Source organism: Phaenicophaeus curvirostris, chromosome 5, assembly GCF_032191515.1.
Source record: "Phaenicophaeus curvirostris isolate KB17595 chromosome 5, BPBGC_Pcur_1.0, whole genome shotgun sequence".
Classification (NCBI taxonomy): Eukaryota; Metazoa; Chordata; class Aves; order Cuculiformes; family Cuculidae; genus Phaenicophaeus; species Phaenicophaeus curvirostris.
The window spans coordinates 13,276,778-13,564,384 of record NC_091396.1 but is presented as its reverse complement, the minus strand read 5'-3'; the positions used below and the strand labels follow the sequence as shown (position 1 = coordinate 13,564,384).

The 287,607-nt window shown below is 39.3% G+C and overlaps 1 protein-coding gene and 1 long non-coding RNA gene across 3 annotated transcripts in view; both read right to left on the bottom strand.

Annotated features, from left to right (window-relative positions):
* Positions 1 to 13,164, bottom strand: part of LMO1 (LIM domain only 1) — an 89,665-nt gene extending 76,501 nt beyond the window's left edge. Inside the window, exons 1-2 of the mRNA XM_069857614.1 lie at positions 13,070 to 13,164; positions 8,083 to 8,177 (exon numbers count right to left, since the gene is read on the bottom strand). Coding sequence (XP_069713715.1) covers positions 8,083 to 8,177; positions 13,070 to 13,137 — 163 coding nt within the window. The 5' untranslated portion in view covers positions 13,138 to 13,164. The remainder of the gene's footprint in view (positions 1 to 8,082; positions 8,178 to 13,069) is intronic.
* An 80,974-nt stretch (positions 13,165 to 94,138) lies between these two features.
* Positions 94,139 to 250,373, bottom strand: LOC138721040 (uncharacterized). Of its 2 annotated transcripts, none has more exons than XR_011337500.1 (3): positions 250,290 to 250,373; positions 110,694 to 110,777; positions 94,139 to 94,220 (listed from the first exon to the last, which is right to left on the bottom strand). It is a non-coding gene; the product is annotated as an uncharacterized lncRNA (long non-coding RNA). The 2 variants fall into 2 exon arrangements; XR_011337499.1 differs by lacking the exon at positions 250,290 to 250,373 and adding an exon at positions 212,653 to 212,764.
* Between the last annotated feature and the right edge of the window lie 37,234 nt (positions 250,374 to 287,607).

Genomic DNA, 287,607 nt, shown 5'->3' with positions numbered 1-287,607 from the left:
AGGGTTTTCTCTTCTTCTGTCTGTTTTGCAAATTGAAGCCCGTGGAAGCAATGGGAGTCAATGGAGTCACTCCAGCAGAGCCTTTGGCCTTTTCTTTTTCTGTAAAATGAAAGGAGGAAAGCAGGGAGAGGTTTTTTTAGCACTCCATTTTCTTTCTTTTTCTGAATCACGCACAGAGAACAGGTCTCAGCGCCTGAGTCAAACACGTTGTAATGCCCCAGCATCAAGCCCTGCTGCTCTTGTGACTATGTAAATGGAGTTTTGTGGAATGGGGAATCACAACAGAATTGAGAGCCTGGAAGCTGCCATGGCCTTACAAACTTACTATGGTCATCCCCACGCTGTGGGGTTTGTTTCCAGCTTTAAGTTAAAAAGAGGACCTTCTGTGTGCCAGTCTCAGGAATACTAGTGACTTCTTGCTGCCCTTGGCTATCCTGTTTTTAATTTAAGAAGCATGCAAGTACACTTAAACAACCTTAGTTTACTGGTGTAATTGTTATCAAAGCAGGTAAAGACATCAGGATCTGCATTGTCCTTGGGTTTTATTCTCATTGTGGCAGGCTACAATGGGATTTTGAGCATTTAGTTCTTGTCTGGGCACCAATGAACAGGAAATCGGTTTCCATGGGTGACAGGTGTAGGGGCTCCGTGTTTTCCAGGTGAGGGACGCAGCCCAGCACCAACATGCTGTGGGTCTCTCTCCCTTTTCTTCTTGGGCTGGGGCTATCAAATCCTACCTGCCTTTTACTGATCACTGCAGTTCTTCCTCCTGAGCATTAAGACTCCGTTGCTCGAGTGTAGTCAGTATTTCCCATGAACTGTACCTGGCTCGAAATTGGGTGAACACTGAGGAAAGAGGCAAGCAGATGTGGGGTAGGGGACAGAGATTTTTTCAGAGAGTAACTGATGACACATCACCATGGACAGGAGCCTTAAGGGCAAAACACAGTGCTTGTCAGTTCACATTTGTCTGGTCTTGGAGAAGAGGCATTTTCAGGCTCTGCATCATGATAGTTATAACAAGCTGAGTTGAGAGACTTCAATACACGCCCAGCTATGGGTATGGACACTGATGAGAAAGCTTATGGGTGCCTACTTGCATTCATTTCATATAAGTAGACACTTAGCTCATTCAAAAACACAGCTAGCACGATAAGCCTTTGAGAGTATGAAATACATATGAGGGCGTTCAGTCTCCAGTCAGGGTTATGCCATTTTTAATGGCCATATACTTACCCTGTCTGGTGCATTTATTCATTTTTGAGCACAACTAGATTCAATGATTTTCGTCATTTTTTTCACCTCCATTGACATTGTCTGACAAGACTCTTCAGGCTCAGACTGCTAAGGAAAAATAAACTTTAGTGCCAGATTTTGAGACATCAGCAGTGTTGATTCTCATCTTTATTCTGTTATTCCATTGCAAAGGAAATTTCAGCTCAGGACCCACAATGGAAAGAAAACAACTTCAGCTTTTTCCCCCCACCCCCTAACTTTTTTCCATCTTGTGATCTTAACCCAGCTGGTGAGGGAGAAAATTCCCATGTGAGGCATGTGGGTGGAGCCCAATTGTGTAAGCTCCATGCTTGCAAAGTGTTTGGCATGGATCCGCTTGCTCGCTTTGTTTTCCACAGCCCGACACAGAGGGAAACCACATTCAGCACATTAACAGCTGCCACCTGTTGCTCTGTGCTACTTCAGAGGAACCCCGAGGCTGGGGAATCACACTGTGCTCTGGCCCTTGATCTCCAGGGAAGTTTGAGGTACTAGGGATGCACATTTGTCCCCATGTTTTTCTTGCTTTTGCAGGACATGATGCAGATGGGTTTGGAGTCCAAATGGAGAAGAGCTCATTGAAGCTAGTTGAGCACTGCTTCCGTGCAGGTTACTAGGGTGAATTTTCAAGCTCCATTTGACGTGGCTGTCCTGAAGACAAACTCTTCTTGGTAGATTCAGTGTGGTCAGAAATTTTGCTGCCATGTACTGCTTTAAGATCTTCATGTCCTCATGCATAAGCACAAGGAAGAACAAGAGAATGCAAAGAGAAAGATCTCACTAACCGTATCAATGACATTTGTAGGACGTACGCCAGATTTCTCCCCTCCTCTGTGTAGCAGAGTACAAATCCATCTCCTTTCCTATGCACTTTCCTGTACATATGTAAAGGAAAAAAATCAAGTCTATTACTAATGCAGCTAATTCTGAGTATCTTGAAGCAATTGACACAAGTACATGAATTAACTCATCACTTCGTATCACTTGAGGCAAATGTGCTATTTGGAGTACCTCTTGGTAAGAATAAGCAATTTAAGATACATTAGTATTTGGAATATTCTGCTTCATTAAAACCACAGTCACCCCGAAATGTAAATGAATGGAGAGAAGACACTATCAACCTCTTGGCTGTACTAGACAAACTTAAAAATTCTCTATTGACAGCACATTGTAAAAAGGTTTTAATATAAATACAAGAGAGGCCTTAGGTTTCCAAAAGAGGGTTCTCTTAACTTGGGTTGAAGTTTCTCATATATTTCTTAATTTTGAAAACTAGAATGTGGACTGAAGAGGAGGAAGCAATTCCAGTGTATAAATGTTAAGCTTTTAATATCATTCCAGGGTAGATTTGCAAAACACTGTGTTCCATTCTGCTACCTGCATACCAAAACTCATTCTCATTTATAATGCCCACAGTGCCTGTGAGTATAGAAAAGCTGGATTTAAAAAAGAAAAAAAAAATAATAAAGACCTATCTTCTGCTTTAATTCAAAATTTCTAAATGGTTTGGGGCCACCTTGCCAGCCCAGGAATTTTAAGATCAAATGACTTGTTTTCTTTTTTGATATGGTGTTCTTTTATGTTAAGTACTATAAATAATATAAAAGCAGTGCTTTCAGATTTTAATTAGACTTGTGACACATCTATAGAGCACTAAACAAAATATATATTACAATAATCTGTTCAACACTTACAGTAACAGAAAAAGGAAACAATCTTGAAAAACTTCTGGAAAAAAAAAGAATGCTCTTTTCCTCCCTGTTTCAGTCACATTCAAGTGTCAAGAAGTTCCTCAACTTTAAAAAAATTTATTTTTGTCTGAGCGCTAAAGGTAGGGATGTTACAGGAGTCACAGGGATTTCTGAAAAACCTGCATTATTTCAACGTGGTGCCTAATTTAGTCTTAAGTCTTTTCCAAATGTTGAAATACACTTTCAGGGCCACAGACCTTACAATTCATACAAAACTGGAGTGTCTGCAGGTAATGGCTGTCGACTGAATGAGAGATCACTCTGTCTCACAACTGAAGAATGAATAGTTGGATCCTGGCAAACTCAGAGTACGACCTGCCTTTCACTCTTCACCAAAGGGCCAGTCCAACTTTCCCTGAAACCACTGAATTAAGTGAAACCACTGTCCAGCAAAGTAACTGATCAATGCCACAAAGTACAAAAGTGTGTCTGTGTTGACATCATGAAGAACATACTGTGTGACTGTTGCCACACAATATTCTTCTCTTGGAAGAAAAATGACTTCCTGTTTTACACTATTTACATGTGTGATTGGATAAGACCTTCGTGCCTGTTGAAACAGCAGCACAGTGCTGAGCTGAACTCACTGTTACACTGGCTGATAGGCTTGTGGACAGGTACGCCAAAAATAAAGTGTCCTGATTACGCACATTAAGATCATAAAATGTATTCCAAGGCTACTGTATGTCCATTGCATGGCTTAGATCAGGTTTAGATTGACTCTAAATTATCCAGAATATAGTTTCCATAACCAAACAAAGGCATTGGACTCCAGTGTATCAGGATTAGTGTTCTGCAGCGGTAGGGAAGATACTTTATAATTAAGCTCACACCCTCCAGCAGATCTCAGTTGGAGGTACCAGCAGTCTTTGGCAAAAAAATGGTTTGAAATCAGCCTAGCTTCCGGCTGAATGGCTCTGCTGGTGAGGAAGAAAAGCCTGTGTGTTTCTATGGCACCCACACAGCAAAATCTCACTTAGACTATCTGAAAATGTGGACCTAATACATCTTTATTTTCTTGCTTTTAATTTCTTTGCTTGATTTATGATTCTTTTAAAAAGAGGGAAAAAAGAGGCCTATTTACAAGAATGGTTGCAAAATTAACCATTACTTTTCTGCTCAAATGGATGTGATGGACACAGTGCAAGATGATGCTTAAATAATAGAGCAGAAGTCAGGTTAAATCTGAAATTCCTGTGCTTTTTGCTTTTGTAGCTTACCAGTCTGCATATAGATGCAATGGTGGGATAAACCCCCATGTCAGGAACAAGACCTGTGCTGGCCACATTGCAAGAACACAGTTGCAAAGACTTTCGGCCTAAAGTTGGAGGCAAGCTAAGTAGGATCTGCAACCTGACTCATAAGTATTCTGCATCAATGAAAGTCTAAGGCGTTTGAACACAGAAACAGTATTAAGGGTACTTCCCTCGTAGCTGAGTCTATCTGTGACAATGAGTCCTGAAACGGGATGTTTTTAAAATACTTCATGTTGCCATCTTCCTTTTTTTTCAATGTCTAATTGTTCAGGGAAGAACAGTGAATTCCTTTCAAGTTAAATGGGTTTAAGGGCAGATGGTTGTTTATTTCCCTGAAGCAACTCTGTACCTTGTGTCTCTGCATTAGGGTGAGACTGAGGTTTGTGTCAGGCAAATTCCACAATGTTATTTTTAAAATCGCTTCTACCGCTAGCTTATCCTAGCTGCTAGAAACGCCCTCCTTTCCCATTTCTGCATTGACATGCAATCTGGCCAGCAATAGTTCAAATTTGATAGTGCACACCTAGGTATAAATTTAGTCAACTGTTGGCAAAAAAATGGCTCATTACTGTGTCCCTGAGGTGAACCATTTCCACAAGGCTTTGCTTTGGTAAACCTGGGCCAGAGCCACCTGCTCCCCAGGCCACAGAGGAAGAAGGATTTCCTGGCTTGCACCCACTCCTTTTGCTACCATCGTTGCATTCCCACAGGTCTCAGATTTCCCCACTTGCAAACTGGCCCATAGCTCCAATCCTGAAGTCTGTACTGCTGCTAGAATTGTGCTGTCAGGAAAAGCTACTGGGCAAGAGGCCAGCTTCTGGCCAGGAAGGATGGCAAGGGGGACTGGAGCACGGCTGTCAGGGCCATCTCTGTGAGTAACACGGGCAGAAGAGCCACGTGTCCATGCTGTGTGGGGGATGAGGTATCACAGCACCTGGCTTTGGACTCTTTCCTCACCTACCATCATACTGCTATTTTTGGTACCAGGCACACTGTTGTGGCAAATTCCAAATTAAAATGTTCCTTCTGTGGCATTTTTGCAGTTTCTTGGCCACAAACCTATGCAGTCCGTTGGCCTGAAATGAGACTAATAAAGCAGTTCCTAGAGCTCTTATTTTAGACTCTCTCCAAACTCAAGTGGACCTTCTTACTTCATTGCTTCACACTCAGTTCAGATCTGAAAGAGATCTTGGCAGGTCTGAGAGCTATGAAACGTTTTAAAGTGATTAATAAGCCTGCACACTTACAACAAAGGATGACTCCTGCAGAACTCTGCCTACATTTCCTGTTAATGTCAGATAGCAATCCATCCAAATAAAGTAGATAACAAGTGGATTTTTTCATATGCATCCATAACAAAGTCTAAGCAACAGGAGTAACAACAAAGTGCTTAATACACAATATTTTCAGAACAAAACAGATTAAAAAACACTCTGAAAGAAAACAACCTATTCATAAGTCCTCTGTCCAGGTCTCCAAATCACACTTTTATGTGTCTAAATACACAAAACATTAAACTCTCTTTTCATTTTCCCGTAAACTCTTCAGCTGCCTCGGTGACACATACTCTTCCTACTTACTCTCATACTGGAGAGCCCATCTTCTGTGCATCTCAGTGTAGCTGACACACCAGACCGTGCTTCTTCGGGCAATCTCCTGGGGCTCTGAGTATCAAAGCCAAATTTCACAGTCACCTCTAGTGTGCAACCCCTGCCTTCCTGGAGGTGACCACATGCCATCCTGTGGTCCAGCTGAGTACGTGGGGGATATCACTGCTGCTGCCCAGGCACAGGAGGAGGATTCTGTTTTCTCACAGATGGCCTGTGTTTGCTCTGTGCAGCCAAGGGACATGTACCACTAAATGGCAGGCTGTTTGGCTGCAGGCTTGCAGTCTGGTTCAACCTAATTGGGCTGGGTACTGCCGTGCACGTGTAGGCGGTTCCCAAGGATCACAACTGTGGTCCTCAGAAGCAGACCAGATATCCACTGCTCTGACCAACTACAGTTGTATTGACATGTTGCCTTCTCTACTTTTATGTTGTCAGCATCTTTAAATAGAAAGCCCACTGTTGCTTTCTATACAGCCTGTGTAGTTTATAATTTTTTTTCTTTTTCTAATGCAAAGGTGAGGCATCAATTTACTCCTTTTCTCATCTGTGTCATTTCCAGCAACACAGCATCAAGAAAGTCTCTAGCCACTTGGTAATGCTAGTTGCAAAGCCCTCTTGTTTCCTTAGAGCAGAAAGCTGTCTGTGCTCACACTGGAAAAGACCATATGCTAAGAAATCCACTGTTGCTTTTGTGCCCCATATAGTGTTTCTCTTTCTTCCCTTGGGAAGAGCAGTCACAACGAGTCCTCTTATTTTGTGTTAAGAAGTGGAAGTGCTTACTGTGGTAGTACCACTGCCTTACCCAAACAGGCCAAGAGACAAAGAACTCTGAGTGAGTCCAACTACTGTGGTTGAAACACAATTATAAAAATAGCTATCTCTATTTATTTGTACATACATTTTTCATCCTTGTATTCTCTTCCCCTCTGGTAACCTGATATTCCTGGAAGTCTCTGTCTTTGTTGCATTTTGGCTTCACTTCCTGTCAAATTATTTCTTTTTATTTAGTTTTGCCTGTCAAAAAACATGAGCTAATTCTCTTTGTGATGATTTGTCACTGCTTCCTAGCCTCCAGTGACAGGATGCAGCAACCGCATGCCTGCAAAGCCTGTGCCATGACAATTACCTGGGCACCTTTACATACACATGAGCAGAGAAGACAGACCCAGATCAAAATGCCTTGACCAGCTTAGCTTTGTTCTCAGACGCTGCCAAACAAGAAACCTCTGCACACAAACATGGCCCTTTTATATCTTTTGTCTCTGGGTTGCAAAATGTTCAATGTGTAGGGTCTAACACAATGGACAATATCATTTATCTGAATCTGTCCCTCACCAATTCTAAAATGCCCCCTAGGGGAACTTACGTAGGGATTTGGAAGGGATAACACAACATTCTGCTATAAGTGTTCTGAAATAATTTCTTATTCTGTGAATTGACTTCATACTACCTGACTACAGGCAGCGGCAAAGGAACTCTCTGTAATAGTATGGTATTTATTTTTTTGTCATTTTTACTGCTGTGATGCTGGGTGTTATTATTTATCTGACTTATCACTCAATGTGCAGAGCTACAATAGCTCCATGCCACCTTGTAGCACAAAGTCCTTGTCTGGCTAGTCTGATGGTTGTCCGAAAAGTCATTACTTGCACTGGTAGTGGTGAAATGCAGATCCTGGGTAAACAGATACCTCTTTCATCTCCCCTGAAGAAATGAGTGAGTGAGAATTGGTGTTACGCAAGACTTTGTGTTGATGCTGTTCAAAGTGCTGAGTTTACCCTTAATGTTATACCAAGGGAACACATGTGGTGACCAATGCTTGATTTCCTTCACAAAGCTCATTTTCACTCAGTGGTGGTGAGTTTCAGAAGGGTGATAATAATAGATATCATTGCTTAAGTTCTCCCTCACATGTTATCCACTGTCCCATGAAAATAAAGTGATTAATTCCTCTAACAGCTTTTCTGGTACTCTGGAAACATTGACCTTGAGTGGCAGATACTGCATATTTACCTATAGGAGCAGAAGTCCATAATAGTTCTCCTTTAACAGTAAAAATTTGGGATAATACATCAATTAAAGAACTGGAAGAATGTCTGTAAGGAAATAAGACTATTGACAGAAACAAAGCTCCTGGCAGGGATTTGGAAATTCCACAGGACCAGGGATGAACAGGAAGGTTATGTTTACCTGTGAGCTGGAGGTTGCATGCTTGGAGAAACAGAATTGGAGCTGGAGGCTTTGGAGGAAGACTTGACTGAGGCTGCAGGTGTAGGTTACACAACCTGAATAAGGAGAAAGCAGATGGTTCATGTTACCTGTCAAAATAAGGTAATACTCCTCTTTGGGAGATTTTAGCTGAGATGCTTCCAACTATGAAACCTTCTTTAAAACAAACATAGATACCAAGGATTCAAAAGGGGTGAAGGTAATACCTGCAAGTGGCAGTTTGTCAGGAGAGCACCATGCTCTATGGCAAAAAGCCCAATAGAGAAGATAGCAATGGCCAAGGCAGGTGCATCCTCCTGTCTAAGGGGGTCAAAGTAGCATCTTGTTCCTCCTCAGAAATGGTAGCAGCCACAGAGGCAATAGTGCTGGGTTAAGGCACTGTTATCACTCATACTCTACCACTTCCATGTAAGAAACAGCAGCTGCCCAACCCCCTGCCCCTGACGCATGCCTGTGCAGCACCTCACAGGGTGCACAGTGTCAGTAGGAAATTGAAGTAATGAGGCTTAATTAAACAGCTCCCCATACAGTCATGGATGAACTTGTCCCAGCAAGAGTACCTAGATCCAGTGGCTCAGCAGGTTGGTTATGTGAAGTGCAGCTGGTTCAAAGCCATTTGTAGAATACCGAATATTCCTCCTCCCTGTGGGACACACTTGCCCTTTTGAGTACCACAGACACAGGGTGTAGCCAGGGAGGCCACAAAGACAGACGATTTTAATACCACGCCTTCCATTTTTATACATGCCTGTTTACCAAGTAGTAAGAATAGACAAAGGAAGAAAAGGTCACCATCTTTATAAAAATCAAGAAGGCTTTGGCTGACATAAGACTGGCTTACTTCTGCAGTGAAATTTGGGCATTGTTTAGCTTTGCTTTCATTAGTGGATATGTAGGACAACACTCACCTTTATTTAGAGTGTCAGCACAAAATTTTATGTATTTTCTTCTTCCCAAGTGAGTCTTCAGTATGGGATTTACGTGGTGGCTAGAATTTTTGCAACCTTTTCCCAGAAGTATATTTCTGCAGAAATATACAGATCTGAAAAGATAAAGCATCTATTCCCATTAAGAGTACTCAGGGAGAAAAAAAAATCAGTCTTATTTAAATTTGTATCATTACCTTCTGTATTTTTTTTTCCACCAGGACTTTTTTCTTCAGCTGCTTTTCAGCTGCTCCTGAACTTCCAGACATGATGGAAATGGGAAGTCAGCCTCTGATGTCTCTGAAGTTTGGCCTCAGAAACTGTACTTCTGTGCTTCAGGGAAGCAATGCTGCTTACAATAGATTTCACACTTCTTGCAACATGTGAGTCACTTAGTCAACTTTTGCTATAACAGCAAATAAAGTTTGCAGAACTACATGTATATAAGCCTGTTTTCAGTAACTGGAGGATCAACACTTGTTCATTGCAGAACACCACTCAGCTGGCAGCAGCATGGCAAAGTGACCGGGATACACAGAGGTGGGGAACTTTTGGCATGGGTTTGGGCAGGAGGTGGCCCCCTTGCAAGGTGGCATTCAAAGGAGGAGATGAGAATTCCAATTAATTCAGGGATCTCAGGTATTCTGGGAAAGGTTTATACTGACTGACAGCAAGACAATACTTGCATAATTGCCCAAACATGTAGCCTTTGAATAATAACAATATTGCTATTCTTCAAGATACATTTTATTTTCAGACCTGACCTGATAACAGTAGAAGCAAAACACTCAATTTCACAGTTACATCAAAACAAAAATAATTACAGAATGCATGCAGAAATTAAAATCTATTACAGGCAATTTGTGCTAAGAAACTAAACATCCCCTAAAGCAAGACAACTTCAACAATTTCAGTTTGGTTTTGTTACAATTGGTTCTCCTCTCTCTGTATCACCATTCAGGCCTGAGAGCTCTTCTTCACGTCTGCTGTAATCCCATTCTTTTGCTGTCTTCCATCATGCTAGAGATATTCTAGGTCCTAGACAATGTGCATATTCAATTCACATGATTAAAACGTAACTACAATCATCTTTTTCATTTTCCTTATGACAGAAAATATATATTGAATCCTAACAAACTTTATGGGTGTATTTCTCAATTTGAGTCTTATGCAGTATCCACAGGATATGAATGGGATAGTTTCCCATGAATCCAAAAACATTGATACAAATCATATAGCAAAAATGAGCACTTTTAAAAAAACTCTTGTAAAAATTACAAGAATGCAAGAATCTCCTTGACTGTAGACATGCAATCCCAGAATCACTGAGGAACCTACTCGTCAGCTTTTGGCCTTCCTAATCACACCACTTAAAGAAAAAGAATCTTCTTTTCTCCTTCCTAATTAGGTTTGAACTGTCGAGAAAATCATAACTACAACTTATCTTTCCATGCACATCCCCTCCAAAAAGAGCAACAGAGCAAATGACCCAGTAAACCATTGTTAAGCCCGGTTAAGCCATTTGGGGGATCACCTTCAAAGGCTCCTGCGATTTCTTTTTTTTGTTGTTCATCCTTGAGGTCTGTAGAATTTTTGCCACTGGTGCCAGAAGGCAAGAGGACCTGGGTCAGCCTATCCCTTCTGGTACTCTGACGGACCCTATTTGGTCATGGTTCATAAGAAAATATTTCTGGAAGGATAACAGAGTATTTGTTCTAATGCTGTAACTGGGGAAATAAACCTGGGTATCAATGGACTGTGTCTGTCTTCTTTCCTGAGAGCAGTTAGAACACCATGATAGCATTACCACAACCTGACAGAATTGGAGAGAGTGGCGCCAAGATATCCACCTGCCAATGGAGAAGAGTCTGACAGTGAGTTGGAGCTGAAGGGAGTGGGATAGAGAACATTTGCCCCAAGTGCTGAGCAATCAGGGGAGACTACTCCTGTAATTTGTGTCTCTGCATAGTGACCTCCTTGGCTACATGCAGTTCTCACTGATACTAGGGTGGCCCCAGTTGACAGGCTTCCACTACGGTGATCAAAGATGGAATTTACACTCACTCTTTTCCTATAAGCAACTACAGATCACAGAATCATCAAAAAATTAAGGTTGGAAAAGACCTCTAACATCATCCTGCCCATCTGTCAGTCCAACACCACCATGCCCACTAAACCATGTCAATAAGTACCACATCTACACATTTTTTGAACACTTTCAGGGATGGTGACTCCACCACTTCCTTGGGCAACCTGTTCCAATGCTTCACCACTCTTTCAGTTAAGAAATTTTTCCTAATATCCAATCTAAGCAGCCCCTGGTGCAACCTCCTTTCAGGTAGGTGTAGAGATCAATAATGTCTCCCCTCGCCTTCCTCTTCTCCAGGCTAAATATTCTCGGCTGCTTCTCATAAGACTTGTGCTTTAAACCCTTCACCAGCTTCATTTCCCTTCTCTGGACATGTTCTAGAAGCTCAATGTCCTTCTTGTAGCCAGGGGCCCAAAACTGAACCCAGTGTTCCAGGTATGACCTCACCAATGCTGAATACAGGGACAAAATTACTGCCCTACTTCTACTGGCCACAACATTTCTAATACAAGCCAGGATGCTGTTGGCTTTCTTGTCCACTTGGGCACACTGCTGGCTCACATTCAACTAGCTGTTGATAAGCACCCCAGGTCCTTTTCCACCAGGTAGCTTTTCAGCCACACTTCCACAGGACTGCATGGCTGAGGGACAGTCTGCAGGTACTACTTGTGTCATCAACACCATCAAGGAAGAAAAAGTTGCTGATCTGACCTGGTGCTCAGTATGAAGTACACTGTCAGTGTGCCTGACTTGGTTGCACTCCCAATCATCTAGATGGAAATGAGGGGCAGAAAGAAAGCACTTGACAATGAATTTTAGCATTTCTTTCCTCTTCTCTGCATCCTCCACCCCCTGCTATCTTCATGTCATAGCTTTGCTGTCAAACGCTGAAGGGACAAAAACAATTCTGGTGCAAGTCTAAAAAGGCATTTTTGGTAATGAGTTTTGGTACCAAATTCCCAGTCCGTGCTTTTCCAAGTGGCTTGTTTTTATCACATACGCAATAACCTACAAGTATGCTACAGTTTCTCTCCTAACAGGCTGGATATTTAAATGTACAACCATTTACACTTTCAAGAATTCAAATCTGCAGTTTCAAAATGGAACTATGCCAATCACATAGGCCATCTGGTGGAATTCGTTGTTAGGAAGTCATAAATAAGGATGACATGGGGTCATTTAATGAAAAGGCACTGATATTTCATCCATGGTTTATCACTACCCTCTGGTCCAAACTGAAGCAAACTTATAGTCTCAGCTTAGTTTTCAGTGGACAAACTGTCTCTGTCACAATATCCCTCCCCCTCTTGTAAAGAATCCATAAACTGCAGAAAGGATTTTATGGACTCAGTTCTGTGACCCATACCCTAGCGGCATCCTTACTGAGTTCAACAGCACATTTCTCACATCTGGAAATGCACTACAGAAATTAGTTCTATACAAACGTAATGGTGAAGGAGGAAACATGCATAAGATTCAACGCTGAGTTAAAGAATTTTCATAGTAAAAGCAAGAGTAGGATGCAGGGCCTTTGCACACTAAGCCTCTGCAGGACTACTCTGCTCATACACATGTGCACACAGTCTCTGTTTTCAATTGCCTCTTGGCATAAAGAGTAGGTTTGATTTACAAAAACGATCAGAACTGATATGAGGATCTCACTCATTTCTTTCTCCCAGGAAATATGCTCTCTTCTGGTCTCCTCAGAGGGATATGCCTTTGCAAGCAGGGTCAGCACTGCCAGGGGAGCGGAGTAATATCATTTGAAGATTTATGATCATGGTTTCAAGAATATTCTTGGTTGGGCACTAGCGTTGATCTATTTGTGTATGTGTCTGAGGAAGACAGGGTCTCAGAACAAGTAAAAAGCAGATTCAAGGAAGATAATAATCTCTTCTCTCTCATTAGTGGATAGAACAAGAAATGGGCTTACCTGCAGCGAGAGATGTTAAGGAACACTAAGCATACAGAAGCATTGAGAAAGACTGCCTGAGGAGGCATGGGGTCCCAGTTGGTAGAGATGCTTGAAAGGAAACTGTTCTTGGGGAGATGCAGATATGGTTAGGGAGAGAATAAATAACCTCTGGATAGACATTCCAGCCCTGTGACTGACAAAACTATTTTACTCCCTTCCACCAATGTGCTGGTTTTTGCGATCTTCCAGCCTGCTCCATTGAGAGCAGTGACAAGATATCTCAGTTATTCCTATCTCATCTCATGTGAGAGTACGCCAAAAGCAGCAAGGAAAACAGACAGGAAAACGTAGCCTCAGAGCATGAAACATGGAAAATAAGGATATACTGATGACATCTGAGCCATCCCTCAGTCTCCAGGTGAAATACTGGAGCTTGGCAGGCATGTAAACAGAACCTGCTCCTGGGTGTGCAGGTGTGTCTGCCTGACACCAGAACAGCTGGTAGCACAACCAGGCTGTGGGTCATCCAGATAATTCAGTGGTCTCAACCTTTGTGAGCAATTATTCAGCAACATCCAATAATAAAACCCAAATATGCTGCAGGTAACATGGAGAACAGCTGACAGAGTCCATAAGCAAAGACACCACACAAAAAAACCTAACACAACAGGCTGCCATTAAAATGAAGCAGACTCCACGTGAACTGATGGCTGCTGGAGTCACATTTGTGCAGCTAGAACTTTTCTTGTTAAGTATCCTTTTAAAGAAGCTGAAAATACCCACTAACTCTGAGAAGAAACATATCATTTTAAAGCAGAATAGGCCTGAAAGACTTTTTAACACTTGTTCGTTGATTATATTAATGCCAGAATATATTAAAGAAGTGCAATATAAATTTGATTTTAATTGTTTTGTACACACGCCAGTGAAAAGGAACTGATTGGATACAGTTCACAGGCAATATGTTAATACGCTATTTTCATATGATGATAGCTTTGCATAATCATTCTTTTTCCAAGATTTAGAAGAACCTGTTGTTAACCAAAGCACAGGAGAGAGGAAGAATACAATTTACATAAAATCGGCTACCCTACACATTAATTAGTAATGTGGCTGAGCGGAAGGTGTGTTCACTTAGTAGAAAGTACACTTTATAATTTATACACCAGCTGTTTCAGGGCTTTCTAGTCCATTTTCCTCCCTGCCTGCCTCTAATGAAATCGTGTTACTGGAGAATTGACTGGGGTGAATTGAGATTTTAATCCCATTGACGCTTCTCTATGGAAAGGCACACTGGTGGGAACTTTTAATGGAAGGTCTGTAATCAGAAGACACTTGTATTCAGTCCCCTACTATAATGACTCTCATCAAATGTTAAAGCCCAGGCAGTGTGCAGAAGGCTAGAATTTCAAGGTTTTTGACCAACCCCATTTGAGGCATTCCTCTGGGAGTGTGTGATTACTCAAGTTTAGCAGTTTATTGCCTCATCTTTCAATATCCAGTGAAGCACAAAATTCTCATCTAGGTTGCTCTTTTTACTTAAAGCACAGGCCAAAATAGACTGCAGAGCTACTAGCACTGTCATTGAGGTTAATTCGTGCTTCTCAGTTAACAGGAGATCAATGGAAAAGCTTTAAAATATTAGAATACAAATGCTGCTTAGTCTCTAAAAATGCTCACCAGCTTTTGTAAAAATTCTCGTTCACATCACATTTTTCCAATGCATGCACACACACACTCACATTTATTTATTTATTACCAAGTTCTCCTTTAAGGCTAAGAGTAACATTAATTGAGAGGTGGTGCTGTTCTGCAAAGAAGGATGTAAACATGTATTAAAATCCAGCAGAGCGAACTGTTTTCCTATTCCCCAAACTTTGCAGTCAAGAAAAGTACAGTCATTAAAAGAGAGGTGGTCAAAAAGCAAGCTGAATTGGGAGTTAATAGGACTCATTATGTCGGCTGCATGTTAGTAATGTCTCCTTCTCTACCAGAAAAACAAGCAGAAATAGACACAGAAAAGCAAAATCCACTTAAACAAATGCCTGTTAAAATCCCTGTGAGAAGAATGCATTTGCTCTGAACAGACACAAACACATCTATTAATACAGTGGAAGGCACTTAAACAAATACATGTTAAAAAAATAAACTGAGAAAATGAAGGAACTTCTGACAAAAGATGTCAAATGCTGTTAAAAGGAATAAATCTATTTAAAAGACAACATACTTTTCAAATGCAGTAAGTCAAAATAGAAGGAATAATAGGAAGAATGCCTCTGAAGAATTAATGTTAAATAAAAATGTCTTCTCTTTCCTTTCCTTCTCCTTTTCCCTCCTCCCCAAAAAAGGAATCAAGATGAGAGTTTCTTTAATAAGCATTTCTCTGGCAATTTAATGAATACATTTGAATGACTTTCCTTATTCTCTGTTCCTTTCTTATTGAATTGGTCAGACAAAGGTCTAATTTGGGAGTGTTTTTACTTGAAGGAGCTCTTTCTTTCTGACACTTCTTTCGGGCCAGCATGGGTTCAGGATTTTCTACTCCTCATGCAATTCACTCCCTCTGCTCCCTTTCTTATTTTACTTATTTCAAAAAATGTTAGGATCCACTTGTCATTAGAGGTTTTCTTTTTTATGGTTTCCAATCTGAATAAGCACCTACATTCTCACATTCCCTGCAGAATTCATAGTAGTTATTGTGTATGTACTATAATTCATACAGGAAGGATTACAATGTAGCTTTTCATTGGGTTATGTTTGTGTGCATTTTTCAGGGCTTATTTCATGGGGATACATATATTTTTTTCTGTGTACCTGAGTGACTTTCAGGGTGTCTTCCTTTGGACTTCTCCTACTCAGCTTTGGTGGGCTTATTTGAGAGCTCTAAGTGTTCAAATTTGAAGAGAACATCCAGACTTCAGATTTCTTTATAGTTTCTGTAAGACCCTAGTTTTCCCAAGCACTCTCCTGCTTTCTTTTACCAGCCTCCTGTCCATTTCTTGCATGGTTTTCTCACTCTCCCACATGGTAAGTCAATCTCTGTTCCCAACAAGCTTTGTGCTGGTGTCTCTCAGAAGTACCAATCAGTACATCAATGATCTGCATGCTTTACATGCATCCATTAATTTATTTCCTCAGCACCTATATTCGGCATGCAATATTACATCAGTCTGGCAGTGAGAGAGCTGAAACAGAGACAAAGTAACTGAGTCATGCAAGGACACTCAGAAAATCTGCCCTAGAGCCAGAAATCTCATCCAGACTCCCACTTCTTAAACCCAGTTATTACTGAATATGTTCCATGCAGTCCTAATTCACCAAAAAGAGTAAGATGTGAATTCAGACATTTTGAAGTCATGCCTAACTGCATAATACTAACATCTTACTATTTGAGCTATGTTTTCCAGCTCTCTGGAAGTAAACAGCTTAGTAATTAATAAATAAGGCCATTAAAAGCTGGTTAAATTTCAGCAAATGTGACAGATTCTTTCTATAAAGGGCAAGGAGGCTCCTGAGCACAAACTAGCACCCCACTCACTCCATACTCACCTTTCTTATTGGTCCTGACCTAGCTATGAACTCTCTATTTTGAAGAGGATGCACCAAAGAAAATGTGGAAACTGTTGAGAGATTAGAGTTAGTCCAAGGGGAAAGAAAAAGGTGCATCAACACAATAAAACAACTGGCCAGGCTGTAGCATTGCTGGAAAGGACTGAAAGGTGCCCTAGACCATGAATGGGTGGATCAAGGATCCATCCATGATCAAGGCATGAGTAGTGCTCTTACCAAAACTAAAGACAGAGTACTTTATAATCTCTGATTTGTCACGTAGAAAAGGAAGCGCAGAGAAAGAAAATACCTAAGTCAAAAGCCCAAGTACAGAAAGTACACTTGATCTTTCAGACCTCCCAGTACCATCTTTCTAGAATGCTTATGAGTGCCTTTTCGCCCTTAAGTATTCGAATACCTACGTTGGTTAGGGGTATTTGGTATCACTAGACTCAAAACTACAGAAAGAGTAAGGAATTTGTTTTCTGATTAGAATACAAATAAAGGTATCCACTGATTCCAGTATTTCTGTAGTGCCTTCTAAGTTAGTCAGTCAGTCACAGACTAATCTGACCCTTATTCTAAAAGTTCAAAAGCTGTGGATATCAATAATTTGTTTGGAAAATAAGACAACCTCAAATTTTTGTTTTGACCTACTTAGGTTTTCTTCATTCTGATTTCTCCAGGTGGTTACTTTTTGAAAAAGGGGAGTGTGGTAAATCGACCTTGCAGTAAAGAGAGCAAAACTCTAAATACGGTGCAGACTGAAGATATAAAGAAGTACTCACATGACAAAAATGTGTCTGTCTTTGAAGCCAGTTCTTCTGACTGCTACTAAGGCATATCTGCCCATGTACTATTCGAGTTGTGAAATACAGCAATGAGGGTCATAGGAATAACAAGACCTTCTACTTCTAACAAAAAGATTGCTGTTTATAGCAGGGAAGCTCTCTTAAATACATTTGCACAGCACTTAGCACAATGAGACCCGGTCTTCAGTAATATGACAGTAATAACTGTCAATAACACTGTTTATGAACATTTTCTCTTTTCAACAACATAAGGGCGCTTTGCTAATACACAAAGGCTATAAACTTGAACTATTGCACTATTTCTAAGGGCAGAAGTGAGACCAGAGATCAGGCAGATGAAGCGTGTCTTTTTTGATTTATTTGCTTACTGCCACCACCTTCTTTCTGCATTGAAACCATAAGGAGGTAATGATCAGTGCTTAACTCAAATGTAAATAAGTATAACACCTTCTGGAGGCCAAAGCAATAATCTCATTCAGACAGATATAAAAATTGATGTGACTGGGAAGTATAAGCCATCTACACTTCCTATATAAGGTAATTTAACAGGAAACATACAACCTTTGTTCTGTGAAAAATCAACATAAGGATGACTAGACAAAAACACAAGACTTCTGTGGTAGGAAACAATCCCACATGAAGCCAAAGGAGTAGACTAGCCAGCCTAATATGGCATAGGTCTTTCCCCTCCACAGACTAAAGCTATGTAGTCCATGGCTTTCATGAATTTCTTGCCCTCTGTTAACCTCTAATAGCTTAACACATCATATGTTTTCTCCTCAGGACAGACTGCCTTTCACAACATGGTCCTAAGGAAAAAGAAAAAAAGAACAACCAAACCTAGTACTGCCACTGAGAGAGAAAAGGCAAATCAGCAGACAGAAAAAAAAGAAATATCGTCATTGAAATTTTGTTGTGTCGAATCACTTAAATGAGATCATCATTTACTATAATGTATTGATTTTTTTGCATTTCCTGGGCAGATGCCTTTTGAAGGAGACAAGGTGCCTTATATTTGCTTTTAGGCATTATTTAACACCATGTTTTACTCTTCTATGTAACGATTCGGTCGTGTGCCAGTAACTTGAACATAATTTTGTCATATCCACAGGGGTATAACATGGTCATACAGCTCAGAGCTCTATAATATGCAGCAAGTTCTTTTATAAATTCCTGTGACGTACAAAAAACACTTTTGCGTGTAAGTATCTTCAATAGATTGATCTAGCTTCCCTTAATATTTTATGACCATACATGTTTAACAGGGAAGATGCTTATAGTGACAGTATTTTATATCCTTTAATTATGTGGTAAATATTCAAAATGCAATTCCATGGTTTCTTACAGGAAATAGTAATAGCAATGGCAGTTATAAAAGTGGATAAAGCAAGGAACAGGTTATTCATGCCCTGCACAGAGTAGGAGTTGGGCCACAGAAAGAAACAGTTGTCTTTGAACCTCCAATTAATAAATATGTCCACTCAAGTCAAATACATAACATAGAAATTTGATACTATTGAGACTACACTGTACTCTTTCAAGGAGTTTCAACCAAACCCATCCCTTTCCTGCAATAGTTAGTCCACAACTTCACGGTTTGATTTGCTGTTAAAGGGTAGTCATTTGCCTGAGCAAGCCAGCCAAAAGAGGATGAAATGCACCTGTTTTCCACACTAATCACTGACTCAATGACTCCATTTTCAAAGAGGAAAGAAAAACAACACTATGGGATTGATGTAAATATAGCAAGATGGGCAAAGGAATATGAACTTGCAAAGATTTAACGAACTGCTCTTCTGCATATAGTGACTAAGTGTAAGAAATATCTGATAGATAATGCATTGGACCAAATGATCTACAATAATGAATACACAATATTATGTTCTCTGGAGATTTTTGAGGGATGCAGCTGGTAGACTTTAGGACAGATAACTTGCAGAAACATGTATTTCTCAGAATGGTTTGGATTGGAAGGGACCATGAAGGTCATCTAGTCCAACCCCCCTGAATGAGCATGGACATCTTCAACTAAATCAGGTTGCTTGTTTGTCCCACAAATGCTCAGTACTCAAAAATACATTAAATTTCTTGGTTTTAGGCAAAAATCCAACTGAAATAGATTGCTTACTTTGAAGACTTCAGCCAAACTGTAGGCATAACTCAGTCTCTCAAAGGTAAATGTAATCTAAGTAATAGTAAATGGAAAAAAAAATTCAAGTACACAGCACTCAGGGAGAGACAGAAGCAAATAATTGCACAGAATAAGCCTAATCACCACCTAGTACAAAGAAGCCCCACTGTTTTTTGAGGTACGTGTTCTCAACTGATATCTGTATCAGTTTGATGAGCGATGCAATTGCCAGAAGAGTCTTTTGGTTTCAGCACTACAGCGTTGTGTCTACTACAGCAGGACCCACTGTACCTGTGTCGCTATCAATGCTCTCTGTGCTTCTCACATCTGCCCAAGTGCTGCGCTTGGGGAATCTGAGTGGACAAATCAGAAGCATTAGTCCTACAGTTTCCAAAGGAAACTTTTTTTTTCTCTTCTCAGAGAATTTCTGCTGAGCTGAAGAGTCTTGCAGGCAATTGGATGATGAAGACAGCTCCTAGGGGAAGGACTAGGTGCAGACCACTGTCCTAGAAAGAGAACTGGTCCCAGGTGCCATGGCACAAAGGACTCCCAGCAAACATCCAAGTGCCACTGAATTTGCATGCTACATGCAGGCAGACTGAAACATGTGCTTAGAAACAGGACTGTAACCATGGTTCAGGAACCAAGCTACGGTTACATATATCCACTGAACAGAAAGTGGATCCATGAAGCAGCACATATGTTTGTCTGATAGTCGTTAAACAGGGATTTGACTGCAGGTCTTCTGGGAAAAATCTAGCAGGAAAGAGCTGAGTATCTGCCTCAGTCTTGGCATGCAATAGTGCAGCTCCATTACCGTTAGGGAATTGGCATATGTCTGGAATTAGGTACACTGGCAATCAAACCACTTCTTTATAAATAACTGAAAAAAGTGAACCACCTCTTTGTTATCAAATTGATTCAGGCATCTGGGACACAGTGGGTGAATGCTATTGATTATTTTCATTCAGGTTTTAAAACGAATTTACTTTGGCCAACTGTTCTCTTTTCATATTTACTTGCCATGAACATTAGAGCGATCAAGTTTTACTAACAACAGATGTGACCTTGACCAAGTCCTTTTACCCCCTTTTGTATTTCCATTTCCTCCTTTTCTCCTACCTGTCTCAGCTGTAAACTCAAAAGGGAAGTACTGAATCTATTAAGATCTAAACTCTAATTAAGTATACTGAGCCCTGTCTAGTCTGAGATCAGCCTGCACAACTCTAATACAACTCAGAATAACAATAAATTGTGCAAAATGCATTTTGAAGTCTCCTACACAGTGAATGTTAGTGGGAAAGGAGCCTGAAATTCAGGGGTGGCCTCCGAGTCAGATGCACTTGCTTTCTTGCTTATCCAAACATGTAACCCATCTGCCCAGTCATGGTGAGGCCATACAGCTCAAATCATGAATACCAAGTGTGGGCTACTTCCATCAAATTGCTTCATAGTGGAGTAGAAAACAGTGGTAAAAACCTTTTAGAATATTGTGGAATAAAAAGCTAACATAGAACCAAATGCTGATACGCTCAGAGAAATTTCAAGAGCAGAAAAAAAGTGACTCCTTTTGTCTGATATATTAATTGCAAATTACATGTTCTGTTGCATCCCAGTGCTTTTTCAAAGCCCAGTAACCTGCTTGAGTTGCCTAGCAAGCAGACAGTTTATAAATAGAAGCAAAAATTGTAATAAAAAGCTTTTTTTTCCATTTCTTTGGGACCAGACACATAACTGGCCTCCAGCTTCCTCAGCTACAAAGAGTTGTTGCTCAAACACAAGCTCACATAAACACTGCTTTTCTAAATACTTCTGTCAAAGGTCCCATACATGCTCTAACATATAGGGTATCACACCCAGAGAACATTTCATACATCAAAACCACCATCTGCAACACCCCTTTTTTACTTAAGACAGGGCACAGACATAAAGGCTGGCTCACCCTGTATTATTTAAACCCTTTACTAATGGGGGCAAGATTTTCAGCAGCTGTAAATTGAGACAATTTCACTGAACTCACTTAAGACAAGTAAACTTAAACCAGCTGAGTATCTGGTTTAACCAGTATAACTTCTGAGTGTAATTACTGCATGATGAAAAAAAGAGAGAAGAATATACTTTGTTCTTGGGTTGTATTTCTGGGGTTTGTGTTGATTTCTTCTTAGGGTATTTTTTTCTTTAGGAAGGAGGAGTGAGGTGAGAGGAACTGTTTTTGGCCTGCTCAGGAGCTGCAGTGCTGAAACTGGGAATCAATGCAAAAAAAGACTTTAATAAGTATAGAGTGCCAAATGAAACACTGGGTTTTATTCTGTGGATGGAGAAAGCTAAATACAATACTCACGTTACCTCAGTTTCTTCCATTGCTCCAGACAAAACCATTGCCAAGACAAAATAATCTCCTCTCCTATTGCATAAAGTCTTCATATGCAGTTATTTGTAACAGCCAAACAGAAAGAAATTAATCCTATTTTGAGCACTGAATGTGTGCCCATAGATTTTATTATATAGTTACCATTGGGGCAAATAAGCAGGAAGAAAGAAAACTCTGCTGGGATTTCAGACTGAAATAGACATTTAAAACTTAGGTCATGACTTCACAGTGCCATTGTGAGGTTTCTTTCCAATGTTTCACCCTTGAGGCATCATGTTTTGCATTCAGCAGGCAAAATGTTGCCATGACTTATACCTCATCAGATCAAAGGCATCGCATGGAATGCCAGGGATATGTTTCTTCGGACTGATTTTGTTATTGTAACTCCACAGACTTCAGGGCGTTACACCAATGATGAATCTGGCTCATCATACATCAAATGAAGCTTAACATCTTTTCTTCCAAGCCTTTCTTTCTAGTCACCTCCTCTGCTATCACCTGCTATTACTCTTTGGGTATGTTTACACCACATATTGCAAACAGCCATGAGCAAGCTTTGCCCACACTCTAAGCTGACAGAAGCCATGTGATGGCATTGGCGCCAAGCCTGAGTTAATAATCCATCCTGAGAAAGACTTTTTTCAGTTAATAGCATAGGCAGGATGAGCGTACATCTACCTATACAGTATCAACATGCCCAAAGAGTAATCTATGCTGGGAATTTCTGTACAGGTCTAAAATCTTCTCCTTCCCTCTTTTCACACACAGAATTTTTCCCATGCCCTATAAACAGATCCTGTACCTGCATCCATAATCCTAACAGTCAGCAAAATGCTCGTGAGTGGTACAGAGAATTACTGTTTTCATAACAGTCACTTGTTGGTACAGAGCACTTCAGAAGTGCTCAGTCCTAGATATTGGGCTTTCTTCTCTACCAGTTTAAACAAGTTTTTCACCCACAGAGTTGACGAATGCCATCATCCAAATCATACCAGTGTCCTGCTCTTTCTTTCTACTGTTCCTCTACTTTCCTTTGCCTTCTGCATCAACATCACTATGGCTTGTTGATGGTCCCATTCTTGCATCACCCTTCTTTGCAGTAACATCTATTGTATTTCCTGAGTTCTTACTCAGCAGCTTCATCTTTTGCTTTTGAAGAACTGACAGAGCATTCTCCTGGGATCTTGTTGCTCCACCATATCCTTGACCTGCACCAAACCTGTAAATATCACCATAACTGCAATGGTAGATAACCTGGGCCTCCACAGCAGCAAGGTAATGGTGACATCCAAGTCCTTGTGGTGTCTGTGAGAAAGTATTGCACACTTTGCATCTCTTGAAATTTATATACCCTGATATAGGGAGAAGCTGGGGTTTTATATAATATTTTCAAACAATTTAAAGCTATCTGAACTCGGTGTTTTTCACTTTACTTTTCTTATCAGCTCAAGTGAATGACCACACACCAAGATAAGCCAAGTAGTTATCCACTCCATGATGGTTTTCAACACAGTCTTCAGTCATGCACTCAGATATTTTGGATTGCTCAGCACGTAGACAGAAGCAGAATCAGGGTATGCTCATGATTTCAGTACACCCAGTTATAAACTCAGACTGAGGCTTAGCATTTACATCCCTAATTCTCTGCATGTTCATAATGGGGAAGGAAACCCATTGCTCGGTAATATGAAACTCTCTCCTCCACCTCAAATGCAGGGTACAATCTGGAACAGTCTCAGAGCAAGAGGTACTAATATTAACATCGATTATTTGCATACCCACAGAGTATTTTGCATTAATGGAAGCTGAAAGAGAAGCCATCACTGTTTTTCTAGGAGCCTTACACACAGCTTTGCGAAAATTTAGCCCATAAAGAAAAGACCCCCAATTAAACGGAAGAATCAAAGGAATGTGGCTCAAGAAAGGAAAGACAAGTAAAGAGTGTGGAAGCATATCAAGAAGACAGAAATACAATATACATCATGCCTTCCTCAAACCCAGCATTGACTGAAAATTAACATTTTGTGTGTGCATCCTCATGTCTCCTTTTACTATCCTTGTCAATGCCTTCCACAAAACTAAAAGGCTTTAAGTTCAGAATAGGCAGTATCACTTCATCCTTCTTCAAATCTGAGACTGCTAATCAAAGACCTTGTGAAAGTTATGTGGAGTTTGAATTGGCAAAGGATTATAGAGATACCTTTCCAGGGCAGTAGCTCATGAATTGTCCACTGACGCAGGGAAAGGGAGCTGGGAATCCAAATATCACTCTATACTCTACAACTTTTTTTTCCCCCTCATGGATTGTTATTTCAAATGAACAGCTCTACTTCACAGCGATAAAAGAAAATGATTTAAAACCCATTCGATCTGTGTTGTCTCCATTCAAAAAGAATCTAACATGATTTATCGTTCCTCAAATGGCTGAAAAACTACTTTACTTAATATCATTGAAAACCTGATATCGGCACCCAGCCCTAATGAAAATATCGGGAACATGGTAGTAACCTATCCATAGAGGGAAAATGAAGCTGTCATTTTGCAATATAATTAAACCTGGTTTCAAAAATCCAAAGGTCTGTAATATGAATTACACTAATTACTTCTTGTGGCTTAAACATTGATTTCAATGTTAAATTTAATGGACTTAATGGACGTTGCTTTTCCCATCAGACTGGTGGCTGATGTTTGTCTTGTTTCTTGACCACTTATAAATTTCTGTTGACCCTTTAAACATATTACAATTGGCAGCCTGCTCATTCTTCGTGCATAAATGTACCACTATTAGTTTCCATGGATAATCCCAGCTTCATCCCAGCAACATGTCTCTTGGAGTTATTTTTGGCAGTCATTAGCATACATAGTCCAGGAAACAGAAGAAGAGATCATTGGACTAAATTTGCAGAAACGTGTGGGCAATTAATTTTGCCTGGGCAGTATGTGAAATCCAAACAAACATTAGGAAATATCAAAATGTGCAAAAATTCACGGGCCAATGGTGCTGCTGTTTGCTGCACACTAGTCTCTTTCCTACATTTGTTCATTGCTGAGCAGAGTCAAAACACAGGAGCAAGGATGCTGAACCTGGTTCTGAACTCCAACTGCAGTAAATCAGAAGCTGTTGGAATTACATCCATGGAAAATGTTTTGGAGACCAGAATCAGGTTCCGTTTCTGAACTTTCTGCTTATCCAGAAAACACAAAAAGCAGTGCTTGGGTTGAACAAATAAGAAATATATTACAAATAATAAAATCTAGGCTTAATGTTGACTTAATGACCAGAACCCCCATGGATTTCAAAGAGAGTCGGATGAGATACACTTCATGTGTGATCTATGAGAGAAAAGGACCATGTCTGTATTTAGGGTCACACCCAAAAGGCATTCTCCAAGGGTAATGGCTGTTAATGCTTTTATTCTCTTCAGGAGTTGTAATTAGTTCCTGTTGCATCCAGGCAAGACAATGTGACTTGTTTCACTGTAAGAACACAAACAAAATCTTAGATCTTCAGATCACAGAATGTGCCTCCATAGGAGTAAAATGAAGCAATGCTTCGGAGAGGAGGTCTAATCCCAGAGGTCCAGATGCAAACAATGAAGAGTGCCAGTTTCTTTGTATTCTGTGAAACAAGGCCACTTACAAATAAGTACCTAAATAAAAAACTTAGCAAAGAATTTTTAAAGTACCTTGTGCTGAAAATCTTGTTCTCCTAATATATCACAGTTGCTGAAGGCATTTTAGACTAAGGTTAAAACAACAGCAGAATGCCTGTTTTCCCCCCAGACTGTTTTTATGTTTGTTGTTCACAGACAAGGGAACATGGATACCAAAAAGGGATCAATACCTTGAGATAGTTGTAACATTTCTTTTTCTGCAACAGAAGCTCTAGATGCTAGATAAGAGGTAGTTGGTAACAATGGAAGAGAAGCCTCCAAATATTTATTAATCTAGTCTATCAGGAAACCTACAACTGCAGTGGAGTCAAATAGAAGAGTTTGCTATGACCATAGAATTGCCATTTGTGGCTCAGAACAACAGAATTATTACACACTTATCTATGGCATGCTTGTTACAGTGGTGATGCCAGGGGGGAATTATCATTCAACAAAATGGTTTTCCTCTTTCTCTCTGTTTGTGGTATGTTTCTGAGCAAAGTTGCACTGCTGTATTTGTCACTGGCTGTGCTTTAAACTGTAATTGGTAGGACTTCTGAAAGACTAGCGTTAGCACAGAGGAATTCTGCCAGCACCCAAATGATGGTTTCTGTCCAGGGACTAAAACATCTGTGCACGCACATAAGTAAAATATATATATATTATCCATATGTGAATTGAAAGTTTTAACACAGTCAAAACGCACAGCTCTGGGAAAAATCTTGTTATGTTAAGGGCCAAGTAATCAGCATGTATAAACCAGTATGATTCATTGACACCAGTGAAGCTCTGCTGATTCACATCAGCTGAGGAGCCTCTTCTTGTAAGTATTTTTTTTATTTCTGTATGGGTGTTCAACTATCCCAGAATTAAAGAGTATATAATAATCCTCAAAGAAAAAGAAGAAGATTTTGGAAATGTGATTTAATTCTTTCAGTTTAGGAATTCAAGCCAAATTAGAACACACTGGGGATTTCTGAACTGGATCATACTCAATACAGAAAAGTTTTCTTGAAGTTTAGGAAACCTTAGAAAAACTTAAAAGCATTTGGACTGAACTGCCAGCACTGGCCTCCCAGTCTGTGTTTAATGAGAAGTGACAGAGCATGACCTGTTGTATTTCCAGTTTTGACTGAATTGAGAGTTTCAGTGGATGTGTACTGGCATGTGCAGCACCTATGTAAATTCTGCAGGTTTATGGTTTAGTAAAGCTTTTTATAGCTAGAAGATACTCGAGTTTATAACACGTGCATTTTCAGACTAGAAAATAATAGCATTCTTGATTATTTCCTATCTTAAGATCAAGCTGCAGAGATGACAGGTCAATAAACACTTCTCCCTCCAAAGGTAACTCTCTAAGAAAAATAATTAAGCAATGGAAGAAGTTGTAGAAAATTACTGTCTAGTCACCATTAATGTTCACAGTCCAAAGTTAAATATATCCAGCTATCAAAACTCAAATCTGTTCTGACATCGGATGATGAAGATATGTTGGCCTCATTACTCACTCAGCTTGCCTCTCCTCCTCTTCTTTCTAGCAGCTATTGACTCCAGACACCATCTTACTTTTTAGAACTACTCAAATCTTTTTCCAAGCAAGTGCACTTTACCGTGGACTTATCCTTCCTCCTCCCCGCCTCTGAGTTACGTATTTTAACTGGCCCATGAACCTGCCTTGGGCCTTGTTTCTGGGAAGACAGCAGCCCCTCATTCCTGCAAGGTCTCACACAAACCCATCTCACGGTAGTAGTGCAGATGCTCATCTCTTTATGGGCATATCTAATTTTCATATTGCTCTTCTTCATGTTGAATATTACATTAAACTAGAGTCAGGCACTCTAGAGATGCTTGACCATTTAGTTTAAACCATCACTGAAGTAAAATACATCCTGTGGAATGCCATTGGCTCTGAGAATGCTTTTGAAGGACAGAAAGCTTGTGTGCTTGTAACTAAGGAATAAGGCACAGGCAGCTGAGCTGGGGACAGGGAGCTCTCAAACAGTGCAGCAGGACTCCTAGCCCTGTCATTAACATAGGAAATAGAATCCTAGAATCATAGAATCATAGAATAACCAGGTTGGAAGAGACCCACCAGATCATCAAGTCCAACCATTCCTATCAAACACTAAACCATGCCCCTTAGTACCTCGTCCACCCGTGCCTTAAACACCTCCAGGGAAGGTGAATCAACCACCTCCCTGGGCAGCCTGTTCCAGTGCCCAATGACCCTTTCTGTGAAGAATTTTTTCCTAATGTTCAGCCTAAACCTCCCCTGGTGGAGCTTGAGGCCATTCCCTCTTGTCCTGTCCCCTGTCACTTGGGAGAAGAGGCCAGCACCCTCCTCTCTACAACCTCCTTTCAGGTAGTTATAGAGAGCAATGAGGTCTCCCCTCAGCCTCCCCTTCTCCAGGCTAAACAACCCCAGCTCTCTCAGCCGCTCCTCATAAGACCCGTTCTCCAGCCCCTTCACCAGCTTCGTTGCTCTTCTCTGGACTCTCTCCAGAGCCTCAACATCCTTCTTGTGGTGAGGGGCCCAGAATGAACACAGGATTCGAGGAGCGGTCTCACCAGTGCCAAGTACAGAGGGAGAATAACCTCCCTGGACCTGCTGGTCACGTCGTTTCTGATACAAGCCAAGATGCCATTGGCCTTCTTGGCCACCTGGGCACACTGCTGGCTCATGTTCAGTCACTGTCAACCAACACCCCCAGGTCCCTCCCCTCCAGGCAGCTTTCCAGTCAGACTTCTCCTAGTCTGTAGCTGCACAGGGTTGTTGTGCCCCAAGAGCAGGACCCGGCATTTGGCCTTGTTAAACCTCATGCCATTGGACTCTGCCCAGCGGTCCAGCCTGTTCAGATCCCTTTGCAGAGCCTCCCTGCCCTCCAGCAGATCAACACTTCCACCCAGCTTAGTGTCGTCCGCAAACTTGCTCAGGGTGCACTCGATGCCTTCATCCAGGTCATTGATGAAGACATTGAACAGGGCTGGACCCAGCACTGAGCCCTGGGGAACCCCACTTGTCACTGGCCTCCAGCTGGATTTCACACCATTTCCCACCACTCTCTGGGCCCGGCCATCCAACCAGTTTTCCACCCAGGAGAGTGTGCGCCTGTCCAGGCCAGAGGCTGACAGTTTCCGAAGCAGAATGCTGTGAGAAACTGTGTCAAAGGCTTTACTGAAGTCCAGGAAGACCATGTCCACAGCCTTTCCCTCATTGAGCAGCCTAAATTCTTTAGGTCAGAGCCGTGACACTTTTTTACCTTTGCCTTACTAAAATGAAGTAACTAATACCAAGACTTCTCATCTCCTTGGGCATGAGGGAGGACAGATTCTTTAAAATAATGATTCTAATTCACAGTACTTAAAAATAGGCTCTTAACTCTACATGCTGGCATCTAAATAAAAGCAGCATGACTTTGAGAGGTGCTAAGCATTTGCACCTCCCAGCAATGTGTACACGAGCTGTTTTAAAGATCTCCAAAGATACAGATTTTCTTCCTTGCCAATACCATTTATCTCCTTCAATATAATTTTATAGGCCATCCATTTTGACATTACATCAAATTAACACTAAAAACACACCTACCACTTTGGATAGAGATTTCAAGAACCCACTTCTCACAAAGCACAAGGCAGGATGCCTATTTCATGTTACAGACAAGTTCACATTTAACTTGGAACATGTGCATAAGTCATAGAGAATTCATTTTGACTTCTGTGTTGTCCTGAACAATGACATTTTCCTGAATCAGGGACAAAGAAAGTCAGTAGAAAAGCAGTGACAGCAGAATAGATCATATAATATGCAATTTAGCAGGGGCATCTGTTTCTCTAAATGAGAGACCCCCAATAGAAAAATAACAACCAAAAAGAAAAATTGTTCAGTAAGATTTAAAAAAAAACTACACAAAAATAAAAAAACCCAAGCCATAAAACCTTCCCCCAACTCCTCCAGATAAATTAGCCTATGGATTCAGGAATGCTAAAGAAAAGAAGGAGTGCATTGCTGTATACTTATCTGAGCTTTTATATCTCTTCCATTAGGTAATTTTCAAGTAATGTTGATTTAGCAGTTTCAATTTCATTCAGAGGAGGCTAAACAATGTTAGATGTTAAAGTATTTCTTTCAGGTTTGCTTTACAATTCACTATTGCTCTTTCTACTCTTAAGCCTGCTCTCCAGTATATAACCAGTTATATATTCCTTATTAAAAATGTACAATGTTTCAGAAAATTGAAATAGTTTTCAAAATTGTCCCCCACTGGTAATTCTGCATTTGATTGTCAAAAATGTTAATCTTTTCTCAGGCTTGAAATTATGAGCCAGCTTTATTGGTCAAAGGCCATAATAATTTGAGCTCTTATTTTATAAACTCATTTCTGCCGAGTGATATCATGATAGGAGCAAGAATAATAAATCACAAACATGTCCCCCAAGATTGCATTGTAAATGTCAAACTAGACAGGAAATTGTAATTAAAGAAAGGAAATTGCTACAAAGAAGCACTTGATTTTAAAATGAGCTAAGCACAGAATTTTCTAAGCATTTAATTATAGACCAATTTCAACTGACTGCTTTGCTTTTGCAGTCATATTTCTTATTATAACCCTTCTACATAATAACCAAATCTCCATGCTTACTCTGGTCGGGAGTATTACTACAAAACACTGCGCAAGCACAAGGATTACTAACTTTACAGGAATCATTATCACATTTTAGTATGATGGACAGCGATATCAAAATTTTAAATCAGTGACAATCTGATTTTAACTCAGCAACTGAGTGGATATCTTTTCATAACAGCAACTGCACCTCTTGGCACTTCACTCTTAAACAAGCAGCAGGACCAGTTTTGAAACACCTGGACTTGTGACAAATGCCTGGAAGAGTGAATAATGTGGTCAGGGACATACACTCTGTCACCACAAAAAAATCCCTGTTATCTATGAAGGCTTCTGCAGTTCCTAGCAACCTAGACAGAGCCTTTCAGGGCCATAAGAAAGGAAGCTATTCACTTCCTCTCCAAAGCATGTAAGTCAGAAAATAAAGGATTTAGGGAAGAAGACAATACATTCTAGTAACCCTAGAATAGCAAACCACTTAGACATATGGTTTGTTGAACACTGAACAATTCAGGACAGCCTTTTGGAGCCCTAAATTCTGCTGTTGACCCTTTGTTTTTTACTGATCATCTGGTTCAAGAGAGTTTACAGGCCTTAAAACCCCCTCTTTCCAGCCAGACCCAGGAGATGGTTCTCAGTTGCCCAGCCATCTTTTTCTATTACACTTCTTGTCAATACCATAGTGGTGTAATTGGTAGGACTGAAGTCCACATTTGTCCTCTTTTTCTGTAGCATAGCCTAAAACTTTATTGGAAGTAAAATACACTATATATCAGTACACTGTGTGTTTTTTGATTTGAAAAGACAGATATGCAGGAAAACTTTCCTACAATACTGAAGCTGGAGAAAATTATGTTACATTGAATCCTCATTAGGATCTAGCAAAATTCACTGAATACTTGACACTGCATATTTCCAACTAGTAAGGAATAAATCAAGATGCAGATGTGATCATTTGCACCCATAAGCTGACTGCAATGGAAATAGTATGCTTCTGCAGACACAAGATGGAAGTGGATAAAACCTAGTAAACTGGCAGATACTTAACAACCAAGGAATTCACTTCTTACCTTGTGAAGCAATATAATGACCTAAAATTTAACTCCTCAAACGTTTAGAAGGAGAAGGCTAATAGAAACATTCTGATCTTTTACTTTCCTAGAGAATAAAAAACATTTGAATGAAAAACATCAAAGTTGATGAAAACAGTGTCACAACAGAAATGCATTAACTTTGAAATCTGTTTGTATGAGAACAACAGAGATGGAGCATGTATAAATGGGTAAGTTAAAAAAATAAGAAGAACCAAGAAGTGAAGAAAAGAGTAAGTAAGTTGTGAATCCTACATGGACAAGGATATAGTTGGAGAAGAAAAAAGGGTCCCAAAAGGAAGCAGAACTTTTGAAGAAAGGATTCCACTGAGAGGTGGAAAACTAGGCACAGAACCCAAAAGGTAGAAGGAAACAGATGTAAGGAAAGAACTAAGAACGGGTAATATTGTTGGGTAAGGTCTGAAGCAAATGGCTGTATTTGCCATTATGCCAGCCAGCAAGGTACGTGGCTGGGTCACCATGAATGGCAGAAACAAAACGCTATTTGCTGAAGTTGTTTTACTGCTTGTTTGTAGAATCTGAAATTTGGTATAACACCTGGAACAACATCAAATAGATATAGATGACATAAAACTTACTTTGTGGGTCAGGGGTGAATAAATATGTATCTAATTCTATTGAGCATGATGTGAAGTAACAGTGACTGCAGAGAAGCTGAGGAAAAGCAGGATGGAGATGATGCTCAGATTGAGTAGAGAGCACAGAAAATAATCATGTCTAATAAAACATGCTCCTACCAGTGCACCTGGAGAATTCTCCCACCTTACACAGAATTTTCCTCATTATTTCCTATTTCTGTTTTCCTTCATGGTTATGGCTTTACCACAGAAGTGGCATTAATAACGCTCAACTTAAATCCTCTCAAGTTAGTTTCACAGCCTGAAGAGAGTGGCAATTTTTGCAAAATCATAAATTAACCTTCTCAGAATGACTGAATTACGTTGTAGAGCATTTTATTAACAGCAGAGAGAGGCTTCTCTGGCCAAGCTGTAGCCTGTGTCCAACAAGGTTCAGCCATGCTATGGGGATGGTGCCAGCATTAGGGTCTGGGTGTTGATGATATTAAAGCTAACACTTGGATGGTGCTTCAGATAAGGCCTCTTTCAGCTAAGCCCAGCATTGTTGTTATTTCATGTAGTTGATATTACTTTATGTCTTGCACATTTTTATTTCCACTCTACTTGCATTTATTTTTTTATTTCTTCCTTTGGTAAATCCAGCCTAAGTCTGCCCTTATAATTCTTTTCAGAAAGATCATTACCTGTCCTTAATTTAAGTATAACTGTGAATGCAACCATTTCTCTGTTTACTAGCAGCAACAGCATGGCTCGAAAGAGACACAAGCAGTGCTGGAGATGGAAGCCAGGTGGGTTTTGAGTGACACTCAAGAGCGATGGCACAGGGGACACGTGGTGTCCAAAATGGGGTTCTGTGAAGGACAGGAGCTGCTGCCTGCCCACCCTCTCCTCTTGTACTCCATCCCTGGCACCAGCCATCCTGTGCAGATGCACAGCACTGCCCCCTGATAAGCGTCTTGTCTCTTCGCAAAGTAATATTTCCTGATTACTGGTGCCTTCTAGTGGCACGGACAAATTTATTTTGGGAAAAAGAAATAAGAGTCTGGCATCCCACTCTTGAAAGCCTACTCACCTCACACAAGGTTTCCATAACAGTAAGGTCAGGGAAGTTACACATCTCTTTGACAGGAAGATAGCGCAATACATTTTCTGGCTCAATTACACCGTCTTCATGCAATCTGGACACAGCATTTCATGACTTGTTTGCCTCAGTTTCTCATTTGTAAAAATGAAGATAGAAATCTTTCTCATCTCTTTGGGCTCTACGCTCCTGGGTATAGGTAAGGTCTCAAATGAGGTTTTACAGTGCACAGTCTACCAGGACCTTTGTCTTACTGAGGGCCTTGTTCTCTTTTAATACAAACTTGAAACTTGTGTTACTGAAATGCTATTTACATTTGTCATAACATTCAATAAGTTGTTAGAAATATCAAATGAGACTACTAGCTACAAAATTTGCAACCAGCACCTTAATAATAATATATATTACAAGGGGGAGATGTTTAAAACGTTGTCTCTCAAGCACTTCAGAGGGAACTCCATTTCCATGGTCCCTTATAGTGCTCTTGCTCCCCCTCAACTTCCAGCATACTGGAATATGCTGGGATTATCACACAAACATATATTTATATTTCAGCTTAATAAAATGGCTTTTTTTTTTTTATTTTTCATAACCCGCAGTCTTATGTACTTGCCATCAGGTATGCGTGCTCACAGGGGAAGGATCCTGAATTACTTGGCAGGTATCGCTAACACAGCACAGGGAGTCATTAGGAGCAGCAGGTTGTTGTGGATGTGCAGAATCAAGTCAGAGGCACAGTAACGTATAAAATGTACACACACACAGAATGAGTGCATTTAAAAAACCAATGCAACTGCAAATCTTCCAATGTACAGAAAAGGGAATTGCTTTGTTTATTGCCATCGGTGCCCCTGTGAATCACAACCCATATCATTGGAGCAGATCAAAGACCACAGCTTTAATTCCTTAGGAAAGTCCCATGTCAGAACAAACAGTCAAAATTTCAAGTGAAGCAAAAATTCAAACAAATGAAAATATCTAACTATACCAAAGTAAGTTTTTAGGATATAGTCCCAGTGCTTCATTTTAACTAAACACTTCATATCCTATGGAAGCACTTCAACCTTATCAAAATGAAACACAATGATCATTTTTCAAACATCTTGATCAAAATCAGCGTGTTCCCATAAAATTTTTGAGGCTGCTAAATTTCTATTTTCCACCACAAAGGCTGTATTGCCCTGTCACTTGTCAAATGTTGTGTCACAGAAACATTTTAAAACAAAAAATGTTCCCTCTTTCCTGCACACCATTTTTTCCCTAATCAGTAACAGAAATAATCAAATTGATGAGCAAGATCTGGCCTTGTGTAACAGCTCCATTATGTCCAAAGCAGTGGAAAAAGAAATTAGGGTAAAATTTTGTGTTAAAGTATCTGTTCAAGCTATAGTGAGATAAGACCTGGCATAGACACTTGGGATAGATGGATCCATAGATTTAGTAGACTAAATGCTGAAATCACACTGAAGGAAAGGCTGTCCTATGAGAGGCTTGTAGTGTTTATCCAGGATAACCTGAGAAGCTAATGAAGCTGGTGGAAAAGTAACAAATTCATTACTGCCCACCTATGTTATTCAATAGCCATTACTGGTGCACTTTTCTACTATTTTTTTTTCCACAATCTGTCTTTATTCTGTGACTTATTGTCTCCACATCCACAGGCTGGAAAGTCATATCACAGTGGTCAGAGGGACATGGGCGTAATTATCATCTGGGCTGTAAATGGTGGGAGAAGTGTCTTGAGTGTCTGCTTGCTTAGTGGGGGATAGTTTTAGTTCTTCTGCTGTCCTAGTAGAACAGGAAATGGCAAGAATTCCAGAGGTTGCCAAACCTGTATGGGAATTAACAGTCAGAATTAGGGTAATTCTAACAGAGAAGCTAGCTAAAGTTTTGTGAGTTCCGTTTCACAAATTACTGATCTCAACTAGATATGAAAAAAAAAAATCTTGGAGATGATGGTGCCTACATATGCCATAAACAGATGCAGAGTTGGATTTCGTCCACCTAGCATGAACATTTAAAACTCAGTAAAGGCAGGATATGCAAACAAAGAGGGAAACTTTGTGTATTCATTCATATATTGACTTATAAAATTCAAACTGATGGGTCATAAAAATATTTGAAGATGTTTACATGAAAATTTCACTTTGCTTGCAGCAGTAGCTGTTTCAGCACAATATTCTCCCAATAGACAGTATGTATTTAACCTTTTTTAACTACAAGTGGCAGAACAATATTGCCCAGTTCTAGAAGATCTAGGCCACTTGTACAGTGTGCTGTGTGAGAAGGCTTCACAATTATTTCTCACTGGTGTTTTCTGCAGAGAGTAAAGATGAACTTCATACTCTCTCTTGCCATGGCAGTAAACAGGATGGCTGAGTCACAGCTTCCGACCTACATATCTATGCCCCTGTGACAACCAAGCAGAAGATGAAGTGTCCTAGTGACTGCCACAGCCCTGTTTTCCTCCTGGTTCCCATCTTAATGGCAACTCAGGGCTACTCAACACAGCTGCCCTCCACTTCATCTAAAAATGTGATTAGTAGGGGGTCAGCCTCTTTGGCCAGACCTGACAAGGCACAATGCTGTGTCCTGCAGAAATGCTCAAGCCAGCCTGCAAGGACTGTCCTGCAGTAGATGACAGCACATGGTCAGGACACCAGACACCTCTGCATGGCCCTGCACAGAATGATGCTGTGACACTTACAGACAAGTGACACCAGCTCTCCCCAAACACGTATAAGGATGACCACACCTGACTTGCACAGTGGGAGGTGGTGCCCTATGATGAACTTCCCATGGATTCTACTCTGGCAGTGCACATACCTTTGTGGCAAGAGTAAGTTCTGTACCACACCACTTTGCGTACAATCACGGAACCATAGAATCATGTAATAGTTTGGGTTGGAAGGGACCTTAAAGATCATCTAGCTCCAACCCACCTGCCATGGGCAAGGACATCCCACTAGATCAGGCTGCCCAAGGCCCCATCCAACCTGGCCTTGAACACCTCCAGGGATGGGGCAGCCACAGCTTTCCTGGACAACCTGTTCCAGCGCCTCACTGTGCTCATGGTGAAGAAATTCTTCCTCATGTCTAGCCTAAATCTGCCCCTCTCTAGTTTATACCTATTGCCCCTAGTCCTATCAGCACAAGCCTTTGTGAAGAGTCCCTCCCCAGCTTTCTTGTAGCCCCTTTCAGGTACTGGAAGGTCGCTATAAGGTCTCCTCAGAGCCTTCTCTCCTCCAGGCTGAACAAGCCCAACTCTTTCAGCCTGTCCTCCTATTGGAGGTGTTCCAGCCCTCTGATCATCTTCGTAGTCCTGCTCTGGACCCATTCCAACAGCTCCATATCCTTATGTTGAGGTTTCCAGAACTGGACACAATACTCCAGATGAGGTCTCACAAGAGAGGAATAGCGGGGCAGAATCACCTCCCTCGACCTGCTGGCCACTCTTCTTTTGATGCAGCCCAAGATACGTTTGGCCTTCTGGGCTGTGAGCGCACATTGCTGGCTTATGTCGAGCTTCTCACCGACCAGCACTCCCAAGTCTTTCTCTAGCTCTCAATCACATCATCCTCCATCATGTACTGAAATCTGGTATTTCTGCAACCATCAGGATCCACATGAAGAAATCATAGCAAGAGTGAGGCCTGGCGTGCTGGTGAGGTGCACAGCCTGGCTCTGAGGTGGCAGAAAGAAGCAAAGGGGCCCCCACAATTCAAACAGAACCAGTGGCAGCCTTAGGAGTTGCCATAAATGTACTTCAGTTTCTCAGAGAGGAGAAAATTTGTGCAGCTAAGCATGAATCAAAATGATCATTTTGAGAAAAATCTCAGATTCTCATGGGAAGCTTGGTGAGCCCAAGGATACCTGCAGCTGCACAACCCCAGCACTGGGAAGGCAAAGTGCCAGCCGCTTAGGTAACCTTGGGAGGTGAGCAAGCCTTGTCAATGATCCCAGGAGCTTTCCAGATGCTACCTGTGAGGTCAGACCTGAGAAGAGTGGGACTGGCATGTTTCTGAACCAGGGCTTTTGTTCCCCAGAACCAGCCTTCCCTCAACAAACCCACTCTCCATTGGCAACTTGCAAGGGCAGAGACCTTCACTGAGACCCCAGGCTCACAAACACCCTGCTGTAATCATCACTTTCTGACCATTCTGCATCACCTTCCAACTTTTTGTGCTTGAAAAGGGAGCTTTCAGAGGGGTTTGATGTGCCCCACTCGCCATGGCATAGAGGCAATATTTGTCCAGCACGCAGCTGCTTCTCTCTCACATGTGCCCCGTCCTGGGCAACCTCAGCGTGGGTCTCTTGTACCACACTGAATGGTCTTGGTTTCACAGACTGGCCGTCATCACACAGCAGTACTTTCTGTCAGTTTAGCAAACCCCACGACAAGCAAACATTTCCCCAAATGCACCTCCGATTTACATATAAAAATCTCAAATGAAACCTCCATGGCATCAGTGCCAGCAGCATCCATATCACTACATACAATCCAGACAATTCCTACAATTAATGAACTGGGAAAATTACAGGTAAAAGAAAAATGACTGTGTGAAAAAGACCTTGAAAGGCATGAAACAGACAATGAGTTTTTTCTACATTTTATTTCTCTTTTCCTCCCTTCCCTAACTACATTTTTATGCATAATTGTTGGGTCAGTTTGTTCTTCCCTGAAACTTTTACTGAAATGGATTAGGTAAACCATACTCTGAAACAGATTGAAAATGGAAAATATGTAAATATATAGCATATAACTTATAAAATTGTATATATATGTGTGGGGGTGGGTGCTGGAATAAAAAAGCTACTGTTACTTGCTGGTAGAACAACATATCAACAACTGTTAGAGCTGACTTGAAGGTTAAATATTAGGAAGGAATCCAATTTCTCTTGTCTATTCAGCTCAGCGGTGTGTTAGATTGCGGTTGGAGTGTGCTTATGGAGTGTGGGATATGAAGTAGGCTAATCAATCCCTGCTGCTTCATTCTCAGGTTCTTCTTATATCAGGTCCCTGCCCTCAGGCAGCCTTCAGCTTTCCAAAAGCCAATTCCATACAAATAAAAATTGCGACCTGCAGCTAGAGGGTGAAGCTGAGTTTCCCCCTTGTGATTAATCTCTTCTTGGGTGGCTTTCAGAAAAAGAAAAAAAAAAAAAAAAAAAAAGGGAAAGAGGGGAAAAAAAAGAAAGAGAAAAAGCCATGCATGCTGCAGCCCTGTGAAAGAGTTTTCCTATTGAATGAGCCCAGTGCTCTGGAGCCAGCTTATCAAATGAAAGAATTCATTTTTTTTAACAGTGCCTCATGTTGACATTGAGAAAATGAGCTATCAAACACTATGATTAAACTTCAGCTGCCATAATTGTCGTCCGAACAACTGCATGGTGGAACTGAAAAGCATTTTTTTAACCAGCTCTATATGGTTCACCAGTAATACTCAGTTTAAAAGGTTGTTGCTGGTAGCAAGAGAAACAAGGCTTGAAATTAACTTTTTCCAATCCGTAGACAAAATTAAATGTAGGTATTTGAGTCACACAAACAACAGGTAAATCAGATGTGCTTTAAATTTCATTTTAGTAATTTTACCTGCCAAAAGGTAGTTCTAAGGTATTAAAATATCTGAGCATTTTCTTGTTTCACTGCATTTCACTGGATGGGTCCTGCCTTTTATTTTGAGGGAGAGAGCCAGACAAAAACAAGTGCAAGGAAGGGTGGCTTAAATACTCGATTTGCTGCAAGTAGGGGTAGAGACAGATGAATCTAGGGTTTTGTGGAGTATTTTCCCTGCAGCTGAAGTTAAAAATTTTATATGAGCAGGGCACAATCTAAATCACAATTGCCACACAGCATGCAATTATTGCTTGGTCTCCTTTCTGGCCTGGACTAGGTGCATTCATTCAGTTGAATCTTACAGGGACACAAAGTATTTTATGTTAATTCTTGCCAACAATTTTACATACATCCACAAGAGACTGTAGCTCATCAAGGAGGCAGGAGAGCCCTTCAGGGAGGGTGGTTAGAGACATGATATCACAGGAAGGTGACACTCCCAGTGACAGCAGCCCACTGGCCAAGTGTAATGCTTTGAAAATGAGCCACTGCACAATGAAATTAATTCTCTGCTCAAGATAGTTAAAAAAAAAAAATCAAACACTATAGGATAGACAACAGTACAGTTAACATGAAAGAAATAATGACAGGGAATAACTGAGGTCTAGGTTAGGAGAATATAAACAGCTTAAATTGGAATATTTCCCTGCCACTTTCCTGAGCTTGCTTAGAGTGAGCCTCTGCTCTCATTCCCAAAGGAAGGCTGCACAAGACAGGGCTTGTGTACTGCAGCCGGGTCACAGGGCTGTAAATCAGGATATGAATGAGACTGCACACATTTGACTCTGCTGAGGATCCGGCCTTTGCCTGGGAGGAAGAGCTTTGCCAGCTAGTCCTCACATCCCAGTAACCAATTATGCCTACCACTTGGTGTCTTCCTCTAGCTTCAATGCTCCACAGCGCTGCACCCATTAAAGTATCTCCCTTCAGAAGTGTGCTTTTCTTCTATCAGAACTTCTAGCAGATTAATGTTGCATTATTTTTTGAACCTAAACACTTATTTTTCCCCTCTCTTCCCACCCTACTCTACCTACTCAAGCAGGTATTTCTGTGGAGTCAATTACATAACCTAACAATTACTCTGTTTTCTGAGCATATGGGAATGACATTCTGAAATAACAATGACATTTCCATCATTTTTAGAGTCTCTCACACTCTGAGCTTTACTTTACTGCTTTCCAAGAGCAAACCTGGTAATGTCTAAAGCTTGTTCAGGATATTCAGGGGTTGAGGCTTGTGAACAGGTTTCATGATTTGAGTCATAGAATCATAGAATCATAGAATAACCAGGTTGGAAGAGACCCACCGGATCATCGAGTCCAACCATTCCTATCAAACACTAAACCATGCCCCTCAGCACCTCGTCCACCCATGCCTTAAACACCTCCAGGGAAGGTGACTCAACCACCTCCCTGGGCAGCCTCTGCCAGTGCCCAATGACCCTTTCTGTGAAGAATTTTTTCCTAATGTCCAACCTAAACCTCCCCTGGCGGAACTTGAGACCATTCCTTCTTGTCCTGTCCCCTGTCACTTGGGAGAAGAGGCCAGCACCCTCCTCTCTACAACCTCCTTTCAGTCGAGTAGCTGGAGAAGCTGTGGGTTGCAAGATTACTTAGGCACGGGTAAGAGTTAGGAGCAGAGCTGGAGAGAAAGGGACAGCTTCCAAAAAAGCAAGTTTAGCAACAGATTGAATATCTTAATGAAAAATAACACAGGTCTGCAAATCTAAGGAACAGTATCCACTCAATAAAAACCCACAAACAAACAGAATACCCATATGTAAAAGTAAAAAAAAATCTTAAGTCACTCAGATCTGTCACTTCTATCACATGCTCATCAGGTCATTAGCAATCTAGTTCTAGGACTGTCCCCACCTGTAGGACTGTACACATTAAGGTATTATTGTAGGGCTGTTTATGCATGCTGAGCTGCATTCCCACATTTGCTGTTTGTGCGGTCTCTCGGACATACTGGCTTGATCATGATTATTTTCAAGCACTCTGAGCTGCTGGAAATTATTCATTTATCAGAAGAAACAACAACAATATTTGTGTGAGAAACAAAGATATGAAAAAGGTACTCTAAGCCAAACTTTGGGCCAGGCTGCAGAGGCGCTGGGCAACATATTATTCATTCATCATAAGGTTTACAATATGAGAATGGCAAAGTTATAATCGATTAAGAAAACAGAGTCTGACATTGCAATACTCTTAGCTTAAGGAAACCAAATAATATATCACAGCTTGTTCAAGAAGCTTATTTTGAAATCTCAGTATGAATAAGAGATATAAACACACATTCTTTCAGCTAGCTTTTGGGTTAACTGTCTGATACATTTGCTAGTGTTCAGAAAGCTAAATTAGCTTTTAAGATGAGTCTCCCATAAAAGACTTCGGACTTGTCTCTTATTCCTTGTCTCCTACATTTGAAATGTTTTGATTTGAAGAACTCAGTCTATGGTTCCTGCAATAAATTTAACACTTATGAAAGATAAGCCTAATATGGTCACCTTTAGAAAAGGACACAATTTTGATCTTATTCTCAGGAAATTCAGCACCATTGCAAATTAATTTCAGGCAGTATTAAAGAGGTGGAGAAACATGGAGGCTTGTTGTGTTTTCTTTAGGTTGATCTTTGGCTAGAAAGAAAATGTGAAGTTTGGAGTAGCTGGTGAGGAGAAGGGGAACCCCTGGCTTCTCTGCATTTGGAAACTGTTCCTGAGGACATCAGCCTGTCAGGCTTTTCTCTGGGTGACAAAAGTGCTGGGCTTTAACTTACACACATTGCGCTAAAGCAGCAGTAAAACTGTGACAAACTGACAAAAGCAGGTCAATTCACAGCTCAGGCTAACACCACTTTTTCAGCTCATATTGGTCGATTACCAGTCAAATTTCAGGTACAGGAGAGACAGTGGAAGAAAGGCCGCACTAAGACACATCAAGAGGCTGATATGGCAATCTTGGCTCACCTAGGGACCCAAGCAGTCCCTCCTCTTCTGCTCTATTTTTCAGCTGCCCTCACTACTGCAGGTATGCACATGATGGCATGTGGGAGAAGCCCCTAGAGACACTCACAAACCAGGCATCTTACTGACCCCCAAGATAGATGTAAGCATGAACCTGCAGAGGAGATCCCGGGCAGATCATGTGCAACTGCAAATCCCAACACTAGGTTTCTGAGATGACCAAGCTGCAAAGGGCCCTGGTTCCACAGGCACCAGTTAGACTAAGGGCTACTAACATATTCCCGTATATGTCAGAGCCTGAGCCTCTATCACGTGGTTTTTTTTCTTTTCTTTTCCATCTTTTCCCACAACCTCAAAGGAAGGCAACCATTCATACAAGGAATCTCTGCTTTCAAGTGGGCATGTTCATCCACTGATGCTTCTTTTTTCACTGTGTTCAAATTTTGGTTAAATGAATACTTTACAGCAAAAAACCAAAGCTAATCATATCATTGCTGCATGAGAATAGCTATGACTGACAACCTTTCTAAAAACACAAGCCCATGATTCAGTGCACACAGCACAATTGTGAAGGGCAAAATGAAAACTGCCTGGCAAATAACTTCAGATTAGGACAGGAAAAATAATATGCATGATGAAAGTATAAGAGACAGGCAAAAAAAATTGCTAAATCCCAAAATATCATCTACATTTGTGTTACAGGTCATTCAGAGGAAAGAAGAACTCTGGATCATCACATTCAGATTTAACTAGATGCCTGTGTGTATTTTTACCTTTTTATGCAAATTTCTTTGCCCCATTTTCGCCATGCTGCCTACAGAGAAATTACTTGTATTGATAAAGTATGTTTTCTCCTTTTACATTATCAAAGTCAATTGCCTGCCATAGTCCTATGAGCTCCTTTTTCTCAAAACTGTAGAGTAAGGCTTGGGCTTTGGCATTCAAGACCAGCTTTAGATCTCTGAGCCCAGCCTGGGTATTGCAGGCTTAACATCACGTAATCCCTTCCACAAGATTGCTTTCTGATTGGGAAAACATCTCACATACTATGAGTGTTGTATTAACAATTAAATCCAAGGAGTCTTTTTCCTCTTTAAGGGAAAAATATAACAAAACTTAAACAACTCATCTCACTTAAACAATGACTAGAACACACAGTAGCTTCCTTCAGACAAGCCCAAGGCAAAGTTCTGAAAACTTACTCCTTCCCTGGCTCATGCCATCAACCCAGTCATCAAACCTCTTTCCTTCACAATGAACAGGTGTCCTGTAATGGTCATGGAAAATGAACTTTTATAGTGTTTAACCTTACGTCTATACCAGATATTTGCACTGAGATCAACAATGGGAAAAGAAAGGGTTAACCTGTTTCCCACCAAGCTTTCAGTAGTGCTCATGCTGATGTTTCTACCATGATACCGCGTAAAATTAATATCATCTTTACAAAGAAAAGAGGTAATTGTTATTTACATTGTCTTCTATCAGTTTCAGGAAAGCTGAAGCAGGAAGAATCCAAGGTAACTAGGAAGTAACTGAAATAAAATAGATGGAAAGTTCTCAGGAAGGCAGTTCAGGCTGCTTGCTGCCATCAGGGAGCTCAGAGGCTGAGCAGAGACTGAGTAACCAACAGGTGCATCCTTCAAGAGAAAATATAACAATGGAGACATTGAGCTCCAGACATAAAATTGAGTCAGTAATATTTACTTTCTGGACATAAATTGTGATTATAAATAGTTCTTTTTGTATTACTGGGTAATTACAAATTTAAGGTGAGTCAGTTTTTATCTCATAACAGAACAAATAGCTGAAACAGAGAAAAGTACTAAAGACATAAGTCCAAGCACTCTGCCAGTGCATGTAAAAGCCACCTATCTACACGAGCTGTTGTGTGTAGCCGTACATGTTCAAGTGCTTTCCAGGGTCAAGAACCTAATAGGCATTCACAATAACTGCAGTTGGTGGGATTGCCAACTCTTTACCCTGCCTGACACTTCCCAGGAATTCCAGTTGGTCTAGCTTTGCCAGATATTACTGATACAAGCTGGAATTGATATCTTGGCTATGCAGCACTTTGCTGAAATTGTTACTAGGTGCCCCTTCAAGGGGTGAAATCAGAAAAGCATATGCTGCTTTGCATTTGTTTAATATACGTATCTATACTTTTTTATTCACTATATGTTTCAGTTTAATTTCTACCACCTAATTGCAATGTTACGCTGTTTCCACTACAGAAACTTTGCAATTTCGCAGATAGTGAAAAGGAGGGGATACCTCACTGTTAAGACTGTGGGCCTTGCTGCCCATTGAAGAGGATCACTTATTGATCTGCACCTTATCACAGACAGGAATCTTCTTTACTCTCAGGCTGCATTACCTCTAATTTGATCATGAAGGGAAACCTAAACATGGCCATGGAGTGGGACAGGAATATCTCCTGGTCCAGAGGTTTGTTAAGAACTGTACAGTAAGGTATATCTCAGCATGAACAGAGTGTCAGGTTATGGGCCTTGGTAAATTATTCATCACCAATCATTCAATGATCTGAGTTAATAAATAGAAATGACAATATACCTGTAAAAAACCCCCTTTGTGATTGATTATGTTATTATGTAGCAGCATTCCCTCAGCTTTGTAAAAATGTTCTACAGTTCCTACATGTTTGACTTCATCTTCAAGAGGTGAGGGTAAAGATAGACAGTTGCTAAAACCAGTTTTTATCATAAATTATTATTTTATAAAGTAATTGGAGAGATTATTAGAGACAATTAATACTTTGTGATTCTATCTAGAGAAATTATACTCAAGGCCTCTCAGTCTGTTTGCATTTATTCCCTGTTTTGGGAACCACCCAATATAGTGGCTGTTTCAAGTCTGAAGGAAGATAGGCCACAAAACCAATCTGACCACCTTTTTATTTTGGACCAGAATGTCAATGATGTAAATTGACAGAGCTCCACTAATGCAAATTTTCAGGCAGGTTTGAGAAAGTGCCAGTTCTTCTTCCTTCACTCCAGTGAGGCTGTGCTTATATCCACTGAAGATGTGGTAATTTGCTTTTAAAAGTGCATGAAGTGCATTTCTTGAAAATAGTTCCCTTAGACATTGGGCCTTTCAAAAAAAAGTATCCAAAACCCTCAAAAGGTAAAAGAAAACAGAAGAATTGAAGAAAAAATACTTAATTCAGTGATATTAGAGATCAACATAGTGATAAAAGAAAACTTCAAAAAGGCTTGAGTTGAATCTAATATAAATACATTAATTAAGATATAGTTAACACAGTAATCTAAAATGTCCTCGAGAATTAATGAGTTTGGAGCCACTAAAGCTGCACTAAGCACAGGAGACACAATCAGAATCAGAACTGACACACAGCTCAAAATCTTTTCTATTATCTCTTTCACTTACATTAGCCAGAAGAAACAGTAAACAGTCAATGGGATATAAGAAGCATAGTCAGGCAACATCAATGGGCAATAGACAAAGGATAGGTCATACAGTATACTGAGAAGAGAGCTTGACCTTTGGAATTGAAATATAAGCATTTTAAGCTCCAGTGGAATGTATCAGAATGACCTTTTTCAGCTGAAATGCATAAAAGGTCAAGGGGAGGTCGCATTTGGCTTTGGGTTCATCAGCACAGAGCATGTCCCAGCCCTTTCTTTATTCATCCTCATTAAAAAAAAAAAGGGGGGGTTTCAAACCTCTCTGGCATAGCATAAATATTCATTCTCCAGGGCCAGATTTTCAGTTGGTGTAAAACAGGGTAACTGCACTGAAATAAGGAACCTTTGCCAATTTATACTGTCTCAGAATCTGGCCATCCTGTTCACATTCTTCTAAGATACAGAAATGGCAATTTTGAAACTTTTCCTGGAGCAAATGCTTCCAACAATAATGATGCATGTTGAAATTTGAGACTTTGACATTTAAATTGTCTGGGGTTTTCTTTCAAAGGCATGGCAGGAGGCATCCTCCAGAAGAGCCAAGGAGAGAGTAAATACTGCAACAATCTAGTTTACTGCTTCTCTATGTGTTCACTCTTCAATAGCAGTTTTATGTCTTTTTCAATATTCCCCAAATTCTTTTTAGAAGGGTAAGAACTTTTCTGTTCCCTTATAAATTGCTTTGAAAATAAAGAAAGACGAAAAAATAAAAGGGTCACTCACAGATGGCATTGCCACATTAACACAGTGAGGAAAGGCCCAGTATCCTGCAATACAATTAAGCATCTGTAATTGGGTACCATTTTGCCTCTCATACCTAACCAATTACTTACATAGAGACTAGATGAATATAGGGTGATCATCCAAAATCAAATGAGTAGCTATCGTAATGAAATGAGTATCCAGTTACTTAATTTGATTATCAGTTAAGTCTCCTTTGTGAGGGAAAGGATGAAATCAAGTCTGACACAGTTCAGTGACTATTTCAAAAGGATCACAAATTGTGCGTCTTACTGCCTGAACTCAGGTATTTCACATCCTGCTTCCTTAGTGCCCTAAGATAATTTCTATGATATTGGTAAAAAACTACTTCCTCTCATTTTTAGGATACAGAATCCATTTGCAGAAATAAAACAATGTCAAACTTCTGCTACCCTGGATAACTATTTTCAAATGAAAAATAAATAGGAGTTTTTCTTTCTTTTTATTTTCTTTCTGAAGAGTTCCAGATGACACTATTCAACAATTTTCAGAGACTCTTGAGGAAAACACAGCTCACCCCAGGTGGCATTGGTTTTCATGTGGCATTTCTTAGTCTTTATCCAATTTCACTTCTGTCCCTCAGCATGCAGGACAATCGATGTAAAACCGTCAATGTTTCTCCATATTGAGAGTCAATTCCAAGGACGAGAATCTCGGTTTTTTTTTTATTTTATTTGTCTGTAATATGCTTATCCTAAAATGAACATTTTAGACACAGATTCCAAATTATGCATTCATTGGAAAGATTAACTCCGATTAACAAATTCATGCTAAACAACTGTGTTTAATTGGATTTTTCTAAGTAGCTAAATGTGAATGCTTCTCAGTTATTCTATGTGGAAAACAAAACAAAAAGTAATTTTAAAATATTTAATGAGGAACAAACTCTGTGCTGCTGACCTATCTCCATTGGCAATGTACCCTTCTCCCTGCATTCCCTTGCATGCAAAGTTCCCCTAATCTAGTCCTAATACTGGTTAAAGTTATCTGTCTAATCAAACTAATTAGCACTGGTGAACGGAGACATAATCATAATAGAAAGCAAATGCCAGTTTTACAAAATGAAAACGCCATATGTGCAGTAATTAGTGAACCACAGGCACTTTTTATAAATCATATTTATTAGTTCGTAAACAAATCAAATTCTAAATGAAATGAAAGTTACCATTAACAAGCACCAATGAATAAGTAGATGCAATGACTAGCCCTGCTGGGTGCATTGTGTAAGGAGTTGTATAAGGGTACCCCCTTTTCTGAAAGTTTCCTTAGAGGTGGTTCAAGGCTTTCTACTGAGTGCTTCTGTGTCGTCTTCTTTAAGTCACAGCACGGATGTATTAGCTGATCTAGCTGCAGTTTGATCGTATGGGCTGTTCTTGTCTGGAGACCAGATGGTCATAAATTAGGATATTCAGATTACATCCATGATGAAAAGTGTAGTACTAATAAGTACTCTAATAGTGTTCTACAGTAGACCAGGTTTTACCAGAAATTTAACGTGGATTTTGTCACCTCACATAAATGAAGATACAGTATGAAACATATTTAATGGCAATCCACCTCGCCCCATACCAAAAATTGCCGAAATGCATGAACCTCTGCTTGGCTTTAAAACCCAAATCTTTCTTTTACTGATGGTGGTCAGGTCATTCCTTACAGGTGATTATTTTTAAAAAAAAAAAAGATAGAAAAGGATTTGTAATGAGAACATTTTTGCAGGTTATAAATTCTCCTAAAACTAGCCTAAAGGAGCTTCAATTACACATTGATCACTTCTTTCTCACTAAGAAGCTTGGTATCTGGCTGATAAAACCCAGCCAGCAGAGGCACACTTTCAGCTGGCTTCAGAGTGAACATACAAAGGGCTACTTTATACCTCAGACACACAGCTTAAATATATTGGAGGCTCAGACTGAAAAAATCTGACTCAATACTCACAGGAAGATTTAGTTAAAATTAAGAAGGTTTGTAATAAATAGCACATATCATTACACATCTGATCACAATTTTCATAGCTTTTCTCTCCCACAGGAAATACTGGCAGCAGAAAAAAAGACGAATAGAGACATTTTTGAAGGTTCAAAAATAACTTCATTCCCCTAGCTGTTAAAATAGTCTATAGGCTGAGACCTCTTCTTTACATTAAATGCTCATGGATTTAAAGTATCCTATCCATTTGCAAGCTTTGAGCAGAGACCAGAATTCCTTTCTACAGTTTTGCTTAAAACATTGCAGAACTTGGCCTTTTGGGTTTTTGAGCCCCTCTGCTCTTGACAAAATGAAGCCTTCGACTTCCGCAGCTTCTGCAGACCAGATTGGATCATGAATTTTCTTAAGTCTGCAGATATTCAGATTTGAATCCTAGCTTAGTCACATTCTTCTTTCCAAGCTTATGGCATAATCTGGTAAGGCAGTGTTTAGGAACTAGCTGTGCACATTTGTACTGTGAGGTCAGGGCATGATGTGTGCTCAAATCCCCACCTTTCTAGGTGAGAACATAGTGTGAATTTGGGAAGCAGAAGTACAAACCAACTTTTTTGTAAGTGGTAACTGGTGCTATTCCCTTTGGTGCTCATTTTGAAAACTTTAATTAGAGTGGGTATTTAATGTGACTCTCCTAGAGTATGTACATGAATAGCTCAAACTAACCTCACCCCAGCAATTCCAATGTATGCTGTAACAATGTCTGAAACATTAACAGTGAATTAATTATAATTGTGCAGTGGCGCCTGGCCACTTTGCTCTCTGTCTAGTTTATCTTTAGACTAAAGAAAACAACAATGAAAGAACAAACATGCAACAAAATCTGTGCAAGGGATAGAAAGCAGAGTATTCCCATTTTGGTTCCTCTCTCAGCTATACCCCAATCTGGGTGGGAAGCATATTATTTTACATTTGAAAGTGCAACACAGAGAAAACAGACCCAAAGCTGCAAGCATGCTGTGCATTTAAATTTGATCCCCTCTTTGTTTGTTTATTTTACTGTACTTCTTTGGATTGTGCAGGAAGCTTAAGCATTGCAATACAGGAAAAAAAAAAAAAAAGGCTGTTTTCATTGTATATTTGGCCTGGCCAAGACGGAGAGGTAATACCAATATTGTGAGAAAGACTGAGCAGGCATGGTTTTTTTCCCTCAAATAGCTGAAATTAATCCACACAGTCATCTGAATACTTGTGGATTTTCCAAAATGGAACATTATCAACCACACGTGCTCCAAAATAGCCACTCAGGATTCCACAAAACCCATAAAATTGCCTTTAAAATTATTGTGTTTTAAAATAACAAAAGCACAACTGTTTTGTGCCTTTATTTTCTGTCTTCTGAGCTCCTTGGGCACTTCTATTTATTTACACGTTCAAGCAAAGTCTTTCATGAAACCTTGTGTTTCTAAGACCTGGAGCTGTAGGACCTTTCTCCAATCTCCATCAAAGGCCCTGGGATAAAAATCACAAAAGGTTGACCACTGCAAAGTGCATCAATGCCTCCCAGGTTGGACCCCTGCAGATGGCAGAAATGCCTTGTAAGGCAGCCCAAAAGGCTTCACACATCTTAAGAATCTGGGGTCAGATTTTACACCCACTGATATCAGCAGGAGCTAAGGTTAGTCCTAGCTGTATTGGAAGAACATACTTTAAGAAAACTTGTTCTCTCTTAAACAGAAGGGTTGAATCTGTTCGTCATGGAGCAGAGAGGTAACAGGAGAGAGGAAAGACCTATGATATGCCAGTGAAAAGGAGGTGTGGGGAACCTTTATGGAAAAAGTCGAAGCAAAGACAAAGCCACTCATACAAAAATCCATGGCTTCCAGCCAGTCAAGCCCCTTCACAGCACACAAATGCTATCTGCTCTCTATTTTACTGTTTCTGGAGAGTAGTTTTAGCCTCATCTCCATGCAGAAGGTATAAAGCAACCTGAACTCCCACTGAAAATACAATTTCAGAAAAAATGACGGGACACCCACACAGCACTGCGGTGCTTCAGGAGGACTAGGCCTATTCCTGCTGAAGATCAAGGGGGATTTGTTAGTGGCTAACGTGAGCTTGAACAGGGGAGATACCTGACTCTGCTATTGCATAAGTGACTATAAAAAGCAGTGAAAAGACCTCTGTTGATTTAAATAACCATTAACTGTTTAACTAACTAAATGGGGTTTATGGCTGCTTTGCATTAAAGCTGGTAGATATCAGTGATCTGTCCCCAGCATTGTAAACAGCAAGATAGAGCTTTAATTTGCTCATTCTTTGAAGACTGGCCTTTTAGTGTTCTAATAAAGCACGATTCTAATCTACGCAGGATAAACTACAGTATGTTTTAAATAATTATACTTCATGCTTAAACAGTCATTACTGTAGGAGGACAAAGACCAAAAAGATTAGTTCATACTAAATATTTCTCTTAAGTGATGTTGTTTTCCCTTCCTAATTTGGTTTCCTTGCAACAAACTTTGCCTTCGCAATTATTCCCTTGATTACTGTAAGAGCGCCAACATAATTTAGTATTTGGGGCTAGTACACACAGCCTGGCAAAAACCTGACTCAAGCAAGTTTTGCTGCATACTGCAGATTCAGCTTACTGCACAGAAAACAGTTTTCTATATGAAAACTATTAAAGTATATGAAGAGTAATTAAAAGCATCAATTAAGAAAGTGAAATAAATATTATTTTATATTAGCCAGAAAACTTATTCTGACATACTAAAATGGGTGCATAAAAGAAACTGCAATGTGGGCTGCCACTTATTCAGAGCTCTAAAATACTGCCAAGTGGTGTCTAAATGTATCATTTGATGAGGTATTTATAGGAAAATAATTTATTCTTACAATTTAAATTAGCGTAATACACTGTCACTATGTTCATCTGTATGAAGATACCCAGAAGTGCTACTGCTATGCTGACAGTTAAACTTAATTTTGCAAACAAAATTGTCTTTTTATGTGTGTGGAAAAGACAACCTGACATACTCTACACTTCGGCTTCCCTGTGCCAGAAAAAAGGGCAACAGTGCTATCAGTTGCCCTCATGCTTTGTCACATTTTCCTGAAATAATTAGTTTTTCTGTGAAATAGTAACTATTTAACTGATATTTCCATTGCATTGGGCCAGACCAATAATTTTAGGTGAGTTACAGCAAACGCAATTCAAATATACTGTAATATGCTTCTTTATAGCTCACTTTACCTCATTTTTGACTACATGATCATGCTCACCTAGAAAAGCTGTATTCTCACTTGCTGAGAATACAGCTTCCTTTACAGCTCCTGCTTTAGCTGTGTCAAGATGTTGTTGGAAGAAAATGGAGTTATAAAAAGGCGTGTTTTATCCCTTTCTCAACTCAAGGGAACAATCTAAGTTGTGAACCCTAGTTCTAATCTACCCTTACTCAAAGCATGGTAATGGATCACAAATCCTCATCTACTTCCTTGCAAATCACAGTAAATTGTACTAAAATATGTTTTAGAAACATGTTGCATCACCCAAAGAACAGCAATCTCAGCTCACTTGTATTTTAAGCAAGATATGATGGTAAATCTTCCAACCAGAAGAGCAATGGGTTAACCCACTGTGCCACCTAATCCCTAAGAGTCTCATTTTGATTGTACAAAAATAATTTAGGGACCTAACAGTTTTAAACTGGATTTTCTGCTGCCTAAGTGCTTCATTTTAATAGATATTAGCTCTTAAAGGTACTCATTTTAACAATGACATTTACAGCTTTAACCAGTCTATCACAGAGCACAAGTGCATCACTTAGCAGGATAGTACTGTTTAAAAAATAATCTACCTGCTTTAATGCATATTGGAGTGTATTAGTTGAATTAGGTCATTTTAACCCTTCAGCTTTTTTTCAGGAGCATGAATACCTTTCAGACCCTTTTAGTTCAATGTTGAACTAAAAGATTCTTCCACACAATCATAATATTCACTTACATTTCCCCTTCCATTTAAATTAATTTCCATTAATTCCTTTCAATTAATTAAGCCTCACAACACCACTGGAAAGAGTTTCAGAGATACCATTCCCCACTTTGGGGTTGCAGGCCTAATCCATTTGGGATGGATGGTATAACTCCCACTGTTTTGAAGGAGGTCAAAGAACAAGGCTTTTTCATGTCATGGAAAAGGCCTTCATCAATTTACAAGGAAACTCGGTCAAGGCACAGGTGAGTGAACCAAAGCTACATACCACCACATGGCATTTTAAGACTTCTCTGAGATACCAGATGTACAGATTCCTGTGCATCTGTAACCACAGCCCTATCCTGCTCTTGAAAGAGAATCATAAGGCAGCGGATGATGAAGAAAATGTCAATGGGCTGTATAAACATGCAATGGAAATCTAAGAAGCTGATTCCTCCTTTGATGTTAAAGGCAGAACTACCATACTAGATCAAACAATAAATCTAATTAACACAGTACCTACTCCATCAGTGGCCGGCTCTTAGGAAGGAATATAAGAGTTTTGTTACACTATCTCAGCTTCTCAAAACCAAAAATTTAAACATCTTCCTGAGCCAGACCGTGTATCCAAACAAAATACCTTTAGACAAGCCTGTAGTCTTTTCTGGTCTATCTCTGTTACCGCTCAAAATGGAGGGTTAGAAAATGAAATGAGGGTATGGCTCCCTGAATGAGATGGAGCCCTGTCCCTATACAAAAGTAAGTACTGTCCATCAGTTGACTGATGGAGTTCATCTGCTGGCTCTATAGCATTCATTGGGATTGACGCTGCCTCTCTCAGAGGGACTGGTGGAAGTTATCGCACTTCTGCAAAAGGATGTGCCTCTCCATATCCCACTGAGTTCTTGCTGCTGGGAAAGCTGCTGCTATCCCCGGCAGCAGAAGTGCAACCCAGTAAGAGATTCTGAGGAAGCCTGTAGAAGCTGGAATGTTGTTCTTGCACAAAAGCCTAATGCCACTTACATACTGAAGTAGGTTGTTGTTAAGGTGCTGAATGGAGACATCTGACATGACTTCCAAGCAATGGAGCTAACTGCTATTTGCAGATAGTATCAGACAGCCATTTGCCAATAACACGTCCATATGGGCCTGACTGAACTCTGGAAGAGGCAGCAAAGCCACATACACTCCACTGACTTCTACTTGCATCCCCTTGAGATGGGTGATCAAAACTACAGAGAGCTCCTAAAATGTGGCTATACCAGCAATTTACACAGTGGAATAAATAATTTCTCTTCTGTTTTCTACTCTTTACTTAATAATTTGTAAAATTCTTCTTGGTTTCCCAGCTTCTACTGAGCAATAAGTAGCTATTTTTAGAGAGCTAATCACTATGACTCCATGCTATTTCTTCTGAGTTGTAAAAACTCATTTGCCCTTGCTTAATCTTACACAGTTCGCTGTGTAGGTATTGTCATAGCGCTTGTTTTCCAGCGGGCATTACTTTGACCATATTGCCATTGAATTTCTCTGCCATTTCAGTTATCGAGTAATAGGAATGCCACAATCATTAGGCAATGGGTCATTCTTCCACAGTGTCTTGTAGGCTACTTTATAGTTTACTCTTCTGCTATATGATCATGTTCTATAGAACTGAAAGGCTGCAGCGGTCAGACTTCACTGCACTACTTAGGACTAGGGTGAAAGACAGCTCTCTGGATGGGGGGCTTCTTTTAGATGTAAATTTTGACAAAAGTGTCTGCATATTTTTAATATCATGCCATGTCTGAACTACCTTATGAGGAATGCAGCATAAACTGATTTAGATATAAGTTTCTGAAAAGTATTAGATTAATAGTTAAAACCACTCCTCTATCGGTCTGCCTAGCATATCGAGTTTCTTCAGAGGTTATCACGCTTTTGCAGGAGAGCAACAGAAAGTAAGCAGGACCACAGAGCACATCAGATATATTATTGCTTAGTAACAAGAGGTTAATAAAGCCATTTTCCAGATACAGAATTAAAAAGAGATTAAAAAGTCATCTTATCCTGAAAATGATGTAACACGGCGTGCAAAATTCAAGGTTTGACACAAGGGTACAACAACACATGAAAAGATAATTTGTTCAGGCCCAGTTCAGGAAAGAGTTTCTTGTTATAGAAGTACATGCTTCATTTTATCATTTGCTAAGACATCTCTACTTCCCTGAATAGCAATAGATTTAAGTGTCTGATGTAGTCTCCTGAATGAGAAGTTCTAATGCAAATTAAGTTAAACTCACTGGGTCTAAGGCTACTTATCTGAAATAAGATACCAACACAATTGCATAGGAGAAATGACAGGTTGAGCATCTTCAGAGTAAAACATTTGCCTGTTGATAGGATGCAATTAAGACAAAAAGAGGGTACTTTTCCCTTCAGCAGCCCATGCAAATCTAAACACCAAATGGACTCAGGTTTCCACCAGAAAGCTGAGTATAGCACCAGCTAACATATCCATTAGTATTCATAGGGTTTTAACAAACTTAGCACTCTCTGTAAGAGATTCTGGGCAGCCATGGGTGGAGCTGGATAAAAGAGGTAGTATCCTCATATCATACTCTGACGAGTTGCTCACAGGAGCCACTGTTCCCTTTATGAACTAGAATTAATCACCCAAATGGGTCATGTAGGATTACAACAAACATGCAAACAAATGGAAAATTGAAATACTCTATGCAAAGTACCACCATAGAGTTCTGTACACGCGTGTGCATTTGTTATTATGTTATGTATGAAGGTCTGAGGAACAGATATAAAATTTGTTAGAGAAATAAAACTACATTATAATTAAGAGAATTTTGTACCATCAAAAATAGCATGTGCTACAAAAATGCCTGGGAGATCACTCCAGAACTGAATTCTCAAACTTAATAATAGTGATTTGGTGTCAATCACTCTGCTGTTTTTCTTCTTGTCCCTTGTCAATGTAAGTAACAAGACATGAACACAATGAGACCCCAAACTGCTGATTTTTTTGGTGAGCAGTATGAAAACAAGTAATTCATGTAATTCACACCCAAAAATCAACTAATGATTTAGTAACTTCATTTCAGGTACCTCTTGCACAGGAAGCAACAGTGACTTATTAACAACAGCTATATGAATGTATCTCTTGCTAAGAGCACTTTTTACAGTTCTCTGGGAGTGAGACCATAGTTTTTCAGCAGGTAACCTTTTTAGCTCCAAGATCTCCTAACAGACTTTCTGTGAGAAGTCAGCATCAGGCACGAATCTGCATCTCAGATTTTCAAATTCCTCAGCATTAGTATCTATGGGGCTGGTTGATTTGTGTCCCTCCAGTTATGACACTGAGGTTGCTAATGTGGTCATTCCTGTAGAAGTCATATCCAATTAGTTGAAAGAACAGATGTGCTGCTTCTAAAATTTGCATTACCCATTTCCACCTATGAGAATAATACCATCAGCTCACCAATTACTCATGGAGATTTGAGTTTGAACTCCAGACCCAAATCTTTTTACAAGCAGTATGTTTAACGAATCAGTAGTGCACTCTGCAAAAATGCAACTAAACTGGAGTTGGAGAAAACATCTGTCTCTGATGTGCACCATTGTGATGCTTTATGTCAGTTTGCATCAGTCAAGCTTGCAGTTTAACTCTGTTTCAGGGGTTTTTTACATGCATCAAAAGGTTTGTCATTTTTCTGTGATTTAGGTAAAGGTAAGTTAGGTAATAAAATTCTGTGGGCTGGCAAGCACTGAAGCAAACCTCAGCTTTCAGCCTTATGCTCTCAGATGCCTACATTTCCAGTGGGTAGTGTGTAATATGTCTAAAGAAAATGAATGTTAATGAAACAGAAAGTGGTGAAAAGCTGCTATAATGGCAGAAAGTTGCTCAGCTAATAGAACAGGTTCTGATGGAGGCAATTGATAGAGATTTCTCAGAGCTCTAAACAAAAATTCTTTAAATACTTATACTAGCAAGAAGTGGAGAACTGAGAGTGGAAAAAGGGATCCATTTGCAAGTCTGCAGTATAAGGGATCTTCTGGAGGCTACCTAATGAGCACTCTGACTGCCTTGTGGGTTTCCAGAGGAAAACTCTTACTCTGTTCCCTAGCTCAGAAACCAGCTTGCAGCTGAGACGTTCTTCTGAATTACGTTAGGGACAGACTAATGGATTTTGAACAATGTCTCTTCAATGGGAATTCTTCTTTCCCCCCAGCTGGAAGGCAAAAGTATTATGTCTGCTTCAGTCCAGAACTGTCATCACATGGGAAATGACCCCAGACTTCTCAGAAAATTCATAAATTCCATCACCTTTTTTATTAAAATGTCACATTCTTCTACTCTTAAACATTTCACTAAATGCAAAAGCCACAGGGGGTAACATGTTGGCCTTGGCAAAGCCAAGACAGGATTAGAGCCTGTTCAAATCAACAGAACTGTTTCAATTTCACTAAGGGGATGGCAATAGAGAGTGGAAATTGCAGCTATTTTGCCAATGCTTTTCCTAAGGATCTTTTTTAATAGAAAACTTGAAAATCTGACTCATTTTCGTAAGTGACATACACATGAGCATATGGCTAAGAGACAGTCAACTTTCCAAACAACCCTGTAGGTCTCCAGAGGCCTGCCACCTTCAGCCAGTAGTTTTTAGAAGAGGATGTTTCATTAGTGGATCAAATCCAGATTTGAACTTGAATCCAGCTGGCACACATGAGGCCCTCAAGCTGACAAGCTGTTCCTTGGAGCTTTAGCAATTTTTTTCCTCTCTTGTCCTAGCTTTAAAGCCAAACACTGGCAGTATGATGGACTATTTTATTGTGGTATTTCATAATGATGTTATAACACTCATATTTTCTAACAGGGCCATATGGATCTCCAGGAAAATCTGCATCAAAGCTCAGCCTGAGCAGTCGTTCCTTCCCTCCTGTTCCTTGACAGCAGGAAGTTCAGCTAAACTGCCCTGTCCTTTCCTACAGAATCATAGAATAACCAGGTTGGAAGAGACCCACCGGATCATCGAGTCCAACCATTCCTATCAAACACTAAACCATGCCCCTTAGCACCTCATCCACCCGTGCCTTAAACACCTCCAGGGAAGGTGACTCAACCACCTCCCTGGGCAGCCTGTTCCAGTGCCCAATGACCCTTTCTGTGAAGAATTTTTTCCTAATGTCCAGCCTAAATCTCCCCTGGTGGAACTTGAGGCCATTCCCTCTTGTCCTGTCCCCCGTCACTTGGGAGAAGAGGCCAGCACCCTCCTCTCTACAACCTCCTTTCAGGTAGTTACAGAGAGCAATGAGGTCTCCCCTCAGCCTCCTCTTCTCCAGGCTAAACACCCCCAGCTCTCTCAGCCGCTCCTCATAAGGCCTGTTCTCCAGCCCCCTCACCAGCTTTGTTGCTCTTCTCTGGACTCGCTCCAGAGCCTCAACATCCTTCTTATGGTGAGGGGCCCAGAATGAACATGGGATTCGAGGAGCGGTCTCACCAGTGCTGAGTACAGAGGGAGAATAACCTCCCTGGACCTGCTGGTCACACTGTTTCTGATCCAAGCCAAGATGCCATTGGCCTTCTTGGCCACCTGGGCACACTGCTGGCTCCTGTTCAGTCGCTGTCAACCAACACCCCCAGGTCCCTCTCCTCCAGGCAGCTTTCTAGACAGACTTCTCCTAGTCTGTAGCACTGCACAGGGTTGTTGTGCCCCAAGTGCAGGACCCGGCATTTGGCCTTGTTAAACCTCATGCCATTGGACTCTGCCCAGGAAGACCCTATCTTGCTATAGGGTCTGGCTAAGTCCCCCTCTCTTCCCCTGTAAACGCAATCTCAGATTTATTTTTTGGCTCTTTGTCCAGTTATATTCTTAACAGCCATTGCCATCTGCTGCCAAAGTTCACATGCAGATACTACTCCATGCTGCTAATAGCTGTAAGGTCCCTCTCTTTTCACATCCTTCTCAAGTGCTAGTTTATGACTAAGTGAATCTTATGTTTAGGAGAGAGATACGTCTTAGTTCATTGTTTGTGTAGCTCCCCACCACTACCTGCAATGAGGAACACAACAGACTAAAGAAAAAAGAAAAACAAAAATCTTTTTATCCACGCTTGCTTTATAAATCACAAAAATCCTTGCTTTTAAGTACAACACTCTTTACAAAGAAGCAGGCAGTGATAGCCTGTCCTCAAGCTGCAGTACTCTGTATGCATCAATTACAAAGAAGGGCTTATTCTAACAGAAAGTGATGCCTAGACTGCTTGTATCTTTTTTTGCCTTAAAATGGTGGCATGCCGGTTCTTGCACACCAATAACTAAAATGATGAACTAGAGCTGAGATTCAGGTTTCGGTGATAATTGCCTAGTGCCAACTGCTTTCTAGGATAGGATCTGCCTTCACACTCAAAAAAATAATTCACACAAATAATGAATTGCTCAATGGTAGTGAAGAAGCATTTCATGAACTTTGAAAGTAAAGACAGTGCTTCAGGGTTTCAGTCCAGTTCCAAAATTTATGACGTTTTCTGTGCATCACAGTGCAAGGGTGTGTAAGCCAGTCTTAATGGAAAAGCACTGGTGGCATTCTAGTTAGCTTTGATTTAAAGCTTAATTTAGGTCCTGAAAAGGGTTAGTGCATCTTTACAGCCATCTTGTAATTCTCTAAGAGTCCTGCCATGAAGTTAGCCAAGTCCACATTTCAACACGTCAGGGTCACTTTCAGATCAAAGAGACACTCAGATAACTACCAAAATCCACTGAGAAAAGGCTTACACCTTGTCCAAAAATCTACCAAAATGGAAGCAGGCAATTCACATTACTATTCAAGTGCATTCAAAAGAGATGTAATGAAAGAAACGTGTGTCATATATACACACATATATATGTAGCCGCTCATGATGTTAAATGAAAACTAAAATTCTGGGTTGAAAGTGGATCTAACTAAGTATTTAAAACTGAATATTAGAGCTGAGAGAATAATTGGCAGCAAATAATTCACCTGATGAATTTAGCTTCTTTTTCTGCATACAGATAGCCATTTCCTCAGATTTGATCATTACTTTAACTGAGTCTCAATTTTATAGTGTAATTCCTTCCCTGTATAGGTTGATTGTGAGGAATTTCCAGTGCTTTCTTGACACTTTGTATCGGAAGTTGGGTCTGTGGATGTTAGCTCGGAGCAGCTGCACACATAACACGACACTGCTCCGCCCCACAGTTTGATGTACACGTCCTGTTTGAAAATTTGAGTGTGCCAGCTCAACACTTAGTTTTTACAAGCACTTGTGTGGGTGAAAGCTGACTGTTAAACTATAAGGAAAAAAGCAAATAATAAGCAGAAAGTATTACATAAATCTGCTAACTTTTAAATATTAGCAAATCCTCAGTGATAGCATGAAGGGTAGAAGAAGGCTTTTCACCTCTCCTTAGTATAAACACCTACAACAATAGCTCTTCCAGTGGTACTGGAACCAATACCAAAACCCCAAGTATTTCTGCAGCTGGGATAGAGTAAGTCCACATAACAGTACAGGCTGAGAGCCAACAGGATAGAAAAAGCAGCTGAGGGCCTGGTGGACAACATGCTGAACATGAGTGAGCAGTGTCCCCTGCAGCCAAGGTGGCCAGATGCATACGGGGCTGTATTTGCAGCCAGCTGCATGCTGGGCTACATTTCCAGGGATGTAGCCAGTAGGACGAGGAAGGTAATGATTCCCCTCTCATTCAGCACTGATAAAGCTGTCTTTGGAGTGTGGTGTCCAGTTCTGAGTTCTCCTGCACAGAAAATAAAGGAGCAAGTAAAGCAGAGGCCACCAGTATAACTAGAGAGCTGGAAAAACATAACAAAAGGCGCAGCTGAAGAAATCAGGTTTGTTCAGTCTGAAGAAGAGAAAGTAAAAGGGAAATGTTACAGCTGTCTACTGCAACCCAATAAAAAGCTACAAAGAGATGGAGGAAGATTCTTCTTCAAGATGCACAGTGATGAGACAAGAGGCTAAGGACGCAAATTACAGCTTGAGAAAATCCGTTTGGCTATTAGGAAAAGCTTTTTCACTGTAAAGGTGGAAAATAAAGGAGCAGGTTGTGCAGAGGCTGTGGCGTGTCCATCTTGGAAGACAGCAAAAACCCAGTTGGCCATGGCTCTGAGCAACCTGCTTTTGCCAGACATGCTCAGAGTAGGAGGTAATACTGTATGACCTTTGGAGGCCTCTTCCAACCTGCACAATTCTATGATGCCCTAACACTTTTAATAAATATTTTTTCCAGTGCTTGGAGGAAATCAAAAATTTTTTTACATCCCTTATCTGTATTTCTGTAAGAATGTAAAAATATTTAAGGTCATTTCTTCCTATGAAGAGATTCTAAATGTTAAAACCCACCCCACCAGAGCTAGGTTAGTGGCAAAATGAAGGTAATAAAACCACAGGTGCAAAATTCCTTAGGAGTCAGATTCTCTGTGAGCATGCATCAGCTCAGCATGACCGACTTATGGCTACCCTGATTTACACCAGCAGAGTTCTGCAATGGATCTTAAGAATGCATAAATTAATGTGTTTCACAGTTAACGTAATCTCATAGATAGTACAGCTACTTTTAAGACATCCAAAAAGTGGTGTCTTTTTCAGTGTTGTATCATAGTAGGAACCTACATGCGCCTTCTGTGATCTCTGGCTTGTTATATTATTGTGTCTGATGCAGAATTATTAGGTACTGAAATAAACTTTAGCTTTTAATGACTAAATGTCATGCAAGAGGATGCTAGACTTGAAAGCCAGCAGAAAAGCCCTAGGCTGCTTGAGAATTCAGATTAAAATTATTCAGTTATCTGTACTCCTTTCAGATATCTATAAATATCTACACTCCACAGGGTGCTCATGCAGTTTCTGATGGTTTACCAGACTGAAGCCACCTCCTCAACTGTAGGTTAGAGTTGTAACTCCTTGATATCGATGAAAAGGCAAGGGACTTAGTTATGAAGGTCATTTTTCAACTGAACAGTTAACTGGAGGGCACCGCAGAATGAGTTTAGCTCTCTTTTGTCTTGGAAATTTTGCAATCAAAGAATATAAACACGAACAAAGCCTTTAAGGAGGCCTCTTCTTGCCGAATGCTCTGGAAAAAAAATTAACTAGCTTAATAAGGTAAAAAATTAGAACATTTTCATTAACACAAAATGTTCTTTTTAATTAGGATTTTGCAAGCTAAGTCTCCTAATGAATGAAGGAATGGAACTTCAAAATGATTTGAATTGCTTATTTTTTTTTCTCTTACTGAGAAGAACAAATGTAACTTTTTGCAAAATAAATTCGGTTGGTAATTGGAGACTTTCTAATTAACTATTTCATGGATTGAGTTTTCATAGGCCTATAAAAATGAATTGCTATGAGATGGCTGCTTTCCTAACTAATCCTCAAGAATTCTGAGTGCTCTAAGAATGCAGCCAGTACAAACGATGCCTAGACACGTGTGGTAGGCAGAGGTATAGGTAATTTACTCCTGCATGAATTGGATGCAAAACAGGTACAGGGGATAACTGTCCCATTTTTAAGGATGCAGTTACAGGACACAGATGCTAATGATTATAAGGACACGTTTATTGGAAGGATTGACATAACTTGTAGCTTTCCACTAGCAGAACTACATATGTTGTGGCAAGAGGTACTTGATGATTCTGTGCTGTGGCTACTTTGCCAGCATCAGTGCTGGGCCCACACTGTGTAAGGTGCCAAGGTGAGGGAAGATAGCTTTTATAGTCATGTGAAGGAAAACTCCTATGTGACAAGCCATAGCAGCCACAGTGCCAACACACACTAGCTGTGCCACATAAAACAGCACTGTCTGATGTCACACAGCCAGCCCTAGCATGTCATGCCATCAGCATGCAAATGAACACAGTTCAACAGTTTGCATCTGGACACAGCTGGCAGGACCTAGCAACAACAGAGGAAGTGTGAAGGATGTCATCAGAGCTGGTGCCCATCTCTACACTCGAACAGCAACCACAAAAATCTCTGCACTGGAGCCAAGCTGAACTGATCAGTCCACAGGTGTTGCACAGCACTGCCTGAGCCCATTCTGCAGACACCAGAGACATGTTTCATGCCACCAACTTGCAAGGTTGAGCTCAGGTGAGCGAAACGCTGTCCCCGATGCTTCCAGCTCTAATGACCCAAAAGAAGGTTCTCTGCTCATTGTATACCCATACCCAGGAGGCTGTCTCCAAAGGAAATCTACAAGGGAACAGACACTGCTAGAAAAGACCATCCTGAAATACCAACAGAAAAAGCATAAGCTTTTCAGTTAAAAGACAAAAGTAGTCTAAACCTGTCTGACTTTTTAGATCCCCATGCAATTAGGATGAGATCCTGCTTCTGACCCAAAACTCTGGCTCCCTTGTTGCAGCAACTTCAGAAACCTTTTATAGGAGCTAATATGACCACACTACTACACGCTGTGCCAGGATAGGCTATAAAACCATTTGCCAGGTGACACTGTTGACCAGAGAAATGCACTTGATCCTCAGATTCTGGAAGCTGGAGCAGATGGGCTAACCAGACAGAACACTTTGTGATATACAAGACAGGTCAAAGCAATGTTGTGGTTATGATCCTGAATATTTGCAGAAGTAGTAAAATCTGTTTTTCCTAGAAGAAAACATTAGCAAGCAGTAAGAGAATGAGGCACAGCTAATTATAAATGTAACACGTGGATAGCTGCCTGCTACCGCTCCCTGCCCAACTCTACGCTCTCAGGCTTCTAACTCTTACTGTGTTTTTAATATTCATTAAAATCTCAATGGTAGCCTTCTGGCTCAAGATATGGAGAAATCTGGACTTTTGGTTTGGAAGACTAGGGTAATATCTCCATTAATGCCCATCAAAAGTCAAATGAGGTTTGTTTAGCCTTTTTGTTCTTCCATGAGAAATTATCAGGTTTGTTTGCATCAAGCGTGGAAGCACTCGTGCTCCCATGTTCAGCAAAGGGATACAAACAATAAGAAGACTGTGACCCTTTCTAGGCACTATGTATGACAGGGAAATAAAAATAGTATCCAGATAAACAGAATACTGGAAAAGAAAGGTATAGTGAAGACAAGATTATGACACAACAGAGATTTTGGTCAGATGTCTTAATCTATTTACTCAGTGGTAGGTTTTCAAATTGCATTGCAAGGTTAGAAATAAATTAGCAAGTTCTGAAAACGGACATTGAAGCTTAGGAACACAGGTCAAACACACACATCACTTGTACCAAATACTCAGCACTAAAAGCAAAACTAAAGTGTTATTTGATGACATGGCAGCCACACATTAACACAGAATAGATTCCTTCCAGTTGGAACCTACAATGATCATCTAGTCCAACTGTCCCTATACAACAACAAATGAAGACATGAAGTTATGGGATAGGAAGGCCCACATAAGGTCTGTCTGAAACAGAAAATACAGATGTCCTAAAATGGTGTAAAATTTATCAAATAAACACAATGTAGTAGATACTAAAAGACTTCATAAGATGTTTAACATAGTGAAATTATATAAGGACACATCACACATACTAGTACTCAGCTAAAAATACAAGCACGTGCGTAACACTTCATTAGACAATTGGAAAAGATGTTAAATCTGAACTTTACTGGAAGATGTATTCAGATCAATTCAATGTTTGCAGATATCATCTATTTAAGTTAAGAGTGCAATAACCTAAGTAAGTATTAGAAGTAGTACAAGATTCAGGTCTGGAAGATGGTAATGCTAAGTGTAGTGTGTGTGGTACCCCCCCAAAAAAAAAAAAAAAAATCACTCTACTGCAGACCAGAAGTCTGGACATATCTTAATGCTAGACTTACATTTAGAAAAAAGGATCTGCAAGCATTTTTTCAGACAGTAGTTTTTTTCTTGGACATCCTCTGCTTTACTCAGTCAGCTTCAGACTAGAAGCAAATGAGACATTATCACACATGAGGCACTGTGGTTGGGATCATGTTACCCTAGACAGACATTTTTTCTATTTGTCTTACGCCATTCTTGGGCCAGGGATGATAGAAAAGTCTGAGATGCAGCATAGGTTGGTCTTATTCGTTTTTGCACCACAAAGATACGAGCAGCTGAAACTGGCTTCAGTAGACCTTTGCATCAGCTAAAAATCTGCTCTAGCTACCCTGCAGGGGAGGAGAATCTGCCATACATGTGCAGGATTCACACAGCTCTGTGGTCCTGGAAAGCCAGCTGCAGGAAACGATGCTCTGCCATAACTGTGTAGGTGCTCCTGGGTGGGAGGGTTTATTTCTGATTGTTTTCTTTTATTCTGTCCTTTGTTTACTTTTGTGCACAGGCTGATGGCTGGGTGCTTTTCAAAAATACAAACACTTCTCCTCAGAGTGCACACATCCCATAGCGCAGTACAGCAAAGTGCTGGCTGCAGAACCCTTTTTGTATTCCTTGTGCACTGGGTAGGGATTTTTTCATTTCATGCATCATCCATAACTTGCTGCAGTGATTCCAAAAATCTCTACCATGCTCACATGAATACGAATAATTTAAATTCACATTTTTGCTTTTGGAAATTTATCATCATAGAAGTCGGGCTCATAAAGCAACTGTATTTCTGAAATTTCTCACAGAATAATAAAATGATGGCACTGCCCAACAAAACAGTCTAATTGCATCAGTATCGCACAGGCACTTTGAGCTATGACTCCATCCCACAAGAAGGTCACCTACTGATATAAACCTGTCACCAGTATTACTGTCCAGTCTACTGTTTTATCTTTGATGCTTCTTTATATAGATTATTTAATAGCCAATTAAAAAGCAAAGAGGCTGTTTCTCATGGTATAGGTAGACTTTTCTCTGCCAATGGCCAATAGCAAATGTTTTGGAGGAACTTAAATGAAATGTTGCTCTTTATAGTAATGGAAGAATTGGCTTTGAGCAGATATTACTCCTTAGTCTTCAGTAGTGTCCACTGGCTTTTTGCCAAAGAACAAGGTATTGCATTTCTTAAATATAATTGTGAATATAGATGTTTAATCCTCCCTGACCTCAGAGAAGCTGCTAGCTTTCAGAAAAAGCAAAGCAAATTATAACTTTGCCATAAACAATGATTTCCATAGTTTCTCAGCTTCAAATGCATCAAGCCTTTAAGAACCAAATGTCACTCTTGTCTCCTATGGGGGCAGGGCCACCAACAGGAATGACCAGGTCACAAGCCACTTCTCACAAAAACCACCTGGAGGATGCTGCTTCACAAGCTGGTGCTTCCCTAAATACTCTGTGCACACCGTAACTCTAGCAGTGTGCACATGTCAAGGCTCTGCAGCGACCACTGACTCTACAACTGCTCCATAGCACAAGGGCTGTGCAAGGAGAATTATGTCTATGTTTTGCACTATAAACATTTTTTGTAACTGAGAGTACTCCCTTTCCAAGCATATACACATGTATTTCATTCAGCTGATGGATACAATGCTGTACTTCCACACCTAGCAACGCTTCAGGGAAAAAAGGGTGAGAAGCTAGGAAAGAGTTGAAGGGAAGGAATGAATTGCCATGGCTTCACTGTTGAGCTGATGCCTGGCAGAGGGCTTTTCTGGTATTCCAGAAACTGGGCATGCCAGCTCCTTGAAAGATGCTAAAGAACTTTTCGGAACAGTTAAGCCAATCTTATAATTACACACAGAGCATTTAAGATGACAGTCCTAAACTGGTCATTCAAGGAACAAAGTCTCCATTGGAAAAAAATATACACACTTAAAAGCTTTTCAGGAGGACAAGAAACATTATATAGCACCTACCCAGGTGAAATCTTAAAACAAGTTCGAACCCTGTTACTGTTTTCTTCATTAAGAGAAAAAAAACCCCAAAACATAAGGTTTTCCTGTTACCAGTCTGCTGAAGGAAGTGACAAGGTATCCTCACTTACTGTTCCAGCTGCCCATGTACCCAAAAAGGTTTTCTCCCAAAGCACACTAACTCCTACCAGCCAGGCACCAATGCTGCCTCAAGGAGTTTTATCTAAAAATAGAAGCTGCTTAAGAAAAATGACCACTTCTAAAGAAGAACAGTCAGTTTCTCTCTGAATCAATTTAAGCCCAAGCACATCAATGAGATAGAGCTTGACCTAAAGAGCTCCACAGAAATCAAGACCTAAGGTAAAGGTGTGCCAGTAATATGGAAGAAGATAAGGAGGCTATGGGCCTGATCCAAAGGCCATTAGGTCAGTGACAAGCTTTAATGTTGATGTAAATGGGCTTTGGAACAGGCCATGCTAGAGAAAAGAGCACTCCTTACTACAAAAATAAGCAGTCATTAGAAATGGACTAGAAGTTAATGGATTTTGGGGTTGGGGAGGGCAAAACTTCTTTCCATATTTTCCAGCATCTCAGAAAAGGATTGGGCCACTTGGTCCCATAAATGAGCAGGTACCAGGTTGCCGCCTCATCCTGAGTGAATACCCACAGGTCAGAAAACTCTAGTTTGTGCACCAGGAACTGGAGTTCACAGTAGCACATTGATGCAGTATGCACAAGCTGTTACCACAGCTAAAACGTGGTCAGACTCTCTGGTCCACATGTTCTTGCTGTATCTTTAGGTGCTTCCTTAGCATAGCTGGGCACCCAGTAAGGAACACTGCCCAGCTGCATTACTGCATTTTGCATAAGCAACTGTGGGAATCCATTTCCAGCTCACCAGGGAATTGTGATGGTTCAAATAATGAGAGAGGAGCTCCACCTGAAGCTGCTGTTTGCCAGTGGGTGCAAAGCCATTTTTAACTCAGGTATAATAATCACTAAGTTGGGGAGAGAATGCAAATATTTACTTCTTGGTGATAAGACAAAAAATACAGCAGTAATTCTCATCCTCTCTGGTCCACGCTGAATATTCCTTGTTGAAGCCGCTAAACAGACAAGGTCGTTTCATTGACAAGATATGAAAGTGCAAATGTTCTGTAATTGAATACCATGTGCCTTACCACAAAGAAAAATAATACAATTCTCTCAGAGATAAAATAAAGCATATATTAAGAGACTACTGTTAAACTAGCTTACTACACCAAAACAACGAGGAGAGAGTGAATGTTTAAGTCACCCTGTTGGCTACAATACAATTGGTTTGTTAAGGAAATAAGCTCACACAGACATGCATGAAGAAAGGAGAAGATCACAAAACACAAGAACCTAGAGAGGAGTACAGACTTCACGCCCAGCTTACAGACACTGCTGCCTAAATGCAGAAGTTACTGATGGAACAGAAAGTGTGTTTGAGAGCCTTGATAACTAGTGCATGAGGCTTAACTCAACTGACTCTGTACTTTTCAGTTCAGGTTCTCTTGCATGTGGTTTTCTCCATGTCAACTGAGGGGCACTCCTCGTCTCTGACCTCAGCAGGAATTGTGTCTAGACGTGAGATAGCTGTGCTGTGCTCTCTGGCTCAGACGCTGACAGTTTGCCTTAAAGTATTAGAGCAGCATTATATTGATTACTGCTTGATATTTGCAGGTCTACAAAATGTCCAAGGAGACACAGGAAAGTTTAGAGACTTTTAATTTGTTGTACCAAAGCTTTTCTGATGGTCCCAGAAGATTACACATTTATGAAGAAGGGCAGCAACAATAAAAGCTTATTGTTTGCACTCAGCCAAACTTCATGGATTTTTTAAGTATGACAAAAGAGAAAATGAGTTACACAGATTTTCAATAACTTGAACACCAATCTCTGCTGTCCAAAGGGAATTACTCCAGTGTTCTTTCTTTGTCTACCTTGGCCTGACTTTAAGGGTTTATCCTTGTAAACGACATCAGTAGTTACAGCTAACAGGTCTAAATGAAGCTGTGGGGCTGAGATCCCTCTTGTCTTGATGTGCTGGATGCTCCAGGGGAGAAGACTAAAGATAGGAAGAGAAACTTTGTCAAGGTAGATTCACCACAGAAGATAGGAACAAGTAGTGCATGTAGCCCTTCCTTTTGCTTCAATGACAAATCAGAGGTACCAAGAGGATTCTCTTATCAGAGGGCAATGGCACAAAGTGAGATTAAGGTAGCTAGCCACTTTGCTTTCACGCGTTCAGCTAAAGAGTAAGGTCAAAGACATAAGACCTTAAAACTTTTAATTAAGTTAACAGTGGAATTATTTGCTTGCTCCTGGATTACACTGATGCAATCCAGCATGAAAACTGCTGTGTGGTATTTCCCTTGATTTCTCCTGCTCTTTGGTGGGGATACACAGTAAACTGTTTTCAAGTAGAAACTTGCCGTAGCTACTGATGGGTATGCAAGATGCTTCTAAAATCTTCCCCATTTCCTATCTTACTGAAATGGCAGAAAGGCACTAAAGCAAGAAAAAGAAGCATTACTACAATAGAAGCTAACGTGGCTACAGAAAAGTACGTTGCAATCTAAAGGTGGGGGTAAACATAAGGGAAGTACAGATATTTTCTTTGAGATCCATGCATAAGAAATCTCATGTCATTGGAAAACAATGGGTCATAAAAAGTCCCTTGTGCAGTCCCTATTCGATGGACATTGAGTAGCATCTTATTTGGCAATACTGATGCATGCGTGAGCACCTCAAGTGGATCCGAAGGGACAGACTTGTCCCTAAGCATGCAGCCCTGGGAGCATCCAGCCTCCAAAGTGTGTGTTGCAGCAGAAGCAGACCCCACAGCCAGGAAACAGGGCATATAATGCATGGCTGTGGTAAGAATCAAACTAAAATGTGATTTTAAAAGAGTAGTGTTTTGGATTCTGAGCCCTCTACTTTATTTTTATTTGGTTTTATGCCCCTGTAAGTAAAATCAACAACTACTTTTTCCCCAATAAACTGAAATTTTGCAGACCATTAATCCATAAAATGGACAAAAGCCTTCGGGTGCATGGGAAACAAAATGAAAAATGGTCAGTCTGGTTCTTCCAGGAAAGCTGATACTTCACATGAGCAACAAAGATTTTCCAACAAGCAGCACCACACGTGTTTCAGTGCAGACCTACAGTGACTGCGCTAGCATGGTAGAGGGTAATGGCTCTGAATATCATTTATGCACACTTAACTACCATTTAGTTAATGTTTATGCAGCATTTTGAAAATGTAAAGTGCTATAAAGATGCCAAATGTTATTACTATTAATAATCCAAGTGATAAATATGACACAAAATTCTCTACACTATCCTTGTCCTTCAAGTCAAAGGGATGTTTGTACATATGACGACGACTGCAATTCACGACACTTAGAGTGTATACGTTACCTAGAGTTCGTGAGTTTTACATATACAGGAATAAAGGACTAACTGGTTTCTCCCAAAGTCTACAGAGCATTACAGAAATACAAATGAAGATGGAAGATTATGTGAAAATCCTGCTTTTAAAAATGCTGGGTCAGAGCTCTATTATAACATTTAAAAGCCTATTTAGCAAGCCACACAGGTCAACATGTATTAATAAAATGTGTTTTCTTTTAAATTAATGTAAAAGAGGGCACAGAAAAGACTTAAAGCTGGCAATGTATGGGTATCTGCTGTCTGCTATGATTCCGCTGCACCTACCACCACAGAAGCTGCCTGTCCACATTCAGACCATCCAAGCCCCTAAACCTGCCCCTCCTCACATCTTCACTTTGTCCCTCAGAGGAGGCCTATCAACCACAGAGCCCACCGTCACAGAAAGATTTATTTCCTGTGTGATTTTCCTGTTTCTCTAAACAACTTCTCTTTTATTTGCAAGTGCAGCACAAAGTCACAAAGGCAGAGAGGAACCACCCCACAAGTCACTAAGGCTCAAAAATATGCATCCACTGTAAGCGCTTGCCATCACAGTGGATTACACTTTCTGCATTAGATCTCAGAGATAACAGCCTTTGAGCCTTTGGTTTCTACTTCTATATTCACGTATATGCCATTTTTTCCCTTTCTGAAAAACCAAAAGGAAAAATCAGTTTTCTAAAAGATCTTATAAATATCTTCACTCACTTCACCAAACTAGATTTTACAAACAGTTCATTTCCCACCCTGATGCTTTCTTGCAATGGCTTGATGTTGAGCTCTTGGACAGTTGGATCCAGCCCTTGAGACTGGGGACACAGGTAGGGACTATGCAGCTAAATCCCTCCTTTGAAGGCTTTCTCCAAGACTTAAAAAAATACCTTAGTTTGAAAAAGGAAATGAGGAAAAAAATCCCACAGAGACAGCCTGATCTTCTACTTGCTTACACTGGTATAAATCAAGAATAACCCCGTGGACTTTGTAGGACTTACAGAAGTATAAAACTGCTAGAAATGAAAGATTCACATTTCCTAACTTCAACAGTTGTCTCGGTTTTCTTTAAATAGCTTCATTAATAAATACTTTTTTAAAAGAAAAAAAAAAGCACTCTTCCTCCCCCAATACTAATTGCTAGTGCTCAGATTTAATCTTCAGCATTTATTGTGCTTCACCAAATCCCTAATAATCACCCCAGAAGACTCCTTAACATTGTTGTATAATGGGAAACAAGGGCAGGGTATTACTTTTTCATGTACAAAGATGTTTCATCAGGAGGCCAGATTTCTTCTATGCAGCTAAAGTACATAGAGCCTGACACTTTTAATTTCTTCTGTAATTGTGTCACGAGAGGGGGTTCTGTCACTGTGCCTCTTTGCTGAATTCCAAGAGGCTCAATGCTATTCCCATGGTCATCACCTCCTGCCTCTACTTTAAAATAATGAAGATTTGGGCTGAAATAAATTTGAAGATATCAAATAAGGACCCCTTGAGTTCCAGGGAAAGAAAATAAAGCAGCTTTTATTAAACTTGTTATGAGACCTTTCATGACCACTATTCTCACTGTTCTCTTTGCTCAAAGCCTTTAGAGAATGGTCTCACTTTAGCCTAAACTCAGCTCTTTCTCAGCTCTCTAAGCTTCTGTAAAATTGAAGGACATTCACTCCAACACACGTCTTTAATAACTCAGTATGATTTAAACTTTCAATCTGCATTCCTGATTTCTGTAATAATTGAAAGGAATGCATTAGCAGCAGAAAAAAACCCCACTTTTGGTTCATAAACTTTACCTTCATTGCCTCAGATTTTCAGTAGTTCTCAATATGTAAGTTTAATGGCGTGACCCTAACAAGAAACGATCAGCAAATGAAACGAACCAGTGTGTAGCTGCTCCACACGGCTACAAGTGTCAGCTGTGGCCTGCCTGCCATTAATTTTATTGTAACTCATTTCTTCAGGTTGAGTACAGCACGATTTAATGTTCCCATTCTCCCATTCCTGTTCTGCATGACAAATTGTTTTAATAAACATAAACCGGGTAATAATAAAGTAATAATAAGCCTAGCACTCACCTTATATCACTGCAGTTAAATTCTCCCACAAGCCAGTGCCGGTTACAGTGACAATTACAGTCAGGCCAATCCGCAGCCAGGCAAGCACAATGGACAGATTTAATATCGTTTGTAAATATGATTAGTGTGCTGTCATGTTATTGCAGCCTGGTATTTACATTTCTCTCTGGGGTTATTCACTACACCAAATCAACATTAAATAGTGCTCCCTTCTCTTCCTCTTAAATCAAACATACCTTTCTTTGTGCTCCACTCAGAAGTTAATGAAGAAAATGGCATCGATTGTTAATATTCAGGGATCAATCAGTGCTTTACATACCTATTTTTTTAAACAGATGTATGTCTGTCTGTATAACCCTGGAAGATTTCTTTCGAAATTCATAATCTTCACCCTTCCTCCTCCCCCTCCACACACACCCTTTAACATCAACACTCGTCTGCTTACTCTCTTATGAAAAATGTTCAAATAATGAATGGCTGTTGTTTACAGAAGTAATTTCATGCTACATTTCCATTATTGCCTGGATTTGTTTAGCTTCTCAAGCTTCCCCATTTCCCTGCAATGAACTTTTAAGGAAATATAACCGGCTTTCACTGTTTATGCCATTATGTTTATAATAGAAACCGCTCTCATTTGTGACATATTGCAACACTTCATAACTGTGTGCAAATAAGCATCCTTAAACTTGTTAAGGTCAATTAATCATTGTACAAAAGCTTTTTTAGCTAGGACTTCCACCAGCATAAATCCAGCCACGTAGCAGGGTAATGAAAGGGCTATGGCGTGGACTCAGGTCCTACATGGCGCAATTGTGTGCTTCAGATGTTAATAAAACTGCCTGCAGATAACACAGGTCTTTTTCTCCGAAGTTATTTGGTTCCTGTGGTCAGGCAGCACAGACTGAATACCTGCAGCCCAAGCCAAGGAAGGACTCTGGTGGCAAAAAATTGTAATTACTTTAGTGATGAATTCCCACCAACCTATTTTTAAAGCCACTTTTTTGAGAATACAAGCAAGGAATCAAGTTGGAGGACAGCCTGCTGAGTTTGGATGCACGACATTTCACTGGACAGGAATCAACTCATGAAACAATGAAACAAGTACCTATTTCAAGACGTTACGGAGGACACCATCAAAGGTGTTGGCAGAGCAGAGTCATGACAGTTGAGACAGGTCTGTTATTTGACAGCATGGAGCCCTGGCCTCCTCCTGCTGCTATGTTAACTGCTCTGGGAGAAAGGAGTCTCTGGGGGTGATGATACCAACCACCTGAGAGCTGCCAGGTTCAAAGACTAATGATAGAGAGGGCTCTTAATTAGTATCAACCTTCCCCATACACAGCCATGGCACACAAAGTCTCACTGCTGCTCTAACAAAGATGAAACATGCACATGATTTATATTTATGCTCTCATTTTCAACAAACGAGTTCTGCACTTTGTACTGAATCAAGACCTACATCTGAAATTTAAGATTAATCAGACTCAACAGGTTTTCTGGATGCCTCAGGCTTACCAATATCATGGGGCCTGGATGCATGTAAAACAAGCCTCGTCTGCGTCACTGGACTTTGCCTGATGTGTATAAACGATGAAAATAAACCCCACCACAACCTCAAATAAATTGTAGTGGCAAAATTCAGTGGAACAATGCAAATGGAAAACCAAAATACACAGGATATTCCAATTTCTAAGGGTGCCTATGTGCATGCTCATACTTTATGTGTTCACTAGCACTTTACTTGCACTTATTTTTTCATGCAAATTGGAGTATAAAGAGATGCCCCATGTTAGAAATCTAGCTTCTGATCAAGGCCATGACAAAGATGGTAATCAGGCGCTTGTAACAATTACAAAGGTGACTTGTGCTTTGTCATTTACTGCAGGTTAACTTTCCTATACTACAAGTTTAAGTTAGGAAAAGAGGAAAGAAACATGATTTAAAGAAAGCATTAACAGTTAGTCAGAGAGCATCACAATTTTGTGGGAGTTGTAGATAATCTGGAGACAAAAGCAGGACATTTTAAAGATCTATCTCTAGTTGTGGCTTTATTGAAAATGATAGATTTAAGAATGTGATTCATATGGTCACCCAGGGGGCATGGATCTGACTTACTGCGATTTGCTGCTATTATTTATTTAAGAGAGTCAAATGTCACAGCAAAATATTTCTGCTAAAATGTGTATTTACTGAATTTTCCTTTCAAAGCTCAGCAAGGTGACAGCTGGAGAGGGGTGTCTGTGCATGTGTGGAAAAAAAAAAAAAGAGGGAGAAGAAGTGGGGTGTTACTAAACACAAGATCACAGTACTCGAAACATCCTACTGAGCTCAGAAGAATTGTGAAGCATACCGAGGTGGTACTCTAGCTATTCATTAACTGTCTGTATCAGCCAGCCTGGAGATTAGAGCTTAATGCAATGGTGAAGTAAGTGTCCATATCACAGTAGCCATGGAGGAATAGCGAGATGTAATGAAACTGAATAGCTAGCCATTGAAAGTTGAAAAATATATTGATTTTTCAGTGCTTGATCACCCAGGAGGCTTTATCAGGTATGAATACTTGGGAACCATCTGCTAACTCTGTAATGGTATTTTAGGATTTGTGACAGACACCAGCAAAAATAAAACTGTGTGTTAAAAAATAACACAAAGTGAAGCTTGCTTCTCTGTAATACATTGCACTGCTCCACATCTGGTTTTCTCATTCCTGTCTTTTAATTGTTTTCAAATTAGCTACAGCTAACGAGTGAATACAAATTAAAATTAGTACACAGATTCAATTTCTTCCTACTTTTCACACTAAAAATAGCTCAGACATCTATAGCTGCATTTATTTCTCCATCAGATCGCATTACTTATATGGTAAAGATTTCTCACCTCCCAAAAGGAAGTCAGCAGGACCGTGGTTATTGTATTTAGTTATTGAACCTCATTGTCAAAATTTCTTAACATTCATTTGTGTAAGTCACAGAACAAAACCGAACAGGAACAGGCTTGGAGGCACAATATCTACATATTGTCTGATGTAAATAACACTCCTAGACATGACTGGCATTCTCCAAACAACAATCATTGTTATTGAAATGTGCCTCTATTCCCCTTGTTTTAATACTGAGAATGATTATGAAATCTCTTTGGGTACGATAAATCAGCTGAAAGATGTAATAACATGTTTCAGCTGTTGGAACGGATGTTTGATTACAGCTCTGAGGATTTTTTCCTCATCTTGTTTCTAGTTTAATTCTTAATCCATTCTGTGATTTAAAAAAAATATATTCCTCACATCAACAGCAAGCATGCATTCTTGTTTACAGGATGTGAGTAGCTGATCAGTAATGAAGTTGCATTTTAACAACGCAGGGAAAATATTTTTCTATTACAGTTTTGGTTAAAATGTTAAGTTAAACTGTCATTTAAAATTATATTCAGTAAACATTTAACTTTAGCACCTAAGTAAAAATAGCAAAGATAAAAAAGGGAGGGAAGAGGAAACAAGAGAGAGAAAAGGAGACTTCAATCAGATCATGTTTGATTTCCAGACACACACAAAAATATCTGCCTCTCCTCCCCTGCCTCCCTTCATGGTTATGCAAACCTCTCTTCAAGTAAGTGGTAGTAGAATTAATTTTCCCCAAAATGGTCAAGTGTAAATGGAGGAAAATTATTTTCCCTTGATTTTACACTGTAGCGGCAACACACAAAAGATGAAGGAAGTCAGACCGCACCACACAGCGGCAGCGAGAGCGAGACAGCTGGACAGAGGCTTTTGAAGGATCTGAGAATCTGTGTACAGCAAAGGCAGCTCAGCTTATCCAGCTCACTCTCCCAGAAAAGATTCTGGCAAATAATGCCTTTAGTTTAAGTGTATTTTGTGAAGGAGAAAAAGTGAAGAAAAAATAACTAAAGGAAACAAAAAGATTAGTACATGGGTGGTTTCTTTCTTGAATCAACTTTGCTTCCTCTCCCAAGGGGCGGCCCCCTGTGCTGGTGACTACACTGCTGCTGCAAGCACATTCCTTGATGTTCTCTCAAAGTCTGCAAGGCCAAAGAGGCAACTGCATTCAAGGCTAGTGGTGGGAAAATTCAGAGAAATTTGGAGGTTCCTGAGGTCTTTAGAACTGCTCAGTGATGTGTTGCCAACCTTTCAACAAGAGGATCCTAAGAGAATTTCCACTTTGGCCTGTGATAAACCCAGTGCCCCAACAGTGCATTTGCTTGCCAAGAGGAGGGGCGAGGGATGAGAAAACCATTCAAGCATTTTCCTCTTTAAACGAAAACACCTTCTCATCATCGTAATGATGAAAAGAGGCTATCCTACTGGCAGTGCAACCCTCCACCACCCATTTGAGTACAACTGTATGTACTCCATCTCCCAGCAAGAAAGCAAATACTTATTTGTATTGGAGAAATCATAGTCTGGCTAGCAAGATGTCCACTCAGGAAGGAGTGCACAAGGTCTCTACCATTTCTCCCAGGAATCTGGAAGCATGCATGGTAACCCAGAAAACAGTCAGGGATAGCTATTAAAGGCAATTCTTAGGTAACATTCGCAGGAGCAGAACTCCTCAGGGCCTGATCCACAGTGTGCTACAATCAGACACATGCTGGCAACCCAGCTCCCACCTACCTAGCGACAGAGGAAGGTTTCCTGTTCCACTTTACTCCTTCATTTATTGCATAGTTTATCTCCAGTATTGAAAGAGCCGGGCTTTTAAATCAGGACACAGAACTCACTCTTCCCTAGAGCCACTACCACAATGAAGAAAATATTCCTAATGTGCAATGGAATTTTAGAATACCTTTAAAAAGGTATTCATCAGTTAATTCACTCCTCTCTTTCTGACCTTTGTTCAAGGGGAAAACTGCCAACTGCACAAAATGCTGCCAACTCCAAGAAGCTTAATTGTGCAGATTATGGTCTGTTTGTAACACAGATTATTAAAAACACACTTGGACCTTTCACGTCCCCACGTTTTACTCAGTAATAGGTTCTGCATTAGATAAAGGAGATTTGTTTTGATCCCCTCCCTGCAGATGCAGAGTGCCCTACACCTTTTGTATTCCAGACTCCATCATCCGTGACCTCTTTGCATATGTGATGGAGCCACAATAGGCTGCTCCATACTGTAACTCAGCACTCCCCACTTTTGGGGGTGGAAGAAAGGCAGGAGGAGATTCACTTTGTGCTTTACATGGTGTTCTTAAAAAAAGAATTAAAAAATACACTTCTTTTATTCTATAAAGAGCACAATTCTCTCAGAAACCGTGGGACTGTGTGGCACAAAAGCCAAGCCTGGCCATTTTTGAAAGCAGAGCACATCATATGTTTTAAAAAAAAAAGAAGTAAAAACTACCTTTTGAATTTCAGAAAATAAGGTGAAACACAGAGTCATAAAGGAAAGATTAACCTGGAAATAAAGGAAGTGAAAAAAATTTTCTCAGGTTCACATGTTTTTCTCTCTTTTCCAGAGTACAAATTTAATGCAAAAGTCATCTCCTCACACCCCCAACAAATTTTTAAAAAGTTAAAGTATTTACATTTGCAAACTCTTTACAAAAGCACAGAGATCACCTTCAGTTTCCACCTGTCATTAGGCAACCTGGACTCAGATTTCTATGCCCCAGAACCAAGGCCTGACCCACAGACAGACATGATCAATGCAGGGTCTGGGTGGGAAATTTCAGGTTTTTACTCTGTATCTTCATTCTTCAGTTTCCTGCACCATTATCATAATTCCATTATCATAATTAAAAATCAAGGAGTTTTTCTGACACGTATTTTGTGAGGCTATTGCATGCACTTCACTGCCCTTATAAAAGAAGGGAAGGTGAGTGGAGACACCAGAGATGTGGACATTTGTCAGCCAAGGATTCAGGACTGGCAGTTAAAGAAGAGAGGGGAGTCACACCAAGCATGGCTTGTACTCTCCACAGGGACTCTGCTGTGGCTGCTCTCCTTGTTTACTGTCTTATAAAGAAGGTAGGAGGTGGCAATAGTTTTCCGTGTTGTTAATGTGCTTGATAAAATTCTTTTCCTTCCACAATCACTGCACAACACAAGAATAAGAGCAGAGAATACACTTTCAATTTGAACACAGACTGGTAGCTGTATGCAAATTTCTTGCTGCTGTACTGTTGATGAGCAGTCGTATGTGGAACAAATTGAAGAAAGCCACAAACTAATTTCCTAAATGTGGGTGTGTGTTTTTTCTCCAATGGTAAGGAAGTGATAAGTTTTAGATAAGAAAGAACATCTATCTGCAGCTCAATGAACTGAAAATTCAGAAAGAGAACTTCTGCAGTCTTCAGAAGTACCCAAGAGTGACATGAAAGTACAAGTCTCTTCAAATTTTGTGATGAAACTAAATGGAGTCAGCAAATCAAGGGGATGACAAGGATGGAGGAAGACCAGGACATACCTGCACTACTGTGACAAATGAAACCAACAACTTCTTGTCTTTATCAAAATAGTGCTGGTACTGCGATACATAACATAAGCTGTCGCACTACTTTTATTATAATTCAGCAAAAACTGTGCATAACTGCAGCTCTCTACTTGTCCAGTTCTTGGTATCAGATGATACCTGTCGCATTGAGCGCAGTTGTTCTTCACTTAGTGAAAAATCAAGAGGGCAGCAGAAGTGAACAATTCTCTTCCCTTGTTATGTTGCCCAGCTAGCTCAGTTGGTAGAGCATGAGACTCTATGAATACCTTTCTGTTATGAGACACAACTAAGATCAGAGTGCATTTAACAAAATTAATCCCCACAGATTTTATTCTGAGCCACAAAGAATGGTACAGTCATCCAAAAGCCTATAAAACTCTGCTCCTACAGAACCAAGACTGCCAACATCTACAAATGGGCTCCAGTGGAAGAAGCTATATGCTATGCAGATGGGTGGATGAATTCTATAAGGTTATCTCATTTCTGGAGTTCTGTGAAGCAACTTGATAGGATTGTTTTAACACTTAGGTTTTACTGCAGGCCTGTAAATGTAGCTTTTCTGTAGTAAAGTAGGTTTACTGAATGCTTTTAGTGGCTGGGTAATTTTACAACAGTGGAGCTGTGTAACCACATACCCTCAGTGTTAAACGCAGATGCAGTTTTGCAGAAAAATTCTCACCTTAATTCATTGTCTGAAATTTCAGTGGAACCTTATCTTTGCTCCTTTTGGTCAGCAGGTACCACTAGAGCAGACTGCTTTGCCTATCATGCTGCTAATAGCTTCTTTATGGGATTTTCTTGCTTTTAGCCACTCCTGATAACTTGCAGAGCATTTAAGGGAGGTCTGTGCTTAGTGCTGAAGGACATGGAGTACTGGTTTCTCCTCACTTCTGACTGACAAGTTACATCTAAACTCAGGTGCAACAGCTTCACTTGTTTTATTGGGTAGGTAACAGTTGTCTCAGAGTTACACCATTGTAATATGAAAAACAAATGGCTATTATAAACATAAATTAAGATGGCAGGATGGGTAAGTCCCATGAAAGCAAGGATGGGGTAATGTTGTCCTTCAAATTAAGATCTTGTCTGTTAAACCATCTCTGGACATCAACAATGCACAGGCAAAGCTGTTTAGAGCCTGTCCCCTCTTAGGGCTATATTTAGCCCATTGGTCAGTCAGTTGAGTTTAGGCCTGTAAATGAATGTTAAGTATCACCCTTGGCAAGAACCTTAAAGAAAAAGGAACATCCTCAAATGGAAGTATGCATGGCCTCTGCCACTCCTTCTGGTGAGGCAGAAATTTGTGTTCGTGCTCGTATTTGAAAGCACTGCCTCAAACAGGTATCATCAAAGGATATCAGAACTTCTAGGCAATGATTTATTTGCAATTTTTGTAGAGAACAGAGCCTCACTAGGTCCCTGAAGATCTAAACTTTGCTACATGTTTATTCCTCTCAACTCATATTGGTGATGATGGGATTACTAGCACAATGAGCTTCCACAGGGATGGTGAAAAAGATCATAATCATTACATACTAGGAAATCAAAATCAAGAATTTTAAGATAAAGTGCCTGGAATTCAAAATCGCCATCTGCAATAGAATATTTTTCCAAGTTTTCTTGTAAAGTATTGGCATTTGGTAAGATACTTCAAACAGCATATTTCAAAGTGGAAGGAGTGAATGTTAATCCCTGCTGATAGCAGAACAGTAATTTTCACTGTGTAAGTGATACATCAGTAGCAAAACGGGCTCCTAGAAGACAGACTTTCAATGTGCCTCCATATTTCACATGCAAACAAACATTTTTTCTTTAAAATGTTCAAGAGTGCTTATCTTGTTTTGTTATGAAAATTCTGGGTTACTTGCCAGTCCTTGAAAGCAATCCAGAATTACTCCTTGTTTATAAACAAGAATTTTAAGGATTCAGGCATAAGAAAAAGTATCTGTTATGTGAAACTAGCTGATCATATGACTCCTACTCAGTCTGAGAAAAACAAAAGACTATCAGATATTGAAAAATACATTAAAACTTTAGTTATATATTCCTTATTCTCTCTACATTAATCACTTGGGTCCCAATTCAAGAAAACAGATTACACATCCTTATCTTTAAGGCTGTATTTGCCTTATTGCTATGCAAAGTAGGTGTAAAAAGTAGGCTACAAATTAAAGGGGTAATATTTTATAAGCACTTCGTGGTGGTATAAATAATGAGAACCCAAACAAAATGATTTTTTTCTCTCCTTCAGAAATTTTTTGAGGCTGTTTACTTTTCCAGTCCCAAATCTGGATCGAAAGCACTTTCAAAATCTTGAAAGCGTTCATAACTATAAATTATAAGGCAACTCAGTTTGACCATCTTCATCAAATATATTGTTTCAATGACCTTTGGACATTTCCCTTCCACTTGACTTCTTAATTTTAAACAATTTCTAATTTGTTTCAAAACCTAAAAATGGAAGATCTTGTGCCAAAATATGCAAATGCATGCCTGAAATTTTTGAGAGCCTGAAATCACTGAAGTAGAATAATTTGTCAAAAATTATCCTATCCCACAAGCAAAACAACTTAGACAAACCACAAGAGTTGAGAAAGCACACCAGGCCAACAATAACATCAGGAGATCACAAAGGGGAATTAAGACTGAAGTTAGATTAATAAAGTAATTTGGAAATAAACATCCATTTGATGAACTATAGGAAGAACTGCCAGGACCACATCTTAAACGAGACCACTGCCTATGCTGCTTTGTCAAATGGCACAGAGACCTCCAGCTATGGGTGCTCTTGCTATTGGTCACTGCTCTCTAGCTCTAGCTGTGCTAGCCCTGTCCTCCCTAAGCACCCCTGCTGGGGGACTGCAAGCTCTCTGCCCTCTCCCCTATCTCTGTGTTTGCCCCAGCAAAGCTACACCACGGAGCTACATCCACAGCTACATCCACAGGCACAAGGAGTCCCAAAAAGCTGGCCAGGAGCTGCCCGTGCAGCATTAGGCTCTCTCTAGCACTCCCACAGGGATGGAGCTCCCCAAACAGACAGCAAGCTACCAAGAAAGTGCCCTTGAATCTGCCTCTCTGAGGTTCCCCAAGACCTGCTGTGCTGGTGCTGGGGAACAAATAGACTCTCCAGGGGCTTGTCACCACTGGCAAGTCCCTATACTATGGAGAATGAACCAAGAAGCAAATGTATCTTTTTGATAACTCTCCAGTTACGCAAGAGCACTATGCAAATCCATTTAGGAAGGTGAGGAAGCCATGCTACAGCAACACCACAATCAAGTGGCAAACAGTCATGTAATAACCATGAATAAAACCAATGCAATATGATGCAGCTTCACCTTTCCCGAAAGTCAAATCAAACCATCCTGGTGACAGTGATATTTAAACTCACTTTGCAGCTAAGACACAGCATCAAAACATCAGTCATCTAAAAACTACAAGATTTGGAAGTTATGCTATATTCCAATGCTTAGTGTTTTCCCTCTTTGATTACTGGCAACCCCATCATCAAAATCTTAAAGTGATTTGAAAACAAAAATAACCTTCTATTGAATAAAACAGGTACTGCTATGCATAAATACGAACTGTGAAACTAAGCAATGAGCTTCTTGCCATACAGGTCAGCTGTGTTAGGTTTATTACGAGACCTCAAAGTTTTTTTCAGAAACAGAAAAAAGTTATATGAGAATTAACTCCCTAAGGTAAACAGCCTGTGTAAAACTTGGAGCAGTGTGTACAACAAATGTTCACTTCCACTTGTACCTGCTATGTGATTAGGTTTTCTTCTCACATTCAATGCGAGATATTCAGGAAAAAAAGCTATTCAGTGGTATTTTCTACCGCTGTTGACTGGGTTTGGCTGAATATTCTTCATTGCAATTCTGAAAGAGAAACAAACTTCCGTTGGCCCATGAACTCTTAAATTCGTGTTTCTCCCTCTTCTTCCCCTTTTCTTCTGTACTAAGATTACATCCATTTTTTTTTTTTATAAAATGCATTTCCTAATTGTATGGATAAAGTCCATCCCCCCAAGTATTTACATTATGCAATCTGTGAAGAAAGATTTAATTATCTGGAGGTTTTCAATAAAATCAATTATGTGGCCCAAAAGTACACTAAAAAATTAGATTTTATATTTTTCAGCATCTACCTCTAACTTCACATTTCTATTTTAATTTCTGTCTTGATTCCCATTAAAACTACCAGCCTACTACCTTTTAAGAAACTAGCTTTCTGACTAATAAAGAGCTGTTTCCCTAGTCTTGTCCATTGCAACCAAAGTTTTCCTTGCTTTTGCATATAATTTCCAATATCAACAATTCAAATGGTTTCACCCTATGAGACTAATGCAGTTTTAGTGTCAGCATCCTCTGACAAAGAGGCCTGCTGTGCCCTATTGCATCTAAATAAAATGGACTTTATTTAGATAAAAATGTAGAATATATTATTGCCTCTTGCAGTATAATTAAAAAACCTACTTGTTTAATTAGAAAATTTCTCAGGATGAGACGTGTATTCTAAAAGCACTGGAAAAATGGGTTTGTTATACACATGCCCAGTGACTCTCCCTCTTATCCTGGTAGGCATGGCTCTGCAGTTAGTCACTATGCGGGTACCGTTTTAGCTCAGTCAGAAGGCAGAGCTGCAGTACTGGGTGCAACCTTCCTTTGGTGGCACAGACAAGGATCATTTTTCTTCCCGGCCAAGGCTATACCTCATTCAATAAGTGCAAGTGCTTATGAAAAAGATCATGTTTCTAAAGATGACAGTACCTAACCTAACAACGGTGAGAAAATCTAGAGATACAAAAAGTCACTGCCCTTCACTGCAGAGGCCACAGTGGGTCAGAACAACACCTCTTAACCTACCCCATCTACAGGTACCCAAGGTACTTCTCGTTTCAATTAGCCAGGTCCATGCACAACTGAGAAAGTTAGAGTGTTATTGCTATAATTATTTTATTCCTTTTCTTCCCATTTTCCTGTCTTCCCCACCCCTGGGCTCTTTAAAGAAAGACTCCCAGGAGCTTCCATTCAAGTGGAGTAAAAACACTGTCAGTGGGAGCTAACTTCTGCAGCACAGGTTGTCGTCACCAATGACCTATCCAACAGCAGCAGCACCAGCCTGGCTTTGTCTTCTGCTCTTCTAAACAAACTGATGCCAGACTTAGTCCTGCTGCAAAAATATTGAGAATTAAAAGAAGTACAAAAGGATCAGGCAGCAGGGTTGAAACATTTAGTGGAAATAGGGGAGCTGGTCAATAAAAGAGGATGGAGACTGGATCAAAAGAAACTTACAATGGGACAAGGGACAAAAAGGGGTGTGCACTATCCCACAGGTCAAAAATGACAAAACATTGCACTCCTGAAGCTGTCACCTCCTGCACAGTAGGGAGATATCTGGGAGCAAGAAGAAATTCAAAGGTAGCAACTCAATCTATAGGCAACGTACAAAGGAAAAAAAACCATAAAGGGTGACATTCCATGGTGCATGCAACAAGCGGAGACCACTGACATCAACGAACCAAACAAAAGACATGCTTAGAGAAGCTGTTGGAAAGAAAGAGAAGCAAAGTATAATATGGAAGAATGAGATTTTGGTTAAGGCATTTGCTTGGGACTTGGGAGAGCTGGGTCCATTTCAAGACTCTGCCATGTATTTCCAGCAGAACCAGAAGCGAGGCATTGAATTTATCTGCAGTCCAGTCCTCATCAGTGAATAAATATTCAGGGAGAGGATATGACATGTACTTCGTGTATGCACAGCACCTAGTACCCTGGGGTCCCCTAAGCTCAGCTGTACTTCGCTCATGCAAAAGTAAAAAAGTTTGTTGAAACAGACAGATGTAAAAAATTCCAAATTTTTACTTTTTCTACTTTGCAGGCATTTAAATGGATCACATTTATTCTTAAATAAGTTTTCAAAGCATTAAACTTCCAATCACACCTTTCTATCATCTTCTGCCTTTGAGGCACTGAATACAAATGTTCAACTGGTGTCCAGTGAATATAGATATTTGAATTCTAGCCAGAATTTTTCACTTCTCTCATTTTCTGTGCTTCCTATTTTACCTGTTGCTTTTGTGCCATATTCCAAAACCCCTTCTCTTCTGGAGAGGTTATAGGGCATGAGAAAGCATGAAATCATAAGGCCTGTGACTTTCCCAAAAATGGGGAAAAATAATTTAAACAGTAATGACATTTGAGAAAAGTCATTTCCCCACTTTAAACAGTTTTGGCACATTTTCAGTGGAAAGGAAAGTTTTTTTCATTCTTTCTTCTTTCATGTAATTTCATTTAATTTAAATATATTTCCCTCCTTAAATTTTTGCAGGAATAAAGAAGCTTAGAAGAGTAAAGCAGCTAGAGAAAATAGAATTTCTCTGGATATGAAAGGACCCACACACAATTCAATAATTTATTTTTCCTTGAAAATATGAAATACAACCCTGGACTCCCACACGCAAATCATGAAAAAAATGTATCCAATTAAACTCTGTTCTATGTGACCATCCTTAATAGTCACAATAATAATAACAACAGAGGCTTCTAGATCTCACAAGCAGACTCCTACACTGGTCATCGGAGTGACTACAGCCAGAGGGGAATACATCTTATCTACCTTCAGGTAGTAAACTGCTTTCATCTGTCATGGCAGAAAATAAGGAAAGCAGGATCTTATACTCGGGCATGTAGCACTGTTACATGTCTTGGACAGTATGAAAGATCGGTCCACATCCTTCAGACCTGTGTGTAGGTGGCATGAAGATCACTGCCCCATGGATGAGCTGCTTTTTGTCAGGTAGAGCTGCCTAAGTGTGCCTAGAAAATGCCTGAGCTGCCTCATCATCAGCTGCTCTTAACCATGCTAGTTTCACAGAAATCAATTCCCAGATCTGTCCTCAGAGTTTAAGTGCTGACCACCTGGCTGATAGTCTCACAAGTAATAAAATAATTCAAATGGGTCAAGTTACCAACTCAGAAACAGTAAGGGGGTTTTTTGCTTCCTGCCACAGAGAGGAAAATTTGCAGTCTTTGTTCAGAATTTGCCATCGTTATTAAATGCACACACGGATGGGCTTTTTGGCCATGATATAAATGACTTAAAGCTGTGATTCAAATAGGTCTATAAAGTGCTCCTGTGATGTTCCTCCCTGTTCTTTTTTCCTTTTTTTGAAACTATCTCTGCTCCACTGTTCTTTGTAGACACAAGCCCTTAAAAATCACCCTTCTTAAGGTGTAAACTCGGTGACTGTACATTATAGTTAAACATTTGATTTGTTATAGGCTAGAAAAATAGAGAACTTGAAATCTCTTCATGGTGTATTAAAGGTCACACAATTATAATAAAATCTTGCTCCAGCAGCTCCAGTCACAGACAAAATCAGTCTCAAATTTCCAGTGAACAATGAAGTCCCCACAGAGTTTCAACTTCCACGGGAAATCAGGGTATCTCAGGCTGTGTTGACTTAAAGGATATCCTGAATGCCCATCATAAAAAACACGTTACTCAACACAGTCACGGCTCTTGCAGAGTCCTATGATTGAAAATATAGCTATTTGGGGTATCACATTTTTCTGGTTTCAGAAACTTGGAGAGCAGTCAGCTCTACTCTGCTTGTGTGAGACACTACCAGCTTGAATGTCATTTCATAGTATTCCAGACATCAAAATAAAATAATAATAATACAGAACAAAAATCTACATCCTCACAATACAAACTAATCTGCCGGCTTCCCATCAAGCGAAACATATTGACAACTGACAATAGGTAGTTAATAGATTAATGAGCATAGCTCTTATCTGTCTACATTATGAGTTTATCTGGTTGTAACAGGATGAACACAACACGGGCCTGTGCTCACAGGAGTGCTGTCCCAATAGAAATGAGATCATTGCAGCAAGATATGAATGCAGTATTTTGATTACCAGGTATCGCTCAATGAAACAGACGCCCCCCCCACACACACTTTATTCTATACATTTTTAAATTATTCAAGGGCAAAGAACAGAATATAATTTACTAGAGAGAGAATTAGAGGAAAAGGTTTTATGAAAGCAAGAGAGATTAGGTTTTGATCCAGGGTTAAGAAGACTGCCTCTGGCACAGAATCTGTCAAGACAGGTGATGGAACATTAAAAAAAACCCACCACTTTCCACCTAAAACTGAGCCTAAACTCAGTGTTGTCTGGAGTGCTAAATGATACTAACTTGAAAAATCCTTTGATAACCCAAATAAAAAAAAAATCAGACATACAAACTAGTTTTTCCATGGGTCTAAATGGGAAAAAAAAAAAAAAAGTACTGTTGTTTCTGATAGTGGCAAGCTCGTTCACACTATGGACGAATTTGTACAGAGGTGCACTACAGGATACTGTATTTCACCTGAAACCTGCAGAAAGACAGTATTTCCAAATGACCGGGGAAGGAAGGCAAACAAAGTATGAATTCAGGGAGCCAGAGTACTGTTATCTCAATTGTACCCTGACATCTCTCCCCAGGTCCCTGGTGGTATGCTAGCAGGTGACATATCTCCCTGGCTCTGCGCTTACACATTCCCTGTTTCCACTATGGGAGGAAGCTGGCTTTGCTTTTCTTGTGCCCAGAGACAAGTTCTGCCCGTTCTTGCTCACATGTGTAATCCAGATTTTCTCAACGGGGCTATTTGTATGGGTAAAGTGAATTTTCCCCTTGATAGCATTATAAAGTTTCAAAATAAATATTGAGATGGTTTGTAGGTTGGAAAACACAACCTGCAATTTGCTATGTGGAAATTGTTCTGCTCCAGAATTATGCAGGCTTTCATAATGACTAATGACATGAGACAAATGCAGCATGACAGTTGCATGTTGGTCATACTACACAATTTTGCTCAAAAGCCATTTATTGGGTTCCTTTCAGACCCAGTGCAGCTAAAAGAAAAACACCAGTGGAGTAAATTTTGGACTAGGCTTGCTGTTATTCTGTTGTAATACGCTATACAAGAACTAAGGGATTTATTCTGATTTGGACTGAGCCTCCATACAAAAATGGAACCACAACCCTGATGATGATGGTCTCCTGGGAACGCTGTTTTAGTGGCTCCAGGCACTGCTGTCCCAGATACTCACTACCAGGCACACAGAGCAACATGTGCCTCTGCCTTCCTGCATCAGAGGTGCTGGGGGAACATTGCACCAGTCGTGGTCTAGCCATTGGTGGTTGATTCCAGCAGCGCAGCAGAGGAATAGCTGCAGGCAGGAGGATTAAGCCACAGAAGCAAAAACCACCTGAGGACATCTCAAAGGTTCATAGCCCTCTTTACACCTGGCCCTCTGCTGTTTTAAAACAACGTTGTGTTAAAATTGTGGGAAGGGGCTCAAAGGCTATTTCTTCATGTGTATGACTGGATGACAAAAGGAGCTATACAAGCACAGAGAAATATGGCATTATTATATGTGGTATTGAAGAGGGAATTCAGTTTGTGTCTCATTTTTAAGAGCTAATATACTTTTATCTGATCAAATGGTAAACAGCATTGGTAAATCAAATTTTGATGGCATATGTATTTGCAAACAAAACTTTATATTCAACCTCTTCTAAGATGATCCCATAAATCTGTGTTGATATCCTCTGTGGTCACATTCTTTAAGAACCTGGAAAATAGAACAGCCTCTCATGCACTGCTTTAAACCATCTACATGCACTTCTACATTTCCTAATTGAATTGGACCTTCTAGGAATGCAGTGAAAAGCAGCTTTGGAAAATCAGCACTGAGAGGGACAGAATGTTTTCCAAATGCTGATTTTATTCTTTTCTTGGGTACTCTGTTCCACAGGAAACTAAACTAAAACTTCCCCACTGAGAACTGCAATGTGTCATTTGAACACATCCCTCAGCAAGGCACTCTGCCTCAGGGATGATGTGTTCATGGATGCCTTGCAGAGCATTCTGCTACACTAAGCTGAAGCTCCTGACTCCCCTGAGGGAAGAGTTACAGACAGCATGGCACAAAGGCTCTGAGATATTACAGTTCTCCTTAATACATTCCTTCCTTGGGCGCTGCCAGCCATCATTCAACTGGATGCCTTAGGACTAGCCTGGTATAAAAGCCTTGTCACCTTCCTACATTGCTCCTCTTCCCAGGATTTGAGACACCAGTACATAGGAAGACACCACAAAACCTCCTGTACTATCTCCTGGCAAAATCAAGCCATGAATGTTTAATGCAGCTTGGTACATTTGCTCCGATAAGGAGCTCCGTAGTAAAAATGGGAGAGAAGTCCCAAGTATTCACCTCCAGCATTATTGGGAAAACTCTTCAGTTTCATGGATTGATTTGGGATCTATCTGTTGCGGTTTCTTCAGAGAACTGCTGACAAAAGTATCAAGAAATATCCCCTGCCTGTTTTACTGGGAGATACACATCCCAGATTAGGGGATAGGAAAAAAAATTGAGAAGAGCACTGGTGACTCACTTGTTTCTGCAATACTATGAAATGTAGCATACCACAGAGATCACCATGTACTTTGGTGCTTATGGAGAATAACTGTAGCACTGAGGAGAGCAGCACTTTTGTCACAGAAAACTACTTCAGTTCTTCACACAGGCGATGTGCACTTGTTAAATTTTTCATATGGGAAACAGGGAGTCCTCCTGAGCCTATGTTTGAACGTGTGGACCAAAACCACCTCCATGGAGAAAAAGGGGGAGAAAAACAATGATTGAGATCTGCCGTCACTGGCTAGAGTAAAACTGCTAAGATCAACAACTTCTCAGACATAAAAAGCTGCCGCTTCACTGAGCTCAGGGGAAGCAGCAATGTTTTATCTTAGCTAAGAATATCTGAACAGAACTGTTTCTCCCTTGTAAATTATAATGAATATGTTAACATATTTCAACATTTTCCTGTGAAGGAGTTGATGAGGCCATGCTCAGATCCATGGGCACATTTACAGACCTTTATTTAGGACATGGGGAAAAACAAGGTCCTTTAAGAAACTGGCTACATGATGCAACAGGAGCCACTATCAAAACCACAGAGACAATAAGGCATTTTAAGCAGCAGTTAAACCAAATGGTTACCTTCAAAACTGGTATTGTAATAATGAAGCAGGCAAGGACAAAGGATTTCAAGCACACTCAAACATGAACTGGGGGTGGTGGTAGAATCCAAAAATAACAGACAAGAATGTAGGCTTAGGGATACTTTAGACCTGACAGCAAATAGACCAACCATTGTAGAATTTTTCCTGTGTTCTGGAATGGCAAAAGGACCTTGCATGTTCTTTGTAAACAAACAGGTCTGTATCACAGTTAAAACCAAATTTGGTATTAATTCCTCCTTTCACTATTGATCTCTACTGCTCCTCCCCAGTCTGGAAAACCAAATACAGACTCAGCTAAAAAGAAGAACACAACACAGAAGAATCAAAAGCTAGTTGCAGAGAGCTCTGGGCACATTCTCCTCTCTCACCATCAAAGCACAGCTCTGTTCTCCCAACCTCTTTGGCCCTCTATTTCAGTCTGTAAAACAGAAATAATATTTCAGAGAGAGAGAGTCACAGACTGTAAGCCCACTCAGTGAACTCTGGAAGGAGCTCCCTTTCTGGCCTTCAGAATTTCTATGTCTAGAGTACCTCCCACATGGCAAGGGCTACCTACATGGGGAATTATCTGTTTCAGTTCTACGCACAGAAACCATTTTCACTTAAAATATCGGTGGAAAAACATCATTTTCAGATGTGTCACTGAAAAACCTCAACTAAAACAAAAAAGGTTTTAATACAAATATGAAGTTCTTTATAAATCCCAGACTTCGTGGCATGAGATCAGCTGTGAATGTAAAACAGTATATAGATGTGTTTTGTTGCAACAGCAACTATTAAAAGATGGAATACCTTTTCTTATCAGACCCCCTGAAACTCATTTCTGAGACTAATGAAACACAAAGGATGTATGCGAAGTAGGATGTTTGCATATGCTTCATTAATTAGTTTGGCAAGGCCTTCAATACCAAAGTTGCATATATTTTTACATAGGTTTCAGCAATTCTGCTCAGATTTTCCATTATTCATGTTTCTGCACTAGTTGTGCTCTGTATCATTTCTCACACGCACACACACACACACAAATTAACTGAGCTTGGAGTTTGTCATTCTGCTGAGATTTCTAAAAATAACGTTCTAGAGAACTTCCATTCAACTTGACTAGAACGGGAGAGGTGATGCATGCTCTTGGAGCTCCATCAAAGTCCTACAGTAATGCTGTCCTTGTAATGTTGGCATCACATTTCACACTCAGCCTGTGATGAGATGAATTTTCAGTAGAACTAACTGTGAATTTTCAGATGAAACACATTCTCTTTGGAATATGCCAGCTTGTTCAAACAGAATGTTTTCATCTTTGACAACCTCCCAGCTCGACACAGACAGGGATGTCTTATAAAAGCACTTGTGGGGCTCATATATCAACATTCTTTGGTAAAGAGTTGATGAACTTCCTAGGCTGCCTGTGACATCTCAGGAGCTGCTTTATCTCATTTTGAACAGAAATAGGCATAAGAAACATCCATTTTTCTGAAGCAAATATTTCTGAATTTCCCTCCCTTCTCTAAGTCCCTTGTTTTTAACTTATTCCACACCCAAACTTCCCAACAAAGGTCTTCCAGCAACGCAGAAATGTTAAATACAACCTTCTCTGGCCTGGTTACTCAGAGGAGGCAAGTAGCATCACTGAGAGAAGTAACGCAGCTGAGGACTCTAGATTCTTCACATAGATTTACCTGTCCGCCTAAGTACTCATCTAGCTTGATAGCTTTTTCCATGTAGGCTCAGCCCAGCTTTCACTTTTGGTTTTATTGCAGAGAAAAGCTATTCAATGCCTGTTACTTCTGGTTGGCAGCACTTAGCATTACCTAACAGTTCACAAGCGTACTCTAGAACACTCAAAGGAAACAGACAGGAAAACCCATACAAGTAACTAAATGCACTAAACTCCCAAAGTAAAGGGCATATCCTCATGGGGAGTCTGTCCTGCCTCTCTGCAAATAAGAGCATGATGTGCTGAAGAATTTTCCCACTCTGAAGAGAAAGAAAGAGGAACAGGGGATATTTTGGAAGGGAAGTGCAAAAGGTAAGAGGATTAGAGAACTGTCTTCCTTATTTTTACATGTTTATTTTCACCTTCTCACAAACATAAATATATATTCATGTCCCTTTTTATGGCATACTATTTCCTAGTAAACTCATGATGAGTTTCTGCAATTAGGAGGAACTTGCTTATAGTTTATGTATTCCCTCTAAGAATAACACATCATTTCAGTCAAGATAGAGGCAGGATCTGGACATACAATATTCTGAGACATAACATGGTCTGCCTCATCAAATGCATTGCTCCTGCTGAAAACCAAGTACCCATTGGCCTCAATGCTGCCAACTGTGCACTGTGTGCAGCCATTAAATAAAGTCCCTAGCATTTTACTGAGCTTGGACAATCATACTGGACAACTTACCAGGATCAATGCGGGAGATGAGGATAAAGACCAAACAGCTCTGGAGATGTTGTAGAGAAGACTAGTAAACAACAGGCCTCCATAGAGAAAGGTCATAGAAAAAACAAATCACACTGAAATTTAACGAAGCTAAAAGCTGCTTACGAAAATGGCTCAAGGTGAACGATTAATTTCAAAGCAGGCCAAATTGAGGAAAAGAACCTTGATGCACACACCAATTTTGTTCCTCAAAGTCAAGAATTGCCTAATCAATACTAGTGCTGAAAGGAGATGGGCACTCTCAGGGGTACCATTACAAAGAATTACACTGGGTTTTAGCCACCTGGCTCCCAATTGCTTTAATAGATGTCACATGGTTAAAGCCAAGCCTAAAGCTTTAAAACCTTACCCTTCGGTCTTCCTGAGCATCCGCTACTGTCAGGTGGCAAATGTGAAACAGCAGGAGGGACTGCAAGATTTAGACCCATATTGACCAGTACTAGAACATGCACAGGAATTTACACAGCTGTTGCAAGTGTCACTTACTGGGTGAAGAAAGGCAAAGCAGGAGACGGTAAAAGGAGTGAGTGAGAGAAAATGAAAGACACTATACTTAACCCTTCTTCTGTTGATGTGTTGGTAGCACTCTGCATCAGATACTCATTGCTGGGCTAATCCCATCAGCCCTTCTCTCCAATTAGCTAAAAATAAACTAGGACTTTTTAGGTAAAACTCTGACTGCTCTCCCATTCCAAATTGTGCTCAAAATCTTAAGGGAAAGCCTTCCAGGGGCTTAAGGTTTTAAATCAAATAAAGAAGCAGACAAAAGGGGTAAAATCCAATCAGAGCAAAAATGGTTGACTTATACAGCAACTGATTTTCTTTCCATTTTCACCAACACTGAACTACACAGGAGCAGTAGCTGGAGATTCAGAAGGAAGCAGACAAAATGGGAGAAGAAGGAAGAGTTTCTTTCACACTCATATTACACATAACTATACATAATTTTACACAAGAACAGGTGGCATCCTGTCAACAAGATCCAGGCTTGACTTGGTTCCTGGGCCTGCTAGTGGTCAGCTATGGAACAGTGAGCACTCTGCTCCTTTTCTCAGGCAGCTTCTACAGAGTTGTCCAGGGATGTGACGGCCCTGGTTTACCTAAAGGACAACTATGGGAATTGGCTTTGCTAGCAGCCCACTCCTGAGAGGTCATCTTGGAGGGCTGGGGAGTCGGGCTTTCATAACACATGACTGCCAAGTAACAGCAACCTCTTTTTAAAAGTGGGAAATTGTCATGAGCAACAAATCAAAATGCTCCTAAGTGGGAGTGGGTGGGGAAATGGAACAGAGAAACTAAGAATAAACCAAGGAACTTAAAAAATCCTTGAACAAAACCTGAGCCTGTCACTTATGACAAGTTGGGAAAACAAACAAACAAACAAACAAAGGATAGAAGTATTTGTGTACTATCTACCTTCCTGCCAGCCGTTTAGAAGCCTGTACATCTAAATTTTATAATGGTAATGTTTATAGACTGTTAGACTGTTTGCAAGAGAAGAAAGGGAATGGAAAAATCGTCCCCCAAATAGCAGATAATTGTTCTGAACCTGCAAAAACTGGAAAGTCTTATATATATATCTCTCTCTATATATATGTGCATGTGTGTGTGTATAAGCCTGAACACATCTCTCAGTATAGCCCTTTTCCATTGAACAACACACTGTATGTGCTTTAGAATGAAAATTATTAAGAAAAACAACCCCCTTCCCCCCCAAAAAAAATCAGAATATCCTGAGCCAAAGCAAAACTATATACTGTAAGAAATTGAGAGTGCTGAGATTTCTATTGAAATAAAGGACAGAGGTGTGATAAGACCTGAGTGGGTAGAAGATGGTACTTGTATGTCTGATCCAGATCCTATTAATTTGACAAGCTTTGAACCTAACTATAAGTGTAGGCCCAGCTCATGAGCCACAGAGTATTTGCAAGTGCTACTGTTATTCTAGCTTTTGTAGTATTTCTCTTTGTAGGCATTAGAGCCAAACCACATCAGTTCCCCTTAGTTGAGCTGGATTGGCACTTTGGAAATCCTAGTGCACAGGAAAGGCTGAAATCCTCACGTTTGAGAAGTAAGAGCAACATAAAGCTCAGCTACTGACTAAAAATGTATCGAGAAAAAATGAAGGTAGAACAACTGCCAGAAAAAGGAGAAAAAATGAGCAATAAAATGGAGAGGAAATTCAAATAAAAAAAAAGGAACAGCAGAGAAGGGAGAATAGGAGAGAGTATGGGAAATGGTTGAGGGGAATTAGATTAATCAAAAATAAGGAAAATAATCAAAGAAACAAACAATGAGAAATAGAGGAGGGCACTAGAACTAATAAAAGAAAATCAAACAAGAAGTAAGAGGTATACTGGAGGCAACAGAAGGAAATAGTGAAGCAACAAAAGAGAGCAAGAAAAGGAAGGACAAAAGGTGTGAGTAGCTGAAAATGGCAAGACATTGGAGAGAAACTGGGGGAGAGGGGAAAAGGGAGGTAAAGAGAAGGAATTGTACAGGGGAAGGACCAGAAAGAGGAGAACAATCCTAGGGAGCCTGCTGTGGTGGGTCACAGAGGAGTTCACAAGCCAACTATTTCTTTTTGATTCTGTGTCATTGTCAGGCTTCAGACTGCAGCTGCAAATTGTTTGTCTGGCAGTTCTGGTAGGTTTGATTCAATAACTCCTATAAGAGGGCAGGCAGGATATCAATGCTGCTTTATTGCCTTTTTCTCTGCCTACAATAGCAATACAGTATTATGAAGTGCCATCACTAGGGGTTGTATCTCAGCATAGTCACATCTCATCTTCTTGGACTATAATAAGCTGGCAAGGGTAAAAGTCTGAGACTACACAAGCTTCACAAAATTATTACCATTGAGGCCTAAAGACTGGTGTCAGGGATGGGCACTGAGCAAAGAACAAACCCTTGCTTCTGAAGTACCACAGTAAGGGGTAGCTACATCCCGCAGGATCAGCTCCACCAAAACATACTTGGTGATCTGTGTCAAGTTTCTCTTCTGCTACAAGTGGGCAAAGCACAAACACTCCAGAAAGCTGCAATCACTGCTGGGGAACAGAAAAATAACCCATGCAGTCCTGTCGGGCAACTTTTCATGCCTCTCTCCAAATCCTTTAGATGTAAGCTCTCTAAAATAATCACACAGTGACATTTAACATGAAACTGGACTGACTGATGTGGACTTAGCATTTTTCCTCCTGGAAGCTGGTTTCTTCAGGCTGTGGGGGTGTCCCTCACCAGGCTGACATAGAGAAATTTCCACAGCCTTGAGTGTGGATGATCTGTCAGTAAAAGGGGTTTTCAGTTACACAATGCTGTCAAATAGCACCTTTTATGAACACTAAATTCAAGTTAAAAATGTCACAGCAAAACAGAAAAATCATCACGGAGAAAACTGCCTGTGAGGCATTTTATTGGTGTGTCTTTTAAAAAAGAAAAATTCCTGGCACATTGTTCTGGTTAAAGCCACACAATTCAGAACAGAACTCCCCATTCAGGCCCAGTCATTACACATATCGTGAACTGCTTAATAGAAAGAGAACTATTTTATCTGCTCATATACTTTCTCATATATATATACATGTATATATAAATTACTGTTGCATTGTAAAAAAACATAGGTGGATTTAGGTTGTGTTTAGAAATCATTGTGAATCTACAGTGCAGTTTATTCCATATTTTTTCTTTCTTTGGAGTCACACTGTTCAACCTCCTACTTATTCTTAATAGATTAATTTGCAATTGCTCCCTCGACATTTCAGCCTTTCATGATGGAGAGTAATTCCTCTCATTTCACTCATCAAGGACCCATATAACAATGAAAGTTCCCATAGGTCATTCTCTTGCACCTTATTTCCTTAACCCCTTCAGCCTTCTCCCCTTCAACGAGCATTCTTAAACCTGGAGCTGTCTAAGCTTAAACAAAAATAAAATTTCTCTTGCAAGGTGAGTTCAATCGAGTCCATATTGGATCAGTTCTATAGAAAATGTGACTATAGTCATGTGATTTCAATTCTCTGACACCTTTATGTGGTCATAATATCCTATTAATTTTTCTTCCATGCAGTCGTACACACAGAACTGCTGAGATTTTTCTCTAATAATCCCAAGTCCTTTTTGAGTTTTTTTGGTATACTAAATAACATGAACTCTGCTGTGGTTCATTAACTCTGGACTTATTGTTACAGTGACTAAAAGATCCAAATGCTTCTCAGCTTGGTAAGCACTGCTTCTTACTGTTTACATAATCTTGACATTTGGCAGAAAAATCAGTGCCTGTTATTTCACTTGTTATAATCATTCAGAATAAAATTGATAGGCAAGATTCTGAGCCACTGTAAGTTGTCATGTCCCTAGCATCACTTCACTGGTCTGACTTCACACATTAAATATGTTCTCTGAAACAAACCTGGAGGGCAAGCCACCAATTTGAATTTTTCAGTTGTTATTTATGAGCAATAGCTGTTTTCTAAGTTGTGGCCCTACTTCATGATTTATACTTATGTAGAGGAAAGTCCCAACATAGCCTGCAGGCAGGCAGGAATGCTCATGAACTGTGGAAGAGGTGCAGCTCTGAGCATAAGTGAGGGGTAGCTGAAGGTGTCCAAAAGTAGCCCTGTTCTTCCAAGAAAACCACATTATATATTTTTAATGAACAATTTTACATTGCATCATATTCCAGGATCTCTCTTCTTTTGTGCAATCTGTCCATTCCATGGAAAACAAAATATTTCTGATCAGAAATATAGCACTAAAACAATTGCCACTCATACACACATCCTTGAAGGTTGTGCATCATTAGGGGAGGAGACAACGGTTAGTTCACAGTAATTCAGTGCTGATGGGGCTGGGGATAATTTTCTGGCAACTAAGGATAGGATTGAGACCAAAAAATCATTTCAAATAACTATGAAGCAGTCACAGGATAGCAACACCTTTCAGTCTCGAGAGACCTAGAATTGATTTGAACTGGTCTGCCACTTAAATGGAGAAAAGCTATTATCCCCTCACTAATCTTTTGAGCCATTCAGTCCCACATGAACCAATTTTTTCTTCAACAAGCTATTTTACATATTTCACTTAGCCTACAATTTTTATGGGAGAAGCTTATCACATGATTTGTGTAAAAAGAAAAGTACCTCTTCCCTTTGCATTTCTGTTTATTCTTGGTTTGCTGCTAACATGACAGAACTATCAAGTGAGTTCCACTTCTTCTCTCCTTACGGGACCCTGCTTTTCTTGCTACTATTCGCAAAATAAGATAATTTCTTAGTAGTTTTTGGGAGAAGACACAGCCTAGAAGCATGTGTTCTAGAGATTTCTTCCTAGATAAACATAAATTTATTGCCTTCAAATGTTGTAGCAATCATCAGTATAAGGCTGATACCTCCGCAATAGCTCTGAAGCCCAAGAAGGGTCAAATCCAGGATTTGCAGAGCAAGAACTGAAACACAGCACTGCTAAGGATCCAATTTGCAAAAGCAGCTTTCTTTGTTAGGTGAATTCGTGGGCACCAAAAGGTAGACAATATGCCCACAAGCATATGAAGAAGCTGTCATTAATAATTAAGAATGTATTTAAAATTTGGCCTTTATTTTCTGATAGAGGACGTGCAAAAAATTAAGACATTGATATTGGAAAGCCATTTATAAAACAAGGGCTGCAAATGAGGCTACCATGTCCCTGGTAAAGCAAAGCAGAGAGCCAGGGAGGTTGGAGCTGCAGTTTGGTGACAGAACCACGCCAGCCCAGCAGGAGAATCCTTTCTGGCAAGAAAACGAACACACGCTCATGCTCAAACCTCTCAACTTTTCTCACTGCTTTTCCATAATTTAATGCACTCAGAGGAGCCTGTTTTGACTACTCTTTGCTTTCTCTTCCTTAAGCATTTTCCCTGTAGTTTCTCCTGATACTGAATTTACTCAGACTCCTCCATCAGTCCTGGAATTAGAATCCACACCTTTGAAAAACCTGCACTTTCTTCATTTCAGACAGTTAATCCCCCTTCTGTTCATCCTGCAGGTTACACTGCTGAAGCACACTACTTTGATACTGTTCCTCTGGCAGCAATTAGAATCAAATCAGCACCAGGCTGTTTATAAAAAGGGATGTTGCTATAATGACACTATCAATTCTTCCAAACATTGTAGCTATTTATTGAGTGATTAAAGTCAGAATCTTACTCCAGTTTTACTAGCCTATTTTCCTTGGAACTTAAAAGGTTTTACCATCTATAATATGGTACTTCAACTGCTAATAACTTTTATTTTCTTACATTATCATATTTTTTAGATTTATTTCTAGGTTTTGCATAAGATTCAAATTGTTACCCAGTTCATAAAATAAGATAAATTTATCTTGGTCAATAATCACATTAAGATAATTATCTTGCCCTTTTTGTTTGTAATATATTGAAAATGCTTGGGGTTTGTTTTTTTAACCACTTGTTTATGCAAAAGTGGCTGGTTTTTACCTGACAGATGCAGGTCTATCTACCCTCTCGCTATCAAGAGCTGTCACGTCTCCTCCCATTTTCCCCTCTTCATCAGGGGAAAATCAAAAATAAACATGCCTGTTCTTGGCTTACCAGCGAGCTACCATGGACACCTATGTTCCTGGCAGGCATAGCAGGGCTGACTCATCTGCAGGTTGGGCCATGCTACAGTGCTGGGGACTTTTGGGGAGTGCTTACTCAGGCAGCCCCACATTGTGATTGAGGTCACACTTACCAGAGCCTGGTACTGGCAGTATGCACACTAACAGACACCGTGACAACCTCTTACCTGATCAGTGTGCTATGCTATGCACTCATCGTGCCCCTCACCAACTCCCTGCTTCTCTCTGTCCATGAAAATATTAGCTGCTGATAGATGACTTCTTAAAGAATGCACTGAGGTCACTGCCTGATATCTCTGCCTTTGCCCCCTCCCTCAACCCTTGATATCCCTGTAACTGCTACACTGCCTCCTCTTTATCCACACTTCTCCTTCCACTTCTGGCAAGTAGAAGACTGCAGAGAACACTATAGCCACGCAATGCAACTAATTCAGAGTCAATTTAGTCTGGTACTAAGTATCTGCTAAAACTCCCAAATTATCAGACAGATTCTACTTCTCAGATATCAGAAGAAATGCAGAAACTAACCCTAGAGTAGGCAAATTGCACCTGTCCCGTGCTCACAAGGTCTCTGGGGAAGGTTATTCATCCAAGTTTCATCTTCAAATATCTGGATATCTCTTCTAAACAGCCTCAGGAGCTTGGCCTTAGGATGTCTGAAAAATCAGCTATGATTTCCATCATTAGCACTTTGATTAATGAAATGATTAATTATTTAAATGAAATTAGGTTTTGCGATTTATGGGAATTTCCTTGAAAAGCACAAATTCACAATTAGATGAAACATGTAAGAGGTTTGGGTTTTTTTGTGAAAAATACTTCAAATAGTGCTTGTTTAGGGGAATAAAAACAGCTTCCAGAAAGATTCAGATTTTACTTAGGAAGCATGGGTTTTCCTTTGTGTATACACAGCATTATTATAAATCAATAATTCATACCGGTATGTTTTATGTCATATGTCAATGATCAGTTAAAATAAAATAGCTCTTCCTACTTTAAAATTTAAGGACATGGGCTGCTTAGTACTGATGGACGTAGCTCTATTACATGGTAAAGTAAGTGGCATTCTGGTACAGAAAAAGGATAGCGATAACCAGAGTTTTGAACATGACAAATGAGGACTTTTCAAGTATCCTATTATGCCAGCATATCAAGTACTTGTGGCAAAAGTACCAACAGACACTGGATAATATCCAAATGGGTTTGATTTTGAAATATGGAACTTTTCTTCAGTGAAATTATTCACATTTCTCAACATCTAATGTAGTCCAGGAGCTTTAGAAAAATCAATTCGCTCCCTGTACTTTTCCCCACTTGTTGCTCAAGGGCCGAGGAAGACAAAGGCTGTGCCCCATCTTTTTCTCCTTTAGTGTAGGCGGAGAAAAAGAAGCAATTCAAAATTAGAGAGTGCATAAGAAAAGTCCCAAAGCAGAGCTAAATCAATTTTTCCTTTAAAATATTTAAGCTTCATTTCAGTTTGAGATTAAAGTGAAGATCAGTTTACATATTTGTGTAATTTCTAATGGCAGTCCTATTAAATATATGCAGACAGAAATTCATCCATTTCTAGTGAGAAAACATCTACCTTTCTCCTTCCCCTTTGCTCAGAATCCAGGTGACATTAAATCCCTTTTGTGCCATCCCCACAGCCACATAGCCAGAAATGTGGGAAGAACACACACAGAGCAGAAATGAAGTACAAGGGAGACAGATAAAGCTCCCTGCAATGATAATGGGTTCAGTTCTGTGGATTTCAGTGCAGTCAGAGAGAAATTGCGCCAACAATTTGTAGGAAACACAATCCAGACAGGTTGGCAACAGAAGTTCAACTGCTTTGCATACTCCATACATCTGAACATTTTCTCTCTTGTAATGACATGTTGAAGAAGCTGATGATCATAAATATAGAGTGTATCACCCTGTCCCTTTAACTCCCCCCTTATTGCTTTTGCAACATAATACATGCATCTCAAATACATTAAACATGTGACATATAAAATCAGTTCATGTTTTTGGGGGGTTGTCAAAATCCTGGGAAACCAAAACCTTGGAAATCACTTGTCAAAACGCTCTGGGATGAAGTAGTTAAGCTGTCATCAACAGCTTAAACACTGTTTATTTGAATATGTAATGCAACTTCTTGAGAAACCAAAAGTACAGAGTCTGTTAATCAGAGTTCTTTCTTGAGACATCTTAATTCTGCTTCCCTGATCTTCTGGGAAAGAAAACTTCATGTGAAGTGCAAGGCCATGTACACCAACAGTGAAGTAAGTACACTGCTCTACTGACACAACTGATTTGACAAAGTATGGCAATGGTATTACCATGGTACTACAGGATTATTACTCTGCAGCGCCCATTATTTGAAATGGAGTTACTCTGTGCTTACCACAAAACAGCAAGTAGCATTTTGCAGTAACACAATAAATAACCCATGTCATCTCTGTATCTACACCTTTTGCAGCAACAGATACAGAGCCAATCTAAAAACAAATCTAAAAGTGCTATAATAATGTCGGAATGACATGCCTCTTAAGCTGTTTACAGTTGACAGACTAAGTGAAATGGTTTGACAAGGAAGAACACAGTATGTGCTGACAGCCCTGCTTAGTTCACATTTGAAAGGCAAAATTAAAGTCATACTTCTACAAGGTGCTGAATTCCGCTCACTTGAAGGACATTCTCTTAAGCAAGGCATGATATTAAACCTCTGCCATCCTCCTCCTCCTGTCTCCCTTTTTTTATATGTAGACCACTAAGTGGCACACCTCAAAAACCAGTCCTGACTCCCTATCTCAGTAGTTGCTTGTGAAAACGTATCATTTAGAAGAGTATGGAGAAAGAGCAACAGCGAGAGAAGCCATAAACATTCATTCTCCATAATTTAAGGAAGCACAGCCACATATGGGCAGCATTTGGCTTTTCTTACAGCAGACAGCATGATCAGGAAAGAGCAAACACCAAACAAAGGCTAAGTACAAATCCCCTCTATCCATAGAGACACCTTTCACTTGATTACAGGATATGATCAAAAAACATAAAAACATGGTGAATCCTAAAAAAGTAAAGAAGAGCTAAGATAGGTCAGAGGAAAGGCCTGAAGGCAGCTAGTTGGAGAACCATACTGGTTTGGCAGTACTTTCCCATCTGTGAGGCAAAGGGAGTGGGAAGGCTCAAAGGACACGTGGTGGCACATATCTGTACTCTCATTAGTACTTGTCCTTGCTGTGGGCTAGCAGTAACCAGAGGCTTTCAGCAACTTCTGCAGTGGTCACTGGGAGAGTAATTCAGTGTGCTCAGTCCAGCTACAATTGAAGATGTTTCTTTATTGCAAAAGCTCTTGCTAATATTTGTCCTCTCACTGTTAGAGGCCATGGGAAGCCATGAACATTCATCTTCCCTCCCATTTTGAGAGATAGTGACTCTGTTATCATAGGGCAGATGCACTGACGAGGGAAGAGCAAGTGCCTGCTATTCCTTCTCTGTTGATAAGTCTAGTGGTTCAGCTGCTAGCAGCACCAGTCAGTCCAGCTCTTTTAATGAGCCCTGTCACAGATGAAAATTACCCCAAAGTTGCAAAATGAAATAATCTCACTGAGGGGAACAACCAGGAAAGCATTGGGAATTTTCTGCACTTGGAGTCATAGGATGCAGTTGCCTATGTGTTTACACTGGACCAACACTACCAACTCAGCTGACCAGGGCCAAGAAGCTGTATGGTCATTGTTCAAGTGGAAACGGGCTGCTGGCAGCACCTTTGTTAGAGGTAAGTGGAGAGCTGAACCCAGATGTAATCTCAGCCCAGACTAAGTATGCAGGTGGTTCTCAATTGTTTCAGTTGCCACTCATGTCTGGAGCCCTCTGGCAGTTCATAAGCAGGGACTGTTCAAAACTTCAGGTTGAAGCTGCAGTTCAGCAATCGGAACGGTGCTGAGTGCAAGCATTTTTTCAAACTAATGGAAGTTTTGCTTACATATTTCTTCCCACACATGAAGGTCATCAAATGTTTGTGTGCCAAATGTTAGAATTGATGCCATCCTAATGAACTCTGAAAACATTTTCCTGTCAAAACAAATAGAACAAGTTGACATCACTGATCCCAGCATCGACCAAAGAGAAAAAAAACAAACAAACCATCAGTTCAAAAACGAGAGGGTTTTTTGTGCTCTGAGTTCAAGGATGTGAGTCCAGCAGTGCAATGACAAAGGGGTGCACGGTGCAGATGACAAGTGTTTCACTCACTGCAGAGGAAGTTGGTCTTGAGGGAAAAAGTTTGCCTCGGCATCAAGGTTAGAAACACCTGGGTACTACCTCCTTCTACCCCATGGCACACATGAGATCCCTCGTGTCTGAGGTGTGCTGGGTTATTATCTGTAGCATGTGCTACAGGCTAGGACCTGAGTGGAGAGTAAAACCAACTACTAAACCCCATCAGAAGTTGCAGACTGATTACACTCTTAAAAGCAAGCCAGCAGCTCTCAACTTGCCAACTGAGAAACTTTTTCTTTCCTATTAGAGATGCCTATCTTTGTAGCTGTCTTCTTCATCTCCCAAGAGATCTCCCAAACTATCTATCCAAACATAACCCATGGAATGGCAACCCTGCTGCAACTGGATTCAAGTATGAAGGAAGTATATCTCACAGTTATGCTGCTAAATTGGGTTTTGGGAGATCCAGACTCATTTCTTCCTTCTAACACATTAGTCCTGTATGTCCCTCGGCAAATCTCGGAAATCATTCCACATGGGAAATAACCATACCCCCTCCTTTCCCTCTCCTGATTGATCAGAAATTTAGGACAGGGTTCATCTTGTGTGCACAGTTGCCAGCAAAGAAGTGCCTGGTGATGATCTCTCTAGGTGCTCAGTGGTTCAGTATACAATTAATTACAGCTATTTTACTATTCACATGGTACAGAGTTAAAAATAGAGACTTAATGTGGATTACAGATGGGGGTCTGCAAACCTGGTGAAAGCAGCTAGGAACCAAGCACCAACAGAGTTCCCAAATGAATGTTTCTCCTCAGATGCTCTGGCCAATTGGTGAAGGAGATTTTTCATGGAAATTGCTACAGGATGAAGATCATGTTGAAAAGTACAGTATTAGATTTGGGAATAATGATAGAGGAACCAGAGCAGAATTAAAAGGATGAAAAATACTTCATTCCTCCCTACGTCAAATACATTTCCATTTTATTTACTGTTTTAATCTCCAGTTCTCCCATGCTCACCCTGTGCCATCACCCATGTTTTTTGAATTGAAAGGTATTATCTCAGCTCTCATTTCTCCAAAAGTCAGTCCTAATCTCAGTCACTCTCCAACCCTGCAGTTCTCCCTCTCCTTGACAAGCCTGACCACTTAAATTTCTATCAGCTCAGACAACATTTACCCACACCCCTTTCTGTTCCCATCTATTTCTTCCCCTTCCAGTTTTGGTGATACCGTCATATGTCTATGCCAGTGCACAGAGCATGCAGCAATAGACATACAGATCCTGACTGCATTCAGAAAAGGGGAAAGGTTGAAGTGAATAACATCCCATGTATGAATGATTCCCTTGCTTGCTATACTACAGTGAGCTGTGCTTTCATGTACTGTGATGGATGTGAGTTATGGGTCACTCCCTCACTTTTGAAAATAAAAGTACAACAATTGCCAATTGTTATACTGTATATTACAAAATTCTATCACTTAAGATTTATACACTTAGCAAACCAATCATACAAACAATATAGGTACAGCACAGAAGCTCTACTACCAGTTTTTTTGTTGTTGAGACAGACAGAGGCATGATCACCCTTAGCAATAAAATGGTGCTACATTATCTGGAGGTGAACATTTTATGGACAAAGAGTTTATCGTATCCAGAGTTTGCCTTGGGTGCAGTAGACTTAGCATGTGTTAAGTAATGCTTAAGTGATTTGCTGAACCGGTCTAGTAGTAGAAAAGACTCCTGGCTCTATTTGCTTATAAATACATTTCAAGGCACTGACTGAAGTTACTTAAGAGATATAATCTTACCTTATAAATCTTATGTAGTAATTCAGAACCACCAGCTCTTCTTACTTTTTTTTTTTTCCTGGGTGGACAGTGGGGGCGGGTCTTTAACAGGAGATGCATGAGCCTGGAACCTGTCCTCATCAGCCTTCACACAGAGAAAAGCTTCAGAGGACTATTTCAAGGAGAAATACAAAACTGGTCTCTTCACTGTGACAAACACCAGCTACTCTCCTGAGTCCTCTTTTACGCCATGTTACTGACAGACGACCTGGCTGTGACTGGCCACGTGTTCAGGAAAGCTAATCTAGAACCCTTTTTCTCTCCTTCCTATAACCACAGAACCAGTGCGAGGGCTGGAAAATCAGAGTCTCATATGCAACACCTGTCCACAAGGTCTGAGCTGTTCTGGCATCCAGGTCACCAGAGACTGGAAACTCTTGTTGATCCCAGCTGAAGAAAGGCTCCCTTAAAATACTCACAGCACCACTGGCAAATCTGAGCTAATGAGAGTGGACCCTGGCCACTTGTATTTTATTTACAACCGTGCTTTCCATTTCAGGTTCATTTTAACTGGCATAAGCTGCTGAACCACTGGATGACCTTATCTGCTTTTCTTAAGGGAAATGGATACACAAAGTATGTAAGATCACAGAGTTTTAAGATTAAATGCTATAAACACAGATTAAATTATATGCTTTTTATCCCTTTAAGGAACTCTTGTTTATGGCATTCTGTTCCAAGTTTCCAAAATTATTTCTACTTGCATTCACACTTAGAAAAATCTAAAATGCTGCAAAGAGGGAATGCATTTGTGGACGTAACTGGCAACAGAGAACTCATGTCTTCCTCCTAGCTACTCCTAAATCTCAGAAGGCAACAGAGGCCAGGGCTGCCTAGGCCCCTCTGTGTGGTACCAGAGGGGTCTCCAGCAGTGAGGAAAGGTGATCTTGGCACAACCTCTTCTCAAAACAAAAAGAACTAACATTTAGGAAAAATGACAAGGAAACCATTGCCAGATTGATCTCTTTTCCATGATGCCAGCCAAGACTATCTGGTCACCTACTTGAGAAAAGCTTGATTACTCATGTTTTCCTAAGGCTGCTGTGACAAAAAGGAGCTGAGACAAATAGCCCCCCACAGGACAACAACCTCAGTTGGTTGATTTGCTGTTTGGTTCAGTACGCTGGTTTAAAAGGGTCATCAACCTTCATCCCAAGGACCCTGTTAGAGAAGTAGCTTTGAGCAAAATATATAATTAACCTTTGGAACTCACTGTAGGAGGATATCATTGAGGAAGCATGAGAGAGATTTTCATTTTTTGAGAAGGATTGTATATAGCTACTCTAGGGACGCAATCAGGTATTATCAGTACTTTCACTACATAGAAATCTTTGTTAACAGCCAATAAGCATTGTGCTTCTAGGAATCAAGAACAAACAAAACCAGAGACTAATAGCAAATTCTTCACTCATCAAATGGTAGGTGAATATGACGGGTGGAACCAATAAAATGAATCCAGATTGCTTAAAGACTTCAGAAACAGCCACTCACAGAGGCAGATTAGAAACGACAGTTGATGAATGAATATTTGACCGCATCCATTCTCACAATTTTTGTGTCCAGCTCTTTGCTTCACGTCCACTTACTGGCTAGAACCCAAGTGATAGCCCTTGACAACTTTAGAAAGATTAACCAAAAGTACACAAAACCCAGGCTGAATATAAAGACTTAACAGGCAAGCTAGAAGTAGTATGCTTATAGAGAAGATGTCAAGTGGAAAGAATTAGGAGTCAAGTGAAAACATTTTATATTTTATTGTGCAGAAGACTCAAATGATTTCTGTGAAGAATAGCCCAACTGACAAACCTGTCTGGGAATGGCATTCCTTAAGGTACTTCTGTCATATTTAGAAAAAAATATAAAATCCCTGGGTTGGAGGTACAGGGCAGCAGACAGGGAACACAAGATACTTGGAATGTGCTGACATTTGGAGTGCTTTGAAGCAGTGAGATTCACAATTCTCCTTCAAGACAGAGAAGGTCTGAAATGTGCAGCACATGCTGAACCATCAGCAACGTGCTTATGGTAGCAAGAGGGTGTGCTAAGGATCTGTGGAGGCAGGGCACCACAAGTTCTCCCATTTTTTTACCATAAGCAAGAAAGCACATCTTTAGCCCTACTGAGCAAACTTATCAGAGAGGCAGAAATTTTGTAGTATTTCTAGTGCCATGTAACTAACTACCTGGCATTCACAGGGCTCTATCTTCAATAGCGTGGCTTGTTCTGGATCCCTCCACATCCATCAATCTATTCCAGTTTTGAACAAGTATGCATTTAGATTTGATCCAAAGGATCTTTACTACTTAAAAAAACACTTGTAGTTTTGGCTTTAACACTTCTCTGTACAAAACCAAAATGTCACCATGTGTAGAAGTGTGGAAAAAAAAATAAGTAAAGCTCCTGCAGCCTTGTGAAGCACAGAAAGGGAAACTATGCTGTGAGCTCTGACAGTAATAAAAACATAACTGGATTGATTCTAGAGAATTTATTGAACAAAATTTAGTTAGGTCTTTTTGTTTTGTTTTGTTTCGTTTTAACGATTGCTCACCACTTAATTTTTATGAGCTCGATTATGCCTTTAAGGCACATTCCAGCAGAGGGCTGAGGTGAAAAAGCCTCTCCAGGGAGGATACAGCAGAAGAGAAAGCCTCTGGGATGTGCAGGAGTTGAGCTAATCCTGCCTATGCATGTGTTTGGCATTACCTACTTGCAGCCCTCACACTTCCCAGTGGAAAGGCAGATCTGTGGGCCCATGGCTAGAAAGTTCTAGCCTCCTTTCGCACACTGTACCTGGGTGTGAGAGGAGGCTGAATCAAACCCTCCTTCAGGTATAACAGCTGCAGACTTCTTCATGAAAAAGTTATTCTTGTTGGGGACCTGATCCCTTCACCACCACTCCATAACTAAAACCTGGGCTTTCACGGCAAGGAGAGAGATCATGCACCCCATGTAGCCCAAGACAGCCAATGCTGGCAAGTTTGCTTTTAAAAACTCGATGTTGCCCTCTCTAGAGAATGCATCATGACATAAAATATAGAAAATATTAAACTCAGACCTAAGAATGAACTGCTCCTCTTACCTGCCCAACAGTCCAAGCCACAACTAGCACATGAAGCCCTACACCCACCTCTTCTTCCCAAGTGACAGAAATGGGAAAATGGGCTGGTGCAAACTTAATTAAGTAGGAGGATGGTTGAGCAATATTATGCAGCTTTTCAGCTCAACTCTTTCCTGAAGCAGAGACCAGAGCTCTGCCTTTTCAGGAAGCACCACCATTGTACTTAAGCCTCCTGGTAAGCTGTCTTCATCGCTGTTGCATATTGAAACATACACATTTCCAGCAAAGAGGTACAAGTCCTTGCTTTAATCCATGCATGCAAAAACATTCCCCTCAGACTTTCTTTTGGAAAGAATATTAAAGTCCCAAAATGCACTGTGCACCACCTGGGTTTTCCAGAGTCTACCATCATAGTCCCAGCAGCAAACAGCCAATCCCAGTTTAAAGCAGCAACTACTGCTGCAGCCCTTCTGGGGAGAGGTGCTGGCCTTGCTTCCAGAGAGGTGCCACAAGCTGTAGCTTGTTTCTGAAATAGTCTAGGTGTCAGCATGGTACCTCTAAAGAAGTGCCAGGCTTCTCCCAGAACAGCACCCTTCACCCGCCAAAGGCTGCTTGATGTCTCTACTTAGAGCACAGACCCTTAACTTCACTCTTTCCTTGGGACGAGCATGTGTTACCTCTGGTGCAGGAAGAGCACAGGGACAGCCCTACTATTTGTGTTCCTGGACAACCCCCAGCTCAGCTGTGTCCTCCCCTGCCACTTGACACAGGAGTTGTGCATGTTGAGCATTCAGTCCACTTTTTCCTTCCTTTTGCCCCTGTCTTCCATCTGTTTTGGGTCCCAGACAAGCACTACATTATAAGGAGCGTTTGGAAAGGTAAAAAATGTGAACTCTAGGCAGGTGAGTGGGGAAATTCAAACTGAATTTAGAAACAAAAATATACTTCCCCACTCCAATAACTAGAATGAAAAAGAAATGCCCAAATTTACTATTAACTTTTACAAATCACACTATCAAATGAATCGCCAAAATGATCCAGTCAGCTCACAGTCCCACGCTTACTCTCCTGCCAATACTGAATTGGCAGCACCCTATATCACACAGCAGTTATCCGGCCCCTGGTGAAAAGCTGTCCCTGATGGTCCTGAGCAGAGCTGTGTGCAGTCTCACAGCGCTGCCACCCAGGAGGGCTCCTCCAAGGTGAGGGATAAAGGAACAGCAGGGCTGATACTGTGTCTAATGTGGCACAAGGTTCCCTCGGCACAACGTGCCCCAGCTAATGAACGGCACTGCCCCAAGTGCAAACAAGCCAAGAAAGGTTCTGTTTTCAAAGCAAGCGTATTGCACTTCAATGAAGATTTTTTCCCCCGAAAAAGTTTTAATATACACACTAAATTAAGCTTGAGAAAAGGGGACATTTCATCTTTAATCTATTTACTTCTGAATATTTAACATACAATTCTGGCACCAATCACCAGATTTAACTGGAAAATTACTCACTAATCTGTTTGCTTATTTGGAATAATTGGGTAGGCTGCCAGGGAAGAGGATTTCCTACCCTGTTTAATATCTCAGTTAGTAGTCCAATTTCAGCTTGGCGGCATAATTACTCTGACAGAGCTGTAGCCACAGGGCCTGTGAGTGGGGCTGCTTTTTAAACCGTAAATTATGGAGGATTAGCATTTATGAATTTTAAATCAGGGCTGTGGTAGGAGACACTAAAGCTGCTTAGAGCTTGCAAACCACTGCATTCAATCACCAGTCATTAACACATTCCTTCCCAAGACTTTCTGCAATCACATTTAATAAAAAAGGTATTTCTAATTTGCTTTAGAATATTGTGGTTCTGTGTCTCCAGCGTAACCCAGGGATAAGGACATCCACTTTCCAGGAAAAAAGCATCACAATTTAATCTGACCCTGATTTACCTCCCACATGAGATGTTAAAGGGCTGTCTCCTGTGCTTGATTCCTACCGTTTCTTCAACCAGATGGAGAACATGTGGTTTGATCTCTACTGTACCTAAACAATTAAAAAAATTAAAAACTGCTGAAAATCAGAGCTGCAATGTGGCTGATCAGCAGAGATCTGAACTCTGTCATCCCCCTAGCTCAGAAGCTTCAGCTTGTGAGCTCTCCACTGTTGTGTTTGCCTGTCAGGCTCACGATGAATCATTATGGGGTAAATCCTTCCTTTGATGTAGGCATGTAACTTCTTTTAAGGCCAATGAGAGTTATGTACATGCACTGAGGGCAGAATATTTTATGCCCCGAAGAAGAAGTCTTAGGAAAAAAAACTCTGCCAAAAATCACACCGCTTTGAACTTTAGAGTTGCTCCACTCAGGAGTCTAAAGAGCTCTGAAGCCATAAGACATGCATCCAAATGCAAATGCTGAGCCCTTCCTCCTCCTAAACATGTGCATCTCTCCCTCTATGAGCACAATTCAGCAAGGTATTTAAGTTCATTCTTCACATGACTGTTTCAAAGACCAATGATCCACATAAGAAACCTACATTTTTTACACTGAGAGTTTTCACATATTAAATTATATCTATATATGTTAATAAAAATACATAGGTAGATAAAGACTTTTACTACAAAATAGAACATAGACATGAGTGAAATTTATATACAGCAAAATGAGAAAAATGAAGGGGCAATTGGTCAGAGTAAAACTTGATACAGCACCTGTCACTAATACCTGAAGAAAACACAGGTAATTTAAAAAGGAGAGTGATGGGACTCCTCCTACTGTATCCCTGTGTAATTATCCTGGACACTCAGAAAAGCTCTGAGCTCTCAAAGTCACCTCCAGGAAGGGACAGGAAGAATTCCCTGCCATTGGGTGGTGATGGGGATTCGTACGCCCTCCTCAGAGTCACCCAGCATTGACCTCTGACATAAACAGGATACCAACCGATGATGCATTACACTGCAATCAACAGTGCTATTCACTGAATCAACCAGATGATTTAAAATTCCCAAACCTCATTGAAAGTAGTTGGAAATTAGGCACTTTGAAAAGTTGACTCTTTTGAAAATGCCTTTTAATCTCCTAAATTACTCATGCTTTCGAAAACTTTACTCATGCTAAGTACTTTGGGGGCCTCAGTCAGTGAAAGCTAAACTGAAAGACGCTAAGGAAGGACCATTTACACAGAACCCTGCTCAGCTCTTATCTATCCTCTATCCTCCTAGCAACAATAGACAGAAGGAAAGCAGAGCTCTTGGCAACATCAGCCTTGTGCCAAGAATTCATCTGACAAGAGTGGCAGGTCCCTGGACCCTATTAAAGCTACTCAAACAGACGGATTTTCTTCCCTACTGCGCTTAGAGTAGAGTTTTTCTAGCTGATCTCCTCCCTCTAAAGGCTGAGTGGTGCCACCAGTTCTCCCCAAACCACAAGAAAGACGCAGTCCTTACTGCCACAGAACGAACAATTTGGTCACTGCTTGAATAGTGCAAACTGTCCATGTTTCAGGAACCAGCTCTATGCATTGCTCCTTATTCTGCTTCTTCTTGCCTGCACACAGCTGAAAAACCTTTCATTAATTCTTCTTTTCGATTGCCCCACAGTATTCTTCCTGGTGCTAACTGTGCATGCACTCTATGTGTATGCATCCAACAGGAGAACAAATGTTATAGGAGCAGGGAGAAGAAGCATCTGTTTGGTATTCAGAGGCTGAGAGGTCCTTCTGAATATTTTTTGTCCCTTTGATTAGCAGTTAGAGGGCGAGGAATGAACTCACAAGCGATCACGATAAAATGTTCCCAGAATATATGTATATGTGACTTATTCAGTGCTGCTTGTCTAGAACATGAATCGAGATTTGGGTGCGTGGTGGCAAGGCCTTGATACAGAGCTATGTCTGAACCTGATATGTGTCAGGGAAGATGTCACTCTCAGGAGCCTTGGGACATCTCAGGAGTCATCGAGTCCTGACAAACCAGAGCAGTTCCCAAGCTCTAAAGATAAGGGCTATTCTTTGCAGCTAAGAACAGAGTGGAGTGAGCTACCTGCACCTTCTCTGAAACATCTCTTCAAGCATACTCATCCATACAATACTCAGGGAGGGGAAAGAGGCACAATACAAGGAAAAACTGAAAAAAAAAAAGGCATTTCAGTAGCTGTGCATTGTTTGGAAAGGCACTAAACAGTTGGAAACTCCCCAAAGGACTGTTTGAGTTGGCTTTGGGAGCATCCCTGTGATCTCTGCCTAGACAACAGAAGGACACTTGGGGCACAACAACCCTATGCAGTGCTACAGACTAGGAGAAGTCTGTCTAGAAAGCTGCCTGGAGGAGAGGGACCTAGGGGTGTTGGTTGACAGCCGACTGAACAGGAGCCAGCAGCGTGCCCAGGTGGCCAAGAAGGCCAATGGCATCTTGGCTTGGATCAGAAACGGCGTGACCAGCAGGTCCAGGGAGGTTATCCTCCCTCTGTACTCGGCACTGGTGAGACCACTCCTCGAATACTGTGTTCAGTTCTGGGCCCCTCACCATAAGAAGGATGTTGAGGCTCTGGAGAGAGTCCAGAGAAGAGCAACAAAGCTGGTGAAAGGGCTGGAGAACAGGCCTTATGAGGAGCGGCTGAGGGAGCTGGGGTTGTTTAGCCTGGAGAAGAGGAGGCTGAGGGGTGACCTTATTGCTCTCTACAACTACCTGAAAGGAGGTTGTAGAGAGGAGGGTGCTGGCCTCTTCTCCCAAGTGACAGGGGACAGGACAAGAGGGAATGGCCTCAAGTTCCACCAGGGGAGGTTTAGGCTAGACGTTAGGAAAAAATTCTTTACAGAAAGGGTCATTGGGCACTGGAACAGGCTGCCCAGGGAGGTGGTTGATTCATCTTCCCTGGAGGTGTTTAAGGCACGGGTGGACGAGGTGCTGAGGGATATGGTTTAGTGTTTGATAGGAATGGTTGGACTCGATGATCCGGTGGGTCTCTTCCAACCTGGTTATTCTGTGATTCTGTGATTCTGTGACTACAACAGAGACCAGATTCAAAACCCTGACAATCAAAATTTGAAAGGGAAAAGACTAAAAAATTCGGACTCAACTCCAACACAGCACCTTTAAGTAGCTTCAAAGAGGTAGGGCACTTTCTTTTTCCTCTCTGTACTATGTAATCACCTCAAAATGTTGGCTGCCGCCAAAAGTTACATTTTAGTCCTCATAAATCAAAGGAAGAGGAATATCCTCTATATTTAATGCTTATATCATAATATTTCTAAATACATCCAAATCCTTTCCTGTCCCACAGGGCTTCTCTCTGTGACTCTGAAAGTATCTCAAAATTTTCAAAAGAAGAAAACACTTCTTCCCCCAAGGCAAGTAGGAGGGGGAGGATGTTGCACTGTATATATAAGCGACTGATATAACTTTGACTGGGAAATCTCTCTTCAGTAGGCTTAATATGCTTCCTCTGCCTGAGAAATGCATAATATATAAAGCAATCCTGCCTGCTTCCTTCTCAAAGCCACCTGAACAATCTCCTTTCATTGGCCATGGGGCTTTACAAGTAACTCCTCCACACAACCAGGTGCCTTGGCATATGGTCTCGCTTTTCTGCCATTGCAGCTAGCAGTAATTTAGACTTATACAACTTCACGTCTGAAAGGTTAGTTGCTGACAAAGAGTCATCACCATTTCACCTGACACAGGATAGGATCCCGTATTGCTCTAGGTCTCTTCCAGTGCTGCACTGTGATTGAATCCTTCTCATTTTACACCTTGATTAGGAAAACAGTCAGTGAGATACTATGGACAGGAGAGTCCCTGAAGTGATTTACTTAAGAGCTGTGGTCGATCACAGGTAGTTACATTGAGCATCAGTAGCAAACCTGAAAAAATACTCCAACATAAATCATTTAGCTGTGAAGGGAAGGATGGAAGGTGAGTAATATGGTAATGGTCACAAGCAGCTAAATGTTCTTTTTTCTGAATGAAAAAATCTTCACAGATGCTGCTGCATGAAGACTGGTAGCATGAGCCACATGGAGCTCAATCTTTGACAGGCTCAAAACATGTATAATTTTACATTTCTTCAAGCTGTAGCTTTTTGGAATTAGTAAGCAGGATCTCAGGTTGCTGCTTTAAGGGAGGAAGAATCAGTTTTAATTATCTTGCTCATCTAGGGCCAAAGGCCTTGATGGCTGTGGGAGATAGGTTATATTCTTCTGCAGAAAACAGTTCCAAACACAACCTCATTAAGACTATTTTACTGCTACCAACTCCACAGTTCACAGTGCACTATCCTCTCAAGTCAGGCTTCATGATACTGTGAAATCAAGTGTTACACATTGGTTTTTATGATGCTTTGGTCTTACAGCACATGGGGAAATTGCTGTCTTAAAATGATGCAGCATGCTGAATATTTTGCCACAACCTTTCATGTCCACGTATGAATTTCCCTTACTTCTATGGAGCCAAATACTTGACAAATGACAGCTATTTTCATTAGTGTTAAGGGGATCGCTAAAGAGTCAAAGCACGTGAGTCATCCCTCAAGTACTGCTTGATATACTTATATATTGTAGAGAGCATAATCCCATGAAGCCCAGGTTTAAAAATAATTCTCTCACTGGCAAACACAAGGGACTCATCAGTGAAAAATATACTGATCAGGTCTGTAGATCTGTAAAAATTCTGCAAGACAGGAGATCAATGAGCATGCCACCCAACTGCACTCTGTGCAGCAAAAGCCTCAGCACTGTCCTGGCAACATTGGAGTCACAGAAGCTGTTTTGCAATGGTTTGTCTGTGCCTGTTGTATTAAGAAAGAGAAAGGGAAAAGGCAATTTGAATCCTGGAAGGTCAACTAAGCTAGGTCAGAAGTACACCATCCAGATACCACAGCACAAGGTAAAGCCTCAGATGTGCCTTGTTTAAATGTTAAAACTCTTCAGGACAAGGTTGTCTTTGCTATGAGGTTGAGTGCATCCCTCTGCTTTCTGGTTTAACTTGGGGAAAAGCAGTTGAGGCAGGGAGGAGAAGGGGCATCAGCTCAGAAAATCTCATATGGAGAGGCACTGCAGTAAAAGTCTTTGAGCTTCTTTTGTTGTGATGGGCTTAGTTGATATACTTAGTACAGTGGACTGTACAAAATTGTACTTCAGTTGCAAACCCAGTATCTCCCTTATACTCCTTGTACTAATAAAGACAATTTCTCCAACAAGCAAGCTAGAAGTATAAGATCTTTTTTCCTTTGTCAATATCTGCCAGACAGTACAAAGCCAGATACTCCTAGGCACTGGAAATGCATTACTGAAGGAAATGGCCCTATGGAAAGCAGAGCGTAGGGTATGTAAAAAGGGTTGTCTGGAAGTGTCACACTCCAGCACCAGTCACTCAGCATCAGGAGAGGGCAAGGTGCTCTCTCTACTCTTAAAGCTTCTGCTGATAGTAGGCATGAGTCTTTTTTTCTACATTGTGAAGCTCCAAAAAGCTTCATTTATTCTTCTAGCCTTCAAAACATGAAAAGATTTAAGAGTGAGACTCCTGTGTTCCAGATTAAGACCGACCTATTACACCAAATGGATCCAGAGTCAGATCCACAGCTGGTGTGATTGACGTCAGTGCAGCTAGACTTATTTATGCTGCCTGAGGATCTGCTCTTCCACAGTTAGCAACATCTCAATCTCCTTTTTAATAAGCAACAGGCCCTGTTATAATGGGATATATGGAAGGAGAGATGCAAAATCTTATAATGTGAAAATTGATTATCATGTACTTTAGACTATTTCCTGCTGTGCCCTTTGTTTTGGTATGAGTGTTTCATTTCATCACTCCAAGCCGTTTCACCATCTCTGTACTACACTATGAAATACATTAATTATCTCATTATCTTTGGGGAAAAACCTTCAGTCTTTCTTAAAAACAATATTCACTCAAAACCTTCTTTGGGCTTCATTAGGGATACTGAGAGTGAAGAGAGAGAGAACAGGACTGCAGCTATGTCACAACACATACCAGTTAGAATTTTGGTTCTGTTTGTGCTTCTACAACTGAAAAAAAACAATCAACAAAAAGGAAAAAAAATAGCTCGGTGTAGGTTTGCTCTTTTTTTTTTTTAATGTTCAAAATAAAATTGCTCTCAGGTTCCCAACTCATATGTCAAAGTGTCAGCCCACAAGAACTTTTCAAGGCTTAGTCATAAACTTCCAAAATAGAGGAGGGAGAGAAGGAAAACGACAGTTAGCTTTACTTATAGCCCTACCAGAATGTGCCACAGAAATATGGCAATGTCGATATGCTGAATTAGCCTCTATATCAGATAAAAATGATATAATACTTTTATTTTCATAAATAAATCTTAATTAAGATAATGTCTTCGCAAACCATAAGGTAGAGGAAAATAGAAAAAAAAGCTCTACAAAAATCCGTACCACACACTCTCCCACTTTGAATTTAGGATCGAGCTGGGGTCATTTTGTAAAGAAAATAATGTTCCAGGCCCATCACAATTTGTGAAAGTCAGGTTAGAGTAAAAGCAAAATTCCCTACTGTCCTCACAAGATTTCTTGCCCTGTTCTTTTGTGAATACGCTAGAATGGGTGATGGATGGGAGGCTGCCCTTTTCTAGAGTTCTTGCTGTGTTTTGTGATAACTCATTATATTTCTTTCTTTACAAATAGCCCCATTAATGCTCCAGAATTGAACAGAATCATAAAGCTTGAAACATCCCACTCCCATTCCAGTAGAGCTAGACGTATTGTTTCATGAATTACAGAGCTGCCAAAACCTGATTTATCCAAGCAAAGCCTTCAAAGTCGAGTCACAGATATTTATTTATTTAGGACTGTAAAAGAAAATACTTTTTACTGAGATAAGTATGATATAACCTAGCTACAGCTTTATTTAAATTGAATTATGTGTCTTTTATATTTTTTCAACAATATGGTTGATGGAAACAGTCCTTGTTTTTGGGGGAGCTGAACTAAAAACCTTATTAAACCTTTTATAGAAAATTTACAAAACAGAAAAGAGTCAAGCTCTTTCGAAGTCTCTGTGGCCTCAATAAAACCTTACATATTCTGAGATTAGACGTCACTCTTAGTCAGATGATTCTAAACAAGACTACTATAATCCTCTCTGTTATGGAGATATTTATTTTTGTCTGAAAAACTTCAAAGCAGGACATGACAGATAATCAAAATAAAAATTTGCATTCCAATGAGAGTTTCTTTTTTAATAAAGAAGAATAATTCTCTCAGTTCCTCTGTAAAGAAGAACTGAGCTCACTTACTTTAAGTTCTGGGTGTTCGAGGTGTAGGGGTTTGCTTTCTTTCTTTTTCGTATCTCCCATTCATCATTATTTAATAAAGGGTTTGTTACTTTGGGGCAGAAATGCTGCAGCAAATCAAGAAACACATCAATGAAACCAAATTATTTCATTTTTTCTTCAGAATTTTCCCCAGAATGAACTGAACAGTCAGGGATCACCATTAATACATAGTCCTACAGCTGGCTTCCTGGGTGAATACTCCACAGAGACATAATGTTTTTCTTCTGGGAACTGGATGTAGCTTTCAGTGGTAGCAGAGGCTGCATAGGGAGTGAATTAACCCACTCTTCCTATTGTATACATTTTTTCAATATCTTTCCTTTTTGCATTTGTGGTGATAGTGGGGAGCTCTGCCTGTGGACAAGGAACTCAGCAAAGCAAACACTGCATCATGCTGAAATACCTGATACTCTAAAGACACTGGCGAAGACATTTAGGGGCAACTGAGACTTTCTGTGCTTGCAGGCATGCACGTGCAAACACACCCTCCCTTGGCAGGCCAGTATGGACACAGGCAGGTCTGGCAGCTCACCCAGGGTGGGCTGGAACAGTGATTTTTTCCAACCTACCCCATTCCCTCTGATAAATTGTTTTGGGGAAGAAGAGCCATTTCATTTGGTAGAAAATGCAGTGCACCCCTGAGTGCCAAGACCACTGCTGGCCAGCTCTTTCCAGTGACTGTGTGTAGATGAGGGAAGGTGCTTTTCCATTTCCAAGTAAAGCACCAGCCTGGCCTGTGGCCTCCTGTAGCATGGGTCTCTCTATTCTTTCAGAGTAATGTTTTTTCTTTCCTTTCAATAGTATTAACAAAAAAATTAAATACCCAGAAATAACAATGCACTCTTTCTAAAACTATAGTGGGGCTTCCAGACTCCCAGCTTCTACCAATGAATTAATTCTGAAGTGGCAGTATCATTCCCCTTTCCAGTGCAAAGCTCCTCTAATGTTGCTTCAGGAATCCTCCTCTCCTCCCAGGGACACACACAGATAAAAATGCCTTCACATCTCACAGGTGGGACTGTTGATATTTTGTCTACCTGTTTACAGCTTGCAGAAATGTCGAATTTGAAGACCCTAAATCACCAATTTCTTCAGTGACTTATCTAAACCACAAGTTACAAAGAGTAAAGAGGAGCTTTGTGAAAATCGAGGACAGCTCCGGGAAGAAGGGTGAAAAGCAGCACAGTGGTGAGGGTGGTCTCGCAACTCTACAACACTTTTGCCAAGAGCTCCGGAAAGAGCCGAACGGAAACGCTCATCAATAGAAATAACCTCAGGCTCCCGCTTACTGCCACTGTGGCTTAGTACAAGAGGAATCCACTTCATCCCCTAGGAAATGAAAGGCAGTGAAGGACAAGATGCCAAGAAACTAGTTTTTCTCTGGTGGGTCCTTCTGAAAAAGCAGGACAGATATTTACATTTGTTAGGTGTAAGGCAAAGAGGCAGCAGCTACACCAGCCCTAAACTGCCATGAAATACCTCTACCACATAGAACATTTGCTGGCAACCTTGGGCAGGGGCCAGGCGAGCAGTCATTGCTCTCAATGCCTCTCCCCTCAGTGCGACTCAGTTGCAGACTCGCGTAGTCCCCTGTGTGCAAAGCTGATTTTGGACTTCTTTTGTTATGTAAATGAGATACTAAAACACTTCTCAGATCCTCCAAGGAAAAAGGGCTGCCTGTAAACCACAAAATCTCACTTCTATGTGGCAGGCTGGTCAGCTGGTCCATCCAATCCCTTTCCAATTTGCTGGGATTTATTTTTACATTTCCTTTCCAGGCAATACAGCCTGACACACATTGATTTTCATTCACTGTTGCACAATTGCTCTGTTAGCACCTCTTTTTATTTATTAACTGTTTTAATAGTGGTTGTTCCACAACAGCACCATGTTGAAACACATATGAAGGAAACATTCCAATAAAAAAATAAATTTGCCACTGCACATTACCTGGGCTGCTTTGATATTCTGATCTCACCCTGCTTAAGCACAGTTCTTCAAAGTGAAGGACAGTAGTTTAAGTCAATCTCAGTTAAATGCTAGCTTTGCTCATTTAACAATGCAATGGGCACACTTGGCTGTGTTCACTAAAATCTTGTTTGATACCAATTAAGCCTTAAAAAAATCCATTAATAGTCTGAATACTTCTCAAACTCACTTTGCAATTTATTTTGAAAAGTTGGATGAAACTGCAAAAGTCTGCCAAAGATTCAGTGAAAAGGGGCCGATTTGGAACAAATGCTAGTTTTAATAATGATAAACCTCTGCATACCTTTAAAGTGGGCTCTAAACCTCTCTCTATCCTCTTTACACCCTTAACTTTATCCTGCATAAAGCACTAAGCACAATTTTCTTCTTGAAAATACTTCTTATAATTGTAACTTTCTTAAAGAGCTACTTAGCAAGAAGAGTCAGATTTCAAAATATGAATTCCTTTTCCTTGGGTACACCTTCTCCATCTGAGACCTTTCATCTGAGGTCTTTTCAGTGTCAGCCTTCATTTTGATGGGAATATTTAGCCAAAATACTAGGAAGAAAAAGAAAGAATATTTCCTCTTCCACCACGCTGTCATACTACCTCATTTATCATCAAGCTTTTATTTCATGCCTTGCTGAAACATAATTTTTGAGGCCATTTGCTCCTTTGGTAGGAAGGGTTGCTTTCATTTTTGTCTTTTACAAAACAAAACAAAAAAGATTGCAATAACTAGACCCATGTCTGGAGCTTGTCTTGGTTTATTTTATTTTAAGTTTTGGGGGTTTTGTTTCCAAAATTCCCTTAGGTCCTAACTCCTGCTGAATACGAGCATGCTTACATCTCACTTGCAAATGTACACTGCAAGATTGGCTTGAAAAAACAACATATGCTAAAGCAGAGACAGTATTTTTGCTGAGAGCTGACAAAGTACACCCTTGGGACAGCAGGACCCTGGTGGCTGACACGACAGACATCAAGAAGAACAACAACCACTTTTGGGGAGCTGCTCTGACAAAGCTTCAAGTGGCACCAGGGTACCCATTATGACTGCTCCTCTATTTCTAAGCAAAATGATATCAAACACACAGAAAAGACAGCCAATAATGAGAAACTTGCAGCTGTTCTCGAAGAAAGACTTTTTTTATTGTATCCCAATCCAAAATACTTTAAACCAGTTTTATCAATAGCGATAAATCAGTATGATGATATGATGTCTCTTTAATCTTTTCTAAAACAAAATTTTTTGAACTTTTGAGCATGGCCTTCCCAAATGGGTTAGGTCTTCTAAGACAGCATCAAACCTTCTTTTCCTTGCTTCCCATGTCAGCCCGAATCCCAATAGTTATGAAGTATAAAAAAAAGTTCAAAGTAAAATATAAATTACCATCCCCTTCAAACACAAGTAGAAGTCTTATTAAGTCTCTAGTGCTTGAATCACGTCCCATGTCTGTTCTTTAGACCTTTCTTCCTTTGTGAGGCATAAATGGACACATCTTATTGATTTTCTTTCAACCTGGATCACCTCGATTGCTGTGAATATGGCAGACAAATCCAACTCATTCTCCCGCAGGGAACGAGGAAGAATGCAGACGAGAAGCTGGGGAAAGTCTTCTCACAGTGGGATACCAGGAGTCATTACGCAAAAACCCAAGTCTAACTGCTTGTAATTCCAAGACCTTTTTCTTTTCAGCTCCTTCAAAAAAAAATTTTTTTTTTTTAATGCTGAGAGCTCTTTCTTAAATTTTTTATGAATATCATTTTGGCTACCATATCAATTTCTGAGGGTGTTTTTGTTTAAAAAGAGAAGTATCAAACAGGCCAGTGATGGCTGCAAATCCTGATAACTACATGTAAGTTAATGATGAGTGACTGTAAACAGACACTGGTCAAAAAAAGAAAGTCAGATTCAGAGAAAGCATTGTTTGAAGCTTGACAAAAAAGCTAGTTAAAACTTTTTCCTTCTAACTTGGCTCCACTTTGTATTTTTTTTTTATCATTTATAGACTTACTTTTCTAAGGACAATTGTATGAAATGAAAGGAAGTGTAAAAGTAGAAAGATTTTTGTGCCTTACACCAAACCACTTACTGTACATGAAAAAGGGATTTACTGAATCAATTTAGTTGTGTAGGGTTTTTAAATCAAGTGAATGATTTCAGTGAAGTGGAAAAAGGTGGCAAGAATGTGCAGCACCCCAAGCCCTGCTCCTAAAAGCAATAGAAAAGACACAATTGAAATGCAGTGGGACCTCTGTGGATGAATTAGACAGACTGTGTACAGACACTTTGCAGTGACAATCTGCTTCTGAAAGGGATATATTAAGTGCTGACTGCACTGAGGGCGTAAATTGAAGACACTATATCTAAGGACTAATTTCAAAGCACTCCTTCTTGTTAAATGAATTGCTGAAAGAGAAGGGTTTAAAAGACTTTGTTTTGTGTTAAAGGATTTGAACAACACCTATCAGCAGACCACACCAGCAAACTGGCGCTAACATAATAAACCCAGCACCATCTTATTACCATCCCCTGAGCTATGCTATCACAGCTGTAATGAGCTGAATTTCTCCTCTGGTTCTCAACACCCCATGCAAAGTGCTCTGCCTCAGTGCTCAGTCTCTGCCACATAAAATCAACATCACTTTTATGGTGTGAAGGGAAAGGTCTAGGTCATTAGTAGTTTAACTACATAAAATTCCAGAAAAGGAGATCATCAGCAGCAGAGTTTTAATGCTTTTTAATGACAGTCTTACACACCAGGAACTATATTTTCAGTTATTTAAAATGAATTTTGAACAACAAAACCTGATCTTGGAAGATGTAGAAGCAATTCTAACTTTCTTGATGTACAGGTTTCATATTGGCCTCTAGTTACCTCACTTCACAAAGTAATTCTGATATTGATAAGGATAGAGCTTGGGGGATATCTCATGATAATTCTTCCAACCAATATCCACCCAAGTAAGTGATGCTGCTAGTCAGAATTTTCCCAGAAAGCTAGCACTGAGCCCTGCATCACCTATATGCTACACATTTCTGTGAATACGCAATATAGTCACTGATAAGAAGGTACATAGGTACCTCGGGAAGACAAAACACTGCTAACAGCACATGTAAATATTTCAGTGACAGATATCACACTGTTTATAGCATAGTACTGGAAAAAAAAGCAATGAGGGATAGGTATGGAGAACAGGAAAAGTGTAGTTAGGCAGGACGCAATGTGTTCTGGATGCACAAAAATGTCAAAAGGAATGACCTGTGCTGTAACTGAGAAATCTCCTCAAGAATAAAAATTATAGATGATTCTATATGAAGAGTCAAATGACCAGTGATTGAGGTTGAAATAGCATCCTTTTCAAGAAGATGGCATCCTTTCTAACAGCCCAGTAGACAGAGCACTAGTCAGACATGCTTAGAGAAATATCCAGGCTTTTTTCACCTCAGACTTCTCGTATAACCTTGAATACATCCCTTTATCTCTTCAGTACATCAGTTCCTCTAAGTACACATGAATATTGTAGGGTGTTATTCAAATATTGCAGTGGTGGGAATTATACAATAATCTAATATAATAATTTCAAGATCAGCTGTTCAGATGAATTTAGGCATATTTTTCCCTGTTTTAATTTTTAATAGAGACAGTAAAAGCAATGCGTACAACTTGTAAGACCCAGCTACAGCACATGGTAGAAGAATCCAGATGTTCCCCCTTCCAACAGCATCATTAAACATGAAGCTGATGTGAAATATTTATAATGAAGGTGAATCATAGCCCACAGAGGAGGAATCCAGGGCTGTATCTTCTACTAGCATCAAGCACAAAAATGCAAATACACTGAACAAATACTGCATTAACTTTCACATCACACGTTCTATGTCTCACAGAGTACAACCCAATTTAGTCCTGATACAGGTGACAGATGGTAGAAAGAGACCACCAGTTTGGAACAAAGTGTAAAGAACAGATCCTGAAGAAAATCTACCCAATGACCTAAGGTGTGGGAATCCAGGGCTGCAAGTGACCTGCTAGGCCAGGGAGTTCCCTTCCCCTTTTGTAGTAAAGGGCATCATAGAATTCCTTTCTCAAATTTACCAGTTCCATGTTAAAATTACTTTAGTCATTTGTGCCAGTCACTCTCACTATGCCTGTTCTGGGGATTAAAAATCTCCTTATTTACAGGCCACTGTTTTCATGCTTAATTCATACTCATTCATTCCTGGGTCAGCACTGACCTGTATCTTAAACTACTCTTAGCAGCTTCCATCTTTTGCCCTCCATATTTTATTAAAAATACTATCTTCTCCAGGCCTTTGTTCTCCAGAGCTAAACAAGGCAAGGTGTATGGTCTCCTTTTTAAGGTCAAGATCTCTACACATCTCCTCCAAACTCCATTAATCCTTAAACATGGGAAGCCACAACTGTGTTTTTGTTGCATGCCTTACAAATCATTCAATACTTTATTAATCTCTATTGGTGAGTCTTTGTCTTATGCATCCTAGAGCCATTTCAACCATTTCCACCATCATATCATGCTGACAGTTCTTAACCATTAACACCTCTTGTCTCTTATTTCCAGCACATGAACTTACAGAAGAAATCTCACTATTAGTGCCAGGTTGGCAGCTGAGCAAGGCAGAGAATTTACAGGTGCTGACTGCCTCCTGATTATTGCATCTGGCTGACTCATTTCACTTCCTAAAGCATTCAACAAGCTGAATTACCATCACGTCCATACACTACCCAAGTCTTTAAACTTTTCTTTAAGAATAGTCCAGTTTCTGCTGCCCCAGAGAAGTATAATTCTCTCAGAAGCTTCTTCATGAGAACATAATTAATACCGTTATGGTAAATGATTCATAAACCTTCCATAAATAAACAAGACCAGCGGCTTCCACCTTCATAAGTAGATCTGAGAAGTACACATGTCCAAGAGTAGAAATCTATATAAAACACTGACCTGTTGACCATGCTTTCATCATCCATACTTGAAAACCAACACTGCTCTAGAAGATGGACCACTGACTTGCACATTTCTTCTGTAAAAAAATAACATAATTCATGTTACCTTGTAAGGAAGAAAACGTATAAAGCCACCCACATACCTAACAGCACATTAAGAACAGTGAAACATAGGAAGTTAAATAACCAGTAGGTCTCCTAGAAGATCTGAGAGATGCTTAAGACAAATTCTGTCCTGCTTAAAAACTGCAATTAGACATTAGCATCAAGTCAAAATTTGTTGTCCTCAACATTTAAAAGTGTCTACAGCCAAGCACGAGGTTATTGGTAATTATACATTCAGATGCTTTGTTGAATAAAGTGTAAGTTTGAATAAAATAAGAATTTTCTTTTTTTATGATAGTTGCAACGTAAGAACTTAAAATTAAGACTGGACTGAAAATTTGACAACTACTAAAAGCATAGTATAAGACTCACGTTTTGCCCAGCAAATTTCTTTTTAAAATTCATGCACTTGATCAGCTGCAAAGTAGAAGTGCTATTTAGCACAGAAGCTGGTATTGAAAAGATCTCTCCTTCTTTTGATATTGGATTCTGGACTTTTTTGCACATATCTTTTTAGCTGCTATTCATTTGCTTGTATTAGTACCTCTGATCCTTCTGCTCCTAGATCCATTTCTAGATCTCATCCCACGTTCTCTCTCTACTAACATTGTTTCTTTTTCCTCTCATGCTTGATGTGAACCATGATCACTGAAGCTGATGTAAAGACACCAGACAACTTCAATTAGTACTGAATCACCCATCAGAAACTTGGCCTTTGATAGGGAACAGAATCACAGAATGGTTGAGTTTGGAAGCCACCTCTAGACATTGTTTAGTCTGCTCCTGCTCTGCTCAAAGCAACTACAGAACGTTCCTCAGGGCAGTGTCCAGCTAGGTTTTGAACATTTCCAAGAATGAAGACTCAGCAACCTGTCTGGGCAACTTGTGCCAGGGTTTGACCACCCTCACAATAAAAAATTTTCTTCTTATCTAAAAGAGATTTTTCCTGTATTTCTATTTGTGTTCACTGCCTCCTGTCCTATCATTTGGCACCACTGAGAAGAGTCTCTCTCTTACACCATCACATTAGGTATTTATATGCATCAATAAGATCCCATTGAGTCTTCTCTTCTCTAAACAAGGCAATCCCAGCTCTTCATCACATCGGATCCTCTAATCCCCTAATCATCCATGTGGCCCTTTGCTGAGCAAACTGCCACATCTGTTGGCTACTAATCACTGTGTGTGCTTGATCTTAAAATTAATATAAAATAATTTGATTTATAATCAAATCTAACATTATAGCAGTAGCTTGTATAAGTGGGTCTAAAAGCAACATGAGGGAGCAATAACAGGGCTTTTGTTTCCATTCACTTATCCATTAAGCTATCCTAGACTGGCTCAGATTTTGCTAATTTGGAAACTGAAAAATTTTACAAGTAGTCAGCTGGCTCAGTCACTAAAAACTAACAATCATGAACACACACGGTCTCAGGATTTCAAGCAGCAGTCTTGTCTACAGTAACAAACTCCTTATCTGTTTGGCACAACAGTGGTCCTGAAGAGCTTATACACACTGAAACAAAATGCACTTTAAGAGAAGGAAGTGGTGCATTAAACCAGACACCAATTCCTTTCTTCCTGGCATTGATAAAAGTTCTTCAGGGCATTACTGGTTCCCATGCATCTCTGCAATGTCCCACACACTAATGGACAGTGAAGATCTACAATCCATAATAGCAAATTACTGTTGCCTAGCCTCCAACCCTACAAAAATCCATTCTAGAAATCTGCTCCCAGTCTTCAGGCCATACTTAGTGTGGCTCTTTGACATGAGACACAGGCACGTTAACACCACTCCAAATAAGAAACTTGCTACTTGGTTTAGAGAAGTACTGTTGGAATCCACCTAATATTACTTGGAGAACCTGGATAAGCTTATTAATGTAAGAACAGCTCATGCGGGACTTTTTCAGCAGAAGCAGAGATATGATGTCTTGCTTACATACTCTTGCAAACCTCAGACTATCAACACTCAGCTAAAAGGCTGTGAAGTAGATGCTTAAGCAGAAGACAGAGAAAAAAGACAGGGTTTATTGATTAACTGAGTAACCACGGTGTGAACTGAGCACTGCGTTCTGTAAAGTCACTCACAACAGAGAGCAAAGAAGAGCTGGCTGGAAAAATATTGATAAAAAAAGGTCTGAATTTTCTGACTTATCCCCACAGTACTGTTTCACAAAATGGCACAATTTCAACAAACTTCTGGCTTCCACTTTTCCCCCAGAATGCAATCAGGCCTTTAGGATGCTTAGCGTGGCAGGGAAGTATGAAAACCTTGGAGGTGGTGTTTGAGATGGATGTTTTTAGGGGTGTCATTGCTGCTGATATCCGTCAGGCAGACAGCTAAGGAGCCAGAAAAGCATTTTGTTCCAAAAGTGCCATTCTCCCATATTTCCAAAAGGAATAAGTATGTGTTTAAGCCAATCCTTCCACACAGTTTTGGGCAGTTTGTGTTTGGCTTGCTTTCTCCTGAATCAGCATAAAAAAAATATTTCTGGGAAATGGAACAACTGTTGCAGAAGAGGAGTGTTCTTAGTAACTAGCTGCACTGCAAGTGCAGTTAATGCAATCAATACATCATTCCAAAGCAGAATACAGATTGTTGGGATTCTGCATAGGTAAGTATGCAGCAAAGGAGGAGAAATAGATATAGCTAGGTCTTGCTCTCTGTATCATTTAAAAAAAAAATGCAGAAACTCTAGCATTGTTGCACTTGATTTTGAGATTGTTTTACTTCTCTACAATTTCTCCTTATCTTTAGATCCTCCCCAAACAGACATTTTTCAAAATCTACTCTTTAACCTATTGCCCATTCCAAAAGTTGCAACAGAACATGGCTTTATACCGGCTGGACAACAGCAGCCTCTAATTACTGGTCCCTTATCTGCAATCAAGGCATGATATCCCATATCTTCCTGATTCTGTGACTCAACCAAGATCTTTCCTCTCTAAGGACTCTTTCCTGAAGAATTATGTTATAAAAATATTGGATAACATAGACACCTCTATTTCTCTTCTGTTTCAGTCAATCTTCAAAAAAGTTAAGCAGCTTCCCATCTCAGCTGGAAATGAATGAAGTACTTCAGATCTCTACAGTTATTTATACGGACATGCAGATATATGTATGTTCCTGCCCATGGATGGTATTACATTGAAGACAGCAGTACTGATTAACTCCTGTTTTATTTTGGGTGCCACAGATGGAAAATTCTTGGCTGGAGCTTATACTTGTGTTTGAATGGTTGTTGGATCTTAACTCTTCCAGAACAGCAGATTGTATTACTGACCTCAATATTAATTAGGTGTCCTGTGCATTGATAGACTAGGAAAGGCAAATAAGCTTTCCAGCTCCTTATGTTTCACTGGAGGGTGAAGGCAGCCAGAATATAAAGGACATACAGTAGGCAGTTAATTTCAATCTTACTGGCAATTTAATGTCATGTCTGTTCCAACCTATATCAAAACAAAATTATATTTTTAATACAATAAAAGCTATGATAACTACAATTAAAAGTGTAGCTACAGAAGCATAAAATATTTTTAGGGATTCATTTTATGTCAGTTATAGCTACCTATTTTTAATATCTTAGTGAGATAAAATTTTCCCCATATGTTTTGTTATTTCCCCAGTTCTAAAAATCTTTATTAATTAGACTGATTAGCTAATCAATACTCATTGTATTCCTATTAGGAATAAAAGCCTTATATCCATAAAAGAAAAACAGTTGGAGTGACTTATATCCTTGTAGATAAAAAAACATTAAAGTGTTTGTGTTTGAGTAAAAATCAGAGGTCCTGCTGCCAGCCTTGTGCTCAGACTGATAGGCTCTACATGACTACATATTTCTATGGAACAGGTTACATCAGGACAACATCATTTTTCTTTATCTTTCTACATGTCTCTTATTGACCAATTCTATTTTGGATTGCTAAAATTTCATCTAATTGCTACATTTAACTACTTTTCTTTTATTCTTTTGCTGACTTATACTTGTCAGTTTTCCAGCATACAAAGGAAAGATGAACTGTCATCAGTCCTGATCCTCTAGGAAACAAAAAAAAAAAAAAGAGAAAGAAAAAGTCAACATTAAGTATCTGTTTTGCAAATAATTTTCAACTTATTTTTCCTAGTCATAAGGAGTCCATAGTTCTAAATCTAATTAACTTCATATTATTTCCTCCTTGCAAAGCAGGACTAGAAATACCTAGACACACACAAAAGAAGAATAGGATGTGTAAAGGTATAGACTATAAAATATGTTCCAAACCTAAACAATAGGTTAATAATAATTAAAAAAATCTAACTTACAATAAATGATAAAACTGTTTTCTACAGAATTTGAAAAAATGTATTATATAAATTATTCGTGTGAAAACAGCAGCAATTCCAAATGTAAGGCTTAGAGCCCTGTTAAAAAATTCTAAAAATTAAACAAAAGAAGCCATTTTTTAAAAGAGATAGGGCTCAGTGGGATTTATTAATGCACATCTTTCAGAGATATTCTTACTTGTACAATACAAGCAGTAGGTTAGCATGGACTTCCAAATTATATTTAATTGGACAATTATTCAAAGTGAAAAACCCAACACTGTAAACTAAGGAGGTCTTTAATAAACACCTTGTCTCTTCAAGAAAAAACAGGGAAGTCATTTACTGACCCAAGAGGCACAATTTTGTCTTCGGTAAATTTATTTTAAAGTAATTGTCGACTCCAGGAGTAACAATTTTTTAAAGAGGAACATGGTGCTCTCAGGCAGAATAATAAATTGTTCTGTGCCCTGTATGATGGCCTAATCACATTAGAAAGATGTACGTGTACTTGTCCAAGGCAAATAGAGGATGTATATCTCATGGTCTAGGAACCCACTTAGACTCGTTTAGTGTCGTATAGCTTTATCCTCTCTCCAGATCAGGACTGAATTAGAGGGAAAAGACAAATGATAATTTACACGTGGGCTTTACAGTTCTGCCTTCTTGTCCCTGATTTCTAGTCCAAGTGGTGTTCTCTGTAGTCTCCCAAACATTTTCACTAATCTACAATCTAACAGCCAGCATTCCAACAGCAAAACAAGTTTCACGTAAATAACATCACCTTTGAAAATTCATGGCCTCCTCATGAAATCCAAACACTATAAAAGCCACTGTGATTAATAGTGAATTAAAACTATAAATTGGTATTTAAAACGTTAATGTTCCTTCACCTCAGTTGAAGAGCTTTGCCAGGACTACTTCTCTGTCTTTTGTCTGGTAGGCTATGCCTTTCAGATACTATGCTCTTTGACTTTAAGGCTTGGCCATATAAACATTACGTGTAGGACCATAGTTCTGGCACAGAAATAGCAGAAAGCCCTGATGAAATAGGTCCAAGAATTATCCCTGAACTCCACAAACGAGCGTAATACTTTTTGCACGAGTCATTTTGCCAGGAAATTTCCAATCCCAAAATCTTTTCCCCTTGTCAAGGTGATCCTGGGCATTGGGACAGCAATGCTAAACAAGCACGCCTCAGTGAATGTCCCCTATTTCTGAATAAAAAGCTGGGACTCCTGCAGTGCAGATTACGATAAAAGATTTATTTGTGGGGAGTGGAAGATGGTGTCTTTAGTGAAGTTAATAAGTTGTTTTCATTTTAGATGCTTTCATTACAAACACAGATAAATCTTAAGGCTAAAAGAGTATATAAGAGTAACAAGTTGAAGGGCTTCTCAGCTCTTTGGTGATTATCTCTCTCTTTTAGTGCATTACCATGGGACATCTGGCTTCCAAACTTGTGCCTCTCCTCAACAGATCTGAGGACCAGCCTACCAATTATACATTCTCATAGGTTGTAATAAATCAACAGCAGCCAAACTCTGACAAGGTGATGGCTGTTGACAGATAAAAACGATACACATTGTCGTGCTGCTCTCCAAAAACAAACACATGCTTTTATCAGATTTTTTTTCTTTTAATCAAAAAATTGCCTCTTCCAACATAGAGTCACCTAATTTCACAGAGGACTTTCACTACACAAGGTTCCCCTATCTAAACCTGAGCTGCATGTAAATCTGGGTTCTCAAACAGGCTCTGAATTCACCTCCCACTGCAGTTGAGGAAAAAACTGCTACTCTGATCCTGGGTCAGCCCAGGCCCAAAGATCATTAAACTTTTTACTCTGATAAGCATGTTCTGTGCCAAACAAAAGACTTAGCTGCAAAAAAGAAATAGAAGGATACAGAAGATTTGGATTTATTCATGAGTGAAGCAGAGGCTGGTTAATACATTTTCTTCAAGAAGTGTATATAGTAAGGATATATAGTAAGGATTTATCCAGCAAGTAGACCTGTGTGGTGAGTGCTGACCAATCCTCAATCCCTGGATCTCAGAGGAATCAGTTGACAGTGGTGGACTCTCCTAACTCCAGTCCTCTAGAAGTTAGGTGTCTAATATAAGCAAATTTTCTAAACAGCACCAAAGGTAATTAATGTCTATATATGTACTGGTTTTGAGATGAGTCCTCCTCTCAAAGCATCTCAGGCTCTGCAGTGATGACAGAGGGCCTCAAGTATCTTGCTTCCACAAACACAGTGGGAAGAATTTCACTGCTGTTTGTAAAATTCATCACCCCCTTTGCAAATCTAGAAGAAAGCTGTTGTACTCTTCCAACCTGAAAATGCTATTAGGTGACATCATAAAATGTGATTTAAGTGGAAGACATTTCATGATAGGCCTTTCTGAACACCTGTAAGCTACGTGAACTATCACAAAGTTTTGATCACCCCCAAAAAATATGGGAAGCAAAGGGCTGTACTAATCCTGTTGGAATTTCTATTAGCAATTCTCATTCGAGGAATAGGTTTTTAGCCCAAAGCTTCTTAGCACATGGTGGTAATTTATCCACTGTCTTATACTCCCTTGAAGAGACCAGGACTATTTTCTCACCAAATGATGTGAAATACCTTAATCTCCAGAAAAGTCAAAGACTGAGAGACCATCAAATGCTGTCAGCCCCCTTGTTAATGGGAAGAATGCCGCATAATCTGTCTCACCATAAGTATTTTAATTCCTTCAGGATTTTCTGCACATCATGGAAAAAAAGGTATCTCTCAGATGTCTCTCCAGAGCTTTGAATCAAATATAGTCTTTTCTAGTGAACTGACTAGACAGAAAGGTAGCACATCACCTTCCAGCTCAGTTTTATTCTTTGGCAACATTATCTACAAGAAAGAGCTCATCAGACATATGTTTTGAACCCTATCTTATTGATTTCATCTCTTTCTATTGTCCTTTTCCACTCTGTTCTCACTATTTAGCATGCTGTTTTGACCCTAGAGCTGGAAAGTCCCACAGAAATAAAACAGGGATACACAAACTTAAGGCATCTGTTCCCTTTCTGCTAAGGGAACATGATTCCCTTAACACACAGGCTTCCTATTCTCATTCATAACATTGAAGAAACCATTAACTGGGGACAAGTCAGACAGAAAATTAGTCTGATTTATGATTAATGCCATTCACCTTTATTTGACCAATTTACAGAATCAGGCACTGAAATTTCAAAGCTTGACCTTTGGCACATTTTTTTTGTCTTCTCTCATTTAAAGTTCAGTACTAGGGAAATCACAGTAGTTATATGATCTGTAGCTGTTATGTAAACCAGTTTGCCCAACTTCTTTATCTTTAAAAAATGATCTAGATATAAAAAACTATATATAAAAACTACATGATCTAATAAAAATATGAGTTTTGTTTGTAAATATTTGCTAGTAAATATTGTTGTTATTAATGATTCCAGAAACTTATTTATTGCAGATTTTGGCTATGAAAACACATGCAGTAGTATGAATAATATTAGAATAACAATGTGAGGTTTTCAAACAAGTCTAAAGAAATTATACATCCAACTCACATTGTAATTCAATAAGAATTAAGTAACTAATTCCCTCAGGTATTATAAAATTTTAAAAAATGTAAACTGAAAAAAAAACCCAAACCAGATTGCAGCTGAATTCAGCTAGTTGGGGTACAAGATGTCCCTGTGGAGAACTTTACTATCACTAAGTATTCAGGCTTCTTTCACAGGATTTTGGTACAGAGTTCGGTACCCCTGATACGAAAACTAGAGCGGAATATGAGACAAAACTGAATGGCTCATTTAGCTACTGCTGGTAAATTGGGTAACCCCAGAAGGGAGAAGTTCACTTGAAAACTGTTAAATTGACATTAAGACTCAAGATTATTATTCAGTCCACCAAAAGATACACTAGAAGGTAAAAAATTCTGGAATAGCATGTTTTCCTTAAATTAAGCTAAAACTGCTTATGGCACCAGAATGTATAAATGAATGGCCTGTCCTGGGACGCTGGGTTTAGGTTCCAGTAGCAGCAACAAACTTGTATAACCACTCTGTAATGTTCAAAATTGGCTCACTGTTTGCTACTACCATCTTCTCAAGGAAAACATAATCTTTCAGTATGATATTCAAGAAACGTGTTCCACTAATGCCTAAGTGGTCTTCTAATTTGGGATCACATTTACTCACAGCCACTACTATTGCTAGTTATTTTTCTGCTTCCATGATTTTAGTCATTAAAATCTTTATGGGTTTTATTTTGCTAAGCTAAGCAAAGCAGATCCCATTATTTCCTCCACCAAGAAAGGTTTTCCATTCTCCTGATCAAAATTAGGTTCCTCTTTGCATCTCTACTTTCTGTTTTAAACATAAAAGACCAGAATATACACCTGGGACTTGTAGCATTACAGTCACACTTTCTTATATCAATAGAAATATATATTCTGAAACATCTGAAGACCACATTTGTCTTTTACATGGCCATTTCACAGGGGTGCATCTTGTTAAATACTTGTCCATTTCTTTTTCCCTTGGCATTGCCATAGGAAAGATTTTGAAATTTGACCATGAGTACTTCATACAAGTTTAATCCCATTTTCAGTTCTCCAGTTGTGCAGATGGTCCAGTTCTTCCTGAATGACTTACCAGTATTTCTGCATGTAAATTACACTTCCTAAACATGTGGCCCCTGTAGATTTTATTCTGGTTTCGCACACAGATTTTTTGTGCCTGTCAATTATGTTCCAGTGTCCAAGTGACTCTCCTCATCCTTCAATCCTAGTACAGTTACTGCTACAGAAGAACCAGTATGGAATGAAAGGAAGATTCAATCCCACCCTCCAGGACAAGACCTGATCACAAATCACATCGTCCTCTCTGGTAGCTCACATAAATGCATTCAATTTCATAAGCACAACTGAACAGGTATTGGAATATCCACACAATACATTTCAATCCCATTTGGAGAACCTGGCAATGACCAGCCATGGATTGTTCATTTGGCTCTACTCAGTGGCATACAGTATTAAAAACTCATGAATACACACAGACATTACTAACACCTAGGGACTGTTTTTAAGAATGGAGTGTAAACCCCGCTATCTTGACTTTCTTCCTACTGGGGAAAGTACTACATTTACCCAGGAGCCACTACTTTTCTTGTGCTCCTTGCAACTTATTGGTGCTGCTCATTTCTTGTTCTAGAACACTTTTTGTAAAATGCTTTTAGAGCATTCAGTATTTAAGACCTTATATAAGCAGTATATAAGTCACTAGTTCATTGGCAGTTAACTAACATCACAGAAAGGCTGACACTACACTAAACATTCCATGCCTAGCTCTGAAGAATACTTTGAACACTCTAGTAATGTTATCTTCTAGTTGCAAAGGGAAAAAAAGTAAATATATCAATGACAGTCACTGTGAGCTCTTTGCCATTATCTTTACACACTTTTTCTATAGTTTCTCTAAAAAAATCTAAGAAAAAATCTTCTTCATAATATCCTCATAAAACCCTACACAATACATAAGACAATCAGCAGTATTTCCAGCCCATGGATTAAGAGAAATACCACCTCAAGGATTGTAACAGCTATAAATGGTAAATATCAAGAATCCAAGTGTAGGGTAAAACTTTTACAACCACCTAAGTAATACACAGTTCCACCTGCAGAATAATTTACACACTACAGACAAAGTCAGCCCTAGCACCAAGTGGATACACTTGTCTGGAGCTAGCTTGGACATGCATGCACAGAAGCCATATGCAGCACAGAAACCACACAGAAGTAGAAAGACAGCTACTGTAATACCTTCAATGCAGGATCGCACACATGGACCTAGATCCTTGACCAAGAAAACTCTGCTGTTTGATTACAGACATGTAAACAGGATTAGAACAAACCTGCAGGACTCAGAGGTTGAGCTTCTCACTTGATAAAATAAGTGAATGACACAAACCATGGCTACATTTAAAAAAATCAACATAAGAACACAGAGGAAAAGGAAAGTAGATGAGATCTGAGAGGAAATAAAACAGGATTATGACACCAGTTATGAGGAAAAGTCATTAATACCTGGTAAGGGAAGGGAGAAGGAAAAGGTAAGAATCTCAAGGATTAGGAATGGATTGAAGAATTGGAAGAAATGGGGTACATAAGTTAAAAATGGAAATGGAAGGAGCTGACAAAACCTCAAAGATCAAAGACGATGCTAGATCTAGATTTTCTTGTTCTCCGGAGTCCAGAGAGAGTCACAAGACTGATGAGACTGCACTATGGTCTTAGGACAGTGATGAATTGCTTGAGCTGGAATATAGCAGGGTTCTAAAGAAACTACAGCAATAGAACAGGCTTGATTTAAGAAAACAGGGGATAAAATGCAGACAAGTGTGTTATTAAGCTTAATGCATTTGGCCCTTCCACAAACTTGATTAACTCTGCTCCATCACAGATCACTTCCATGACCTTCCTTGGAAATTTACTTAACCTCACCTTTTCATCACATCCATTTTCCATTTTCAAAACGGAAGCAACATTTTCTTCCCTTTCTCTACTTTTAAGGGCAAAAGCTTGTCAGAGCTAGACTCTAGCTCTAATTATGTGTCTGTACACCAAAACAATGGGGTACTCAGAAACAAGTAACAAAGTAACTTGCCAAACCAAAGAAATATTATGGTAAAAAATATCTCCTTAGGGACAGTAGCTACTTAGATGGCATGCTATATATGACTGAATCAGTGGCATAACGATGGTGGTCGAAAGTAAGTAGCAACACATTCTCTCTAAAGCATAACATGTTAAGAAGTCATGTACAAGAGAGGAAAGCCAATAAGACGAGTCATGCCTTGCCTTGTCTACTATATTATCAAAGGTTATGTTACACACAGTATGAAGGACGGTAGGAATTCCTTCGATCTACAGTCAAATGGAACAACAGGCTCCTGCTGAGAGCTCCAAGGTCTCCTCTGTAGGTGTCACTCTAGCTGCTGATGGCCATGGATAATAACAAGTTAGGGTACAGACTAACCAGGAAATGATACCACCTGCTACCCAACATAAATTACCAAGCCTTCTGGGTATAATTACTCTTGTCAACATGTCACATGGTTATTACATTCACTCTTATGCAGAAATGCAGACCAGCAGCAGACTCTGCAGAAACAATTGGTTTTGTGGCATTTCTAGATATTCACTGGAACAAACAATGAATTTTTTCCTGAAATGGAAAAGAAAGGGGAAAAATCCTGTAATACACACAGCAGAATTTGTCCCTTTGCTAGCAGTCTTAGAACTTGCTCCACTGGTGAGAGAGGGAAAACACAGTAAAACAAAGGACATCCTCTGGCAGATTTCTTTCCCAGCTCCCCCAAAGCACAGGTCTCTTCTCATTTTGAAAGATCAGGGGCTCCCAATGGCAATTCCCTGGTGACAGTAACATGTGCATTATTACATGACAGTCTTCCATCACATGAAAAGTCAGTAGACTTTTGCTCAGTCTGCAGCTGAAGTGACTTTCACAGCAGTTTTAGACACCTGTTTGTGAAACAAGCAGTTGTATCAGAAAGAGCTGAAGCATGAAAGTTCAGTGTTATTGCTGAAACAGCTCAGGTGTCTCTGAACTACCCATGTTGTCTCTAGACTAATGCTACACTTCTTGAGCAAGATTGCATGCTATGTTGTCAGCAATTCAGTCACTGCCATTCTATTGTAAGTGCTTTAAAACAGACTCTGACCTTTCAGACACTCAGAAAGACTCAAATAGTAAAGAAACTGAGCAAGCCTTTTCACATGCTTCTGCTTAACTGGCTATGGCTGGGCAAACTGACCACTTGGTTACAATACACTTCTGGGGGCATTGACTGAGAAACTATCAGATTTTCTCCAAGTCCTAAGACTCAGTGTAAAGCTGACAACGGTTTGTCCTGGTGAGAAGAGTTTGATTTCTTCAGTAACTCTTGAGCAGAGGCTGCCTCAAAACCATCAGGCCATTTACCCAACAGCCCTGTATCAGCAAGTAGGACAGCCTGTGGTGTTATGCAAACTCATATACAAACAATTGAGACCATTTGCCTTGATTTAAGTGTTAATTCACATTATTTGTATGCAGAGCAAAATAGAAGGCCTAGAACCAGAAAAAGGCTATTTACTGAATGATACGAAGAGTAAAATATGCCACCACTTGCCAAGGGTCTTCCTTGATGATTGCTTATGATTATAAAGGTAAATTATTTGGTTGTGTAAAATAATAATTAGAAAAAGTAAAGGTCATTCATCCAAATACGAACCTGGCTGCAAAAAATCATCAGCATACAAAGTTAGCAGGCATATCCATTGCTTTACAAACATCAGGCTGGGATAACATTATATAGTTTGCAATCTGTATTTGTTCTATGTGAATCACAGCTTTGCATAATTTTATCACATTCCTGCCAGGCAAAAGCAAACATTAAAAGAAATATTAGAAGCTAGCCAGTTAAATATCCTATAAGAAGAAAAAAACCTGCAACTATCTCTGTTGTAATGACCAGTGAGTATTATTTTATCTGTGTGATTTGGTAGTTTGTTTGTATTTTTTTTCAGTATCAATTTAAAATAATTTCTAATATGTGATTAGTTTATTTTGATTGGTCTAATATCATTACATTGTACTAAAGCACCAATACAACTGCTTGGCCTTTTTATATATGACATGATTGATCAGGTGCAGATAAGAAAGAAAATATTACTTCAATAGACCTGACCTTCAGTGAATCATCCGAGATAAAGAGAATTTAAATGCTGCATTACTTTTACTCAGCACCAGAAAATGTTACAGGAAAAAAAAATTAGAAAAAAACACTTACTGAAAACTTCTGTTATGATTAAGAGCATTTTCCAGTAAGATTCGTCCTCTCAGTTTCCCCTGCTGGAAACATTCTTTATCCCTAAACTCTGTTGCAAGAGCAAATATATGCTACAAATGCCATACACCACTTCACCAGACCTGCAGAGAAGTATTTTCTACACCTTTACATCTCTTCTACAATACACGACAGCTCTTTGCTGGAAAACATTAGGATTTACATCTCTTGAAAGGGATCTCTCCTCTGTCCCCCAGCCTGTCAGTGAGCATCCAGTCCAGGTGAGCCAACTCTGCCCCAGCCTTTGCCACCAGCACAGGTCAGTGCGGACTCCACTCTGGCCTCCCAGTGACCACAAAGACCACTGGTGGAGCAGAAGTGACTTCAGGCCTTCTTACTACATGGCACAGACACTGCTTCAGCAGTTGCCGTGACTTGGCGCCAGGCCTTTGGATCTGGGACAATGAGAAGTTGGCATAAACTGATGTTTCTCCTCTAGATGTCCATATCCTGCCTAGTGTGCTACAATTCTCCAGGGAAGCTTTTCCTCACATGTGATGTGACACACACTGCTGGTCCCTGTCTTACATTCCTCCCACACTCCGACCAGTCTGCTCCATAACATGGTGCACCCACCGCTTCCAGGTGCTCCACCCCTGCTCCTGCCTGCCTCCTGCCACTTGGGACACCCCAGTAGAGCCCACAGAGCCCAGCCCCTGTGGGGTTCCACGGTTAAAGGAGATCCCCAACAAGGACCCACCATAGATCAGCGATGCCATTTCTTCCCTGTCCTACAGTCAGTAAGACTCATACCCCTTCATCTCATTACTCGGAGGACAGTGCAAGATCAGAAATTAGAGATGCAATCATGTGGTCTACTCAGCTCCACAGGTTTCTTTTGCCTCTTGCTGTCTCCCACATACTGAAAAATCCCAAATTCCCACTCAAGCCTTTATAATATCCATGAGAGAGGAACTGGGCATAAAGATGGGGACAGGGAGCTTCAACATATTTCTTCACACTCACTCCTTTGCTCTAAAAGTGCAGGAATTTAAGCCTGTCCCTAGTAAAGAAAACATTCATCCTAGAAAATGTCTACTCAACCCTCCCCCAAATAAATCCCTGTTATATTCTCCTTCAAAAAGAAAAAAGGGGGGAAAGAGAATTATATAGAGCCAACAATTTGGCAAAATTAGTTTGCTACTGTAAAGAATTTTTCTCTGAACTATTTATCTTAAAACATGTCAACGCAGGCATCAAAGGCAGCCGTGGCACTGGCAGAGTGCACACTGTGCACACTGTCACTTACTGTGATTGAAAGGACAGTATGTTTTCAAACAACTATACTTGTGTGAAGTGTCATCAGATCTGACTGCTTAATCCTGATTTAAAAATAAAAAAAAAGAAAGGAAAAAGGGCTGTTCCATTCAGAGGTGAGGCTACACTGACGACATTGTCCAAGAGTAATTTGATAGAGACAGTGGATAATCACAGCAGTCAGGAGTGACTAGATTAGTGACAGGGTGCATCTCAGAGTCATCACCATATTGAATGTACAGTACGCGAAGCAGCCACCAGGCAAGGATGAAAACCAAGGAGAGATGGTTTAGAAGCTGCATACAGCAACAAGCAAGATTAGCCAGGAAAATTTGTATTTTGCAGACAGCCTTCCCTTTCTCACACGATGCCTCAAAAATTTGAGGTTCAGCAGCACAAATCAAAAAGGAAATGGAGTTCTACAAAGCAGCTTTAACAATTGTCCTTCAGGAGAGTCATACTAAATTCCAGGGAAAAAAAAGCAAACACAAAAGAAACAAGCATGAAGTCATGGAAGCTTGTTGTTTAGGGAAATCAGAAGCGATACAGGGAAAAAAATTAGAATATATATGCAGCAATGGATAATTTTGCGTTGGCAGGGAGTTGAATGAAAATATTAGATGATCTATTTTTCTGCTTACTGTTTACATCGAAGGCTTTTATTATTTTTTAGTATTTAGGGCCGAAGTACCGATCACTGCACAAAGTCACCTAAAAGTAACATCAGACTTTCAGTAACACCAGGAAAACTGTGCTCTGCCTACGTGTGATAAGAAGGCATTTAGATTTGTTCATTTACAAAAGTTCATCTGTTTGGGACCTAACCAGGAAATGTACGGCATCTTGATAATTCATCACATTAAGGAGAGTGTGACTCCAGCAGACTTTGTTCTATTCTGCTCCATGTTATCTCCCTGCATATTCCCACAGCTATACTATAAAAGATTGCAAGGTGACAGAATATGTTCATACAGTCTCTAAGTGCTACTTCGAAGGATGCATTGTAGTCTGTCACCCTGAGGCACTAACGTGTTTAATAATGTTGCTGTATGTCATTAGTTAGTATTCTCTAAGTGGATTTATAGGAAAGTATTCTGAATTACAAATTGAGAAGTTAACTTAATATTAGTGAAGAGAAAATATTAAGAGAATGAGGTTTCTTCCGCAAGTGTCTATACAGGTCGGTACAGTTTCAAAGTCTACGAGAACTCCTCATCCTTGCAATCAAGCCTGGCAATTCCTAAAACTATCTAGCCCTGCCTCAGCCCAATCCTCATCAGCTAGACTGGAAGAGTACCTTGTCTGCTGGTGCTTTCTTTCTGATCTTACCTGTAGCCATGTACAAATGGACAAAAGACAGCTAAGCTAATTTTTTTTAATCATTCAATTTCCAGGGCTTCAAATAATCAAGGTATCACATATCGTAACTATTCAGTTAACTAGCTTTTTTATTAAGTATCTATTAACTTACATCAATGCCATGTTCTCTAATGGTCACAGTAATTTCCTTGCTTCCAGCTATTATCTTGCACACATTTCTCTGCTCATGTACACGAGTGTGTTAAAGAGATAGTCAGAGAGAGAAGTAGATGGGGAAACAGAAGGGAGCAAGAAGGCTGGAAAGTGGGGGGTCACTGAATAAAAGTGGAAATGGAGCTGCAGTTATAGTCACAGCTCACAGTGACACCTAGAGTCAATCCTGTCTAATACTTCCCCATTGCAAATCCTTGTTCTCTGGCTCTCCCTTCCTCCCCTGTTCTCTAAAAATTTTGTTTATAGCAGCAACTGATGTTTCCATGCTCCAGCTCTACCTCTAGCTTAAATTAAGGAAGAAACAAAAACACACAAAACCAAAGACATCCTGCTTCAGCAAAAAATGTTTTCAATAAGGGTAGAAAAATCTGGAGAGACTGCCAGCACAAATGACTTTTTTAAAAATAAAATAGAACATTTTGAAGATTTGGAGAAGAAACATGGGAATTCAGCATAGAGAGATAACCCTGAAGCAGACGGACATTTATTAATTTCCTCATGTGGAAAGCCATATGTGAAGTTCCTTAAATGTGCCATCTGCACATGCTAACTAGGAGTCCTTGAAGAGTCCAGCTGCTCAAGTCTGAAGGCCTCCATGTGCCCTGTGTGAGCTCAGGCACTCACAAACCCGAGCTCTGAACAACACACAGCGGGTGAAGTGCACCTCTCTGAGTCCTGAGGACACTCCAAGCCCTCACCTCTGCCCTTCTCACTGCTTCTGGTGATTCCTACCAGAGATACCTATGAAAGTGGGTTATGTGGATAATATTGATTCAGCTATTTCTCATTTTTGAAGTTCAGCTTGCAAACTAACCATTCCTTAAATATTTGTGCATAGAAGTACACAATGACATACCCTTGTGTGGCAGAAAGAAGCCCAGAAATAAAGCTGTTGGGGATATTCTTGGAAATTGGAAACAGTGATGTACAAGTTATTATTCAGTAAAAAAATACAATCAAACATGAGTGACAGTAAGTAATTTAATCAACTCTTCTGACCACTGAAACATTATTCAGGCCTTAGTGTCTATGAAAGACAGCGTCTTTTGTCCCTTTGACTTTGAATGTCTGATTAAGTGAAAGAAATTCATCTAATTAAGACATCCAGAGGATCACATTCTGCCTTTTGTGATTTATTGCAGAATTTTAAAAGTTAACTTTGTTTTACTGTGACTTTTCTATATTAAAATTCAGGGCCATCTGCACAGACTTTATCCATGCATATTTCAAACTCTAGAAGAGCTCAAGTTTGAATTAGTGCTGATGTGTGGACATTGTTCATCATTAACACACTGTACGTGTGCCCAGAAGAAAGGTCAAGGGATCCTGAAATATAAAAAACTCCCAATCGACACCTACTACAGAATAATGATACCGTGCCAAACCAGGTTTAAATACATGCTTGTGAAATGGGTAGCTAATAGAAAGGGGGGGAGCATGAGAGGGTAAGTTTATATAATTCACTTTCCACTCATTGTTGGTTAGATTTTTGAAGGCTATAGCAATTAGCACAGGTATAACTTGAAAAGGACCAATTGTTGGGTACAAACTTGAATAAATAAATAAATAAATAAATATCCAGCATCTGTCATGGTAGAACGTCCCAGCTTTTGCATGAATGGTTTGAACAAGGAATGAAAGAGAAAGGTCTATAAATCTGGGCAGAAAATAAGAATTTTTAAAATAAACATGTTTTCCCTATAAATGAGTGATATATTAAATAACTCATTTATTATTTGAATGAAATCTTAGAAAGCTCTCTTCCTAAGCTTATTTTCCTAAGAATCTCTTACAACGTGTCTTGTCTCAGCCCCATACCTGAAAGCTGGACTTTCTATATCTATTTGTATTTTATGTGTTGTTCCTTTTGATTCAACAAAATGGTATTTAAGGCCTTACTAGTTAGTTGCTATTAAGAAGAGAAGCTCATGCTAACAGATGTTGTCCAAAACAAACTTGCTTTTTAAAATAAAATTTATAAGGGATCTGTCTCCATGAATATCATAGATACAAAACCAGATCACATGCTGCTCAGCAGTCAAGAGCTCCAACAGAACTCTGTGCATCTGCTTCCTCCAGGCCATACGTACAACTGTCCTCTGCTTCTCTACAGGCACACTCTCCTTCCTTTCTATGTCTCAGGCACTGGCATGGACAGCTACAATTGGCACGTGCCTCATCTGCAGCTGCTTCAGAGAGAGCATCAAAGCATCAGAGGCCACCTCCACTTATCCAGTCTGTCTTGGGTGGCCAGTTTCTGTGGCTCATACCCTAAAAAATGTCTGTTGCTGCTTTTAGTAAAAGCAATGATTAACAGTGTGAAGTATTTATATTTTCTAGCATAACCACCCTTTTCTGATTATCTAGATGAATCTCCTCTTTTTTTCTTTTTCCTGAAAAGGGAAATAAACAGCTCCTATGTGAACATAAGTGATTTTAAAAGCAGTTATTCACATATAAACAGTGTTACCAATAACCAGCTCAAATCAGTTTTGTGATGGAAATGCATAGTTTAAAAATTCCTTCACCTTACCTGCCTAGCCAAGTTGAAAAGTACTAATCTAAAAATCTCTGATCAGATAAAACAGTGGCAATGCCCTTATTACTTGCACATAACACTGAGGTCCCCAAAGAACGACGCTATCGGTTGTGACACAGTCCCAAACAATTTGAGTTTGGTTCAGGGACAGAAAAAAAAAATAACAAATGTAAACATTAATAGAGTTTTTGGGTCCCCATACAAATTCAATTTATATAGCCATTATACACATTTCCCACAGCAATACAGCATCTCCCTTTCTACGAACGGCACACTATGTGTGTTGACACAAATTACTGGATGGACTGAAATGAAGACAGGCCAACATCATCCTTCAAAATGGGACATTTGGTGAAACAGTGGTACACAGCCAATCGCTGAAAATTTTAAGAGTTTTCATTTCTGCTGCCATTTCACTGTTTACAAATCGTCCACACTGTAACTCTGACACCATGGTCCCAGTCTTGATTACGATGTCACCACTGGCAAAAATCTCCTGCTGCATTCCCTCCCAGTAGATGGGACCAGTAAAGGCAGCAGGAAAGTAGGGCAGAGCTAAGTGTTTCTCCAAACCTCAGCATGACTTGACATTTGCCTCCTGTTAGAGGCTGCGGCCCTCTACTGCCCAAGACAGCAAGCATGGAAAAAGAGGAGAGAAAGGAGGAGAGAGTTTGGAGCCCTGGTCGTCAGCCACACCAATTACATTTTGCCCACAGATGCGTATCTGAAAGAAGCTTCTGTTCTAAAAGATGTGCCTTAATGCAAACTCTCCAAAGTAAACCTTATGGCAGTAATGAAGCTTAATTTTCCATTCAGATTCATACCAACTCTATTTTCAGTCTTCTTTCAAACACTTCCTACCTTCCATCTCTGGGCATTTCCCTCAACAATCTCAACACATCAAAACCAAAATCAAAGGAAATACCCAGGGACTGGTGCCCACAGAGGTGCGTGTAACCAGGAACATAACCAGTCTTCTCAGACTGGACATGGAAATAACAACATTGAGGGTCATGTAGATCCTGCCACCAGAGTCTGAAATATTTGTATGTTTACCATGTTGTTTTCTAGGACAAAATCCTACCAGACACCTTCACAGGGGCTGAATGAGGATGTGAGTACAGACAAGGTAAAAAGTAGCATCATATTTTCCCTTCTTGTACTATAGCATCTAGTAAGCACAACAAGTAGGGCTCTAAAATTGTCTTTCTTAGATATAAACTTCATGTCTACAAGTTTTGAATGCTTGGGGTTAACATTTCTAGCCTGGAAAGCTCATCGAAACATCTTTGAAATTTTTGTGTAACAGTGAAATGTCAGGAAAGGTGGAGCATCAAACATTATCCCCCAATTTCTGACCCTGTTACAAGGGGTTACAGTTCACCTGAACATGCTTTGATTTTTGACCAATTAAATTGTAAACCTATGGGAATTCAAAATATGTGCGACTCCAGATGCGGAACTGAGGGAGAACATGCTGTTCAGGTGAACACTCTGACCACAGGTTTACTTCTTTCCCTTTGAAGTAGGCTGTCATCCATTTGGATAGAAAATGAGGTGTGAAATATAGAGGCTTTACAACATGTAATGACTGCAACAATTTAGTTAAAGCTGATTTCCAGAAGCCAAGAGCTGAGTTTCAAATTAAATTTCTTATCAGTGTCCACCATGACTGAGCGTATATTTAGGAAATTATTTATTCCAACATGATACAATTAATTGTAATAAGTTCTTTAAGTTCTGCATGGCATTCTAGGCACTGGACAAATAACATATAAAGTTGGAACTCAAACCGTATGGAAGCCTATTATTCATGTGCGTTGCTCTGGGTGTTCACTTGGCACGTTTCTGATAAGAGAAAATCAAATAGCTTTGATCAAATATTCTGAATTTTCTAAATTTTGGTAACAAATTAACTTATTGCACTTTGAATAGTTTAAAGAATAACAGAAAGAGGTTTTTAAGTCTGTTTCTCCCAAAATACAACTATATTCTTGTAATGTCTGACCAGTTCTGCCCCTTGGTTGTACTGCATAATGTTTGGGTTTGACATCCTTGCTAAAGCTCTATGGCCTTGCTAAGGAAATAATGAATTGTGTGTATGTGTTTTAATATTGCCTTCTGATATTTGCTCAGAGAGAGAGAGAACTTTGAAGAATTCATGTGAAAAAGAAAATGTCTTTAGCTCCACTTATCTAGTGTTGCACCATTTGAAGCTGAAAAATAGGGCTGGAAAGACCCACTTTGACATGAGATACCCATCAGGTAATTGCTCATCCAGGTTGCAAAAAGAGACCAGAATTTCTGTAACAATTGTGTTGTGGCTGGCAGCACCAGCATGAAATGTACCTACTCTCCTGCCTCAGTACAGTAGTGAGAAACTGAGGGAGGACTGGAATCTTTCCATACAAGCAGCAGGTCTCCTGGCTCCGTTAGACTGAATGAAGGCTGATCGGCTAGTCTGCTGTAGATCATGACAGGTTAGGGGTAACTGTCAGTTAAATGAGTTTCCCCAGCTCAGCTAGCATCCGTGTTCATCCACTATTACAGTTAATCTTGAGAATGAGGAGATATAACCTGAAGCTTTTTGGCCATGAACCCTCAATTTGAGTAAAGGCTGAGAACCTCCTCACAGAAAGTGGACAGCTTCCCCACAGTAACAGCATTGCCTGTCTGCCACGTTGCTTTATATTTCCCAAAGGATCCCACAGGTCTTTGCTCATGGGAGGGAACTGTGAAAAAAGACATTTCTGTTACAGTCAGGCCAATGTAGAAAACTTTGTGGCAGAAAGGAAGACTACTCAATTCAACTGAAATTGCTGAGTTCAAGGTATCCATGTCAGAATATTACAAGGACCCTGAAGCTCAGTGTCTAAAAAGCACTTATATAAATATAAGAATTTTGCACGGTAAAGAAGTTTCTTTCTCTCTCACCACCCATCTAAAAATTAATTAGATCAATCATGGCACATTTCTTTACAGAATTCTGTGACTTAAGTGCTACAGACATTAGCAACATTTCAATCTCTTGTCTGTGATTCTGAAAACATCATCTGTTAGGTTTTGGCAACGCTATAAGGAAAATCAAGCTGCTTAAAAAAAACGGAGAGAACATTTCAGGAGACTCCAGTGTCAATCTTTCATTTGCTCTCCCTACCTCTCTTCAAAAATTTACATGGAGTCAAAAATATGGAAACGGGCATGGTTGGTGGCACTTTCTGAAACCTTATTCAACACTAAAATGCAAGCAGGGAAAGAAGGCTACTGAGCAGTATATTGATAAACTTATCTCCTTCTTTCAGTAAAGACACATGAAGAAGCTACATGTTAAACCGTTACTGTAGTACCAAGGAATATGCATAGGGAATTAAAGGGGAGAAGAAAGCCCAAAATTTATTAAAAAGTGCAAAGACAGTGGCCTCGCCCTATTTAGAGTGCTAGTGGTTCTGAAAAAAAATGCTCTTTAAATTCAGATTATTTCTCATTTGCATTTGCCATTACTGCTATTTTTTCTACAAGGTCCAATTAAGAAAAATATTTCTTTTCTACAAGGCAAATTTATCAAAAATTCAAATAAACTCTTTGATGCATTTTCTGCATAAACTAATCATGAATAAACATAATCATGTTGCTCTAAGAACAGATGCCATCCTGTAACTCCCTGCCCCCAACAGCTCTGCTCTCCAATCATAATGGAGAAAGAAATTGTTTGGCTAAGTTTACAGAATGAACCATAAATCAGAGGCATCTTTGCCAAAGCATACTCATGTTTCTTTTATGAAACAATTGCTCCTAAAAGAATTTATATTCATTTTTTTATATATGCATTTTTTATAAAATACGTAAGGAAAATAGAACATGCTGTTTGGTTTCTCCTTTAGAAATACTTGGTATTTTTCAGTTCTGGTTGAGGAAGCAAACATTTGCATTTTCACATGGCTTTCCAAAGCTAGTTACATGGACCTAGCAGCGGTATTTTGAGGGATTTGGAAAACATTAAAATTGCTTTGGAATATTTGAGTCACTATTATTCACAGAAGTACAATTTAAAACTAGAAAACCTTGGGGATTTTTATTGATGTCAGATACTGGAAATATGAGTGAACGAAGATCTGTGCATCTTCATATACAGGGAAAATTTCAAAGCTGCGTGCTTTCTCAGGAGTTAAAATAAATAAATAAATAATCAAACTGCATGAAGAATATAAAGAGAGCCTAGCCATTCCAGAAGTACATGTGCAGCAATGCCATTTTGACAGGTTGGGACACCTCCCTCTCTTCCCATGAGTGTTCCAGCTTTCAGAAAAAAACATAACCTGAACAGATCTTTGTGAGCTGGAGATGCTCACAGAAAGGTGTGAGGAGTGCAGCAGGACACAAGCAGCTCTGCTGAGCATGGGGTTACACTGTGCCACAGAAAAGGCTCCACGCTTGTCTGCATTGCTCCATCACATCTCCCACTTGCCCGGCAGGGCACATTGCTCCCCAGGCTGCTTTCAGTAGCAACTCTGGAGAAAACAGTGCACTGTCCTCAGGCTTAAAATAGAGGAAAAGAACACATGTCTGAAGAAGAGGCATATCATCACTGCTGTATGTGACAATCAGTCACTTTGGTGCAGCTTTCTAGCCTTCTAGATGAGCACAAGTGCTCCGCAATGCTCTGGCTACACTACTCACATCTAGAACATGTCATTCAGGCTGTCTAACTCTATAGAAGTCTGAGTGCCTGGATATATCCATGGCTCTTGAGTGTAATCAGCCCTCAAGGGCCCACAGGATTACATGGAAGGGTCCAAGCCCATGATGCTTTTTTGTTTCCTTTGGGGAAGCCTTCTTTGTCATAACGCCTCTGCTTTTATTCTTAAAGGACGACTTCTCAACCTGTCTGATCTGATCTGTGGTGCTAGTTGCTGGGAAGGACACTGAGATATAGTAAGTTAGACAAGACACTGTCTCTACATATCCACCACTGTCATGTCAAACCAAAACAGTTTCTGTCCCACACAGTTTTGAAGATTAAGGCTGTTCCTCAACAGTAAGACATTCAAAGTTCTTCCTCACATCACACCTTGTTTCTGAGACTCACTTTGCTTTCTCCATCTTTACTTTACCTCTGTTCCTCTCTAATTGGTTCCTGTATTTTCCTACTTCATCATGCTCGTTGCCCTCTTTCTTCCTTTTGTTTTCCTTTCATCTGTATGTAACCAAGAAATCCTAATCCAGAATAAGAACCCCAGTGTGATAAGCACTGTGACAACACCATAAAAAGCCATCTCTGTCATCATCAGTACAATGCTTTTCCTTGGTTATCCTTGCCTTTTAGTTCCTACCCTGCAAAACATTGTTACAGTCATCCACCACCTCCCACTCATTAGGATTAAAATCTATTTACAGCAAGAACACAGGTATTAAAATCAAGTACCTTGTTGCAGGCTGTGTCCTTTCTGCAAAGCAACAAAATTTACAGCAATGACAACACAATAGTCTAAGATCACTCTCTTTTGCCTCGCACTTGGCATGATTTATTATACATTTCTGCTTAATTGATGTTTTCAGATGAGGCAATGGTCACTAGAAATGACAACTTTTGGCTGGAAAAAGATCATATTATTTTTTGATAACACCGCATATAATGTGTGTCATTCAGAGGATGAACAATTTCTTGCATTCAGAATTTCATCTGCTTGCTTGTCGTACAAAGTATATGCATTACCCGATTAAATAACTCATGGTCCCATAAATCGTTAACCATGTGTACAGTACATAATTCAGTGATCTGCAAACTGTGTTACAATACACTATTTCAAAGCTTTTCTCAAGTTAAAAAAAAAACAATCCTGCAAAGCTTTGTTCGCCATACACTATGCCAGTGACCTTTCTCTCTAGTTTCCATGGCATGTTTGTTCAGTTAACTGCTCAAAACATTTTAATGCTATATTCAACCCCTGCAAAGTCAAACTGACGCATGACAATCCATCAAAATCAGCCAGATAACAGAAAGCACATTCCAATTCCGGAATTATTGTTGTCTGATTCTAAATGACAGGGTGTGAAACAAAAAGAGCACAGAGCTTGATTTTCCAAAGCAAAATTAAGCCCAACGAACAATAAGAGAAAATTCTTTAGACTGAGATCCCAGAGAAATTATATGAAATGTAACAGGATGAAAATGTATGCAACAAGACAATTGCATTCCCATACATACAAACTTCAGACAACTAAAAAGGTTTCTAAATGTGCGTATAACTGAGGACTCCCTAAACCAGAAATTATGAAATTGCTTTCTGACAATTACAGCAAGAATGTGTTTATGCCATTAGGTCTCAATGCAAAGTCTTTCCCCAGGGTCCATCTCAAATCTAAGGATTAAGTATGTAGTGATGAAATGTTTCAATTATCTTCATTCATAACACTTATTAGTCATTAAAATGTATAATTTAGAAGAAAAAAAAACAAGTTGTAAAACAGCTTGCTTTATATAAAAATCTTTGTTAGCATTGTTAGCATAAGAATTAGTAAAAAGGCAACCTTATAAATAGGTACTGACAAATTAAACCCAAGAAATCCTCCAAGTTGTTTGAAAAGAGTGAAATAGAAGTCTTGCTACTTAGAAACACCACTGTCACAGCATTTTGCTAACTCAAGTAGGCAAACAGGTTGGCAATGCACAACATGTCTCTTTCTACCTTCCTTTCCCCAACAAGGACCAGATTGGCATTTTGGTGAGCTGTCTTGTGAAGGGGACAATGTCACGCCACCCAAGTGTTCTGCAGTTCTCACCAGGATCTTATGAAGCTTTTGACTCCTAGAGCCCTAAGTCTCCCAATCTGGCTCCTGTTTCCCGGTGACAGTGGAGAATGAAAGATCACATTCAAACTGGAAGAAGTGGTCCCAAAATAGCAAACGTGTCCACAGAAAGGCCTACAATTCTTGGCAGATGCTTCAAACCATATTCTATCTTTAAGGGGGAGTAAGTCAGTGGTGGGTAATGCTGCTAGTTGCTAAACACCTCCTGGTATTCTGAAGAAACCTGGTGTCCTGAACATGAGGCTTCCTTCCTCACAATGACTCATGACAGCAAAGTTTGTGTGCAAATGTAAGCAAGTATTTAACTCATCAGGACTGGGCATGATCTCCTTGCAACTCACAGATAAAACCAAGTAGCTTCTCACACTGTGATCCTCTGGGTACCTGGACTCAGTAGGAATGAATCAACTTTGAGAAGGAATATATTTGGGCAGTCCAGCAGAACACTTCTCTTGTGATGTGAGGGCAAAGTAGCATTCACAAAAAACTGCTGAAAAAGCAATAGAACACAGGAGAAAATGTTCTTTAAAAATAGGCATTAGTTCAGTAAGTAATTGTGATTTCATACTTTGTGTATTGATGGGTGAATGCTTCAATATTGAAGAGTGAATGCTTCGATATTGAAGATATCTAAAGATACTTGATTTCAAACAACTGTGCTGCAGTCCTTATGAGGATTTGACACATAGGCAAATGTTCTCCAGGTTAGATTAGGTTGGAAATAGTACAGTTCAAGAACCTGTTCTCTGATTTCTGGACTTTCTTTTGTGATCAGTCTGGAAAAGGAGTTGCAGGGATGGAACCTTGGGATGTGTTATTTTTCAAACTATTTCCCTGTACCTTGAGGGGAAAAAAATTTGGTTCTACCCCGCCTCAGGAACCCAACCACTAACTCAACATCTCACTTGTCACTTCAGACATGTCAAATCCCTGCCACCAAGACACATTCCTTTCTGTTTGTCTTTTCCTTTGCCCCTACAGCAAAGTTCAAGCAGCTCCTCTTCAGCATCGTGGAAATTTTAAAGACTTCTCATGTTTGCCTGACCTCTGTCTTACAGCACTACCTGTAGCAATATTAAATTCCCTCTACCTGTCTCTCCTCCTTTGTTGCCTTTTCTACTTTTCTTTTCAGCTTCTTGCTCTGCCACAGGAGCTGTAAAGAATTATCCACTTGTTATTGGATAGATATATTGAGGGATGGGGAATGGTGGGACTTGTATTATTGTGTTTTCCTGTTGTTTAGTCAGAGGGCCTTATCCTGACAAACACATATTCAGAGCCACAGAACAAATGCTGCTCATGCATGAATACCTTTTAATACACCTAAATGACTATGGAGTAAACAAGCAACAACATGCAAAAGGAACTCTTGCATTAACTTCAACAGCAGCAGCAGCCCTTTAGGTCTGTCTGTGTGCATCAATAACATTTGCCCAGCAGTTGCAAAATACAAGCAAAAAGAAATACAAATGACTAAGTCAATCAGAATTTGGAAAAGACAAGCCAGCACTCCTCCACAAGGGCCTGTTTTAATGTCTAGACTCCAATGCATTCATGCATTGTAGTGAATTACCTACAGGCAATGATCTTCTGCCTGCTGAGATAGACATCAGCTCATTGCTGAAAAGGGCTAAACCAACAGTCCTTCTGGCAATGGAATTAGCTAATGCCCAAGGTGGACTCTGGCGCCCTCACAGCTGTTATTCTGTATTGAAACACTACTGTGCTTTTACCTATAGGAAAATCTGTCCAGTGCAAAAACTTTTACACCTTTTGATTATAGAAATCAGCATCTAAATCAGAAGCATATTCTATAAAGGAAAATAAAAGAGAATTGACATGAAATGCTCAATACTCATATTTGTTCCTAAGGCTAAACAATAAATTTGGTTTTCACAAACCTTTACTCGCTCCATACTTCAGAGCTGTAGTACTTACCCAAAGTAACAAAGGGAAACACACTGCGATACAAAGTCTGTAAACCGTTCACCTGCTACACACAGATCTTATTTTTTTCAAGCTTAATAATTTCCTACAATTATATAAAGTCTCCCTTTTTTAATTAAAATTAAAAACCAGCCAACCGACATCATATATATGCACGCAAATATTTAACATCACGGAAAATTAGGACAGTACCTGGATGCATTTTAGATAATGTACCTCTAATCTAAATCTCCTCAAAAACCTCTCCGTGCCCCTCCCAGCTATTGAAAGGGCTATAGAAGTGCCCTGAAAAGGGTAGCCAGGATACCGACTGCCAAGTGAAATTCCTGCGCCTGCCGTTAGTGGAAGCCTCGAACAAAGAGGTGCATTTAACCCTGCTTCCCAAACTTTGCCAGACTCAGGCTCAGACAGATTTCTGGCAGGAGCGAGATCCCGAGCCAGGAGCCTGTTGCTGAGAATGACCTGCCCCCTCGTTCCCACGAGCTCCTCCCTTGGGACAGATGCGAGAGCCATGAAAACCCGGTCATTAACGGGGGGCAACGCTCGCACTGGGCTCTGTGCGCTCAGCGACAAACTACGCGGAAAATCATATAGGATTTAAACAGCAACACCGCAAATTGGGTTCCGCACAATACACTTGGCTCCTACAAAACCTCTTCCAAAAATATGTGTAATTTAATAAAGAAAGATGACCTTTCTCTAGGAAATTTTTATCCTGTCCTGCGGACTTGTTACAGACCTGTCCTGGTTTACGTTTTCAGGAAGATTTCAAAACATTATATAAAAGCTATGACTGGTTTGGGGTTTTTTTTCCAACTGTATACCACTTTGCCAAGGAAACAGAGCTACATTTTCTGCAATCAAAAGGAGAAAAAAAAAATGCTACTGACAAAAGAATGTTGCCTGTTCCCAGAGAGGGTAAAATAGAGCTGATCCTTAACGTAGGTGGCCCCAGGAGCTGGTGAGCTACCTGTGGGAACTCTGATGTGTCATCCATGGTATTGTACACTTGCAGCTTCAGTTTACGAGTGTCAGACTTCCAAAATAAATTAAATCACAGAAAAAGCCAAGAATTGAAATAAAATCATTGCAAAGCAAAAGGAAATCCTAAACCAGATGAAAAATACTGCAGCTGTTGCTTGATCCATAGACAGCGTGTATCTTATAACTCAAATGACACACTGCAAGGCAGAGTACATTGTACACATCTCTTGTAGAGTTTTTCATCACTTGCAAGTTCAAATTTCTGAATAAAATTGCAAAATTGACGTATTACACCTGAGGCCTTCAACACCAATGACTGTAATGTATTAATTTATGATAACGTATTTTGCTGTGAGATTTCTTTTTTTCTTTCTTTTAAACAGAAAAGAATCTAAATGGATACAGGGAGGAAAAATATCACTATAGATTCCGTGAACTTCTTGAAATAGAAATAATAATAGAAACAAAACCAGATCTGATGTGTAATACAACAGATTTATAAAAAAAGTATATTCCTGCCTGTCTGTTTGACTCTATTTACAGAAGAACAAAAACAAGGAAATTTGAGTAAAATCTTCTAATCCATAGGATCGACATGAATACTACATGATGCAACTAAAATTTTACTAGAGGGTAAATAATGATGCTCTAGCGTGTCTATGATCATCCTAATAGGTGACTGCAGTGTATTATGAATGTGAAGTGTCTGTGTTGTGCTGCGACTACAGACTGACTATTATCTGTTGTGACTCTGATGTGACTGCAAAGGTGCTGCAAAGCTTCAGGCCTTTGATGTGACTTGCCATAGCTGTGGCATTGCTACGATGTCACATGCAGCCTTCTGCATTATTTTGACATTTATATATACATGCATGGTGTGAAGGCAGTGTTTCAGAATTTTAGCAAACCTGGTGAATTTTGGAGGTTTGGTAACAATATAAAACTACTACATCCCTTTCATTCTTTAAATATTTTACAAAGAACCTTCAAAGGAAGTCTAAGAATTTAATATGGGTAAAAGGACTGGTTTTCCTCACCCAGACTTCCACTAATATTTAAATGTGCAAAAAATGGGAACACATGGAGTTATATTTTAAAATATTAAAAAAGCAGTGCGAGCTGTTGTTAGAAAAATATGTTTACTGTCCAATTTAGTGTGTGTTCCCTAAGAATGTAGGCTATCATAACCACATTTTCAGGGACTTGTACTTCTAAAGGAAGTGAGATAATCTGAAAAGTATAATGTATGTTAAAACACAATATTTTAAAAAAATAGCATAATGTTTAGTTTAGCTCAGTTCTAGCATTTGGAGGGGGGGAAGGGAGCTAAGCAAAACTTAAAGCATCTAATAATGTTACTGAAAAAAACAGAGGCTCCATACTTCTACATAACTGTATCATCTTTTGATATTAAAGTTTATTCTCTTGGCTGCTTCTTCAAGATTTTCAAGTTCTCTATGGTTTTCAATTTTTACTGGCAAAAGCCCATGAAACTAGAGGTCAGAAGTGACTTTACAGAACTGAAACCTTTGTGGGATTAATCTTCAGGAAATAATTATTCACTTTCACAGAATGGAAGACAGACTTTTTTAAAAAGAAATATGTTTTTATCAATGAAAAAATTCCAGCCGGCATGGCAGAAAACACGAGAAGAGATAAGCTAAACTAACTGGTTTTCTGCTTTGCAATATCTAGGTAAACAAAATTCTGCACAAGTTTATCTTGTAGGATCTGTGATTTTCAATTGTAGTGCAGCACAAGAAACACCCTGGCAATTGTCAGCTGGAGAAGCTTCAGTTCACTATATATAAACACTCTGAGATCATATTTACAGCTAACATAAACTAGCACAAAGGTAAAACCACAGTGTACCAAATCCAGTGCATATACAGAACATGAAATAAAATAAATCATGCCAATGTACAATGCCTGAAATCTGTTCCTTGAACTTCATGTATATTCCATAAAATACAGATTACATATTTTTTTTTTCAGTGAAATTGTATTTTATATCTTAAAAGCAATGCAAAGGAAGTATTGGCAGGCAGGAATCTCTGTTACAGCCTGCTGGACTCCACTCAAGGCAGGACTGAAGGACACTCGCACCATGAAAGCCAAACGTGAGACGGCTGCCATCAGCTCAGCTCTTGGCTCCTTGCATCTGCTTCACCCCAGACAGCCACAAACCAAACCATGTTTTACTCTCCTTCAATACTGCACTAATATGCTGGTTTTGAAAACTTCGTCTGTGATAGATAGGTCTTGGCTGCTATAACAAATCTCATTACACGAGAATTAACAGTCAAAATTATACTACATAATTTTTCAGTGAAATACTGATTTAAATAGCAGTAAACACCTTCCTTCAGAAGATTGGACTCATGAGAACACTGACTTAATATACATGAAACCTCAACTTACACCTGTATATTACAATACTGTACCTGGTGTTTTGAGAAGTAGCAGGAACTAGTCTGGTAGCAAAATGGTAAAGTTAAGAAATTATGCAGGAACATGTCAAACAGCATGTGCTCTCCTAGAAACATATAGATAATTTCTTATTTATTGCAATGAATCTTTAGGGTGTTAGAAAGAAAACTTGAACTATCTCAAAGGAGACCCACAGCTTCATTGGTTGTCTTTTTTTTCTTTTTCTGAATATCTCCATTTGTTAAAATCTAAGAAGAAGCATTTAACTTTAAAGTCCTTTGCCTGAAACATAAAGAACAGTCTTGACGGTGTCTCAGTTCCTACTGTTGGCATTATCCTATTGCATAGACACAACAGAACACTATTGCAGAAGTTACTTAAGCTCCTGCAAGCGCACTCCTAGCGTGTTACACTTGCACATCACACACACACACACTCCCATCTAAACACAAAAGTTTGCTCATGGACAGCCTTGTCTAGAACAGCCAGCGCAGAAGGCTGATGATGAGAGCACTTGCCATGCAGATGGGTACCCCAGAGGCATGGACCCTGCTCCAAACCACCTGAGGGAGAGAATGCCTCCTCTAAGGCTAGTTTTTTGCTGTGCTAGCACAGGTGCCTCTGCTGGACAGACAGGAATTATACACTGGGAGAGTGTTGTTTTGTCACAACACAGAAAGGGAAAAGAACCAACTTCCTGGAAATACTGGAGGTTTGGAAAAGTTTTCTCCCAGAAGCCATATAACTATATAACTAAACGCAAAACTGCAGCTCACTAGGCAGAAGGGAAAAGCAGGCTAGTATCACCCCTTCTTTTGATTTTATTACTCTACATCAGAGAAAATATTTTGGCATACCTATTTTACATGCTTACCTTCCTGAAATAAAACATCTGTTTAACACACGATTCAAACTCTATTGGGGAAAATTCTACTTTCACAGATAACCCATACAACTGTGGAGAAATTAGTGATTAGAAATGTAAGAAAAATTGGACATACTTCCCAGGATTATTTTTCTGAGCTGGTTCTCTTCTGTTTTCTCGCTCTCTCAGCTGCTTTCCTCCCCACCACCATCCCTCCCTTATACAAGCTAGTGTCCAAATTTAAAATTCCTTTTGTTGTATTTATTGAGATAGGTGTTACCTTTGATAAAAGGTATCACCAGGCTTTGGTTAAAGATTTAGTGGTCTTTACAAAAGCCTGGTCACTCGCCTTTCTTTCCAAAATCATCTGTATTTTGGATGTAGTGTGTATAAGTTTGGTTGGATTCACAGTGAGTAAGTGAATCTGCCGTACTTACAGTTCTGTGCCTATGACAGTGTGTAATGGTACTTTACCTTACCTGGGATAACAACTCTACTAAATGTGTTTCATTTTTTATCAAACTTGGGCTTTTTTAATACGAGATATAAAACATTGATATTCCTAGTACATCCCTTGAGGGAAAAGAAACACCATTTGCAATAATCAGGGGAAATGTTTTATTGCTTAAGACATGCATTTATCTCCCTCACAAACAGAAGTCATAAAAAGAACATACAACTGGTTAAATGTTACTTGATGTACCTTAGGTCCCAATTGGTTTGCTATAGGTCCTGCAGTGTCTTGTGGAATTAAATCCAGGCATGAACACAGGTTAATGCTTTTCTTTCCTTTTAGCAGAACTCTGTCAGTCTGGCCCACACCCCAAGAGCTTTCACTTCAGACTAACCTGCAAGCAGCACTGTGGGTCTCTCCTTTACTTCTTCTTCCCAGTGCTCCACCGATTCACTGCTGACTAATTAATTATAAACCTCTGTTCTTAAAGCTCTTATATAAATCTCTGTCCTTGTTGCCATCCTGCAGATCTATTCAGTGATCACACTCTTACTTAAATCATATAAAGAAAGACTGGTCTGTCTCTTTTATCTGAAAGGCTGTTAAGGAGGCCCAAATTCTAAAGCTTTTTGTAATGAACAGTTCTTTCTTGAAGACAGTTTACCATCACGCATCCTTCCAGGTCTCATGAAGGGCTACATTGCACAAACCGAGATGACAGTTGTTAGAAGAGAAGGCTAGTCCTTTCTTGAATGGAAAGAAGAATAGACTTGTCTTTTCACTTCTGTCCTTTCTCCATTGTACTTTCAAGGCACAACTGGAGCTCCTACAGCAATAGGTATTTTTCTTTGCTAAGATTCATTGTTGGACACTCACTGGTTTTCTGAGTTCCTAATTCTAAACCCACTTCTCTCTTTTGTAAACCTGCATGTTATTTGTATCTAAAGGACCTGCTTTGTAAAGGCTGCACTTTTCAGAAACCTGATTCCACTTTCTTCCAGCGCCTTCTGTCTTCCTCTCGTCCTCCTCTCTGCTGCAATGATCTCTTAAAGAAATCTCTCATGTGTGGTGCTGTTCAAAAATAAAACCAGATATTTGATCTTTTCTGTCTAGATTTCCATCTCATTCTCCATTTCCCTGTATTCCGTCCCATGTTTCATTGTGTGTCATATGGTTAGCTGAACAGACACTGCTTAACAGCATATGTCGAAATTACGAGAACAAATAAACATATTCAACACTATGTTTCATCCTGATATTTGACACAAAACATAACCAATTTGTGAAAGACAATATTTCTAAGTTTTTCAAGTCTAACTTACATGGAACTCCATATTGAAAAAAAGAGAAGGACTGAAAACAGAAGGATGACTTTTTTAAAAAGCCCTGAATTTAAAATGAAAATAGGTTATTCTGCAGTAGCCATAGTGTATCAGTCAGGACTTGTAAGGTATTCAAACTCAGTTTTTAATTCTGTCCTCCATGTCAGAGCCTGTTTTTCAGAGATTTAAACACAGGTATTCATGCTTGTCCCTTTGAAGCTAATGCTTCATGTCCCCTCTAGTTAAAATGCATGCTGTCCAGCGTTTTTCATGCTCAGGTTCTATGACTCATACTCTACTACAGCTTATGTAATATCTAGGTTTGAATAATATAAGCCTTAGCTCATGAAGAGCTGGTAAGTGTGATTGATGGACAATGTTCATTTTGATCTCAGAATCTGAGAAAGCAAGTTTGCAAGAAGTATTATATTGCTTGGAATATATGACATAATAAATTGGTTTTGCCTTAGCTGATAAAAAACAAATAGTGATTTGTGTATCACTATTTTTTCAAATGATCTTCCCAAGATACGTCGCTCTTTTTTGGTTTGGGAGTATTTTTTAAAGGGTAACTTCACCTGAATTTTTTGAGGATAGTGAATAATAAACAAAGTGTACCAGCCTCTGCTCAGATGCACATGAGCGTTCTGGATTTCCACTGGCAATCCTATTCAACACATTTATGAATTCCCTAATGCACTTTTGTCAATGCTGTATCCTCAGACCTGTGACATTTTGGATGCATGGGAATACCTATTCCACACAAATTCATGGAACTTATTCACACAACAATAACAGTGGACATTTTCAGTGATATGTGATCAGGTTTAAGCAAGACTTAAAGTTGAAATTCAACAGATCATCACCCTTCATCACTCTTCTTTTATTCTTCCTCCCTTGATGTGAGGCTATTTTTTTTCTTAATTATAGATCTGTATTACAAGTTTAACTGAAGAATATCAAAATACATCTTCAGATATCTGGACCTAGGCATATCCAAAAATTAGCTCTATAACAGCTGCTAAAGGCTTGTGCGCAATTTATGGACCAAATTTCTACTTCTCCAGTTCCAAAGAGAATTCATGAAGGAAATCATAATGAGATAAAGAGACAGGTTAGTCTAAAGAAACAGTTTAGAAAACTATTTTTTTCTTTATAATTTTCAAGTACCACTCATTTCTCTTTGGCCATGTAGGACGTTGGCCTGTAGAGAACGCTGAAGGACGCCCTCTACAGAGCAGTTCTGCCACATTTTGTAAAATCTGACTGCTATTCATCTGTCACAATTTTGCCAAGGTTCCTGTTATGGGGGAGTACTGAGAGCATTTAAGTCACCTGCTAGTGTTCTGACACTTCATCAACATTTGACATCTCATTTAAACAACACTAAAATGTATTTAAACAATCATACCAAGAGTTTGGGGCAGAGGAAAAGTTGAAAAGATACCAAGTTATTTCCTACCTCTGTCTTTGAAAATTCTATTTCTGGGAAGAACGCTTTAAAAAAAAATAGCTACAGCTTCTATCCCCTGCTCTCCCAATTAGGAGAATGAACAAGATTTCACGGCTCTGTAGCATGCTATCTGGGCTTGCTATACACGAGATCCATTAGTTTTTTGCTGGGGGAAATAAAATTAGAAATGTTTTATTATGATTTCCAAATTACTGTGTAACAAATGCTTCAATAATCCTTGCAGCGCAAAACAAGTCTGTTTTGCCCAACAAGCAACTGACAGCTTTCTAATGCAGTTACATTAAAGTGCTTTCCTGAGTGTGCGAAGCACTTTTTAACTAGCTCCTCAGGGCATTGTTAGATATCATTGCTTACAGCCACTGCGAGCCACCGTGCCATAATAGCAGTTTCCAGTTCCTCCTGATCAGTCAAATACAAGAGGTGACTTTAAACACGACAAAAAGTTTTGAGCAGCCAAGATACCAGACAGAAGATCTCCCCTTTACGTACAACAGGAGCCCAGAATGAAAAGCAAAACCTTCTACAGAGAGGTTTCTCTCAAGGCACCAAAAGAAAATAAAGAGTAACTTCTACTGGTGACTCTTCTTAGTTTAGTAACCTACAGGTGTTTGGAGTCATTTTAAAACTGGAAAATATTAGTTTCTTATTTTCCGCTTTAAGCATACAGCAGTCTACTAAATGAGTAAACTTGAAGTAAATCTCAAAGTCATCTTCACTAAAGGAATGAATCCATTTAATCTAAACATGAAAAATCAGGAATTAGAGAGGCAACAGAATGCATATTTTTGAGGTAGAGATTACTAAAAATACCTTATTAGGTATTTATTTAAGAAGCTAACTGTCATGAATTTCACAGCTCTTCCAAGTCAGAATTTGTGGAGATCAGATTGAGAAGGTATTAAGTTACATTTTACAGTCAAAGGCACACAAACAGTTCTTGTTGAGTAAATCCTTGATAACTATCAAAAACTGCATCCAAAGTTCAAATGCTTCTTTGCAACAAATCTTCTCAACACTGTCAGTTCCTGTTGCCCAAGTATACCGGGAGACTACTAATAAACCAAATGTGAATCCTCAGCCAGTGGGACAGATGAGACACACAAAGCTTTCCAGACCCTGATAAGACTCAAGACCAACTAAAATAATTTCAAAGCTACGTGACTACTAATGCATCGTTTTCAGAAAAGGAGTGAGGGGGCAGTAAGCCACCCTGTTCCCCTTGAACAGATCCTGAAGTTTACCATCCTGCTGTGTATCCTCATGCCAGGGAAGGGATCGGCTGAGAAATCCTGGGCAGCCTCTCAGCAAGTGCTGTTTGATACCTAAGTCTGAAGGCCGCCTTCTACCACAGTGACACAAGGCATTGATACTGTTGATCCTAGAGCTGTCTGCCAGGTTTTGCTTTATTGTTTTTCCTTTAATTCCTCAAAGTCATGAGAATTGATCTGCATTAGGGCAAACTTGCAAAGATGAATACGAGCTCTTCCCCAGCGATTAGCCTGCATAAGAATACAGGAACAAGAGAAGGTATCACAGATACCAACCAGCAATGAGGAGCATGTGATAGCAGAAAAGCAAAATATCAGGCAGTTTTGGAGAGAAAGACTGATATGATTACAATGTGATTGAGATCTCCGCAATGGAGACAGATGACCATTTACTTTCGTCATTTATCTCCTCACATCTGCAGTTTACATCTCAAGAAGCTGAAACTTTCGCATCATCCCATTTATCTCAGGGACCAAAGGCAGCACAAAACCCCCATGGAAAAAAGAATATTGCCCTGGGATATATGTTGAGCAGTTTTTCAGTAAATCTTATTTATTTCCTCTGAGTCCTCAATATCTAAAGCTTTTATGTATTCATTATCAGCAACATGTCGAGTAATGTGATAACTTGACAAGGTTCTATTGAAGCAGCTTAGTGGGACATACAGTACTTACGCTGCCTGATAAGAAAACATTCAGAAAGGTCATATCCTCTGTTGTATTCCCTATCTCTCTGGGCAGCAGTAGTTTGGGTTTTTCTGAAAACTAAAGTTTCAAAATATTCCTGGCAAAACTGAGTGGAAAGAAGCTTAGCTGCACTAGCACAATGACAATTGGTTGCTATTAATGTTCATGTTACTTTCTCAAAACTGGATATTAAAATAAAAATCCCTGCCAAAATGTTAACCATGTTGACAAGGGATGATTATGAAGTTAGTAGGTGGTCAGCTCATCATAACTGTTAGACCTGGAATATAATGGTAACATCCTACTGACTAGCTCCTGGAACAGCAGAATAGGCTTCACCTTACCCGTTCAAATCAGCTGCTAAGTAGTTTAGGAAGTGAAATCAAATTTAGAACACTACAGACCAAAATACGCATCCTGACTGTGCCTGATTCAAATTTATACTTGTAATATATAGGAGTACTCTATTTTGAAAGCCCTGTGATGTCAGACACCTACAGAGTTTGTTCTGCAACACTTATTTTGCACAACAAGGACAGAAATCAGGAAAAGGGTGTGGTCAGATTTCAGTAACATCCAGAGGTCACCTACTGTCCCAAAAGATAGTGCTTGGGGCCATCTCAGGACAAAAATGAGCATCGATGCTCAAGCCCTTGATGTATCCCACAACTGAACGTGTACAAAAAGACACTCTGGAGCTATATTTGTCACATGTTCTCCTTACTTGCAGTTTCTGTGACTCCAAGGCAAACTTGGCCAGGCCAAAGAAATCTTTGTTGTTTGGGTAAATGAACACCAGATGACAGTCCAGCTACCTCTGTTATTATAACATCACCAGTTACAAATAAGCTGCTTTGGACCTATTACTCTACTTGGGGTACATACTGCCTGTATGTTATGATGTATGACATTATCAGGGATGTGAGGACACATTCAGTTTATTATGTAACTTAAACCATATGTGCTTAGTTGCAAAACCTTTATGTATAGGGCCACTAGAAGCATTAAAAAAACTATGAATGGCAATTTCTCTAAATAGTAGTTTCTAGTAGTTAAAAGCCTTCTATATTCCAATGTGTGATGCTGCTTATTTCATTGAACAAACTGAGCTGACCAGGTCTTTATCATTACTTGCTTTGGTCATTTTTTTTAACTCACGCATGCAGAGCTCTGTCAAGTGTTTTCATACATAAAAATACTAAATGATTATTGGACTTTATTAGATACAATATTAACTTTTGATGAACTTGACTAAAAACCATAGTCCAATTGTAAATCTGGATCACAGCTGGATGCCATAAGGAAAACAGTGAACCAAATAATAGGAGGAAGGGAAAAAACTCCAACACTATTAGGCAAATTAAAGAAACATCACTTACACCTGCTCATACTTAAATCTTCTGAAAGGCAATCTTTTTAAATCATGGTAAAAAGTGCAACTTGGATTTTTAATGGGCAAATACACTTGTTATTTTCCTCTCTGTCAGAATGCTGTTGGGATTAGAATCATCAGATTAGAGTCACTATCAGCTCTTCTGCCTGTGGGATGATTTTTCTTGTAATGAAATGAGGGGCTGCTCTTGAAAAAAAAATTGAGAAGTGGAGGCATAAATACCTGTAACAATAATTTCTCTAATTCTGATTTAAAATTAGCCTGAACATCAGTTCTCTGTGTATTTTTATTGTCTCATTTGATGACAGAAGCCTAATTATTCTTCCTATTGACAACTCCTGTAAGTAAAACTAAAGTTTAATTGTTGGATGCTGTCACCAAATGGCAGCAGATTCAAGAAGGAGAGTGAAACACTACTCTTAATTTGGGATGTCAAGTCCTCTGCGGCCACAACGAGACAGTTAATCAGAGGTATAATTTTGGGTAATGTGGTAAATTCTGCTTCCAATCAAAAGCTGCTGTCACACCAAGCTGAAACTGAAAAGAGAGTGCCACTGTGCACAGGGCAGGGGCTGGGGGAACAAATAGGAGAATTGTCCCATATTGTATTGTCAAATAATGATTTTGTCAGATCAGAGGACCAATTTTACCTCAAGGTGAAGTTGATATCCTGCTTCTTTTGAAGATGAAAGGAAACAAAAATGACTTTGACTTTGTGCCTGGCCCTTTTTACAGTATCTAACCAGGATGCCTCGGACTTGAAGAATACGTAGATTCTGACCTGGCAAGAAACCTTATGATACCACTGATCTTAAGACTTAAACTATCTGGCTTGTCAGCTACTTCATCTGTGGTCCGGTTGTGATAGTTACCTACTACCTTTTAAAAAAAAATAGAGCCTAATAACAGACAATTTCAAACCTCATTATTAGGTTCTTACAAGCATTGACATAGCTCTTATTCAATTAACAAGAGTCTCTGTATGTTCCAGTGCTCATCCTGGGGAAAATTAAAAAAAAAAGAGGCAAACTACCCTTCTGCTGATAACACATAATTTTATCATTTGCAAAACTTTGCATGCAATGAAGACAAATCTCAGCCCTTAGGGTCTGAACAGCTATTCTGTAAGACACAGTTGCTTAGTTCATACTATATTCTCTTTTGCCTAGCAAGATGTTGACTCGCTTAAAACCTCTCCTAACACAAAAAGGAGGGGTCAGAGACCAATGTCCAGATTTATACTGGTAACATGTTAATTTTGGATTGAGACTGAAATAAACTATATCAAAGACAGTTTTAATCACATAAGAAAGTCTAATTAAATGAAAAGGTTTTCATGGGGAGTGTCTTTGACCTGTCTCTTAGAAGTTAAGACTGGTAATTGAAGTCTCACTGCAGGAATACCAAGATTTGAAAGCCTTAGGATTCCCCTCTGGCCACCTTTGATTCTTATTAGATTCCCTACCTCATGCAACTACATCACAGAGGGAGATCTCCAATCTCCAGGCCTCCAGACTGCAGCTTTACTGCAAAGCTGCAGTAGCAAGGCAGCCGTCACCACAGAAAAAGCCCCTAAGGAACAGCTCCCAGGCACCTATGCCTCTTCCCTGCCAAGACTCCTTTCTGACTTCTGTTTGCACTGGGAGATGCCTTCTATCAGCCCATGCTTCTGTTGCAGTGCAGAAACCTCCCAGGGAAGAGTCACCTTTTTGTTTCCAAGTACAGTTATTTATAGTAGCTTTTGCTTCCCCCCAGAGCATTTCCCATTCCAAGCAATAATCCTTAATGTCCATCCCAGAGCACAGGTGAGGTGAGCATAATGAGAAAATGTTGAGCAGAGTGGGGAGAGATACTTGCCCTGAGCACTACTCAGTTTGGATACACTTTTGAGATGCAACAGCGGGGGCACTGGAAGCCAGGCTGGAAAGGAGGTTCTGTGAAGGGAAAGGTAAATGACTGTAATATCAAGTCTGCTGCACATAGTAATGTCTTGAAGCAGAAATATGTACTCAGCTTCAATTCTCAAAAGTTTGCCAGAAAGCCCAGTATTTGCTTATCTTAGACTTTTGCCCCCTCTCTCCTACCCCTACCCCGTGACATATCATATTTTAAATATATGGCAAGCTCCATCTACGCAGAAGAATCTTGATGACTTTGTACAGCTCGAGAAAAAGACAAGTTGATGGAAATGGATTCTATTTCCCTTCAAGAAACTTTACAGACAGTGCAAATCACCTGCAAGGTCCTGAAGATTTTCTGTTGCTTTAAAGAAATAAATGTAAATTTAAGAGTTTCAAAATTAACTGAGTTCTTCAGCAGCGTCCTCAGCAGGTGTAAATCAGCTCTGCTTCACCAATCCTAGCATTCACACTGAAACCTTTACGCTAAGGGACAGGAACCCTAAAGCACAATCAGCCATCTTCTGAGGAGTTACGGCCCTTCTCCAGAGAAAAACTGTCACAATATGTTTGTACAGCAGCTATCATACTCAGGCTATGACCTTGACTAGGATCTCTACAGCATAAGAAATAAAAATGATGTTAGAATCATAGAATTATAGAATCATAGAATCACCAGGTTGGAAGAGACCCACCGGATCATCGAGTCCAACCCTTCCTATCAAACACTAAACCATGCCCCTCAGCACCTCGTCCACCCGTGCCTTAAACAACTCCAGGGAAGGTGAATCAACCACCTCCCTGGGCAGCCTCTGCCAGTGCCCAATGACCCTTTCTGTGAAGAATTTTTTCCTGATGTCCAGCCTGAACCTCCCCTGGCAGAGCTTGAGGTCATTCCCTCTTGTCCTGTCACTTGGGAGAAGAGGCCAGCACCCTCCTCTCTACAACCCCCTTGCAGGTAGTTGTAGAGAGCAATGAGGTCTCCCCTCAGCCTCCTCTTCTCCAGGCTAAACAACCCCAGCTCTCTCACCTGTTCCTCATAAGACCCGTTCTCCAGCCCCCTCACCAGCCTTGTTGCTCTTCTCTGGACTCGCTCCAGAGCCTCAACATCCTTCTTGCGGTGAGGGGCCCAGAACTGAACATGGGACTCGAGGAGCGGTCTCACCAGTGCCGAGTACAGAGGGAGAATAACCTCCCTGGACCTACTGGTCACACCATTTCTGATCCAAGCCAAGATGCCATTGTCCTTCTTGGCCACCTGGGCACACTGCTGGCTCCTGTTCAGTCGCTGTCAACCAACACCCCCAGGTCCCTCTCCTCCAGGCAGCTTTCTAGACAGACTTCTCCTAGTCTGTAGCACTGCACAGGGTTGTTGTGCCCCAAGTGCAGGACCCGGCATTTGGCCTTGTTAAACCTCATGCCATTGGACTCTGCCCAGCGGTCCAGCCTGTTCAGATCCCTTTGCAGAGCCTCCCTGCCCTCCAGCAGATCAACACTTCCACCCAGCTTAGTGTCATCCACAAACTTGCTAAGGGTGCACTCGATGCCTTCATCCAGGTCATTGATAAAGACATTGAACAGGGCTGGACCCAGCACTGAGCCCTGGGGAACCCCACTTGTCACTGGCCTCCAGCTGGATTTCACACCATTTGCCACCACTCTCTGGGCCCGGCCATCCAACCAGTTTTCCACCCAGGAGAGTGTGCGCCTGTCCAGGCCAGAGGCTGACAGTTTCCCAAGCAGAATGCTGTGAGAGACTGTGTCAAAGGCTTTACTGAAGTCCAGGAAGACCACATCCACAGCCTTTCCCTCATCCAGCAGCCAAGTCACTTTGTCATAGAAGGTGATCAGGTTAGTTTGGCAAGACCTGCCTTCTGTGAACCCATGTTGACTGGGCCCGATCACCCGGTTCTCTTGCATGTGCTTCATGATAGCACTCAAGATCACCTGCTCCATGACTTTCCCTGGCACTGAGGTCAGACTGACAGGCCTGTAGTTTCCTGGGTCCTCCCTGCGGCCCTTTTTGTAGATGGGCACAACATCAGCCAGCCTCCAGTCCAGTGGGACTTCCCCAGTCTTCCAGGACTGTTGGAAGATGATGGAAAGGGGTTTGGCCAGCACATCCGCCAGCTCCTTCAATACCCTTGGGTGAATCCCATCCGGCCCCATAGACTTGTGGGTGTCTAGTTGGGCTAGCAAGGCTCTGACCACCTCCTCTTGGATCACGGGAGCCTCATTTTGCTCCTCTCGCTCCTGGGTTTGTACACAGACGGAACGACCCTCCTTACAACTAAAGACTGAGGCAAAGAAGGCATTAAGTACCTCAGCCTTTTCCTCATCCCCTGTCACTGTTGTTCCTTCTGCGTCCAATAGGGACTGTATGGTCTCCCTAGTCCTCCTTTTATTATTTATATATTTAAAGAAGGATTTTTTGTTATCTTTCACAGACTTGGCCAATCTGATTTCTAGCTGAGCCTTAGCCCTTCTGATTTTTTCTCTCCACAATCTCACTTCCCTCCTGTGGTCCACCCAAGAGGCCCGTCCCCTCTTCCAGAGCCCATAAACATTTCTCTTCTTCAAAACCATGTTACATGGCTCTGGAGCCATGTTACATGGCTCTGGAAATAACATTATTCTACTTAAGGTTAGGAATAATTTAACCTTCTAGAAATAAGCTCAGATACGCAATTCTTAAACAGCAGAGTGGGAAGAAGTCACACATTGCAGTCATGCATGCACAGTAAGATACCCTGTAGGTAAAAACTATCTCCCGACTTCCAGCAGGAGAAACAGAAGAGTCCTGAGACAGCGCTAGACTGGGAAGAGAGTGCCTACACACAAAGGTTTGAGTTTTAAAGCAAATCTCACTCTGTCATCCTTGGGGATAAGCTCATACAGATGTGGTACAAACAGGGAACTTTTAATGTGCAGTTCTATTTGTATTTGAGGTTTTGTAGAGCATATCTCAAGGAATATAAAAGATGAAGTTTTCTGAACATGTGAATTAAGATCCTCAGGGAGCAGAAGAAATATCAATTCAACACAGTATGCCATTCAGCACAGAAAAGCACAGGAGATAATCATCAAGGGTACCTACTTGCAAATGTGCATGAAACTCCAAGGCAGGAGTTTCAGCACCTATTAACAAAGCTCATAGTGCTCAAACAATTGTCTCATTCATTTTAAAATGGCTTTACAATATTTAATTATAACAAACACAGAAAAAGGAAAACACCTTCCTCTTGATCAAGAGCAATGTAGGCCCTGCAACATACTGTTTGATAGAATTGGGTCCATCCTTAGTTTATAAAAACAGCAGAAGAAATATGAGATTTTTTGTTTGTTTTGAAATGAGCAAGGGTTGTTTGGTTTGTAGTAAGGAATTAAGGTTTCCTTTATTATTTGTTTCAAGCAAGAACCAAAAATCTTAAGCAGTGCTTAAAAAAAAATGAACCCAGCTCGATCTCACCTGACCTATGTTATAAATGTTTGTTCTTTCTCTTCAGGAACTCCAAGGATGATTTTTGATGACTGATGTCGAGTTTGACAAATTTGTAACAGCTTATGACTGTCAGGCCACTTCAGATGTATATTTTTTACGTTTATTTTTCTTGGAGAGGAAAATTAAAATTAGAATGTGATGGAAACCTGAAGAAAGCATGGAGACTGATGCAGGGATGAACAGAAGAAATAAGGAAAACTATTCAATTTCTACCTTTAAACTATTTTTCATCAGGATCTAAACAATATTTTTTAGTTTTTTTTTCATTTTTGCATTATTTAGAAATAAGTAGCCAAGAAACTGGTTGGGAAACAGAGAACTTAATTTTAAAATGGTCATAAGAAATTACAAACATGCAAACCCAGAAGCTTTGAGAGTAGCTCAAAAACCCTTGACCACAGTAAATATTTTCCAGAAAAGCCAAAACAACAGACTTAATCCCATGCACTCCATAGAAACCACACAGAAATCTGGATTTCTTTGAAAGAATAACTGCCATTAACTTCAAAGTTTAAAAAAATGAATCATAGAATGACATGAGTTGAAAGGGACCCACAAGCGTCATTGAGTCTAACTCCTGTCACTGCACAGGACAACCCCAAAATTCATACCATGTGTCTGAGGATGTTGTCCAAAAGCTTCGTGAATATTGTCAGGTTTGGCACCCTGGGAAGCTTGTTCCAGTGCTCCACCACCCTCTGGGTGAAGAACCTTTTCCTAATATCCAGCCTAAACCTCCCCTGGCACATCATGCTGCCATTCCTTCAGGACCTATCATTGGTCATCAGAGAGAAGAGTGCAGTGCCTGCTCCTCCCTACCTTGTGAGGAAACTGTAGACTGTGACGAGGTATCCCCTCAGTCTGTAGAAGTCTGTGCAAAGTTGGGCATCTCAATTATTTTTTTAAAACTTAAGAGAAAGAAAAGATGAGGAAACTGCACTGATGTAGGCATGTGGCTCTCTGAGATCCATACCAACAGGAAAGTATAGTCAATTTTCAGGCAGAATCCTGTAAGGATTTCTAACAATTAACAACCAGCTCCAAGTGCCTAATCTGCTCTTAAAAATTGAATTAGCTATGCCAAAAACCCATAAGAAAAAATCCAGGCCTTCATATCTCCTCACTTATGGATCAATAGAGCATTTATGAATCCAACCCTGCATAGTGGCAAGGATCTGAGCATTCTACATTATTACTGTACTGTAGTTCATTTAATGCTGCAACTATAGTTCATTTAATGCTGTGCTGGCTTCTCTTGCATTTTCCTCATATAAAAGTTAAGTATCCACTACAAAAATGAATCATCTAAACTCCAGGTAAAAGCTATCACAGTATGAAAGTAGAGACCATGCTGTGAAAATGATATCAAATGTTATATAAAAAGAGCTATCCTATTGAAAGTGTTTGTGGTTTGCAGTTTACCTCCTGTTAGCGGCTCTCTCTGTATTGATTTCAAAAACCTGTTCAGAAAGCTAAACTCAGATTTCTATAAAAGTGTTTGAAGAGTGTAGCCTGTTAGCATCTTTTCACAAGTGAAAAAAACAATATATATCAAACACATGTACACACAAACTATGTTAGAAGAACATCAAGGTTGCAAAGCAAAGCACTCAGAAATTTGAAGATGCCATAATTAAGATCCTCTGCACAATCACAATGCAGCCTCCACCCTGTGCATGTCCATGATGATACACTGTTCAACTGCACAATGACCTCTTCCCCAGACGATCCCAACATCATTCATCCCAAACCAATACTTTGAATTTGTCCTCAGCAGTGAAGGAGACTGCCTGCATAACACAACCTTCATGTGCTCATTGCAGAAAACAGGAAATGAGAGAGAAGTAAGACAAGTGATTAAGCCAAAGAATGATTGGTTGTAGGGCTGGTTGAGTTCTGCCCTTGGAGATTACAGCTAGTCTTCCACACTGGCTTCTACAAGATCTCAAACAGGTCATTTGCCCTTGCCTTCTCATGACATTCATTATTTGTAGCATCTTCACTTTCTGTGTCCTGAGAAAGAGCACCCAAGAATGAGGTCCATATAATAGAAGACTCCCTACCCATCAGCTGCATACTGGAGTCAATGGGCAGCCTGGTTTGAGCACATATCATGAATTACATCATGGATAACCAAGAAAACATCATGTCCCTGCTATCTCAGACTCAGCTACCCTACATCCCCTTTTCCCACATGCAGGACTAGGAGAGCCTTACCATTCATCTCAGAGCAAGTGCATTTCAAAACAAATGCTATCGTTTGCAAAACAAGTAGCAAAGAAAAACCCACAAAGACATTAGTAATTGTGTGCTCAGTCTTGGTATTAAGCAGTATATAGTAAGGCAAGGCTGAGACTACCTGTGCCACAGTGAGAATAAAATAACTTCAAGCTGCACTCATTCAGCAAACACCTTTTACTTAGTGCAAAGAATGATGCAGGGGTCCATGGGAAAAAGCAGTGTGTGACTATGTAATTAGAGACAGTATCAAAATGTATACACACAAGGGGGCCCAATTAAGGCTTCATGGATGGCATTATTCTTTTTTCTTTTTCTCTCTTTTTTTTTTTAGTGCTTGGTTTTATTGCAACATCATGGTTTTGTACCCTTTTATCTATAATTTCATAGGTTGTTAAGAGAAAATATAGAAGGGGAGAGAAAAGGAAAGCCTGTAAAAAATCTATTGTATGGAATGGCACTGATAATGAAATACAGTGCTGGTCCTTCATAGTCCATAGCAGAGGCTTTGGCCACGTGAGCACTAAGAGCAATGGTAGCCTTCAAACAGAGCAGGCTAAAGGGTGGGCAGAGAGGCACATAGGTTTTGCAGGGACCTGTTGCAGCACAGGAATGTAGGGCACCACGTGTCTTGGCTTTCCTTCTCGGGTCAGGAGATGAATGACCTTTGATCATCATCTACTACTTTACATTGCAAATACTTTTCTTTCATGTTCTTCCCCACTCCCAGGACTTGTTTTACACCAGTGTTTTCACAAATGCAGCCCTAAACTCCTCCAGTCCAAATTCAATAGCTTCTTCAAATTCACCCTAGAAATATTTATACTTCTTACTCTTATTTTTTAGTTCCAGTCTCTCTCCTACACATAATGCTCAGGTTCCAAATCCTACCTCTTTTCTTTCTGTCTCCTAGCCCAACTCATACCCACACTGCTCCACACCCTTCTCTTGTCAGCTCTCATGCCAATGGCAGCTTTTCCTGTCCTTCTTTCCACGAGTGCTTTCTTGCTCACTTTTAGGTCCCAGTCCTAGCCAAGTCTTTTTACAGCTTCTCAGCTCTGTAGATTTTCCTCCTCCCCAGTCTAAGCAACAGTAAAGAGAACCTCAAAACCTCAAGAGCATTTTTTCTCTTTCAGCTTTGCTGGCCTGCACTCTGCTCATAGCAGGGAGCTGAATTCCTCACCTCAGAAACCCCAGCAGTGAGCTGCACTGCACAGGGTAGGTACATGCTTGAACTGCCAGTGCTTGATACCACACAGTAACCTAAAAATCTATGAAAAGTAATCCCTGACAAGATTTTGCTCTGCTTCTTAAATACCGAGCTTGGCATGTGCTGTACAGACAATAATTCCAGGGAATTCAGCTACTGCCAAATCTCTACTCAACAAGTGAAAAAAAACCAGATTTTTTTCAGTCTTTTCCCTAATGGAGTTTCATTGGAATAGCAAAAGACAAAAATCCCACAAGATTTTTAAATTGAGGCTGAAGGACAGTGTGATTGAGCTTATCAAATACATACAAGAACACATAAAATTGGAACAAATAGGAACTTCAAAAAAAAATTAAATTTAAAAAATTTCAGACAGACAAAAATTGGGTGAATCAGGCATCCAGAATAGAAAATTTCAGTACAGACAGTGCTGAAATAAGAAACTCTATGTAAGGTTTTAAAATAGGTCTCTTATGAAAACATTAACTGTTATGCCATTAGCTTCTTTTATTGTACATTTAAACAAGGGTAGAGGAAAGAGTTTTTGTATGCATTATAGAACAAAACAAATTACCTAAGCTAGGAATCATGACTTTATATTTGACATAACTTAGGCCTGGCCTGAAATCCATGTGGTTTATCACATCAATTCAATATGCAGGTCAGTGCTCAATATACAAACTTAAAGGAAACTGAAGCACCATTTTTGGCTTGCACTGTGAAAAACATTATTCAGCTTCTAAGTAGCAAAGAACACTGGGCACAGACACTTGCTAACTCATGTCATAAATAAGAACAAATTTCAGTTATCAAAAATGGAGAGAACCAAGAAAACAGGCTACTCCTGTAGATATAAAGATCCAGAATATGCAAGTGCTTACTCTGTAGCCAGATGATCACTGATATTTAGGCATGTATCTGAGATGATCAAAAGACCCACTAGAGAGACCCCACATGGACTTTTAAGTATAAAAATGACAGCTGCTGCAGTGACAGACAAGTGTGAGCTCTTCAACCTTTGAGCAAGACCACAGCTGCAGCAGCTGCCTGGGCCATGAGAAGCTGAGATATCAACCGCTCAGATGGGCTGGCCAGAATAGCTGCTAGTTGGCAGGACAGTGCTGAGGGGGAGAAGAGGAACACCTGCAGAAACGGAGTTGTGAACACACAAGAATATTCAAACCTCTACTCATGGTGAAAGAGCTACGCTAAATCAAGACTCCACTTGCACAACTGCTGGATAATGTTATAGTGATAAGACAGCAAAATTAACAATGTTGATTCATTTAAGGAGCAAAAGCAAATGAAGCAGTTAAGTTTCTATGCAGAAACAGACCTTATGCATTTTGAAAAGCAGCTAATCACATTGATGTGGTTTTCACCAACTAAGAAAGACAGAAAAGCTGCAGGCTAAATACTAGAAATTTTCTGTATGTCGAATGCATGCCCCAGAAACAGGCTCCCTTTCACTCCTATGATCTGCCTACAAGAATTTTATGTGCCTTTTCCTGGTGTATCTCTTCCTAACCAGCAAGGTCCTGTAGCTAGCCAGGGAAGCTACCTTCAGTAAGCCTCCTGCTCTTCTGAGGCACTACGATCCAGACAGCAACTAGCATGGTTAGACAATTACACCTGGGAGCGACTACTCCTTCTTATCTTGCTGCTTTGTCATACTACAAGAGAGCCATGTGCTTAAATACAATGGAAAAGTTCATTCATTTTCATTACAGTAACTTACAGAGTACTTACAGAGCTTCTGTAATGCCCAAATATTTTCTGTATTACACAGTTAGCATGCCGAACACTTCCTGTATTAGAGAGCAAGCCATATGCAACTATGCTTATACAATCTAAGCTCTTAGAGCATAACTCTAAGCATACATCCAGATGCCAGATGTACACCTACACCACTAACTCCATTCTCCAAAACAACCACTTCTTCAGGAAAGCTATTGGGAGTTTTCCTGCTTGGAGAAATCAGATATCACATGCCTGAAAAAACAGTACTTACTTACATCCACAACTATGTACCTGAAAATCACTTCTCTGCTCCTCACAAGCATTTGAAACACCGAAATTCCTCAGCTGCCTCAATTATTTCTACTTTTAGCTTTGAAGTACTACTTCTGGCTTTTATATGAAGATGAACAAATAGGCATCTCGCCTTACTGAAGTCAGAAACTCTCTGCTCCTGTGAAGAATTTGCCCCCAAAGTATTCCTCAAGCATGCCTAATATCCCCTAAAAATCAAATCCCCCAGTAAATGCAGTGTACAGGGAGACAAATTCATCCCCGGAAGCCAGAAATCAAATAAAGCACAATGAGGATTCGAACAGCAGAAAGCCTGCAGAGGAGGCCAGATTGAATCCAAGCAGAAAGAGTGTCATCCATGAAGGTGGAAGGCTGCATGCTGAGCTGCTATGATTCACTGCTCCATTTGACCTACGAATTTGCAAAGGAAACTAGAACTACACAAGAACTCAATAGATACGTTCATAGACATAAGGTTTCATACAAGGATAACTCAGTTCAGCAGAAAATCAGCAGGGATTTTTTTCCACTCTGCAGTTAGGGAACTTCCCAGTCTTTGACACTACTGCAGTGTTCAGTGGCACCATGTATCTGCAGGAGACAGGAGGGTTGAGGGAAAGAGCAACGTGCACAATGGCATCAGGTAACACAGATGCTACAGCAAATGGTATTTTATCCAGTTAGCTACTAAGTGAAGCTACTAAGAAAAGTAAAGGAAACTTCTGGTTTGATTCTTAAATTACCTTTGATGATATCTGAAGCCTTGTTTAAATCCCCACTCAAAAAGAAAAAGTTTGAAGTGTCAAAGTAATAATCCTGTTCACACACTTCTATACTGAATTACCTGCAACATCTTCCTGTACTTAATAAATGGTTGAATGATTTTACCTTACAAATAATCATTTTATTCTAGTTGATTCCCAATCCTACTTCTAGTAATTGAGTTGGGTAGTGCCCTACTGTGTGTACAAGTGCATGACCATGACTATCACTGTTAGGAGAACTTGCCTACAGCTGAAGCTCTGAAGAAGTCTCTGAAAAACAGTTGGAGTCGTTCACTGGAAGGCCAGGAGACAAAGTGTTAACTTAAAAAGTGTGATTGCTTGACCATTAAGCTGTTGAAAATGACACAGTGAGTAATTAAGGTGGACAATTTCATTATCATAGAATCACAGAGTTGGAAAAGACCTTTAAGATCATCAAGTCTAACCATACATGCCCACTATTAAATCATATCCCTAAGCACTTCATCTACTTGTCTTTTAAATACCTCCAGGGATAGCGATTCGATCACCTTCCTAGGCAACCTGTCCCAGTGCTCTACAGCCCTTTTGGTGAAGAAATTTTTCCTAACATCCAATCTGAACCTCCCCTGGCACAATTTGAGGCCATTCCCTCTTGTACTATCACTTGTGAGAAGAGAACAACACCCACCTCTCTACAACCTCCTTTTAGGTAGTTGTAGAGAGCAATAAGGTCTCCCCTCAGCCTCCTCTTCTCTAGACTAAACAACCCCAGTTCCCTCAGCCACTCCTTATAAGATTTGTTCTCCAGCCCCTTCACCAGGTTTGTTGCTCTTCTCTGGACACACACCAGGACTTCAATGTCTTTTTTTTAATGAGGGGCCCAAAATTGAACACAGTATTCGAGGTGCAGCCTCATCAATGCTGAGTACAGGGGCAGAATCACTTCCCTGGTACTGCTGGCGACCCTGTTTCTGATACAAATCAAGATGCTATCAGCCTTCTCGGCCATCTGGGCACACTGCTGGCTCATATTCAGTCAGCTGTCAACTAATGTGAGTTAGAAACCATTAGAAAGTCAGTTACGTGTGTACAGTTTTAAATAGAATATTTAGGGATGTGAATCCAGCTATTTATCATGGGATCTTTGATTAGTCATGCAATAAGCTACCTTAATACTTTGTGATTTCCATACACACACTTAGCCAAAGAACATGTGCAGTGCACGTGAATGCTCAGAAATGCAAAATATATGCCCTCTTTTTATTCCCTCTTAAGATGGGAACATAAGAAGAGTTCATTAAATACTTTGCTGAACATATTCCCATATTTTGGGACTGGACTTAGCTGCAATGCACAGAGTATGTTTTCCTGTAATTATGCAGTGCTCCAATAATGCCAGATCATTTATAAAAGCCCTAACTGGAATTACTAGATAGTCCATTGAAACTATTGTCTCTTCAAAGCCATTGTAGCACAATCTTCCACTGATTAATTGCATAGAGCAAGACCTTTGACTTTTAAGATCTTTCCCAAACATTCCCTACAGTATTGCCATCAGTTCTGTGAGATCCTACCCGTGTGGTTCATGAAAGACTGGGAAGTTAAAAGCTTCTTTCATCAAGATACTTCTGTTAAAATAAAGTCGTGTCATTCCCAAACATTTAAAAAACTAGCTGTTTCTCAATAGAGCTTTGTAATCTTTTCAAATACTAGAAGGTCACTTATGTTTTCAAGGCCGTTTAGCAAGGTCAGGTTGTAATGAGTTGCAACTACTTTATTTGTGATTTGTGGCTCTGAGGGATTAATTGTCCCCACTCTGTCTCATCCACAATCTAAGGCCGAATTGTCAAAATGATCCATGGCTTTCGTCCCCAGGCCCATGGTTTCATTATTAAGGTGCGTTCTAATCGATAGTAGCATTTTTAACATTTTGCCCCTTACGTTTTATCAATCCTTATTATCTAATGACCAATACTGAACTGGCACAAGGTTTTTCAGAAACACACTGACAGATTACAACAGGCAGTCACATGCATTTGTAATTAGACTTCATTACCATTATAAGTGCTGAATGGGAGCAGAATAGAAAGGCAGAAGGAATGCACGTGGTTCACAGGGCTCATCCCATTTCTTAGAGCCCCTGCATGGGTCTGTCTTAATTTAAAAAAAAAAAAAAGAAAAGAAAAAAAAGAAGTCAACAACAAACAACAAAAATTTGAGATCTTTTTCAGGTTAATATGTTCAATTTATTCCACTTCACTGGCCTAAGTGACTTCAGAAGCTTTAAAAACTAGGCAGCCATCTAGAAATTATGAAGTTTTATTCTGAAAAAGAAAACGCCCACTGCAAAACAGAGCAAGTCTATTACATTTAGCATTCTTAAATTTGATTATTTTAATTACTTTGATCCTTCATCACAGTTTAATCTGTTCACAAGTTGATGAGGTAAATACTCAATATTTTTTTCCCCTCTGCTGGAAACTGGAACTATGACAGATACTACTGTGTCTTCTTACCTAAAATCACTACTGGTATAGAAAGAAAGCTGAGGGGACAGCTCCTCACGTGTCGTAAACTGGTCTAGTTCCACTGAAACCAATGGAAATACACTAATTTACATGTGCTGAACATCTGGCCCAGTAGTGGTCATTAACAGAATACTGCCCAAGAGTAATATTTTCCAGGCTACAGAAGAGCCAAAATAGTTATTTTAAAATTCTATACTATTCATTCTCCCTCCTTTTCTGTGAGAAAGGAGTCCTGGGCTGTCTAATGAAATAGTGCTTGCCTTCTGCCTTTCTTATTCAGGGAATGTAGCAACGTTTCTAACCTGACCTTGTCACAGAAAGCAGCTTCCATCTCTGGACAACATGTTCAACTGCAGGCTACACACACACACAAGTTTCACTAGTTACAAAACTTGACATTTAGCATTTCACTGACAAACTCAGAGCATGCAGTGATTTAGAACTGCAGCTAAATATGGTAACATTAAAAAAAAAATAATATTAGGTCCAAACTGAATTTTCAAACCCAAATCTCAGTGAAGTACTAGTTTGTCAGTTCTGAAAATATAAAATTATTGCTTGCTTCAATAAGACCAGAATAGTATTTCTCAAGTCTTCAAATCCGGTATTTTTGTGAGAGTCTGGTCTGTATGCTTTCAATCCTTATAACTGTTTTTTAAGTCTATTATTATATTTCTCTTTTCCAAAGAACTGCTAGAATTGGTTGAGAAGAAACTCTGCTAAACAAATGTAGTCTGCATACACCTAAAATAGGGGAATGGCTGGCGTGACTCCTTGATCTCAGCAGAGACTTGGCTGTAAATTCTAATACTGGCGTCATAAACACCAGTGCAGTCAGTTCATTGCAGATCAATGCAGGCAAGAAAGAAGCGTTATAAAGTCTTGAATGACATATAGCTTGACTGGCATCTCATTTCCTATCAGAAATCAACAGTACCTAAAAAAATAACACCAATGCTATTTTTCAGCTATCCTAACACATTAGTGGATAAATAACTGGTTCAGACAGACTATTTCCAAGGCCCAGCTGTGTTTTCTTTAAGATGATGGAACACAAAGGTCTCAGCTAAAGCAAAGGGAGATATTTCTGCCTGTGGCAATTCCAACTTTAAAAAGATACTGCAGTCTTATGAAGTTCTGCTTTTAAAATCTGTCCTGTTTGTACTTCATGTGGCTATGAGCTCCTTTTCTCCATCCCAAGGTGAAAAGTTATGTATACAGAATAGTACACATGACTATATATCAATACATACCTAAACTTTTACAAATATTCTGTGAGGTGTTACAAAGTTTCTGCGTTAAAGGCTTGGGCTTATGCTGACTCGTGTTTGATGAAGACCACTCCAGTGAGAAGTACTTAACCTCTCACCCTTTGGCCTTGGTGGACAAGAAAAAGACACTGACCATTTTTTTAGAGAACGCAGCAGTTTTACTCACCTCTCACCATTATTCTCAGAAATGTCTATCAAATCAAAATATTCTTAGCGTTCATGTACTGCAAGCAAACACTTCTGCTTTGCTGAAAATGTGACAGACAGCTAAGGTTCTCTATACCCCATCACCCCAGTTACTAGTCAAACTGTTTATCACCAGGGCTTCCCAAACGGCATTGACACATTTCACAACCTAAACTGCGTCTATGGTTGAGGGAATTGGTCCTTCCTTATTACAAACAGCAAAGGTAGTCAAGAGCACTAGACAGCACTAGATTATATTTGTCAGTTAGACGGCAGTTAGAGGTCATTAAATGCCTAAAGCATCTATTTTTAAAGGATTTATTGCTTTGCCCAGCAAAAAACTTGTTTCTGTTCTATATCACCAGTGTCTGCCCATTTCCATTTCTCTCATTATAGGCTGTTAGATCACATTTCACCTATTGAGTTCTTCATCTAACATCATGCCAATTTTGTGGTACCTGCAGCCGCAACCTTATACAGAAATTTGGCAATGATGTCCAAGAGAAATGGTCAATAAATCAACTTTGCATTCAAAGTTTTTCCCATATGTTGGTTCTGTTGTTTTCAAAGCTCACTTGGAAATCTATTTTAGACACATATTAATGAGAGACAAATCTGATATGATGGGAAGAAGGAAATTAAGAAAGCAAACACAAGGTAGGTGGTGTTTGAAGCAAAACAAGACATGTTTGGTATGTTAACAAGAGTAGAAGCTCACTTTATATTGCATTCCCTTTATGAGGCACAGCCGGTAATGTCAGTCTTGAAGAGCATTTTGGGTAAAGATAACCAACTGTACTGACAAAGATGTCTGTCTTTCGAATAGGTTATTTGATAAGCACAGAGAGAAAGTGATATAACAGTTAGTACCTATGCAGTAAAGTGATGTTTCTTAGTCCTTATAAATTCACCCTTGGTCTCCTAAACTTTGTCTATGTTAGTAAGAAAAGCCGCCCAGTGGGAACAGACCTTTAGACTGCAACAGGTTCCAAGACCCTGACAACCACATGGATGTTTTGGGCCTTTCACTTTCAGAATTCCCTTGCTACTACCAAAGCAAGGCAAGTGAGAACCAAAGTACACTTTTCATCTGAATAAAACACTAATGTAAATGTACTCTTAGAGAAAATTGAGACTTGGAAGAAATACTACCAAAATTTAAATACTGCCTTCACTAGAACAACTAACATGAGCTGCTACATGCCCTTCCATTTCACTTCTTGTCTTGTTTCTTCAAGAAAATTTGTATTGAGTTTGCCCAAGTCACTGTCTGTTACTAACAACAGAATTTGAATTCAACAAGAACAAAGTAATTAAGCAGCAGCCATGCTATATCCAATTTTTCCAGAGTAAACTTGTCAAGTCTGAGCATTCAATTTCTACACCCAGAATGCTCTTACTTCCAAATGTAAGACATTATTCCTTGCTACAAACTGATAGAGATAAACCCAGTCAAAGAGGAAAAAAAATTACAAGGAATTTATGGGAAAATAATCACTCAAAGCCACTGAGCACACACACACAGAAGAATTAGGAAAAAAATCCATCAACAGAACAGTGGGATAACATCAAAAAAAAATAAATCAAACTTTCTGGTGAATCCAAGATTGATAAGTATATTCTCAAAATGACAAATATTCTAACCCCTGGAGACTTCAAAACAAAGAAATACCTTTCCTAGTGATGTCACAGCCTTCTTAACAGGCTAATCATGTCATAATTCCTGTGAGTGCAAAAACAACCATGTCCTTGCATTGAGTTTCTAAGAGAGTTACGCAAACTATTCTTTCAACAGCCTGAGACATTTCACTGGATATCAAACACTGAAAGACATCTTAAACCCCATGCAAATACATACTCTTTTCAAGGCATAACAGTTGGAATTCACTAAGATGCTCAGTAAAACTCAGAATATAGACTTTCTCTGATCATGGCAGTCCTGGAAGAAGGCCATCAAGACTTCCACTATTCCAAAATTCAGAGTAGCTGGAAGACTCCACTATATGTTTCCATATAAACATTTTCTAAGTAAATAAGTTAGACCTAAGTTAACTGAGTCAAAAATAGATATAGATATATAAAATTACTTGCCAGACATCCCAATCTAGGGATGACAGTACCTGATTTTTAGTTAAGGTAAAATGCTTTTCTCTGCTCTTGAAAGAATTATCCCACTCCCCCAGTTTTTACTTGCATTGAAAGTAATGTTCCTATTTCAACAGTCTTATCAGCCTCCAGATTACAAATAGTAACAACCACAGAAGTAACTTTCAAAAGATGAATATATTCCATTTTTTTCAGTTTTGTTCACATTTCTGATGAAGGATTTTCCCCATTAATTAAGCAGGTTCATGGTAAGAAATGGATTCAATAACAGAAATAACAGAGTCAGATTATATTTTGGCTGTTTATGCAGTCAAAAAGGCACCTTAAAACAGCAGTATTATCATACACCTTTATTAAAGTCAAGTTTTTATCTGCTCTTAAGGCTCTTACAGAGAAGAGGCTGAATTCTATTCTAGTTCTCTTTGTCATCACTCATTTTCAAAAACAGAGAGATGATAGGGGTGAGGAACGGTCTTCAAAGATTATTTTTCAGAACTTAACACAGGGTTAATTGAAAAGTAAATGTAGGTGAAGCGGCCCACTGTACAGAGATGATTCTGTTGAGCATCTTTACTAATGCAAGACTCCCTCACTGAAGTCTGGGACTTCCTTTGTCAAGACAGCTGTACACACAAGATCAATTAGCAACACACACACACAACTCGCAGCACATGCGCAAAACTATCTCATTTCCAAATTATTCAAAGAAGGATACAGCATATCAGGACAGATGTTGTCTCTTTAGGGATCCTATTGGATTTGCTGAGGTTAGTGCACAAATACAGTTCAAAGGATGAAGCCTGCCTTCTATGCATCTTTTTCTTGTTTTCTTGGTATATTAAAAGAAGCTAAACTCATACACATATTACTCCATAAAAGAGTTTTTTGCATGGTAGGTAATAATGGGCAATGTTTAAATAAGAAGGGACTTAGTTCATGGACAAATGAGCAAGAGAAGGTCCAAATCTGTATTTTCTAAAGCTGTAAAGGTTTAAGCTTCCTTTCTCTATGTTTGCTTGGACTTCCTTTCCTTTTAGAGAAAAAAAAAAACCCAAAATCTTCTAGTACATTCAAGATGTTTGGATAATCCTGTCAAAACAGGAAAAAATAATAAAACATGGGTGAAAGGGGGCTACAAGTAAGTTGAATCATTGAGCCAATTTGCCCCATCTATGACCGTCAGAAAATTCAGAACCATCTGTAACTGAAAACATCAGCCCAGGTATAAATTCACTGAACCAGTATGACCTTAATGAAAATGTTCTAATTATTATGTGCTTGACAGGTTCTCTAGACTTTTTCCATCCTGCCACATCTGGGGATTTCTGGTAGAAGCAAAAAGCCCTCCCGCTCCTCTTGCATTCAAATTGGTTTGTATTTACAATAGTTCAGCATGAAGTTTCCCGTGACCTAAAAGGCTGAAAATATTCTATCACAGTACAGCTTAATGCTTAGTCCCTTTCCCTTTTAATCAAAGGTCTTCTGATTATTCTTGGTTTTCTGATTTGTAGACTACACACAGTCACAACTTTTCTCTAAATATTTTCATAACATCCCATCCTTTCTGGGTTAACTTTGTTAATAGCAAGTGTTATATAAAATAGCACCACCATTCATTCTCACATCCTTCTCAATCTTACATTTTTAAAACAACAGATATGTTTTTTGAAATATGGCAAGAATTTTGATTATGAATGTAGCTAGGTGTTCAATTTCACAGACGTTCCCCAAGACTGTCATACTTTGACAGCCTTTAAAAAACTCCCTCTTCTCCCACTCAGTTCTGCTATGCTTACCAGACTAATAGGGCAGACACTAACTATATTCTGCAACACAACAAATGAGGAAAGAAAATTTGGGCAACAAATAATAGGCAGTCATTTGCTTTCGAAAAAGACCCACAGCAACTTGCTACACTCAACACAATAAAATAAACGTTCATTTTCAAGATTCTATGGGTAAAAAAAAAAAATCCAGATTTTCTTTTTCTGATTAAAAATAATCAGCTACTGTCAATGAATCTGAAAAGGAAACAGAAACCTAAAATCATCAAGTAAGCTCACTCTGCTTGGGGACCCCCAGAATTTCTCAGTCAGACCTTCTCAATTCCCTCCAGAAACAGCCCCACTAGAGTACCTCGAGGGAGTTGTTATTCAACACTAGTACGGATAGCAGAGCCTGTCCTTATTAACACGTGGTGAGATCCATCTAACCTAGCTTTAAACATCAAAAGGTTAGACATTTAATTCTGAGTTTGTCACTGTAGGCTCTTCTACAGTCAATGGAGAGAAACCAGCATCTCCAGGGGGCAATTTGTCTGACCTGCCTGTTTTAGGCTGAGATGAATGACTCTCTGAAGGTGCCCATTTTTCCTCAATTGACTGTAAAGTGAATCTAGGGTGACTTCCTCAGACTTGATATCTACATTTCTGACATTTCTGTCTCTGTGGAGACATCTGAATTTCACCCGCAATTTTCAGAGCTCAAATCCAGCACCTCTAGCAAATGAATGGTGTTAAGGACCTGTTCCTTGAAACTGAAATTTTCACAAACTCCTAGATGATATTTCAGTTGGCTTTCACAATCCTGTCCCTTATAAAACTACTGCCTTTGTTTTAATAAGTCATAATTTCAATCCAGTAAGTTGACATATTAAAAAAAATTAAAAGGCAAAAAATTAGTTTTATTCTGATGCAGTAATAATGCTTTGGTTTGTTCCATGTTATTCAGAGCTGAGTTTCATAAGGTAACTTTTCTGAATCTATCAGTGAAGCACTTTCAGTACAAATACTTCTGTTATTATAAACCAAAATGCAACAAGCATCTTTTATCAGTAACTGCATTTTTCTGCCCAACAGCCTGACATGAAAATTCAATTTTTAGTTTTAAGCCTTCATAACAACATAGAAATTAAATACAGGACACCATTAAAATAGAAAAAAATTGTTCTGTGCATCTCCCTTTCATAACAGAGTTCTTCCAGCTACCCATTTTTTCCCATGGGACACACTAATATTACAAATTCAGAAAGGTCCTTTCAATTACTATTTTTGGACAGATGATCCATTAGAGCAACATTCACCATTAGTGCTGTACTCATGGATATACTCTATACCTTAAGGCTAATTGAGCCCTCAGATGGAATCTACTCCATGATCCGTCAGCATTTAACTGAAATGATAGTCCTGTATGTTTTTCTGTTAGTGACAAGTCCTTACCATATATATCTTTTTCCACTGGTGTATTCCTAGCTCTCTCTAGCAAGATCTGAACTGGCAACATTCTTTCTGTAATATGAAATGTTCTTCTAAGTATTTTATTACCACCTTGTTTACTTAAGTTTTGTGGGTTTTCTTGGTTTTTTAAAAAACTTGCAGTGAATAACTGTTAAAATAGTAATTAAAATTGTATACAAGTAAAACAACATGGGAAAAACAAAAGAAAAACTAAGATGAAATACTCTATTTATCACTAACGAGAGCTTCTTTGTAATCCTGTTCATTTTTAATACATCACAACTATTACCACTATATAAAAGAAAATAAATTTTGGCACATGACCAGCTAAAACAATCAAAAAATTAATTAATTTCATTCCACTCTACCCATGTATTTCAGTCTGCCTAACCTACAATATCGCTCTATGCTGTATTGCTCCAGTGCACATCTATTTGCTCAAAAATATGCCTACGGCAGTTAGTCAAGTTATTAGGCATCTGATTACTGATCTCGCATTTACCCTGTGGCAGATCCTCCTTTCCTGCTCACGCAAACACAGACTCCAGACCACAGTGTGCACAAAGCTGTAGCTAATGTTAACTCTAGACTTCTAATTGAAATTGGAACTATCATCTGCCAACTTCTATTCACTTCCTGAATTTTAGCACATTTTAAACGTTGTTGTGCTTAATACCTGCAATCAGATGCTACACTTAACAGTACTTTTAGGGAAGCTCTCTGCAATTTTTTTGCAGTGATTCATAATAACGGCCCAAGAAAGGAATGTAGTTAAGCATAGGCCGAGCTGAAAGCCCATGGCTGATCTCGAATGGGAACACTATGTTGTTTTTCTCAACAAAAAATACAGTGAATACTCTACATACAGATCTAAGACAGAAACCTCTCAACAATCTCTTTCCCAAGCAAATGTTTTATTTAGCTGGCTGCACAGATATCACATGGAATCACTACCACTACATGCTGACATTAGGAGAGGAAGCACAACAAAAATAAACTCTTCGTTTATCCCAATATTGATACATCACCTCTTACACAGAAGGCAATGTTCTCAAGTGAAATTCTACAGCACAGCCTTTAAAGCAGTCAGAAATCTCCCTGAGGAGCGGGTACAACGACCTCTGATTGTCAAGATGGTACCTGTACTACCTGAGCATCAGCTTCTGGCCAATCTCAAAAGCAGTTAAGCACTTTAACACCTATTTAGCAGATCCTGTGTTATAATAATAATCTCTGTGCTCCTTAACAGACCAATCAGCTGAATTCAACACATACAAAACTTAAGATGACTAAGTCTGAAAGGGCTCCTGTTTACATCAGACCAAGGTCTGAAGTACCCATACCCGAATTCTTAAAATGGTGTGAGCTCTCATAGTTCTTGATAAAAAAAACCCTCAGACACGAAGTTGGATTCCTCACTGTATCTCAAAGAGCTACCCTGATTTGGGGAAGCCAGGTCTGAAGGAGCCAACAAGAAGAGAGGCAGAAGCAGACAACTTTTCCCTGGCAAGGGCGCCAGAGACTAAGGGTGCCAGGGGTCAGCACAAGCAGCCAGGTGACAGTTACTAGGTTGTAACTGTACAGCCCACAGTAAACTACAGCAGAAAGGAAGTATGAACTTTAATTAGGCAATCTCAGTCAGTAAACAACCAAACTTGACAAAATTGCTCCTTTGTCCAAAGGTCTCTCACTGCCACACAGTCACAAATCCCTCAGCTCTGTTCTGTCTCTTGGAGAAGGTATCATATTCTCTGAGTACTAATGTACCATCAAATATTTTTCTTAAGTAGAAACTATTTTGTTCACAGCTTCATTTTTATAGCCAAGTTTAGGTTTGATTCCCCTTCAGACTCTTTATACCATAGTAGCTAATGGCCTACACGTTTCAACTAAAAAAACCAAACCCACAAACGTACTGTGTTTGTGACATACACAGCAAAAAAAGAAAAAAAATAAAGACCGTGCATTTGGAGGGTGGGGGCAAGATGCAAGAAGTGCTTTTCAAGTACAGTAAAAATAATAATAATTCCATATTATGCTGAGACCCTTCAGCGCAGGACAACCTTTTATTACCAAGATATAAAGTTCTGAGAAACAAGATTTATAGGGGGCGTGGTGACACTAATCAGAAACCCTTATGAGTGTCCACACACATGAGTATTGGCACCATAAATGCGAACTTAAAGGCATTGAATGAGTCTGAACAATTAATCATGGGCATTTGGAAATGTTTATTCACATGCTACTCATTTTGTGAAAGTCAGTTGAATTTTAGGAGCAGATACCCAGCTTTTAATGTACCCCTGTTAAGTTTTTTGGTTTGGGTTATTGAGGAGAGAAAAGAGGAGGCAGCATCTGCCCAAGTATACATCTCCTATAAATCACAGCACTTGGATGCCTCACTCTCATAGTAAAATAAAATGCCTCAATATAAAATTAATAGTGACTCAGAGAAAATACTTTTTCTGATGGGTGTTGGGAGGTACTAGCACAAATGAGTTAAAGGTCTCTGTTAAATTTCTAAAAGAAAAAGGTCAAAAGCAATTTGTCCCCAGTCCCCACCTTCTCTCCCAGTCCAAATTGCTTTCACACTGGCAATATCTCAACAACAGTAAAGACACAGAATAAAATTTTGCCCCACTGAGATCAATAATAAAGTCTCCACTGAAGTTGCTGGAGACAGGGTTTCACTTGTGGAGAGCACAGTATCATCTTATATCAAGGTTTGGTCTCCCTTGCTCAATTCTGAGATCAATCATGTTTATGAAGTGATGACTGCAGGACATCTGAACAGACATGTTCCATGCTATGATTTTCCTCTGCATACTCAGAAAATCAAGGTGTCTGCTTTAGACAGTTTGCAATCTAAAACCATGATCTGCAAATATTTATGACTGAATCACCCCATTAAAAAAATGGCACCTCTTATGGGAATAAATATTGCACTTGGTAGGTGGAAGCTGTTCCCAAATGAAGAAGAAAACACATACGATCGCTCCAGCATAGAATATTTCTAAATGTTTCACTGAATAATTTTCAGTCCTATGACATGTTATTAAAGTCAGAATTTCACTTAATATGCATATATGCAAAATACAACAGTATTTCATGCAAGACACATTCCCTTACATTGCTTAGGAGAATGACAATATATTATTTTGGACCATGAAGTCTAGAATTCTGCTCCATGGAGTGTACAAAACACTCAACAGCAGTGTAACAAAAGCCTCATACACTTCATACCCAGCTTTTTATCATGCACAATTAGAAGTAATTTTACAATGTTTTCATGTATGTTCAATAAAAATGCAAAACCATAATTCCCCTATATCTGGACAACAACTTAGACTGATGTTAACTGAATAATACTTGGAATAGACTGCAACAGGAAATACGTGGAGCACATCTTTAAAAAAGTTCCAAGAAAATACTGTATTCTATAGCTTTTGAATGGAGCAGACAAAAGACTAATTTTTTTTCCCTGTAGATACAAAATTCTAACATCTAGGTAGAAGATAATTGTGATAGCTGCTTTCCTCTTCTGTAATATGCTAACCTGGTAAATACAGGACCTGACTAAAGAGCCATCAGTGACTACCAGCAAATGAAAGAAATCGCCATAGTTTTTTTTTTTTCAAAGATCGGCTGTTATCCAGCTTCAATGACTTTCCAGGCAGCCTACCTGGTTTGTTTGCAGCTTTAATACACTAGTGGCTACTTATGCAAAAAAGATGAAAACTAATTAAATTTGTTTATGTATGTTATCGTGTGGAGCACTCATTTCCAGACATCAAGCTATGAATCATTAAATAACTGCTAAATTGGTCTCCAGGGATAGATCATGCCTCAGAGTTGGGCAGGCCCCCATCCCACCAAAGCCAGGTGTGCTCTGCAGTGAGCAGGCATTAAAACTGCTTTAAAGGCCATGATTTGGGTACGCAGCCAGGTCTCACACTGTGAGGTGAGTGGTAGGAAATCATGAAAACAGTGACAGCCCTCCTGTCAGAGTTACTCCTCTGTTTGATTAATGAGGGCATTTGAAAGACAATTAGCCAGAGCAGGTTTGGCTGCAACTAGCTTATCAATCAGGCACCCTCTCTTCAAAGCACTAGTGCCTTCTTTTGTTTTTCTGTTGCAAAAGAATTGTATCAGTGATACACAAATAACAAGGGACCTTTACCGGTATTTTTAAAGATGAGAGCAGAATGCAGCAAATCACAAACGAAATAGTAGAAGAAATGTTTTGTAAGCCACAAGCCACTGGTTACTGGCAAATCATCACTGCAACTTTCATATCACTGGATTTTTAGCTTGTGCATGGCGAATTCAAGGCTGCACACCTACATCAAATGCTTTCAAGTTTCACAAGGGCAAGCTTAAGCTAAGTTTCCAACAACAACAGTGAAACCCAACTATAAATGGTCACATATGTAACAAAAACAAACAAACAAAAAAGAAATAGAAAGAATGCTTTCCTCTGAAAGCTTCAAAATGTTTCAAGCAAGAACTGTTTCAATTTTTTAAAATTGAATTTGTTGCAATAAGTCATTAGTTTGGTTTATCCATTAGTAATGCAACCTTATTCTTTCCCACTACCAGCACAGGTAGAATTTAACAGGATATTCACTTTTCTTAGACATTCTTTCCCAGGAGCGTGTTTCATGTTGTAGTTTGAGAACTTTGCTTCAACCAGGGTAGACCTTGTCCCCACATAAGTGATCAGAAATAGGCAACTGACAATCTAAACCATGTCAGTGCATTTCCTGAAGATTCGCATTTCCATCAGAACAGTTTTTATCAAAATAAGAAAACAATGGTTTTGCCTGCTAATAAGTAAGAACTAAATTACTGACTAATGTACTTAAATTATTCAGCCACTAGATCTGTATAAATCCAAGACTGCAAGAGTAGAATTGAGACTGAAGCATGATGCACCAATTTTCCTTTCAGCTTACAGTTCATTTTCCCTGGTAATACCAGATCAGAAATATTTTTAATGCATGACTAGTGTACTACTAAGTGGATATTAATGCAATGCTAGGAGGATAAATTTTTTTTAACCTTGCTATAATCTATGTCAGAAGTAAGTTCACAAAACAGCTACATTGTGTGTGTTTGAATATGAAGCTAATAAAGTAAGAGGCAAATTAATGTCTGATTAGATTAGCTAGAATACAAAGACGGAGGGAGCTTCAGCATGGCCAAAGTAATCCTCTGTCAAGCTTTCCTGTGCTTGAATTGTATGACACTCCAGCAGACATGGATAGGGAACTGTAATTGTTTTTAAAATTTGGAAACAGTTCCCACTAAGAACACACAGCTTGTCTGCAAAATCACTTTTGTTCAAATCTTCAGCCATCTCAGTAAGCTCCAGCAGTGGCACCTACAATTGGAGCACTGTTGTAAACTTGCCACTAGCAGGTCATAGCCCCTGGCCTTGATCCAGGATCCACAACAGAAAGCTGAAGACTCTTTGAATGGATTTTAAATTAGTCCCCACGCTCCTCTAAGTTACAAAGGTGGTAATGAAGTACTAGGAGATGCTAATAGAAAAATAAAAGAGATTCTAAATAGGTGGTGGATAACCAGTGATTCCCTGTTTTCTTCCTGAGAAAGACAGTGAACAGTTTCTCATTTTGCTATGGCCATAATTGTAAACAAAAAGGGACAAATGCCTAAGCAGTGTGGCATGGCTCCTGTCTGTGGGCCAATTTCTTCCCACCCCCACCGTGGGGACAACTTTCATTCATCCTCCTGATTAGAAACAGTCTCTGGCCTAAATTCCTGACTCCCACCTGGGCATCATGAAGCAGAGGGCTAGCTGGCATCAACAGAAAACATGCCATGAGTGGCAGCAGTGAAGCTCTAAGAACGTTTGTAGTGCTGCATTTGAGTGGCCCTGGCCTTGCTTGGTTTACTAGTGCAGACATTGCCACTCTATTCTCCTTTAACTGGATTCAGAACAAACTAATTGGCTTCTTGCAATAAAGTGGTAAATGCTATGACTGTGCTTCAGCAATAAAGTGGGAGTACAGGGACAAATGCAGGGTATAACCTGTGCTACGGGGTTGTGATCATTTCAAGGCAGGGGACGTCAGGTGGACAGAAATAGGTCCACTATTTTCATACAGATTGATACAGCCTGCCAGCTTCCTCCAAATAACAAAAGATTAGAAGAACCTTGGGCAAATGACAGAGAATTCAGGTTTTGTCATCACCACTAGGAGAACAATTGCCTCTTCCTCCTCTTCTTGCTCCAAGTCAGAAAGCACCCAGACACTTCGCTTTCTCAACAGTTTGAGAAAATAATGGCATGAACAAGAAGAAATATCCCACAACAGTCCAGCCACTGCCATTTGCTTAGCTGAGGAGAACAGCCAGAAACACCTTTTGTAGAAAACAAGTAGAAATGCTCATTAAGCTGAGATGATTAGACTACAAGTCTGACTGACTGTTACTGTTTGATGTAGGTGTGTTATCTACTTTTCTGCGATGTCCATGGAGGATTTTTGCAATGTATTCTGTCTCAAAGGCTGAAGTCCAAGAAAGACTTTAAACAACATGTCAACAGTTAGAGAAAAATGTCTTTCCCTTATCTCCCAAAGGCTTCAAATTGCCTTCCATATACAACTGCAGACATATTTTTTCCTCTACAAACCCCTACCTATTTCCCGTATTAGGTTGTTCTTTACAGAGCACAATTCTGGAGAGCATATTTAGGGAGAATTCAGGGACACTGAAGTCTTTGGTGCAGAGCATCACATTTTAAAATGCGCTCTGCTATTCCAGTCAAAGAACCCGGGCAATCAGGAGTAGCAGTGAAATTTTACCCCTCCAGATATGCTGAACAAGGTGCAAGATCTGCATGAATATGGACTTTTCCTAAGGGAAAAAAACTGAAGTTTTGTTGTAGCCATGATTAAATAAATTTATTCTTTCACTATTTATTTGAACCTAAGGCTCAGGCCTACTAGTTTAATTTACTTTCATAAATCAAAATATATATATATATATATAAGATCGATCCTGATCACAAGGTGCATAAAAATGACCTTGTATCCTTCTTCCTTGTGACAAGTTGGAGAAATGCTATCTATCTAGGACAGATGGTTTTCACCTGGGTGAAAATGACAGAATATGCATCTTGGTTGACATTCCATTAACTACAATTTAGAAATTCTTCCTTAGCCTTATGCTTTTTTTAATGCAAGTAAAGTTTACCTTGCTAATTGGTTCACTAAGTAACACATCATTGTTATTAAAAGGAAAAATGAAAACTTGCTGACCTAACATTCACAGCTATGATTATTCTTGTCAACTACTTTACATTTGGAAAGCCAAACAAATGTTGTATAGAAAAACTAAACACTGCAGTTGGCATAACTTCAAATTAGCTGTCTCACTGTGCTTATAGTATGCAAATTAAATGTCCTGAATAAGCATTAATCATCATAATAGGCTAATTATTGTCAGTTGGCCATCAAATAACTTAGCTTCTACACCCTGCAAAGAATTTGGAAAAAATGTCAATAAGAAGATTCTGGCTGCCTAAAAGCAAGAAACGAATATTAGAATTTTTATCAGTAAACAATTTTTAAAACAAATATATACTTTATTTTAATCACTTTGAGCATTATTGTGGTTTTCCAATAAATGTCGCTTTCCTGTCTTTCAGTAAACTACAGTTAGCCTAAAAATGCTTTTGTAGGATGATGTCTTTCCAGCTGTCACTTAAAAAGACTTGCTGAATTTTAAATTATTAATCAACATGTTAATAAACAGCTAATCTTCAACTTCTCTGTTCATGTGTATGGCTACCACAGTACTTGTAGATAGCAAAGGATTTAAATGTTTTATAGAACTTGATGTTTTAGAAGGGATAAAGTATACATGAATGTAGAACTACTACTTGAAGTCAGTACATCAGGACCTCAAAGTATATATTTAATAGAAGTGTGATACATTCTTGACTGTAAATGTATATCCAGTACTTAAATGGAACTGAAGCCCTTCTGCAAATACACAAACACCAACACATTCAAAATTAAGTCTTAAACCTTTAAAATATCTTTAAAACAAACTTGCTGTCAGGTTTCATGTAGACTGGCTGGTATTTGTCTCCAGTATTTGTGAGCAAGAGGTTCTCTTAGCAGATTCATTTATATTGCTCTACATAACGCATGTGTGTCTCACCTCCCGAAGAGGTTTCCCCAAGGTGCTCTCTGCTGCAGTATTCTTACACCATCATCAATGTGCCCATCTTCAGACTGCCTCCAGGATCGGGAAGAGGCATTGGCTTTACTTTGTAAATGGGAAACCAATGCAAAGAGTGCCATTTCTACAACAGCACAGAGGACATCCACTCCAAGAGTAGAGATCAGAATTTCCTCTCCCTCACCACCACTGCACCTTCCAGAGGTTAAGAATGGCTTAAAGTCACACAGAAAAGCTGTGTGAAACCAGCTCCAGGACACCTAAGTCTTCCATTAGTGCCTTGACCACAGAGCATCTCAGGGTAACAGTACTTTTTCTGTACCTTTTTTTTTTTCCTAAGAAATCACTTGTTTAGCTTAGTTTTTTTCCCTCACAACATTCTGCCTGTAACACTGAGCTAAAGAAGCATGAAAGGATGCCTCCACAGATAATAAGGAGGGTCTGTAAAGAACAGTTAGCAAAGTATTGATTAGGAAATACTTAGATACTCAGTTGTAGGAGGTAAAAATCACTTCCCAGCCCACTACACTACTGCCATTTAAACATCCAGAGACCCCCACTAGCCCTTCTGAGCACAGCATTTCCTTAGAATTCCATTACAATGTTCTTTTCACTATATCTTCTTTTAAGATGGCAAGTGTTTCACAGGATGCAGTTGCCATTTCTGTTGACAGTGTCCTTTGTACAATCTTTGGGTGTGTCAAAAACCATTTTATGCCAAGCAGATGGAGTTTATGTCATATGAAACAATAAAAACCTGAGGATGCCCTCCTTCATAATTTGCCACCAATCTTTGTCAAAAATATTCTTGGCCAAGTTGTTGTGGCTTGGTGTCCAGCCACTGGAGATAATACCAACACTACCAGAAGTCCATGCAAAATACCATTGAAAAGATCCCATGCGATAAGGACACTTTACTGAAAACTACTCCTTGGCATCTGCCAGTGAGGCAATTTTTGTTAGATTTGTAGTCACATGAAGAAACTGAAATCTTTATCAAGGTCTTTTTACCATAAAATTATGCTGACAGCCATTAACTAGGCTTCCACTCTATAATTCTTTGCCTATTGAATTCACAATCACCTTTTCCACTAGTTTATCTGCAATCAATAGCAAGCTGACTAATCTATACAGATCAAAACCATTCTGCTTGCTGTTCTGAACATGACCACAATATTACAACTTGTGTTAAAATATGCACAAAATCACATGCTTTAATTAAAATAAACAAGTTGACCAGAAATCATCTCAAAATCCTTTAGGATTCTTGCAATGAGGTTATCTAAGCCTGCTTGAACTGAAATAAGTGTTAATTTTCAAAATACCTTCTCTAAGATGCATGTTGGCTTTAGAGTTGTTAATTGCATTGATAGGGTATTTGAACACAAACCAATGTTTCTTTACAAATTTAGCACAAGGGTTTATTTAATCACACTTGTTTTATTTTCTGCAGAATTAAGAATTTGGAAGTTTCCATCTAATAAACAGTCTATACAATTCTTTGGGCTTGTCGGTAGTTTGGGGAATTTTTTTTTCCCCTAAATATGCTACATAACCATTGTCCTCGATCCTGTCAGCATCATCCCTCATGCCTTAGCTTCTCTTCTCAATCTTAATGACATCTAGTTTGTAAGAAATTTCTGGATATCTCAATTTCTATATAAGTGTATATGTGGCATAATAGTAATTGTGACACAATTACAAGCCACAAGTGTGGCTTCTATGTCTTTCCGATACCAGAACAGAACTTCCAGCTTTTTCTGACTCTGGTACTCTTTGAAATAACTCTCAAAGTTCCTTCCCATTTTTCTGCATGCATTTTTCAATTTCTATTGCATCCCAATGTAGCTTCACCTTTCTCCCTAGGTTAAAATATTCCAGCTTAGAGTATCCTGATACAGAATTAAAATTTAAGTCTAAGATGCATCTATTTCATTCCTTTATGGGAAGGCAACATTTCAACTTGTAGCTTACTATGCTTCACCAGAAATGTTGACCATAAGACAAGTACATATTTTGGCACTTATGAGATTTAGGACACTTCCAAGGCAATCCTTTTCTTTTGTGATCTCAGTTACATACCCAGCATCAGCCAGAATGAATTGTAGTGCACAACAACATTCAGACACGAAGTCCCATTGAACAGTGGCTGCCGAATTATCTAATTACTTAGACCAATAAGGCCAAGTTGATAGTCTTCCATAAAAATCTAGCTCTTCTTTGCCTTGCAATTTGCTAGTAACAGTAAGAGACTGCCTAGCACTAGTGGACTAAAGATAAAAGACATGCAACTGAAAAGGAAAAGACAAAAATTTTTTTATAGGAAGAAAAGGAAAAGGAAAGAAACTCACTCACTTAAAGGCTTATCAGCATAAACTTTCAGATGAGCATCTTATTTTTGTTGTTAATATAAATGTTTTTGAGTATAAATTATTCTCTTTTGAACAAGTTAATGTCAAAAGACACTCAAGCTAAACACAGTTGAGGGCTAACCTTTCTCCTTCATTCACATACACACAATTTTTGATAATAAAGTATTTTTAGGACATTTTAGATCAAAAGTCAGTCATTGCTGAATGTCTCTGCTAAAATACATATTGCAAAAGCCCTGTAGGAAATGAGTAGGTTTACAGTGTCATTGCTGCTGAAATCAATGGGAAATTGAATGTAGTCTTAAGTCTCATAGACTTTCTGTAGTGAAAACAAATAGGACCAAGAGGACTGCAGAATATTTTTTCATAAAGGTGTCCCTTTGTCGTACGTACCTGTGTGTACTCATAAAATCCACTGGAAACAGCAGAAACTACTGCTTGAATAGTTTAAGTACTTCTACTTTAAAGCCAGGGCTTTCCTACTGCAAATTATGTGGAACTACAGAGAACCCATGAGATGCATAATAACAGCTGAATGGATCCTAAGTCCATCCTGCTCACACAACTCTGCAAGATCTTATCTATTTTCTCACAAGAAAGAAAAGTTACGTAAGTTCAACTCACTATATAAAGGAAGCCATTTATTTTGGTGGGTTTTTTTTTCACAAACTATAGTATAAAGACATAAAAATCAATGCACAGAACCAATTTGTGAAGTGTTAAGGGCTATTTTGCAACAGCTGTTAAAAAAATTACAGTAGGGCCATAATCTTATTGCTGTTCCAACAGAACTTGACATCAGTAGGAGGAATTTTATGGTTGGAAAACTATGAAAAACAGTATTAACAAAGCATCAATAGCATAAAATCTCCATAATAATTTTTCATCATCATGAACATCAGAAATCTCAATAGTTGTTTTCCCACTTGTTAAACTGGTCAGCAAGAACCATGTAAGACCTCACTGCGTTTCTGAAATATCAGCACAATGACAAAACCATAAGCAGTACCTAAAATAGAATAGTAACAACAAGCCATTTAGTAAGAACTTTCTTTTTTAAAAAATCCCACAGTCTATTATGCAATGCACACTGAAAAAATTGCTACATACTTAGGCAAAGTACTTTGATAAGAAAGACAGATCCACTGATCGACAATTTGAGTATAATATGCGTTCAAGTGGTGAAATAGACTCCAGCTGTGTTTAGTACCTCCTGGGTGATATAAAATAGGAAGTATTCATTATGACCTTTAGTCAGCTGCTTAATGGTAATACTAATGGACCTGCAATAAAATTTAGCTGACATTCTGCTTAAGAATATTCTTAGGCTATTTTGTGGCATTAAGTTGGCATATGTAACTACATTTAAACTCTAGGTTAAATAACAAATTTTCAATTATGAATAGAACTTACAGTTAAAGGAAATTTTGGGAGGTTCTGAAGTAACAAGAATACCTGGTCGCAGAGAACACTTTCTAGCTAAACACTAGCAATCAAGACTAGCATTTTCAGACAACAAAGCTTAACATGAATATTACTGTTTACATAAATGGTAGCCTATGAAAAAGCTTGGTCTACAGTCATAGTCTGATACAGCAAACAATGTGAACACACTAACCATCACAACAGAGGAAAGGTGGTCAGGCTGCTGCATTCAGTCTTACCAAATAACCCTCCAGAACAACCAGACCCTTCAAAACAGAAAGATTTCTGCATTGTAGTTGCCCGTAACTGAGGTGCAATTCAGCAGAGACTACATTATCCACAGACCTTCCAGTTTTGTCCTGGTCTGTTCATCTCTATTCTTTTTGCATTGGGATTGTACCAGACAACTTACATAGGGTCTTCCCAAAATCTTGTCTATATTTCATAGACCAATGGAAGGACTCACTAAAACTTTGTTTAAAACAAAGAAATATTACAGGCTTGGCCTTCTTCAGTTGCTACCTTCCCCTGCCACCTCTAAAAATGTTAGATTTTCTCATTATTGTCTCCAGTTTCTCACTCACTCTTTCAATCATGTTCTTCGTATGCATTCATAATTAATTACATATTCTTGGGTTTGGGTCACCTCCAACTTTGTCTCCTTATTTAACCATATGGTTAATAAAAAATACCTCACAGAAACAACCTTTCAGAGATGTTTAGTTCTCTGCCTCAGCTCCTAGATAGTGTATGAAAAAGCTTTCCTTCTGTTACGTTGAAGTTCTGAGTCTTCCCATTCCAAGATGGATATTTCCTTAAAATTACAGAAGTGGGCTAATCTGTTTCGGATGCACTACCCACCTAAAGATTGGAGTTAAAGAGAGTTGGGTTTTTTTACAGCTTGAGGATAGTTTACTGCAGAGAAGCTGAATAAATTATTGAAACTGCAGTCTCTACATAACTATAGATATTAAAGAAATAATAATTTACTTTTAGAAGGCTGAGTGGAAAAATGCGTTTTCTTCCATCTTCCTTTTTTACCCTAGGATTTTGTGTGTCTTAATATGGTACAGAACGCTATTCATTCTTTCTATATTTTCACACAGGTCCCTAATGTTTTATCTGCACAATATGATTTTAGGGACACAAGACTTTCAGAACAGCATTGTGTGCCCATAAGCCTAGCAGCATCCTGCATTCTCCATTTTGAATCCCACAGCCCACACCAGCCCTATAATAATTCTAAATAAATGCAAGACTGCAGAAAATGGTGATTTGCTTTATTTTAAAACTATATGATGTGAATATATATTTTTCTTCTCAGAATACAATTTAAGAAGTATGTAGAAAGAGCCGAAGAATCTAATTTGTATACTATTTACACCCCTGCATTTGCCCTCCAGAGCATTGAATTCAGCAGTACATTTGCCTTCTGTGATTCTGGGCTCCCTTCTACATCCATTTGTATCAATAAAGTGTAGTTTTTAAAGGGCTTATAGTCACAAAACTCCTGACAAAGCCACTGACACAGGTTTTGTCCTTTAAATTTCTAATCATACTGTTTGTTCATGTACAAGACAAATTTAATTGGGGGCATGAATCCATTGTATTTGCACATATTCAAATGCTAAAGCAGACCTTATCAGAGGGGATTTAAGGAAAAGGGAAGTCACCCAATATGTTGATTTTGGGTCTACAAGTGAACAACGCTAAAAGACAATCTTTTCCTGTCTATGAAGCCAGGATAAGCAAACATGTACAATGAATGAAAAGAATAAAATGTTGTACAGGAAGGATTTTTGGAAGTGCTGAAAACAAGTCAAACTTTGTTGCCACACAAGTCTTACCACTGATTTTAATAGTAAGAAAACTAGACTAATACCAAGTCCTTTTTAAAATTTTGGTTTACGTATCCCAGCTTTAACCACAAAAAACACAACAGAAACTATGAATTGTTGAGGCAATATCACAACTCCTGGGATATGTAGTTGAATATTTAGCCTTGGAGACTGAGGTAGAAGTAGGCAGCTTGCAAAAGCAAGGTCGCAGGGGTACTAACAGAACTCAGGTGAACCAGGAGACACTCGAAACAACTGCAATACTAATCTCCTACTTACTTCCTTACATGCCATTTTTCTTTCCCAGGGCCAAAGAGAGACTGAAGCAGTCCCGTAACAGTCAGTCATTAACAGTCACATGCTTACCAACAGAGAATCAGGCTCTTGCCACAAATATGATTCCTCTTTGTGAGTACAAGGCATGCTTCACATACTACCATGTGCAGCAATAGTTGAGAAAAAATACTCTTATCCCATTCATTACGATCACATAATCTATTTTGTGCCATTTGACAGACAGACAGTGCTAACCAATAATATCATCTCCATAGCTGTCATAGGGAATGACCACTGGAATTCCAAAATCCCAGACTACAAAATAAAGGTTAAATCTACTACACAGTTCTCAAAAATAACTGCAGCTGTTTCTGCTAGAAATACCCAAGCCAGCTGTAGAAGAAGGAAGCTCAGCAGCATGAAACTCAACTGACTTTGGTGGGAAATGACTGCTGTATACACATACCCAAACAACAGAGAGTCTACATGGAGTGTACATGTATCTATTAACAACACACAGATCCAACATCCAAGACACACACAATGGAAGTTGTGATAGGACTTGCAGACTTCATTGATACTAGAAAAGCTTCATCTCCAGGTAGTGTCCCCCAGACTGTATCTCACAGGCAGCACAAAACTTTAGATTACACATGCTGCTACTCAACAGATACAGATAATTGTTATTCTTTATTTCTTCCCCAAATAATGTATTTCAGAGTGCATGTTGTTTTTACAGGTGACTAGTTAGCCAGCACACTGCAGAAAGGCTAGTGAGCAAACCTCATTGGAACCTTGCTCCTCTGTGCAACCTCCTCAGCATAAACCATATGGCTTCTCGCTTTCCTAAAAGGTATGCAAAGCTGGGAAGCAAACCATCTATGTCTCTGATAAGCACCTGTAATAACACAGATGCATTCCAGTGAAAACAAGGCTACATGCAGGTCTCTGTTAAACACAACAGTGCCTACTGTCTCTGCTAAGAGTAAATTACTCAGATTGCACACTTCCCACCACAATCTTTTTTCAGAAACACCCATGTACAGTATTGCTTTGAATTATTTTCTCCTTTTCCAGATCAGCAGCTAGAAACTCACCCATTTTCCAGGCTTTCAAGTTTTCCTTTTCTGCAAATAGAAAGCATTACCACCTATTCTTTAAACTAATTAACTATCCCTTTTAGCCATAATTTCTCTTCATATAAAACATTTGTAAAAGGTCTGTTTTTCCCCATGCCCTCTTTTCTCTCTTCTGGCTCTTCATTATGACCATGCCTAATTGTGATAAGCTGCCCACCATTTACTCTACAGGATTGTATAGAGCTTTGTAATGTGCCTACTACTGATGTATTTACAATTGGAAGCAGTTAACTCTTTAGTCCTGCTTCCTTGTTCAAAACAATGAACTGCATGAGGAACTCACACTTAGCCCCAATTAAAGATTTTTAAAAGTCTCTATTTGAAGCCTGAATACTCCAAATTAAGCATTTGTCAAAGGCCCAGTCACAGCTCCAAATGGAGAGAGGGAAATCCTACCGAGGAGAAGAATAGGACTATCCCATCAGTTAGGGTGAAAGTTCTTCTCAATCAGCATCTTAAAAATATAATCAGTATGGGATCTATTAGGTGTACCCTGCTCATACAAAACTTGCTGATCATTATCAGTGTTGTTATCAAGCAATTATTTTACTGATATTCATAATTTCATAATTTCTACACTGTTTTACTAAAGAGAATCTAACACTTAACTTAAAATGGAGGGGAGGGATTTTTTTTTTTTACTTTAGTGAGGATGCAACTCTTCTTTCTTCATTAGGAATTCCAGCATTTTTGCATCATGATAGCGTCTCAGAGCTGCTCTTGACATGAACCCATCAAAATACATTAAAATACTAGGAGAAATATCTCTCCCTTTTCCATTTCCCTTTCTAGTTAAGAGACCACACTCAAGAGCCATTTGCAGTTTCTGCAGTTCCAGCGTTATTTTCCCAAGCATGTAGCAACTCTAAACTTCCTTCACATTCCCATTTCATGGTAAATTCCTTCAAAATTATGTATTATGAGAATTCTAAAGACTCTTGTGTTCAACTATTTGAATATTTTTATTATTTTGATACAAGCTACATGCATCTTTAGAGATGACCTCTACAGACAGATAGGAATTAATGGTTAAGCCTCTTGATCAGCTTTGCACTGGACACATGATGAATGATTTTTTTTTTCCTATAAAAAACAGAACATAACAGTTGACAAATGTGCATTGACAGCTACCTTTGCAAACAAAAATGTTCATATTTTGGTATCTTGATATTGACAATCTGTCTAAAAGGGATCCACTTAAAAGTTCAATGCAGTGCTGGTAAACAACTTCTTTGTATGTCGTCTTCTCTTACACATTTTCTTTCTGCTAAGGATCTCTGTACATGGTGAAAGAATATAGTTTCAGAGTACACTCTGAAATTGGACTGCTAATGTCAATACCAAACAAAGGCAGAAAGAAGAAGAAGTCCCAGTATACTTCTATAAAGAAAATAAACTGTAATGACATCTGATATGTAGAACAACTGATGAAAAACAGGATTGTTATATCCCACGTGAGTCACAACAGCTAAGCTGATGCAGCAGGGCCCTGCACCTTTGCCACAAATCATATTTCCTCCAAAAAAAATGAAACACATGTGCAATGTTTGTTCTGTATCACTTTCTTTTTTGAGACCAAGATATTAGTAGAACTGCTAAACTGTGTGCGTTCAAAAGTTATGTGCCATAAAAGCACTTTTTAAGGAAAAAAAAAGAAAAAAATCAATGCAATGTCATCAGTCTGGGGAGAGTTCTGTTTGTGTGGTGTGTGTCCAAGACCAGACTTGCAAGTAGGTTTGGGCAACAGCTGGAGGAATGGAACAGATCAGCACAGTGAAGTATCAAACTTATTCCCACTCCCCCAAAGTATCCAGGATGGAACAGCAGCACAGCATACCTGAAGTTTAAGTGCTTTTCAAAATACAAAAGGAATTGTTTCAAAAGAAAATATGATGTGGCACTCTCCCCTCCCCATCTTCTGTTCACTTTTTCTCCCTTACCTACTTGTTTATTCTGTTGTAACTGCTGTTAGAAATATTAGGAACGAAGGTGACAGAATTATTCCTGCATGTCAGCTTAGCCTGCTTTCCTGGGAATTAAAACAAAAGCAAAAAGCAACAATGATGAAAAAGCTCTTCTGTCAGTACTACATTTTGTTACTCTAGCTTCTTTCACAAATGGCTGAGGGACTACAGTGGGCAGAATGACTTCCTAATGGAACAACTCAGCTATGTTTATTTCACTCAGGCCTCTGTTTATTCATGTGGGGAAAGTCCACACAAAACGAAAACTTGTCTACAATCACAGACTGCAGCAGTTTCTCTTCAGCAATGCCTTTCCTCTACAGTAGATAAAGCATGCAGTAAACACAACATCAAATGCAAGCAGAAGATTCGTTCAAGTTTCAAGACTAACCTTGAAGTTTTATCTCAGACCAATTCTCTGAGCAGATATATCTTTCTTTCTTCTTCAATTTCTTTCTGCAATTCTGAACACCAGTCCACTACTTGCCCACTGAACATAATTAGCCCTCAAATATTACACATTACATTTTCATCTGTCCCTTTGCACCTCCCTGGAACTTCGTATATGTTCAATTGACATGTTAAAGGCCATTGCCTCACTAGCAGTGAGCAGAGTCCCTTGGCTGTAAAATTAACACATTTTTTCTCAGGTACTAAAGTTTTAATTAGCATTTAATATATAAGCAATCATTATATGTGGTTCGCACCAAACCTACTGAAAAATAAGCCCTGCACTAGAACCTAGTTTTCTTTAAAGGTATATAAACACATGGTAAAAGCTACCAGCTTCCTTCTTGTCATAAACTGACCCCCAGACAAGTCCTTTCTAAAAAAAAAAAAGGAAGAAAGTATGAAAGCTGAGTATCTTCATAGAAAATAGACCAGGTATACCATACAGTGGTTCCTCCAACCATGTAGGTATCCAAGGCAAGCAAACCTTCTGCACGAGGCATCATATGCTGCTTCTTGTCTGGTCAGCCCAGCTTCTGCCCAAAGGAAATTAGCTTTTCATCCAGCACGCTGGCAGGATGTGCCCCTTGTGCTCAATTACAGTCAGGTTGCTAAGTTTCTCAGCTGCAATGACAAAAGTAGCGCATCAGCTGGTTTCCATTTTCCAAGGGATTAAAAGCTGTAAACTTTTTATACTCTTCTCTTGACTGGTAGGAGAGCAGTTCTCTAATTTGAATCCTTCAAGCTCTCTCATTTTTCCTTTTATACAGCAATGTCTGTCTTTTACTTCTTCCACCCAGGAGAAAGGGATCCTGGAAATTGTTCTAGCCTAAATTGTGTTGTGAGAGAAAACTTACAGCACAGCCATGCTATTTATGCACTTAGAAAGCATGCAAAAAACAAACCCATAATTTTCACCCAGCAAAACAGATTTTCTTCTAGCCTACAAAAAAGCAACATATTTCCAAGTTTTAGGTTTTGGAGACAGTCTGCTGCAACAAGTAAAAGGGAGGATTTTGTTTTAAAATAACCATTGTTCTTCATTAGTGTAAAAGTATCCACCTCTTGAGCTACATGAGGATTTTGAGGTATGGGACACAATGCAATACTCCCTGGCAAAGCAGTACTCACAGGAGAGAGGAGCAGAATGTGCATTAATAGTAAATCTTCTACACCAAATCCATTTAACAATAAAGTTTATTATTAATACCTTTATATCCCCCTCAGTTTCCAATATGCTCCAATCACAATTGTGACAGCCCAAGAAAATTGAACTTTTCTACACATTTCTCAATAATATGGCCTCCTACTTGGTCTTATTGTTATTAGAATAATTTGCTCCCAAGTTCTGAAATGAACTCTGCGCCCAAGTAATTAAAGCTCTTAAAGTTTCTAGTCCTTTGTTTAAAGAATTCGTCCTTGTGCTCTCTATGCCCCATCAGCTACCTAATTAGCAGAGCCTTTGCGTGATTAAAAATTCTCACAGAGATTCTGCTGGATATTTGCCTCTCTTAATGAGTGTTTGTGGACAGCTGGGAGCGGGAGCTGGTTCCCTCCTCCCAGGACCTCCAATGAATTCTGCAGACCTCTGTCAGGGCCCAGGAGTGAAAGCTGTCATTTTAGTAATGTGGATGAAAATTGGTCAAAAGCACCGTGGTCCTTGAGGAATGAAAGGCCTTGAAATATAAATGAAGATGAATATTCATATTTGGTTCAATAAGTGCCAACTATTAATATACATGTCTGTCAGTAAGAAAAGTCAGAACTTATTCAATTGTGCCTGGCATAATTTGGCTCCTAATTCACAATTATCCTCCTATTCTTTGCATTACTTTTCAGTTAATTTTTTCAGTTGAAAACTTGCTAGAAAATGAAAGCCACATTTGAAAGCCACTGTTGCCACATAAATAAGTACTCTTCTTTATCCTTCAACTAATTTACTGCCTATTAAGAATCACCTGTGGCTTTTACACACAGGATTCTAAGTATCTTGCTCTGATTTTCATATCTTGTTTCCTCTTTCAACGTCAGCTTTTAAAATAGCCTGTTGTATGCCCCTGGAAATATACCAACTTTCTTTATGGAAACTCTCATTCGATTTCTTACCCTTCCCCACTGTGACCCTCCACTTTATTTTCAACCTAATTCTCATTTCACATCTGTTGTGATTTTCACGGATCTTTCAATTTTCAAGGACTTGAGCATTAAGTTGAAATATTGCATGGGATGGTTGATGAGGGGTTTTATTGTTTGGTTTTTAAGTGTGGTACATGTTTAGTATTGGCAAGGATGTCTGAAGACACTGAAGATATACTACCCTCCTCTATTATTAGCAACAAACTCCTAATTTCTGAAATGGAAATCTGGGATTACAGAAGAATCCTAGAAGTATTCAAGCTAGACAATCCTGCTTCACATGAAAGCGATCTCTCATTCAGTGACATTTGAGAAATTAGAGCTAAGTGATTTTCCTAATCAATATATTCCCATTTATCAATTTGTCCCAAACACCATGTGCACTGGGACGGATATGCATACTAGATACTTTGTCCTTAGGAGAATAAAAAAAAACAATGGAGAAAACATTGCAGTGCAGTATTAATACTTGGTTTATAAATTTAAGATGATGAGAAAAAAAATGGAACTTTGAGTATATGAGGAGCTGTATGGGTCATATGCAAATGAACTAAAACGTATGTTGGATTTCTGGACTACAGTCCAGAGGAGAAGCAGTGAGCTAAAGTATTTGTTTGTTTCCTTTAACCACAACATTACAGATCACCATATCATAAAAAGAAACCTAGAGATGAAACCTGCTATGAAATCTGCTGCATCAATGAAAGGTTACACAGAGGCCACAGTGATTTAATTCAGCTTTACTCAGGAAGTCTAACAGGACCAGATCCTGCAGAGACATGCTTTGCTAAATGACACAAGAACATTTATTGTTTCAAATGTTACTTGGTCAGGTTTCTGCTGACTTATAATGTGAGCCTGTCCAAGCAAGGCAGGAATCAGACGTAGGAATCAGAGAGGCTGTAGCCTAATGGAACACTAGCTTCAGAAAATGATGAGAAAATAACCCCTGGCCAAAAAAAAAAATTAATTTTTTAATTTTTTTTTTTATACAAGTGACCAGATCCTTCTCTCATTTTTACTGGTCCTGGCCCCCTAGCTTCAAGGTGGTACATGTGTAGGTTAAACAGCTTTGTGTTCAAAGCTCTTAAGTTAAACAACTTTTCTTTCAAAACATTTCTGTCCACATTTCTTATAGTACCTTTCTTTTTTTTTCCTGTTTGTGTGAGTAGGATATTATTTTTCACTAGATCTGTAGATATGTTTCAGCAGAGAATGGTGGTCAGCTGCTTTCACTGGCAGTTTGAAAAATGGAAGAAGTAAGTTAGGACAGGTGTGGGTGCACATTAGTGAGGCAATTAGGTTTGGAAATAATAATTTATCACTTGTAATAAGGTCGTGGATTATAGATCTATATCCATGATACACCTATTATCTCAGAGGTTCCAGTTCAAAGGATGCAAAACAAATTGGGGGACTGGAAAGGAATCTATTTTTTTTTTAAAGAATGTTTTGGCTTGCATATTTTCAGACCACCTGCCAAAAGCTAACTTTTCTTGTGTTGGAACTGAAAAGCCATTCCTCCACCTCTGTTGCGCATTATTCCAAACAGAAGTCACAGGACAGACACGAGTCCAAAATTCAACAAGCATGGACTGAAATATTGTAAACATTTTAGGCTTATGATGAAAAATCACCACAATTCCATAAAGTCTATATTTATGCGTGCTTGCTTGTTCATACTTGCACAGTGGTCATAAGTTACAAATCCATATGCAATAATATGCCATTTTACAGAACACTTTTGAGTTTATTGGGCTCCTGGGGATTTAATATCCATCCAATCTATGTTAGGAGAAGGTTCCATTTGCATCACTACTATTATTGGTTAATTTTTTTCCCTAATGTAATGAACATTTAAAAAAAAAAAAAAGAGTAAATCAGTTTAGAAACTAACAGAACAAAACGTTTGCAAGAGTTTTCCCCTCAACCTAATTTTCTGTGATTTCATATAGCACATTACCAGAAAGTATCTCAAACATAATAATTGCAATACCAGAGCAGACCAAAGGGCAACTAACTCTGTCTCATTTGCAGAAATTAGAAGCATACAGGTGCTTTAGAATAGCATTCAATACAGTCATATGTGCAACTACCAAAAAATCCACCCCTATATTTTCATAACATATTGTGCACTCATAACTAAAAATGCAGAGCAGCCTATATCACTTAAAAAAAAAATCCATCTGTGATAACATGGAAGTCAGTAGAGTAGGGAAAGAAGAAATAAATCAGCTAAGTAAAAAAGTAAGAAAAAAAAAAGTCATATTTTAATTTAATGTTTGGCAAAGGCTTGGTTGAAAAGGTAACTCTGGCACCACACTCCAGGATACTAAACCCTTGCTTTAAAAAACTGAGCAAAAGCAAACTTCCAAGTCAGGAGCTTCCCACAGAGGACATATTCCCCCTGTTCTTCATGATGTACACACTGAGTGCAAAAGCACCCAAGCTCCACACTCAGCCCTGAACACCCCTTAACCCCCAAGCTTAGAGCAATATACACTGCAAACGCTGGAAAGGATTGTTCAAGAGGGCTGCAAGAGTCAGCAAAGTGTCACAATTTATGGAGGCATTCGGTTTCACTACAGTTCTATATGCACTAGGATATGGAGGGCACTACAAGATTTAAGTAGAGATGCTTATATTTGAATTATTTCTGAACTAATTATCACTTATTCTGCATATATAGAAGTTGATCTGTTCATTCACCTTGCTTTTAAAATAACCTTTTTTGTTACAGAGGCACAGTGAAAAAAAAAAGACAAGCAAAAGGAAAAAAAAACGTTTGATGTTTTTCTTAAAGATTTTTTCAAATCTGTTCTGAACACAGCAGTATTAGGTTCAGAAATTGTGTCATCAGCTACATGCACTACAATAGATGAAAGTCCTGTCTCAAATCAGTATGGATATCTTGGGGGAATCATTATAGGAAATCTGCACAGAAGTCGTATCTCAAGGAGGGATTTGAATTGAGACAGGGAGATCGTTTGACATACAAAGCATTGGGGGAGCATGGGAGACTGTGAGGATGAGAGCAAGGGAAGGATAAACAGTAGGTAGGCTTCTTTCACATAATGAAACCGTCACACGTAGGAAAGAGACTATCTGTGACTAGATACGGTCACAAAAATGCACTGAAATTGGTCGTAACTGCAAAGTCAATAAAAGGCTCTTAATCTTTCAATAAACAATTTATTTTTAAAAGTTATTTTGGAGCTATTGAAGCTCCTGGGGTGGAGAAGTAAATGCATTTTAAATGTGCTATACAGTATGCAGTGTCACAGGTTTAAGTTTCATTTTATCAGATATATGGTTTAGTCATTTGAACTTTGGATTAGAAGCCAAAATTCCTCCACTCTAACATTCACTCCTTTTCTGGCTTTCAACAAACCTTTTAAGGTCAGACTCAAATAGCTCTCCTCATGGAGAAAGGCAGGTACTACACAGTACTCGAAAGGAAAGAAAAATCTGCCCTTCAAATCAGTTGACTTTTGTGAAACTAGAGTAATTTATACACCTCTTTTCTTGAAAGATGCTCGCCAAAATGAATTATTTTAGTTAACATTTCCAAAGAATGAATAGTAGTAAATAGACCTGGACAAACTTTTTTATGGCTTAAAAAAAATAAAAAGAATATTTTGCAAGCTTTAAGATAAAAAATCTTTCGGAAACCAGTGCAATGAAAGTAGTTCTGCAAATAGATTACTTCTTTGAATTTTCCTGTTGTTATCACTATGTTATCCATATAGAAAGAGTGCATTGACAGAGGAACAGAGAGGGTAAGAATAATGGCAAAACTATAAATATTTTTAGGTGAAAAATACCCTTAAACAGTCATGGCATTTAAATGCAATTTTTCATATGGCATTTTCTTTCAAATCTGTTGCACAATATACTGGGTTTAAAATAGAGTTGCTTAGAGTGAAAATCATTCAAAGAAGACAGCATTTCACATTCTCAATTGCTAGCTTGATCCCATCTCTGTCACTTTAATGTCTCAGTAACTGCTGGGAGGGTTTGGGGAGGTCATTCTAGCAATTAACTGTTTCATCAATTATTACTTACCCATTTAAAAGTTACTATGACACTTGCATATATTTTCATTACACAAGTGGCTGAAAACAAATCTCACTGCCCAACTTTGATATAGCAGGTAGAAGTCTATGCTCAAGATTCAACTTCAGTCTCTTGCTTTGGAGGTGACTTCAGCCAAATTTAATACAGACTGTGCAGTTCATTAAGGGAGCTTACTTCCTCCTTGTTGTGTTCCAATATGCTTAGCACAGGACTTTGTAAGGTATATACGACCAAGGCTAGTTCAAAACATTTATCCAAGCAAGATTCATTAAGAAGAGTTACCATTGTAAACAACTTGCATGAGAGAAGTGAACTAATCTAGATTTGTTGCAATAGCTACTCATATTGCTGCAACATATTCTGCAAGTATTTGATTGAAAACTGTAAAGTTGTCCAACTCCTAAGGAGATGCCAAGAAATGCCAAGCTGTTAGAAAGTCTCTTCCCCAGGGGACAAAAGGATCATCGATGAACAGACAAAATGATGGGAAAACAGTTTGCAGTTTAAAAGATCAAAATGGCAGATGAAGGGTGGCTGTCAAGAAGCAAAATCAAGATAACACCTACTGCTCTGAAAGGAAGTGAGTTAAGAGAAGCCAAAGGATATTTACTCTTACGCATACATAACAAGTACCTGAAAAAAAAAAACAATGGCACCAATGAAACACATTAGAGAGCTTATCCTTCACTGCACATTTAAATAGACTACTTGGTAGCTTCAAAGAGAGGCAAGGGTAAACCTGTGATCTATATCCTGAAATTAGGAATTAATTCCATATATGTAGTGATTAAAAATAAAAGCCAAATCATAAATGTGCTCAGAAGTCACCCATCCAGCACTGCAGATCGGTTGCCTTTGGAAATGCAGCCACAGTGTGTTGCCTTGTCTGCGTAAACTGTAGTAACACTGCAGTGATGCTGAAAGTATCAGGAGGGTCCCAAGATTACTTCATAACTTGCAGAAACAAGCTCAGGTACCGAGGGAATATCGTAAAAGGTAACACTGGAAACATTAGGAAAGATTAACACTCTAATGCTCATTGAAATTACCAGGGGCCTCTTCAAGCACTTCTTTCTGTCTTGAATCACAGCTTCTGCCTTTAACCGTGCAGAAAGGAGACAAGTGGTGACCTAATTACTATGAATTCTTCCAGAACGGCTCTGCCAGTGTCCCAAACCTTGGAAAGAAGATATTACATTACTTATCCTATCCCTTCTCTTACTCCACTAGATGATCTCTGAAGTGTTCATTTCTGAAAATTACTATAATTTATTGTGGTTGGTAACAGGCATTATTCTAAGGTTTAATAGTGCCCTTTTAAGTTACCCTCTGACTTATAGATCTGTGAAAGACTTTGTTTCTTTCCTCATGCTCCCATGGAAACTGAGCTACCTTTGCAGCCTACGTAGGTCTAGAATCAAATGTGTACACACAACTTTATGAACACCAAAAAAATATTTCCCAGTATAAACCTCATTTTCCCTGCAGATATCCAGAAACCTTACATAAGGAATAGGACTCCAACTTTATCCTTGGCTTGTGGCATTTCTGTATTGACCTTTCTCAGTTTCATGCTTTCTTAGTAACTTTTTGTCACATAGATAGGAGATTGGAATATGCCATACCATCCAGCCCTGTTCAATGTCTTTATCAATGACCTGGATGAAAGCATTGAGTGCAAGTTTGCAGATGACACTAAGCTGGGTGGAAGTGTTGATCTGCTGGAGGGTACGGAGGCTCTGCAAAGGGATCTGAACAGGCTGGACCGCTGGGCTGAGACCAATGGCATGAGGTTTAACAAGGCCAAATGCCAGGTCCTGCACTTGGGGCACAACAACCCTGTGCAGTGCTACAGACTAGGAGAAGTCTGTCTAGAAAGCTGCCTGGAGGGGAGGGACCTGGGGGTGTTGGTTGACAGAAGACTGAACATGAGCCAGCAGTGTGCCCAGGTGGCCAAGAAGGCCAATGGCATCTTGGCTTGGATCAGAAACGGTGTGACCAGCAGGTCCAGGGAGGTTATTCTCCCTCTGTACTCGGCACTGGTGAGACCACTCCTCGAATCCTGTGTTCATTCTGGGCCCCTCACCACAAGAAGGATGTTGAGGCTCTGGAGCGAGTCCAGAGAAGAGCAACAAAGCTGGTGAAGGGGCTGGAGAACAGGCCTTACGAGGAATGGCTGAGAAAGCTGGGGTTGTTTAGCCTGCAGAAGAGGAGGCTGAGGGGAGACCTCATTGCTCTCTATAACTACCTGAAAGGAGGTTGTAGAGAGGAGGGAGCTGGGCTCTTCTCCCAAGTGGCAGGGGACAGGACAAGAGGGAATGGCCTCAAGCTCCACCAGGGGAGGTTCAGGCTGGACATCAGGAAAAAATTTTTCACAGAAAGGGTCATTGGGCACTGGAACAGGCTGCCCAGGGAGGTGGTTGAGTCACCTTCCCTGAAGGTGTTTAAGGCACGGGTGGACGAGGTGCTGAGGGGCATGGTTTAGTGTTTGATAGGAATGGTTGGACTCGATGATCCGGTGGGTCTCTTCCAACCTGGTTTTTCTATGATTCTATGATTCATTTGTCAATTAACTTGCCTCTGAACACCTCAATACTTTGCTTTCTTTCTTTGGATGCAGTAGTAGAGAAACAGTTCATCAGCATCTGGGCCAACATTTAAATATAGATCTAATGTGAACAGAGTGTTTGATTCTTAAAAAAAATTATACTTAAATCCTTTCCCATTCCTGCAAGTCTGGAATAAAAGTAAAAAAAAGTAAAAACTGCAAAGCAAACTGTTTTCTTTCAGTCTTCTCAATGCAATGCCAAGATAAGATGACCCTTGGTCAGACAATGACTGTGTCTTTAAAACTCTACAATAACCTCATTCTTAGCTGCGGGTCTTTGCTTTATAGTGTGTTCCTGGACAAATGAGTGGGTTCTGTTACAGATACTGATTCTGGCTTTCCAATGAAATTCTGGTCAAAAGAAGTTCACCTCAAATCCAGGATTTGTAGGATTTTAATGAGAGTGGAAGGATGAAGTAAAGACAAACAGCAAAGAAAGGTTATAAAATGATCAAATTTGGCTCTTACATGTCAAAAGCTCATATCTTTTCAGCTTCGATAAACAGGCAAGCAGCTCCCCAAAACTACTTTTCCAGAGACAGAATCTAAAATTATACATGAAAAAATACATCAAACTTATTATCGTGCATCGTTCTCTAAATCTTTTTACAATAAAAATCAGCTTAAATATCCCGTCTTTCTTAAAAACATGCTGTGAACCAAGAAGTAAGAGTAAGAAGAAAGCTAGCTCCTCCTATTTTCATATATATATTTTTTTTTTCTGAACAAGGTCACATCTCAGCAACTGAAAAGTAGCAGAGCTCCTTTCATCAAGTTTTTAACTAGAAAAATAGTATGCCCATTTCTTTGTAATACACCTCTGGGCTTTTTTATTATGACTTCATTTCCCCTTGTAATATTGGAACGTCTCTATAATTGTAAAAGTGTAATAGAATCTAATAGAATTTCATTTGGAACTCTGAATGGTCTATGCCATCTCTGCTCATTTTGAGTAAAATAATGATTTTTAATGTCCACACATGGCTTCCCATGACCTTATTCAATCTTTGGGTTGATCAGGAAATATATTGATTCAATTACATACTGATGACAAATGAACTAAAAGAAAGAGGAAAAAAAGGTCAGCATATATTTGAAAATGTAAATCTTAGCAATGTCTTTTGGGTTTGCCCAAAAAAAAAAGTCATTTCAAAATGCCATTTGTGGCTAATAGTGTGGAGTTCCAGTTCCTATCTATGAGCAGCAAAGAAATCATTAAAGTGTAAGAAGCATACTCTCCCCTCCTTTTATCATTACAAAATCCTCTTTCCTTTAGAGGTTTGCATGGAATGACCTCTTTTGGCTAAAAGACCCTTTCACCCCTCACTTTAAGGGAAGAATGCTTCAGTTCACAAATACACCACTCATTACACTAATTTTTCTCTTCTTCCTTTCCCCCTCCTTTTCATTTTGTTTTATTCATAAAATAATTAACAGTGCAAACATCTCACCATCACCACTTCCCTACCCTCACTGCTTTAGTTATTATCACACCTTTATGCCCTCATCTTTGGTCTCAGCCATATAAAATGCCAAATAGGATGGCGTGCATCAGTGGAGCTGTTTCCAGTTTAATAAGATCTAACTGTCCATTTGCAGTGTTGCAGTACTTGATTGCAGTTCACTGTAAAAACCTTTTTAATCTAGGGTGAAATTTCACCTCATCTCTGTGAAGCTGGGCTCTGAACCTTAGAAAGAAAATATTTTAATCGCTAAGAAGTAGTAAGATATGAATAGAAATAAACAGCAGTCCACAGCTAAAGCAGTCACTATGTTGTTAGCTGATTCGGTAAGGTAGATTTCCCAACGTACCTACGCATCTCTGGCTTTGGGTTATCTGTTCAGCTAGTTTCACTACCTTCTTTGGATTTTTTTCTTTTAAGAATGAACTATGGGTCTGCCAAAAAACATCCAGCTGAGAGCTACCCAGGCTGACTTCACCAAAACAGGCACACCTGACAGGCCTGGTATTTTCCAACGTGAAAAACTGTTCTGCCCCAAACAGGTCTGAACAGGGATATACGATCAAGCACATGAGCCAACTCAACAGGTCCCCTCCAAATCTGACAATGACTTTCTGGGGCTTCAAAATTTTTGCTATGAAAAATATGCATTCACTAGGAACGGCAACAGAGCCATCACCTATCATTCTGCATTTCACTGAAGAGGTTTTTTTGGGAGAACTTGCAGTAACTTTCATCCTATCCCGAGATAAGCACAAGGCTGTGCCCCTCATATCTTATGTGATAAGATATCTTATCTTATGTGAGACCCTTCAGATCAGTCTCAAAGCCTTTAATGAAGGGAAACGGCAAAACTGGGAATTCACCCATCGTCTCATCTATGGAGCTGTTGGCCACACTACCTCTTTCTGCAGACAGATCTTGTTTTTTTAAATATTCAGATCTATCATCAGGACACACGTAAATGCTTTCAGACGCAGAAGTACATAGTTGAGCACCTAAAAGAAAATAATGGATATGGGTGCTCTGCTAAAACCACAACATCAGAAACAAGATTTCGTCCAAAGCAGTAGAGTTTGTTATTGCAGATTTTGTAGAAAACTGTGCATGAACTGGAAAAGATCAATCAAGTATTGATTTTGAAGAGGAGAACAGGTGCATGGGGAGAAGTGGCTACTTTCTGGAGCTCAGTGTTGCAAAATAAATTCAAATGTGTCATAACAAGATTTCTCAGCAATTTTTTTCAGACTTAGTCCAAGACAAAACCAGGTATAGTTTCGAGGATCTAATCAGCTTGAGAAGTAATTAGCACCAGGTAATATAAAATAAACAGACCTTAGAAGTTTAAACCACAATTATTAATTTTTTTTCACAACAGCTTTTATCCACATACTCAAAGGGTAAAAGGTTAAAACAAAAAATTACTTGTTTCCCAATCTTTGCTCATTTAGGGTAAAATTACCATGGGAAATATTTAGATGGCTGTTTTGCTGTTACTATTCAGTGGAAAATACAGTTCATTCATAATAATCTCTTGAAAACGCAGGCATGCAATAACACTTTCAATCCACAGCATTTTTGATTGAATGAAACATTGTTAGAGGATTAGTTTGTCTACAGTGGAGTGCTGCTTTATGTTACTGGCCTTTGCAGTGCTGACTTTGGAGTACTAAAGTCCCTACAGGCTTTTAGGACAAAATTGTCAATCTCCTGGGGAATGAACATAAATTACATATCTTATTTTCTGTAAGGGACAAGGATGGCACAGAACAAAAAAAAAAAAATTACCCTTTGCTTCAGTGTCGCATAGTGACTCACTGGAAGCTCCATGAAAGCACTGAGAAATATAGTTAAGGATCCAAGCTGAGTGACATTCAGAACAAGTCCTTCCTTCTGGGCTAGGTATGGCAGTAAATATGGTATGGCATGAGACATCACTGAATACAGTGAAATTCCTTCAGCTGCTCTGTGAAACTAAGGCAAGCAAACACAACATACTTGTATTTGCTTTGCTTCTTTTTGTCTACTAATTCTTTTTTTTCCAAAACAATTTAACTACTTCTGCTAATCTAACCATAACATTCCGCAAAATCTTCAAACGTTCAAATCATGACAAAGAAAAACTAAATTTAAACATTTTATACATAACTTTGTAGTACTGAACATGAGACAGCAAATACTCAGTTAAATTGACGTCTGGCAGAATAATGCAGATTCCTAGTAGACTAACCAGACTTCTTCATGAGTCAGTCACCATAAAGAAATGTGACCTGTCCCACTTCTCAGCAAACATTTAATGGCAAAGTGTGGTAGTGAGGTCTCATATTACCACAACGTCATTAATTTTACAAAATATAGTGCAGAACATTTCCTAGCATACTCTGAAGTATTATTGTAAATTATTTAAGCTAAACTACACTTGTCAAACAAATGACTAAACTACATTTTTTGATGCAGAATCCAAAATTTTTCACTCCAGTGGTGTTTCCCAGCTTCCTAATTGGCCAAACTAAAAATTAGTCTGGACTGTTTTTACACCTACCACACTGAGAGCTGTACAGCCCTGAGCTGATGCCTGGTTGTTCTGTATACCATAAAGTCCAGGGGAAAACTGCATTGAAGCATGAGTTGTTCAGCTCAACTCATGCTTGCCCATTCTCACCTATGGAGAAGGTCAGGTTTCCACAGGTGAGGTAGCCACTGAGCTCTTAGTAGTGAGCTCTAGGGTCAGCACTGAGAGAGAATAAGGAGCTCCTTTTTCTTGCTATATCAGTATATCTAATTTAAATATTTATATTTACACAATGTATCTCGGTTTCATGTGTAAAACCTCCAGAGCTGTGCCTTGCCAGCTCTTCAAGATCAGTCTACTGTAACAAAGAAAAAGCCATGCTCTCCCTTCTTTGCAAAGGCGAAGGAGGCCTGCAGTAAGCAGTTTCACCACAGCACCTTTGTGTTGTGTAAAGCCTGCTCCACAACACTTTATTATTGTGGTAAAATGTAACCACAATCGTCAATCAAGGTAACTGGAACTGCCAGTATCATAGTTTCTAAAAGATCACCATAGCCAAAGCACTTACCATTCACCACTGCCACGTCCTTGCCTGTGGTAATAAATCATAACAAAAATATTTACAGGAAGTTCCGCTGGTCTTGAACTATCTTTAATAACTTGATCATTTAGTTGAGGCACACAGGAACCCACACATATCCTACAGATATATCTTAGTAATGAAGGGTGAATGAAAGAACTTGCTTGCTATGTCACTTGGGGTACAGATTGAAAATGTCTTAAATTAACATCACTTAGAAGAATTGAGGCTATAGGTTATTAAATACCAACTTTGTGCCAGCAAAATTAAAGACACTAATTTATTTTATAACACTTTGAAGTATTATATGGCATTTTATTTCTTGATAACCTTTCAATGTCTAACCCCATTTAATTTACATACATAGTTAGCAGCTCATTAACAGCTCATTAGAAACACTAGGAAAAACATGTGACAATAACAAATTCAGTGCAGCAGAGGGGACCAAATTTCTATTTGGGATATTATACAGAAATTCCTGCTTCTAAATGAAAAATGTATGGTATTTTGCCAGCACTAAGCCTGCAGGGTTCACGGTTATTACATGAAAATAGTAAAAATAACTCAATTGCTGTAGCTGACTCTTCTTGTATTTATTTAGACAATACTAGAGGGCAATGCACTGAGAGATGATCACATGACACAAGGCTGGGAAGATGCAACACAATGTAAATAGTGCCACAGGTAAGTGCTGCATTAAACATTGCGACCTAGTAGTACATTTAGGGTGATATAGAGCTCCCTGAAATTTTCCTTTTTATTCCTTTTTAATTTTTAAATCACCTGCTTTATTGTAAAAGGCAAACATGCATAATGTGAAGCCACAGAAGTCACAAAAATGGATGTGCCGGGTCAGATCACAGCCTACACAGCCCAGCAAGCTGTGTTCATCAGTGTAGACTTTTAAGAGAGCGTAGATAGTGCTGACATCTCTCCTTGTGTGTACGTTCTAGCAAATACGAAGTCAGACATCTTCCAGGCCATATTACTGTACATCCAGACTGCCATGCTGACGAGTAACTAAGGCCTCTACCTTCAAAACTCTCTTTAATCCTTGGCATAGAATCTTCATTTATACAGTGAGAATAAGGACGCTGATTACTATCATAAAGCCTTATTAGATCCATGGAGGAAAACTCATGAAATACTATCATCACCTTCTCATAGGACTTTGGAGGGATCATAGAAAGGAGTGCTGCCAGGAAACAACATGCACATTGGAACTGGAATATGGTAGCACAGCACAAATATCATTAATAAATCTCAGACAAAATGTCAAACTAGTGAAACCCAAAGAGTTGATTTAAGAAAAACTGAAGGTAAATGGGTTGCAGATCCCACCTGAGAAAGTTTCCAGCTTAGAAAACAAAACACACATTTCAAACAAGGATCTCAATTTCCAAATGATTATCTCTGTCAGGTTCTCTGAGCCCTCTGCAATTCACCTGCTAATTCACCATCCAGCTACAGTGTCCTCTTACCACTTTGCCAAATAAATACATCTTATTTATAAATAAATAAATTAAATACATTATTTCTTGCTCTCCTTCCCAACATGTCTGTGCTCTTTCTACTACACCAATTCCTCTGATCTCAACTGTATACTTCCAGTTAATTCAAGTTATTTCTAAAAAACAAATCCAGTACACTCATGTATAGAAAATGAATATGCATCCACTTTACAGAAAAGTCATAGAACCAGGATATTTAGATAACTCAACTGAGTTACCACAATCATATCCAAGTGCAGATCATAGAATCATTGAATCATAGAATCATTGACTAGTTTGGGTGTGAAGGGACCTTAAAGGTCATCTACTTCTAACCCCTCTGCCATGGGCAGGCACATCCCACTAGACCAGGCTGCCCAAGGCCCCATCCAACCTGGCCTTGAACACCTCCAGGGATGAGACATCCACAGCTTCCCTGGGCAACCTGTGCCCATGCCTCAGCACCCTCATGGTGAAGAAATTCTTCCTTATATCAAGCTTAAATTTGCCCCTCTCCAATTTACGATTCTCTCTAACTTATGGGCAACTTCCACCTTTCCATCTTCAAGCCAACTTGCTGTCTCCCACAGAGATGTCTTGTGTGATTTTCTTTTTCACAGAAACACTAGGTTGGAAAAGAATCATAGAATCACCAGGTTGGAAAATACCCAGTGGATCATCAAGTCCAACCATTCCTATCAATCACTAAACCATGCCCCTCAGCGCTTCCTCCACCCGTCCCTTAAACACCTCCACGGAAGGTGAATCAACCACCTCCCTGGGCAGCCTGTTCCAGTGCCCAATGACCCTTTCCGTGAAAAATTTTTTCCTAATGTCCTCCCCTGGCAGAGCTTGAGGCCATTCCCTCTTGTCCTGTCCCCTGTCACTTGGGGGAAGAGGCCAGCTCCCTCCTCTGCCCGCCCTCCTTTCAGGTGGTTGTAGAGAGCAATAAGGGAGGCGCAAGGCCGGGCGCTGGCTCTGGCGCCTCCCCCGGTCCCCGCGCCGCTCGCCGCCTCCCATCCCCGGGGCGGTGCTGCCACCTGCTGCCGCGCCGCCTCCGCCCTACCTGCACCTCGGAGCCTTCGGGGCTGCCTCCCACGCGCTCCCACCAGCGGGAATTCCACGGGAATTCACACCAGCCGCGATTTCCAGCCGCGCCCCACGCACCCCCCACCCCCCAGCCCGGGCAGAGCGATGGGGGCGCGCTGGAAGCTCAGGTGCAGCCGTTCAGGTTCTGAGTTACGAGTGATGGTGACAAGAAAAGAGTTAATAAATCTTCAGCGATGTGCCTTGCCAAAAACATAGCGTTAGCTTAAAAGGACTGAAAATAAGTTTCAAAGGAAAATATAGTCAAACTTACCGAATCTGCTCTGTTTTTCTTCTATCGGTCTCCTTGGTACCTCTCGTGTTGCTAATAAAAATCTGGCTACCCCTCTAGACGGCTCAGTGCTTTACTTACCTGAGTGGTAAGAAAATTCTTTGTACCTAAAGGAAAAGCACTTAATTTCACGTTGTTGGCTTCATAGCATTCACCCAAACTTCTTCCTCACAACACATTTACAACCCTGACTCAACGGGAAAGGACCGTTACTATGTGCTATTGGCATAGAGAAAAAGTTCACATTTAATTTATAATTATTTTTAACAAGTGCTGCCTTCTCAAGACTGACTTAACCGTGTTAAAACATTTACCCTATGAGTTCCTGCCCACGGCAGGGGAGTTGGAACTAGATGATCTTTAAGGTCCCTTCTAACTCAAACTATTCGATGATTCTATGATGTAGGTTTTTAAAAAACCTTTATAATCCATGGACTAATTCTCCTTCCAGAATACCAGTAAGCATCCTTGGCCTGTACAATCACGTTTATTAACTGTATCTATTCATTCATTGATGATTCCTAATTTAAAATTAGTCTAAAAGTCTATGCATACATCTCATGATTGCAGTTCCAAGCTTAAATCTGCAATAAAACTTCTCAGGAGATCAGGAGGGAGTTTAATTTTAGGTCACTTACATCTAAGCAAGAGAGAACAAATTAAAGTAGAAGAAAACCACCTCTCTGTGAATTCTCCCACTACCTCAGCAATTAAGGAATTTTTTCGTACAATTTTGTGTAATTAAGTGACACCTTAACCAAGCTATAAATGCTGAAAACTAAACAAGCTGCGCTCTGTTATTTAACAACTGCCACACTACTGCTCATTGTTTACCACTGTAAATCCCCCTCTTCTACATGTTAAGATGTGTCTTATCCTAAAAATCTAAGAGTAAGTAAGTATAACTGCTTTATAATGAGCTCCCAGTGGATCATACACAAGGCCTTTATGACACCTATACTCCTCTTTTGCTCTAGTCTCTGTCAAATGATGAAATACTTTAAAAAATCTGACAAACAATTGTAACTTTTCTGCTTCAATCTTACCTTGATGGTTTCTTCTTTACAGCAGTAAAAGGAATGGCTTCCATGGCCACATATGAAAGAACAATCTCAGGTTCTGGCAAACAGAATAAATTTATGCTATAGCAGAGGAAGACAATTTGTTGTGATAAAGGGAAAGAAACTGAATTGAAAAGTTAAGCATGTGCTGTAATACAAGAAAGCAGACTGATGGCTACAGTGATCTTGCAGTGACTTCACAGAGGAAATCTGAGTATGTGGAAGTCTCTAAGACACCTCCGCAAGTCCCATTTCACCACTGTATGCTCACACAAAGTATTTTGTGAGCATCCATGGCCAAACACACAAAACAGTGGGCAAATATAACTCCTAGTATAGAGGTTTCCACCATGGTCTTGCACGGCTAACCTCATATATGCACTTAAATATACTTTATATTCTGGGAAGCCCCTAGATTTTAGCAACTGCTTTGGTTTGCACGTTTAAATTAAGAGTTTAAGCGAAGCACACTCTCTGTTAGCAAGCAAGACACTTCTGATACCTTGAAACATAACATCAGGGAAAAGTCTAAGCTAGTCACAGTTCTTTCCTTGAATGAGAATGGCTCCAAGCCACTACTGTGGAGCTTTTCTAGGCTTACCTCAACTTAAATCACACCTCAACTCAAAACAGACTGGAAAAAATGCTAGTGACAGTTATATCGCCAAACTTATAAGGTACCCATCAGACAGAGTTAGAATGTGACTGTTCTCTAAGTAAATTTAGGATAATTTCTCTTGCATGTCATCTTAAAGTGCAATAGGGGCAGGGGGAGCAAGAGTGAATTCAGAATACAGAGGGAAATTATTTAAGCTGCTAGGCATAGATTCAAGTTTACCATGTACCCATCAGAAGTGACACTAGATGACTGCATTCCCGTTACAAAATATAAGTAGTGACCATTTCTCACTGCTATCCAGCAAAACACATCTAAACCCATGCCATACCACAGGAGAAAATACAACACTGCAGTGGCTACGATAAGATGTCAAGAATCCTGAGGAATACAAAGATTTAGTAGGACAGAGATAAGAAAGGACTAAACTAATCATATAGGCATATGATATCATCATATTTTAATCTTCTACACAGAAGCACTTGAAAAGATGAAGTATGCAGATGTCAGTGCTTGGAAAATAAAAGCCTCCCTTTTAAAATCATTGATCTGAAGTGCATACAGTAATAAGATATACAACAGGGATCAGATATGTACCAGATTTAGTCCCTGTTCCCTGTTGCATATTTGTTAAGAGATTTCTTTTTTATTACTTTTTAATTCATTATTGTAAGTATAATCTCAGTCAAGTCAAATCACTTCATTAATTAAAAGGGATTGAAAAGGTCCTTAGCTACCAGATTCCACAACAGCCCAAAAGCTCAGGCCTGTTTACAGGAGGTCGTATTTCATTTGCTGCCTGTGTCAAACTAGTACCCGTTAGGCCTTTGCCAGACCCCAGAGACGAGCCAATCAATGTCTGCTCACTAAAGCCCCTTGCATGAATCCATTTAAGCAATGCGGATGCTTCCTGTTGAAAAAAGAAATAGTCTCTTGGTATCGCTGATAGAAATTAGCCGTGAATTAAAAGAGAAGCACAGTTGTTTTGGAAGAAAGCCAGAACCAGGATTAATAGGCCATCTGAGCCTCTTGAGTGTTGAATCCCATTTGTTAGCAATTCTTTATGAAAGGTTTCCCCTCCCTACACCAGTTCTGACCAAACCCTGTGTGCTTTCTCCTGAAACTAAAATCGTTCAGTTAAATTTTAACCAGCTGGGAAAGCATGAAAAATAGTGTCTTTTGTCAAATATAATTTTAGAAACTTGCTTCATACTTGTACTACAATAACCCATTTGCCCTCTGTTTCCTATAAAATACACATTTCCTCATGACTCATCATCACTCTGTGCTTAAATGTAGCAAGACCACTGACAGATGGATTTGCACCAGACATGAGTTTGGCTTAATGCAATTTCAGTAATTTTGGCTGAATCTTGCAAAGGCTTTCACTGTACATTTAATTACTACTATCCTGTGTGAATGGAATAATCTATCTTGTGGTCAATCCTTCTAGACTCAAAAGCATTGCACGTAAGTTTAGTGGCAATGGAACTGAAGAACTTTTAGAGATCTCATCTTAAAATGCAAATGCTCTAGACGCCAATTTTTACAAGAGATGATTTTGTTCAAGTCTGATTTTCCAAGGTTAGTTGAATTTTCTCCAGTTTTTGGTCTCTACATGTAGGTATTAGGCTGTGGCTGGGGGCAGGGGGGGGAGGGGAATCGGGGGGGGGGGGGGGGGCGGTGCTTGTTTTTTTGTTTTCTTTCCAAAACATGACATCAGACTCTGGTCTAATTAATAAAAACTTTAAGTTTTCCAGAAAACTGAGTACCTATTTTTTCTCATAAAATCTTGTGAAGTCTTCTTGGTGGGCATCTCAAAAATTCACTACTGATAGTGAGGCTGCTCAATCCATAAGTGAAGATGTATGATCTGGAAGCAGGTAACGGTGTACCAGCTGGCTCTCAGTATCCAATCACACAGAAAAAAAATCCCAAAACATAACCACCTGTTTATGTTCTCTTCAGCTTCCTTGTTTCTTTCAGAGTTTTGCTATAATTACTTGGGGTATCATTTTTCTCTTTTCAGACTGTAATATCCAGATCATGAACATTTGGAACAGTAAATGCGGGGTTTTTTTGTTCATTCATTCAGATTGTGTTGATTTTGTTTATAGAGGTTAAACCTTCTCTCCTGCAGACAAGTAGACACTTTTACAGCTTATTCTCTCTTGCAGACGCACACACCCCACGAACTCGCAGGACAGAGAACATAATTTATGTAATTTAATTTTTTATTTTGACTGGGAAGAATTTTCTGGTTTCTCTAAATAGAAGCAGTCATGTGATTATTTGGCTACTTCCTGACTTCTCATTTGTTCTCATTATTTTCAAAGGCCCTTTTTAAATTGATTATGTTTTGAAGAACAAATAGCAGAATTTTAACAAATGTCTCTGCCAGTCTTAATTCTAGTTGCAGTATCATTTCATCATTTAGTAAGTCTTGGCAAAAATACCCCACACATTAGAGCACACAGAAGAATCTTGTTAAACAACTAGTCTGCCAGACATCAGCTCTAATTCATTTTCACTTGATTTGCATTGTCCAATTTCATTACCAATCAGAAGATAACCATTTCAAAACTGTCCACCTTATAAATATTCTTTCTTTCTCTGCAGGAGACCTTACTATTTAATCATCTATGATCTGTTCACATATTTCTCACAGAAAGAAAACCCCACAACAGTTTACTAACCATTTAAGGAGAAGGAAGAAATATTTATTGTTTTTCTTTAATCTTTTTTTTTAAAAACAAGGTATTTCAAAGCTTTAATTGTGACTGTAGAATATGGCAATGGACACAATCCCAAGGAAAGCTTCAAGTGTAAATAATCAATTTAAAAGCATGTTTTCATTGTGGAGATGGAGCATCATGAAGACAACTGTCCTACATACCTATACCTAATGAAACAGACTACTATCTATCTCAATTATATGGCCAAAGTGGCAAACATTAATACTTAAAAAGTCCCAAATTTTGCCTTAACTTTCTGACCTCATTTTAGCACACATCAGGTGTAAACAAACCCCAGTCTTCCTAAAAAATCTCTTCTTCAGGTCACTGAATTCTCTTCAAGGATGCACTGACTATTCTTCCATTGAGGAGGAAGGACTGGGTCTGAGTTTTTTAAACATCATGTTGACACTGGACAGTCAATGAACACAGGGAAGGACAGGAGTACAATACCACAGCAACAGGACTCCCACCAAATATTGTATTGACTCAGACAAATGCCTGTTCTCATCCTCACCCAGAAAAGAAGGAAAGGAAAAATGCACTCAGTCCAGCTCTACCAGTATCAGCAGACCGGTTCAAGGAGAACTATTTAGAAATAAATGGAGGTACAGGCTTACAGTAGGACAAAAGTAGTTTAATTTCAGTTACATACCAGAGCTCACCTAGAGGCAAACAAAAGGACCTTCAGCAGAACGAAGTGGACCATGAAGGTTTCACAACTGTTATTCTAATTTAAGGCCAAGGAACTAGAGAGCAGAAATAAAGATTGGCCTGGTTAAAAGCTGTAAGAAATCTAGAATCCAGATCAGCTTTTAGGATTCCTAAATGCTATCTCTCCAGCATGTCTGTCTCTATCGCAAGGCCTGCTGGCCCATGCCATCTATACAGCTCAGTGAGAAAATAGTTCATAGAGCACACACGTGCACAATCTCTATAAAAACTTTCTTCTGGCCAACTACTTTGGTTTGCTTCTATGAACACTGGGACAGGTCACTAGAAGCCATCTATTCTGTCTGGTAAACCTACATTCACAATCCCAGCTTCTACAGTGTAAGCACCATGTTCCAGCTTGACAGCTCTCTATAGGCTGCAGAATACTGTAAATTTGTACTTGTCCAGTACACTTTGTCAGGTTTCTCTTCTAATTTGTCTTATGGTCTCAAGCTAATTCTTTTCAAAGGGCTATTTTTGGGTTTGCTGATCTCCTCCTCCCTCTTCCCTCCCCTCAAGAGGATTCAAAGGGATTAATTGCTTTGAAAAGGTGTTGATGCTATTAATGTGGCTTTCATTTCTAGTGTGCCTCTGACGATAGCATGAATAGTTGTTGCAGAAATAAATATGAACCAAAAAACATTGTTTTAAAGATATCAAAATTACCTAAGTGGCTTAGAAATGCCTCTCCCAGTCCCGCCTTTCAGAAGTGTATACAGAATACATACTACATGCTTTTACAGTAGAAGTAAACCAGGAGGCATGCCAGAAATAAATGTCACTTGTCACTAGTCAAAAGTGTTAAAGTAAAGATATTTCATGACATGAGCCAGCAGAAACAACACTCTGTCTTCATATGGCTATAATCCTCTGGAAGGTGAGTAGCACACAAGATACACACAGCAAGTTACTGAGGTGGAGTATTTGAAGTATTTTGATTTCAAGCCACTGTTATTTTAGCCAAATACAAAGCAAATCTGAAAGTGAATAAGAGACTAAACCAGTAAATGGACTGAAGAATACTCCTGAAGTCCCTGGGGACTCTTCAGATTTCAGTTTTGTGTCTTTTACAGGTACAAAGGGTAGAAATGTTTTATCTCATTTTTTTCAGAAGTAGAATTCAGGTAGGTTTAGAGCAGTCTCCAATTCCTTAGCCAAATCAAAGACATCCCCAGAAAAGGCTTTTTGTAGTTTTGTTTTCAACAAAGCTGAAACATTAGAGCTATCAGTTGGATTCCATCTTTCTTGACGATTTATGCTGTGCTGGGGACAAAGCAGAAGAACCCCTTGAGCAACTGAATTTTTGCATACATATTTTAGAGCCTGTAAATTTTGCTATTTGTCAAATCCTCCTTATACCATAAGTGAAGACAGAACTTTGGAACTTTTATTACTATCAGGCAAGGCTACAGTACGCTAGCAAACACCATAGGTAGAGCTGTAAAAGACCTTCACAACACTGAGAAGTCAGAACATTAATTTATTCTAAGCAGCACAACACTTCCCCTGTCTCCAGACAAGCAGTTCTGGAAGCAGGAGGTCAAATAAAGTTCCCGAACACTCGTATCTTGTGCACCAAACATATTTCTCCTATCATTCATAAGGACTCTTGGCTACAAGGACTCTTCAATATGTGATGATGGTTTCACAGCAGCCTGTTTGTATGTTAGGGCACTAGCAATTTCTATTTTCATGAAATATGTAATAACAATATTTTGAGACTGCTGTGCTTCTAACTAACCACGTAATTCAAAATTTATCGATAGAAGATAAGGTAAAAGAGGACAGATGCATAGAAAAGGCCGTATCCACTTAGAGAAAAATTCACCAGGATTGATTCTCTAGGGAAAAGAGAATGGCAGTATGGCTGTCATCCATGTCCTGCTAAGTGACTTTCTGAACTTTTTAGCTTTACATCCTTAAAAAATGTGACATGCACCTTGGTTTATTTCTGGTGGCTGGAGTTTAACATGTTGAATTCAACAGAGTCTTTCTGTCAGCCCCATCAGAACAGTGAGGGCATTATCAGCTGCAAACGAGAGGAACTCTTCAGAGGGAGAGTCACTATCTGCTATTCCAAGCAACATACTAAAAGCAATATTAGATGAAGGTAGACCAAGATTCTCCTCAAATTTCCTTTGGATGCCTCTTCCCTCTGGGTAGCTGCACTCTACACTGTTTTATGCTAAAAAAAACAACCCTATGCAAACAGAACTACTTATTGCTTGGCTGTCACTTAAGAAGAAAGTCTTGTATCATGTGGCATTTACAACTACTTCAAGGTCCCTTTACATTCCAGGGCAGTTAAACAGACATTTATGTACATACAAAGCATGAGCACTTCATTAATAAGGGAGAGTGGTTCATGGCAGTTCAGGTCTAAGACCCATGATTTGTTTGGGGCACTTTTACCACAGGATGTAATCAAAGGTCCCCATTCAGCAAGGCAATAGGAATGCACAAAACCTCTATTTCAATACTGTTCAGCAAAGCATTTAAACTAGCTCTTTCCATCCCTTCAGAGTGCCCAAACTGCAAATGTTTCCTACTCAGGTGCCAAAAATGCTAACTTCCCTACATTATCACCTAAGATGCTTTTCAGGTTCACTGGGAAACCAAAATAGTTCCAATGAATGGCTAAAAAGCAATTTTTCTTCTCATTAGCTTCCTTCTCCCCCTTCTCCTTATGTTTCATTGTTTCTTTCTCCTTCATGCCATAGCAAACTCTGGCAGCACCACAGAATGCTGATGAGATACACACTTACTGGGTGAAATCCCAACAGCTACTTTTGGCCAATACCTGGCATGAACTGCCTCCTCTTTGAGGACTAGGGGAGTTTGCTTATCAGGCTGTCTTGAAAAGCTTAATGGTTCATTATAACTAGCCCAAAGGCTTGCAAGTTTTACAAAGCTATATCACATTAACGAGAAACTCCAGTAACCTTATACACATTCCTAGCAGCAAGGCACCAAGGTGGCTTTGCCTGTGAATAAAAATCACAACAAAAGTATTTTTATTCCATCTCTAAAAACAAGATCAACTTTGTATGTGCGAAGTCCTTGCTAATGTACTTAGATACTGTTTTCTTTTTTGAAATGTGTTGGGCAAATGTAGGGTTATCACAAAACGCAATTATACTGTGTTCTGAAGACTGTATTTCTAACATCCTTCAACCTGAATTGTCACAGTCCTTAGATTGCCCTGATGAAGGCCTGTCACTCATAGTCTCCTGTTCAGTGTGAGAAGATATCCATCAGCATTCAAACTGAATATTTCATAGAATCATAGAACCATTAAGTTGGAAGAGATCCTTAAGATCATCAAATCCAGCTATAAATGTATGCTCATCTCTAATTGTGAAAGACTAATTCTGTGACATTTAAGCATGCTTATGTTTGAAGATTTACAAACTGCTATTCCAAACCCATTCCTGCTAGTTCTGAACATGAAGATTCAAAGCGAAAGATTTTTTATTTCATCATATATTTAAATAAAATATTTGAGTTAAGTTTAGCAGTGACTGCATTTTTATGCCACCTGATCTCCAGTTCTGATTTGAAAGACAAAAAATTTGGAACAACTGGCAAATAAGGTTGCTAAAGGTACTGTTGCCACATGAAGTTGAAGGTTGCAGCGTGGGAAGACTGGCAGCTCCTATCTAACCTTTTCTGATCACTAACCTACCCTTTCTAATTACAACTTCAGAAAGAAAAAGAACTGAGGAACAATCTGAAGGTGATTTCCAGAGACAGAGAAAGAAGTCACATCCTATTCACTCATCTAAAAAGAGGTTTCTAACCCTTTCCTCCTGGCTGTGAAATCTTCTTGATATCCCATTCAATGCTTTGGCATCTGAACCAGGTCTCAGGCTGCCCCTACCACAGGAATGGGTCTCACTGCTGTGAGCTTGGATCAGGTCAGTTTCTCTGTTTTGCTTTGTTAACCTGATGAAACAGTGATTTTACAGAGGGAACCATCAGCAAGTTTGGTTAGCAGCTATATCAGAGCCTCTTTAATTAAGTAGGTCACTAAAGGATCTTCTTTTTACCTTGAAAAAGACATGGTCAGGACTTTACCTGCGCTGAAAGGTTTGAATTTCATTAGGGCTTTAAAATGGTTTTTTTTTCCCCCATCCAAATACAACTAGCACCCTTTGTTCAAACACATCAATACAGCTATTTGCATAAAGTATTGATTAGAAGTCATTATAATCACAAAATGTTAATTATAGCAATTAATTTCCAATCTCTTTGTACTTTAAGCTTGTTTGCTTTCAGCACAGAAGGTTAAAGCAAGAGTGAATCAGTCTTGGCTTTCTCTCTGGGGACAACTTTTTATACATCAAGAACTCTTATCCCGTAAATAGCAGTTTTTTCTATATGACCAGGCTTTTTCCCAACTTTGTTTCATAATTCCCCATACTATTTTCAAGTTTCACGCAGGGATACCAAACCCATGCTCCCCTCATCACCAGGCAGGTTCCTTACAGTCATCATAATTAAACTGTGGGTTTATAAATAATGGAGAACAAGAAAATTTTCTAATGTGGCCCAACTACCAACTGGAGGAAATGATTCTGTGGGACTGGTACAAACTCAGAGTGCTGAGCAGCTCTGAAAAGCCAACTTTTGTGGTGCTACTGATTTGATTCCATTCCCTGCTTTCCCTTCTATAAGAAAATTTCATTTAATCAGTTTTTGGAGACACCGACAATCCTGCAAAATCACAGCTTCGCATCTTCTTCTTCAAAGGATGGCTGCGTCAGATTCACTCTAAATACTTTAAACTTATCCCATCATGTCATTTTTTAAAGGATGTTGGCAGCCCTCTTCCTCCTGTTGCCCAAGAGAAACAAAATGACTGTCATATCCCTATTTTCAGCTGTTCCTCATCATCTCTCTCTGACTGTCCAAGCAATTTGTTTTCCTGTTTAATCATTTAAAAATTAATAGTAATTTTGTTTTTAAACCCAGAAACAGATTAACAACATCTTTTGTATAAAATCCTAGTGTTTTGTGCTAAATTTTGGAAAGCTGGTTCTCCTAAGCTAACCAGCATTTCTAAGTAATATTAGCTATGTAAGCTACTCAAGGAAAAGACCAGTAAAAAGCAGCGCATGCAAACTACATAATACCAGAACTCAGAACTTGATGACAGTTTTAGATTTTCAAGTAGACCACTGTATCTTAACAGCTAGAAAGGTAAAGGTGTACTTTTTTTTAAGGTAAAATCTCTTTGGACACCACTGTATTACAACTATAGACATAAGGCAATGATCCTTAATATATAAAGGCATCTGAAAAGAAAACGGCCAACTCACCCACCCTTCCCTTCATCCCTTTGGGAGGGATTTTGTGGCTCACAGAAACCATCTGGCTAAAAGTAATTGAGTGCATAATCCTTTGCACTTGCATCCATGCCCTTCCGGCACCATTTCTTTAAAGAAAGTCTGGGGATCTGGCTGTAGGCCCAGTCAAAAGGGGAAAAGCAAGTGAATGGAGCTGACAACCATGGAGCCTAAGCCTGAGGCTCCATTAACTACTCTATACCTCCTTTTATATTTCCGTGAAGAGCAATAGCAGCAGCTGATGAGAACCTCAGAGCCACAACCCCAGTGATATTGGAGAACAGTGAGAACTCAGGCTTGAAAGACATCTCTGGCCTTCCACACATCCCCAGAGGCTAGAAGATCTGGGCAGGCATCAAACCTATTCACTGAAGAGTTTTGTCTTGTTACACTCTTTTGATTCTGTGGGAAGAGATTACCTGCACGAGGAGCATCCAAAACACCCGACTATTAATATCTTCCAGCACTGGAAACCATGACCATCCATCAGATGATTATAAAAGACTGGTTTATGAATGAGTCAGACTACAGATCTAATATCATTTATGAGTTAGAGCAGACATGGATATTTCATGCGGGTCAGACAAAAAAGAGCATATGATTTTCTGTCATGATCATTTATGAGGTCCTGACCTTAATGTAACATCTCTTTACAGTGCCTATGACTTGTTTTCTTTGGTAATTACCATGAATTAGCTTTTTTGCTTAGCTGTCTAAAATAATTTTTATAACATGTAAAAACCTTTTCATGAAGCAACAGAACAGCTTTGCTTCTTACATTTAAAAAAATACCTCCTTTTTTCCTGTGTACAGATACAATTTCATAGTGAGGGCAATTTTACATAAACTATTTTCCACTCCACTGAGTGTTATGTCGCTCTACATGAATATATTTCTTGGTTGATGCTAAGGCAAAATATTGCTGTAAATGCTGTATTTTCATAAATGCTATTCTTTGACTTTTTAATAGATTCATTCCATGCATACTATCAATACCAAGTGTTACTGATGGACCTGTATTAAGCTGCCAGCATAATTTCCTCTGTTGTCCCCAGAGCCTTCACCTATAAGTCAAAGGGAAAAAAAGACCACTAACTCTTCTGTATTTCAAGCCAACGAAGTGATGAAGATGGAGAGAGAAGCTCCAATGATCTGAAAAGCTCCAGTCAGTAACACAGAAACAGAGAAAGGGAATTTGGGTAGAAAATAGCAAGTGACAAAGAGGGATTTATTTATTTTTTTTAATTTTTAGGAGTCTGGGTTTTTTTTTTAAAAAAAAAGAAATAACGTCAACATGGAATGGCCAAATTCAGAGCCAGTTGCAGATATGGATAAGTTAAATAGTGATAAATTAATGCCAGGCCCAGCAGAAGTGTAGCAGCTGTAAGTTTCCGATAGCATATAGCATACAAGAAATCCCTGTGATCATAATGCTAATAATGCAGGAGATGAAAGCATGACTTTACCAAATTTAGACTCCTTTTAAGTATCAATTGGCTCATGTTAGGACACACATTTTGTTCTCTTCTACATTAGTTTAAATCTAAATTTTGAGTAATTGACTTCAGGGTTATATTCTTTTAAAGGAGACTAAAGATCAGTGCTGCCTAGACTTGTTTCTGGAAAAGGTCCAAGAATACTAGCAATAGCTACATGGCTACATATTTTATTCTAGCTTTTCAGCATGTTGGGAGCAATTAAACTAAGTGCATTAAATCCAAATGCAGTGACTTTGATTCTTCATTAACATATATCTAAACCAAATTTTCCCTTGACTTCTTAGAATTTCTGGGTTTTGATATATTCTTGTTTGAATTTGTCCATTTTGTAACTGAATTCTTCATTTTTTTATAAGGGCATACATTATTATAAAGACTAAACTCCTGAGATAGAAGTTTTGTCACTTTCTGGAAATAAATTCATAAAACTGTATTTTCCAGCTATGCTATATTTGTTCTGAGCCCCTACCAAACATGAAATAGCAAATAATACATAGTGCCTTTAATCATTTAGCTTGTATGATTATGTAATAAAATAACACAAGCTGAGGATAGGTTCAGAGACAGTTCTCTCCAACCTCCTGTTTACCAATGAAAATTGTCACATTTTAAAAGCAGCACCAAAGTGGTTCTGATAATACAACTTTATAGAAGGACCAAAGACCTTGGGAAAAGACTTGGCCAATCCCTGTTCCGTTTTCCCCAGAAAAATATACCTGCTAATTTAATTCAGGACAAGAAGGGCGTGAGGTATGTCTACTTGGAGGACAGTTCTGCAACAGGACTTCATATTCACAGAGACTCCAAAGGCAATAAACTTTTGCACTCTTATTTAAGTTACTATTAAAATCAAATCTCACAAAAGCCTGGGCTAAATATCAAGGAGTTGATTTTAGCCTGTGTTGCTCAGTAGTTTATGGAAGCCAACTGAAAACACAGCCTTCTGTGGGATTGAAGGCCTATTATATATAGACAGAAAGACAGATGAAGTTGCCACAAAGCAGTCCAAATGCATTTGATCTCAGATTATTCCTGAACTTGCAGTCTTCTGTAGTCTATTCTTGCAATTCATTACTGCAGAAAACACATGACCTTTTGGGAAATACTTTAGCCTCCATCTTCTAAAGATTTTCAAGACATGGGGCACAGGAGACAAGTTGCAGTAACAACAGCAGTCAGCCAGGGTGCGAGATATTTCGTAAGAACCAAATGTTTCATAGAATCATAGAATCACCAGGTTGGAAGAGACCCACCGGATCACGGAATCCAACCGTTCCCACCAATCTCTAAACCATGCCCCTCAGTACCTCATCCACCCGCACCTTAAACACCTCCAGGGAAGGCAAGTCAACCACCTCCCTGGGCAGCCTCTGCCAGTGCCTGATGACCCTTTCAGTGAAGAATTTTTTCCTTTTGTGGAGCCTGAACCTCCCCTGGTGGAGCTTGAGGCCATTCCCTCTTGTCCTGTCCCCTGTCACTTGGGAGAAGAGGCCAGCTCCCTCCTCTCCACAACCTCCCTTCAGGTAATTGTAGAGAGCAATGAGGTCACCCCTCAGCCTCCTCTTCTCCAGGCTAAACAACCCCAGCTCTCTCAGTCGCTCATCTTACCAAACGTAGATGAATTTTGGGACACAGTGGTTTATCATCCTTGTTTTGTTATTTAAAGCTGAAGCTCCACCTCACAAGAAAAACAAGGAAGGGAAACACATTGACAAGAAACATACACTTCTGCTTTGAAATACCAGTCAGGAAATATTTAGGGGTAGATGCAGCTTGGAGGACTGCCTATAAGAGGCTTAAGTCAATTTGCATAACATTACCTACAACGGTTGTGTTATTTTCTTTCTTAAGGAACATTGGATTCCTTCATTTATGAAACAGATGGTAGCTCAGAAGTGCTCGATGATGGGATGTTCAGTTTGAAAGTTTTCTCATGGTGTTGTGAGGCACCAGTATGGCTGCTAAATTGGCCTGAAATGGAGAGGAAGGGGAGTCATTAGCAGTAACTATGCATACCAATTAGTTACTGGCACAGAGGCAATGTATCATCACCTTGACTTAGTGCACATAAAAATTCAGCTTTTACTGTCTAAGGTCTCCATCATCTCACTTCATATTATCTAGTGCTGAAATCTTTACCCCTAATTAATACTGGAGCTGCATGGAATCTGAACAACCTGCTGCCCAGTGAGCATATTTTTATGTCACTACTAAAGCTATTAATCCAGCAACAGTGTGCAGATATGCAGGCTGTGGGCTTCTCTGCTCCAGGGCACAAATTGTGACTAAGGCTTCAGAGTCCTTGTCAACAGTCATCTGAGCATGGATCCCAAACAATGCTGCTGCCAAAGGGCTAACCTGATCCTAAAATGCTTGAAAATAGCAAGACGGAATCAAGAAGTTTTATTTCCCTTAGTTTGGTATTAGAGTAGTTTTCATATCCACAGTCCAGAAACACCATTAATAAATCAGAGATATGAAAAGCCTAAAGAAAAATGAAAATTTGGAAGAAACTCCATCATCGCAAACATACGGCTGAATATGCACCTGAACAAGAGAAGGTTAGGATGTATACTGTGACTGCAGTCTGTAAGAACATAAATGAGGAACAATTCTTGGTAGAAAATATCTTCAAAGGCAAAAGATGAAGTCCTAGTGTCAGGAAGCCAAAATTAAACAGAGGTGGACAAATACTAGAAATTAATCCTTTTTGAGAGTTACTTTTTAATAATATTGCCAATAACCAGATATTGGGCCTGACCAGCATTTTGGGGGTTTTCTTCCTCACTAGCCATTTTTTAAACATATTTTGTAATAGTTTTAGGTGAGTTCCAACCTTGATGTTGCTTAAAAACATCTTTGATTCTTTATATCGTACTACTTATGTAACGTCTACTAGTACTCATTTGCTTTAGTTTGACTGCAACTCCATAGTGAGCTGATGGTTTCAGGGCTTCTTTTTTTGTAAAATATATTTTAAATCCTTCTCTAGACAGGACTGCTGCAAAACTGCTCTAATGCATATTCTTAGCTTTAGTTTATCACTTCTGAACATTTTCAGGTAGAAAATGTTCATACAGGTAGATACATTTAAATTCTGTTTTGCACTGAGTAGTCTCTGCACTGAGAAGTGACCAAGAGCAGCATTTTTCTCTTTCTCCTTCATATCACGATTTTATAGTTCTTCAACATTTGTACTTTCAGCAAAATGAAGATGTCCAAATAATTTTTAGCATGCACTTTAACTTGTTACTAATGGATTACTTCACAATAAGAAAGGAAGCCAGTGTTTGAAAACCTGGCTCATTTTTTGCACATGCAATTATTTGCTGGCACAATATTACATACAGATGGCTAAATATATTATAGTACCTCACTATAATTTACAGAGGCACAGCAGGACTACAGTTTCAGCCTAGCCTAGCCTCTAAAAGTCTAACTTGAGCCTTAAAAATCCCTCAGAAATTAGAATTAGTACACTTAGTTTGGCATATTATAGCTAAGTAGTATGAGACGAGCAATATACAACATCAAAGTTCATAATTCTCAAGCTCACAAAAGGATGTGTTACTGATATAATACAGACCATTCTTTATCAAGATTTCCTCATTTTCCTTATTTGATGCTCTTGACCATTAAGAAATCTTATAAACTGAGCCCTCATTTAATGAGATGAAAAGATTAGGATATATGTTTGCTCATTCATTCTCTCTCCCCACCCCCACCCCCCATTTTGGTGATGCAAAGAAACATCATTATTGTTGGTTTGTTTGTGTTTTCCTCCAGTCCACTTCCCCATAATATTGTTTGATTCCTCTTTATTTTTGTACTGGGAGACACAGATGAGAAAGACTCGTAAAAGAGATCTTTACAATCCAGTCATTGTTATTAAGTTCTCTCAATCTCTCCCCTTTCAGCTATTAACAAAAAGAACAGGGCTAAACTATAACAACTTGTAATTGAGTAAGCACAAAATACCTTCAGCTTCCCTTAGCCATGAGAGAGCCTGCCTTTTGATGTAGCTGCATGTGGAGTGACAGGGTATTCCTAAGGCCTGGGTTTGGCACTTGGCATCCGAGCACTAAAAAAATACAACTTAAATATTATGGACATATGCAAACAACTATTCCTGCCACATCTGCCCTAAGCAATATTACCTACAGTATTTTTCTGCTTTGTAAGGAAGTCTGCAACATAAGTAATCATAAAGCAAGCTGGAAGTATGACCTCCATCAATCTACAGCACATGCAAATGCTTAATTTCATTTTTCCATCAATTTCTAAATGAATGAGGCTCATTGTATTGAAAAATAAAAACAGCTTGGCCTTTGACTTCATTTGAGATTATTCTTCTCAATTAATATCCTCAACAATGCTCCTTGCAGGCTTTGGAAGAAGAGATGAAAAGTGTTCAGACGATACACAGACAATATCCATTTGATCTTTACACATTTCCTCCCACACTTAAGGCCAACAAGGCAAAGAAGCATTTAAAGTAAGTACACATTCAAACATCAGCACAATACACCTCAAGGAGAATTGGAGGCATTGGTAGTGAAACCTTATTGAGATATATTGTCAAACAAAAAGAATATACAAAAAGATCAGAACCTCACTTCCAGCATACACCGCCTACATAATACATTACTAGCTTTGTCTCTTCTGCTAACAAGCTTTTCATATTTATTTCATTCATGTTCCTGAAAAGAACCATTTAATTAAACACAGAGATTGAGAGAGGCTGTTCACTACAATCTGAATTTCGTTTTGTTTTGCATCCGCTGTCAATGAACATAAATTGTAGAGCTATTAAAGGTAGAATTCAGTTAAAGTTTCACACTGCTTCAGCAAAGCAAAACACGAGTTTAACTGCACATATATTGACATTGCAATCAGCCAGGATGTATGACTGGAGTGTACAGTCATGTATGTGCTAGTCTTAATCAAACTAATTTAATCAGCAGAAGGGAAGACACATCAGAACAAGCTTATTGCAATCTTAGGGTAAAAAGCAAGCCAGCAGGGTATCCGTTAAGCCTGTAGACCCTAACTGCTGCCATGCGTGCCTCTTGCGCATGCTGTTTGTCAGAGATGGTTGCAACTCCTCAGGCCTTTGGGCAGATCTGTGCCCTACACAGACTGCATAGACAGTTGGGCAGAGGGGCGGTGGTGCAGGAAACAAGGAGACTAATTGGATATCCATTGTCAAGATGTGTTTGCTGATCAGGTTGGGAAAACTGTCTAAAACTCACCTGCTAACATATGCTTTACATCAGAGCAAACAGGAGGTGATGCAAGAATCAGGTGTTTGGCTCAATGTTAGAGCTTCTCACACCAGGAATTTCCACCTAGCCAGGTGACAGATTTAATTCCTTTGTGTTCATCAGATTGTGCAAAGCATGTCATTACATTCAATTTCTATTCCATGCAGACAAATTGCACCACATTTACTCGAGACAGGACAAAAAAGCCCTCATGTTAAAAGACTGATAAATGGAGTGAATGCATCTTTGACAGGGCCAGCATCTGGAGTCATTACTATTTTAATATTTACTTTGTCTAAAGTGTTTTGTTTAAAAAAGCAACATGATGTAGCAAATCATTTTTACAAGTTCACTGCTAAGCACGTTTTTCAGAATAGTAAATGACATTCAGAAATAAGCCTGTCCCCAGTGATGGTCAGCAGCAGATGAGAGGGTAGCAGATTCTACCTACAGTGTCACAATATAAAATGGGAAAGTGAACACGTGAAAAACTAGTAGGTAGCAGCAGTAGCACCCAGAGCCTCCCATCATTACCATGTTGTGAAAGAAATATTACGGGCCACAAACCTCTAGAAGTTTCAGTTTCAAAGTTAAAGTCAAATTTTGACCAAGAATTTAGAAAGCCTAATTTTAAACTTTCATCGTGTGGGAAGTAAACCAAATTGCAGCACAAGTAAACCAAAGAAAGTCAGGATGGCATGGTTTTCACCAAACAGGGACACAGCTATACTGTGAAATGTCTTCTCTGACTCAAACAGCAGTAGGATGAAAACAAGAGGCCTTTCAATTCAATGTAATAGATTTAGGCCCATCAAATATAAAAGCTTTAAAAATCCTTTTAGCAATCCTTCTGCTTTTCTGGTCTCTAGCTGTTCTGTATTCACCCTACTTTATGAAGTTGCCCAAGAAAGCCTTTCTTAACTTGCTGGCTATGACCTGGTTGCTTTGCTGTAGTCATGGTTAACCGGTTTGCCTTACTGTGCTGTTCTTACTGCTTCCAGTAAAGAGTTTTCAGATCTAAAAAGCACAGCTGCTGCCTACCAGACCTTCCCAGTTTCCCACCCTCACTGTTTCCTTTTTCCCCTGCAAAGGAACAGCAAGATAACTTGGAAAATACCCTGCAGAAAACAGTTCAGTGTTAAAAACAGACAAAGTAGATAGAAACAGCTGCCAGTTCCACCAGCACAAGTATTAATGAACTCCACAGCAACTAAATATCAGAGCAGAGAGCAGCTTTTGTTTGAAGATCTGGGTCATCATCTACTGTCAAAGGACTCCAAATCTGTGCAACTCAGTGCAGCAGAATACTAATAAGAGTTTATCACACTTCGAAGACTACTATTCAAGGAATCAAAGCCAGGCTGCCTATGGCCATTTTAAACATTTGAGTTAGCCACTGTCCAGTACCAATGCAGATACAGATTAAAGTTTAATGCCATATTTGTAATGTACCAGTGGGTCAAGCACATTGTTGGCAGTAAAGATTGAGTCACTGTTTTCAGAACAGATAGGGTTTTTTCACCTACAGATAAGATGCAGGAGAGAAATCAAGATTCTAACACCTTTTTGTTCAGAAATTGTCTCAATGACATCATACCCCAGTGTTTTAGAACCCAGCACTGGAGACAAGTGGTAGCAGCAGCTACGAATGCATTGAAAGGGTACTGAGATGCAATTTCTTTTATTAGCAGCATGGCTTAATAACTGATGTCATGATGACCAGCAAGAAACCTGACAGGTCTTGGAACATGAAGATGATAGATGTCTAATTTTCACTATTCTGGTCAACTGGCAATAACACAAGATTAAATACATGATAGTAATAAGGGAAGTGGAGATGAGTTAAAACTCCTTTACCAAAAATATTCTCCCATCTTTATTTAACACAGTCTCTTATTACATTAAGATAGCACCTACCCTTAATAAGTCTATATTGTCTCATGAATCTTGTTTTCTTGAGTTACACCCAATTTTTTTGTGCATAGAGAAATACTGCATCACGTGGGCTCTTTTCTCTCTCCCCAGAAATAAAAGGCCCTAAACCATATTTCTTTTCCCAAGAGATGGAGAATATCCTGCAATGTCATCCACCTCTTTATTCAAAGCATCTCCCAGACATCTTCCAAGTACAATCTCTCTTCTGCACTGGCAGCAATTGGTCTTCTCATGTTAGGCTGTTTTCAGAATACAATTGTTCCATTAAAAAAATCATCAGAGAAGGCAGCAAAGGTGTTCCCCACCATTTTGCTAAAAATAACAACAGTTTTCTTTTTCACTGCAGACCACAAAATTTTTCACTTCAATATGTAAAGCAGAAAGTATACAGCCCTGAATCAAATCAAATATGTTTTAAATATTCTTCTTCCCAAGACTGAATTTATAACATCATTTTACAAAATGCAATCCATTTCTTAGTTAGGCAAACTTAGTTAGGAAGCATCCATGAGTATATACAATCTCAGCCCTGTTTGCTTTTATTTAGTATCTTTTATCCGTACCTTCGCTTTGGCTAGGTAAACTCCAAAGGTTTTATATTGGAGGGAAAGGGGGGTTGTCCCTCATTTTTTTTCAGTCCTAGTAAAGTAAAAGATGACAGGTAATAACACAATGTGTGGTAGAAGGAGAAATGCTGACAGACATTGTGTTACTTTCCTTCAATTAGGCTCTAATTACTTCTTCTCTTCAATTAGAAAAATCACATGAACCAATTATGCCAGATAATGTGTGCTTATCCTATTCAAACTGCACAATGGGTAAGGTCTATTCACATTGATTATCTTCAATTTATGCTTTTAGCCTTTTTTTCCATTCTGTCTGCATGGCCCATTACAGTTTTAAAGTGGAAGCTCTTAAGCAGTTCACAGTATTATGATATCATTCATAACAATTGTTATGTTTTGATGGAAGAATAATTTTGATGCCTTGAGTGCAGAGGGAAAAGAATCTCTTCGGATTGAATGTATTCCAGGTTTGCTGGTTTTGTTAACAACTTTCCCATGTTTTTTTAAATAAATATGATACAAGGTGGTCTATTACTGGACACAGCTGAGTGAAACAGTTGGTTCTGTGGAGACAAAGGCAGATTTCAGAACCAAACACATGATACTGAACACAAGAACTACCCACTCATTGACAGCACAGAGGTATCGGTCCTAAAAGCCCTATCAGGCCTCATCCATGAATGATCTGCACAGAAAGCAGCAGTCGGCAAAAACAAAGTGACAGGCATAAAACCTAAAAGTGGAGAAAACTTAAGAATGTTTTCCTGCAAAATAAACGGCATAAAACCAAATTTAAATCGTCACCAGGCATAGCATATTCCTCTTTTTTGGATGAGCAGAAAATGCTGTGCAACGATGCTAAGTGCCAGAGGTAACATAAAGAATTTTACCTTTACTTTTATAAGGATTTAAAGGATTCTGCTGATACATGGCTTTATCTATCCTTGTGCTTAACTGAGGAATCAAGGCCTTTTAATTCTCCAAGAATTAAATAAAGAGCACACCCTTTGCTGTCCAGCAATTTCCAGAGATGATTAAACACCAGGAAAGCTTCGGCTGATTCCAAATGACACCTATGTGAGTCAATGGGAACCCTTCTTGCTTAAAACACACAAATGCCACTCACACTGGCATTTAGACTTACAATTTATATACAAAGAGGAGGAGTCTATTTCCTGAGGAACTGATTAGATACAAAATGATTAAAAAAACTAACAAAACCAAGAGCGTGATGATCCCTCCACAACACAAGACAAACCGCTCCTTCTCCTGAAAGAACAAAATAATCACAGAGCCTAATATTTTAAGTGTGAAATGGATTATTTTCTCCCATGTACCACATCTACTATATATCATGAGCTATTGCCTAGTCACTCTCTCTCCCAAGGTTTTACTGCAATTGCTTATAGTCAGCTCTTGTCTATACCACTTGAAACAGCTTTTTGTCTTCAGCATATATTCCTTTTTCTAACGTTTAGAGGACACATCAGCTTAAGGTCTTTTTTACTTTACACGACTCTATTTTGAAATTCACTGTAACGCATAATGTTTTCTGTTTACTTCATTCAGACTCAATTTTAATTTTTAAAGGACATTTCTTGCTGCCAGCAACCTTTCTTGCCCTAATGTTTAACTACCCTAAGCAATTATTACTTTTTCTCAAGCCTGTCTACACAGGCACTATGCATTGGCCCTGTGCTTCTTTTAGATGTTCTTTTAGATGTCTCTTGTAGCTTCTTTATTATGGAATGGACTGGACTTTAGAACGGAATGGAATGAACTGCCTGACCACTTCAGGGCTGACCAAGTTAAAGCATGTTATTATGGGCATTGTCCAAATGCCTCTGAAACGCTGACAGGCGTATGGCATCAACCTCCTCTCAAGAAAGCCTGTTCCAGTGTTTTACCACCCTCTCAGTAAAGAAATGCTTCCTAATGTCCAGTTTAAACCTCCCCTGATGCAGCTTTGGACCATTCCAACACATTCTATCACTGCATATCAGGGAGAAGAGCTAGGCACCTCCCTCTCCACTTCTCCCTAGGAAGCTGTAGAGAACAGTGAGGTCACATCTCAGCCTCCCTTCCTCCAAACTAGACAAACCCAAAGTCCTTAGCCACTCCTCACAGGACATTCCTTTCAGCCCTTTCACCACCTTTGTTGCCCTCTTCTGGAAGCATTCAGGTCCCTTGTTATCCTTCTTAAATTGTGGGACCTAGAACTGCACACAGTTCTATTTCATTATATTAGTAGAAGTGTCATCACTCAATGAGCACTAGAGAGGAATCAATAGGGTAGGGTTTGTAAGATAAGTGGGACAAATCCAGAAGTACTTTTTGACCTTCACAGAAAGAGGTCAGGAGAGTAGCTTAGTCTAGGCATTTAACTTCTTGATGGGTATATTAAATGAGATTAATTCCATTCTAAAAGTTTTCTGACATGTTAAAAATAAGCTGGGAATTAAAGACCCAAATACTCTGTTAAATAAACCAGCTTGGGAATAACACAGCCTTTGAGATTTTTTTTCCTGACTTTCAGTCAAGTATGTCAGTTGTTAAGACCGCGGTCTGTTAATATGATCAATATGAACACACAAAGCACAAATTTGCACTTTTTTACATGTGGCATACATGCATTCTTTAAAAAGAAGGCTGCCTAAAAACAGTAAAATCATACTGTATAGGGAAATAAAAACAGGGCAGAACTAAAGGGTTAAACAAAGACAAGGTATTTTCTATAATGTTATGAACATGGAATGTGTATTTGTCAAAATGTAATTACAAAGAACTTTTTATATTATATGTTATAATGAATGCCATAATGGAAATTCAAACATCACAGGGAAAATAGTTACCTATGACAGGCAGAAAAATTTTTCATTGAATTATTACTAAGAGGTATAAACAACTAAAGTATTTCTGAGACCTCACTATTCTATGTAGTTACTACAGAACTCTACACAGTTTAGGTAAGACAAGGCTGTGTCAAAAGAGAAACAAAATTGGTTTGGCTAACAAAATTCTCTGTGATCAAAATATTCTAGAAAATTCAGCTTTGAATTTCCCCTCCCTCCATCCCACATGTTTTTGAAGTCCAGATCTAGGTCCCACTAAGGTCTAGGTCTCTCAATCACCTGATTTCTCTGGCAACAGAAGTGAAAGCAGCCAAGTGAGAGAGTTTTCTCACAACATTTTTACAGTGGAAGAAATTCTAAAAAAAACCCAACAAAATACCAGAGGCCAAGAGAGCTCCAGTCAATCTGTGAGATCAAAGATTGAAACAAGTTTAAATAAGGACCTAAACTTTTGGAAGATGATGTGAGCAAAAGTATTTTTTTCAGAATCTTCCTGCCACCACTCAATATCCAGCAAAATTCATAAAGTTTTTCTAAAGTTCAAGAACACTTGTCTAGCATTTCTTAGTTAAAAAAGTGACAAAGAAATAGAAGTTAAATTTTTTAAGATGCTTTTTGCACTCAAAAAACTGAACAGATTTGTTTTTTGAAGACTAGACTTTCATTTCACAATGGCTCACACCTCTTCTTCATTTGATGGACATTAAACATGGCAGCTCTTGCCAACTTCATTGGAGTGACTACAAACACTTTAGAACTGTTTGCACATACTCGGACTGAATTGATACAATTCCTTCTCTATTTTTAATAAAGAGAGTCAATTTTTGTGAATTATCCTGAAAAGAGTCAGCTGGAAAAACCAATTGCTTTTGTTTGACCTTGGACACTATGGCTAGGAGAAAGGTAAGGAAGATCATTATTTGTTTAAAATGTGAAGGAGATAGACCACATAGAACCAGTAAATTTATTTCCCTCCCCTAATAAAAATAAACCACTAAAAGTAACACCTTACAGTTTCTGTCATTATACTGGCTTTTATGCAGAAGTAGAAATAGCTGTACCAACAGTCCAGTGAGTAGGTTACTTTATTACTAAGGAAAAAGAAATCCTTCTCTCTTATCCAAAGGGCTGCATTAGTGGAGGGGTCATATAAAAAGGGCTTCTATTGAGTTCAGGGATGCTCTTACCTTAATAGAACTGAAACTTCTCTTTACATTTCTTCAGCAGTATTATGTGTTCTCCAAATGGTAAGAATAAAGAGGAATAAAATTAGACTTTCCCTCTACTTGCAGTTATTTGGGGGTGGGTATGCTACAGCAATAAAAACAAGTCGAGGTATGAGGTAGCAATTCAGCAAGGAAGAAGTTTCCATGCACACAAAAAAGAAATAAAGAAACCCCAGGGTTTAAATGTGTGTGTGCGCAAATTCATTGCCTTTTGGGTATTCATAACAGTTTAGAAGTGAAATGCAGTTTATGAGCATGAAGCATTCTCATGGTTGGCTTAAACTATAGTAAATTGCACTGCATTTACCCTTTATAAATACTACTTAAAAACAATTATGACCTATAAGTAAATGCTTTTACTTGAAATGTTACTTTTTATGGCAGATACTATACCTTTATCATTTGCCTCAAAGTTTCAGAAATAGATTGCAAGAAAGGCAGAACTGAAATATTTTGCCTATGAAAAAAAATGAAGTAGGTAAGTCTTTTCCCAGATGTTACCTGTTCTTGATAGTGGTACAAGAAGAACTTTTGTATACAAATGGAAACAAATGCTCACTCAGAAGTCAACAGAGATCAAACAGAACAGTAGGGAAGCAGACACCCAGAAGAAGACAAGATCTGAAAGTTTTATAGCATACATTTCCTAGTTTTAGGTATGAAAAATAATTTGAAAGATCTGAGGTTTAAAACTACAATTTAACTGAAAACTTAGTTATGGTAAAAAATCAGCTTTGAAATGGATTACTTGAAATTAGTTTTAGCATTAAAAGGAAAACAAGTTGGTGCAACTCAGTGGGAGAAAAAGAGGATTTTTCTAGGTAGACAAACTCTGCAGTGATCGTTCAGTCTAATAAAGTAGCAGATTTGCTTTGGGATACTTAGGTTTAACAATTATAATTATAGAACTCTATTAGTGATGAATACTCTGTGTTGTGAATACAACAGTATTGTATTTTTAAACTTTTATATAATTCCTGGGCATACTTTGATGTTTTTTTTCTAGCTACTCATCTATTTTATAAATCAGTAGGAGTCTTGACAAGATGAGAAAAAGAGGCTTCCTCCTCCCTAGAATTATATATGCTCAGTTATATTCATTGTTATTGCTGTTCTGAACAACTCAGTCATGGATTTATGGTATGTACACTGTAAAACCATCTTAATGTTTTTATGTTCTCTGCATGTATCTCTTGCTTAAAAATAAAAAATTAAAATTGAAGAACTGCTTTAGAAATCCGGTTCAGCCCCAAAAAAGTCATATAAATTGTGTCTTTTTTTTCATAAATTTAACACACCCATATATTCCTTATTCCTCACTCTCGGGCAGATAAAGGAAATGGCAGTGTCTCACATCATGAGTCAACAAAACCAAAACAAGCAAAAAAATGTTAAAAAATAAAAAGAAGTGAGAATGTAGCTCATGCCTTCAGCAGACCAAAAATTTTCAATGCCTCTCATAATTCTGCATGTTTCTCCTCAGTCTCTTTCACTGAAGATACCTCAGATACCCATTACACCTGCTCTCATAAGGACAAACAATGAAAAAGGAGGCACACACATCGTTTGAAACTGGATTTGAGTATTAAGCCAAATTAAATATGTTATATGCTCTGAGACTGTTGGCATCTCTGCCCTTCATTGCTGGAAAGGTTAAGGGTGTCCCCCTCTTCTAGCCCCCTTCTCAGAAAAGAGGACACTGGAAATAAGCCTGTATAATCCTTCCTCCTGCCAAGGATTAAGTTCCGTTTTTTCCCACTTCCCTAACAGCAAGGCAGAGGGAACAGAATTCAAAGGCCATACCAGTGGTACCTTTCCTCCTTTCTACGCCCCTCCAGCAACAGATGGGCTGCTCAGCTGGGTTACTGCCCTTTGTCTCTCAGTTATTTTCCTTTCTTAGCACTGAAAAACATCTGAAAGTTAAGCATAGGAAAGAAGAAATGCACTGTTGGTAAAGGTGGAAAAGAAATAACACTCTCTGTATTTCATAATTATACCTATTCTAATCGATTAAAGCAGGTGCCATTGCAATACACCAATCATTCCCTTGCAGCAGCTTCCATCTAAAGAATGATCAGTACCTTTCAAAAAAAAAAAAAAAAAACAAAAAGTTGTACTTCATTCCTTAAACAACTTCTTCAATTTCTGGGCATGTAGCCCAACCAGTTCTTAGTGCTACCGTAATTCAGGTAATAAATAATTATTCCCTCTCCACTGACTATGAAAATAATTGTTCCCATTTCACAGCTGAAGAAAAAGTGACTTCCCAGATTCCCCACAAAGTCTTGAGCCTGTCAAGTACCACAGCCACAAGATCTCTTTACTTTGTTTTAAGGCATCAGGTGACTTTCCCAATTCCTTCAGTAATAGGGCATGCTACAGAAGGAAAACACTGGAGAAAACAGGATAGGCTTCTGGAAGAGACTGTTCCTGGGTGTCCTCTGGCTGGGCTAGCAAGCACAGAGATGGCTTGCAAGTTTGCATATCTGATATCTGGAGCAGGGATGCCTCATAGCAGAAGACCAGAATCTCTGTTGCGTTGCTCCACGATTAGGAATTTGAAAGACATGGGAGCAGGAACACTGAGGAACACTGCATAACGCACAAATCAGCACTACATGTCCAAGGTTGTTCACTGTTATGGTAGAGACAGGTTTGGAGCAACCCAAACCTTCCTTCCTGTAAAACTGCAGTCTAAAATCAACAGCTAACTCAGATTCAGAGTACTGTGAGTATCGTAGCAGCTGGAAGCCAGCATGAGGGAGTGGGTAAACCACAGCCAGAAGATAATGCTGTGAAGCAGCTGTTAGTCTGGAAGCAGGGTTAAAATACCCTTAAATAACACCTTTCAAAGGCACTTAGTATATAGAAACTCAAAGTAAGGTTGAAAAAAAAAATTTGAATGCATCAAATTTAGAACATAATGACTTGTGCTGGGGTTTTTTTTAAGTGCATTTTGGGTCCACCTCCTTAGTGGAAAATAAGAGACTAACGATACTGCCAATGTGACATCTCCCACAGTGACAGAAAAGTACATACTGGGAACAGCTTGTCTCAGCACATCATGTACAGTAGACAAGGTAATGCCATATACCACATCTACAACTTTGGCGATGTCCCCAGGAACAAGAACTTTCCACAGGCTCTGTGCTTCTCTTCTCCATTTGGCATTCACTGTCCCTCACATATTTCAACTTGGCTTCTGCAATGCAAGCAACAACACACCGTCTCATTGAAATACCACTGCCAAGCTCAGGATGGCAGAAAGCAATAGCATCCTCCCAACCTGCTCCCAGCCACCTGTGCCTGCTACATTAAGTGTCCCAGTGCAATACTATTCCCAACATCAGCATCAAACCTGGTATGCAACAGAGCACACTCCAGCACAACCCTAACCTGCTTGCCTACCTCCCTCCCAGGCCAGAGTCAAAGAATACAAGTGTAGACAGAGCATTTTAAGAAACAGCTTAATGGAAGTTACCGAGAGATGTGAATCCAACTTTATAACAAAGAGACATGTACCAATTTGAGTTCGAGTCCAATTCCCAGAATGACATTATCTGTGTAGTGTTAATTCTTTATTATTCAAAAGATTGCTAACTGTTCATACCTGCACAAATGCATTCATGCTTCATTCATTCCAAATCAATAATAATGGATTCTTACTATTGATTATACATGAGCCTTTTTGTCCCATCATAATGAAATTTTAATGTTGATGGTCCCCAACTATTATTTCAACCTAATAACAGTGAGACTTGACAATTACCTTGCTCTGCGAATTGCAGATAGAACTAATAAGGTCATCCTTAATAACTTTTTGTTTACCTGACATTTGGTAATTTTATAGTTATTATGTATTATTTTAAAGTCAGAGGAGTGTTTTGCAAAGAAATGTTGTCTCCCTGTGGGATAAAATACGATTCTGCCATGAGGAAGTCTTTCCTTCACCTGCTCCCTGACCCACAGTGCAACACTGGTTGCCATTACCTGAGACCCTCGTCCTGGTGGGAGAGGAGCACAGCTCCACAGCTGCAGCTTAGAAACATAATTAGAAAAGGATGGGAAAAAAGTGCAAGAATCTTTGAATCTTAGAAAAGTTTGTCAAGGAAGATGTAATTTAAGAACAAGTAAGGATAGGATAGCTAGTTCAGCAAACTGGAGTATGTTTTCATCTCACCGTGCATACAGCATTGTTGTGAGACCGTCCTCAGGAGGTTCCACCCCTTTCTAGTCATCAGCAACCCCACAGTCCCAGGGTAATGGAACACCCCACAGCACCTTCTTCAGCACCAGGCCATAGCCAGGGATCAGTGGGTTTGGTTCCCAAACCAATCTCACCCCTTCACCTGGTTCTGCTGCCTGGCCTGTCATCTCACTCCATTCCTACCGTCTTAGCTGGCAGCCCTTACTGCTGCAATCCTCTGCCGTGAGATCCCCTCTCTCATGGCAGTGGGGGTCCCTGAGACCACAACCTCCACTTAAGCAAAGAACACAATTTTCCCTCCAAAACTCAGCTGTTCCAAACGCTTTTGATACTTTTTTGAAGGCCTGCAAGAAGCTCTGTGAAGCAATAAATAAGGTGCTCTGCAGCAGCAACTCTGAGCTGGCCAAATGGCCACCAGACTCTGTAGGACAGACCAGGAAGAGAAGCAGCCGATGCAGGAGGTGTCCTGGTCTAACCAGGCACTAAGTACATAACATGTAAACAAATGGGACCTGAACTGATGTTATCAGAGTAAATACATGTGTAAGCATCCTCAGTGTTATTAAGTTAACTATGACTATTAGCACTGTCACAAATCTAAGCTGAAGTGCCTTCCCAGGACTAGGTTCCCACATACCACCCTACCACATAGATTTGTCTGCAATGTGTAGCTTTGGTACAAAAAAGATATGTCTACAAATAGATCTCCGGGCTCGCTTTTTGTCATCTTGTCTTATGCACACAGTTTCTTGGTTAACTAGGTTTTTCGATACAATGAAAATCCCAAATATGGCAGAGATAAAAATGTTGGGAATAGCTATTTGCAGTTGTTACAATCTGTTTAATTACTGCATGGGCCAGACATGCTGAAATAGTCCAGGGGCAGGGTTTACATTTCCCTAAATTCTGTTATTTCGTTGCTTTATTTCCTAACTCCTCTTGCACACTACTTCTTTCATTACACTGTTTGAAACGTAAGCAGTAACCCATGTGACAAAACTGTACCCATTCATTATATTCTGAAATTCCTACCAAAGAAGTTTTAGGCTCCTCAGATAAAAGTTTGCAGGAGCTACTTAAAACGGAGAATGAACTTCAATCCATATCAATATCTCTAGTGGAAATCTACTTTTTCTTCTGCTAATTAAAATATTCTGGTCCTTCAAATAAATCCAACTCTTCCCCTCTCACCAGAAAATCAAACAGAAACAGAAGGATTTTCCAGAACAACCTTGATTTTATGATCAGTCTTGATTTTGTGACAAACTCCAACCACGCTGCAGTAGTTGTGAAGTTGCAGCTGTTCACTTAATTTGCTGAGAAGACAACACAGAATCTTTGCATCCAGGCATACCAAGGCAAGATAAAATTACACAGTTAGGTTCCCAGGACAGAAATCCACACATATCTTAAAGGACAGGAAAGGAAACTTGGTTTAAGTTTCAATTCTAGCCCTAATTTTTTAACTTAGAGGAAGCTGTACAAAGTTCTTATTTTCAAGCTTGCTAAAACACCTACAGCTCTAGCATTCCTAAGGTAGCTGATAAGAATTTAAAAGAACTACGTTAGGATGCCATACTGCTCAAAATCTCCCAGACTTGTCTCAAAAATAGGTACAGGCTCTACATGGACTGTTTAAACTTCCTAAGGAAAAATGAGGTTTGTTGAGCTCCAAAGAGGGAAAATATCTGGATGGAGATTTTCCAGTGTCTTCCTAAAATTAAAATCAAAGTTAATTTACAACCAGAAGTCTCAAACTGAAACAAGAAGTATTGAAATGACAGTAAGGTAGGGGTTTTTTCATATCACAAATAAAAGAGTTACAAAACCCCTGTAGTCATATATTGGTCTCTAGGTAGCTAAATCCTTTTGTTCCCTGAATAATTTTAGAACACTTGTGCTGCAAGATTGTTTTGTTTTTAAAAGCTTTTTCAGTTAAATATTAGAGGTACCAGAGGTGTTATTACATGCAAAAAATACATATACTGAGGCCTTATGTAAAATACTCTATGTGATCAATACATTAATAAATGAGAAAGCAGAGAGCTGGTTAATTGTTACCATTAACAGCGCAAATGGAAAGAGGAAGGAAGCGCCACCATTCAAACAATACCAATGCCTTATAAGACCGAAAATCTCTTCCAACAACAACTGTTAAACATCCAGTGAACAAAACACACATATATAGTACAGTACTTATAGAAACCAGAGGACACCACACTGAATCTGCTCCAACTGCAATGAGAGTAAAGTGCCTCAGAAGCAATCTAATCAATAGCTCTGTTTTTCTGCAAGCATACACTCTGCTAAAGCAGCCTTCATAGTAATAAATAGATGCTTAATGTATCGCATTAAGGGTGAATACAACCACCTTAATAAACACAGTTTATTCCCTCTTTAAAGATAAAAATGCAATAATAAAAAAAAATACATTAAAAATACACACATCAAACTCGGGAGAACAAGTTTCCACCACAGGAATTACACAAAGGGAAGTCCAGTGTTCTCTTTTTAGAGAGTGCTTATTTAAAGGCTCACACATTCCTGCATCAAATTGGTAAGGTACATTTTGCTTCTCCTAAAAGTTGCCCAAAGTTTCAGCTATGTGAAAAAAAACTGCTTTGCTGATTACACGGGGTTGGCAAAAGTTAAAGTTATCTTAGACTTATATACAAGTCCAATCTGAGAGATGCACACCACCCACTGCCTGCTCCGTGTCTACTCTCACTGCATCCTCTCACTGCTTTGTAACATCTGCCCTAACAAGCTCCAAACACTTGGAGAACTTCGTTTTCATTTGAACATCCACATTCAGAGCTCCTAGAAAGAAGCAAAACTGATGCCACCTCCTGCTTTTTTAGGGAAATGTACATGTCATATGCCTCTTATCGACTTAATTACTTGTGTTATACCTGCTTTTGAAATTCCTCTTGACATCTGGAGGTCCCAACACCACTTGTTACTGCTAAGTCTGAGAAATGGATTTGGGTCCCTCTTGGAGTTGCTGGACATTTCATTGCACTGCTGATCTCCCAGCTCATCTCTCCCTCTGACACTCTGTCAGTGGGAAGTAAGAGCTAACAATTCTCCTGTGCCCTTCCGAAATACTCTGTGGTATCCTGTCACAGCCTTCCCTCATGTCTTATCAACAGGTCTAGCACTATTGACACCCCTCAGGAGGAACAGCCTTATAGACATTATCAAATATATCAGTGTTATGATATATAGTAAATCCTGAGTTCCACAGAAGCACTATTTGTGCACAACAATTCTCTCTACAACTGCACTTGAAAAAACCTCTCCTTGACCTTGAAGCCAGAAGCACAAGCAGTTCCACCTCAAACTGCTCCTGCAAGATGTTTCTTGGACCAGCATGTGCTTCATACAGCAAAATGAGATTTTTTTTTTATGTCCCTAGATATAGTTCCATAATATGCAAGCAACTATAGCAGAATAGTTGTTTTTTCCTGTAATTAATTCTATTCTCTGCATTATCAATTTTTAGACTGATGAAAAAAAAATACTGTGTCTGTCCAATAAATGGTGTTGTTTGTTTTAAACATAAAAGCCAAAACCAAAGGAAGACTGCTGTTTTGGGCGAATTAGTTTGTAAGAGATTGTATTAAATTAAATTTAAAAAGCTAAACTCTCTCCCACACATACAGTCCTTAATTATTTGAGCTGAAATTTGTGCTACAGTTGTATATTGTATTTCTTGATGTGCCAAAGATCTTTTAGAATCCATCACATGTCTCATGTCACCCAGCTGCTCCATTCCAGTTACTTTTGCTCTGGAAAAAGTAACTCCAACCACACTGCACTGACCTCTGAAGCACAACAGAAATGCTAAAAACTCCCACTGATTACTGAAATCCTCACTCAACCTTTTGACCTACAGGAACATACCAACATCCGTAGGCCTCCCAGCCAAAGCTGCCTGCCCCAGGCCACCTAGGGTGAGGGACTAAGAAGTAACCCAGACAGTCTTCTCCAGAGCTTCAGACTTCTTTCTCCATCAAAGCAGGGTACTTTCACCCACTATGGACAAATATGAGCCTTGGGACCCCTCTGCAGGAGGCAAATCCAGAAGTCTGTGCTTACCAAGTCAGCGAGATTGGTTTCTTTCTTCCAAAGCATCCTTCAAGCCCCCAAAATCGACAACGAATAGTTGCCATCTCATCTGCTTGAGGGACTGGTCTACTTAGCCTCTCCTCAACCACCTCTCAGGAGTGGCTCACACACCTCATTCCACATATACCAAAGCTTCTCCATTCAGCAAGAGTAATGAGATATTTCTCTCAAGTGTCTTGTGTTCACACTGGTCATTCCCTAGAGTCCTCCCACACTCCTGGCCTTGACTACTTCCCCTTTGCCTGAAGGAGCCTTTACTCTCTCTAACAGCTGATAAGTGCATCATCTGCAAATGCTACTGCATGGCAACCCACATAGCCAGCTACATCATCCAGTTATGCCACATTGTGAAAAAGCTCCACCAGCAGGGACGTGCTGTGCCCTTCTGACACAGGTAGCCCACAGCATAACATGAGGACTAGGATATTTTCACACAATTGTGGCCTGAAACCCTGCCCTAAGTCAGGAGAAGAAACCCAGGTCTCTTATTTTAGACCAGGCAACTACCAAATGAGCACAGCTGCCACATCCTCCAACCATAGCTTCATTACAAACGATTACAAACACCTACCAGGTCAGGTCCCACTGGCAGTGTGCACAACAGAACTCTGAAGTGATGGATCATGACGGAGGGCTTAGAGACAAATCTGGCCAGCCCTTGGTGAGAATTTAGCCAAGAACTGTACAACAATTGCTTGTCAAAAGTAAGACACGTGCTTATGACAGTTGATACAAGACCTTGAAATTCAGTTCAAGTGATTTCATTCCATATTTGGTTCAATTATAGCTTCCTTAAACAACAGTTCCCTTAAATACCTAATGTAATAGCTGGTCATTCAAAACCCTCTTGGATGTGGTCCTCAGAATTCCTAGGAATTTATTTCCTTTTTAGGAGTATGCCAAACCCAGACTTTTGTGTTGCAATCTAAATAATTACTGCACCTGCTTTCTATTATATATTCTAATTATTCTCTGTGTTAGAGAACAAATAAAAAATATTAATATTAGGGCTTAACAACACTGAGAAATTCTGCTTAAAGTGGTGCTAAGAGAAAACAGTGCTTACCTTTCATCAGGCCTTCTGCAGTTCTAGGAGACCTCAGGTTACGGCCTCACAGCAAGGTTGTCGATCGATTTACTTTACAGCTGGTCCATTACACTATACTTTGGTCATTTATACAGCACTTTTGAGTAAAGTATTGGGAAAGGATAACAGAAGGACACAGCAATAAAACAAAGTACAACAATTAGCAATGACAAAAACTGAGCCAGCGACTGGTGGCCTCGAGTGAGGACAAAGTATTAAGCTGACATGAAAAGGCATCAAATCTGTGGATGAAATGCTTTTAAGAAGTTGTGATAAAAGAGGCATTAAAACAAGACATTAAGGTACAAGAGCAACAGATTAACAAAAGAGGAATATCCAATCTATTGGGTTGGAAAGAAAAAGTATAGTAGGCAATTTATAAGCAGCATTTAGAAGGATTTGAAAAAAAAAAATGGAAGAATAAAAGAAAGGACCACATGGGAAAAACCATTAAAAGAATCTGTTTCAGTCTTGGCAATTGGTTAGATAAACAAGTCAAAATCTGTCCTTTAGAAGTGAAGATTAAGATGAAAGAATGTCTCAAGGCTCACACAATGGACTGGGATGATCATCTGCTAGATCTGCCACAGACCTTCATGACCTTGGTCAAAACACACTCTAACATTCAGCTCCTGTCTTGCAAAAGAAAGATGCTAATTCTTCCTTTCTAATTTACATTTAAATCATAAGACAGCTGTTGATGTGCATACACATACTATCACAGCAGCAGCTGTTGCACAGGCCTCATTTTAGGTAGGATTTTTTTTTTTTCTGAAGCAATCACTTAGTGATTATCTAAACAGTGAGAAGAGATGCCCAGGAAGAGAGAACACTAGATACATAACCTAGCTGAAAGATGCCTGGGGAAGAGAAAAAAAAGGGGAAAAAAAAGAAAGACAAAAAAAAATGGAAGTAGAGATGATGTGAATGACACAATGGAAATAATGTTAATTTAACAGAAAAAAAAAAAGCACTGACCTCCAGAAAACAAGCAACAGACCCATGGATCAGCTAATTAAGAGAGTTATTATATGACATTTCTTCCAAGTGAACTTCTGACAGACTTTTTTTTCTTTGGAAGCTACTGTTAGAGGAGGAGAGGGTTGATGTTATACTGAGACATAACCTTAAGGGGAACTGACAGGTAACAGAGATGCACATCTTCATCCCTTTACTCCTATCTATGCACCAGGTCCACTAGACTCAAAAGTTTAAGGATCCTTTTTCCCTTCTTACGCGTATATCCCTCAATTCAGCAACAAGCAGGTCTGCTGGTTTAATGCATTTTATGAACTTACTATATCACATTCTTTAAATCTGCACAAATCTACTTCCACTCAGCACACCATTAGCGTAGCCTTGTTTGCTGTAAAGCCTTGCTAGCTGTTAAAGAACATACTAAGAAAAAAGAAATCACTAAGGTGGCTCAGGAAGAACAGGTATCAAGCTGCCTGTATTACTCCCAGACTGGCTGACAGTGTTATTTGCCAGCACAAATTATCTCTGAGTAGTTCTGCACATCTGCAATTTTAGTAGCCTCTTCTCCCCCCTCCCCGTTCATCCTTATTCCCATTAGGAATAGCCCAGATTCTTTAATTGACAAGAGACTGCCCACAGTTTGACATTTTTATGTTAAACTAACAGTCACATTACTTTTTCATTTTTAAAAGGTACTATTCTTGATCAGCGCCAACACACATATTATTGAGTGCCTTTCAAAGATGGCATTTAAATATTGCTAATGGAATTTCTTTGTAATCAGTCCCAGGGAGTTTAACTCTATCACACAGCAAAGCCTTCCTAGCATCTGCCATCGAGTCAAATAACAGAAGATTCATAACTAACTCTCACTTCATTTTTTGTAAACATGATAAAACAAGAAAGTGACTTTTCAAAAGAAAGCTTGTGAGTGGTGCACTAGTAAATCTCATCTGGAGATGAGCAGTGTTTGGAGAACCTCAGAAGCATTTTCTGAACATACCAATTAAAATAACAATTATGCAAGGAACTCAAACCCATTTGGATTTCTTCTCTGTTGTCAGGCTCCTTCCTTTGTCGACAGAGATAACTCTATTATTAACCTTGCAATAGATGCATACTGCAGCACTAACAAAAGTGGGTTTCAGGCTTATATTCTTTTCCTCTTACTTTTAAAAAAATAATCTTCTTATTACCCACTCTTGAAGTGAGCGCGTTATTTCAATACATTCTGGACAGGGACAGGTTGGTGGCTTTTATTTTAGAAAACATCCAACCAGCTCCTTTTAATCTGCTTTTACTCAAGAAGTGATGAATATTTTTTAAACGCTTCGAGAATCTCTTGGCCTAGTTTGCATAAAATAGGAAACCTTTGGCTTTATTCAGGGTAACGTTGATTTAGGGGTCACAGGCCAGTGTAATACACTTGGCTGTACTCTCTGCAAGGCCTGGACTTCAGCATTTCCCCAGTTAATTCTTTCATACACTTCTCAGCCTAGCACAGAAACCTTGATAAATATTGATGAATTGGACTTCTCCATCTGTGCAACAGATAGCAGATTTGGTGTCTGAACAAAATGCAAGTTTTAACCAAGGGCAAATTCGTACACTGATTATTTTCAATAATTTTGTGTGAAAGTCAGACTGCCTTACAAAGAATACCCTGATGCTGAAGTTACTAGAACTATCCTCATAACTGAAAGCTGAATCTCACCCTACGTAGAACTTGTCCTGATAAACTGGATGAACTGATCCTGTCCGTGGCTGGCAACAAATACTCTAGGGCAAGGAAAGGAAACTCCTTTTTACCTATCAGGTAGTTTTCTTGCAGTGCCTTGCAAAGTGTGCTGGTCTGACAACACTTGGGTAAAGGTATCCCATCCTACCCAATTGTGGATTTTTGTTTTACCTGTGCTGGTGTCTAATCACTTTTTCTTATTTAAGACCATGGACTCACTAGTATGCTATGCTGAAGGGTTCCATAGGCCAAAACATCCTTTGAAAGTTTATTGCCCTTTAGCTTCATAAAAAAAACAATAACCAAAGCATGATTTAGGCTGAAAGGGACCTTAGAAAAGCATCTGGTTCAAATCCCTGCACTTTGCAAAACAAATCCAAAATTTGTGTTCATTTAATAATAACTATAAATGTAAATAAGTATTTCCAATTTTCTATACCTCTCTCATGTCTCCTTAAGGAAACTAAATAATCTGTTTTCAGTTTCATGTGATTAGAATATTTGTCCTCTCTGCTTTTTTTATGCCTCTGAGTACTTCAATTTCTGACTTATCTCATAGAGTGGGAAGTGATCCCTAGGAATAATCCCTTCCTAAATACACACATGACAGCATGCTGCACCTGATGAGCCAGAGTGCCTCTGTGATGCTTTTATAGCTATCATTTTTCTCCTCATCACTACAGCCACATCTCATTGCTTTTGATATTGTCCCATTTTTGTTCTACAGGATCCTGCAGGTTATGCTTTTCGAAGATAACATGAGCCAGTGGCAACACTGCCTATAATCTCCTCATACATGAAAGTAGCACTTTTCAAGTCACAATCCTGGATAGTCAAACAGGTCAGGCTCCACAGGCAGGAGGAGGCAGGCAGCCAGCAGACACGTAATACTTGATTTCACAACAGCTGTTTTACCTCTGCATCACATGGACTTTGAAATCATTGCAGTTCTGTTCTCATGTATGAGTGACTCAGTCCACTGACCATGTTTTCTAAAAATTTCACAAGCACCAACTGAAGTCACTCCCTTCCTTCAGCCAGTGACCTTTGGTGTTGCATGTCCTAGAGAGGAAAATTTGCAGGAGTAGCTATAAAATGAACCATTAGTCATCATAAATCTGTTCTCCAGATGAATGTGGTACTCTCCAGGATCATCTCATACTAGAAGCACCTACACTTACCAAGAATTAAGGGACAAACTCCAAATTTCGCTAAAGTGTTCGTGTTTCTATCATGGTAATTTTTCCTGGTTTGTTTCATTTTTGTTCTGTTTTCTTTTGTTCAGCTTTCTTTTGTTCAGCAGAACATTGTTTTGTTCAGCAGAAGTGGGTTTGCAGTAAAGAGTTATGTAAAAAAAAAGCAAAAAGAAACCAAAAAAAATACATTCCAGTAATTAAGTAGTAATCGGGATTAGAGATTTGATATACTGGTTTATCTAAAAATCCAGCAGCAGAAACAACACACAATCAATCCCTGCAAAAGAGACAAGGGAATTCAGAGAATGCATGGAGCTGACAAATCTCTTTCTGATGCACATCAAGCTACAGATGGGTGAAAAATATACAGTAAATTAAAAAAATAAACAAATAGTTAATTCATTTTTCACCATAAATGATCGCTTTCAAGTTGTTAAAGATTTAATAACACTAACTATATGACTATATCAGAATTATAATCAGAAATTCCAATCCTAATAAGTATTCCTACTCGATAGTTTATCTATTCCTCAGATACAAATAGATTTGTCCATGGAATTTCAAATGCATGTGAATATTTTGACTTAGCTGAAAACACAACCATTATTAGCTTTATGTGCCACCCGAGGGAGAACAAGGAATTAACGAAGAACAAAAATCACAATTCAGATGCACCCAAATGCACCTCTTGTTAAAATACAGGCATGGCATTTCTTCTGCCACATGAAATTACCTTAATCACAGAAGGACAAAAAATTTTCCCAATAACCAGTACATAATCAGAGTCTCACTGTAAGCTCACAGAACCCTAGCGACCACAGAAGTGTTAAGGACCTATAGCTAAACTGCTCCCTGGCTAGCACTATCATATTAGTTCCAGAAATACTGCCAATATTGTGTCATTCCCACAGGAAAACTAATGGAAAGCTATTCAAAATGAGAATCCTTCCTGCAGGTTGGAAGGTATTTCTTCAATCTCAGGGTTAATTGCGTCTTGGCTGTGACCTGGAGCACCCTTGTTATTTCAGTCCACAGTCTCCCAGGAGCATAGAAATCATGATAATTTATGGTGCATTTAGACTGTGGAAAGTGACTGCTAGATGCTAGTGTTGAAACTATGGAGCTCTTTTTTGTGACACGAAGAGCACCTGAACACAGATTTCTCTCTTTTCTGAGCTCAAAAAGCTTGCTCACCAACTCACTTCAGGCCTTTTTGTCCCCTCACAGTTTTCCCTAAGTTACATGGCATTTCATCCAGTTAGAACAAGAGGTTATGATTTCTTGCTTTTGACAATAATTTAAAAGAATAGCTCCTACAGTCAGGGGCCACAGCCTGCCCTCAGGTACATCCAGAGATCACTGAAGTTGTGCCAAGTCTCTTTAGCTGCACTTGCAAAACTGAATGCAGAATCTATGCTTGGAGAGACTAAGCCCACTCAGTATAATGGGCTGCTCATGGTTTAATTATTATTAATAATTCTTTATTGATTCTTTTACTGATATTAGCTGTCATCAAGGACATCACAGCATGAATGGAGGAGGAGAAAACTAATGAAAATTAAATGATAGCTTGCAACTAGGCAAAGAGAGACCTGTATGGTCATTATACTTTGGAGTCCGTGGAGGCTTGTGGCCAAAGACATGAAATGTCTTTCAACTTAAATAATACACAACTTAAAGAAAAAAGTTCATAATTTTGCCTTCTCTGCTTCTGTTGCCATAATCATTCTCCACTTTTCATAGTTTATAGGTTTGAATGAACAGCCTAAGCTCAAATATTTCCTCACTTCTATTCAGGGAGCTCGCTGCATTCTTCAGCATTTTAATATTTAGTTTCAAAACTGTTTCTAGCCCATCTGATTGCAAAGCTAGCCTCACATCTTTAAATCAATACCCTGCCGTCTCACTGCATCTGCTGGCAGAGCCCAGGAAAACAATCAAATCTAGCAAGTTGCTGCACTCTCCCAGTCAGCCTGATGCAGGGTAGGATGTTAATGTCAAAACCTAATTGCAACCACTTACAGCAGCCACCACTGAAAAGCATTGAGTCTCCTGCAGGTAATGCCGAGTCAGCAGGTTCCCGCTGTGCCAAACAACACACTGAAATGGACCTTCCCTGCCGCGCTCGCCGTACACAAGGCCTGTAGGAATGAGCCCTACACCCTGCAATGATATCTACTTTATATGCTAATACTGTCAAAACAGCACACTGGAGAGAAACTGTGGTCTGGGTTCTAACTCCAGCCACCCTCTAGAAAGACAATTTAAGCAAGAACAAAAAGACCCTATACTGTAAACCTTGCTAGTTGCCAGCTCAGTGAACCAAAGCAGTTCTATCTCATAGTAATTATATTTACACTGTAAATCTAGGCAATAGCTCTTCAGGTGGTATAAATTGGCATTAGCCTATTACAATCAAGGAAGCCTTATTGATTTACGTGAGCCAAGGCTTTTATATTAATTTTCTATTGGTTATCAGTCTAAAGCTGCCTCCAGATCTGAATCGACCCATAAACAGTACACTTCTGGTATGTCTATAATTTCTCTTCACTGTGTAATTTTTATTACTGAGAGGTGAAAGTTTGGCCCATGGCATTCAATTTCTGATGACTAAAGTCTATGCTAGGAAAAGGTGGCCGTAACTTCAGGTATCTTCACACCACCAGTCTTAATTGCAACAGCAAATTACATTATTTCAGGCAAGGTTTTGTCAATGCTTCTGATTTAAATGTTGAATTTTCAGGAATCTGAATCAAGTCCATAAGTTTTCCTCAACAATGGAGCTTTGTTTACAAGCCCAAAGTTGGCATTTTACTTACTTGTTCTGAGAAAACAATGGCTTTCACATGCCCCCATCCAAGCAGGCAGTAATCTAATAGAAACTATCTTTTTTGCTCCCCTATGGATTAAGACCTGAAAAAAAGTCATATGGACATTGAGTATTCCATATTCCAAATCAGAACTATTTAGATACTGGAAGTGAGAACACACCAATAGCATCTGAACAATAAGTCTTAGTCAAAATTTCACCAGGCTAAGCTCAAGAGCCAGAGGTAGTTTTTCAATACTTGAAGTAGCCTATTAGATAAAACTTTCCTGGGTAGCTTTTACTGAACACACTGAACTTTTGCATGTATCAACAAATTATTTTCTCTCCCACAGAATCACACACAGAACCACCACGTTGGAAAAGACCCACAGGATCATCAAGTCCTATCGACCACTAAACCATGCCCCTCAGCACCTCATCCACCAGTTTTTTAAACATTTCCAAGAAAGGTGAATCAACCACCTCCCTGGGCAGCCTGTTCCAGTGCCCAATGATGATTTCCATGAAAAATCTTTTCCTGATGTCAAGCCTGATCCTCCCCTGATGGAGCTTGAGGCCATTCCCTCTTGTCTTGTCACCTGTCACTTGGGAGAAGAGGCCATCACCCTCCCCTCCGCAACCTCCTTTCAGGTAGTTGTAGAGAGCAATGAGGTCTCCCCTCAGCCTCCTCTTCTCCAGGCTAAACAACCCCAGCTCTCTCAGCCACTCCTCATAAGACCTGCTCTCCAGCCCCTTCACCAGCTTCGTTGCTCTTCTCTGGACTCGCTCCAGAGCCTCAACATCCTTCTTGCAGTGAAAGGCCCAGAACTGAACACAGGATTCGAGGAGCGGTCTCACCTGTAGCACTGCACAGGGTTGTTGTGCCCCAAGTGCAGGACCCGGCATTTGGCCTTGTTAAACCTCATGCCATTGGACTCTGCCCAGCGGTCCAGCCTGTTCAGATCCCTTTGCAGAGCCTCCCTGCCCTCCAGCAGGTCAACACAGCCACCCAGCTTAGTGTCATCCGCAAAATTACATCCTGAAATATTCACTTTAAATACGTACTGTACCAGACTGTGTACATTTACCCAGGGCAAATGGGTATATGTATTTTAGTGTACCCTGTTAATCACATACCATCTGGTAATAAATTATGTATTCAAAGATACACATAATATATCAAAACACATACTGTAGGCATACTACGGTGCGAGGAAAGAAAGAATATATCAGATGTATTCACACAAGTGTAAATAACTTCTCATCCAAGAGAGCAGAACAGCTTTAAAGTACAATGACATTTTGAAAGATCTGCATTATATCTAAAAACGAGAATTTTTAAATGAGTCTGAGCACTCAGTGATGCATTAATTAAAGACTTCATCTGATACTCATAAAAGTAATTGGAAAGACCTGCCGCCTTCATCCATCTCTGAATCAGGCCCAGTAGCACATTAATTGAGGTTGAGTTTACATCTGCAGCAAGCCATATTAGTTCTCAAGACAGTAAATCATGGTCTCATGCATTAAACACTGATGTGCAGATAATTTTACTTCTTGAAAGATCTCAGTTAAAAAGCATGCATTTCAAAGCTACTCAATGCTTAACATTTTAACCTTGGAAACATAAAAGCTTTATTGTATTGGTAGATTTCAACTACAAGCACAAACAGGCAGTGGTCTCTTGACAGACCAATGTAGATGTTACATTATTTCTGTTCATAACTAAAAACTGAAAAGCAGTATCAGTTGCTCTATTTCTCTTAAAAACAAGCACACACAAAAGAAAACCCAGCTGTGATTTTTTTTAAACCTGTGGCATATAAATTCTATTCAACAATAAATGCATTTAACTCCCATCTCCTTTGAGATTCACACAGCAGGGTCGGACAGATGCACTCAAACACTTCTTTTCCACTGCTGTATCTTCTGGTGATCCCATCAGATCTTCGTTAATATGCAAAGGGCTGTATTTATTTAGCTGTGTAGGATTTTGTTTTCAGTTGCATTTTCATTGCCACTTGTTTCATTTCTTATTCAAAGAGAAGAATGTTTTATGCTTACATATAAATACAGTATAAGAACTTACAAAAGTCACATAGGACTTTCAGCATAAAGCAGAAAGGAAGCTATTTGAAGGTCTTTTTAAGAGAAATAGAGAAACTGAAACTGACTCTAGGGGCATCTGCAGTACAAGAGGAAATGGGCTATTTCCCACTGAAATCTCAGACTTTGTTTGCTTTTCCTCTAACATGCAGATTGCTCTGGATTTCAGTGGCACAAATAATAGCAAAATAAGATTCCCTGATAAACCACACTTACTTCGGTAAGGGAGACAGAAATATTAGCAAGGACAGAGATGAGCATGAGTAGTTCTAGCCACAGGAGTCAGTATGAAAGAAAACATGGACAGTACACTGGAAAAATTTATATCCCAGGCATTCATTTTTAATTGTCTCACTGCGAGACAGCATTTTTCGAACAAACCAATCCACATTTGCACATGAGATTACTGACGCTTAATCTAGTTTTGAAGTCATTTTCTTGGGACAGTGTAGAGAAAACTGATTTTTAGCAGTCTCCAAATCTTAGTCCCTTTTCAGGTTTCTCACACTGGGCTTCAAGCATCTTAAATCACTGTCACTTCAAACAATATATGCCTATTCCTTTTACATTACAGCTTATTACTTACAGCAGAGTTAATGCATTTCATCTTCCCACCAACAATCCATGCAAATGCTGTCTGCAATTCCAATATTGAGAGTTGGAGATCACTGATTAAACCAGCACAATATTGTTGTGAAGGAGATGGAGGAAGAACAGAGGAGATCAAAGAGTGCACCCACACTGCTTTATCTGGGTGACATTGTGGACTGATCCAGCTGCATCCATTTATATCTGGACAACTCCTTTTCATGGGCTCAATTTTAGATAAGATTTGGGTTAAAAAGAGACAGATTCATTAAGAGACAAACATTGGAAGGTACATAACTAGTGTGTATGAGATCTTTGAGGAAGACACTGTATTACAGTGTTCAATTACTCCATCTCCTTCTTCCTCACTCCATCTGCCTTCTTACCTGTCCACCATCTGCAGATTCAATTATTCAAAGATCAAATTTTGATTCCTATACATGCCAGATTTCAGTATCTCTAACTACAAGCAAGACACTCCTACACTCTATAGGTTGCCGGCTTTCTCGGTAATTACTGTTCTATCATTGTCCCTAAGACAGGGAAAAAAGATCTGCTATTGCCCCATTACCAGCTGTCTTCTGATATTACTGTATCTCCCATCTCCCTCAAGGTATACTTGCTACTATTGACCTTGTATTTTCTGATATGATTTGTGATCTTTTTGATATGAAAAAGATCACAGACATGTATTTGTACATACAGCTCACTCATCTCTCACCCAGGTCTCTAACTTGTGTTCAGGCTGCCAGAGCCTGAAGTCTGCTTCTTATCTCCAGACTCCTCTTTATTCTGTGCTTTTTCCATAAATCTTTGCTAAAATAATTTTTCTGCAATTTTAACCTTATTGTCACAGCTTAAAATCTTGAGTGCAATGAGCTCAGAGCGTGCAACATCCTCCCTGGAGCACAGAGGAACTCAGATTCTCTTAATTCTGTTTCTTCCCTCAGCTCCATTCCTGATTCCCCACCCTTGAAAAAAAAAAATTGCTACCTTTGAAATGAGATAAGAAATATAATCCATTTCATTTTCATTTAAAAGTGCTCTTTTCTTTACTTCCAGTTTTCTATTATACCCACAGCTCATTCTTAGAAGATTGCTATGATGCTATGAATGGTGGCATCCGAAACTTTAACATGGTACCATCTTGGTAGCACTGCAAGACAGCAAACATCAGTGTAGGAATTCCAGTCATACGGGCTATTTTACACAGGGGTCTTCATAAAAGTCTAGATTTTTTTTCCTGTTTTCTACTTGTGGAAGAGATCAGACACAGATACACTCAACAACTTAAATGAAATCTACCCTTAGCTAAGGTCAGTCTTTCAACAATCTCATCTCTATACTGAGAATCAACACAGGTATCGTGTCCAACTTAAACTTTCTGCTCGGATGAACTTCAGCACTGTGCCGGCCCTTGGCACAAAGGCAAATTTTTATCATTAACGAAGTTAGAACATAGCATTAATTATTTCAAGAGATCATTTTTCTTTGGATTATCCTGGTGCGTAAACTTTAATGATCCTGGCCTGTGCTAATTATTTCTAGTCTTCTCTCATGTGCCTCATCTGGATATTACCATCTATTTTCACAACTACAAACAGTCTTTCAAATTGTGCCTGATGAGACACAGAGGTGAAGAAAATGGGAAAGGAATAAAATAAAGTTGTCTTTCACTAAGCATGTTGCACCAGGTGCTTCACGTCACTTTGTCATCTCTTCATACTGCATGCATATTGTAGCATATTGTGCTATGAATTTTGTACGTATATGAGAAAGAGTTTCTTCCAAGCGAGATCCAACAGGAAGTCTGTTGGCTGGCCAAAAAGCACTGTTTATTTTACTGTTACCTCTGCTGATGGACATGAAATGCAGAGTCTCAATTAACCTTGCATTTAGGTCAATAAATATTATAATGCATTCAATATGTTATGAAATATATTATTTACTACTGCAAGGGGCTGGGAGTATAGCTAAAGAAAGGACAAGGGAATGCAGTGGTTTTTCTCAATCTGGTTTACCCTTGTTTTTCTTAAAATAATTTATTCTTTGTTAGTATTTACATTTCCAGTCTTTCTAAGTAAAGCATTACTCTCAGTCACATACTGTTCATGACCATGTGATTTGGTTGCCTGTGCTGCACAGAACTGTTCCTGCACCTTTTTTTGACAGCTAAACATTCTAAGCAGACTATTGCACAACCATTTAAGACTGGGTTTGAAGGGAATAAAGAGACAGGTACCAAATGACCTCTAACAAAAAGCAGTATCATTTTTCTTGTCCCTTTGGGAAAGAAAATCGACCGAGCCATACTAAGCTAAGGGACTAACATTCATGGAACCCTCCCATTTCCAAATTTTTGTTAAGCAGCTTTGCTCTGCTATTCACAGCTAACACAGGGCTCCCAACTCTTATTGGGCAATACAGTACTTTCGTTCATGTGTATGTTCTGAAAAACACTATTCAAAACTCACCCAGATCCTACACAGATGACAAGTTGCATGCAGTGGTATAAAATTGATTAGCTACAGCAGCCCAGTTCATGAACAGGCCGGTATTCAAAAAGCCAAAATAAGAGATTTGCAGTAGAGGGTTGTTTTGAAACCGAAAGTAAATATTCCACAGGGATGAAGCTAAACAAGCATTACTACAAACTGAAAAGAACAAAGCTGGTGAAGGTCCTGGGTGTAGAGGAGTCTGCAAATACCTCCATATATGGAAATAAAGGCTGGAATTTGCCATTTACACAGAGAAGTAACATCACCTATGTCTGCTGGCCAGTACTGCATGACATCAAGAAACTGGCTGTCTATTTGTGTGAGATGTGTTACGTGGAGAAACCCTGATCTCGACCAGATGCTCTAAGATGTATCATCTCTAGATGCTACTAAGATAATGGCTAATACCTCTGAAAGGATTAGCAGCAGGCTCATGACTTTATCAGTACAAAGAAAATAGAGCACCCTATTCAGCTTCATTTCCTACAAATGCTTTACATAATACTACTTCAAAAGCTAGAAATATTTCTCAAATACAAGCCCCACTTTCTAAGAGCTAATTAGACTGCTCCAGGATTGCAGAAAGTCTAATGCCAGAAAACAGGGAAATATCAACCATGGTGGTAAGAGGATCACACTGAATGCTGATACAGTAAGATTCCTACTTAAGTCTACCCAATTTTTCAGCTGCAATACACATTCACTGCATATAAATTCTTCGTTTAGGTCAGGCAGCATGCATTTAGTCCAGTTCTTTGAGAACTCAGACCCTTATCTGTATGCAGACTTCTTTTGTTCTGAGCTTTTCTTCATGTTCTCCCTCTCTTCTTAATTAACAGAAAACAGTTATGAATATTAAAGAACAAATTAACAACAGTGTAAATAATTTCTGGGTGTTTGTAGATTCCATGTTTAATTTTTAATTAACCCCCACTGGTTTCAAAAAGCTGTTTAAGAAGATATCATTTCAAAATTTCCCTTGTGTTTAAAGAAGTAAAAAGAAATAAGGTAAGACTGTAAAATGGCATTTTAGCATTACAGACACCAGCATCATATGAGGATGCTATTCTGATATTATTTCTCCTTCACTTAGCCTGGTTTAGGACCCAGTTTCAACAGAACAATTCACATACTGCGTCCTTCATTTAACAAGCAATATCCAGGTGTCTTGCCAAACACTGATAACACAAGTGCACCTTCCACAGAGATAAAAACATCCAACTGTTTGATTCCTATTGGATAAAGTCAGAACATTGGAACTGATCAGCTTCAGAGGTCAGCTGAATCCCCCGTTGTAACCACTGACCACAGTTAATACTGGATGCTTTCAAGGAAGATGCTCAAATCCATGATGTAGGCTTTATAGAATCTACCTTTTTATGGGTACCTCATTTTGTCACCCAAGTCCTGTGTCACGTGGATTTTGGTTTGGTTTATATAATTCTTCTCATAGCAAATCTTTATGTCCTTTCTAGTCATTTAAACAACCCGTCTTTACAGCTGATCTGACCAATCTATCCTTCTTCAACTTTTGTCTCCAATCAATGTCACAGAATAGGCTCTTCAGGATTGAAGGAAAGGAAATTCCTTGGCAATTTTTTAAATGGGCTTATTTTTCTAGTGTTTTGGCATTCACGTAACCTGAAAGTGCATGCCTTGAAGTAGATCATTTCCACATACACAGGCAAGCATCTGTGTGTAACCAATAAGAGCAATTTACCTCTGTCAATTTTACACCTTTTGAAAAGATGTAACAAAAGAGAAATCCCCTATCATTGATCTGTGTGCAGCAAGCCCTGTTGAGTCACTGGGAGTCCTGTATGTGAGACAATTCAAAGACAGATGCTCCAAGAAATCTAATTTAAAGATGCCTCAGGAAAGCTTTAAATTGCACTTCCCACTGCACGCAATGGGCTAGATCATCCTCTCCCTTGTGCATAACATCCATTAGTGTTAATCTGAGTTATCCATGTTCACTGGGAGGAGAACACAGGCTGGTGCTGCTAAAAGAATGCCTCAGTTTCTCACAAACTCCATTTATCCCCTCTGCTTCCTCTCATAGCTATTGTGAACACATGTACTAGAGAAATATTCTATGTTCTGCACTCAGTCTGAAAGCTGCACAACAAGCAGAAATTCTAATATGGCAACCAAAAAGTACCTTCAGGCCAACTGATAGATACTGATGGCTCTTGTTGACTCCGTTACAGCTGAGTGACAGTATACTTGCATAAAGAAGATATGTAGAAAAAGATATTACATTTGAAATACTATTTTTAGGTAGAAATATTAAGCTCTCATTTGAAAAGTTCTTTCTAAGAAAGAAAAAACAAACACAGGACTACTGAGTCTATACAAGCACTTCTTCCATCAGGAGGAGTCAAAGAATTGCATTCTTTGACCCACAATTAATATGTTTTCTAAAATGGAGGAAAAGTCATTTGTTTTACACCTTTCTTGCTTTTAAACGCCTTTTGTTTTTTTCAAGATTCCATTTTATCCTAAGAGGATAGTGAAATAGCAACATTAAAACAGCATGCACTTTAATAACAAAGTGGATTAACTGCAGAACTTCCCACGCAGAGACCCAAATCAGCAGAAACTACTGCTAGAGAAGAAGGTGGGAGCTGTCATTCACACAGCTGGGATACAGGTGCCCTGCACCCACACCAGGAGAAGCAAAACTCTTCAGGTGAGCAAGCAGCCAGGATCTGAAGAGGTAGTGTCTCTAGCACAACTGAGCACACTGGACTGGTTTTCCAGAGGAAACTGGAAGCAGAGTAAGACCCCAGCAGCACACTTAGGGAAGAAGTACCATCAAGACTTAATCCCTATAAAGGCAGCATCCAATGAGCAATACAAAACACTATGGCAAATGTACCCAGAGAATTGCCACCCACATTGAATCTATGGCACTGCTTGTGTGAGACGATACTGCAAGCCCATATCCTCACAGCCAAAATGACAAGGGGCACAGAGGAACAGGCTCTAATGGGAATTAACCTCACCCCAATACTTGTGGAACACCAAAGGGATTCCCACCACCCCACCAAAATGGAGGAGAGGAGACCTGGGGATAGGCCTGGAAGACAACATCCTCTTATCTCCTTCTATCATGACATTTACCACTCTCTATCAACACAAGAAAATATATTCTCTCATACTGAAAAGCCTTAGCACAGCTAAATCTCCTAAATAGAAGTACCACATCCACGATCAATGCAAACCTTTGCCATCTTCAGTGAGATTCACTAACAGCTATAGAGCTCGTCCAGAAAAGTAGCACAATCTCTTCTGTGCCAGCACCAGCAGCTCAAGAAAAGAGAGATCAGGAAGAGAGTCATACACACAGATTTTGCCTCATACGCAAATCACACCACCAGCAGCACTATTCTGCCTTGTCTTGGAAGTCTCTGATCCTGTGACAGACCTTGTGCCTGCTCAGGACTAGGACAGGTGGCAGGTGTTTGACATAACAGGGCTAGCAATGGCCAGTTAACAGATGCAAGTATGGTAAATCACCTTCTCACTGAGGTTGGTTTTTGTGCTAGGTAGGCCATTAGCAATTTTGAATCCCTGCACATTAGAAGTTAATTCTGCCTCAGGCAGCATTAACTTACACATTAGCTCTGTAATGTGACATCCATAGTGCTGGATAAGAGTCATCTGGTACAAATATTTTCCCACATGACTCCACTCACTTCCCCAATTGCTATACTCTCTATTCTCTTTTGGAGAGATCTTTGATATGAAGCTTTACCTTGTGAGGCTGGAATTACCATGGCAATATCGCACAAAGGTGTTTTTATCCTGTGCATGGTAATTTTGAGCCTACTACTTTTGCAGTATCTCCAACAACACTCACTTCGTAGTGCACTGGAATAGAGTGATGTGGCATATAGCCAAGGCTGCTGCTGACCAAACAGCAAAAACTTCAAATATTCTTACTCAAAGGCCTCCATGTAGTTTGCTATTAGCACTGAGGTCATCATAAAAGTGTTATGTATCTGCAAAAACATGCACAAATCAAAGCATCCTGAATTACAGGACAAGTGATGATTTATTAAAAAATGCATACTAAATGTCTAATTTATAAACTATTTATAGCTCAACAAGGGAGCAGAAGCTGTACTGTTTTACTTACAGACTCTCCATGCAAAAACTGCAAAACAAATGTTTTAAGAACAAGCTGGGTTGATTTCCAGCTTGCGTAAATCAAGCTAACTTCACTGGCTCTAGTTTTATATGCTCAAATTCTTCTGTATTTATGAATAATAAATATTTTTTCCTAGATAATCAGAATGAGATTATACATCTTTTGCTGTCCTAAATCTATTTCACAGAGATACTGTCTTAAAATAGTTAAACCAATGGTCCTTTAAATTGTACATTTAGATAACACAGAAATATCACAGAAGGGGAAAAAAAGGGTATTTATAGAAATTAATGCAAGAAAGTTTCTCATATAAGAAAACCAAAATTGTTACAAATAGGCTTCTGAAACTGTTTCACAGGAAAGTCACTAATGAAATCCTTGGAGAGATTAGGCAATCTTTAGTTCAACAATTCAACTTCAGGTTTTGTTTCGTTTTTTTTCTTTGCACTTTTTCAGATGTTCCCCAAGGTATCTGTGCTCTGAAAATACCTTTACAGTAAGACAAGTTCAAACATAGCTGACAAGAAAATGTATTTTATGTCACTTTGATAAGATGAAGTTGTCACCTGAAGAACCAAGCAGGTGTTAAGCTGAAAAAAAGGCCATCTAAATTAAGGTGCTAAAATCTCTTTTGGTTAAAGCACCTGTTCCACCTTTGTCAGTAAATGTCTCCTGACCTGAGCCTCCAGGAATTGGAGTTTTGTAAAATCTTTTTCCCTGCAACCTAATCTCCACCTAAACAGGGTACGCCATCCAAGGCTTATTCATGGAAAGAACTTGGCTCCCCTCCCCCAAGGTCTTTCCATATGCTTCTTCCCTTACTTCAAAGCAAACAAAACCCAAACTGGAAATACCAGAAGAGAACATGACCACTAGGCCACAGCACCAGGGTAAGATCCTTCCCCCCATTATGTATCTGATTGCTTGATCAGTGTGGGTCTAAGTTCCTTCATCAGCAAAGATAGCCACCACTCCCCTTAGCAGACCACTGAACATCCCAACTGACCTAAAGGACATGATTTCCCCTGTGCCTCTGTAATATTTTTATAAACTGTCTCATTATGAGCAGATAGGTTGATATTTCAATAGAGAATAACAGAATTAAGCACCTAGCATAACTCTTAACTGTGATATATGCACTGCTGAAAGGTAACAGTATGCCATAGCAAGACAAGTACAGTCCATCCATCGTACAAAGTGCTCGTATCCTCAATTATCACTGGTATAATCTACTGTGCTTTTAGTTTAAAAGTAATGGCATGTGTTGATGCCTTGCAATTTGATGGAATTTCCATTCATTAGTGGTAATGAAAGAACCACTTTTTATTCATTAAATTATTCTAAGTGACAGAAAAAAAACCCTTTCTTAAGACAAGCATATGCACAGCTGCATTTTTCCTCGTGCAGTTGGGATCGCCCCTCTCAGCACATTAATATTGTATTAGAGGATGTAGATCGCTTTTTCATTCTTAATTGGTACTTTAAAATTTCTCTCTAGTGAAAATACTGATTGATTTGGTGTTTAAATGAACTTGTTCATTGCAACTGCAAATACCTTGAATACTAAGTAGTTTAAAATAACTTGTCATAATAAAAAGATAGATTGACCATACCTAGAATAAAGTACTACTAAAATTAAAATTCTAACTTCCTAACTATCTTGTAGTATCATTGAATAAATAACATTGTGAAGGAAATCTGGAATCAGCTTGCTGTAATTGTGCTCCATTTTTGTGCATTTCCATAATTTCAAAGATTATGAAACTGCTAGAGAAAATGATCAGGCTATTAATGATAATAAAATTATACTCATTACATTTGCTTTTTCATTTCCGAGTCTTTTCAGATTTCATATTTGCAGTATTTTCTCTGCATTCACAAAATATAATATAATATAATTTGGTATGAGTTGCAAGTTATTTTCCTTTCTATTTTGTTTTCCCCCACTCAGCTGTTCATTCATGATCCATTACAAATGTGCATGGCAGGTGCTACTGTAGCAGGAGTTACACAAGCAAGAAAGGCTCTTAAGTCCAGTGGATGTGCAGATCAAGACTTTTTCCCCTCTTCAGTATGCCTCGGCAGTCTTTAAAACAGAAAAGTGCCAACATACCTCTAGCAGAGACTGCTAACATTGCTTCACCAAGTAATTTGCTTAAAGCTTAACAGCAGAGGCAACACAAGAAAGCTGCAAAGAAGCTGGAAAATCCCACAGTCATCATCAGGTTTGGATGAAGTGCACTGAAACAGCAACATAAACACCCTCAAAGGTGAGGGTTAGAAGGAATAGTCAGTAATTAAATGTGGGCAAGCTTCTTGACCAGCAAGGGCACCAAGTACTCTGCAGATGCTGGGGGCCATAGGGGCAGAAGAACCTCCTGGGCTGCAGCTTGTGCTCCTGCCATGCTCAATGCTCTCTTCTTGGCTCTTCCTCTCTTCTTCCTACAGCCGTGCTTAGCCCTACTGGCCAAGCCCAGCCAAAGAGAAGGGCCAGAGGTGATAACTTAGCTGCTTGAGAAGGATAGGAGGCTGCTAAAAACCTTTTATGGGCTGGGCAAGGAGCCTGAGACAACCAGGGCGGCTCCCAGCCCCTCTATCCACCAACAGGCTATGGTGAAAGGTGGCTTCAGAACACTTCACAGTGCTGTGCTACACGAGGCAAAACAGGGGTAATGCATCCTCATCTAAATATTAGGCATTAAACATAAAAACCAGACCTTGTCATTTAATGTAGGTCTTCTGAAGACCCAAGTGAAGAGGTAAAAAGTAAGTTCATTAACATATTGCAAGCTTATGGGTCTTATTATTTTTTTCAATGTAATCTAATCCAATTTACCTATTACATAAAAATGGATTAAATAACTCATTTACCCCATAGACAAATATATGGTCTTTTTTAAGACCCCTTGATATTTTTTCAGATTTTATGTGTCTTATTCAAAGTCTACTAAACCAGAAGCAAATGTGTATAACAGTCTAGGTTTTCTACTCGTTAATGGTATTATTTCCTCAATGTAAAGTGCCTTTTAAAAGTCTCTCAGTTTCAGATAATGCTAAACCTGAAAATCCAGCTTTTCAGGTGAGCACGAGAAACTGAAGATTCTACTTTCGAAAGTATAGGTTATATGACAGTACTTCATTTTTATCTTCATTTTGCAGAAATAAATTTATTCTTAACCTGGCCCAATGTTATGCTTTGGTTTGTTATTCCCTATTCTGTTCAGCAGCATTGTTGATTGTTTCATCAGGAGTGGTCACAACTCAGGAGAAGAGGGTTTAGGCAAGTCAATTAACATTGCTGTAGAGCAGAGCCCAGGAGAGGAATGGACATATGGCATGCAATGATGTGCAATTTGCTACTTTTTAATTTCCTAGTAAATAGAGTGAGCTAGAGGACATTCTTGGTCACAGTAAGATGAAAGACCAACTATAGAGCTTTACTAATCTGACCTCACTTAAAATTCATAGATGTTTTACATGTCAAGTAACGTAACCTCTTGAAAATATACAGCAATGAGATTTTTAAAATGGGCTTTTTTTGCTATACCAAATATTTGCTTTCATTATACATTCATTAGACTGCCAGAAGAGCTCAAGGGCAGAATTTGGGTGAAGTGTTTAATGTTTATTAAAAAAAATCCTTTGTTAGACACAAAAATGTCCTAATAGGTCATCAAATTCATACAATTGTGCCATTGCAGCCTGACCCATGTTTATTTCCTCATATGCATCTAATCAATTTTTATAGCTGCTGTAGAGTAGTCAATTAAGAGTTCTATTAATAGTAATGAATCCACAGTTCCAGCAGGCAGGAAATATCTGCTAGGAATTCCTTGCTAAAATTTTTTTTCATGATGAAAGAGAAGTGCATTCAAAGAGGAGTGCACTCACAAACGCAGGTTTATGGGGCACTGGCGTAAGTTACCATCCCACTTTGTAAACCAGGGTCTGTATGTAATAGTTGTCCCACGGCTCCATCTTGCCATGAGGAGTCAGAATGAAGCACACTTCATTGCTTAGCAATTCCTTCTAAGTCACAGAACCACAGAATGTTAGATGTTTGGAAGGGACTTCCGGAAATCATCTAGTCCAACCCCCTGCTAAAGCAGGTTCACCTACAGCAGGTTGCACCAGATTTCATCCAGGTGGGTCTTGAATGTCTCCAGATAAGGAGAGTCCACAACTTCCTCAGGCAGCCTGTTCCAATGTTTTGTCACCCTCACAGTGAAGAAGTTTTTCCTAATGTTCAGGTGGAACTTCTTGTGTTCCAGTTTATACCCACTGCCCCTTGTCCTGTTGCTGGGTATCATAGAGGAGAGCCTGGACCCATCCTCTTGACATCCATACATATTTACAAGCATTGACAAATCCTGGGTAGTACAGGACAAATCCTGGTACAGGATTAACTGTAGGAGTAAGCAACCTCCATTTCAACACCTATTTGTTTTAGTTACCTATAAAACCAGAATCCAGGAAGGGAAACAAATACAAACAAAGCCAAATGCATCCAGGTTCATCTCCAAGCAGTACGAGGACCTTCCACCTTTTAACAAATCACAGTTAAAAGATTTCCATGGCTTCCTTAGCAGGTGCATCCAGTGAACAGAAATACAGCAGAGAAGGCCTGTATAAGGTAGGTGTGTCACAGGTATTTGTAGCTATAAAGTAGTGCTATTGGCAGTATGGAATAGTTATTTTCCAGTTTTCCATGGATGTAAGCTCCCCAACATGAATTACATTAATTCCATATGGTGCCTTTTTAAGTCTGTGTAGCCACTATTGTGCTTTTCTTCCAGTGAACCTTTTTTAACCAGCCAGCCAATCTCACTGTTTACATATGCACTCCCTTCCTCACAGTTCTAACAAAGACAGACAAATGCAGGTTTTGACCTTTCTGGCTTTCTTTTACTCCCTTTCTTCTTACGAATTTGCCCCTTTCAGGAGTTAGCAAGGAAGGCCACCCATTGATCAACAACCCACAACAGCAAGATAGGACGTGACAGTGGTTCTGGCAGCTGGAATGAAAAATAAATCTGTCTGTCTCTAGCTGGCCAATTCAAAACCAGGTTAACAGTACCTGAAATTCATCACTATCTAATGTCTTTGTGAGATGAGACTGATGTCAGTTTAATTTAATAGGCCAGGCTGAAAAATGCAACAGTTCAATAATTGATTCATGAGTGGATTAGACATCACTGCCTCGGGGGTAGCAACATCCACCAAATGGTGGTGACAATGGCTGGGGCAGCAACAGCATTATCTGCCTTATTTTAGTCCAGCCTCCAAGAGTGCCAGACACCCTAGCCTATATCCACATCACTGGAGAGCTGGGCAGACAGGCCTGTGACTGAACACACCTTGAAAATAAAAGTGTACCCTTTATTACCCATAGGGCAGCAAACAAGGGAAACTGGTGCTGTAGATGTCTGTACTGTGTACCCTACTGGGAATAAACCATGGACTAAAAGGTACAGAGCTGTCAACCAGGTGCCTTCTGCAAGCATTGAAATTCACTGAATAAATAAAGGGAGAAAAGGGAGATGAGAGCCCTTTTCTCTCTTTCAAAGATGTTGCTGGCTTTTGTCCTGGATAGGTTTAGTCTTCTTTCCTTATTGGACACATACTTGTGCTGCTGTTTTTTCTTCATGCTCATTTACTCCACAGTTTCTTTTCTTTTGATAGCATGTAGTGACACACCATCTTTTCCGAAACATTTCTAGTTAATGCTAAGAAGCCTTCAACAACTCCATAACATGTTCCTCAACAGTCAGTCACGCTTAGTTTATGACTGCCTTATCCTTGTATCTTTATAGGTAATTAGGAAACAACTTACTTATGGGAAGGGAGTAATTGTGGTTTTAATCACCATCTTTTATTTGCAGACTCTGAATTGGGATATAGTAATGTTTGCACAATACTTTTGTTTTTCATACAAATTATAAGCATAGGCATCATAAGCTATGCTGCACTTCTTTATAGTATCAACATGAAAGATAAATTCACTTTTAGAGTATGTTTTAATTAAACCTTAATTCTACACTAAATTCAAATTTTGCCAGAGAACAGTAGTTATTGCGATAAACACTGCATCATTTATAGTGTTCCTTAATATATTTATTTGAGACAGAAAAACAAAGTAACTCCAACAGCTAAAACATTTCACTGGACATAGAGTAGCCCAAGCTGAGTGTTGCAGAGCTCTTAGCAATCTAGGAGTTACTGTAACAACCTTCCATCTTTGGAAGGCAGGTATTTTAGGTGGAGGAGGGGAGGAAGCTTCAGGAATCTTACAGTACTAGCTGTTTTTAAAAAGTCCCTCCCAAGGTCTCAGTTAAAGTAAACAGGGGATAATCCCAGAAAGAGGATGTTACCTTGAACTCATTTCCAACAAAACCATACTCTCATGCAACCTCCAGTCCTTCTTCCAAGAAAGCCCTTCCCATGATACTGATTAGCATTCCTTACCCAAAAGCAGCTTCTAGCACAGTTTTAATCACAAGAAGCTGCTTTGTCCAGAGCATCCTGTTTGGATGTCAAGGATCCCACCTTAACTTATCAATGCTATTGTCATCAAAGAAGTAAAACTGTGTCAGAGGACAAACATTTCTTACAATATGAATATGAACATAATATACGTGCATGAGAGACAGAAAGCAGAAGCTGAAGAAATTAATGAGCTTTTTCTGCTTCTATTAAAGTAAGAGAACAAAAGTGATCAAACTTGGACACTTCTGAAGCATATCGATCCAATGCATTCAAGATAACGTAAGTATAAAAATAATATATAACCATTATAAAAAAAGCTTATTCTCTCTTTAAATATGCTTGAGCATTATCTCAGTTGCTTTCTCCCTGGAAACAAAGCTGGGGTTAGACTCAAGTATTGATTAAGCTTTAATATCCAGATAATGTATAAACAATAGATATTCATTAACCCCTCTGACTGCAATGAACCAGTGTACCACATATGGACTACCTTAGCGCAATAGGCTCAGGCCAGCTGAGTTTGCAACAAGTGCTCTGTAAACCTTTGGAAGATCATTCTTGCTCCCGAGAGCTCACAGTGTTGCAACTAGCTAGGAAACACTGTGAGGTTTTTATGGCTTTTAGGCTCCAGTGACCTACTGCTCCTTTTAAACTTGCTGGCCAAGGTCTTGATTTCCCCTTCCCTTGCCTCCACCCCCTTCCCTGGCTTAAATCACCTTTTCCCAGGAACATGTTCTACCTGCTGAACCACGTTGCTCAGAAGAAACCAGTCTGTTGCCCAAGAAGTGTAAAAGCAAGCAAAGGTGCTCTGGGTTTGGTTTGAGAAATTAACACTTAAATTCTTTGCATGTGGTGATCCAAACAAAAGACTGTCTGACACTGCCCTCCTTTAAACTGCAAGGAACAGATACTCATCCCTCCTAAACCGTCAGCATTTCACTGGAGTCCTTTGTATAAGCTGCCAGTGTATCAAAAGCAGGATTTCCCTTGAGTCATCTGTGTCTCATATTAAAATATAAACTGAACACAGCCCAGGTGAAGGCATTTTTATATGTGTAATGGTAAACAACAAATATGCATGTTTGGTAATACTCTGTCAAGAGCAGTAACCAGTTACTCTGCCTTCTTAAATAACACACACTGCTCATCCTCTGCGCAAAATAACGATCCAGCAACTGTTCGGGGTAACAGAAGATCTACAGTTTAAATAGTGCCAGGTAAAAAGTGTAAATTGAGACATTTTTCAGAGTACTTCTCTCCCTCTTTCATGAGTACACATATACCACTTGGCACTGCTCAGGAGTAAGAAAACCAAACATTGGTAGATATTCTTAAATTTTAGCTTACCTGTGAGGCCCATGCTTTCTCAAGAGCTCAGAACCTTATCTATTCTAGTATATGCCCAAAGGTCTACTCAAGCAACAAGGATCTTTTTTTGTGCATGTGTTGTTATGCACCTCAACCTTCTCTCAATGACTTTATACACTAAATAGTACTTCTGCTGTCTCTGGCAAATCCAGAAATGCACTTCAGACAAGAAGAGAACAAAATAGAAATCCAAATAAAAACACTGTAGAAAAGTTTTAAAAATTTGAATTCTTTTACAAGCCAAAGGAATGAAACACAGTCAGTATAATCACACGGTCATTCTGTAAAGGAAATATTAACTGGTATCTTTGCCCTGTATCAATGGCCCCATCTTGTGTCCCAGTTATTTTTAAAGCAGGCTTTACAGAGTAAATAAGGAGGGAGGGGGGAGGAGAAAGGAAAAAAAAAACACGGAACACCAGTCTTCTCTTAGGAAAATTAGACTTAATTAAAAAGTCTGCCATTGCTCTGCACTTAATTAGGGCTAACACAGCTGTTATTAACTTTCTGATTGATAGTAAACCTGATGTCTGCACAGAAAACTACTTAGTTGGTTTAAAGATGCTGATAGTTTCATACAGAAAAAGAATTCTGTTTTGTAATTGTGCATAATGTTAATATTTGAAACATCCTTAAGGGTGATTGTACCTATTAAAATTTCATATGTGAAATGAGAAATAAATGAATTGGTGTTGCATTTTTAAAGGATCAGATTACTGTTGATTAAAGCTTTGTCTACACTTGAAATTTCCCATTAGAACAGCTCTACTGGTGGTTGTAATAATAGGAGGACAAGCAGAGATAGGCTGCCAGCAACTGCTATTTAAATTACAATGTCATACAGACCTGATTTGTAATGGGTTATACAAGACTGTGGTTATAACGTGGCTGTAACAGTTAGTACTGCCAACCTAGCTACAGTTACATAGCATGTGATGGGAAAAATGGAACAAAGCACAAGTATATATGCAGGTGGAAAGTTAGTGTTTGTCACTAGGGCCAAGATGCAGATTGGGGTATTTATCCACAACATGGTAATCTGAATGCTACCACAAATTCCCACCCTACCTGAGAAGTTAAATGTCAAGCAATGCTAAGTGAAGAGGAAAATTAAGTGGAAGGACCAAGCAAGAAAGAAAAAGATTAGTAAAATTATTTGGAAGTAAAGGACAGAAGCATTTGAGAATAGTAAACTTCATAGAATAGGAGGGAAGAGAAGTGGTCCTCTAGAAGAAAAGGAGAAATAAGAAATTCCCATGCAATCTACTTTTAATTTTTCAATAGCGCTCCTCAATGTAGCAAATACAGTGAAGAGACTAAAGTAAGCTCTGAGGGTTGAAAGGGAAACATAGAGAAAAGCCACATCAAAAGGAGAAACAAGAAAGAGATTTGAGGAAGAAGAAAAGAAATCTTTTGTCAAATGAAAAAAATCAACAAAGGAAATGTAGGTATTGAAAAGGAGTAAAAAAAGGCATAAAGAAAAAAAAAGAGGATAAGGAAGAAAAAGGAAAAATGCATGGAGCTTATTGTAAGAGCTCTGTTTTGTTTAACAAGAGGTTTAACACTAGGAGTCACCCACATAATGAAAATTTCTTCTCCAGCCTTTGGGAAGATGATGCTCTTCCAAAACAAGCTCAACAGTTTGGCATCTCCCAACTGTTCTCCTGCACAAAGAGTCTGGCAATATCACCTTCAAGATACCTCCAGCCTGCACCCTAATCCCTCACCTCCTTCCTTTCCCTGACACAACTCAGCTTGGGTCAGTAGGCAGGTCACAAGCCATGGATCTGACAGGCTGCTGCCCCTTCTCATGTGAGCCCCACAGCCCTCCACTGTACAGCATCAAAATGCTCTGATATGTCAGTGCAACACTGGATATACGTGAGTTTACACGAGGCAACATGGGACATGGGTCTGTGGCCAAAAGCATGAGGAGCTGTGGAAACAGAAATGTATTTAGGCAAAAGAGAACAACATACAAAATAAATCCAGGAGTGCAGAGGAAAGAGGAAAGGAGAATGAAACAGGAACAGGTGAGATCAGAGTCAAGCCTGTTGAGAAGCCAGCCGCAAAAGGTGTGCTCTAACCAAAATGTCTTAAGATTGACAGAGCTGGGACATGACTTAATACCTCAGTTTAGGAGAATGCACCCATGACAGGAAAACAGCTCGCTTTCCAAAGGTGAATTATACTTACTGTGTTCTGTTGGTGCTGTAAAAATGACATAAGCTTTGATGTGAAGTAGTACATTTTCAAGCTTCCTTGGTTTAAAAGAGCAGGACTGGCAGAAATGTCAGTATGTCTGTTGGCTTTTGAAAATTTTATCTGTGTTACAGAAAATTCCGTCTGATACAGAATACCGGCACCCTCAGTACTGTGCCCCACCAGGGAAAGAAGTTTGCCACTATGCAGCTACAGTGATCAGGTAGGACTGCCAGGAGAGACTAGCTAACGATGCAGCCACTGTTTTAATAGTGAGTCCAGATATACCCCTCAACTCTGTCTCACTAAATGAAAAGAATGAGCAGTGCCAGTTAATAGCTGAGGAGATAGCTATTCAGACCACACTCTGACCTAACAATTTGGTGTCATGAGAACCAGAAAGCAGCCTGGACTTTGTAAAAGATTTGAACCACATCAAATAAAAACAGTCTGACTATTAGTGCTCATATATGAAGTAGACTTTGCTACTGTGTGAGTGCACAACAAAAAAGAGAAAGAAAGGACAACTTCCTGCTTTAAGTGAAATTCTTACTGAATGCTGTCAGAAAAGTACAGAAACCTGAGAAATTCTTACGCTTACTGATTTTTGTAGAATATTCCTTTTGTGCCCAGCTCCTTAACAGATGTGACTTCAATCTCACCTGAAACACAGAAACAAGAAGATTAATACCCCCCAAAAGGTGCGTGATTATAAAGACAGCAATGTTCTTCAGTGAGAATGAGTGATATATAACCCTTTAAATATTATATGATATCAAAATCTCTTACTTAATTTACTCTAAATAGGATATCTCCGACTTTTCACATACGTATAGAGATTTTGGCCTTGTAATAGAAATACTTCACACCTGGATAAAATCAAGGCTGTAATCACTGTAAGAGCAATTTCAAGATTATTGTGGATATCAGAAAATATTTTAGTAGGTGGTGTCTCCTTGGGCTGATATTCTCAGTAGAATTGCTTGAATAAGCCATTAACACAGAATGTACATAGATTTAAGAAAGGTTTTCCACAATGCAGGAGTGTGTATATTTTGCTCACATCATGTACCATAATGCCAGTCTTCTGGTAAGACCTGTCATTAGAGAATGGCTCTGCCCTTGGAATGGCAAATCTCATTGCAATTTACACATATGTATAATAAACCAAAGCTTAATGGTAGCTCATCCTTTTTAAAACAAAGATTAATTGACTTGTAAAGGCCATTACACTGACACTTGTTTTATTTAAAGAATTTAATCAATGCAACAGAAATACAGTAGTGAGAACCATAGCAATTTCATTGTACTAAAAATACATTTCGTATTTGTCAAGTTTAAAATAAGTTCTTCTTAAAAATAAGCAATTGACAGCAACCTAAAATAGCAGTAACAAATTCCATAGACTGAAGCACTTGTGCCTATAATGCCTCAAGCAAATTTATAAGCAATTTCCTAGAATATTCTCAGAGTGTAAAGCATGCAGTTATCAGGAATCCCTATTACAGATTCTGACCTCATTTTTTCTCCCCTACATGTTTGTGACAAAAGTAAAGAAAGTAAATGCCAGTAAAACAGAGCAAAATGGATTTGTGAAAGCAAACTGCCTACCTGGCATGGTGCCTATTAGTATAGAACAAATAAATTACATATATTTTTAGACAATTCTATAATTTGTACCCTGACAAAAGTACTACCAGTGGATGTCCTCTTACAGGTTAGGAGTTCGCCCTGCTGGTAGATTTTCTTCAGTGCTAAAGGAAAGCTAAAGCTTCCTGATTAAAGGGTTCAGGAGAGTAAAGAGACAAACACTTCAGGATATATTTGTCCATCTTTATATAGTCTGCTCATTTTGACACAAATAATAGTTGTTTACTTGTAAGTTGTTCAGAGCTGATGGATGTCCTGTGATTTCTTTTCGGATCTGAGTGAGACAGCAGACTTCAGTAGGCTTTTATTTACCAGTTCCTGGGTAGAAGGCACCAAGGATTTGTCCAATTCTCTGTTCTTTTCTCGGCAATCCTGGTTCTGCTTTGAATTTGATACTGGAGATACTGACCTATCTGCAGGGAGTACAATTTGAAAAAAATAATGTTAAAGACTACAACTATATAAGCTCACTAAGAAGATGGAAAGAACACAGATATGAACAAAATGGTACAACAAAGAATGATCACAAAATACTATTCTAGTGTAACTCTACTGCACAATGTATCATAAAATATGTAAAAATAAGATCACACAGAAATAAAAGAGCTGCACTATAAGGGATAATTTTAGTCTCTCCTTCAGTACACAGAGACAAGCTTAACTTTAAATTTTAAATACAGTCTTTCTTTATTTTAATCTTCACTAACTAAGCTTTAGAATCAAAATCACAGATATTATTAACTAATCATGATATTAAAACACAATCTAAAATGGTGTCTTCAGCTTAAGAAAATGTGAGATGAGGAATTTTATCTTCCTCTCTCATAAAAATGATGTTCTTTGGTATCTCTTTCTCTGCTCTGTTTCATTGTTAAAATCCAGACAAGACAGGATCAATGGTCTTCACCAAAGAAAATACAACTTTTACTATAATATTTATCTCTGCAGAAAACAAGTCAAATTTAGTAAGTGGTATAGATCTCTAATTTATAAGAATCAGTGATTTTGGTAATAATCATAATGATGATTTATACCTACTGAAAAGCTAAGCGTTTTTCTTCAGTACAGCAATGACTTCTTAACTTTCAAAAATGTCATCTCTAAATGCTGCTGCTAACACAAATAATATTCAGTACTAGCAGATGAAGTAGTCCGATATTTTTAAAGCTTAAAATCATGCTCCTAGATATACAAGTAGAAACCCAAGTGTCTAAGTCCTGGTCATCTCAAAGGAAATATTGGTTCTTCTGCATTGTGTTTCCTACCTGAATGCAAAATAGTATTTCACTGTAGAAATATGAAACAGCTGGTGTTTAATTACACATTAATTTATCTCTTAATTTAAACAAACTTTCAATAAAATGTTAGCAAGGGCACTTGATGAGGTACTCACAATAGTGCAAGTCTTGAGGGTTGTATTCTTCTTTCTAAGTGTTGTATTTGGTAAAAAAGTGTGCTTCTTATTTTCTTACCAATCCATGAAACAAGACTGATGGGGATGAAGCATTTTGGAGACTTAAAAATGCCCTAGAGAACTAGCACCAATGAATTAATTCTGAACATGGCTCTGTTTAGGGGAAAGGAGCAGTCCAGATAAGTGACAACTCCTGCGTAAAATTCTTACATAGGTAAGCTCCTGGAAATGTTCTATGCACACTTTTACACTTGAGCAAAGACATATTTCTTTTCCCTTGCAGAGAAACAGACTGCAGAAAAGAAGAAAAAAATGAAAAGAGGAAAAAAAGAGAAAGGGGGGGGGGAAATAAAGTGATACACTTAGAGAAAAATAATCCAAACCAGGTCTACTTGATGCTCAACTCAAACTGGCAGTTACAGTCACAATCCAGGAAAGCAATCTTGGAGACATTGCAGAAGTCTATCTGGCATCAGTGGCCTGACAATCCGTGGTATCCAGAAAACCAAACACATTTGACATTGCTGAAATGGGATTGAGAAAATAGTGATGAATACCATCTTACTAATATTTTAAACAACGCTGCCTCTGCATCTTTTTCTGGTCTCTGCATGTCAAGAAAGGCATAGTGGAGTTAGAAAAGGGAGAGAGAATGGCAATGAAAATAATCAAAGTGATAGACCACCCACACATGAGAACACATTAAAAAGTCCAGGACTCCAGTTTGGCGAGAAGCTGACTAAGGAGGGATATGACTGAGATTTTATTTAATAATGAATGTGAACTATTTACCACATCCTGCACTTCTAGAAATAACAGGCACCTGATGAACTGAGTAAGAGATTAGCTTAAAACAGAAACAAAAATTTCTTTACTCAGCAAATAGTGCATCTCTGGCTTTTGCCACCATGGGCAGCTGCAGAGACAGATGGTATCAGCATGTTCAAAAAGGAATCAAATGTATTCATTGACAACAGATCCATAATGAATACTAAAAGATTATGTTGGGATGTATCTTCCAGTGACCCTAAGGACAATTCCAGATGCCAGGATACTACATGGGAGGAAATATCAAGGCTTGTATATTCTCTCTAAACAGCATTTCCCATTGTCACTGTCAGCGAGAGTACTGAGCTAGATGATCTCACCCAGTTCCTTACATTCTTATGTTAGATTTCTTACCTTGTAAGGTTTTGTCTATTTCGCTATGACTTCCTATTCAATTGATCTGGAAGGAAACAAGTCTCCTGGGGAGACATCCTACATAAGTATGCTAGACATGGTTATCAATGGCCACATTAGAAGCAGAAGCAATAATCTCTATAGTGCAGTGCTGCTCTTTAGGTATGGAAAAGTTGGGAGGTTTTCTTCCCTATCGCTATTTGAAATATTTGAGCCAAGGCCTGCCTTTTATTGTGTGCAGGAAAGAAGGAAGTTGAGCAGGGAAATAGAAGCAAATTCCAACACAGGCACTGCCAGAAGTAATTTGTGTATACGTGGTTCATACAGTGGCATTCAAAACATGGCACTTGCCCTCAATCTGTGGAAGGAGCTCTAGGGTTCTTTGAGTGTATCTTCTCATGGCCCATTTCCGAGAAACAGAAAGTTTTCAATGCTTTTTAAAAATCCTGCCCTATGGTACTCCATACAATTCCCTGACCTAGCTCTTCAAAAGGACCTAGGCTGAAGACCAAGACCAGAGATTTCTGGGCATGCTTAGCAGACAAATTCTTAGGTGCCCATGGAGCCTGGAAGTAAGGGTGGCAGATTCCATATCTCCAGTTATGGTTGCCTGAAGGAGAATTTCTAGAACTTTGATTTTGGCATATAAAGTGTATTTAAATCTTTTTTTTGTTTTTGCCTATAGACCCCCAGGCTTTTAATTCATATAAGACTATTCAGCTGTAATAAATATGCATTATTACCCCATATCAAGAGCTCACTCTCTGCTAAGTAGTCTCTTTGAAAGCAGAAACCATCCAATGTAAAAATGATGCTTTTAGACTGCAGCACAGCAAGATACCTTGTGACTGATAAATCTGAAAGCCTTAGAGGTCACAGCTAATGCAGAATCCTTAGTATCTGCATTATGGTTTTGCCTTGCTTCGGCTGAAGTATCAAAAGAGGCACCATGAAACAAAATTCAGTATCTTGGGCAATCATCTGAAGAAATGAAATGACCATCCTAAATGTTAAACTTTTGACTTTAGTATTAATTGGGGGCTTATATATTTGTTGTTTGTGAACAATTATTTCCTTTTCCCCCCTCAACTCCCTGCCCAGAGACAGCACCACAAGATGGTTATTTAAATTATTTAGAGAGTGTACGTACAAAAAATTGGCTGTCTTGTGAAAGATTCCTCTTCGATTCCCCTCAATATTGCTATCTGAAGATCTTAGGTTTCTCTGCTGCATTCCTCCCATCCCACATATATACATGCACCTACATCTGAAAAGAATGAACAGAAGACATTGCCTGTTACGGGTTTGGTACCTAAATCACAATGGTTGCTTATAATGCATAGTACTTACATGCCAGTTGTGCAGTGGAGAGATCACCTTATATCCTAGAATTTATTTCTATTCTTACACTACATTAAAATGCTTCACCACATATCAGCAATTTTGCTTTGCACTAGGTCACACTAGCATTTCCCAATTAATTCTCAGTTCTACTCATCATTTAGTTTTTTGTATATTGCAAGAAAGTAAACCTCAACGGTTTTGCTGATGTAGAGGATTTGTTACCCCTATTCTCTGTTTCAACTTCTACACCAGGTTCTGTTACTGTTGTTACTGGCAGAGCTTTCTTGCACTTCACTGGTTTCACCCTGTTGACAGGCAGTAGCCAAGATATTTGATTCTTCTTCTATATTGCATTCCTCACTAATGTCTAGATAATTATTCCATTCCTTCATTAAGTCCAAGCCACACTCTCTGGACAACATGTGTTTCACTCTAGACATAACAGTAAATTTTATTAAAGTTTTACCTCAACAAATCTAGGAACTGTTACAGAAAAGTAATAGTGGAATAGTGGCACTATTTGTTTTAAGCCCTGCACTTTAATCCACAGTCAGATACTGAAAATCTGATGGTTTTCCAATGGCAGTCATGCCTTTTGCAAACACTACTACTATTCTCCTTACTACAGTCAGGGTAGAAGCAGATGACATTTCCCCAGAACTCCTTAAACAACAGATCCCAAAAATTTATCAAGGAATTTTAGCTCTTTCCACAAAAGCAAAAATAAGAAAACTCAGACATCTAGGGAATGGCTCTGAGATTTTTCTGCTGCCCCTGCTTCTCCTTCTTTCTGTATCCATCAGTATCCATCAGTATTTCTTTTCATTACTGAGCTAATGAAGGTGCCAAGATAACCCTCCCATTTTGCTTGGTCTCATCTGGAATGGGTAGTGCAATGATCTATGGGTCCAAAGGGAATATTTTTTCTTAGACTGCTTGGACTTCCATCCTCTCAGCTCAAAATGAATATCTGGAATAATTTTTGTTTGTCTACTTTGGCCATTTGGTAAAGCTGGTAATTATGTATCCGAAGCTTTGGAGAGAAAGGCAAGTACATACTATAGGCAAAGTTTATGTGCAATTCTGAAAATTAGAGTTGTTCTCTTATTTATTTGTAGGGGATAATATTTGCTTTAATACTACCAATCTTCTGAAAATCTTGGAGCACTTCACTAACAGCAGGGATATTTTTTCCTAATATTAATTAATGATTTATAGTTACCAGGTAGGTTCATCTATCTGCACTGTGCAGACTTGTAAACTGCAACACAGAAAATATAATTATAATAGCTTTTTCTGAGGTCACACAGTGGATCCAACAGAGGAAAGAGGTCACAGATGAGACATTTTTTAGAGCTCTTTCACCCCATCTTATTAAACTAGCAACTCTTACTTCAAACTCCTATTTGTATTCTTTTACTTGAGAGCTGGTACTTAGAAAGTATTTCCTTTGTTTGAAATAGTTTTGTACATGATCAAGGATTTAACACTCATTTAAAAGGTAAGTTTAGATTTTGAAAAACAACCTCATCTGTTGCAGATGCAGATTTACATCCGCAGTTCTGACAACTGTGGGTATAACTGGTGAAATACATTTTAACTACTACTTTTGCATGAACAATTATGTAGTTAAAAATGTACCATGCAGTGAATTGCACCCACAAAATCAGAGGCTGAGTTTAGGCCTTACAGAGTGCTAGGTAATTGAGTACCACATAAAAGCAAAGAGGGAGTTCATTTCCTGACAGTTTTTTAAGAAAATAGGGCCATTTAAGTTAATTATCTGTGTTGGCTCTCTGGAACACCTGTTGGGTGTAATTCACTAGCACCTGGTGCCTACTGTACATAAAAGGAGTGGAGGTTTTCTAATTGGCAGACTATGTTGTTTCAGTTCCTTTTGTTTCTGTTTCAACTTTTTTTCTGCTCAATTTTTAGGAAACAAACTTTAGCAGCATTCAAGACAAAAAATGCAGAGATGTCCAACTACTTACAGAAAATGCAATAAAGTATTTTCTCCACGCAGGCATCTAACTCGCAAAGTTTATAGGTAAAACGAGTAAATTGAGGGCAGGAAACAGATTTCTTAAATTCTTGATTCATTACCAGACATTCAGAAGCCAATAAGCATATCACTGAAAAAATTAAATGTTATAGCATCAATAGGAGAACCTTCAGACTAGGTATAAAACACAGTAAACAGAAGAACAAGATGTCTGGAAATTCTAAATATGTTTCTGATACAATGGGGAAAGTTGACAGAGTCAGAGAAAAGCCTTTGTGCATCCAGAAAGGTCTTAGAGTTTAAAAACAGCATCAACGTAACTATGGACAAGGCAAAGAAAAAGAGGAACTGTCTTGCCTGATTTTTTTATTTTTTTCTATACTCAAGAAAGCTAAAGCAGTGCTTTCAAATTAGTCAATTAAAAAAGGACACTGTTCTACAGAAATGGAAAATATAAACGTAAGATAACTAGGATGGAATAAACTTACAAGTACAGTGATAAACCAAGTAATTATAGATAATATAGACAAGAGGGAACTAGAAAAATGACAAGAGGGAACTAGAAAAATATCATGGAATGAATCAAGCAACTGCTATTTATTTTATTGAGATATGACAGCAGAATGCCTTTTTTTGCTGGTAACATAAATGTTGACATGGTTTCAATTTCCATATTTTGTGCAGAGTGAGCGTGTTTGTCTGTTAAGTCTATTTGTATCATTCTTGTCAAATGACTACTCTACAGAACCAAAGAAAGTTATCCTCTCGTAAGCCATCCAGCCTGGATGGCATCACTTCAGTCAAAGAGTTAAAAACAATGCTGTGTTCTTACTTAGCACAAGCCTTTTTCTCTAGGCAAGTTTATATTGTATATGAGCCTGGGTCTCCTGCATCTTCAGCTAGTAGTCTGACCACTAGGCTGCCCCACAAAAATGCTGCATCTCTGCCAATCATTAAAAGAAAGCTGTGATTTTTGCTGTATTCTGTCAGGAAACTGCCTTCTTTAGCTGTAACTTGCCTTCAGACTGCACAGCACTGCCAAGGGAGGTCAGCCTACGTGCACAAAAAGATTCAGCTCCAGATAGCTGAGAAAATTTAAGATGGGAAAGTGAGAGACTGCTTTGATAAAGCAGGACCTCTAAGCAAATTTGGATTGACAGTAGCCCTGAAGAGAAGAACTTGGGTGTGCTGGTGGATGAGAAGCTCAACGTGAGAAGGCAGTGTGCGCTTGCAGCCCTAAAAGCCAACTGTATCCCAGGCTGCATCAAAAGGAGCGTAAACAGAAGATCAAGTGAGGGGATTTTGCAGCTCTACTCTGCTCTTATGAGATTTTACCGGGACTACTGCATTCAGTTCTGGACTCGTGAGAATGGGAAGGACATGGATCTGTCAGACCAAGTCCAGAGGAGGGTCACAAAGATGATCGGAGGGCTGGAGCACCTCCCATAAGAAGACAGGCTAAGAAAGTTGGGGTTGTTCAGCCTAGAGAAGAAAAGGCTATGGGGACACCTTATTGTGTCTTCCAGTAACTGATAGGGGTCAACAGGAAAGATGGGGAGGGATTTTTCATCAAGGAGTGTGATGATAGGACAAGAGGTAATGGTTTTAATCTGAAAGAGTGTAGATTTAGATTAAATATGAGGAAGATATTTTTTTACTACGAGGGTGGTGAGGCACAGGTACAGGTTGTCCAGAGAAGTCATGGATGCCCCATCCCAGGAGGTGTTCAAGGCCTGGAGGGTTGAGGCTTTGAGCAATCTGATCTAGTGGGAGGTGTCCCTGCCCATGGCAGGGGGGGTGGAACTGGATGATGTTTAAGATTCCTTCCAACCCAAACCATTTTATGATTTTATGATTTCTTCTCAGAAACTTTAAACATCCTTAGGCATCTCAGTCCTTAATTGGATAAAATTTTTCAAGTCCTCATCTGGCTTTGGAAATAGGCTTAAATAATTTGCAGGACAAGAGTGCATATATATGCTTTTTGCTGAGCTGGGGTTGTAAGTCAGGCATGAGAGGATTTGGGCTGTAGGCATTTCATTTAGCTTGTAAAAGTCAAACTGCCTCCAAAAGAAACAAGAAATCACATGCCGTACACATAAATTTTATATTTAGGGTCTTGCTTTTACTGTTCAGTCAAGCAGACTCATGTACCTGTAAATTTTGCCAAAAATCACAGCAATAACACAGATTTCTAAGTTCATCTTCAATGTGCTCTTCTGAGACAATAAAAAGAAAATCAGTATAGGAGAGGAAAGAAAAAAATAACCCCAGTATCTGAAAGGAAACACTACCTTCCATTAAATCAGACCTAAGAAAATATGAAATTCTTCTACTGGTAAGCAAAGTAAAGGAAGTAGAGTATTCTTACAGTCAAAATACACCACAAATCATAAAATACATCATATTACATAGTAATAATGGAACAGAGCACATTTTTAAAATTTAGCTTAAAGTAATTGGAAAATAGAGTATCAAACCAAAACATGTGTATCTGTAAAATATTTATTGCAAAGTAAGATTTACCCTATATTTCATTCATATTGCATGCAGTATATAAGTAATACACTCCTGCAGATTATGCAGAAACAATATATAGTGGGAATACAGTCTTTGTATTTCTTATACTGTCCTGTCATGTTTTTGCTCTTACTTTTTAGCAAATGTTAAAAAGTTAAAGGTGTCTGGAAAAGTTTTAACTGGTATAAAGATCATAATAATCGAAACTAGTAACAGAATTGCATTAATTAGAATTTCTGGTAAATAATTAATCATCAACCCTTTGCATAGCCCCCGGTCAAAACTATATATGGTCTCAAACTGACAACACATAAGCCTCCAGAGGTATCTGCTAACTCGAATTGAGCTTGAGGTCTTTTGTTTCGCTACAAGTACATGATAACTTTTAAATTAAAATTTTTATTTTTAAAGTATTGTTCTGGAATATAAAATTGCTACACCTATGTTTGAAATGCCAGTTTCAATCACACAGAATGACTTGTGACTTCATAAATTTTTGGTACAGATGGTAGGGATTTCCTGGTGGGAGACTGTGGTGCCAAATGCATTTACTCCTATGCAGAAGCTCATGTGTCACATGGCACCAAGGGGTTAATTTTTTTGCACACAGAATTCTCTACATGATAATCCACTTTCATGTTCCCCATCTGGCTATTGTAAAATCACAAAGACTGTGAAGGCACAAGCATGAAGTAGAAACTGGTGTCCTGATTTTCAATGGTACTAAGTATCTGCAACTCCCTCTGAAGTAAGGTGGGAGCCACAGGTGCTCAGTAGTTTGGAAAACCAGGCCATATTAGGACATCTTAGAGAGCATTTGTTAAAGAATTGTGCATGGGGGTCACTCATCATTTTAAGTGCCCTTTTCTTCTCCATATACGCCTCTAAAAAACTAAGGTTTTTAATAGAAATGGAAAAACATTTCACTGCCACTTTGAACACTGCAATACGTAACACACATGAAAATCAAACGGCATAGGAGAATGGAAATTTGACAACTAGGGGCTTCAAATGAAACATGCAGATGGAAGGTAGAAGGCACAGAACAAGGAAGACTCTCCTTCCCAGTCTGCCTGCTGAAGTTGGAGAATTATTTGCCACAAGTAAATTTTTATGAGAGTTTTAAAATATTCAAATGAATTGGTTCAAACAAAGTTGACTGAGCTTTGTTACCACCGTTCTCTTTGGTCCAGGAAACCCTGAGCAACAAGTGACTGATGGCTGGTATAATATCCCAGTGCTGACTGTTTTTCTTGTTCTTATCATCTATGCATCTATCTATATGTCCAGAATGGTTATTTTCTAGACAAAGATGGGAGTCAAAACCAGTGGTCCATTTTAAATAGAGTGAGCTATTTATTCCCCCAAATATTTTTCAATGATTCACAAGCATTTCTTTTCCAATACAGTGTTGAAGCCAGCTATGGAAGAAATTAGAGTTTGCCATCATCAGCGTTATCTTTAAGTAACAGATAGATCCATTCCCACTGCTTTAATTTTGACTGCAAAATAGTACAACTCTTTTATCAGGCACATGAAAGTTCAGTATTCTCACAGTGTTGTGTTCTGCAGCCCAGCCATGAATTGGGAGCTTACAGATTCCCTTTCAGCACTAAAACTCATTTGCCTTCAGAATGGACAAATTTCACCGTAGCTCAATCTTCTGCTCTTATTTTTTATTATAGTACCAGGAATGTTGTGAGAATTAATTCAACCTGACCTGAACCCATACTTCCTTATTGTATCAAAGCATATGGAAATCACATAAAGTTGGTTTGGGTAAGGAACACAGTCTGAAGCTTCTCCTAGTTGCTGGGCTTATCAGAAGGCCATGGGATCCAAGCAAAACATGTTAACGGATTTGGGAGATTTTGATAAGGCCCCTACAAGTGTTTTGTTGGTTAGGCTCTGTTTGAAAAAAATTTCCACACTACTGAATTCCACTGAAGCAATACAGCATTTTTCCATATCACATAAGTAGGAGGTAGAACACAAGATGAAGAAATGATACCTCCTTAAAACTCACTGTTATCCACTCTTAACAAGTAATTCATTAGCT